Source organism: Hetaerina americana, unplaced genomic scaffold (genome assembly GCF_022747635.1).
Source record: "Hetaerina americana unplaced genomic scaffold, ioHetAmer1.1.p SCAF_1, whole genome shotgun sequence".
Lineage (NCBI taxonomy): Eukaryota > Metazoa > Arthropoda > Insecta > Odonata > Calopterygidae > Hetaerina > Hetaerina americana.
Genome location: NW_027286069.1, coordinates 13,544,069 through 13,777,336, shown reverse-complemented (window position 1 = coordinate 13,777,336; position 233,268 = coordinate 13,544,069). Strand labels below are relative to the sequence as shown.

Below are 233,268 nucleotides of genomic sequence, written 5' to 3'. Positions count from 1 at the left end.
AATAAAAATCAGTATAATTAACAAATATTTCATATTTCTTTATTAAACCTTTGCTCTAAGGTTCATGTTATATACACCAGGTATACCTCTGCAGTATATGATAATATATAGAAATAATATTTGGTTTTAGGAAAGAGAAATAAAATAAAGGATATGCTCATAAACATATAATGTTCGGAAAATGTGTTTACAATTGTGAAAATATAAACAACAAATTTCCTTGATTTTGGAATTACTGAAAACAATGCCCCTTGGAAATTTCACCATAGAATACTATGACAAGAAAAATGAAAAAGATTTAATTATTGGCAGTATATCATTTTTATCTGTATGTCAATGTTTTTTTATAATTGTGGAATCAATCTATGTTTTTGCCTTTGTTTTTGTAAAAGGGTTATTCCCTTCAATAAATGCATAAATAAATTTGTTTCACTTGAAAAGTGTCTGATAAATAATACTATGATCAACTGAGGGATTAAATTCACATTCTCTCATTTTTCCTGTATAGCTACAGGAATTAATACATATAAAAGTATGTTTAAGAGTCCATTATTTATTTGACTGCATTTTAATCTCTAAAAGAACTATATGATTATGTAATATCAATTTATAAAACAGAGTATTAACTGATATTTTTTTAAAACTATGTATAAGTCATATGCAAAACCCTTAGCGAAGGCAGTAATTTGGCATCTAATTGAAATCACCAGTTAATATGACAGATGTATATTAGGATGCATTTTGGAGAGTGATGGGAATGATGAATACTCATAGTAGGAGGGGAATGTGAGTGGCTGGAGTTGATTATTGTAGAAAGGATTATGGGAGAGAGAGGTCAGTAGAGGATAGGGCTGGATATGAAAACATGAGAACCTGGGGGCTGGGGATAAAATGTCATTGCATTGGTTTCCAATCATTTTGTGATAAAAAAAATAAAGGTGATGTGAAAAAAATTTTATTGCAAAAGGACAAAGTCCATGCATTAAATAGTACAAGGTCAGTTTTGTGATCTTGCTAGTGTCAGACCATCATGAGAAATCACAGGCAGCACAGAAAAAAGAACCCTAATTTAATGCCTGAATACAAAATGCAGGGCTTAGTACCAGGTCAGCTCAAACTCATCTTTCACACTGAACACTGTGTTTGGTTTGGAAATGTAACTTTGGATGCAAACGCGGTTTCACAATGGTGCCATTTGTGTGAATAAAAACTAATGGTAAAAACCATTTATATAAACACAATTGCAAAAAATGTTCAATTATATAAAAATAATTTATTAAATTATAATTATTAATTAATTGAAGAATTTTTATTTTGAATCTTTATCAGTTCTTTTTTTACTTCTTCCAGTTGGTGCTTCAAAAGATTGAGCTCTGCTTGGCAACTAAACTGATTTCCAATAGTGTTGTCCACATTATGAATGACAGTACGATCAGCACGTAAGGATATTGTTTGCCCATTAAATAATGGCAATATATACCCAGCACTTCTGAAAATAGCCTCCAGTCCAGCACTGTAATCCTGCATAGTAAAAAAGTAAGCAGAGTAAAACATGTAAGTATGTCTTTTAAAACCAAAAAGATATACTAACATTCAGAATCAGGTGAAAATGAGTTTTATTAAATTATCATTACAAGTTAGGAACTTTTTTAATACATTCCTTCTTTTGAGTAAATAACTAATCATAGAAGCAATGTCGGACAAAATAAGACTGTGGAAGGCTCAGGCTTGAATCTTAGAAGTGGCAGGATTTTTCAGTGATATCCCAATCCCTACTAGGGGAGCTGCGGGGCATTTCAAGTGGAGCACGCCATCGGTTAGATTTACCTTACACTGTAGACCGCTAAACACCTAATTTTTAGAGTATCTAATGCCATTGCTAGATTTCTCATCAGCTTCCCTCCAGTTCCTGAACATCCTACCCCTACCAAATCACTCATATCCATCGCTAATACCTGTAGTTGCATATCAATAGCTAATAGCCATATATATTACTAATTTTAGTAATGAAATAATTTCGGAGTGTAAAAATCATCCACACATCCCAGTCAAGGCGAATGATTTTTAAACTCTGAAATTATTGCATTGATATGCACATTAGCAGATGACTCTGTTAGTTACCTCTGCGGCATCTTCTGCAGTTTCTTTGTAATTTTAGTAAGTTCCAAATAGATTGCTTTATATATATTATAAATATGAATGAATTTCCATATAATTGAGATAAATCCATCTGTAGGCTGCCTTTATTTTTATGGATTATTGGGCATAAACACAGGATATTTTTCATCATTTAACAGCATTGTGAGTTTATTGTAAAATTGCTGATTAAATGTGATTTAAAAATCTTATCATGATGCATATGATTTTTAAAGTTTATTTAAAATTCTTTGGAGAAAAAGCAATGATGTGATGACTACATAAGCTTCTTATAAATGCATTATTATAACCGAAAAAGGACATTCAAACATTTTTCCTATTCCAAAAAGGAAATGAGCAGAAAAATGTGTCAACTTTTGAGCAATTAACCTTAGATTCATGCATTAGAATTTTTACATGAATACATATATAAAATCAGATGGCAAAACTATAGATTTATTTAATGACTATCAATTAAGCTTTAAAAGTGGCAGGGGAAAAGGGCTTATTGATCTCATATTTACTCTTAGAAATTTTGCAATGACTTCTCAAGATATTTACGGCTCAAAGATGCAACTCTAGAACAGCCAACTAAACGGTTTCCCAGTTAATTGGTGACCGCCCATGATATTAAAGGAATTCAACATTTTTAATTATAAGCGAATCATATATTGTCAACAATTACAACAGAATTTAAAACCAATTAGTAGTTTTTTATGAGAGGCGACCGACAGCTACGGTACTTTGCGCCATTAGGGATGGATGGGATAGGAAGGGTGAAGAGAAATCCGGCGTTGGCATTTGCCTACTCTTGTCGAAGTTACCCGACAAGGGGTCCACAGTTTAACGTCCTATTCGACGGAAGACGTACTCACTCAAAAGCTCTCCACAAAGCACCTCAAGTAGTGATCGGCATAGCGATGAAAAATATTTGTTGCATCCAGGATTTGAACCCTCTGGGTGGGAAGCCTGTATGTTAGCCACCGCACCATTCCCATCCCTATTTAATAAGATTCCAAAGAAATTTTCCATTTTCACAACTAAGAATATCGCATATGTAAGCTTACAGAATGAAACTGTGAACTTTCCTGATTCCCAGAATCTTTGCCAACATCCAGTAGTCAATTTTCTCTTCAATTATCTTTAGATTGCCCATGAGTGAATCAGGAGGAGATATCAGGGCGATTGAAATAGATGCCCTATGTATCTAAGTAATAATACAGAATTTTATTGTGTTCTACACATATCTACATATTCGTTCCATAATTACCAACCTTTTCAGATATATCTCCATGAAAGAGGCCCGTTTCAAGGATATCCCAGCGCAATCGAAGTTCTGGAGTTGGCAAACGTGGATATACCAACAGGGAATGTTCATGGCAAGCCAGTGGAGTGAAGAATATGCCCTCATACACACAATGAGCACCAGGTTCAACAACATCCCTCAATCCTTCTTCTTTCCCACACTCTATGTGTAGCTTCAAATAGTATAAACAGGAAATAAAAACGAACTTATTAGGCATTGATACATAAGTGAGACTAGGATTTTTAAAATGTATCCAACTTGTGGAATCATATCATCAAGTTTCTGAATAGGTACCCATTGAACCCTCAATTCAATCCCTTTCTTGGGATTAATTTGATGGAAAGAAGGCAGATTTTCAGATTTTAATATCGCCAATCATTTTAATAAAGAATATAAAATCGAAGGAGTGGAAAGAGATTTGGAGGGAGTGGAATAGAATCGAATCAATATACCACAGTTGATCGCTCTTTGTCTCCACATGTATCACCCTGTAACAATCGCATTGCAGCAAAGTGGTTTCCTTGTACGACCCACTCACCCCATATCCTGTGATAAAAAATTGGGGTATGATTCAAAATTCAAAGCTTTATACGTCAGAATTATTTAAAATTACCCATAGAGGCTAAACCCACCCTAAAGTGCCTTTATATGAGTTCCAAGATTCCAATAATTCAGACTGTGTGATGTTTTGAAATGGGCAGAAATTGTATTTATACCTATGAAAAATATAAAACAAATGTTCACGGCGTTATCAGACTTTCAGTGTTTAAATCTCAATTGACGTGTATCGTCCATCTTTGTCATACTCACTTTGTATCTACCCAAGAGAAGCATTTTCCAACGAGAGTTCGGAAGTGCTCTGGCCCTGAAAAGTTGGCCGGTTTGATGGAATTATGAACTTCTGGAATATTTCCATCTCCAAATTCCGAGTTTCCAGGACTTAGAAAGAAACGTAATAATAATCAATAAAGTTATACGGCTAATATCGCAAGGAAAGCTATCCTTCAAATCGGATTTAACATTTTGCCACTCACTCATAATTTATTGTTTCTTCTAGTACTTTAATAGGCAACATTCGCACAGAACCACCATCCTCGAACAACACCCCCGCAACTATACATATTAGTATGATTAAATCTAAAACTTGCGTCATCGTGACATGAAAATCCAAGTTTCTAGATTCAACGGCACTACGTTTCTAGAGGCAACGACCACTAAGATAATTCATGTTGGTTGAAAAATCAATAAGAGTACTGCCCAAATTCTTCACAGCTGCTTCTTCCTGGCAATAACAAATAACATTCGTATTGCGCCATGCATGGCCTGCATCCCCAGCGGATTCGTGTCGTCGGTATTACAAATCATCGAAATTGTTTTCATGTTTACCATCGCTGTCATAACCGCAAATAATTGATCAACGAGTTAAACCAATAGGCACATGTGCATGGGAATTAGTAAAAAAGGCGGCGTCATCATGAATGTCCTCGTACATTGTAACTACCACACAATGTTCGGAAAGTTCAAATGTTACGAAGTATTATTTTATAAATTCACCAAGCGCCATAAAATTTTGGGTTTCTTCCACTAGTCGAGTATTATCAGTTCGTACGTAGAAAAAATTGCTAGCATATGACGATGGAATGTGCAATTTTGATATATGCATTTAGTTTCAATATACTTAGTACTTATATTATTTCAACCTTAATTTAAACTTGTAGAGAAGTAAAATTTTATTATGCTTTGCTCAAGTTATAAAGAGCGACTTCTTTTGAATTTTAATTATATCCCATATATATTATGGACTGGACAATTAAGACATTGTTGAATTTTTGTAGCATGACGATTGTTCGGTAAATAAATATTTCTGAATCGAAAATTTCATAGTGAAAATTGTATAAATGTGCCGTCTATCATGTCGGAGGTAGGTTTGGTATCCTGCAATGTAGAAAGAGCATAAAAATGTTTACCCCACAGGATTTGCTGCTCGTCTCTGTTTTTTATTATTTGAACAAATGTGGAAATTATGATTAAAATAAGATTAATTTTCGTCTATTTTAAACGGATAATATATATTTTAAGTGTATTAATTATGTTATTGGCTGTACGTGTACTCTTTAAAATGTATTTTAATTTGTGCCAGTTTAAACCTCCCGCCAGTATCAACGTTTTTACGAGAACAGACGAAAGAGAAATCAGAGCATATGGCGCAATCATCTACGCATTGGTCATTCTGATCTCAGCTGCCTTCGTTGATAATTTGGGTAAAATTTTTGCACAGGTCAGCCATGCAGTTCCAGACGATTTTAAGGCAGTCTGTATTGAGAAATTTTGTAGTTCGCCATTCCAAATCCGTAAACAATCTCGCAGCGTCGGCAAGTGGTTATGGACAAAGGAATATAAGTACAAGTAAGGTGCAGTTTGAATCATTTAAAGTTCAAGACCCAAAGGATTTTGAGCGGAAGGTTATGGGCAGTGAAGTTCCGGTCATAGTTGATTTTTTCGCAACGTAAGTATGTTCAGGCGACACTAATAATACTTAATGTAGTGTAATTCTTCTAATTTTCAACTTCTGTAACTGGCCATTGCTCGTGCAGGTGGTGTAATCCTTGTAGAACTTTGGGCCCGCGTTTGGAATCTGTCATCGCGGAGAAGAAAGGAAAAGTGAAATTGGCCAAGGTCGACATTGATGAGAATACGGACTTGGCTTTGGAGTACGAGGTAAAGAATGACAGCAGTGTGTTTTTTTTACTATTCAAGCAGTCATATCAATCTAGCGTCCAATATCGTATAACTTAAACTAATTACTTAATAACGGTAGCTAAATTTTATGTTATTGTTAGCATGCTGTATAATTATTGCCTAAGTATGTTATCGTGGTAATTTTGTGAGGGAATCTGAAAAGGCGGTGCTTAAGATTCGTCAATCGTTCAGGATTGCTTCGACTATTAACTGAGAAATTCAATTATATTTAATGACTCAAAACTTCAGTGGTTCAAAAAAATAATATGTGATAATTCTGTTTTCTCTCTTCCAAATCCTCATACCCAGTGCACCTAGAAGCTTTTGAATTGGTGGTAAATGAAACGACTTTCGTTAAATATTAATGCCTGTGTATATAGCCTTGTGAGTGAATTTCGGGGATTTCACAACTTTTATTTATTAGAAATTATCAGTGTACTGGTCAGTATTAAATTTTGAAATAACAGTTTCTAATGTATATTCTTTCCTCTCATGTACATCAACGATAGAGCACTCACCACTTCGTATGATAATCCCTTAAATAACCAAGTCGCATCTCCCCTATGATATATTCTCAGAGATGGCCAAAATTAGGTCAAAATATAACAGCGGAGGGAAGGGAAAGAGGCGAAAGATCAACAACTTTTCTTCATTGATCATTTGTGTCTTAGTAGTTACTACAGTCTCATATACATACTTATGCACCATGGACATAGTAATGCATACCAAAGAATTATATATCAGTAATGAAGGGCGTGTAAATTTGGTGATAAATGGGTGTCTTTCACCTCAACGGCGTGGTACACAAGAAATATAGTATCTTACTAGTGAAAAATAGCATTTAAGTATAGGTGTGTATTAAGCCATCTTGGAACATATACTAAATAATCAAGACCTATACTAAGTCCTGAATAAATCTCAATATAATTAAACCACTTTCTTATTCTCTTGGTAATTTTATTATAAAAGTCGGGAGATGGTATAGTTTGGAGTTGGTATGGTATGTTACCTTTACATAGCACTCACATTTTAAAGAATTTTCAGTGGCCTCATCAACGTCCATTATTGCTAGTTTACAATAATGCTCGACAATAGGGCTAAGCATGTTTTCAGAAGCATTGTAAATATAGTCTATTTACAGTATCTGTACTGAAAGGAAAACAAACAAGGAAGTGCTAGGCATGGTGGGGGAGGAAGGAGGATTGTTGCATAAATGAATAAGAGTCAGGAAAGATAGATTCAGAGCATTTTAAATTGGCAATGGGATGTTGAAGACTGTGTTAGAGGGGAGAATCTGAGGCAAATGAGGAAGGGGTAAGAATAGGATAGGAGTGTTGCACGGAATAAAGGGAGGAAGTAAGTATTCTTATTGGAAGAGGGGTTTGTTGTAATGTTGGATGTCAGGTTATGTTTTGTGAGATTAGAGAAGGGAATTTCACTGTACCTTTTGTCAGCTTGTGTCCATCCGTAACCTACATTATCCAGTAGATGAGTGATAATGTTAATAGTATTTGCAAACCATGTTGGGTCAACTCATTTTGACAATTACTACCAAAACACAACAATAGAAACAATGGTCACAACATAGTTTCCACTTAAGCAGTCTTTGCAGTCCTGTCATTCTTTTGTCATCACAAATGCAGGTTAAGATTCATGCAAATTGCCTGAAATTATGAGTTATAAAACTCTCCTTACTGTGAGAATACATTGCAAGTATTCCCAGAAGCAAATTCACAATCCATTTTCAATTCTCCAATTTAATGGTTCCTCAATATAATTTCATGAACTGCCACCACTTTGGGGGTGAGATGGGTATATGAAGTGGAATCCAAGAGAGGGGAATATGCCGATGTTTCTTGGTTCCCATGATATTTGTTCTATGTATGTTTAAGTCGTGATAGCCCAGCAATCTGTGTCCTCTGCGAGCCTCCTTAGTGTTTCACTCTCTCAATTACCTTGATCTTTGGTGGGAATTTAGAAATATCACAAATAAAGTACTCATAGGAAATCCTTGTTGAACTTAAACCAGTTAATTATTCATCAGCCTTAATTCCAGCCAGCGGGTGGATTTATAAATAAACTGGAGTCACTACTTCTGTATTTGGATTATTATGCTCTCATTAGTAGCTTTTCTAGTAACTTGAATGATAGCATTGTAAATATTATAGTTAGTTCTTACGTATCAAAGTATAGTAATTACAGATCCGTTATTCCTGCACTATAATTAAAATCGCTTGGTAGAGTGGAAGAGTTTCCACTGATTTGTAACTCATTCATTGTAAGATTTTTTTAGGATAAATGGCCTGACTAGCTAATTGTCAATTGATCACTATTTGGTAATATCCGTTTCTATACTGGTAACAGTATAATATTACAGCATTGAAAATATATTGATACGTTTCATAACATTGATAAAATATAACAAATATGTAAACTACTCTTTTCCTCAATCTTATTTAAATGTCCAATAAATTAGTCATTTTCATCTGCTTATATTCTTGGTGTGGGTCGTGGTAGTCCAGAGGTAGATTGTTGGACTACTGACCGAAGGGCCTCTGTTCGATTCCCAGGCAAGCCTCTCTGGGCACCTGCAGCTCCACCCAAGCTAAATGATTTTTTGAGTACCAGATCTTCTTGGGAAAACATAACCAGCAAGGGGAAAGGAACTGGCCCCCCTACCCTGATGTGTGAGTTTCACACGCCATCAGACTTAGTACTGGTTGAACCCGATCATCACCTGCAAAACCGACTTTCAGGTTGATTTCTGTGTTCATGGTTGTTTATATATTCTTGGTGACACATTTTCTTCCTGTGAGGTTAGCTGTTTTCCATGGCAAACAAATCTCTAGACTTTATAAACTCAATCTTGCTGGGTACCATACCTAACACAGCACCAACCCATTGCAAATATGATTGAAAAAAAACAGCTGATGCTTTGTACACAGACCCTCAAATAAAGCCGCTTAAGATAGAAAGAGATTTCTGTCACCAGAGGCAAGAGCAAGACAGGAGGGGGAATATTTAACAGAAGTGGAATGAGACTTGGAGAAAAACTTTTACTCAAGCTGAAGACGTTTTCCCTTGCTGCAATTCTAATATTCACACTATGCCATAGTAAATATTTTCGCTCTAGACAGAAAGGACTGATCCAGAAGAGTTTTGCAGAACTTTGTAATTCACTTTCTACGCTACATAAAAAATTAAGTCTTGGCAAAGTTTATATATTTCCAATGTCACAGTAACTTAAATTTAACAAAAATGTTGTCATACTTGTCCAAAGAATTTCCCAAAGTGATTAGCTTAGTGCGTCATATGGGTCGCTGCAAATGTCTATGACAGTGTTTTAAACCCAGGTCTCAAGAAGCTTTAAGTGAATTTCTACCTGTTTCATGTAGAATTAAATCTGTTATTGCTAGGAATATATGTTTGCTAAACATTAGCAATTATTCATCTTCTAAAAATCCTTATAAAGTTATTGATTCTAAACAAAAATCATTTTAAAATGCTGTTCTAATGTTGCTCCATTATTATCACATCATTGATTAAATTTCAAAAGTCAAAATCACAAACATGAGGTCATTCAAATGTGTCTGAACAAATACAAGTACATGAGTGTGAATTAAGACAGGAAGAATGGAAGGCATAACCTTGGTTGAAAACAGCACATGTCAATGAAAATAAATGACAAGAGCTTTAAAAAAGGCCTCATTTGGATGTTTGTACTTTTGAAGACTGAGTGCATGTACAATAGTCATTTTTGAAGTATCAGTTGGTAAATGAATTCTATTTTCAGGACAGCTATAAGGTAAATTATCATGGAAATGTCCCAAAAAAAGGATTTTGGATTTATCATAATTTTAAGAAAGCATTCAATGGAGTAAACAGAGTAAAGAAGGTAATGAATATTTTACAGAGAATGGGAGTAGATTGGAGGGGCTGGTGTTTTAATCACAACCTTAACATGCCTCAGACTGCTCAAGGGGGTGTGATGAATGGAGAGTTCAGTGTTAGACAGAGCTGACACATGGAAGAAATGGTAAAAGAATCATGGGAAGAGCTAGGGATAAGAATGAATGAAGGTGGGAATTCATAAAATCTTAGATTTGCTGATGATCAAACTTCTGTTGCCCAATCAACCATACGTTTACAATCATTATTAAGCATATTAGATTATCATTGAAATAGGTATAGGATGAGAATCAGTGTAAACAGAACAAAGGTTATGCGGTTTTAAGAAAAAAGTTTAAGCTATGCTATAAAAGTTTAGAACGAAAAGTTTAGCAGTGGAACATGTTACATATATTGTAGCGTTTTGGACAAATTTGGTCAAAGTAGATGGGACATAAAAAGAAAAAAATACATTAGGCAAAGAAGCTTTGACCAGGTGGAAGTTAATAATAATAATACTTTATTCATTTTGAAATATGGTACAACCATATTAAATGTTGTAAATATAAATATTATTTAACATATAAACATAAGTTCTTAAATGTGATGAAGATTGCCACAAAAGAATTCATATAGGACAGAACCCTGGGTAGGAGAGGTTGAGGGAGAGAGAATATGAGGTCGTTAAATGGAATGAATAGAGACTATGAGTGCATACATGCAGTTGAAGAAGGGTATTGTAGCATAGTGTATCTGGTTGTCTTTTTAGACAAGGTTTAGAAATGTAGCTGTAGAATGTCCATCCAAAAGCCACCTGGAACTGTAGACTCATAAAAAATGTCATTATATTATGTATTAACTACTATATGGTAAAAGACTCTCCATTCTCGGGATGTCACCGCGTAGGTTGTTTTTCTGACAACAGTTTAGCCCGTGTTTCAACAAGCGTCTTCAGGTCGAAGTGATGATTTGACCTGAAGACGCTCGTTGAAACACGGGCGAAACTGTCAGAAAAACAACCTACGCGGTGACATCCTGAGAATGGAGAGTCTTTCATCTGAACGCCACGAAAATCTACGATCCCATGCTATATAGTATTTTATGAAAAATCTTTTGCACTTTTGGTATCCAATGCTGGGCAGAAAAAAAAATGAATTATGAAGTTCTCGGCATAGATGGCGGTAGGGAGAAATTCAAAGAAGGATTTTAATACAAGTTGGATAAGTGGATGCAGAAGATACTGAGGGGCAATGGGATGCTAGAGACAGTAATGAAGAGTAGAATGCTGGGATAGTAAAGAAGGAGGAAAAAAGATGGCATGTTGGGTGGAATTAAGGTTGGTAGAAAATATGCAGAGCTAAAAAGAACTATTTATTGCAATATGTAACATGGAGTTCAAGGATGTTTTTGTGCCATGCTAGTTAAGGCTAAGGAGCACAGTAGTGTATGGTGCCAAAGTCTATTGAGAACAAATCATAACCCATAGACTCCTATTAGAAGGAAAAATAGAGGGAAAAGTCCCAAAATTAAGGCCAAGGGATACATACATGGGACAAAGAAAAAAGAAAGTACATTGCAAAAAATACCAGGAACTAAGCCAATTAGCATTAGATAGGGTAGGATGGATGGATGCAGTTAACCAATCTTAGGATTGAACAACCAATGATAACACTACAGAAAATAATTACATCTGAATATGATAAGGGCCTAGAGTGACAGACAACGTTTGGGTGGGAGCAAATGGAGCAGACACACTAGGCTTAGAAAAAGGTTCAGTCTGTGTGCTAAGTTATTTTTAAAATTTTTTGCTACTCGTCTTTCATGATAAATCTGCCTCCTGATGGAATTGCTAATGTTTGGACATCTCTGTCAGTTGACCAAATTTAAAGTTGAGTTAAATTTTCATGTCTTTGTTCAGGTTTTAATTCTTCTTTTCAGAATTGTATATGAGCAAATGTGTGTCACAGGGTTTTAAGATTCACAGTAGTTAGTTCATGGATTAATCATTAGCATAGCATGTGTTATACATATAAGAATTTTCAAAATTGGATTCTTTGACTTATTTATTTGGCATTTGTCCTATCCATATCGGTGCCTATCCATTGATGATACCATTAAAAACAGTAAAATCTTAAAATTTCAGTAGTGTGATCACCGAAATAACTTATATGAGACAAGAAGTTAGAAACAATGACATCTCTCCCCCATCCTATTTAGCATATGCTAAGCAAATGTAAGTTCATATGAATTTTTCATTACTTTTTACCTGCCGGGTATTCATTTAAAATTGGAAATTGTAGTGATTTAGGTGCTGTGTAGTAAGGAAAGTGTTGAATTAAGACTCGAATTAAAAATAGGTACCGAAATATTTTATAATGGCAAAGATTAATGGAGATTAGATTTATCTAGTATTTTTAGTTAAATCATTAGGTGTTATTTGATTTTATGAAACTATTTTTACCACTGAATTTGATCTTTGATATTTAATATCAAAACCCCTCTGTGAAGTATTTTGTGGATAAATTATTTATTATCATTAGCTCCATTTGTCCACTTTTGCTTATATGTTATTCACATTTCAGGTAGCATCAGTTCCAGTTCTGCTAGCAATTAAAAATGGTAAAGTAGAGATGCGTCTGGTTGGCCTTCAAGATACAGATAAACTGGAAGCTTTTGTCAATCAAGTACTAAAAAAAGAGTAAAATTCTATTTTAGATTAATCGACATATGAGCTAATGACCATATCCAAAGATATGTTATTTTTGTGCGATTATAATTGAAAAAAATATGATTAATATTATTTAGAGAACTTTATGAAAGAATTTATTTATTTAAATGTGCTTATCGTTATTGTTGCATTGATTGATGATTGTCTCATTGGCATGAGATATGCTGGAGTTGTTACCGATTCTTGAGATACAAATGCATTCAGTGAAAGATTAGAAGTACTCAAAAAAATTAATTCATTTGAAAGTTCGGAGGTTTCAATGATCTGTTAAAAATCATGCTGTATCCTTGATGTAAATAGTTAAATAAAACTCCTTATGCCAAATATTGTAAATATGTACCTTCATTGACCACACTATTGTAATCAATTTAGGTGTATTGTTACTTTATTTCATCATTCAGTATGCAGTAAAGTAATGTTTATATAAAAAAATGACTGGAAGTATAATGTAATGGGTTGACTATCTTTATTTATTGTTTTGAGCTTCCGTGATAATTTTTGACTTCTGAATGCTGTCTGCTTGGCTATGCAGTCTGTGTGAGATTGGTTTTTTTTGCCACCATTAATCAAAATTCTTCCATGTGAGCAAGAAAGCATCTTCATTAAGAGTGAATGAATTGATTTAATTTGTCAAACATCCATTCTACAGCACTGACCGATTCATCTTTTTTCCAACATTTACCAGTGGTGATGCTAGAAAAAGAAACTTGAGAAGGATCTGGAGATATCAGAAATATCTTTTAATGATGGCACCACCCAAAAAATGATTAAATAGGATGGAACTATTTTTAATGCAAATATATTTACACAATCATCCCCCCTCCCCCAAACCACCACAAGTTCATGTGGTGAGTGGTGTTCAGGCACCAGTTGTAATGCTGAAAGGTGCATTTATGTATAATGGTGAAGATATATTGGGAAGCATAGATGACCTTTGCACCTGAACATTGAACCATTCACCGAAGTATGCTTTGAAACTGGCCATTGTATGATGGGCTGAGGATAAAAGGGTGTGGCTTCGTCCTATTAGTCTCAGGCCGATTCACTGGAAAAAATACTATTAAGTACATCTTCCCTCATAGGCAAAGAAGAAAGATGTCTTAATCAAAAATGTTTGATACTAATAGTGTTTTTAACCAGAAGTTTGTAATAGAGCTTTAATATTTCCTTGACAGTACTTCTCAATATTTCCAAAATCTTAAAAGTATTCCATGTAGTGAATTTAGTTTCATCTCACATTTGGTTCTGCTGTGAAACTTAAAGGCTTGAAATATTGTCACTTGAATGAGAAAGAAAAGTTATAGGTTTCCTCTAACAAGTCGTAATCTTGAGAAAAGGGATGTGTTTTGAGATAGCACAATAAGGATCAAGGATGAGGCACCCTTGATGTTCCATCAAATACAGTTGTAGAACAGTTGACATTAAAATTCCTAGGTGAGTCATGATAAAAATTGCTGGTAATGAGAAGACCGGCTGGACTGTTGTTCTTACATGTTACCCTGATGGTTCAAAACTCCCTCAATTGTTAATCTTTAATTGAAAAATGCAGCCTAAATAGAATTCTACATGGAACTTACATTCATGTTCACCCCAAAGGATGGATAGGTGGAGTGGGCTTGAAGCTATGGAAGTGTGGCACAGTTGTCATGATGGCCTTCTGAAGTAATCATCTTTGTTAGTGAGCAATCAGTCTACCATCCAGAAAATTGAGACTGCAAAATACCTTGCCACTGAAAGGAAGATGCATCTTGCTGTGATTCCTGGCGGATTAACTTCTTAATTGCATTCTCTGAATGATTCAGCCAATAAATTATTCAAGGGATCTATGAAAAAGTGGATAACATTAGTTGAGGCGCCAACTCATGATATCACACAGACAGGAAGAATTGAACAAACCATCGATTGTTTGGGCGACAAGTTGTGATAAGACTGATGTCTGTTGTGTTCGCATGGCAATGTTTTTATTGCTAAGAGGAGCCTAATGCCGATGCTTGGTTTTTGTTAACCCTTCCATAATCCCTGAATATCTTACAACCTACTGATTTATCCATCTGAACATGATAGCACAAATGGCCTTAGTCATTTCCATAACTACAAAAACAGAACCGGATTGGAAGTATCAGTTCCTGAACGCCACATGTGATGGAGTGGGCTTGTAAGATGGGCAAGGCGACAGTTGATATTGGTGTATGATTGATCGGTTGATCATTTTGTATGGTTGGGATGTCTCAGACAAAGACTACGAACCAAGGGAATAAACTTTTAATTGGCATAATTAAAGATTTAATCAAATTTTATTGGGCATATTCACTTCGTAGTTTACATAACCTATTGAAACCTGGGTTTCATTTAGATACAAAAAATTTTCAAGATATTAACAGTTTTAAACAACTTTGCTGCTTTCTTGGTAGGCTCAAACTTGAGTACTGTTCCAGTTTACGGTTCTACTGTTTTGGATTAACACAGTCTGTACACTCCTACATTTCATAACTTTGACCGAGGAGATAAAACCTGACTTCGCACACTAAATTACTTTTCTTCATTTCCATGTACATTCTCTGTATCTGCCTTCATTCTGTTCAGGGGCACATGGAGAAATTGTGATAGGCAAAGAAGCTTTCACTAGGAGAGAGTTGATGACAAGGACATGGAGTAAGAATCTTAAGAAAAGGCTTGCTAAAACTTAGATATGGAGCGTAGTTATGTACAGCGCAGAAATATGGTTATTAAAGCAGGATGATGGGTGTAGATTGGAGGCTTCAAAATGTGGGTGTGAATAAGGATGGAGAAGGTGAAGTGGACAGAAAGGAGAACGGATGAGGAGGTTGTAGGTATGGTGGGGGAGGAGAGAGGATTTTTGGGATAAATCATAAGGGGACTGAAAATGGATGCTAAGCATATTGATTGACAGTGGGACATTGAAGACTGTGTTATAGGGGAGAATGTTAGGCAAATGAGGAAGGGGTAAAAATGGAATAGGAATATTGGGTGGAATGAAGGGAGGAAGAAAGTATATGGAGATGAAGAGGGACTTGTTATAGAGAAGGATGATGTATTGTGTTTTGTTAGGAGATACTTATTTGGTAGTTGTGTCCATCAAAATCTACCTTAACTGGTAGATAACCTATAATAATAAACAATTTCTTAAACGGACTATTTTGCGCTCAAGTGAGGGCGCTCGACCACCTGCAGTGGTGAAACCAGTAAAACTCAGAAATTGAGTGTGATTGTAATTTACCACCTGATTTGTAATCACGGTGAAATTACAACCTTGTGATTCATTATCAGGGTTGGCGGGGTTACACAGTAGGCTGAAACAACTCTCCACACTTACAGACTCCGATCCGCAACCTGTAATAGCACCAATATAATTTGGTGATGGTACTATTAAACTTTTAGCTGTAACAAGTGATTGCTTTTCGGTGACCGGTGGAATTTTAATGTAATTATGGCTAAGCATCATCCTGACTTGATTTACTGTCGCAAACAGCCGGGAGTGGATATGTATTTTGAAAAAGGTTTTTGAGTCTGATAACACTTTGATCACTTCCTGCAAATATTTGTAAGTAAACATTTAAGTTGCGTCAGCTAGGGCACATATTCTTAACATTGTCATATTGAAATGAATTTTACTGAGCTGTATTCGTATTCACGTCCACATTATTTAATGGCTGAAGTTCACCCATTCGCTAATTTGGTATATAATTGCATTTAGCATTGGATAGTATTGCATAGATGGAATCAAGCAGGGAAATCGAGCCATTGTTTTCCATTTTACCTTTGTTAGAAACCATTGGGCGATCGTGTGAAAAATGTGTCTCTCATTCAGCCATGCATTCCAGTCAGAATTTGTGATAAATGCAACTATGGGTCCTATGAGGAACGTAGCATCACATGTGGAGGACCTGGTTAATCTGATGCGTACTATTGCAAGAAATGCTTTGTCCAGGAAAAAGACCTAAGATTATACTGCTGCGCTATTCGCTTCTAGGTTTGAGCGATTAGTAATACTTTTTTTAATTCAATGAAAAGATGTATTTAAAATACACCCCTTTTCATGCATATGCAAGGAATATTTAGTGACTTAAATTTTGTCAGTACTAGAGTTTCAATTTTCCTTGTTATCATTTGTGGGCAATTAACAGTGTAGTAATTGTGTAATTAAATTTTTTAAATCTTTGTTGATAGAAATTCCAAGTGATTTTCAATGCATTCTATGCAGCGTTGTTCATTTACCTCTGGTTTTTTTCTATTATTTACAGCATGATGGCTGTCCGAAAATTGTAAATCTAGGTAGTACAAAAACTGACTTGTTTTATTAACGAAAGAAAGATGGATTCAAGAGGAGATAATAATAAATACAACAGCACAGGTAGTTTTTCCGGCATGGAAGGTTGAATTACAAATGTATACGATATATTGTGATTAAATAACAATTGTGACATGGAAATTAAACATGCAGTGAGCAAACTTTATGCACTGTCACATCCCCATCTCATTAACCTACCAAGTCAATTGAATTGTTTCAGCCTAATCTCATTCATGTTTTTGTCCGTCAATTTTCCCATGACAAGAAATTCTAAAATTGTATCCTTATTCCAGTAGCCATAGGATATCATTGGAAAAAACTGGTCTCACCTTCATTTCGTTTTTTTTACAAATCTTTCATGACTGGTATTTGCTGTCATACGTGTTGTTATATATGATGGTGATCGTATAAGTTACATGTATGGTTATTTTATTTTAAATAGAGTTCACTTAATTGTGATCCTTAAGTCAGTGTACTCATTGGTGCCTCAAATGAAACATTCGCGCATTTCAACTCTTCAGTTGAATCTTGTACATGGCGTGTGCCAAAGCAATCACCACACCAGATCTTACTTCAATCACCACACATTGAAAAGCTGAAAACTTTGACATTTTGTCATACGCTGTCATTAATAGTAAGCAAGTCCTACAGCGGCAGTCATTTCCCCACTTAGCTTAAACTAGATGTACACCCCGTCCGCAATGAAGAACGTTTATCCATTTCCCAGAAATATTAACCTATACCAAGTTTAATGAAACTCTTGGAGACTATTTTTACATTATTGTTCAATTTCCAGAATATATATCACACCATAATATTCTTGATTCACAACATAGCTTCTGCAAACGAAATTCCGCAATAACTGCCAATCTCACTTACAGAAATTTGTTAAGTAATAAATTGTAAACATTTTGTGACTTCGGTATCCTTTGATACTATTAATGATACATTGCTCTTCTTCGTGGGGGAGAGGAAGGCGAGGTGGAGTAACTTGCCAGTAATAAATATTTGAGCTACACCGCAATGCTCTCATCTGGACATTTTAATACACGATCGGCACAAAAATGAAGACCTATGAACCATACCCTCGTATATTTTGCGCTGTGCCATAATAACCAAAGAAAAACCTAACGTCTAATCTAACAATTTTCATTCAAACTTACTTAAGGTAATCTTAACATACAAATAAAAAATTATCACCTCACTCTCACGATAAGGACCCAATCATACTAGAATTGTAATCTGGTGTAGCAATTTGATAACGAACTGAGGTTCGGTGTTTCCAGCCGCCCGACGGTAAACAATGGAAAAACAACACCTCCATTCCTACACGGCTGAATTAGAAAGGTTTCTATCAGCGTTGTTCGTCTCGCCATAGGCGTTGCGGTCATGTAATCTAATATGGCTGCCGTCATGGTTGGTTTTCAATCAAAATTGGTACCACGGTGTTTAATGTACATATGCATTTGTGCTCTCTTTCGTTTACCGCAGAAACATAGAATGAGTGAAACGCCGAAATTATTAACAAGTTGCAGGAACGATAGTATAATTTAATAAAACCAGTCATGCTGAGATGTTATAATTCATTAATGGAAAAAGTAATTTTCCAATCATTTGCCGATTCGATAAGTAAAATTTTAAAACGTATGTATATAATATGCACACACACATTAACAGTGTTACAGACAATTGGAAGAACGTGGGTGGAAAATATTAACACAATATTAATTTAGTGCGCGTACGGACTGGTCCGTGTGGAACAGATTCATGCATAGTTGTACAACAACATTAGGTTATATTTTGTGTAATGGTCCCGTAATGTAATAAGCGATTACTGCGATCGAAGATGATTAAAAGCCTTTATATGTGATAAAATGGCACATTAATGTACTTTTCAGAGATGAGTGAATACTAAATTTTCAATATATTCAATGAGCGCATAAAACGGCTTGCAATTATAACAGTAAAATGCTTGTATTTTTGAAACAACATGCTGGAAACTCGGATACAGTAAAAAACGTGTTGACACGACAGCGTTAACCTGCCTCGAAAGAGAGCGCATTGGAGATTCGCAATGATACAGTCACCTGTTTTCATACAAGGAGAGATATCTCCATACAAGCTGGCAACTCAGCGAGATAATCAGGTATGACGTCACACCTATCCGAAAGAAAACAGAGTATAAATATATCGAATGTGCGGGTACATCGATATTTTCAGCGATTTGGGCCGTGCAGATCGATTTGGGAACTTTCTCGTAATAATTTTGGAGAATGTGGAAATAACTCGTTACCCGTAGTATTTTAATCCATGGTAGAAAACGCAGATTGTTTTTAGGCACGATATTTTGCCGAGGTATTTGTCTATGACAACGCATGTATCACCGCTTAATAATTGTGTATGTTATGGCGTATTCTTGTATATGGCCTGTGACCCTGCTGTATTTATTGTAGACGTATAGTAATTCGGGTGAAAGTTATAATTTTTGGTGGTACAAGGGATCATTGATAATGTGAGTTATAATTATTTGGCGTAAAGTGGATTTTTCACGCGTATTATCTAAACAGCCGTTTTTCTGTTATTGGCGTATTGTAGTACCGCTAGTACATTTAAGGTTGACATTACTTTGTAAATAAAGTGCATCACACACTGTGATCTCTTGATAAGGTAATAGTTGAATAGTATTGTTAGTACGATTGGATGGTCCGTCATTGTAAGGTTGGGATGGATTACATTCTGAAAAATCTCTTTTGTCCTCTTTATCAGTTGTAGCATATGGGTAATGTATTTTAAATAAAACTGAAGAATGGACGAAGACTTAGGAAAGGACGGTGCCAATGGCAATGGAAGTGGGGATATATGCCGTGTTTGTCGGTGTGAAGGAACGAATGATAGACCTCTCTTTCATCCGTGCTTGTGTGCAGGAAGTATAAAATTCATTCACCAGGAGTGCCTTGTGCAATGGATGCGGTAAGTGACATTTTTAAATTGTTTGATATTTAAAGGAAGACGTTTTGATGATTTAATGTGACTGTATTTAGGGGCATTCCAATACAGGCAACGTGACGATGTTAATTATACCCATTCCACGTTATGAAACGTCTGTGTGGGTTATTCCTCTGAGATATTTCGCGAGTATAGGAAATCATCCACCGTAGCTCAACTTTGGCATAGATATCTCATAAATCCGCACAACCATGTAGTCAGAGCTCTTTAGACAAGACGATGCTCAGATTACAATATTGTTGTTAATCTTTCAAATTTACGCAACGTATCTTTTCAATGGCCACTTTGAATTATGATGATGATAGTGCTAGTGGAATATCATTATTCATGTCCTTGGTTGCATGAATAGTATAATAATATGGTTTGTAATTTTAATTTGCTTATGCGCTTGATATAAGTTTTTTGGTAAGTTTCCTTCAAATTCGCATTATACTTAGCATTCTGTAATTAAAATCGTAATGGATATATTGATTCATTTTCTCAAATATTGTTCTTGTTATTTTATTTTTCTTGAAGTTATTATAATCCTCAGTTCTGAAAAAAGTGGGGGTGTTGAGAACCCAGAATGTATTGGGGTTGCGTTATAGAATAAATGCATAATACATTTTTAGGGTTAGAAAAAAACAGATAAACATTGAAATTCCCAAGAGAAGGACGGCCCTTACATGTTAACTCAAAATTATGTCTTAGTCTAAAGAATTTGAAAATGCACTCTTTCAATGACATGCTCACCTGATTTTTATACTTCCTGTCTTTTACAGATACAGCCGTAAAGAATTTTGTGAGCTATGTGGCTACCTCTTTTCCTTCACTCCTATTTATGCTGCTGATATGCCTGGTCGACTTCCACTCAAGGATGTCATATCAGGACTTGCAGGCAGTGTTGCATGTGCAGCTAAGCATTGGTTGCATTACTCATTGGTGGCCCTAGCATGGCTAGGCTTTGTCCCTCTCACAGCTTATCGGGTTTATAGGTGTTTGTTTACTGGTTAGTAAAATTTCTTATCTTTCTTATAGATTTGAGAAAATAAAATGATATAAATGACAGTGAAGTCTACTCTTTTTATGTTGCCTGTTTCAGGGAATGGAATGTTGTTTCAGGATTTATGTGATTTGGGGTAACCTAAAACCCTAGGCCTTACATATTGGCAGTAAAAGTTTGTGATATATTCAAGCCATGTGTAGTTCGATTCCCCTAATTATTATTCCTAATTTGATATTTCTAAAAATGATATTTACTTGCAAGTAAGGGTGAGAGAAAAAATTACGCAGGTATCATTCTATTGCAGTATTTAACAAACATACCATTTTTTAACCATTTGAGACAGGAACTAGTATGAAAGAACATTTGCAAATAATAAAATAGTAACCATTGAAGGTTTCATGCAATATCTGGCCTGCTATATTAAGTATCTGCATTTCAACTGATAGTGTTGTTAAGATTTTCTAAGGGGAGAGGTGTTCTCAATTTCAATTCACCCTTGCTCTGTTTCCAATGATTGTTTTTTCCTTAAATATGTGTATATAGTATAGTTGGGAAGTGGGAGACCAGGGGTTGAGCATTAGACTACTGACCATTGGGCCTGGGTTCAATTCCGGGGCAAGGCTCTTTGAGCATGTTCAGCATCACCCGAGCTGTGTGATTTTTTGGTTACCATAGCCGGCAGAGGGAAAGGAACTGGGCCACCTACCCTGATGCGTGAATTTCACATGTTGTTGGGCTTAGTATTGGGTGAACTCTACCATTAACTACCGATCCAACCTTCAGGTTGATAACTGTGTTTATTAATTTTTTATGGTATATGCATGTAAAGTACATGTGAAATGCTACATATGCCTGGGTGAAGGATATATTATGCTGGATGTCAATGATACAGAAGATTTTCCAATTTTACTTTAAACAATTTTATCTCACAGTGAATTCTCAATAATAGCTCTCCACATTTAAACAACCTGCATACTGGACACCTACAATGTCCATATAATGAATATGAAATAGCTCTAGTCTATATTTTTGTTAGAAGTTGAGTGTGCATTGACGTTTACGAGATGAATCATTAGATTATTTATTTAAAGTTCTTATGGTACTAGCGTGATCACCCTGGAGTTTCCCTGGTGTAAATACAGACTGATCATAATTTAGTATGTAGTGTAGCATCCAATTCTAAAGATAAGGCACGGAAGGTGGTTTAGGAATGGAATATAGAAGCATTAACTGGATTGACAAGGAAGAATATCTTCAGGCTGTAAATAAAATCTTGAGTAATGGAAAGGAGCTAACTGCTATAGAGAAAAAATGGGGCTACATCAAAAAAGGAATATCGATAGCCACAGTAGAAACTGTAGGAACTGCTAATGGAAAAGGACAAGAAGACCATGGGTTATAGATGGAATGATTATAAAGGAAGATGATGGAAGAATGTAAACACAGAGTTTGGTAGAAGGAAGTATAAATAGTTAAATAATAAATTGAGATGGGTAACAAATAGAGGTAAAGAAGCATGGTGGAAAATGCAGTGTGGGGATAATACAAGTTTACAGAGAAACAGTTAATTTGCTGCAGGTGCTGTAAAAGGTTAAAACTCTTTCAGGAAATAAGAAGGGAAAATCTGTGTTTACAGTCAGAGATAAGCTGGGTAAATATTTGTTGAACCTGGAAATATCGAAGTTTGATGGGAAGAATGTGTAGAAGAAATGTGTGGTAAAGAACTCAGGACAGTTGGGTTAGATATGGGAAGAGAATATGGCATAGATGAAGATAACTTGGGCCCAGGATTACTGAATGGTGAGATAGGAAGGGCATTAAGGGAAATGAAGTCCAATAAGGCCATCGGGGTGAAAACATCCCGGCAGAATTGCTGAATGGTTTAGGAAAACGTGGACTGAAGAGTCTATATTTACAGATTCAGAAACTTTGAGGAAGGAATTTGGCTGGTAGACTTCGTGAGATCAGTGTTAGATCCTCGTCCAAAAAAGTAAAGGGTACATCATTTGAGGACTACAGAACAATAAGTTTGATTATGTTTCCACATGCAGCTAAACTGGTTCTGAGGATAGTCAACAAGAGGATGCAGAGGAGGGTAAATGATTACTTAGGGGATGATCAGTTTGAGTTCAGGATGGGCAGAGGCACATGTGATGCCATTGCATTGATGAGGGTCCTTATAGAGAGGAACATAGAATGCAATTAGGAGGTATTCGCCTGTTTCATAGATTTAGAAAAGGCTTTTGATGGAGTGAATTTGGGAAAACTAATGTGCATATTACATAAAATAGGAATAGATTGAAGAGATAGGAGACTGATTTGCAACCTGTACAAGGTCTGTCCAAAAAGTATCGCGAATTTTGAATTTCCACTGGTTACATGTATTTGATTTTTTTATGACGTTATGTATGGTAGTTATGTCTCTCCCTTATGCCAAAAAGTTCGGCCATTTTGAATGTTCCGTTAATTGTTGACAGCTATTTTGCTGGGATGTGTTTTGGCTTGTCTTTGATTTTTGCCTGTTCCAAAAAATGGATCTAAGAATCTATGTCAAATTTTGTGTAAAAAACAAAATTAAGTGCGCGCATGCATTCCGAATGTTGACTGTGGCATATGGAGAAGCGCCCTTGGACCTAAGCAATGGCTGATGCAAATGATGGTGGTGCAAAATGTTCTCAGAGGGCTGAGAAGATAGGAACCTCGCACAATAAGAATCATTTGTTCCGAAATCTTTCTCGAAAAGCAAAACACTCATTAAACGGAGGAATTTTTCCCATACAAATAAATTCAATAATGTGTTCCATGTCAAAAAATAAATAATATTCATGATTTATTCAAAGAAAATTGTGCAAAAATTGTTTAGGATCATGAATGATCTTCCACTTCTATTGTGTAGTGAACCAACTTCAAATTTGATTTGTGGATAAAAAATGGTCTTCAATAATTAGTTTGTTATCTATGACACAATCGTAATTCTTTTTTACTAGAAAGCTTTCTAGAGACATGTGTCTTTTGAATGCTTCAGAATTTTGTTCACAAGAAACTTAAAAAAAAGACCTATCTTGTCACAATCAAAAACAGTTATTGAGACCTTAGAATCTATAAGCTTGCAGTCACTGATGAAATTCTCGGCTACCTTTAATTTCGAGCTCACTCCTTCATCATTCCTCACAATGTTGTGAATGCCGGTTCTTCTTTTAAAATTTTCAGACCACTCATGGCTTCCCTTCAATACTAGTTTTTTGGCCATTGATGATCATGGCATTTTCTTTACAATAGCTGTGGAAATCACTCTAGTCTTCTCACAAATGATATTCTCGATAATAGTATTGCCTTGTAATTTCTTTTTGTTTATCCATTATGAGAAGCAACCTTTGAACATCATTGAGAACATGTAACTGTTGTGTTCTTTTCACTCCCTTTAAAGCATCTATCTCCTTAAACCTGTCCTTGTCCTTGAGAATGGTGCAAATCATTGATGTCGATCAATTTCATGTAACTGATTGATCAGCCAAACTCACACCTTGTTCTCACTCTTCATTGAATTAAGTTTTCATATCTACGATTATATTAATTATCTTATGACCGTTTTCTTCAGGCTTTTACTTCTGGGACTTTTTTTCAAGGGTTATCAAACCTTTCCCAAAAAAATCACAAATAATGTTTGAACACAAGTTTGGAAAAATGTGTGAACCCTGGTGACACCAAGATGCTAAGTGCTTAACAGAAACTGAAGCAGCAGGCACACAATAATTGTGGAAATCCCTCTCTCCTTGTCACTTGTTTTGGGGAAAGGTGCTTGCTATTAAAGTCATTTTTTGAAAAATAATTTTTCTCATCATGTGTATTACTCATTGTGTGAGATACTTTTTAAGTTTGACTCCACTGTACTTACTGCCTGATTTATCATATCTATTTTCTAGGGGTTATGTAACCAAGATTTTATATCAATCTATGTATACTTCAGTATGTCAATTATGTAGTGTTTCATTTGATAATTCAGTGAAATATCTGTTAAAGACTGTTTAGTGCTTATGTCAGGGCTGTTCTAAGTGCTATTTTGTGAGGTCACCAATTTGTTGCCAACAGTATTGGGTACATATTTCACCCAAACAAAATATATGAAAATAGTACATCTGTTGATGTAAGTGCTGTTCATGAAATAATGTATGCTTTATTTTGTGTCTTAAAAGTGATGTTGTTGTTAAATATTTTAGTTGCCTAAATATATTCATCTCTTTTAGGATCCGTCAGCTCCATACTGACCCTCCCACTGGATCTCTTGTCAATGGAAAATGTGGGATCTGATGTGCTGCATGGCTTTTTTGTTGTGAGTTGCACTCTTGTTGCTTTCATCGGACTGGTGTGGCTCAGAGAGCAAATCCTTCATGGTGGGGGACCTGATTGGATGGATGGTGGCGCAGTACCTGCAGCACCTCCAGATCCTGCTCCACCAGACCCTGCACAGGCACCTGCTGATCAAGGAGATGTTGGGAATCCATTGGAGGCAGAAATACCCCCAGAGGATGGAGGTACATAATTCTTATCTCTTGATGTGGATTCTGCCACTGTGTTGAAATTGTCTTAAGGCTAAAGTCATGCTGGTGTCGTCATATTTTGATGCTGCTCACAGTTTCTGTGACATGTTCACAAATGCTGAATTTCCATTTCCTGGATCTTTCTTATCTATCACTCTGGAAGTTCTTTTTTAGATTAATTGAGCCACCCTGATACCATAGACATGTTTTCTTACAAATCTAAATTCTTTGTCCAATGCAAAAGGGTACCATGCACATTTTTCATGTACATGCAATGTTTGAAAGAATATTAATTACAGGAAAAGGTTGTGATTTACAGAGGGATAAAATACTTACACACAATACACACAAATACTTTTGTGTCATGTTAGCTGAGTAACGTAATTTTAAGGGAAGACTGCTGCTAATAGTACTGTGAAGTAAAACCTTAATAAAGCCAATCACTTGGAACTAGATTAATCAATTTTATGTAAACGTTTATACTATCATAAAGTTTACCTTAATTTAAAAAAGGTGCCGTTTTCATGGACAAACTAAACTTTAGGCATTATAATATTGATATAAGATAGAAAACTTCTTTGTAAGACCCATCCTTTCTGCAGTTTCCTCTTGATGTATTCGTTTATTTGATTTTTTTCCATTCATTTCGAGTTTTCATTTTTATTAGACTTTTTGTCATGACCGATTGATGCAATTCTGACATCATTATACAAAGTTATGGTGCCATTCCGTAACTGTTGTATACATGAGTATTTGTGTGTTTGTGGTATGTTACAGAGAGTAATGTGTGTGCTAAAATCATGTGTAATATTTATTACAGAAAACAACAACAACCCTAATAATAATAACAACAACAACAATAATAATGTAAATAACAATCTTCCTGAGGAACTGGTGGAGGATGTTGTAGGCCGGGATGGTGAGGGTGCTGCACTTGCCCCGGCTGCAGATGAAGAGGTAGAAGTGGATGAGGGTGCGGGGGTGGTGGGTGAGGGAGGGGAGGTTGGCCGGGAGGGGGGCGTGGAAGGAGATGGATTGGGAGGGGGTGCAGGACAGGCAGCGGGTGAATGGAATCACTTGGAGTGGGAGAGGGCTGCCGAAGAGCTGACGTGGGAGAGACTCCTTGGCCTGGATGGCTCCCTCATGTTCCTTGAGCATGTGTTCTGGGTCGTCTCCCTGAACACACTCTTTGTCCTCGTGTTTGCATTTTGCCCCTACCATGTTGGCCATTTTGCTGTTGTTGCATTAAGGTAATTATAATTTATCAGTTACCATATCTCTCGTTTTAACTACGAGGGTGATCTGAAAAGTTCCCGGCATGATGAAAATGGCAATTTATGTTTTCATAAAAGTTTTACTTTCCAACATAATTGCCTTTAATGTTAATGCATTTAATCCAGTGGTGTTCCAATGTCATTCTCTCATCTCTATTGTGTTCTTCTGGAAGTGCTGCAAAGTATTTGTCTACAATCACAATCACTTCTTGATTGAACGGAAACCTTCGACCATCAAGGAAACTTTCGAGTTTTTGGGAGAACCGAAAGTCTAAGGGAGTCAAATTCGGGGAATATGGTGGATGTGCCAGCACTGCATAGTGCACATCCCTCAATTTTTCCATTGCCAAGACACTATTGTGGGCAGGTGCATCAGCCTGATGGAAAACAATTATTTTTCTCTGCAAGTTTGGTCTGCTTTCATGAATTTTTGCTTCCAGTTTAATGAGAAAGTTAGGATACTACTCTCAATTTATTATTTTGCCTTTTTTGAGATAGTCCACGAGCAGAATTCCTTTTGCATCCTAAAAAACTGATACCATGACCTTTTATGCCAATGGCACTTTACCTTCTTTACCTTCTTTGCAGCAGCAGAACTGGTCTCCAACCACTGCATGGTTTGTTGTTTTTATTCTGGCGTGTAACGGCAATACATGTTACATCCATTGTCACATACCAATGCAGAAAATCACTTGTGTTTTTTGTAAAGTCTGCCAAGTACAGTTTGGAAAGTATCATCCAAAAGTGTTTTTGATCCACTGTGAGCATCAGTGACACCCATCTTGCACAAACCTTTCTCATGTTCTATACCTTGTGTAAAATGTAACCAAAGAATTTTCTTGATATCCCTACAGTAGAAGCGATTTCATGCCATTTCATATGCTGGTCTTCCAAAGTCATATCATGTACTTTTTCCAGGATTTCCAGTGTGGTAGCACTTTTCGAACGTCCTTCACGTGGATCATCTTGAAGGCTTTCATAGCCGAATATAAACTCATTCACCCATTTCTTCATGGAGAAAATTGAACTAGTCTCCATACACATTTACTATCCAATCATGAAATTCGGATGGCATTAAACTTTCTTTTACAAAGAATTTCATCACTGCACAATACTTGATATTTTCCATTTCTACTCATGCTTAGCAAATAATTCAAAGGACTGCCTGCTACGTACAGCAGATGGAATAGCTGGCAACTTTATGATGACTTCTCATGATTAAGAGGGAAAAAAATCATGCAAATAGTAATGCCATCTATGGGCTAGGCCGAGAGCTTTTCAGACCACTTTTGTAGTTTCTTGGTTTGAGTAATATAACTCACTTCCTATGGAGCTCATTAAAAATGACCTTTCCGATATTCAATGAAATGTTAGCGTTCTATTAAGATACTGGTAGTAGTTTCATGTAGTCATAATTATAGACTAAGGCATAAGCGCAATAGAAACAAATTATCATGAAATCTAGGGAACCAACCCAAATGTTTCATGCAAGAAGAATTTCATGCTAACAATTTTCTGCGTACTTATTTTATTCACAATATAATTTCAAAGGTTGAAAAAGATTCTTATTACAATGTATTCAACGCAAATGTATTAAGGGGAAACTTCCATTCGAAATATCTGCTTCTCTATGCATAATGTATTTGTATGATTTTTTCCAACCAGAACACTGCTTAATTTTAAATGTGTCATTTCATGGGGGTAATTAAAAGAGGTAGGTTTTTTCAGCTTAAAAAATGTCTTTTGCTGAAAAGCCTTCTAACAATTTAGGTGAGGTAGAAGTTGTCTTTGCCGTGACCTCAAATCATGGGAAACATTCCCAGACTTGCCAGAATACTTTTTCATTCCCCACTTTGAACTGCTCCAGCTATCCTGGATATTACGTGTATTAAATTCTTTACTATAAAGCCTAAGTGTCAGCCTTTGCTTTTGTCACAGAACCAGACCAGAAATTGAGGTGCTCTGGTCTTGCACTAGGCCTTTTACACTGGTGTTTGATGTTCATGGATGTTCATATTGAGTACGGCTATTATCTTTTTTACTATTTTATAATTGTTTGCAAAGTAGAATTTGCTTTTCCAAAATCTTAGTAGTAACATCTAAGTGTAATATCACTTAGTGAAATTACATCTTCAGTATGCTGTTTATTAGCAATTATAGATGAACTGCTAATATTTTACTGATTAAAAATTCACAATTAAAGATAATCCCAAGAAAGTTGTTGTGAGAGGATTCTTTTAAAATCCACATCACTCCGAGTCAAATGAGTGTGCAGGATAGGAAAAGAACAGGAAAAAAATTTTTAAGAAAGTTCTTAAACTTGAGGGTCAGGTGAAGTCAGGGTAAAACAATCATCAAGGGAACTTTTAAGACTTGTCAGTCCTCCTCTTTACTGAAAGGGTGGAAGTTACTGAAATTTGTTTTTAGCGAATGAAAGTTATGTTGGCACCCCACCTCTTATAATAATTTGTTTTACTCCCTGCTTTGTGTACCCATTACTTGTGTTTGCATAGAGTATGATGGCACTGTACTGCCAGTGGTCCAATCTGTTGATAGGAGAGGGGTAAGGAGAAGTGAAATTGTGTGATTTGGTTTGTTAATGGAAAATCTCAATAGGGTTTACGGTTAAGGTTTGAGAGAAATTGCTCTTAAAACTAGTGGTTTGGGAAAACAAGCAAAAAATATTATTTCATGCTATTTGAAGAATTTTCTTAGGGAGCAAAAAAATATTTTTGTAATTACCATTGTTTCACGTTTACTATTACCATGATTTCCTGTAAAATGAATAAATACATGCTGAAAATTATCGGAGCCAAAATGAACTGTGCTTACATTTAGTGCTTGTTGATATATGCTGATCGGTTTTCATTGTGATTGGTTTCTGTTGCAGAGGACAAGTTTATTCATTTCATGACCATAGGGTGAGAATTTCCGTGAAGGAAATCAGTCCTTATAAAATAAGGGGGTCATGTCAACCTGTTAATTTTATTGCTCATTTTGTTCCTAAATAATATAATTTAAATTATTTTCCTCATGAATATATATGCATTAAAAATGTCACTTTTTGTTAGTGTTTCTGTGTTTTTCTTTGAATGGTAATTGGGGTACTATACAAAAATGAGTGTAACACTGTTATTTGAGGCTTTATCTATGATGAAAATGTGTCTAAATTCAGGGAAAAAATTGAAATTCATTATAAATATAATCTCCTAAGTTTTGAATAAGGCATTTTCACTAACCCTTGACTGTTTGTTGATAGTCTTACTGTAAATATATTAGCCTGATCTGGGTTTGGAATCATTATTTTCTAACTTTGTGTACAACATGTGTAATAATCAATCAATTTATTTTGGTTTTAGGGCTTCATCATTAGCCGCAGCATCACGTTTCGAGGGCCTGGTAACAACTTTAGTGGGTTATTGTGCCCTTGGCATAGCCTTAGCCCTTCTCCATGCTCTAGCATCAGCATTTAAACTAGCAAGAGCTCGGCATTTGCTTGCTCTGTGCTGTCTTGTAGTCAAGGTGGGGTTAATATAAAAATGTTATTGAATTGTGATCTCTGATCGGTTGAGCTTTTGGTGAGAAAAAATAATTGATTTCGAATCCATTCATAGGTATCCCTGTTATCTGTGGTAGAAATTGGAGTGTTACCACTGGCATGTGGATGGTGGCTGGATGTTTGTTCTTTAGCACTATTTGATGCTGCCCTAAGAGACAGAGAACTTGGATTTCGCCTTGCACCTGGAACTTCCCTATTTCTTCATTGGCTATTTGGAATGATGTAAGTGTTTAACACTGATCATTATATTATTTCAATTATGACCATCTGTAGAATATGTTGTAATTACAGAGAAATGGTGTACATAACCTTGTAAAACATTTTGATCATCAAGGAATCAAAATTGACTTTGGAAGATGTAAGGAACTGAATAAAGTTAAAAGTTAACCATTTTGCATTGCATGGCAAAACGGTCTTACGTAGTCATTCAACTAGTTATCTATTTAGGGGAACTCATCATATCCACTGTAACCAAGTGAAAAGTTGCTCTCTCCTATGTTTTGCGGGGTAACTCCCCAGGTTTTTGCATTAGCACCCCTCTTGCTCCTTATTTTTATCAATGACATCTTTCAGGAATAATATTCCTTTTTTCTGACGATACAAACTTTTTCTGTGTTATCATCAGCAAACATGTTAGACATAGATATATAATTATATACTACCATGTAACATGATCTGAAACTATTGGATGACTGAAAAATGAACTGTATTTGTTAAACTTAAGTATTAATTTTTTGATAAACCAGCTTACAAACTTAGTGCATTGAGTCCGTTTACACTTGAAGGCTCTGCCATCAGTGCATTTAATTGTGTTAAATACTTTGCCTTGTATGTTGATTCAACTTTATCCTGAGAAAACCATGTTTGTTACATTGAAAGTAACAATATGTCCACTTTTGCAGAATCAGCCTCAACTTGTTGTTTCAAGACAATAAGCCAAAAGTGTTTATTGTGCACTGATTAATGGCCACTTATGCGGGGTGATAAACATCTAGGTTTGGTTCAGAAAGGAATGCATTTAATGTATAAAGAGTAGAGAAAAGTGGAGTCCTCCAAATTCTGTTTAGTTCAGACTTCCTAGCACCTACTGTGAAAGTCCATCAGTTAGGTAATACCTAATTGTTAAAATCTATAGTTCAACTTTCTTCAATAATCCATATATTTTAATTGGAGCATAGCCTGTCTCACTCAGATACTGAACTTAATCTAAATTCTTATATGCTTGCCATGGCTCTAGAAATTCCAATGAAAAACATATCATCCGCCACCTTACTCTCTATGGCATTAATACATTGTGTATAATGCAATGTAAATATGATCTGCCTTATGACATGAAATGTATTTATTCTCTTATAATATTTTAAAATAAATGTAAGAATTATCTGTGGTATTTCCTTAAACTTTGTCCTAAATGATTATGTATTACTCCACTCGTAAATTATTTTATTTCTCAGTTATTCAGGCTCTGTTGCATAAACCAGCATATTTGTGTATATTTTCTCTTTGTTATAACTCTGAACAAACAGATTAGTTTACAGTTTATTTTATGACTTCGTTCATGTACAGTTGTAGTGCTCTCTTTTATCTTTAAATTTACACCTCACAGGTTGCTCTAGTTTACTGAGCCTATGTTTGATTGGTCTGAAAGGGTTTATTTATTAGTATTTAAAGTTTGGCTTCCTGCAGTTCCCTCATCACAGGTTGTCAATACAGGGATAGGCTTGTAGCAGCTCTCCAAACTATTCTCTCCCTTGCCAGTCTCTTCATTTCCTCATAGTTCCTCACCCCGAGATTTTTCATCACCTTCGTGTACTCCATCCTAGGCCTTCCTCAGTCATTCTTCCCCTTTTTGTTACATTCAATCATGATCTTTGGTAACATATTATGCCTCTAGTTATGCCCAATCACTGTCTCTCTTCTTCTTTGAAGTGTCCTTAATAGGCTTCTCTCTTCACCCCCTCTTTATAGTAAATCTTCATTTGCTTCGCTTGTTTATATATTTGTATAAATGTAGACTCCATATATTAGTTTTGATGAATTCTTTTTGTATGTCTATTCTAGTACTGTCAGCTATATGTAATTGCTTCTTCTGATAGAAAGGCTTCTTAGGGATAAATAAGCATCATATGGTCCATGTTGTCAAAGGATTTCTCCAGATAAAATAATCTCATGTTGGTTAATCTTTCTGTACCATGTTGTCTATGATTTGTCTGAGGGAAAGAAGAGCTTCCCTAGTCCACATATTTCTTCTAACTTTTAATTGGTCCTCACTCACTCACTTGAAAAAGATGGCACTGCACTTCTTCTCGCAGATTTTTCATCCAGTTTTCTTGGAACTTTTATTTTCCGTCCATGAGTTTTTCACTTTCTCTTCTGTTTGGTCCAGTATTTCATCGGTGGGCCTGCATTTTTCCTTCGAACTACTACTAAGTCCAGTTTTCGTTTCCTGCTATCTTTCTTCAGTTGATCCTGTGTTCATATTTTTCCATTCCCTTTTCCAATTTCTGCTGGCAATTCAACCATGACTCATTTTCCCTCAATGTCCTACTACCGTTTAGTCTTCATCCTCTTCTTCAGCTTTTTGAACTTCGGGTGGCACTACATTATGGTTGCAATTTCTTGTCTCTGACATACATTTATGGAATTTGCACAACATTTTGAAATGAAATAAGTAAATTTGCAATTGCACACACATTTTATTTAGAACTCGACCTTGGTTTTGACTCAAGACGTATCATCAGGTGGTTCTCACAGAAGAAAAATTTGTATGTATACCTTTCTAGTCGATTGGGTTGATGCGGAGGCTAGCATCCTGGCTTCCCACCCTGAGGACCCAGATTCATATCCTGGACGTAACAATCTTTCAGTGGAATCCCGACCGTTACTTGAGGTGCTTTGTGGAGAGCACTTTAAGTAATTGTGCCATCTGGCACAATCACTTAAAGTGCCATTGGTGCCTTTTGTTAAGAGTAGGCAAATGATGATGCTGAGTTTTTCTCCACCCTTCCTCTTTTTCTCCATCTTTCCTCCTTTCCAGTCCATCCCTATTGGCAAAAATGACCTTAGCTGTCAGTCTCCTTCCCTAACACTACTACTACCTTTTGAGAGGGGAAAGGGGGGGGATTGGTCAGAGAGGGAGGGTAATGGGTTAAAGAAATTAAATTGTAGATGGAAAGGAAAGGTAATTACAGCTCTTAGTGTCAAATGTTGGCTGTTGATGGGAATGAGTACCCCTGCTAATTGTCCATGACTGATTATTTATTGGCACACTTTCTTATTTCAAGGGTAATCTCTATATCTAGGTGTCGACCCACCATTGCAACTTAATGACGAACTTGATGCCAAAAGTATTCTTCCCTATGCAGTCCTGATTATTATACTTTATTATAGATATACAGTAGCATTTCCATCTGCCTCCTCTTCCATCCACTCCATTTCCATCCCACTTTCCTTGGCCTTGTTATTTACCCTGGGTCTTCCTAGTTGAAGCTTCTGTTTTTCCTTATATGGTTTATGTTCCTAATTAGTTCATTATTTTAAAGCACTAAATTTTCTTTTTGAAGATGTACCTTGTTACTTACTAGATTGTACTGTAAACATTTTATTATTACTAAAAAAATCGAAATAGAAACTTAATTTTTATTTGTAATTCCTAAGACTTCTCTATGTAGTCGCCGTCCAGAGTTATACATTTCTCCTAGTGTTTCTTGACTTTTCAATGGCCTTTAATTTAAAACTCAGTGGATTGCATCGAAAACCATTGTTCCACTTGTTGAAGGAAGTCATTTTTATTGTCAAATATTCAACCCCACAATGTTTTTTTTTGAGTTTTGGGCATGACAAGCCTCAAAGAAAAGTTATGGAGTTTTCTGATTGATTTGGGTTGGCTACTATGCACTGAGAAATTGGTGCTCAAGTCCCAAAGCCGAATTCCAAACATTAGGCTGAGGGCCACTAAATGACAGACAATGAGCAAGAATTTTATAGAATGGATTTAAAATTAAAATGCTGGATCATGTTTTTCTATCTCCTAGAAAGAGATGATGTAATGAAAAAAATAAACTGGTAACCAGAATATACACTTCTCTTGTCTGTATATTTATTACTTATGTATGTATGTCAAGGATAATATGAAACAACAATTCACCAATTCTCTAGTATATGGGCATAATACTCGACAGAGTGTTGATGTACATTAATTCGGTCTTCTGCTGTGTATAATAAGAGTCCCTTTCATGTGGCCATCAAAATTTTCAACTATAAAGTTGATTGTAAGCATGAAATTGCTCCTTCTAGGGGTTCGTTTTAGAAATATATCAAGCATTTTCTGCTAGATAAATGCTATTGAAGTGGGTAAGAGTTTCTGGAGTCTTTGGAACACTGAAACATCAGATTGTTTGTTCTTTGACATTTCCTCTTTTTACTTTTTGAAGAGCAGTAAATATTATTAATATTATTAACTCCAAAAATGGTTTCCATCTTCATCATGTCATGTATATAGTTTTAATAGTTACTCATTGATTTCTCTAATGAAATATGTATTTTTCATTTCTCCATATAGGTATGTATATTATTTTGCTTCATTTGTCCTCCTATTACGGGAAGTTCTCAGACCTGGGGTGCTGTGGTTTTTGAAAAACCTCAATGATCCAGATTTCAGCCCAATCCGTGAAATGATTCACTTGCCTCTGATTCGTCATGCACGCAGGTAATTGCATGATTTAGTTAACCTTAGTTTGGGTAGGTTGGAAATTTCATGTATTATGACAGCCTGCTTATAAGAAGGTGGTCTCAGTAGCAAAAAGAGGTGTATGTACTTGTTCATTATTTAATTTCATTAGTAATAGTTATCAAAGTAATTACAAAGCGTGGTTTAAAGTTTAAGGTCATTTATTATTATCAGTGAGTTAAAATATCTTCAGTCATTCCTACAAGTAATAATTAGGATTTAGGATATTCCATGCTTGTGAGTATAACTCTCAGAATTCATTAAAGAGGTCACATTGAAGAAAAACACTGAAATGCGATTTATTTAGGTGTTACGAAAATTCTGTCATAATTTTAATTAGTGAAGAGTCAGTTCTACTTTTTTTGTTCTGGTGCTGGCTTATTTCTTAGGTTGGGTCATCAGTTTCAGTTCTGATAGTTCCAGGGAGTGAATAGGTATTGTGCTATCAACAGCTACTATGGTAAACAAAACTTTATACATATGGTTTATGAGAAGTTTCATACTATAACCTACTTCAACGTACAAATCTGTGTATACTTTTTAAGTTTCTAGACAAAAAGGTGATTGTTCAAGATGATTAGATACACATTTACTGCATGTTAAAGTTTTCATATCTTTGTTTCTTTCATTAGATGACTAGATAACTATTAGTTTCCCACATTTTTATGGCACTAGTGTTATGCAGATATTAGTAAAATTTATAGATGAAAGGTGGTTTCAGATATTGTTAAAATACATTACAAACTGTTTTGAAATAAAATGTCCATTAAAAAACTTTTTGGGAGAGAAACCAATCATATCAGCTGTCTTGATTTTGATAAATTTAAATGAATAAGTTTCACAAATTTTGGATTCCATTGAAGGTCATGTTGTTTGAATTGAAAAATTCTGTTCATAAGTTTGGGAGTTAAAATTATACACATAAAAACCATCATCCATTTGAATATACCCAATAGTACCTATTTTAAAACATAGCATAGCCTAATGAAATTCAATGCTATAAAAACAATTGGAATCTGCAGTCATGAAATCATTAGTTTTTCTAAATTGGTAGTTGATTACTTAATTCCTTTCTCCGTATCCACTCAACATATACATATGAGGGTAAGGTGAAAACTTCTTCGCCTGACAATGAAAGACTGGGATTTTCAGTTTAAAAATTATTTTTTCTGCATAATTTTACTTGAGTTCAACACAATTGGTCCAGCGTTTCTCCAACATCAGAATTCCTTCCCGGAAGTGAAAGTTCTGTAAGGCTGTGAAAATATCCATCTATCCAGCTCAACATCTTTATTGGATGCTAAGTGCTTCCCAGAAACAAATTTCTTCAAGTTAGGGAACAGATGAAAGTTAGAGGGTGCTAAATCAGGAGAATAGGGAGGATAGTCAAGCAAATCGTACTCCAAATCCCATAGTTTTCCTATCGCCAACACACCTTTGATGAAAGATGATTTTTTTTCTTCTTCCTGTTTTCTATGCCTTTAGAAAGGTTTTTGACTCAGTTGATTATGTAGTATTATTAAGGAATCTTGAGAAAAATGGAATCTCTGGGATAGCCAAGCAATGATTAAAATCTTTTTCAACAGGAAGATCAGTTAAGTTGTACTCAGCTGAATCAAAATCATTCATAAACTCAAATCCTGTGATGATCATAAGAGATGTTCCCCAAGGATCTATACTGGGTCCCCTACTGTTACCTCCTGATAAAAATTGTGACCCTGGTTGACACTGCTACTGCTCTCTGTCTGTTATGCATTTATTCACAGAAGACTGAAATATGGCATTGCCATGTGGGGGCATTCATATCATTTCATGCACCCTTTAGACTACAAAAATGAGTAGTAAGAATCATAGGAAAAGTTTTATGGACAAGCAGTGGTAGGCCTTACTTTAAAAGGTTTGACATTTTAACTCTTCCGTGTTTGTATATGTTACATACTTTAATCTCTGTGCAGCAAAACAAAGCCATGTTCATTCTAAAACCAATGCTGATGTACATAGGTATAGTACAAGAGGTTGTAACGACTTTAGCATAACTGCCCACAACTCATCCATGTTTGCTAAGAACCCTGGATAATCTGGTGTGAAATTCTTGAAAACACTGCTGAGAAAATTAAGGGATTTAGATAATTTCTTGTTAATTAAGTCAAAACTATATCAATTTCCTATATGAATCCATGTCCCTTTCTCTTGGTAAATGATTTTATTCATAAATAACTCTTGTAAATACTCTTATTACTTCCCCGGACTCCTGCTTTGGGTTTTTACTCTGTACACTTAATTATTTTTTTATTTGAGATGTACGAGGTCTGTTCAAAAAGTATTGCAAAATTTGAAATTTTGCGGGCTACTTATATTTGATTTTCAATTTTTTTGGGCATTATGTTGGTACTTGTCTCTCACTTATGCCAAAAAATTCGGCCATTTTGAATGTTCAGTTAAATGTTGACAGCTGTTTTGCTTGGACGTGTTCTGGCTTTTCATCAATTTTGCCTGTTCCAAAAAATGGACCAAAGAATCTGGATCAAATTTTGTGTGAAAAACAAAATTAAGTGTGCGCATGCATTCCAAATGTTGACACTGGCATATGGAGAAGCTACCTTGGACTGAAGCAACGGCTATCGGTGATACAAAAGGTTCTCAGAGGGCCGAGAATATTTGAACGACAAAGAGCGTGTTGGCTGCCCGAGCACGTCAACAACACACGAAAACATTGATGAAGTGGAGAAAATAGTATTGGCCAATCATCGAATCACTGTTAGAGAAATTGCTGAGGAACTAAATGTATCAATTGGTTCGTGCCATTCGATTTTTAACAATGAAATGGGAATGAAATGCATACCATGAAATTCGTACCACAATTGCTCAATTTTGACGGAAAACAGCAACGCATTAACTTTGCTAATGAGGTGTTGGACTCTGTCAGCGATGACCCAAATTTGCTCCAGAGGGTCATACCTGGTGATGAATCGTGGGTTTATGGTTATGACGTGGAAACTAAAGCTCAATCATCCCAATGGAAGCTGCAGCACGAGCCAAGACTGAAAAAAGCGCGCCAAGTTTGGTCGAATGTAAAAGTTTTGCTTACAGTTTTCTTTGATTGCAGGAGCATGGTGCATGATGAGTTCTTGCCACAGGGTAGAACGGTAAATAAGTAGTATTACCTGCAAGTTATGCGCAATATACATGAAGCAATCCACTACAAACGCCCGTATTTATGGAAAACAAAAATTGACTTTTGCACCATGACAACACCTCTGCTCACGCATCGTTAGTGGTGCGCAAATTTTTGGCCAAAAACAACATACTGATGATGCTGCTGCCATCATATTCCTCAGATCTGGCCCCCAGTGACTTTTCCTTGTTCCTGAAACTGAAGAGCCCCATGAAAGACTATGCTACGCTATGATTGATGAGATAAAGACTGCATCGAAGGAGGAGAGCTGAACTAGATCATAAAAAATTATTTTTTGAAGTGTTTCAAGGATTGGAAAAAACGTTGGCATAAGTGTATAATATCTAATGGGGATTACTTTAAAGGGAACAAAATAGATATTCATGAATAAATAAGTATTTTTGAAAAAACGCAAAGTCCTGATACTTTTTGAAAAGACCTCGAATGCTGACTCTGTAATATCTACTCTCTGGGGTCTGCAAAGAATATGTGCTGACAATGTGATGTGTTCCATACTTGTTACCAATATGTCTTATAAGAACCAATAAACATTGTTATTATGTATATGTGTGTGCTACTAGTTCCTTATATATTTTAAAAAGTTTTTCAATTTTTTTTGGTTCGTACCATAATATTTTTTCTCTTTTCTTTATTATATTTGTGGTCGTTTGTCTCAAAATTTATAATGCCATTAGTTTTTGCAATAAACAAATATCGGAAAATATTGATCTAGATGGTTTTCCTAGTGCTCTACAGATCTTAATTTAATTTTTTATCATACAAAAATTGGTATCTTTAATTTATACACAAACTTCATTTTACGACCTAATTCAAACTAAAGGCCACCCTTTCGCCTGAATAAAAACCTCTATCTATCTATCTAAAACTATGTCATAATAAGCACATTATTTGTGGATTCAACAAAGATAAAACTCAATTCTCAGGTATAAATGTAATCTTGCATGGCATAAGTCCTCAAATGATTGATTTTTGTTTGCCTAAAGTATTTTTTGCTCTAAAACTGAGCTCTATATCATGATATTTCTTTAAAAAATATTTTTGGTGTTAGAATAACTTATTGTCATCATCTCTATAAAGATGTGTTAGAATAGTATATATATTGCACATGTATATGTGTATATATAGGTAAATTTGGGAGTGATTGACTGATTTTTTCAATTCTAGGCTTATTGCGTCAGCTGTGATTTTTGGTACAGTGGTCCTCCTGATGTTATGGCTCCCTGTCCAGCTTTTACGAACCTTGTTTCCTTCATTTCTCCCTTACACTGTATCCATCAGTGCGACTGATCATCCTGGATCACATCCAGGAAATGGAGAACTTTCCTTAGAACTTCTCCTTCTTCAGGTCAGCATTATAAAAGTTAGTTCTTTTGAAATTCCAAAATGCTTTGTTGGAAAAAAATTACACCACCCTGTGTAATTCACTGAATCTTTGTCTAAATCAGGTGGTTCTCCCAGCGATACTTGAACAGTCACATGCACGGGTCTGGTTAAAGAGCATAGTGAGAGCATGGTGCCTGGGTGCGTCTTGGCTATTAGGTCTTCACTCATACCTCCTGGGTGATCCAAAAGAAGGCCCAGAGGCAACTCCGGCAGCACCCCAACAAGAAGAAAGGCCGGAAGCAGGAAATGGAGACCAGGTCAATGAAGAAAGAAATGTTGGTGAGGAAGAAGTTGTTGCTAATGGAGTTGAAATTGAGGCTGGAGATGAACCAGTCATTCCACCCGCTCAACCACAACCATTTGGTCTAGGTCTTGGGGTTGCACACCAGGTGAGTGAAGGTTGCTTCATTTGGGTTATTAATTTTTCTTTTAAACTTTACAGCTTAGTGCAACAATTAACTGGTAATAAATCAATTCATATTTATAATGAATATACCTGTGACTTTCACATTCATTATTCAACTATCCTTCCCAAAAATAGTTCTGTTGAGTATTTTTAAACTTCCTACTCTGTCAAGTTACTTAAGTGCATCATAAAGCAAACACGTTTCTGCTCTCCATTTTTCACAAATTATTGCTTCAAAAGCTTGCTCATAAATCTACTTTTTTAAATCACTTGTATGTGTGTATGAAATAAAGCTGTGAGTAAGATTCTCACTCTTGAAGCCACATACATATTGAGTCTAATCTTTTAAAGGAGAAAAAACATGAAATGGTAATTTAAATAGGAAACTGTGAGAATGTTTTAAGGTAACTTATTTAAAACCCTTAAACAATGCACTTAATCCTTAATATTCTAACCCCTATCAATGCTCCCAATATTCTCATTTTGTATGAATGTTTGGATCTTAGGTTAGCCATATATGTTATATCAATATTTTTTCAAGGCATCAACTCAGGTTTCCATTACATTGTTATATCCACAGGCACTTCTGCAAAGGGAAGGACCACCAAATGTGGGGGTGCAAGTATATGTTCGTCCTGCCTTCTTTCCACTTCGCTTGGCAGCATTACTGTTGCTACTTTGTATTAGTCTGGTGTTTGCCAGTGTAGTTGCTCTTACTTTGCCTGTTTGGCTTGGACGTAAGGCTACAGCTCTGTGGCTTCTTCCTCCTGCCACTGCCACCACATTGCCCACCAATGCACCTGGAAAGGTATATTTTGCTTTAATAGTTTTTAATATGTATATGGGCCAAATTATTTTTTTGGGCTAAATGTTTGGAAGTTACAAATTTCTCTGATATAAGCTAACTTTTCTTTCTCCATCACTAAGTGTCTAGGTTAAATATGCATAAGTATATGATAACTAAGATTTTGAGTTTTTCACTGAGAAACTTTTGAGGCCAATGACTTTTGAAAATACTTGTCTATACCCTTTATTGATAGATTACATTGAAGAGTACATGACATTATGTACATCACTTTAGTTTTATCAGGGCTGGATCACACATTAGGCTGGTCCAATATTTAATTAAGTTTAAAAGGTTTAAGTCTCAACCCTGATTATGGTTCCTTTCAGGAAAAAAATAAATCGCCAGAAGATTCAAAGTAGAATAGAGCAACATTTTGAGGTCAGACATAACGGAAAACCTTTTCATTAACTGTAGACAAAAAGTCAACTGCTTAGCCAAATTTGTAAGTCTCTGAGCTTAAATGTCTCTCGGAAAAATAATCACAAGACTTCCTAGTTCAAGTTCTGTCAAAACTTTGCATAGACTATTGATCATGCTTCCAAGAAGACTAAAATAATGCAATATAATAGTTTAATTTGCCAGTACATATTAATTGATCTGTGATAAAAACCTCCCAAGCTACTTTCCATATGTTTAAGGTAACCATAGAAATTCAGATTGCCACAGGGTGCCTAGACCTGCCTTGATCAATATGATATCATGCATCTTGCTAATCATGTATTGTAAATTATTTTGAAGACTTGCCAGTTTAGCTGCAAAAGTGCGATACGCAACCTTCAAATATTGTTCAATTTTTTTCCTTTGATTCTGTTGATTGTTCCCTTAATTGAGCCATATTCAGGGTTGCCTCATGAATATATCAATTTTTGTGTTGGAGCAATGCAATATCACTTTGGCATAGGTTTAACCTGAATAGATTTCTAAAGAATGAGTACAGAAATGAACGAAGTTCGCATAATTAACTATTGGTGATGTTATTTATGATACTTACCATTGTATGTAAAGTCTAAATAATATATTTGCTGTATTTTTCAACAGTATTACTATGGATTGTACAATTTTTCTTAATTTTTTCAAGGTTCATGAACTCTACACTGCTGCTTGTGGCTTATATGTGTGCTGGGCTGTAGCTCGAGCAGGTGGTCTTCTAGCAGGACTGGCTCTGGCTCAGGGTCGTATAGCCATTTTGCCCAGGATACGTACCTGCCTTTTTATTGCAGCTCGTTCGGCAGTGGCTTGCATCTTGTTGCTAGGTACGAGTTAATTATAGTACAACTTGAAATCCTTGTAATTATTACATGGGCCATTCAATAAGTCCTTAAGAAAAAGTATAAAATCATTATCTTGGGTAATTTTTTTTTTTATTTTTCAGCATAAAATCTTTATAGATGGATACACTTTTCCTAGCATTTCTCCAACTTTTTAAGCTATTCATTCAGTACGGTTTCAGAAGGTCCTCAAAAATTGACCGCAAGATTGCGAATTTTTTGTTCAAAATTGAAATACTGTACTTGTGATATGCCTGTGGCCTCTACCATAACGTGAAATTTCATTTGTCAGTCAGTCAAAACCATATCGTGGATTTTGTCAATCATTTCAGGGGAATTCACTTCTACTGAACAATGTTCATCATTTGTGGGTATAGGGCCATGTTGAAATTCATTTACCTAATTGCAAACAGTCACAAACACGTGAGCAGATGTTTCATGCACTTCATCCAACTTAGCTTTGATTCTTTTTGGTTGTTAAACCTTTTAAATAGAATTATTTGATCGCTGTAGGAAACCTTTTTGTCATTTGTAAATTGTTTTTGTTCTAAAAGAGCAAAATGTTAATCAATTGACTATGAAAATGAAACTACGTGATGGATGTACCTGAAACTTTTAAAGCAGTCTAGTGAGAGATGATGCTTACTGAAAGCAAACCTTTTCCAATACAATGAGTCCCTTGGATTTTCTAAGGAATATTGAATGGCCCATATAATATTGTATTATCAGTACCATTCCTTTACTGTCTGGTATGGTATTGTCAGTCATTCATGGTTTCGTCTACACTGGAAAATATTCTTGTTATTGATAATTGGTCATGGAACACGGTTCATGTATTTATTTTCAATGATTAGAGGACGTAAGGTCTGTCCAGAAGAAATTAAGCAATGTAGCTGGCAAGCTGGAAATTTTGCTGTTACTTGAACTGCCCTGTTGAAATAAAATTGTGGCTGTTGTTCACTATGTTGTCAATGTGACAAGAAAGCACCAGCCTCTTAAATGTGAGGGTGATGTCGTTAGGGTTTATTTCGTCCAGGGTTTGTTTATTGGAAGGGCAAATTTTATTATGAGGTTGCTTCTCTTGATTATACAATTTTACTTGGGTGTGATGAAGCATTGAAGAAGAAAGGACGTAATGAGAACACAGGCTATTTGTGTAAAAAGAACTAGGGCATAAATTAAACATGTTCACATATCCCTGTTCATATCATGTTCACCCTTGTCCCTTAATATCCAGCAATATTTGTTGAACACCAAACTTTCCACATTTGGCCCCTGAAGATTTTCTCTTATTGCTACAGTGTAAGTCCATTTTTAATGCTCCCTGATTTCAGTTTAGAGAAGATAATAAGGTTAACAATCTTGCATAATGTATTCCAAGACCCAGGTCTTTAATAGAAAAACATTGGGAGTGATATATTAACTATAGGAGTACTTTGAATGAGACAAGGCTGATTTGTTTGTGAGTTAGTAATTACAAAAGTCCACTAACTCTTTGGACAAACTTTGTGATTGTGGCAACAGTAGAAAGATGAAAAATACTTACATGATATTATGAAAGTACTTATTGGAATGGAGTTATTGCTAAACATTTAACTCAACTAGTGCGGTGGTATCTCCATGCATAGTTACATTGATATCAAAATGTTAAAAAGACTTGACTGTTCTGATGACAATCTGACTAGTTATTTTTTTAATTTTCCTAGTTCTTGTTAAAATATTGAGCAGGTTAAAGGAAAATGTCGTTTCAAGTTTATCTCATGGTAAATAAGTAATCATAAAGATCATAGAATGTTCGATGTGACTGATGTAGTGAAGCCATTCCATAGAGGGAGAATAGTGTTTTTAGAAATCAACGGTTTAAAAATATCTACTTTAATAAGATTGCATTGTCAATTCAATGAATTATCATTATGTACTCATGAATCACTATGCATATGAAAAATGGCATGCATTTTATTTCTCCTCGTGTCGTGAAGCAAAGTATAGGTAATGTGATCATGAATAGAAAAATATTAACAAGCCTCATATCTCTTTCTAATTCAAATGTGATTTTAACTTGGCCAAAGAGCTGTCTTATCTGATGAGGTGGGCATTATTTGAGTGCTAATAACAAACAGATTTCCATAGATGAAGGATACCTGGGATTGAAACATATTGCACCCAACATCTGTGATTACTCTTTTACTTAAGTAAAATGCAGAGAGTTTAATTCTGACGGCAAATTAGTAATGAACTGAAAAAAATTTGTTCCGCACTGATGATGTCGTTTTGGCCAAACACTAGGGGCAGTCAAATGAAAACCGAACACCCACCATAACACAGTCTGCTAGAAGCTAGCTTTTTACTTTTCAATGCTGCCAGCACTGTGGTAGGAGAACTGCATAGTGACAACTTGATGCACAGACTGCTTGTTGTAGCAGGTGTTCGATTTCATTTGACTTCACCTCATAAGCCGCTCTGTGGACAAATTGTATGTGTACTATAAAAATCAGAAATTGTGGACTATCTGTTGTTTTTATGTGTGATACCCAAACTTGCTGCAGTGATCCCATCAGAGGCTTCTCTTTTCTAAACACAGCTCAAATCATGTGTTGCTGCTGTGTTGAATTTCCATGAACACACTGTTGTAGTTCATATAAAACTGTTTTCAGCTGTTTATTTTACATTTTTTTAAAGATCAATTTCAAATTGTCTTTGCAGGAGTTTTCCCACTTATGTTTGGACTATTGCTGGAAGTTGTTGTAGTCGTTCCACTAAGAGTGCCCCTGAACCAAACTCCACTGCTGTTTGTGTGGCAGGATTGGGCTCTGGGTGTCCTGTACACCAAAATTGCAGTGGCTCTGGTTATGATTCTCGGACCACCTGATTGGTGGCTTCGTAGAGCTCTTGAAAGAGCTTACAGGGATGGGATCCATGATCTCTCCTTGTCATTTATTGTGTTAGAACTAGCTGCTCCTTTACTGATGGCGTTAGGACTGGCTTTGGCTGTACCGTATGCAATTGCACATGGGTAAGTCTTGTGTCGACCAGGCATTTTGGGTGGAGGTATTAAAATTGTGTATTTGTAAAAAGATACTCTATTTTAGATTTAAATGATGAAATAAATCCCGTCACCATCATTTAAAAATCAGTTTTTGTTTCTGAGGTCTCCATTGACTTATCACTACTTCGTTTTTTTTTCATTAAATACTTGATTTTGTGTCTGTAACCTTTTTTTATTTTAAGGCATGTGGCTACAGGTAACTTGACTTATGCCCTCAAGGTCTTAAATCAAAAATGATGTCTATCAGTGTAATTTTTTGGCAGTATTTGTCTATTGACAGATGCTGCAATATGATAGCATACATTGGTGCAGTTGTTCATACTTGCAAATAAGGGCTTAAACATTTTCTTCTATAAATATTTCTATTTTATGATCTGAATGTTTTATTTTGTGTTCCTTTTCAAACAAAAGGCAAAATACAATGTACCAATCAAAACACATTGTGATACATGACTTTCTCTCATTGATGCAAAATATAAAGTACAGTAAACTATTGAGTATCCATATGTTTTGTGGGTTATCTGTGCTACTGTCTTCCCAGCACCTAATTCTAATAAAATTAAAATTCTAATTATAATTAAATGCTTTGAAACTTCAATATACTTTTTTTAAATATGATTGAAATATATGGGCTTTAATTTTAATGTCATAAAATCAAAAATTGTCAATGGTATTTTATGTTTCAATTTAAACATTTTTATACTATCCTATACTTTCCCAATATTATTTCCATCGCACATTCATTAGCCCTGAAAACTCCAAATTAAAAGCAAATACGACGTAGTTTTACTTTGTAATAAGTTAGTCATAAACAATGTATACTGTATTATTTTAATCAGTATCAAATGCCAATTTTGAATCCAAATTAGCAATCCTGATATTGTCTTTATTAGCGAGCTAATATTGTCTTTCACCAGGCATTTATATTTCCTGGATACATGATTGGTTTTGCTTTCTGAGGAAAATATGTTCTGCTATTCACTTTATGATAATTCTGTGTTCTTTTAATTCTATAATTCTACCCTTATTAAATGGCTGGACAATGAATTCCATTGTTAACCAACCCTTAGAATGAAAAAGAAGGGTTTATGTATAAATTTGTTTAAATCACAACCATATTTTCCACGTATTTTGATTATCCCTGTTTTTCAATTATCCATGCTACATTGTGCATCCATTAGCACGTATAATCTTGAGGTTACTGCATTTCAGCTAAATTTTGACTTCATGGTCACTTTGAGACAGCCATATTAGAATATTTATTTCCATATCACATTCATGTGGTTGCTATTCATTTCTGGTGGATTGAAGTTATGCATAGGCCATTGTTATTTATATATAGATTTATAAACTTGAGAAAATAAAATTTCTCCAAATGATAGCTACAAAATAATAAAGATATGTTATTTTACTCAAATAGGAGCTATGATACATTTATTGGATTGGAGATATAGGAAATGGGCTTTTTTTCAATTTGTCTACTGTGTAACAGGACAACAAATATGCTATTTGACTGTTATTTGAGAATTTTATTAAGATGAAAGTTTAAAAATGATTTGTGTCAATCAAGTGTTACCTGTTTATGATTGAATGTAGAATGTAAAGTTCCATGAACCTAATATGTATTTCTACAAACTCTTGCAGCAATGCAAACTAATTCATTGGAGGATGATATCAACTAAATAATTGACAAAGTAAATGGTTGTTTAGAAGTCTGAGCTAAAATAATAGAGCCATATAGATCATTAATTTATAATTACTGCTAGAGTCGACATAATTCTCATTGGCCAAATCTCTGCTAATAGATTTTCTATTGTAAAGAAGAGTATTGGATTGAAGATGAAATCAAAGCTTTAAATTTAAGATAGTTATTCAATTCCTGAAGTTTCGTCAATGGCTATTATTTCCCCATTATTCTAGGTACAAATATTGTTTTTCTGCAATTTTCATTGCATCCAGTTGTGCAGATTTTGATCTGCTATGATATCAATGTGAAAATTTAATTCAGTTTTAATGTGTGTAGTATAAATGAAAAAAATGCTTCTTATTCATACAATATCCCTTTTATGCAATTTTTTCATCAAGTTCCAAATTTTAACGGTCTTAAGTACAGTTAACTACATTTGTGATAGTCTAGTGGTAGAGCATTGGACTAATGGTAGGAGGGCCTTGGTTTGATTCTTGGGTACCCTCCACTTAACCCAAGGTGTATGATTCAGGTACCAGAACTCCCTGGGAATCCATAGGCGGCACAGGGATAGGATCTGCCCAACCCCCTTAACCTGATGTGTGAATTTCACATGCCGTTGGGCTTAGAATGGGGTAAACTTTACCCTCACCTGTCAAACTGACCTTGGGGTTGATAATTGTGTTTTATTTTTCCCACTATTATTTAGGCTATATTGAAAGTGACTAGATATATGATAGTTATGCTAATGTTTTATGGTACTAAATATTGCTGTTTTAATTCCAAAGAAACTGCGGGAGATGCCGCAAAATTTCAGAGTTTAGGAGGACGCCTCGATAGCTTAACTGGCTAAAGCACTCGACTGGGCATTGAGGGATCTGGGTTCGAATCCTGGTCAAGGCGAATGATTTTTACACACTGAAATTTTTGCATCAATTGCTGTTTTAGTTTTTAAAATAACTCCTCTGATTTCGATGATTGAGTTTATTAAATAGTATCCACTTCTTTCAATTTCCAGGTTAGCTCCATTGCTGGTGAGCTCCCTGTACAGACGCATTCTGATAGCTAGAAGCATATATCCTTCGTTGCTGCTGCTTGTTTGTGTCATAATCATAGTTACCTTCCAAGTGAAGCAGTTCCGACGTCTCTATGCTCATATTCGTGATGACAAGTATCTAGTGGGGAGGAGGCTCGTTAATTACAACCATCAACGAAGGAAGCCAAGTGCGAGTACATCTAGCGGAGCCACTGTGGTAGCGTCGCCAGCACAGTGAGCAATCAAGTACATTAAGTTGCAGTCGTCATTGAAGATGTTCTTTTAGGGAATTGGTGGATAAAACATGTTTTTCCATCATCTCCAACTAAGACTTGTATTATTTTCTCTGCCTGTGCAGCAGATTAAATATCAATGTATTGGTATGAAATCTCCAAAAATTTTTGTGATGCTACCTTTTAAGACATCTCCAGTTTCTGCCTCCCTACCCCTCCTTCCCCTACTTGTCCTGTTCTTGTATCAAGAATAAATTCAATGGATATGTTTGTGATTTGTGATCAAGGCGCCACATAATTGCTTCTCATTTTGACTTCAAGTCTGTGTGGCTCTTAGGCTGATGGCCTCATATCATACCTCATCCATAGTTGGGCAGGGTGAGTTAAGCTATGAGTCATTTCATCATGCTCTTTCTTATTCCCATCCAAAGCCTTGACCATTTTGATCTGTAAGAATGAATGTATGTGTGATTTGTGTATGGAGGTTTGCCTTGTCTCATTTCACTATCATTAAATATGTGGTTATAATGTGACTGGAACCCAGGATGTATTTAACAGTTGTGTGAAGTATGTGGTTTTATCTTATGAATGCGTCTCATTGAAAGTAACCTACCCTTTTCATTTTCTTCAACGAACAATTCTGTCAGAAGCTAAGTTACTTCGGAATGCTTTTGTTTTTCAATTACACATATGTTGAGTTTTGTTTTTCATCTAATTCTTATGTTGAAGTGCAGAATGTGGAAGGTCATTCTAAATTTAAGTCTTTCTGCTCATTTTTTCAATTCATGTAGGTACCATTTAGAATACTCACTTCAGAAATTGAGCTAATCAAATTATATGCGCTTTCAGCAAACCACTGAAGTCCATTCAGTATCATATTCATCTGTAATTTCTAGATTTGTTGTTTAGTGCTATTCCATTTGAGTGAAATATCTGTGGTTTTTATTTAGTAATTCTTGAGTCACCATTTTTATGTTTGTCTAATGTACATTTTTAAAAATGATATACAATATCAGGAATATTTTTTCCCAGCTTTAAAAAGTTAATTTGTCAGGGGCCACAAATTATAAAAATAAAAGTTAACTTAAATTCCCTCATTTTTGTGTTATATGTGCATTAAAACCTATTTGAGACACTTGGCTTCTTTGAAAGCTGTACAAAATAAAACCAGGATGAATTTTTCTGAAACACCATAACAGATCTCGTTTGTGGTGATCCTTATGAGGGGACATGAATGAGTACTTCGTATTAAGTGAGCTCTTTTCAACAAGGAATGACTGTACATTTTATATTCACATAATTTATTGTGCAAAAATTCCATTTTAGGTTATACTGTCAGCTTAATATGTAACGTACATGTGGTGCAAATTTAATTTTTTACTAGAATTTCACCCAAAGCAGTTATTGCTAGTTGAAACATGTTCAGTTTTTAGTTGCATTACGTTTAAATTTTGCTTAATCTTTAACTATCATCTGCAAGGCCATGCAATGCTGCATTAGGCTTCTGGAGAGATTGTTCTGCCCGTTACGTATAACAGATGGAAGTTGGTTCAAAAAGGGGTCACCATTAATTTTAAAAGAGTGTGGTCAAGCTCCAATGCAAGCTGCTCTTATAGGAGTAAATATTAGAACCACTGCTGCCATTACAAATATTTAAATTTTCATTGGATGTCACCCATGTGCAGACCATGGAAAAATTGCACTCAAGATGGGTTTGTGTGTTCCGGGAAACCCTGCACAATTCCACAATTTTTTTTTGAAAATCAGTTGTGTTCCTCATCTCCTTATATTCCAGATGTAACCCAATTTGAATGTTTCCAATTCCCCAATGTAAAGTAAGACCACCATGGAAAGTGTTTTTCATCATTATAAGCAGGCATATGTAAACGGGATGTTTCAATTTGCCATTGCTGCCGCTGGTGTGATACTAAAGTTATATTAATGAATCTTGCACCACATATACTCTACACATTAATCTAGCATAAAATTTTGAAAAATAATAATTTTTAGGGACACATTTATTGAGCAGCCCTCGTACATGTGTACCCTGTGAAGAAACCAAAATAATTGTACTTCTTAGCAATTTAGTGTGAACAAGCTTAACTTTTTAAATGAATCATGCATCAGGTTGCTGGTTTACAATGAACTCAATTGAAAATAAACAACATGGCTCTTCCACATGGAAATTCTTTTTTTTTACGTGGTAGGTTTTGTTATGGTATAGGTGTTACACAGTATATATATATCTCTGGACGGAGGGCTAAAAGTCTATGGTCTATGAAAGCCCCCTATTCCTACCTCAACCAATTCTTTCCTTCTTCACTCCGTCCAGAGATATATAAACTGTTTGACCTGGATTTTTACCTGACAATGTTATACCATAATGAAACCTAGGTCATAGATAAAAAATTTTCTTTGTGGAATAGCCAAGTTGTTTATTTTCAATTTCAATATGAAGATTTTCCACAAAATCATGCCAGAAACTGTAATATTGTAAACTCAATACAAAAATCAGTCACTCACCCCTGGTGCACATTTCGTGTCCTGAGGACCACAAAATGGCCATTATGCCACAGTAGCTTAGTTTACAGTAAGAAAAAGTGATACATATCACGAGCTTATGGAGGAAGAATTTTCTTTTTTTTTAGAATATCTGTTGTATGTACTTGGTCAAGAGAAGACAGTCCCTGTGTACCAAAGCATAGAAACCAAGATTCCCCAATGTCGCACTTCTCCTTCCTTTTTTTAAGTCTGGTATATTCTAATGCTTATGAATGTAATGTGCTTTTTTACGGTCCATAGCAATAATCAACCTAAAGATTGGTATTAAAGTTGTGAGTGTAGATTGCCTGGTGGTGTGTGAAAATCACTCATCAGGCTTGGATAGATTCCCCATGCACTCTCAATAGCTGGATGTTCTACCTTCTGGATTACCATGCCAGTTTTCTGAATGATTTCCCTATTTTTGCTTTGCTTCTGCTTGTCAAATGGTATTAGTAGATGGCATGGGCGTGTAACCACTGAAATTTCATATTGGGTCTTTCGTCTGCTCATCACTCTGAATTTGACTCTGTACTTATTTCTCCTATTGATTTTATCAAGCACTGGAATCAGCTCCTCTTATAATTGATCATTGTGCTTCCAACATATTTTCCTCTGCAGTTATTATTATGGTAGTCCATTGCTTGAAAATGTATGCCAGGTTCCCAATCATTTGAAAATTAATTGCAAATTCTAGAAGATATATATTTCAAAAGTTCTTCAAAATAAATTAAAAAGCGATGGTTCAAAGGCAGCATAGTCTCCTGCTCACAGGAATTTGTTGATCGTAATTCAACTGATTCAGTATAATTGACCTTTTAACCAGTTTGGTTTTCATACCTTGGGTAAATAACATATTTCCCCGGATAATCATTCCAAAAAATGTTGAGACTATAATCGCTGAATTTTTGTTCATTTATGAAGTCAAATTGATTTACCCTGGAAACACTTCTTGTCCACTGATTATTTGCTTTCTCCACTTGTAATGGAGGGAAAAATTAACAAAATTTGGTGTTTCCATTCCTTTTTATATTACCTGTAAAATCGCTATGCCCTATTCTGATGCAATGAGATATTGTTATGCAATAACAATTCTTAAGGTCATATTGTGTTAGTATGATCACTGAAGATTTTGTCCATACAATAAGCATCTCTCCCTTCCTGCTTCTTCTAAAACTTGGCACATTCAAGATTTTGAATAGAGTCATTTTGGTGTGGTAGCATTTCGCAGCATTGAAACTATGTTGCTTGTAAGATGATTCTCTTTTGGTATAATAATGGCTGTTTTAGTGTGGAGAATAGACATTTGATTTGTCTGTTACCCATACCATCTTCATCATTATCATAAATACTTTTTCCTCTATAAGTGCTGAGTTGTTATACAAGTGCTGATGTCATTAATTCAGAGACTTAGTTCCTCAATTCCTTCGAATGGGTAATCTATAACAACTTGAAATTTGTGGAGCTACAGAGATCACTAATGGCAAGTGTTTATGGCAAAATAACAAAATATTTTCTCGAGCCAGGATGTTTTAAACTCACCTGCTTTCAGCAATAGATGTATTCATCAGTAGCTATTTGGAATTCTTAGCGTGAAAATTGTTTACATCAGGTTAGCTGTACTGTCAGATCTACAGTCATTGCAGGGTGTCGATTTGCAACCAAGAGGGATTTAATCCTGTTGGTATGGCTCTATTCTTAAATTCTTCTTTTGGTTCATATTGATTTTCATGCATTCCTCATACTTATCAAATCTGTCATATTCTCTCATTACAAGCTCACGTTGAATTGATACTGATCTAAAATATGGCATTTTTCTTTGGATTAGCGACTCATTCTATGCTCAAAAACCAACAAATATGATTGCAGTATGACTAGATTTTTATTAATTTATCCCCAACTTGTGACTATTATTTCTCTTTAAATCCTTGCCTTCACATTACATATTAATGAAACCTCAAATTTAAGGGCCTCTGCTTTAAGTAACCCTTGAATTTATATAATTTATTTTACTATCTAAAGACTCCATATTATTTAACGCAATCAAAACTTCAAATTTATATCCCTGAAATCCAGAATGTACATATTATCTCACTGTCTCATGGAAATGGCAAGCAAATTTCAATTATATCATTTTATAGATTTATTCATGGCTCAGTTTTTGTTGATATTATTTAATAGGTTCATGAAATATAGTTTTAGCTATTAAGTGGATTATTGGTTAAAATTAATCAATTTTATAATGATCAAACTAGTTAATATGCTGCCACAGAAATCTGAACTGCATGAAATTTTATTTTACTTTTCCATTGGGCAAGTTATTTATAGATCACCTAAAATAACACCACAGCTGCATTAATACCTTGGTGACATTTTATTTCATTTAAATTATGCTCTATAAGGTTGAAGGAAAATGAACAATAATATTCAAGTAGAAGCTGGAAATTCTGCAAAATACTCAAATAACTCCATGGTGTACATATAGGATGCCTTCCTATATGAGAAGTCTTGCCTCACATGTTGTGCTGTTAGGGCTTTTTTTATTTGCTTTGATTACTCATAATCATGCGGTCAAATTTTTTGTTAAATGATTATAATCCTGTGATAAATTTCATTTATAAAACATGAAAATAAACCTTAAAAATAAATTTATCCCAAAGTCAATTTCATAGGTGCTTAGGCTTAATAATTTTTCATTGGTCCATTCAAACATAAGTTTTGAGGTTTAATTGTTGTCGCACACAAAAATTTGCTTTCAATTTCTTTACTCTGCCTTCCCCTCATTTGAAAACTTAGCCTTTCCATAATAACCATAAATATCAAATGGCTAGAAAATCTGCTTGAGAAGCCACGACAGTAACTTTTATTTCTGATTGACAGTCATTTGCTACATTGTTCAGTCATGGACATTACAATTCAACAATTTCAGATTCAAATCCTGTTCAATGCAAATAATTTTTACCCTCTGAAATTGTTGCATTGTAATGCACATTTAGTGAATGACACTATTACAAGTTACTATCACGGCATATTCCACAGTTTCTTGGAATTTGTCAAAGGTAAAACACCCCTAGCATTTAAAGTTGGCTTTAATCACGTTGACTGAGGCCCATCGCGCATGACTACAATTGCCTGTGAAATTGTATGTATAGTATTTTGTCACAACATATTGTTCCTTTAAAGCCCCACAATTTTGGAATGTAAGAGGATGCCTTAGTAGCTTCACTGGCCAAAGCACTCTGTCAGACTACGAGGGACCTGGGTTTGAATCCTGGTCAAGGCAAATGATTTTTACTTTCTGAAATTTTCGCATTGTAAATCTTCTCATATAAGATAGGAGTTTGTTAAAAATACATATTCCCAGTGGGTGTTTTACCTGAACATAGTCTCAGCTGGAATGAAGTGGTTTCCATGGCAGATAACCAGGAATGAAACTTGAGCTCTCTGGTCACTAGCTGAGTGCTCCATGCACTGAGTCACAGTACCTCATCGAATGGAGTGCTTGCTCTATTCATTGTCTATTCCGAGTTGTACAAAGACTCATATGGAAGAGTTCCATTGGGTCTCCAGCATTTCTTAGCTGCTGCCAATCTATTAGATAAGTACTAAATCTTATGACATAATTTCATGAGCTCTTAAAGCATTTTTCAAATGTATGCCCATGTGGCGAAATGGGCTGAATAATATATTAATAACAATTCTTTATTTCTCCAAAGACAATTATCCAAGAAATGTATTGTTTACGCACATCAGTATCGGTTATAAACTTCACTTAAAGAAAAATAAGTACAGGTGCATACGATAGGAATATTTTATAAAGAAAAATATCATTACTTGAGTCTGAGAATAGTTTAGGTAAGCATTATTATTATGAACTTAAAATCGAGGAATACATCATTTATAATCTCATCTAGTTACAGAATTTTACATTTTCGTGGTGGGTTATTGTTTCAGTTAAGACCAAAATATTCATGCAACTAATGCACAGTATATTTCCTGGTAATTTATGAAAGAATTGGGACTTGAGTTATGCATTCATATGCTGCCGTCAAGTTCTGTAATTCATTATGGTATTACGATTGTAAGAATGACTCGATAATCATTCAAATTATATTTTATTTTCAGGAAAAATGTATGCATCAGATGGAATGTGCAGCAGCTGTAAATTAATAAAGATGGGCTTTGAAGTATTTAATAGTAAGTGTTGTGATGATTCCCCAAGATTTCAACTGTGCCTATACAATGTGGGTTTAAAATTTTCAAAAGTAGTTTCAATAGGATATTTATACTTGTGCTGCCACTGCATGAGTAGGAACATGACGGGTTGCTAAAGACATTGATTTGAATTCCTCACAGAAGATACACGGGAAATGTACAGCATAGTTTCTTGGCTGTTACTCAACCCTGAAGTACTCCAACTGGAATTTTTTCCCGAGATTAAATCGGGATGTTGTATAAACAATATTCCAAACTAAACATCTGCAAATAGCCAAATTATTATTTTAAAAAATTGAAAAACACAAAATGATTGCACTTAGTGAGGAATCATCTGCCCGACTGCGCACCTATGCAATTTGGTAGGGAAGAACGAAGAATTTTAAAGTTCAAAAAGCCGCGTTACCCTTGATCCGTCATGAAAACTACGATGACCACTTTCCACAATTTTTAAAGGGATGACAACAAATGATTAATTTATATCGGCTGAAGTATGAATGGTTACTACGGAAGATACGTAAGTACATTTGATTTCTCGAATGAACGTGATCACCAATGTTTACAAGACGTTCTAAAACATATGTCCATGGAATCATCCCCGTCAACCCCGTAGTGTCCGCTGTGCCAGTTCTTGCCGAGGGCAAACGTAAAGTTATCGATGTGCATTTGTTGATTGAATCAATTTTGTCATCACAAGTTATTGAGGACGCCAATAGTAGTTTTCAAGCAGAAAAATGAGTTATTTTACATTCGGAGGAAGTGGAGGTGTTGTGCTAGTCATGTTTAATTCATAATACCAGTAAAAGTGTTTTAAGGGCATTACCGACGTGACATTTGTACAAGTGCGGCATCGTACGCCATCGTTTTTGTGGACTGTTGTGAACAGACGCTTGTGTACCAAGTGAATTTCAAGAAATCATCCTTGAGTTCCCTGAACTATATTTCGCGTGTGAAGAGCAGGCGGTTACATGGGGCGCTCAGATAGGAGGTAGTTATAAATATTTTGATGCTACCGAAAATATCATTTGGCTTGTGAAACTTTTGGTGTGTGGGCGTCCGGTTGTGTTTGTTGAACATTGTCTTGTACGAGGAAGAATTATGTATATGCCTTTTTTATGGTGTCTTGAAAGTATAATTTTAATGAGATCTGCACTCTTAGACTGCAGTGAACAGTAATAATTTAGGAAAATAAATCTTAGTAATTATTATTTGACAATTATGCTGAACAAATTGAACTCATGAGAGGTAATACTTAGGAAATTTCCCGCACATTATTAGTCTTTCGAATGGGATATTTTATAGACGAAAGGCCGGAACATAATTCTTAACGTTGCTATTTAAATATATTAATATTGCATCTACTGGCGAATCGTGGTGGGTCAGTCATGCAACATTTCCAACAGTTATTGTTGACAGAAAATATATTTTGGGTGTTTTTTTAGAAGCGTTGTGATAAAGATGAAAGATTTTAGAGGAAAGTAATTTTTACGTAATGCTTTCAGTTTGATTTCGTTCTATATTGCCACTCATTTTGAAATGGTGCCTACTCCTTATTATTCCTAATTTACGTTTGAATCAGGTGAAAAAATTTTAAATATGTCAGTTACAAAATGTCGAAGATTTTGGAAACGTTCTTATGCCCTCATTCACAGGGATATCAAATTATTAATAAAATATTACCAAACTTTATTTTCTCGTTCTCTTAAAACAGCCACGGCTTCGAATCCATAGTCAGTGATGAGTATTTGTTTCCTCGTCGAAAGTAATGCTGTATTATCGCTTCAACCATTGCATAGTTGAAACACTTAAAGATTAATGTACTGTTAACGATTAATTGTTATGATGAAACTATCATCGATTGCATTCCATACATATGGTTTAATTTTATTGCAAGAGTGTTCAAATATTATATTGCGGTTTATGTGTGCGTTGTAAATGAAATGAGAGCCTTACAGTTCGCGATGGTTGTGTATTGAATTATTAAGTACCTAATGTGCCAGTAGCAAATAGGTGCACATGCCTTTGGTTTCATTTGAAAAATAGATGTGTTCAATGTTTCGAGCTATTCCTATATATCAGTAGTATTGATATTTGATATTTAAGTACCCTGCAAGCCACCGATAGGGAATGTGGCAGGGGATGAATACACACCAGACTAATTTTCACCAAAATATGACCCTACCGCGGTCGGATAATGTTATTCTGATCGCTTATCTTTTGTGGAAAAAATGGCTGTTATATGCTCTCAAATTTTATGGCATGATCTCTCATACTGAAGTACGGTGGGTGTAATAATACATTTTCAACTTCACTGCCAAAGAGACATCCTTCCAATTTATGGGAGAGATTTAATCTGTAATTTAACCTTTTCCTCTCCTCATGAATGATTGCCATCCTAGCTCTTCTAATATTTTGGATACCCTACAATAAGTTTATCATTGTAACATTTTCCAAATCTAGCCTCTCCATGCTGCATCCAATTCAGCCATCAATCTAACTTTGTGAGGATCCCATATACTAAAAGCATATTCTAAATGAGGCCTAACCAGCAAAAGATAACATTTCTCATTGACCTTTTCATCACATTTACCCAGTACTCTTCTAATAAATAATATATTGCCAAAAAGGTTGTTTTCTGTACATGAATAAATAATAGAATTTATTTTAGAAGTTAGAATAAAGTGTTTTGTCAAATAAATCAATCTCCTAAGAATAAAAAAACCATAAACACAGTAATCAACCCTAACATCAGTTTGTTAGGTGATGGTAGAGTTCACCCAGTATGGTATGCCCAACGGCATGTGAAAGTCACACGTTAGGGCAGGGGGGGGGGGGCAGTTCCTTTCCCTGTGCCGCCCATTGTTTCCCATGAAGGTCGGGAACCCAAAAAATCACACAGCTTGGGTGGAGCTGAGGGTGCCCAGAGTGTCTGGAATCGAACCCATGCCCTTGGGTCAGTTGTCCAATGCTCTACCCCTTGACAACCTCAACCCCCTCCTTTGCATATATATTTTTGTTTTTATGTATTTTGTTTGCTATGGGAAAAATTAATGTTATTAGCATAGCAATCCATAGGAACATTAAATTTTAAAGAAAATGTATATGGTGTAATGTAATGTGTGTGACTAATCAAGGTAATATCGCAATCTGGCTTGCTTCCATGTTCTCTCTTGGAATGTGGGAGATGAACAAGTTGGAAGAGTGTGCCTTTTTGTATGAATCACTTTGCTTGGTGCAAATGCCTAAGAGTTAAGTATTTTACTTAACCTGGTTACTGCCAAGATGATATGAAGTGATATTAATTTCCCCTACGTTAAGAATTATTCAATTACAGCATGTTTTAACTTATTTATCCATTGTGCGTACTCTAATGAACTTTGCACCTTCAGAGGAATCTCAGTAGTTATGCTGTGCATTCATTGTTCACCTTCATCATCTTTTTCCCAATATGAACCCTACCCACTGTGAGTTTATCACAAATAATTTGAATTGAAAATTCGCTAATGGTGGTCATTGCATATATTAAGCGGGAAATAAGGCAGAGAAATGGGATAGAATTATCAGAATTTTGTAAATCTCTGGCCCGAACTCAATGAAAATGCAAGTGGGCAAATTATTGAGGATATCTAATTAGTGATAAGTTGATTTATTTTTGTGGTGTTATTTGTTACTTTTGATGAAGTCAAAGGAACTATACACTATGTTATGGTTTTGTTTGGAACTGAGATTCACTTAATTTTTCTCTATTACTTTCAGGGACCGAAGTAGAAGCAGAGACAGAAGTAGAGAAAGGGAACGGGATAGAGATCGAGACAGAAGCCGTGATCGTGATAAGGACAGAAGTCGTGATCGTGACAGGGACCGGAGCCGAGAGCGTGATAGAGATAGGAGTGTAGAAAGGACAAGGGACAGAGAACGGGAGAGGGAGAGAGACAGGGATAGGGATAGGGACAGAGGTAGAGATCGTGACAGAGACCGTGGAAGGGATAGAGATCGTAGTCGTGATAGGGATCGTTTTCGAGATGAACGTCGACCGTTTGGGGGTGGAGGTGGTGGTGGAGGTGGAGGCGGTTTTGGGGGAGGTGGAGGTGGCAGGAACAGCCTCAAAGGACGCCAACCTGGGGAGAGATTACGTAAACCTCACTGGGATCTTAGCCGCCTGCCAACATTCCGGAAAGAATTTTATGTACCTCATCCAGATGTTGCAAACAGGTAAGGAATGTCTTTGAAATGTTTAACCTTAGTGAGTAATCAGAATAAAGGTTAAATTTAGGATTCAAACATAACATCCTGAACCTTTGGGAAATAAAGTGAAATAATACTGAATTGGTATTATATTTTATTGATATTTTTGCTGCTCACATTATGGGACTTAATGATCTGCATTGTGCTATTTAAGTAATAACTTGATGTGCATCCATTTTCAATGATATTTGTTCAAAATCTAGTTCCATGTTTACTTTTTTTGCAACAAGCTAACAGCTCATCCATTTTAAATATTATAGTGAGCAAATTAAATAATGTACAGTTTATGTTTTGCATGCATGTCTAACAACAATTATAAAATATAGTATACTGATAACTTTTGTTGAGTTGATAGTCTCCTGGCGTTGATCTGAGTGCATCGCTCTTGAGTTCCCTAATGTAATTGGTTTACATTGCAATTTTATATTACTAATTGCTAGTGATAATTAAAATCATGAGTCCCATCTGTACAAAATTTGTATTAATATGCTCCTTGTATCAGTTATGCATTTGTGATCCTATCAGTTATAATTATGTATAATTCGAATGGTTTCAGGCATCACTTTGTGGAAGTGATTCATTTCAGAAAATAAATACTTGGTTATTCCACATATATTTTTTTTATTAAACACGACCCGGGTTTCGACTTACAAAGTCATCATCAGGTCACCTGAAGATGACTCTGTAAGTCGAAACCCGGGTCGTGTTTAATAAAAAAAAATATATGTGGAATAACCAAGTATTTATTTGCTGATATCTATAATTCCTTTGAAGCTATATCACTGGTGGATGCAATATGATAAAGTATCTATTATGGTAGCTCTCCTCACTTTTTTCTTTGCTTGTGTCTCTCCTGTCCTTGGACACACGGCAAATTTGGACCACTGTACATATTATATTAGCTCTTCTCTCAGTATTTCCACCCTTTATTGTTATGCAATGATGAAGTACCTCCTTGGCTTCAATCTGCTCCAAACTCTTCATGGTGTCCATTCCTGCCATGCTCTTTCTCCTTCCTAATTTTATTTGGATCTCCTATACCTTTACTTCTCATTTTTTTCACCCTAATTTATGTAAACTGGACTTCCATTTTTGATGTAGTGCTTTTATTTGTTATCCATTATTTTTTATTAATATAATTTGTTTTTCTTTATTATTTGTCTGATATAATTGCTGTGATGCTGTTTTTGGACTTAATATATGTTACTTGTTAATCCTAAAGATCAATTCTCAAGCTAATTGGCAATGTGTTCTCTTTCATTTTTAGAAATTGTATGGGCTTGGTATACTGCCAAATGGTAATGACTGCTGTTCATTTTATTATAGGCCTCAGCATGACGTAGAACAGTATCGAAGTTCTAAGGAAATAACCGTGAAAGGAAGAAGTGTGCCTAATCCAATTCGCTACTTTGATGAGGCTGGGTTTCCTGATTATGTACTTAAAGAAGTAAAGTAAGTGTGAAACTTCTGTTGACTCTAGTTTAATTAATACACATTTATGTGTGTATTATATAATATATGTGCTTTAATTGTATGGTTTATTAAGTAGTTTTATGATACCCTAATGCTCATATACATTCTACTCATGCCAAATGTGCATAATTACTTTTAATGGAGATTATAAATTTCAATTTGTGGTAAAAATTATCTAAAGAAGGTATTGATGTGTAAGACTTAAAATCAAGTAGTTTGGTCTTTGGTTAGCAAGGGTTCTAAGGTAGAAGAAAGGGCTCTGTTGTATTTGCAACTTATTTAATCCCTAATTCAATTTTTTCTATTCATATTAGAGCTAGAATTTTTCCAAAATAAAAATTTGGTCAATGATTGTGGCATTTATTCAGTGAAAACCTTAGCCGTTAATGAAAGAGATGTCATGTCTTCCATACTGCATTGCAGTGTGTGACTCAATATTCAGTTATTGGATGGAATGATTTGCAGTTGAAAAACATTGTTTTAATTTTTATATTTGGTGCCAGAAGTTTGCAAGGATGATTAAATAAAACAACATAAAAATGCTTGAGTGTGTTGGCAAGCATTAGAAAAGGCTTTGGAGTATTTGAAAAGAATCATCTGGTTAACAGCTATATTTCCTTTGATAGACAAAACTCTTATTAACATTGCTTTCATCTCCTTTTAATTGCTATTATAAAATCTTTCATGTAGACTTGGGTGATAAAATGGTATTTCCCTTTTTGGAGTGATAATACAAATAGACTAAGAATGGAAAGGCTAATACAAAGCTGAAATTTAGAAAAATCTATCTGGCATTTAAAAATTATAATTGACAGTTAGGAAGAAAACTGAAGTTTTCAGGGAAATGATTAATGGATTCAGAGGATTGGAAGACATTTGGTTGAAATGTTAGTATTTCAATGTGATCATTTGGGTAGATAATGTTAATCATCTGAGTCTTAGGGTCAAAGGAAAGAACATGAGGATGTTCCATACCTTATATTCCATAGAAGTTCAAATTCTCTCTGAGCACCGTTAGATAATAAAATGCATTTATAAATTAAATATATTTATTTATTCATCATGGATTGTGCTAACCCATTGGGTAGAGTGTATGATTAATGGCCAGAGGCCCTGGGTTAAACTTCTGGAGAAACTTCTGGTGTGAAGCTGAGACTCCCTTTCACAACTTCACCCAAACTATCATTTCGGGCACTGGATCTTCCTGGGAAACAATAGACAGATCAGGGAAAGGAACCACCCCCTCTTATCACACTGATTTGTTGATTTCACGCGCTCACACCTGGCTTGTTACTAGATGAGCTCTACTATCACCGATCAAGCTAACCTTCCGCTGGATAACTGTGGTGGTTATTGATTCTTCAGAAGAGATCAGTAAAAGCTAAATGCACTGCAATTATAGTGAAGGCGAGTTTAAGATGCTTTAGGTTTACTAATTCCTGAAATACACATACTAATCACATTTAATTGAACATTTCATGTTTTAAAAATTATGTTAGGTTCATGACAAGCCATATTAAAATTTTTATAGATAGAAAAATTCTCAATGATATTCAGTGGGAGCCTCTTTTACTTTACCCTTTCCCATTAGATTTTGGGAAAATGTATTGTAGCAATGATGGTTGAATGCCAAGCACAAAATGCTGATAAAATCATCAAGACTTTTGTGTTCGAAAGGGATTTTTTAAATAAATTTTTAGTACATGCAGAGAAACGAGGACAAAGAAAGAAAGTGTAATACTTTATGTATCTTGGTTTATTGGTTGTTTGGGTAACCCATCATAATAGCTCAATTATTTCGTGGTTAAATGACTGCCAGAAAATCATTCTGCATGGAAAAGTTTTCCCCCTTTATTTTCCTTGACAGGTGTTATAAATTATAGGTTCAAACCAAAGCCACTTTCTATGGATTTTCAATTTTTTTCCACAGTAATCCGATGAGCAATCAGAAAGGAAACTAAAAAAATTAAAGTTATTATCTCCAATGTTGGTGCTTAGAAACTTGTGCTAATGTGTTTGTGATTTGTAGTTGGATGCATATCTAAGTGCTTGTTTGTGTATATTTACAAAATGGCACACTCATACACATATGTTTGTGCACTAGAGTATTTTTTATGATTGTATTTATTTGTTTATACCATTATATTTTTAATCATGAGGATAATACTTTTGTTATCATTTAGATAAGCTGAAATGTATCCCTTTCTTTCTAAATAGGAAGCAAGGTTTTTCAGAACCCACTGCCATACAAGCACAAGGATGGCCTATTGCACTAAGTGGGAGAGACATGGTTGGAATTGCACAGACTGGATCTGGCAAAACCTTGGCTGTAAGTTTGACTTTTTATATGCCATAGCTATCATGGCTTGGCTAGGGAGTCCAATTTTTTGGTAGAGTTAGTGGCATAGTTTTTGTAAGACATTTATTATTTCTGTATTTACCAATTTAAATCCTTTGATTTTGAAATTATCCTTCGTTAAAAAATTGTGAACATAATTTATTAATGCCTTTTAAATAACTTTGGTAAAATGATCACAAAACCACTGAGAATAAGTAAGGTAAACCCTAATATAGGCGATGGTTAAGTTCTTTTAAGCTGTTTGTGATAATTTTATGCCGCTAGGGACAGTCAAATGAAAACCGAACACCCGCCATAACACACAGTCTGCTAAAAGCTAGAGGCTAGCTTTTTATGTATCGATACTGCCATCACTTTGGTAGGAGAATGGCATAGTGACAACTCAGAGGTGCATGCAGTTGTTGGGTCATGTCCTTGTTGATGCATGAACTGGTTGTTGTAGCGGGTATACGGTTTTCATTAGGCTGCACCACATACTGTGGTTGTATAAAACTTCTGACTTATTTATAATGTGGTTGATAACTCCTGTCATTTCCAGTACATCCTCCCAGCCATTGTGCACATCAACAATCAGTCCCGTTTGGTTAGAGGGGATGGTCCTGTTGCTCTTGTTCTGGCCCCAACTCGAGAGCTTGCCCAGCAGATTCAACAGGTGGCCAATGAATTCGGTCATTCTTCTCAAATTAGAAATACTTGTGTTTTTGGAGGAGCTCCTAAGGGAGGGCAGGTATGCAGCATTTTCCTTAATCTTTGTAGTTTTAGTTAGTGGAGGTGACTGATTGTAGAGGTCATTTGTGCCTCTGTATTTCTTTCAGTACATACCCCTATGAAAACATATCCCATTTTCATAGTGATATTTATTTACTATTACTATTTACAATTTTATGACTATTATTTATAGTCATCCCTCTGCTTTTATCATAATAATATCATTTTTTGAATTTACTGATACTTGAAAATGAATTCAATAAATCAAAACTTCAATTTCAGGCCAGGGATTTGGAGAGGGGTGTTGAAATAGTTATTGCTACCCCAGGACGCCTTATTGACTTCTTGGAAAGAAATACAACGAACCTCAAGAGGTGTACTTATTTGGTCTTGGACGAAGCAGATCGTATGCTGGATATGGGTTTTGAGCCTCAAATTAGAAAAATAATTGAACAAATTAGGGTATGTTCAGAGTTATATAGTCAAATGTTTAAAATTTTATTCTTTCATCTAAAGTGTATTATATTCATAAGATACAGAGGCAAGCAGACACGACTATTAAACAAACTGTTAAACTTAAAATATCATAAATGAAAAAGAAACACTTTGTTCCAATCCACCAATTTATAATAAATGAAAAAAGAAACACTTTGTTCCAATCCACCAATTTATTACAGGTACGACTAGTTTCGACGCTACGGCGTCATCCTCAGGTACCTGAGGATGACGCCGTAGCGTCGAAACTAGTCGTACCTGTAATAAATTGGTGGATTGGAACAAAGTGTTTCTTTTTTCATTTATTATAAATTGGTGGATTGGAACAAAGTGTTTCTTTTTCATTTATTAAAATGAACTTCCACAAAGTTGAGGCTGAAACTATTGAACTAATTAAAATATCATGTTTATTATGAGCTTTTGGCAGTTTAAAGAAATTATAACCGCTGAAGAATTACCACGCAACCTTTGATGGAAAAGATTTCACTTCTATGTTTCTCATAACATTGTCCTAAGGGATGAATATAAGAAGTGATTTAAAGGAAAAGCATGCAATTCCCATTCTCTGTCTAATATTCACTGACAGATCCCCCACAGCAAGAAACCAGGGATGAGTTGAAAGGAGAATATTCATTACAAGTACTCTGGAATACAAATGTGTTACCAAAGTAACAAAAGATATTTTCTCTATCTATTGACCCATATATTATGAGCTAATGCTTCCATTCATTCCAAGAGGAAACTAATATACAGCCAGCTGAAAATTTTGGGTATGCAAATTAAAGCCTTTGCTTTTATATTTTTCATCTTTTTTTGTGTATTTTTCATGGTTTTTTTAAGTTTTTGTGCAACATTGTATGTCTTTATGATACATTTATTTTTTAAGAATGAATTAGCTATCATGACGGAAATTGATCAATTGCTCTGGAAAACATAGCCAAGCCACTCCAGTGGCATACCATGAAAAAATATGACTATGAATATGAAATATGGTAATCAAAATTTTGTATCCACAAAACTGATGAAGGCCAATAATGGAATTTAATATTTCACGGAAATATCCACAGTCTCTTGATAGAATTTTTGATGAGTAAGGTGCCAAAACTAAATTTTATGTTAATAAGCTTGCCAATCATGGAATTTTTATAAAATTAAATATTTGGTGGAAGCTGGTCAAAGGGATGTTACATTTGTAAAACTGAATCGCTCACCATGGAAAAATCTAAATTTTTTTATGTATCAAGCTGCATTTATTCAAGCTCATTGGCAAAAATACATGTTAGCTTAGAAAAATTGGGGTAATTTTAAGATTCTGTTGGCGCCAGCATGAAAAGTTGGGAATTGTATGAAGTTATTTCAGATAATAATTTAGAATCCTACTTTCTTAATATTTTTGATTAAAGACAACTACTACTACTAGCAATAAGAAAGAGGACCTAAAACCATTCCATGTAACTTTTTGGTGTGCTGTCGCCAAATCTCCATCTTAAGCATCCCCATACTGGAGATAACCCTGGTATTGTTCATTAATCCCTCGGCAAAAGATATGTAGGAGTCATCTCGATGTAGATGATGACAAGCGAAATGGTTTTTAAAATGGCTGTAAGTGTAATAGACAGAATGGAGAATGTATTTTATCTTGTGTGTGGTTTCCCCCAGGGTTTTGAGTTACCCCAGGAATAAAATGCTGAGAATCCAAACATAGCCTCTAGGGATTCTCATAGGGGATATAGAATCTCAAATGGACAGAGACTCATGTAAACGATTCTTTTCCAGAAAGATGCCTGGTGGCTTAGTAAACATGATAAAGTTCTCCATTATAAAATATAATGCCTATTGTCATATAAAAACTTTATTTCATACAATTTCACCGTCTACGAAGAATGATATGTCGGTTAGAGTATTTGATGTTGTCTCTAGCTTTTTCAATTCAATTTTGTCTACTTTGGTATTGTATTTTATTTTACAGCCAGACCGTCAAACTTTAATGTGGTCAGCTACCTGGCCAAAAGAAGTGAGAAACTTAGCGGAGGAATTTTTGAAAGATTATATACAAATTAATGTTGGATCCTTGCAACTTTCTGCCAATCACAATATCCTCCAAATTATTGATGTATGTCAAGAGCATGAAAAGGAAAATAAGTAAGTATTTCAATCATTTATGAATCCAGAGTGTTTTGTTTCCATATTTTGTAGGAAAGCAATTAAGACTTCAAATATGTTGATGAATTTTATAAAACTTCTACTTAATCAAGTGCTATTATTGGAGATTCATGAAAGTGGTGCTGTTGACATTGATATCCTTTCTCAAAATGGTCAATCCATTGAGGATCAAGGAGAAATCACACAGTGTGATTCAGTTCGGTGGTAGTTCTTCAAATATTTGGAAAGTTTTGAGGCACAACGTTTGACTTCAGGTGTCTTAATGGGCAAAAAATTGTATTTATTATTTGAGGAGGCACTGAGATATTAAGGAAAATAAAGTAGCTGAAATATTGTGGCTAAGCTAAGGCTGTTGTAAATGCAGCACTCATTCTGTTTATTGGCTACCAAAGCTAGCTGGCAATGAGGTGACTGTAATATCATTAGTTATACAAACAAGTGGCTTCACAATTTTTTACAATACTGTAATTTATCTGGCTGGAATGTATCAGTAGGTGTAACAGAGTAATTAAAATAAATTGCAGATTGCCTAAAATTTTAACATTATTGCATTTTTGCTGTGAGAAGCATACATAGGAAAATTATACATATATAATTCATAGTGCCAAAAATAAAACTTGTCATTGTGCTATCAAATGAATGCTATTTTCCAAATGGGCTACTTCGGGCATAACATACTAAGTTTTTGCTGAAATCAAATGTTTTGGTCTAGTAAAATGTATAATAGTTAATGTAATTGTAAAATGTAGTACAATACAAAAAGTAAGTGGACACCTCCGCCTTTAAATAACAAGATATAATGACTTAGCTGGAACAGGGTGATATTCCACCTTAAAAACACTCAAACTGCAACCCCCCGCATTAATTGACATTTCTCTTCAATGATATATCTTTTTGATATGAGTTGAAAAAAGTACCATGGATGAAACATGTACAGATGAGTGCTGAATTTAATGTTAGATTTTATGATCTAGATTTTTTTAAATGTACTTATTGAAAAAGCATGATTTCTATTTAGGTTAATGAAACTTCTGGAAGAGATTGCAGCTGAAAAAGAAAATAAAACTATTATATTTGTTGAAACAAAAAGGAAAGTAGATGAAATCACAAGGACCATGCGACAGGATGGGTGAGTACCTTATTTTCTGAATAGATTTTTTGGATGAAGGACACATTTTTGGTGAATTTTAATGGTGGGCTTATGATATGTTTGAGAGAAAATCTCCTTTTTGGGGTTCTATTTGATAAATTGTTCCATTGAATGCTTCATCCCTCCTTACTCCTCATCCGAGACCAGATTCAGGATAGATATTTCCCTTTGGCCTTTAGATGTAATAATTTTTTATGTAATTTTCAGTGTCATGTCTCATTCTCATGCATTCCACATTATATATGCATATTTATTTGTGATAAGAGTTTGAAATTATGATGGTCTCCACTTTTACCTCTTCTGCATATGAATTGTGTGCGCATATGTAGGAGTTGACATCATGCATTAAGAGTGAAAAATTACATTTTTATGTTAACAATAAATGCACAAATTACCTCATTTTTAACTAGGTTAAATTTTATGAAGACTTTTTTAAGTATCGTATTTCCCAGAACACAAGACTCCCTTTTTTTACACCAAAATGTGCTCTTAAATCAGCCATATGGGCTGTGAGGGCATATGGGCATAACTTCAGCATATAAGCACAAGCTTAATTACACATTTTGATAATATCACTGTTTTTATTCAGTAGTAAGCAACATTGTTTTTATATTTCATTGAAAAAATTCCCAAATAAATCAAATTTATACGATGTAGCATATTTAGTTTCATCTCACAAATGGTGTGGCCATGAGCTTAATGCACACTGGGTTGGCTAATGGGAAAGTTGCCCCTCTGCTAATACATGCATGGCATCTCTCCTATCTTGGAGTATGTAGGCATTCTACCGTAAGTAGTATGACAGTGTCTTAGGGCATAGAAAATGGTTGCTTTAAATACAAAATTTCGATAATTTTAAAATAGTAACAGAAATTAAGCACTGCATAAACTGTTAACATGGTATTAACCTCAAAGACTCTTACAAGAGAAGATTGTCATACAGCATTGCATTTGTACTTTAATATATAAATTACACTTCAGAACACAAAAACAAGGCCTCTCAAAGTCGATTTGACCCTGTGTTGTCGAATTTCTGGGGTTCTAATTTTTTTTATAAATTGTAACCTGAATGATCAGGGTGCCTCTAATGGGTCAGGAAATATGGCAGCATAAATTCTACTCTTTCCATGTACATTTATACCTAAATGCCTATATCTTGTTTCACTTTTGCACAAATTGTAAGCACGCCTTTTTATAATTATGTTACCATTTCACTAACATCTTTAACCAGTACAAATAGGTTCCCTTACTCAAAAAAATAGTTCACTAATTAACTGCACTATCTATTAATCTCTTTTGCTCCAGTTATCAGCCCACGAAATCTCTAGTGCCTTCCAAATAGCATGATATCTCATGAAAGCTCCAGTGCATTTGGTTTGTAGTTTAGAATAATTTTGTTTGTCTGTCATTTAAGTGCATTTAAAAAATGTCAGTCCTTCAGAAATACCTTTGGCTGCCTCTCAAGTCACTCAAGTATAGGTATAGGTATGAAGACCTTATTGCCCTGCCAAAGTGAAAGTGTTTCCTCTCATTGAAACCACAATTAATCAGAGCATGTTAAAATTGGTTTTTGTTAGTATAAGTACATTTTACAAAATCTGATTTCATAGGTAACCTCTGCATTGCAAAATCCAGATATGCATAGTCTTTAATTACCTTCTTAACTATTACAATGAAATTTCATGTACCTATAAAACTTATAAAATCTGGCTATTGGGTTGTTTTCTCAAAGTTTGTTGGTGACATTTTACATTGCAGGTGGCCTGCCATGTGTATCCATGGAGACAAATCACAACCAGAAAGAGATTGGGTACTTACAGGTGAGTTAGAATGTAATGAATGTATCTTATTTTATTCATTATGTATGTTCTCTTTCTTAGGAGTTGAAGTGTTTTCCATTGATTCCCTTGGCTGTTGTCATTGATTAAATGTTTCTAAATTAAAGAAAAGGATTAATGCTAAGAAGTGAGAAAAGAAAAAAAAATGATAAGCACACAATTTCAGCACATTAGTTTACAATGACTTATTTTGTCACTTGGAGTTAAGTTTTCCTTTAACATTAACGTGTCAATTTTTTCTTTTCAAGTAATGCATCATATTATTTTCTCTTCCTTTCTTCTGAATAGGGTTTCATTTAGTATCCACCCTTTTATAATTGTTTGTAGCCAACTGATCAGTCCGTTGCCCATTCTTAGCACCCTTTCATAATTTGATATATCAATCCATATTCTAAATTACAAGCCCAATGCCCATTTAATGCTAATGGATTATGCTAATTACCAGGAATGCCTTCTCTCCTGGGGGTTAATTACTGATCACTGGCAATTTCTGTGTAGGCATATCATAAAACTTCTTATGTAGTGTTAATGGGATTGAAAAATCCTACAACATCAGAGATGGAAATGTACTGACAGAAGATAAATATACATAGGAAACAGTTGGAAGGAGTATGTCAAAGAATCATATTGTGGACTGATGAAACCACCAAAATGGTGTAATGAAATTGGGAGATGATGTGTTTGAAGATGTCCTAGGTCCATATAAACTCAGTAGTGAATTCGAACATAATCTCGATAAGTTAAAGAATACCCTAGGACTTACAGAAGAGTGTAATGACTGCAGTATATGTATCCATATGGTATCATTATGTAAAGAATCATTTAAAATAATTTAGCTGATGCTTCTGGATTTGCTAATAGTGACAAAGTGAGGAAATATCTTAATACCAGTCAGTTTATAAATAATTTGCAATGCTCCTTATTACTGTTCTGATTAACATTGTAGTAAGATTAACTGATAATATGAATCAATCATACATTTTAATACAAATTACTTGTAATTATTTTTATTGCTTTAATTATCTTAGAAACAGGATTTACTTAATATTTTAAATGCATTGATTGAATTTGTGGAATGAATGACAAAAATTCTTCAAAAAATCATCACCATTACCTTTAACTGTATAGTACCCATCTCATGCTTACCATGTAAATATAATAGCTGGGTGTATTTTTTCCTACAAATCATGTGATATGATAATAATAATAAATTGTATCAAATTTCTTAAATCTATTTAGATTCCTTTCAAGATACATTTTTGGAATCCTCTATTTATGAATTTTAGGTATCCCAAGGCACACTGCTGATGGTATTTTAATATTTTGTGTGTAGCTTGGAGCAGGGTAACAGTTAAACAGCACTGAAGGGTAGTAGCTCCTAAAAACCATGAGTTTTTGATTGTGATGTTTCCCCACCCATAAGATGCACATTTTATAATCCAGAATGTATTCTAAAATCAGCCTACAACTTATGTGCCAAGGGTATAACTTAGACAAATAAGATCTCAGTGGATTCGCTGACTGTCAATTAGGTATAGAAAATGTTTGCTTTTATTACAGAGTTTAGCCAGTAGTGAGTGATAGTTTTTTCTTTGACAGCACTTCCTAAAAAAATCCCAAATAAATTGTAAATGTATACAATTGTGTATTTAGTTATATCTCACATATGGTGCTGCTGCAAAACTTATTTGCATATTGCTAGCAAGGTTGTCACTCTTCTGCTAATATAGTTCAGTCTACAGGAACCCATTGTTAAGTAGTATTAGAGTGTTGTTAAGGCATAGAAAATGTTTGCCTTTGATACCAATTTTGGTAATAACAGGTTAATAACAGAAATTAAGTGTTGCTTTAAAAGTTCAAATTAGGATAACCTCATGGCACCTAAAGAGAGAATATTGCCGTATAGCATTGCTTTAAAACTTGAAATCATGAATTACCCTTCAGGGCACAGAAAAAGGCAACTGAAAGGCATTTTGATCCACCTCAGACTGGGTAGATGGTATGAGAAAAGAGGAAGCAGAAAATGATCCATATATGCAGATATGAATAAAAAACTTGATGTTCATGTGCCCCAATATGGCTTAAGTTATAGGAACATATTAAGAACTGGATAATAAATTACAGGTAGAACAGGATAACTGTTTCAACAAAAATGATTTTAATTGAAGGAAAAAAATGATGAGAATGAAATAAAAAGTGAAAGGGTTGTCTATTGCTGATTTTTTTTGGTGCAAGAGATTTTTGAAGGGAAATAGTCTATGCTTATATAGTAGAACTACGATAGCACAAATATTTACCACCCTAATTTAGAAGAAAAAACACCACCTCAGGTTGTTGCTGAAGTATGAGACAGCCATCAATATCTAGTGTTTGTCATTGGTTGAAAATGTCTCGCAGAAAGTTAGCCAAGAGACTATTATAATGTCTTTTTAAAAATATGGAATTAGCACTGCACTAGATGGAAGTGAAGATGCCATTCTGCATGAGGAAATTGACAACTCCAGTGAAAATAAAAGTCTGATTGCAAGGTCTGTTCAAAAAGTTCCCGGACATTTTTATTACAAAAATACTTAACAAATAATTGGTCAATGTTCCCTTCAAAGTAGTATCTTCCCCAACATATACACTAATCACAATGGTGTTTCCACTTAATGAAAAATTCCTGGAATGCTTCTTCCAGGATGCTCATGAGCTCCTCCATCTCTGGACTGGTGGCAAATCTCTTTCGTTTGAGCTTTTTAAGGTTTTTAGGGATAGGAAAAAGTCACATGGGGCCAGGTCTTGTGAGTAGGGTGGGTTGGGAAGCACAGCAGTCCTGTTTTTGCCTAAAAACTGATGAGCCCTGCGAGACAGATGACCCTGGCATGTTGCCATATTAAGAAAACCTCTTGCCATTTCTCCAAATGGCAAGAGGTTTCTCTGATCTGCTGTCATTGGGCAAGTGTGAATTTGCCTGTGACTCAGTGCATCCTCAATGTTTCACTCAGGATGCCGCACTCTTTAGTAAGTTTCCTGACAGTCAGAAATTGATTTGCTTAAATGAGATCTTTTGCTCTCTCAATGTGGTGGTCATCAGTCAACGTTGATGGTCTTCCACAATGCTCACCATCTTCCACTGATTCACCCCTTTTTCAACCAGGTATACCACTCATAACACTCAGTATGTTTCATAGCATCCTCACCATAAGCCTTGATAATCAACTCAAAAGTTTCTGTGAAGAATTTGTTGAGTTTCACTCAGAATTTCACAGAACTATGCTCTTCAAAGAATTCATTTCCACAGTTCCAGTTTATCACCACACTCCACCAACACCCCTTCACATTAATGGCCTTAACTAATCAAGAATACAAGATATCAACAAAGTGGTTGAAGAAGTTCCATGGACACAACGCCTCCAATGGGATTGAAAGATAACCAACTGGAGGCGCATTATTCAAAAAGTTAGGGAAGTTTTTGAACAGACCTTGGTATGTTAGGTGCAATGAGGAATTTCTGGGATTCTATGATGTATGAATGCTATTATAGCAGCTAATCTTTTAACATAAAACTTCAATTTTCCCTTATTAAGTGTGAACATTAAAATATTTTTGTTCTCTCCAGTCTTGTCCAAGAATTCTTTGTAAATTCTAACCCGGAAAATCACATTGCATCTTATGAGTTTGGAAATATAACTCAGCAATATTTTGTTGGGGCATACCAGACACCCCAAGAATATTTTTTGAGCATTTTTAATGGAAAACGATCTTGTATGGTTTATCTCCATCATTATCCAAGCTTGTCAAGTTTAAGCTTTGTTCTTCCTGAATATTTTAATATTTGGGCACTAGTCTGAGTTAGACCCAGTATTTCTAAAACTATGATGTTAGTTAGTGCTGTGCTACATTAGCTTTTTGATGTCGTGACTCAACATCAATGCAATGTCAACTACTTCAAATGTCATGTTGATGACTTCAGAGACCATGTTGATGTCATTGTTACAAATGTCGACATCAATATCCATATTGTAGAGACATCCAGTGTCACATCAACGTTTTGAATCAGTGTCTGTCAGCTTGTTTGTTAAGTCATCAAGCTCAACCCATCCCTGGAGAATTTAACTTCTAATAGTGTACCTGTTGGAACTCGTCCCAAAATGATTGCAACTAGGTAAAATCAGATGGGGAGGAATACTCTTTAATAATTATTACATACCGTATTTTTTTAAGATTTTCTTTGCCTTTACCATGATTGGCAAACTTAGGTGGCATTATTGGCACATGAAACCCTCAATCCTAAGGCATACATATCCAGCAAATGTATAGTATTTGTCTTAAAGGTAAGGGTTTGTTTGTTTTTCCATCCATGATATGTGTCATAACAGAAGATCTGCCAATGTACACATTGATGACCACACCAATAGCAACCTCAGTATCAATATCAGCATTGACATCATTATGCCTTCAACTTTAATGTTTACATTAATATCTCAATTTCACCTACAATGTGTCGACGATGCCTCAAGTCAGTGTTGACATGTCAATGTCTAAATTAAATGTAGCCTTCTACTCAATATATGGAAAGGTAGAACAAACCTAATGAGCGGTCACCATCACATTTCATGTGGGCTTTTTTGTGACAAAAAATCTTGGGTGTTCTTTTTTAATAAAAACATCAGTAATATGTGGATAAAGGGCTTCTTGAGTGACTGTAAAAATTTGCGAAAGTATTTCCTGATAACTATATTTTCCACTTATACTGTAAATTAGAAATACCAAATTTAATTGATTTTTACATATTAATGCTATGTGATGAGATTACTTTCATTCTTGATATACAGGACTTATATTTTATTTAAGCTGTTCTTAAAAACCATTGATTTACCTGATTTATTTATTAATGTATATATTTTCAAGTTATGAAAGAAATCAAAACAATAATACTAGTATAATTTTGGTTGAGTTCTATTCCAAAGAATATTTCATAAATGCTAATGTAATAAAAGACATTTTTTGTGTTGTCTCCCAATTATTATTCTAAGAATTTATTGAAATTTGTATAAATAGTATAATGCATGTTTCATAATATAAATTTATGTGTAATGTTTCCTGTGAAAATATCTAAGACCAGAGTAGCCTTCATAAGTTGAGATATTATGCTATTAGTGATGTTCCTGGATTCTAAATGGTGTCACCTTCATGGGTGTTATGGGCTCTAGATGTGGCTTTCAGCATACATTTCAAACATAGCATAACCCCTCTTGAGATTATATAATTTCACTCACTAAAGATACTATACAATTTTTTAGGTGTACTCCAAGGAAGTTAAACATTCTTACTGTTCATTTCCTTTGATATGTTGTCATAAATGAATGTTTTACCATTTGCTGTAGTTTTGAATTTCTGTGCCTGGAGATTTGAAAATGGGAAATGAAGGTCAGCTCTTTAGAAGTGTAACTGTTATTGGTCTCTTACTAATAAAACATATCTGTTTATTTTTTGTCCAGAATTTCGTTCCGGGAAGTCACCAATATTAGTTGCGACTGATGTTGCTGCCAGAGGCCTTGGTAAGTATTCATTTTATGTTTTTTAAATGCAAATGGATATCATAAGCAATATGGAAATCAATTATGGAATTATTTGTTATGGTTTAATTAATATTTTAAGATTATATAAGTTAAGTCTATTCAAGTGGTACATGAACTTGACTTTTTGAAAATTTTCTGTAGGTGTTGTATTGTAAGTTTTCATAGAATGTGGCTATTTCACAGGATTTTTTAAAAGAAGGTTATGATTTGTAATGGTTTGATTTTTTAAAAGAAGGTTATGATTTGTAATGGTTTCTTGTCTAGGTATTAATGTTAATATGTTTTACTCATTTGGATTATAATATTAATTTACTGACGGTAATATATTTTTCTTGTTTACAAGGCCAGCAGATTTATTTTTTCTATTTACTTAGAATTACTTGGACTTGTACATGGGAGCTATATTCCAAATATAATACATATAACCTTTTGCCAGTTCATACTTCGTGAATCTATTTTAATGCACTGCTTCTTGGGAAAGGTACCATAGCTAAATCTTGGCACAGCATAGTTCTATTATAACTTGTTTGTTTTACATTTAATAATGAAAGTACAGTACCCAGTTAAATCCCTCCATTATATAGTTGGGAAGAAAATAAAACCAATTTTTATTAACTGTAGTAAATTGGGGTTTGAGTCAGCAACCTATAATATAATACTCCTTCCAGCAATTCCCTGATGTTATTTCACGTATTTCTCATCTACTCCTCTTGACCGTGTCCATACCCTGGTAAGCGCTAATGTTAAATGCTAAAATCATGATCATTTATTGTCAGTATCTTTTTGAAGAGCCAGCAGCAACAATTAACGTAATGACCTAGTGGCTGTGTAATAATAGTTCAGTTAAGGAAGGGGCATTGTTTTATTTTTCCCTGTTGAATTTTAATTTGTCTCAAATTTTCAAGAAGCACTGTATCACTAATGAAATCTGAATGGAACTGACCACAAAATCTTTGACTGCTATCAGTCTTGAAATATGGGCTTGTAATGAAAATCAAAATAGCGCAGACATCCTTACACAGTACGGTGATGACCTTCTTACTTTTATATTGTCTTCCTAAATCTGTGATGGTTTTTGGAGTATTAGTTCAGTAAATCCTTTCTCCTGCAATAAATAGCATATGCAATAGGCCAGCAATATCTCACATAGTGATTGTTGTGTATTCCTGAACTCTTCTCACCTTCATCATACCTTTTTCTTTCTTCATTTGAAACTTCATGGTGAAAAAGGTTTTGAAAATAATACTGATAACTCTGTTGCTAAATACTTTGTTCTCATTAAGCAACTAGGCAGTTAAGTACTGCTAGTAGTTAGTACAGAAGATTAATCCAAAATTTCACCCACAATGCTGTAAATTTCCTGCAAAAGATAATTACTTCAATCCTGTGATATGCATGACCTGATTTCCCTGACAAAATGTGAAAATTAGTCCATATTTTGCTACAGGCTGACTCACTGTACAAGATGGAATCATGTGAAATTATCATTCTGGTGAAAATTATTGTAAAAGTTATCACTCTGGAAAATTGAGACTAGGTCAGTTCTGGATACATTTGGGGGGGACCATCATGTCAAATTTGGCTTAAGCAGTATCAATGGGTTATCCTATAGTATGGACTGTCATGTTAGGTCTATCTGTGCTGAGACCTCTTTATATCAACATTGTTGCTATCCTGGGGACATGCAATCAAATGAGATGTCTTGTCTGGTCCAATACTATCAAGATACATTAGTTCATCTTCGCTAAATTCTTTTCATTTTCATATTGTGGTATGAGAACGATGAATAACGGAATCAAATGAATTAATTCTATATTTTCCTAAATGATTGATTGTTTCAAATGCTTGAATTTTTCTTATTAATGATAAAATTAAACAGTCATGGCATTGACCATGATACTATGGTTAAAATACTGGTTATCATATATGGTTACTGTTTTGTTAAAATATGGTTAATCATGTATTTTTATGCTTGCCTGGACTCATGACATATGGCTGTAATTATTATGTTTTAATTGCATTATTTTTATATATTATTATAATTATAAGTATAGACTCTTTGTTTTAACGAAGTAGAATACTTTTGGTTAATTGATGACAAAACCACAGCATCATTCAAGTGTTTTATGGATTTTGTAAATGACCTTACTTTTTTTCTAAATAATCTCTTGTTGCTCATGGCAGTGGCCTTAAATTGAGGTTATCATCCTTTAATAAAGAATCACTAATGGTGGGATTTTATCATATTCATACTCGTATACCTTCTAATAATTTACAGTATTTTCATATGATCTTCTTAAATGGAATGCAGTAGTAATATCAAAGTTTGTTACTACTGCTTTTATTTCATTTGCTCGCCTTGAAGTTTCTCATTGCAAATATTTGGTTAGTGATGAGGATTCAGTTTAAGTTATTCTGATACCTCATTCATTTACCTATTGGTATTTGACTTCTGTGCAATTAGTATATATGATTCCCAAGATGGCTCTCTGCCATGAGTATTCATTGAAATAATTTATTGATGTACTTTCCAAGTGAAGATATGTAAAAAATTATCATTAAGACTGCTGCTAAACAAACATATTATTATTTCTAGATATTTTTTTTATAATTAATGGCTTTAATGCCTTTAAGTAGTACAGAAACAGGTAAGTGCTACAAAGTGAGCAAAAGAGTCATTACATGGAGTAATTCTTATGCCTATGAAAATATGCATTATATAGGAATTGTGCCTCCAATACGGTGTTGTATATTTATGTAAAATAATTACCTTAATGGTATGTTATAAACCCTGAAGTGAGTAGGACACTCATTGAAATCTTTGTGGTGAAATAGTTATTCTACACTATTATTTCCAAAGGATTTTTCCCTTGAAGAGAACAGGTAAGGATTAAAGGGTATTCCTAATGATCATTATTATGTTAAGTTAACTAGAATTGATCTATTCTTAAGTTTTAAAATTCTTCTTGGTAAAATTAAATATTTTAGAAAATTCATGATCTTCGTAAAAGTTGTTAATGGTTCATTTGAATAAATGAGCTCTCAAAAAGTATTGTTTGTACTTCACTGTATTGTTCAAAATATTTGTTTTCAAGACATTATTAAAAAGCAAGAAAGATAAATTCAAGCTTCAATTAATTAAAGATGGGCAGAAGTTATGTATTTCATTTAAATGTTATAAATCAATAAATAAATGTGTGAGACTTCAATGTCAGTGACCAAATGTAATTAAGCACTTTTGCTGTAATTGGATACCTGGGTCCCGTGCATGGTACAGAGAATGTTAATTGTGGTCTTGATAAGTCACTGTGTATTGCCCATCAGATGTTAAAACTGCTCTCAGTTGATGATGATATGTAGTAAAAGTTTGTGAGGGAACAGCAGTTCTCTTTCCCACAAGTCCTTATAGATGATGAATAGAGTGAGGGGATACCCGAGCTGAGCGTTGGCCTCGGGCGACAAGAGGTAATCTTCTCTACGAGCTCCCGAATTAATCCGCCTGGTTCTTTTTTCTCTCCTTTGCAGAGGCGCAAGGGAGATGCACACATTAATATGAGAGGGAAAAGGAAAGCAATAGCAAACAATGTGCATAGTTGCATCTCCTGGCCGTGCCTCTTGAGCCTTGCCCATTCGCAAGGCGGTGGGTCAGAGTCACCGGGCAGGTTGCTAAGGGGAGGCCTGGAAAGGGCACAGGCCACTTCCCCCCTCCCCTGCACCCGAGGAAAAAACCCTCACAAGCCCACAAGCCCTCGCCCGGCTCTCACCCGCCGCCCCGACTCGTCACGGCAACTGGGCGAGAACCGTGCGTCGGCTCGCTTGCCGCATGTCGGGATCGCATAATCCCCAACCCCTCCTGTGACCCCGCCACGGATGGGGAGATAACAACGTCCCCCCTTCGTCAACCGGCTGGGCAGCCATTGATGTAATGCTCTTCCGCTGGAGTCCCCCCCCCCCACTCTCCAAGTCCTCCCCAGGACCCCTGGTTCCATGAATGAATGATGGTGTCTTGCAGGAAAACCCTTCAGTCCACACCCTAGATATTGATAAGAATTATATTTTGATTCTTCAAGTATTTGGAAAGATGTATTTTCAATTAATGAATAATTTTTATCAAAAATATATAATACAGTTCATTTCATGGTGAAAAGAAATCAGAGCAAGAGAAAAAAGACTACCCATAGCATGGTACATTCTGGTGTTGAATATTAGATTTTGTTGCTTACCTTACTGATAATATCTTGCATTTGAATGTAACGGGACCCAATTTTTAAAATGTGGACTACCATAATTACACGAAGCATTCAGGATCTTATGTTAAATTTTAAATGATGTTGCTGTGAACAGCAAAGGTATTCTTAATTTATTCTGTAGTGTTCATGAATGGCATCAATCATAATAACGTCTTACCTTTTTTCTTTCAAAGTGTGTCAACATGAGTTTTTTTTTTGCATGTTGTTAACTGAGAAATTGCTGCATTGTCAATGCTGCTTGAATGTATTTTGCATCATGTTCTTGACTTTGTGAAGTAATTAATTTTTCCACTCAGTAGACAGTTTTCTATTCAGTATATACTTCCTAATATGGGTGAATATTAACTCTAATTTGAATTGGAGGAACGTCCATCTAGAGGCTTTACTTCATATGTGATTTTCTGTATGCTTAGAATCAGTCTTAAAGGCACAAATTCAAAAGAACACTCTGGTTTTATATTTCAATATGGTAATTTCACCTTACTTCTCTTGAGTGATGTTCAAGGTTTTTTCCTACTTCATTTATATTAATTGTCCCTCATGCACACTTAATTTCAAGGAATAGGCATTAAAAATGTGAAATTTAAGTATTTGTTCTTATTGAAACATTTTTTGAGTTAATAGAAACTATTAATAGAAATATAACTAATAACAACAACAACTATTAATAGAAATTTAACAGTCTGGTAAGGTTTTCATGATGGGGTGAAAGTCAAATTGGGGATAATTGTAAATTTTGTTCAATTGTGCTCCTAAAACTGTACAAAATTATCATTTTTTGTTTTAGTGCAGTTTCATTGATTTTTTATTATTCTGAGTAAATTCATTTACAGCAGTGTAGTTAAATTTGCATGGACGTATAAATAATGGCATATTTTTTTATCATAATAGAGTACAATTTTTTAAATTGGATTAAGTTGAAATTTTTTAAGTTATTTCAAATGAAATGAAAGTCTCCTTTTATATTAACAGTTAAGGGGTGCTAATTAGATTTTGATTTAAAGTAATCTTGAATTTTTGACTGTACTAAATTGTGAAATGTACATGGGTGATGGTGCACAAAATTATATCAGAGAACCACTTTATTCAGCTTTTAATTTGAATCACATTCACTGGGAAAGCATGGCTCATTTACTATGGTCTTAAGCTTGTGACTGTAGATTGGCTTGAAACTTTTGTGTAGTTCAGCATTTGAATCATGACTCATATTTTGAATATATATAAATACTGTTAACATATTATTATGTTCACCTATGCAAAATGTGGCCTAGGTTTTATTAGAGTTGGAGGAGACTGCTCTAAAGCGCTCATTATGAAACTTCTAGTATTGGATTAAGCCTTGAAAAAATGCTGAAATATAATTATTTAACGCTTTTCATTCATGTGGCAACGTATCTTTTGTTGTTTTAACTTACCAATTTAATTACTATCGCTAAATATCCTGAGTGCAAAGTGAAAAATTGATTTCATTTTATCACAGTGAAATGTAGAACCTTGTCTCACTAGTACTGCAATGTTTAAAAGAAGCTACTTACATGTAATCATTTTTCAATTTTGCATGCTCAACTATGTGTTATTAAAGTTAATAATTATAGACTTAACTACAAAAACAGAGTTACAGGGTGCAATTCCTAAGGTAAATACAGAACACGGTACATAAAATTTCTCATGGTGGTTTTGAATAACTTGCTGGTTTAGAATAAGTGAATATGGCAGTTACACAAGGATGTACCATGCTGTTGAAGTCAGGGAGAATGAGCTAAGGCTACACACCATCTACTTCCCCTTCCCTCCACTTACCCCTTGTGCCCCCTGCGTATGCTGTGAGGAAAATCCGTGCATAGCCGCCTCACAAGGAAAGGGACGGACTCCGCCGGGGGCTGGCATGCTCTTGCCTGCCGGGCGCCCCCTCCCTCGCAGTGGCGGTGGCGGGGCCCCATGTAATCCGCCTGAGGGGCCCGCCTGTGCCACAAAATAGGGTCGGGCCGTTAACGTCTGGCGGCATGTGGCCCTGGTGGTCGGTGGCTCCCGCCGCAGGTAATTGGACTGCGTGCCCTGGCGGATGTCCAGTTGAAGTTCTCTCCTTATTCTGAGGCCCTGGTGTTGCCCATGAATGGACATAGGTCGTGGATTACCCCTAAGAAGTCAATATGCAAATTTGTCTGTTGCATTGGGTGGGTCTTAAACATGTAATCAATTCAAGGGTGGCCTTTTTCATATATTATATATTTCTATATTTCAGTTCCCTATTTTGGAAATTTAAGTTTGTAACATAATGAGATATTCGTTTGATGCAGGGTACTAGGTAAAGTCCAAATGTGCCCTAAAATGCCTGTTAATCAAATTTTTCTTCTTAATAAATTTTGTTGGCTTAATGAGGACATATTTTTTTTAGCTTTGGATATTTTTGTTTTCCTTACCTTGTAAGTGAAAATGTTCGCCCTTAGATTTCAGTTCAGTATAATTTGCCAACTTATTTTTGAAATTATTTTACATTAAATAATTTGTCATAGGTTGCAACACTTATCCTTCTTGAGTTTTCTTTTGACAATCATTACTGTTATTTTGTTTGCCTGTATTTGATAAAGATTGCTTTGCTATGTTTTTGTTTTTTAAGTTCATTTAACGAATTTAGTTAGGTGGTTGGAAAAGATTGCTTGCAATGGTAGAATTTTACACAAAATGCAAACATTTTTATCATGGATACCAACAAGTTAATTGTTCTGCTGTAGATGTCATGTTGTATTATCGCTGGTGCTTTTAAATATCAAGCTTATAAAATAAAGTTCCCATCGGAGTGTAATTGAAGTGGCAATAGTTCATTTGATATATCAGGGACCTCATCTGTGATGTATAGTAAGCCAACTACCAATTATTCTTTTTTTTTCTCTTAACATTCCCAATATAGATGTGGAAGACGTTAAGTTTGTAATCAACTTTGACTACCCATCATGCTCAGAAGATTATGTTCATAGAATAGGAAGGACAGGAAGATCCCAAAGGACTGGAACAGCTTATACTTTCTTTACACCAAACAACATGAAACAGGCTGGTGACCTGGTGTCAGTGCTTCGAGAAGCAAATCAAGTTATCAACCCTAAGCTGCTTGAGATGTCTGATATGTCTCGATCATGTGGTGGCCGAGGTATTTATTTATAGTCTTAGATCATGTCTAAAGACCAAATAATAAGATGTTCTTGTTGTAGATAGATGGCAAATGAAAGATTAGATTGCATGAATTCAATATGCTTATTATGCTATCTTAATGGTTGTTTCCCAATAGAGAGAATAGTGTTGGGGTAGTGTTAATTATAGACATATTTTCTATTTTTGAGTCCAGCTTGTATACCATACCTTATATAATTGGTTTTTCTACTTATACCTTAATGTTTGCTTTCTAGATGTTAATAGCATGGGTAGTGGCATGTAGAGTTTTATGTGTTTTGTAGTTTTGTTTTCTCATTTCAATGTTAGGAATTACCCCTTTCAAAAAATAATCCTTTCGAATTTCTTTGAATTTCACAATTCTGGTATATATTTCATTATTGCACAAATGGTCCTCCAAAATTGTTGCTTATAATGGGATTATGAAAAATGAATTGGTGGTTATAATTTATTGAATAGAGACATGTTTTATGCAAATACATGGGTAAATATGGAAAGTGCACCAACCCATTTTATCCATTTAAACAGTTAATGATTATAAAATTACAGTAACATAATTTTCCTTTATATATATGAGAAGCAACCTCTTGGCATTTTTGAGAATATGTGCCCATTGCTTAGATAATCTTGTCACTCTTTGAAGCACCTATCTCTTTAATTTTGTTCTTGTTCTTGAAGAAAATGCAAATTGTTGATGTCAACCAATTGCTATTGGGCATACTAGATCTTCCATGCTCACACATTGTTCCGATTTTCAGTGACTTTACTTTTTATTTCTGATATTATTTTTATTTTTGTGTGGCTTTCTTCCTACAGATTTTTCTTCTTGGTCATTTAAAAAAAATGCAAAAAATATTAGTAAAGTTTGTGCTGAAGAATCACTAATAATAAGCTTGAACACAAGTTTAGAAAAATGTGTGATAACTAGAGACACTGAAGTAGTAGTAGTTTTAGGGTAGGCGACCGACAGCTAAGGTCATTTTGCGCCATTAGGGATGGACGAGAAAGGAAGGTTAGAGAGAGGTCCATCATGGGCATTAGCCTACTCATGTAAAAAGGCACCAGGGGGTCTGCAGTTTAACGCCCCATCCGACGGACATTGTTCTCACTCAAAGGGCTCTCCACAAAGTACCTCAAGTAGAGACCAGGATACTACTGAAAAAAATCTGCTGCCTTCAGGATTCAAACCAGGGCCCTCACAATGGGAAGCCTGTATGTTTGCCACCGCACCATCTCAATCCCCTAGAGACACTAAAGCTAGTGGAACCAATGCTAAACACAAACCGAAGTCATAGGCATGCAGTCATCCCGAAAATTCCCCCCTCTTTGTCACTTGTTAAGCGAGTCATTTCTGGGACCAACAATTTTGCTTATTATGCCAATTACATGCAATGTGAGGTGCTCGTTAAGCAAGGTTCCACTGCATCTCCTCAATATTTTCTTTGTTCATGAAGAAAATGCAAATCATTGATTTTGACTGATTGTATGCACATATCAACCATGCCACTCCTTTTCCCCATTTTTCAATAACTTTACTTTTCATTTAATTCATCAACTTCATTGAGATCTCCTTAGTTCTCTGTGAAATTTTTTCTGATTCATTTCAAAATACACAAACTGGTATGATTTTATTTACTAAATTGATGAGAATTAATGCTAGAACACACTGGATAAAAGAACAATGAAACTTAGTCAACATTTGCTATGAAATTTTGATCTGTAAAATATATAACTCATCAAGAATCACCACCTACATTTTTCATCTAATTCAAACTTGAGCAAAAAAAGATTCAATTGTTGAGGAGCATTTTGCAGTGTCTGAAGCTGGATGAGCATCATTCTCAAGGTGGTTTCCTCCACCAGTGACTCTAGAGCTGGGGATTACACCCCTTGGCTAGATTCCTGGCGGACATTCCACATCACTATCATTTTCACTGTCACCCATGTCTGAATCTCTATCTGTGCCAATGAAGCCACAGGAATGGAGTACCTTGATGGTAGTGGAGCTGTAATAGGTTTAGAGTTGTCCACTGACTCTTGACTTGATCTAACTTGCAGACAACTCATAAAGTGATTGTATTTTCTCCCATCCCTCAATGAAATGGTCAGCTTCTTCTATAGCCTCTGCATCACCAAAGTTATCCTCTTCATCAGTGATTAACTTTAATCCAGCATTTTGGGAGCAGTTTTGCCCGGTTTGCAGTGTTATTTGGTCTTATGCCTCCTATTGCAATGAAGGGAATGCAAGAGAGCTCTTTCTTTGCCTTCTGTTTTTTTCATGACACAGAATAATGACTGCATCAAACATTGTGATGCATTGAACTCAAATAGCCTCAGATATCGAGTTTTGTAATGTGTTCTTTCATTTCTTTTTTACATTTTGCACATAAAATACTGATCTGGTGTGGTACCTCACAATTTTTCACTTTTTGTCATATTTCCGCATATAAAATTTCATGAAACAAGGGGTACCTGTACAGCTCACATTTGTATTTCCAATATCATAGTCCACATGCATGAAATACTATATGATACTTCATGCAGCCCTGTAAATTTAAATATTGTTAATCTGTGGTCATTAGTCATTTTGTCTTTTATTCTCTCATGATTCTATCATACATTTCAACAGCATTAAAAATTAAGGAATTGTTCTGTGAAAAGTTTTAAGCACTTTTTAAGGACCCTCTGATTGGCAATTATTTTGCATTGAAGACTTGTATTAGTAGTAATTACCCTAGCCGTGAGAGTCCGTAAGGCATTCCCCATTTACAAAGTTACAGTGTTTTTAAATAGAGGTCGGTATCTAACATCCAGGGGTGACTAAGACTCATCTGTGTATTTCGCAACATAATCTTCAATAGTGCTAAGCACCTTTTGCTTCTACATGCAAGATTTTTTATAGCTTTATTGTATTTTTTAACCACCTGTTTTTTGTTTACTTGTTTTTACTGCCTCTTCACAATCAATATCACTTCATGCTTACTATCCAGAATTTATTCACCCCAAAGCAATGGAAATCCTTTTCAGCCAATTATGCTCATTATAGCATGCTTACCTCATTCCATCCAAACTTAATTGTAACTTATCTTGTTTTCTCTGTCATGGCTGCTAGAATTTTTTTTATTTTCACTTTCTTATCAGAGTTATAACTAATACTTTGTGTTCATACTTTCACAGGAAAGCCAACAGTATAATATGCTAAACAGGAGGAATTTCACTGAATTCCTTCAGCTTCAGAAAATATCTATCCTACCAACTAGAGTATGGAAATCTTAAATTTAAAAAATAATTTATTATCCGACTGTAGTCGTATAATTGCAAAGACCTTGGAAGTGAATTTTCTTCCATTTTTCCCCAAGGCTCTGCAAATATAATTATTTTTTAATGTGAACAAAATTAAATTATATTGATAAAGTAATGGAAGGGAGATACAAAAACATATTCTCACACTCTCTTCAAAGTATGGAATTGTTCTATCCCAATGCATTTTGTGCCGTTATAGATTCCATATAATCATGAGTAATTTTCAGTAGGTGAAAGGGTGATTTTCAGGAAACACATTTGTAACTCAAAGAAGCATTTTTGGCATCATATCAATGAGATTACTGTCCAACAGCATTTACACAATTGTTAGGGAGGCAGTTAGGTAGTTGGGAAGTCAAATGAAAGCCATTTGCACTAACCCTTTTTTTTGGCTCCACATCTTCTAGCATTCCTTCACTGTCCAGTGAAATGCAGGGTGTCTCTATTAATGGCATTAATCTCTATTGCTTAATTTAGATTCATAGTGGTTTTTTTCCTGCTTCAACCATTATTGGAGGGTTTGTTGTATAGTTAACATGGCTGAAAAAGGACCAATTGAAAATACTTTTTCGACAGGCCTAACCTTAATTAATTTCATGGACATTTTGGAAATACAATGCTTCTGGAGGAAGTTTTGAAGTATTTATTTACCCCCTGAATACCATGATGTGGTGTGATAACCCTTTTTGTGCTAATTAAAAATTATTTTATATGAATGCTTGTAAGAAATGTAATGCATTGATTTTATTATTGTTTATGTTTGTTGATATCATATGATATTTAAGGCCCAATAATGGCAAGTGACTGAGACTAAATAGTTCAGAACTGTGAGAGAGTAAATATTAAGCTTAAGAAATTTTTCTTGGTAATGGAATTTCCCTGAATAGAAGTAACAAAATTTCTGATACACTATTAGCCCTCTCTTTTCCATCCCAGGTTGATATGCATACCTCTAAATGATCATGTGTACACATCAATTGAAAGAAGAGAAAGTGTAGATTTTCTCACTTTGGTGCACATCAGCAGGTGACTCCACCTAACTGTCAGACCATTTCCCACGATTCTTTGAAAGTATAATTCAATAATAGCTTTCATTGCCTATATTCCATCCTCTCGTATGTATCGCATACTGTGCACTATTGAGTACTTCATCATTTTTACCTATCCAGCTACTATTTTTTCTGAGGATGCATACAAAATGTGTAAGTTCAAATAACATGTTATCGTTTTCTCTTTGTCAGAAAAACTATTCTTCCATAGTATTATTAGAATTATTCCATATTTGCTCATTATTTTGCACATCCTGATATACCTAGTCTTCAACCTCATCATAGAGGAAATTTTGAATGAGGAAAGAATATCTTAACTATTAAATTATTGTAACTGTTTGCTGGTTAGCTTCAAAGAAAACAAAATATTGTAGTAAATGACAGCATGTATCAAGGCTTAGGCAATTGGTCCCATCTAGCAAAATTGTGTCCATGCCTCAAAACAGGCTAATCACTAAGAAAGGAATAGAAAAGGCTGCAAAATTGTCGGTTATGTTAGTAATAAAAAGTGAAGATATTTTGAAATTGATAGTTTAAGGCTCTACTTTGTGAAAATTCATGTTTACTGAATAAATAAACTTCATATTTTTTCACACAAAAACTATATAATACTATCGGCTTTGACGCATAGGCCTATGTGTCGAAACCGGTAGGGTTATGAAGTTTTATGTGTGAAGAAATACCAATTTTATTTATTCAGTGATGAAGATAAATTCTCAAAGCATGGGATAAATGTATAATAAAATAACAGCAGAGACCCCATCTTCCAACTCGTCAATTACCTTCATGTTTTCCACAGTGTTAAAAGTTATGTTTTCTTTTACTACAACATATTTTGATGCCATGTTTATTTTACATTTTTACTGTCAGAAGAACTCAGAATAATTAGGTATTTGCTTTGTAAGTTGCGGAAGCACATGGAAAGAACTGGCCATCTATCATGAAAAATTGTGTTGCAACTATCCAGCGTGTGGCATTTTGATGAACCAGTGATTTATGACCTTTATTGTATGTTTCACTGATAATTTATAATTATAAATATTACTGGAGAAGTGAAGAATGGCTAAATTCATGTTCAGAGAAACTTGGCGAGCAAAACATGTTTTTGGCAAAGTATTCAGTACGGCTATCTTTTGACCCCAAAAGAAACCATGTCAACCACTTGGCTGGACACAATCAAGATTATTGGGCTCAGATTAGGATGGGCTTACTCTATGACTACTATGTGCTTATTCTGAAATACCAATGCAGTGAATGTTTTCTATCAATCACAGGCGCATTTTATGTAGTCATTAAATGTGTGATATTCTGAACTCAGCAAGAGGTATTAATAATCAATAATCTTTTTAGAAACTGTTATATTTCTGTGGTACACCTCCATGATTGAAATTTTTTGTAAGCACCAAAAAATTTGCTAATTTTTTCTGGTGTAGGAATTCGGCACTCAAGAAAGCTATCTTGTATACGACCAATTCTACAATTTTGGTTGATGAACCTTTTACAGCATAATTGAATTAGCTAGAATTTTCACCGATTCATCCTGAAATCAATAATAATCGATCTTTGCACAGCAATTTTATTTACTAAAACTATGTATGTAACCCATTTTCCATTTCATAATTGGGTAAAATATTTATTAGAAATTTATTAGGGCAACAAACATTGTTATTTGTAGGTTTAGTAAATTGGATGTCATTGTATTGCCCAAGACACTATTACTGCTGTAGTAGGGCAGTCAATGATCCCCTTGAGTTGGTTTTACTCTATTCAATGTATTCCAAATCGTTGAAAAGATACTGGAATTTGGAATTCAGATCATTTCTTATTCAATCACTTTTGAATATTTTAAGAATGTATTGCCTTTGTGTTCAATGGGAAGAATGTTGGAAATGCTTTGACCCATTTATACACACTAAGCCATGTGAAAACAATGATCTTTGAGTTGGTTCTTAGCTTATTGTCTTGAAAATGTTAAGATCTTAGGTCCTTCAAAGAGCCCAAAGACATTTTGCCTTTGATAAAAGACAGAGCCAGTGAAGTATAGTAGAAAATACAAAATAGCAAAGTAATAAAAATGTGTTTTCTGGAAGATAAAATGTTGAAAAGAAAAATTAGTATCATGAGTTAATTGTAATTTAATTTAAACATTTAAAAATCCTTATATCAAGACTTAAAATACAAAACTTCCTCCTCTGTGAACACATTACTTCCCTGCTCTCCAATCATAAATGAATCGATTCAAGTCAGCTGCCATGCATTCAAATCCTCAGATTGAAATCTTGCTTTATTTTTCATCTTGCAAGCTTGCTGCTTCATAGTGTTCTCCTTTTCTTGTTTCCCCATAGTTGAGTCCATGTCTCAATAAATAGTGAAATCATTAATTGTTACCAGATATTCCTAAGTTCTCCTTATGTTGCTGTCTTCTTTTTTTACTAAAAATTACCAATCTACTCGATTTAAATGTTATGCATGTTTGGACCATGATGCTTCGGTTTCAGTTGTCATGCTTTACCAATCAAAATATCAGGGATGTAATTTTTAAGGGAATGATAAATTTGTCTTATGGAATTTGAATAAGTGGTTACAGGATTGTTTTTTGTGGGGTCAGTTCATTTTTTTTGTAACCGTGCAATTCTCTGGTATCAGGTCGCAACCGTTGGAAGTCTTCGGGTGGTGGGGGTGGCCGGATGGGTGGTCGGATGGGCCGAAGCAGAAGCAGGAGTCGCAGCCGAGGACGCAGGGACCGAAGCCGAGGTGGAGGTCGAGAGAATGATCGATCAGGCAAGTCCACCTCCTCACCCCAGTCATCGACGCGGCGGCTGCTGCCCCTCGACCTCCATGGGTCGACCAGAGGGGGCGTGTCTTCTACTGCAAGCGGAGGAGGGGGGAGCCACCTAGGCTCCTCCTCCCATTCGTCAGCTGCGAGGATGATGGCGAACCATGCTTCTTCCCGGCCGCTTCCCTCCTTGGGGAGCGGTCCTGTGCCCCTGCTCTCGCTCAACATTGCCCCCCCGCCACAGGTCCAGGCAGCAGAATACATATCCAGTCATGGGTCCACTGTTAAACATTCTTCCCCACCCCGGTCTCACTCCTCATCCCACCACCAGAGCACCTTGGACCAACCCCCTCCGTCTCCCACCCCGAACAACAAACGGGAACACTCAAGTCACCATCACCACCACCACCATCACCATCACCATTCCTCCTCGTCCCACTCCTCTTCCTCGCACCCATCCTCATCCCACCAATCATCCTCCTCCCACCAATCATCTTCGTCACACCAGTCCTCTTCCCATCACTCCTTACCAAATGGGTCCAGTTATTACAACGCAGATGACAACCCTGGGAGTTACCAACCTTCGCAACCTGCCTCACAGCAGTACAGTCAACCACCTCCCCCATCTCACCACCAGCACCACAACACTCCATCCGAGTCTCACCAGCAGACTTCACTATCCCATAGCCACCACAGTGGACCATCTTACCACAATGGGCCGCCTGGGCCTGTAGGGGACGGGGGGAATCTGCCGCCTCAAGAGGCGGCGGGATCATATGGGCCGCCAAGGCAGCCCAGGGACGGATATGCCTATGTGGCGTGAGGTGCACGCGCCCACCCGCCCTAAACAGGTATAGCCCCCCCTTTTGCCAGTCAACCAACCAACCATGTTTTTCCATTTTTCCTTTGTGGGTTTTGCACCAGTTTGTTAGTTTCTGGGTCAAACTGAAGTCATTTCTTTTGCATTCCTCCATTTGATTTATGTTAGTTGTTGGTCAGTGATCGGTATCTTTTCCCACATATGCTTTCATTATTGCATCATCAGCACATTTACTGGTAAGCATTAAGCATTTTCCCTCTATATATTTATATATATGCATATAATGTAGAAGATTATATTGTGTTAGGGCATCATTAATCCATCTTTCTGTGTAGTTTTTAATGTTTTCTCCATCGTAACTGAATAAAGCAGTCATGTTGGTTTCATTGCAGTTTAACTTTTTTTACATTTAAGTTCTATTGAAGATATTAAGATGATCGGCATCATTTAAACATTTTTATTTATATAGCTGTTTCATTATTAATTGAAAATTGGCAACCTGATGTAAAGCACACATGTAAATGGGAAAAACATTCTACAATTCCCATCTCCCCAGAACTCAACATGCTCCATCACCCCTGGTTGGTTGCTCCCCTCCTGAATTCCAGTGGAAGGGAAACTCAAATTGTTTGTAAGTTGTGTTTTGGAATGTGAACAGTGCAGTCAACCTATTTGTTAAGAAAGCATTGTCCCTTGTTTGTAATATATCCTTTGTCTTGTGGATTACTTTTTCAGGTTCAGTGGGTGTCCATTGTTAAGGGGTGCTTTTATCTTGCTGCTTAAACTTCAATCTGTTTTTTCAGTTTTGCTTCCACATTTGTTTTATTCTGTAATTAATTTCAATATCTGTGAATTGACTTAAAACTATTTCCTGTTGTCTGTCCGGGAGTTCTTTTTATTTCTTTATGAGTAAATGCCGTTTTCATGATACCGAGATGATCATCCGTCTTGTTACTTCAACCTGAGTAAATCACTTAAGTTGTAGCAATAAGACTGTTATCACTTGTGTGTCATGATATTGTTTTGAAATGATTTAGCCACTTAGCAAGGGAAATTCAAATCTACTGTTTAGACGGAACACAACTCATACAAATATTACATACTTTTCGAAGTTGTAGGTCTTGGTTTTATGATGAATGAGTTGATAAACAGAAGAAATGGACATAATCTGTAGGTAAGAAAATGACTGGATTAGACCGATTTCCTGGCAAAGAAAAAGCTTCTATTGCTTTTATATTTTTAGCTTGAATGGAGCATGGAAATCACAAAATGAAAAGAAACATTAATAATTAAGAGTATTAATGATTAAAAATTAAGAGTAATAATTGGTGTATTCTAATGAGGAAAGATCGTAGAGCTGAAGATAGTCAGATGATGTAAATAACTGAACAAAGAATGAGACACCTGATAATATTCCAACATCACACAATGGAGCCAACTTCCCTAAAGCTGGTCACAACTGAAATAATATTCAAATTTCTACAAAACTTGTTTCCTTGTTGTTTTCATGATCATTGAAATTACAGCCAAAATTCGAAAAAATACTATGTGCAATGCAGATGACTTATTATTTAAAAACTAATTCATCTTGAAATTCTGTATGGACAGGGTTTTTAAGGGCACTGTTTACAAATCTGAAGCAGATTTCCATTCATTGACATGCAATTTCAAAACAGCTGACTAGCATCAACACAAATGTTGTTTGGAATCATAAATTATCAATTCAAAATAGCGTAAACAATAAGTAGGTGTGAACACAGAAGTACTATTTTCACGACTACCTTTAGGGCTTTATTTTTACAAGCTCATCTGTGTATTTGAAATGAAAATTGCTCCTAATCTGAACTTTTTATATTTTCTCAAAAATTCTAGTAAAAAGAAACAAATCACTACTGAGTATGAAAATGCAATTTGTAAAATGCATATTTTAAGCATACTGTACGTAGCGGAATGCCACGTATTGTGGAATTGTTTTGATATTTTATTCTACATTTTACAACTTATTTCTTGGATCTACAATTAAAGTGTTTCAATTGATTATTTTATTAAGAATGAACTACAAAGTTTTCAAAATATTTTCAAAGTTTACAAATGTTTATCACAAAAGCCTGTACAAAAATGAAATAGGCAGCTTATTTCGCCATTTTTATCACATTAAACAATAGGATAAATCAAATTTTCACTTACACTTAAATTTGTATTTATTACAATATTTGTAAAATGTTTATTTCCGATTTGTGTAGCATAGTTGATATTCAGTTTATCAATATTAGAATAGAATTTCACGAGAAGAGAGCATTTCACAGAATCAAAATTGATAATCTGTACAAATTTTGACATACTCAAGAATGATTGGTTGTTTTATTCCTCATTTGGGTGGGATGTTTACAAGACGATTATCACCTTAACAGTGAATTATTAATGAAGCTCAACCTCTTCTAGCAGTGTTACTTCATATTTCAACTGTCGATCTACACTCGAAACGCCATAAAACCACAAAATAGAAACCATTTGCTGATTTCTGGTCACTTTTTCAGGCATTGAACCCACTATACGTCATTGGAATTAAAGTGAACAGATGTGCAATTTGGATGAAGTAATTGGAAATAATCTTTATCTTGTCAATAATTTGTTTTAATGCTAAACAATGGTTGGTGTGGCACAACTAATGTGTGCATTCTCATTTTCCATCTGCTTGATTAATGGACCATGTAAATGGCCTGAAAAGTACAAATGTGCTGCACGGTAAAAATCATGATATAACTGAAGAAAAGTGATATAGTAATGGGTTCAATTTATTTCCACTTAGGTTCATCACTCAAAGTGGGCACAGTAATAAATGGGCATAAAGAGCCAACATCACCAATGCATGCACTAAGAACCTAACTCTGGTAGTTGATTGTGCAGGAAGTAGTAATAGTAGAAGAAAGTTAGAGCATGTCCCTCTGCACAAAACTTGCTCTGGTCCCTCATGCTCTAAATTGTGTGTAAATTTTGCAGTGAATAGTTAGGAATGAAGGGGGATGTTTACTTGAGGAAAATGACCGAAAATTCAGATAATATGATACTGATGTTCCGAGTTCAGTGTTACATTAATTAGAATGTATTGTGAATCCTTCTAGCCACTCAGTATATTAATGATAGTCACCTTCCTATAGGCCACATAACTGCTGTGTTAGCTTATTTTCTTTCTGATAGTAATGGCTAGATCTTATTTTAACACAATGTGTTCAACCACAAATTGCCACCTTTATTTACAGAAACACACGTACAGTATATTCAGTCCCATAACAGGTTCCGCAATTTCAGCATATTTATTGCAAAACAGCAAAATGACTTAGGCAATTTACATTCATCATTGATTGCAATGAAAAAGTTAAGAATAGAGTTTAAATATTTTAATCTTTTCAAATGGATATCTTCATATAAATAAAACACTTCTGATCGAAAAATGGAAGATTTTATGTCTATATACATGCATATAAATACATATAAATATTGAAATACATTTATTTATTTACACATGCATAAATATTTAATTTTTTTAATACTTCTTAAGAGTTACTTTTGCTTAATGGTAAAAATTCTTTTCAGAAAGTATTAGTCAAAAGTTGACTTACTCTATTATCGTTATGTAATACACTACAGAAATTAATCTTCAGCTTATTTTTGGACATTTAATCTTCATCATCTTTTGCCTCAGGAAGATGATTTTTTTTAGAGCACTTGCTGATACAGTATTTATTTGTCAGAAGATGTATTAACTTTTTGCAAAGCATTTATTGACACTTGACTTTTTATACTGAGGATTTCTTTCTCGCTAAAACATGTGAAGAAAACACGTTGCAAGTGTGATCGCTATGATTAAATCAGGATTAGTATATTGTAATGTATTTGGTTCCTTAAGTTTGGTAGAAACTGCCATAGTAGAAAATATGATGGTAGGCGTTCAATCATCAGATGTGGTCAAGTATTGTGATTTACATCACTATCAAAGGTTTTTAGATGTTTTTCTCTGATGCTCCTCTCAAGTTCTTTTCTGTTAATCTTTGCTGCTTGGGTTTTGGCTATTCACTTTACCACTAGGTACATACATAGTTTAGTTTTACAAGTCTTCATAATTAACCCATGTACTTTCAATTAAATTTCATCTCTCCAGTTTTATAAAATTATTTTTAAACATCTTGGTATCATTTTTCTATTGTTTTAGGAGATTATGTGATCGGAAATAGCTACTGGAGTGTGAAGACTTGAAGTGTGAATAAGAGGAGCAACCTTCAAGCAGGCTCAGAAGTTTTAATAGTGAAATTGCTAGTTTGTTTTTTATTGTGCAAACTTTAAAAAACAGTGAGAGAAAACATGACTGCGTCATGTTTATTATCACTCTTTGATGTTGCCAGCAGGAACTGACTAGTGCTTACTTTTTTGACATTGCGTGAAATTGCTCCCAGACTGACAGTGAAATTTGTACTCAGATGATTGATGAAATGTATATTGATTGTCACATTCAAAGTAATGAAGTCTGTACTTTTATTCATCTGTCATCTTAAACTGATATTGTCCAAATCATGGCGCTGAAAATAAATAATTCATGTGATTATTAGCTGCAGTACTTGCTCTGTGATGTTTTTAAAATTTTCATTTGTAGGACTATATCATTTTGGGTAGAAAGAAGGGTATAAAATATTTTTAACCTAGAGTATTTGGTTCCATTACAGCGTGATGGGTGAAATCTACCAAATGGAAAATATGGAACATGTTTATTCAGCTGAAGAGTGCTGTGAAGGATGAAACTGATTCACTGGCTAATTGTTTTCTACTAATACACAAAGCTCTGAGCTTCACGGAAATATTTCCTTGTGCGGAATATTGAATCATCATGATAAATAATAGTGGAACTGACTCCAAATTGTATTAGGTTGAGTGAACTTGTGAATGATTTAGTGCATTAAATTTTGATCTTCTATCGTGTCTTTACGTTCGGTTGTGTACAGATAAACAGTAAATGTAGCCGCATGTACAAATATTAGATATTATTAATCTGAAATATTTATGAAGACCACATTCAAGAACATTGATGAAATTTACTGTGAGTTTTTGACGAAAAGTGATTTTTATGTATCTATTGTTTTAATAAACATTTTTTATGGAAATTTTGTTGTATTATTAAGTCTAATGGTTAAGTTTCCTTACCCCCTACACCTTTACAGTAATTTAAACAAGTTCAAATTTGGCGGTGGGAAGTGGCAATATGATGATAAGCCAGATGTGGATATCAGAGACATCTGATGTCTGTAACTGCTAGTAGGTGGCTGGGCTCGACTGCTATTCGTCGAGATTCCAGCAATAGGATTCTCCCGTCAAAACTCAGGTGTTCTACATCGGGACTGTGAAGACTATGCGGTAGACAGATTGGTATTTATAATATTAATATTGCCGGTTAGTGGCTTTGTATTTCTTTCAAGAGGTTAAAATTATAGCCTAGGATTGAAAACTGTGGTTGGTTGAGAGTTTCAGTTGAAGTGAATGTTTGCTTTCTCGTAGGTCATTCTGCCGAAAGGTTAGCCAGCCCTAAGACAGAATTTCTGGCAATACTGCTACATTTGATAAAGATGTAAGTACCATGTAGTTGTATTTCATATATATTATGACGAATCTGAGTATTGATGAGAGTGGTTAGTGTAGGAGAAGTTACGGAAATGTCACTAGAAAGCGTTCCGCCATTTTGTTTGTACGTGAAATGAATTTTAGCCGATTAAATAATTCTTGGAAATATTATGTTTGGCGTTTCTTATGGAATATTCGCGAGTAAAACGAGCACAGCTTGTGGTGCCGTGGACGATATATTTTATTGTTTTTTTAACGGTTGGAGGATCGACGTAAATGGCCTTTGGACTGAAGTTTTTTTTGAGCTTGCAATTTTTGTTTGTTTACTGTAGGTTTCGGGAACAAGATCAAAGTTCTAATAGTAAAGCAAGGTACTGGGATGACAAAAGAGGGAATGGAGGAAGTAACAATTTCGTTAACGGAGGCGTAAGTTATGTCAACGGAGGAAGTGACATTGGGGCGAATAAGTCTACCCTTAAAGGAAAACAGCCGGGAGAGCGATTGAGGAAGCCGCAGTGGGATCTAGCAGCATTGCAACCATTCCTCAAAGATTTTTATATACCTCATTCCAATGTCGCCAACAGGTAAATATTGTCATTTAATTTTTGGATAAAAATCACTTTCGTTAGTTCAGACCTTTAAGTAGTTTCTATCTGCACCCTGAAATGACATATGCATACATTTTGACAAACTTGAGTTAGATTATTAATGGTAGTGTATCCCGGGATAAAATATTAAAACGAAGTAAATTTTAATCCACTGTAATTAGCAGGGTTCATTGTAATTCTGGAATCAGTGACGGAAACACCTGACATACGGAATAGCTAAAATGTCGTGAAATCAATAGTAAATGTCTTGTTATATTTTTTTTCTATTTTCATTGCTTTTATAATTGTGAAAACGTAAGAATCTTGGTATATAGTCGTGTTAGAATCGGGTCGCAATGAGCGTATATATGTTTCAAAGCGAAGAATGTATTTTAAATTTTGTCAACGACCTAGGCGCATTTTAAATGATGTAATGCGATGCAAGATCGGGTTTAAGCGACTGTTTTTGTTACGTTTTATATCCAAGAAGGTTATTGTAGAGGAAAATTCTCCGTGCCCAATTTACTTTGGTAGAAGTTTATTCATCATGTGTTAAATCGAAGCGAGGGATAACATCTGGGAACCTTTCTACGACAAAAATTAATCAATAATAATTCTTTTGTTTTGGATCACTCTTTATTGCATGGCTTGTATAGCGTAATGCGTGTATGCCAACATTCGTTGTAATTGCCTTGAAAGGTGAAAGGTTTAACTCCTTTTTCTCATACCTGGCATTAAAATAGATGGTGAACATGCTGTTTAAATTGCTTTTTGGCATACCGTGCGTTTACAATATTATGCAAAAGTGCTTAATATGACCCTTTTCCAGAATATTCCAATGCAATCAACCAGTATTTTTGTCGTGACTTTAGTTTGTCTCATTCAAATAGTATTTTTATTAGTTTCACTGGCCATTTCACATATGAAGCTGTGCATTCATTAATATCTTTATACTGGTAACTTTATTTACGATGTCAACATTAAACCACTATGTAATACATTCTAATATAAATGTCATTAGGAGCATTGCAGGCGTTTTCAACATGTTTCTGTCTTAAAAAATCATATTTGATAATTTACTTGATACTTAAGTCCCTCTTCCTTAATGCAACAAAATGTGCTAATCATGATGGTTGATTGGGTATCAAATTTGCTTTGTGTTTTATTGAGTCGGTTAATAAAAAATCAACTGCTTTAAATGGTAATTATCTACTTGGAAGGAAACTCATATTTAAACATTTCTTTATGATCCATAAAAGTTGCAAATTTGTCAGTTATGAACCTCATTAAAACTTGATACTGTAGTTTTTTGTTAATCTTCTGTTCCTGAATACCCACCACTGTACACTACATTTTACAATAATCAGCAAAATGAATAATGTTCTTTGTTCATCAACATAGAAAGAGTGGCTGGGGACACAATTGTCTAAAACTGTTGAACTGTAAGATTAGCTAAAGAATAATACATTTTGTATGAAGCAGTAGAAGCAACTGATTTTCATAATAATTCACTATTGATTTTCTATGTCTACCCATCCCTCTAAAATTATTTACTCTTTTCCCATTTCTACTTGGTGGTTTGACCCAAAGATTCTCCCAACATTCCTCCCCCACCTTTTTTATTTTATTTTTACCCCAAATACAATTCATATACCCAATATCCCCTGCATTTTGCCAACATCAATGCTAATTGTGGCACGCCCAAGATTCACTGCCTTACTGCCTTGCCTCCACTCTTACTGGATAATCAGTCATGTTTTGGTATAAATAATACTCAACCTACAATTTTTGTGGTGCCATTATCAATTCTACATTGCTCATCTACATTACCATCTCTCACAACAATTATGCTGTGATAAACTCCAATTATTAGCTACAATATATATCTATACTTATATTGAAAGAACTGTGCAGGAATAAGAATGAATATCAATCACTCTTTAAGAGATATGGCAGGAAAATTATTAATCAAAACTGGAGGGATCAGGTAAGATGAAAATAAGTGTAGACAAGTCTATATTCCATGACGGTAGCTAAATGATTAAGATTTTTGCCAAGAGTTTAGATACAGTAATAAATCATGGAGGTGATGTGGTTAGCTTTGGCCCATACTTACATAATGGTGAGATAGATAAAGGATTAAGGAAGATGAAAAGGAGAAAGTAATCAGGGATAGATGACTAGCATGCATGTTTGATTGCTTAAGAATTTAGGAAAATATAAGGAAGAAGATAAAGCAGTGGGTGAATTATTACTTCAGAGATGATCAGTTTTGTTTTAGAAAATGGATGTATATGTATGATGCTATAACAGTAATGAGTTTGCTAGTAAAAATGAGCCTATAGTGTAACTAGACATAGAGTATGTATTGGCATGGTTTGTAGATTTTGAGAAGGTATTTGGCAGAATGAGAGTGGCAAATTTAATACACATTTTACTGTAGACAGGAAGGCACTGGAGAGATTTATCCAAAACTTGGACGTACCTAATATTTTACGGGCATGTGTAGCAAATGGAAGGTCAGGATTGACAGTATTGTGCAGGAGGGTAACAAAGGACTGTCCTTTGTCTCATGTGCTTATCAGCATATACACCGAGGAAAAGTAAGACTCATGGGAATGAAAGGAAGCTGAAGGAAGGAATGAAAGTCTGTAATCAGCTATGTTAATAATGCTGGCCAGTCAGCCCATGAATTTCAGTTATTGTTTGACCCTATCAGTGTGATAGGTTTGGCGCAAGGATCAATGAGAAAAAAGCAGGTAATGTGGTCCTCGCAAATTAATAGATATGATAAGAAGCATTAAAGTTGGAGGGCATAACTAAGAACTGGTAGGACAGTACTACTCAGTCCAATAAATACGTTAACTGAGGTCATAAAAATTTATTTTGCAAAATTTAGTCTACATCAATTTTGTCCCCTTCAAAGTACTCTTCATTCATTGCTATAGACTTTTCCACCTTTTTTCCCACTGTTTAAAGCACCCTTGGAAGTTCTCGGCGGTTAGGCTTTTTAGTTGTCTTCTCGTTTCATGCTTTATTGTGTCCACATCTTGCAATTGATATCCCCTCATCACATTTTTGCATTGTGGTAATAGGAAAAAGTCGCAGGGGGCGAGATCTGGCAAACAAGGAGGATGATCAAGGATGGTGATTAAATTTTTTACCAGAAACCGATGAACAATTAATGCAGCTTAGGCCATATTTTTGCACGCATTTTTTTAACCCAAATGTTCGGTTAAAATAGTGTGCGCTGTTGATTTTCCTAATTTCAGTTTATCAGCTATCATTCAGACAGTTTTTTAATGATTGGTAAGGACGGGGGACCGCATACGATCAATGTTGTCTTCAGAGAAGGTGGTTGAAGGTCGTCTGGGCCTGGCATCATCCATGGCGTCTTGTCAGCCATCTTTAAAATTCTTAATCCACTTGAAAACGGATGTTTTCTTCAGACCATTGTCACCGTAAACAGCTGTCAACATTTCAGTATTTTCTTGAAAACTCTTACCGCACTTCACCAAAAAACTTGATGTTGATTCGTTACTCCATGATTTCATCAATTTCCATTCCACAGTAAAATCAAGGGCAACAGAAACTAGCCTAACTGACACCATAGGCACAGCTCGATGATCCGCCAAGCACCGATGGCTCATTGGGTCTCAGGCTACCAGTGCCGCAAGTGGGCGGGGCTATAGTCCATGTCATGGCTGCCAGATTTCACCAGTTGGTGCATTTATTATACAGACCTCATACACTTCTTTAAGATGTGTTGTAGAAGCAAGGGGGAAAAGTAAGATGGACATTAAAATAAGGATTGCATTAACCGTCTAAAAGAGACCTCGTAAATAAGATTGGTGAAAAATTTTATGTGGAACATTATAATGTACTTCTTGGATACTTGGTTGTTGAGGCAAGATAATAAATATCGATTTGGTGCTTTTGAGACAAGAATGTAGATTAAAAAAGTAAAATGAACAGAACAAAAAAATGAACTTCTAGGTTATGGTTGGTAGGAGAGAATTTGTTGGGCAAAATTTATGTGTGGAAAAATTGATGGAGTGTCAATGTGTATGTGAGGACAAGTGTACATAAAAGACTTAAGCAGGCGTAATACTGGGTCAGCAGCTTCATAGGCAGCAAAAGAATGTGTTCAAAGCAGGAGACTTTGTTTTGGTTTGTATTGAAGTTTATCATGATTCCATCAAAATCCTAGCATGGTGGATAGACCCATAATAATAAAAGTAATGGGTCATAAATATGCTGGGATTGCAAGAAATCTTTTTAAAGGTTTTTTCAGAAGTTAGTGAGAACTGTAACTTCAATGTCCATTATTATTGACTCGTATTGTTAGCCATTGCTGGAATACTTCTCTATTTTGTGCCCTGAATGATAGATTTTAATAGTGAGGGTATAGATAAAACAGCTTATTCTTTGCAATTCACACTGAGCAGTAGATAGAGAGTTATGCATTATGTTATGCTGAAAAATTCCAGCAGCTATATTACATGCCCAGGTATGCCTTTAAATGTTATGAGTTTAAATTTACATTTATTTCATTACTGCATAATCATTTCATTTTCTTCGGTTCAGTTTAACTGTCATAGGGCCAAGAAGCAGGCCAATACAGGCCAAGAAACACTTTTTTTGGTAAATCAAGGTATTATACAGCGTGCGGCAACACGTCTATAAAGACTGTGTATATAAATGCAGGAGGCTTTCAATCCAAACGTCTGCTGACAAAATTGAGTTAAAATACATCACTTTCACATCATTTTTTTGAATTCAGGGTTTCATTATTGCCATAATGATATATTTTATACCAAACTTCCTAGTTAATATTCAGCAAGTTTTGCCCTTCTATCATTAGTATCCAAACATTCACAGTCAAGTATTCAATTTCTGATTGGATATGGTATTGTTCTGCTTTTATGTCACCTATGGGATTTTTAATAAAATAGTTTTTCTCTAGTGAATATTTTAGTTATGCACGTATTTTTAGTGGCTTAACCCATCGTGATCTCTTTAAATGCTTTGCTCTGCACTTAAACCGTTGCAAGATTGAACTTGCTGAAGTCTGTTTCTGTTTTAATGCCATAATTGAACCTTTATTTTTAACGAGGCTTCATTTTTGCAGTATATTTATACATATCAAATCCATTTATCTTCACATGTCATGTTATTTGCATGGCTATTGACATAGACTCCATCAAACAAGTAACATTTCAAAAACTTGACTAACTTCAATGAGAAGTCACTGAATTGAAGTCATAGATGTTTTCTAATAGTTAATCTTATTTGCAAGTGATTGAATATAAAAAGTGAACAATGAAAAACATCTTCCAGCAAAATTCAAGATGATGAAAGTGTTAATTTCAATAATTCATTTATTTATCCGGAGATTTGTTGCATATTCATACATACAAAAATATAGAACATGTCAGATATAAATCTCACTATATACACATATATATACATACACACACAGACATAGATGTGTGTGTACACTACACACACTACCCAGGATATGTGATTTTTGGGTACCAGTTCTTCTGGGGAAACCATAACCGGCACAGGGAAAGGAACTGGCCCCCCTGCTCTGATGTGTGAATGAGTACTGGGTGAACTACCGTCACCTACCGAACCGACCTCTGGATTGATTACAATTTATATTCAAATATATATAGGTTTTCCTGTATGAATTTTTACCTGGCCATTGCATCTCTTTCCTTCTTCTGGCTATGCATACCTTTAAGCATACTGTAAATGCTCTTTTTGACATTTTCTGAATGTACTGCCATACATAGATGAGAGTTAGTTACTTCTCTTTTCTACTTACCCTTACTTTATACTACCTAATGTAAAAAAAATTATAAAATGTATAAATAATTGAAAACACCTTCCTATAGTTATATAATAATACACTGTAAATGACATCCTCATATTAATATATATGTACATGAAAATTGGGTAGGGACAGTATCATTAAATTCCTGCTCATTTGATTCATTTATGCGTTATCCTAGGTTTTGTTTTATCCTATAAATCAAATTAATTTCACTTTTACGACTTTATTTAATTCAGGCATCATTAATGAAAGGAAGCATTCATTTTATAAAAGCTTAAAAGAGTAGAGAATCTATTGAGCATGACTGGAGAAATTTTACTGCAATTTGAGTATATTTGCAATATAGAAGCAGACTGAAACAATTACTTTTTATGTAAATTAAATAGGTTTTTTGCCTTAAGAAGATAAATGATTTTTGCCTTAAGAAGAATTATGCACACCACGAACTTTGATGTCAAAATGAAAAACCAGTAAGGTGTCTCAGCTCTGTTCTGAGCATTATGAAACTTTTCTATCTCAGCAATGAGTTCCATTTTCATTTATTGCAGCAATTAACCATCAAAATTCCATTTCATTCTTTGTTTGCTTTGTTAAGGAAAATATACTTATAAATATATAAATGCAAACACTGAGTTTATGAAATGTTTGTGGATTCTTCAATGACTAACAAATATTTTACCATGCCTTTCCTGAATTGATTTCTTAATCAGCTTATTAAAGAACCACATTTCACTACATACCTTATCAGGCATGTGCACTTTAATGAAGTTAAAATCACCCCAGGTACTACCCTTTTTATGCCTGTAACATCATCATGTAGTGTATCAAATGAACATACTGGAATGGCATGCGATGGAAAAACTGCATTTTGCCTTCTTGTATAAGTCTTGATCCGCTTTGTCTTATGAGTAAATATTCTCTTTCAACTGAGAGATTGTTGTAAACCAATGTTAGTGAAGTTATGAATCATATTTTAACGCCAACCACTTTTGCTTAGCGTCATGGGTTTAATGTTAATTACTGCATTTATTTTTAGCTCCTTAAAATTTGGTTTGTGCATTATGTTGGATATGCACTAATATCTAATGGTATAAATATTGATTTAACTTGTGGAATTCACTAGAGATACCTTAAAGGAGTCAGTCATAGCATTAGTGGAAACTAGTAAGGAAATTTTGGCAGGTATCTGTACAAGAATACCATATCAAGTGTGGTGTCAGGAAAGTATAGCTAAATGATGATATTATGTTCTTGAATTCCTCAGAGTGTTAGTAGAAACGTGCAGAATTATTAATTGTCAAACATTTTATGTAGTCATCAACAACTTTGTTAGAAGCTGGTTTGGATTCTTTTGGTGCCAGTTTCTATGTTTTTCTTATCATTTATTTTTTGTCATTGCAATTTGAAGGGAATGGACAAATGTTTGCAATGATAATTCTTGCATAAGGCTTAGTAGCCATACATGTATGCTTAGAAGAAGTTGAGATGGAGGGAAATTATGGGTACCTAAAGAATTCTCAGTGCACAAAACATAAGTACATACACATTTATTTAAAGCTTTGGAAGAAATGATAAAGAGGTCAGATTGAGTATATTCATCTTTTTGAGGAAATCATGCCTAAACTTACCACAAAGAAAGACTTGGATATCTGTTGCCAAAGCAAAAATATAAAATGTGGGTTGAATGATGGGAAAAGTGTAGCCATGATTTTAAAATAACTTTGTTAAGCAGTTGGCACTGAAATGATACACTCCTGTGGCTTCTAAATTGGCCATATTCTATAAAATGAATATTTGTGAAATATATTACCATTCTTTTAACCTTGGAGAATGTCACAATCCATCCGGTGGTATTTATCATTATGAATAGAACAAGACCTCAGCTTTGGTGTTATTATAACCATGTTTTAACTATAGTTTAAATGATATTTGGGTAAGTGCTGTATGGTTAGGACCATAGGGAAAGTTTTTTATTACAACTTTACTGGAATATTGGTTGTACCAGATACCATTAGATATACAGGTATATCGGTACAAACTATTAGTATCAGTGGAATGAAATTGAATTTACTAAATTTTTATTTTTATCTGTAATTTATAGGTCCATCGAAGAGGTTAATCATTACAGGTCAATGAAGGAGATTACTGTCAAAGGGAATAACATACCACATCCCAATCAGCATTTTGAGGAAGGAAATTTTCCCGATTATGTGATGAATGAAATACGGTAAGCATCACCTAAGCTCCTTATTGTACTGTCTGATAATGGCTAAGGTGAAATGTTTGCCAAAATGCACATATAACATGAAGAAAATATCAAACTTTTGTATTGGACAGTCGTGCACAATGTGCTAAAAATATGCATTTCGTTAAGTAAAGGTAGAAGGTGTTATGGTGAGATTGAGATGATATTAATATGTGTTTAGAAAATAGATTACCATTTACATCAAATTGCATACATAGTCATGTAGATGAGATTAAAAGAGGTTGTCAAAAATAATGTATTTCATAACCCTGTAATAATATGAATTATCCATGATGCATCCATTTGATGGCATCCACTGGTATAAATATATTGATAATAGCAGATGCAGTAAATACGCTTTAATCTAGACTCAAGAAAGTACTTATTAATCCAGAACTTTGATAAATTAAACCCCATAGGGTATTTTTCACCATGATTTTTGATTGCTGACAACTTTGATGACTGTGATACTTAATTCATCAAGCCCATTGAGGAGGATAATGAATAAATTGTCTGTACAGTAAAAGAATTTGGCAAGTGCATGTTATACTGGAGTTATGACTCTATATAGAGTTATGACAAGGAACCAAAAAAACCAAATTGATATTAAGACTTCTTAAGGAAGATATAAAAAAAACCGGTTGATTTTGGACAGTTCACTGTCCTATTTTGACGTAGAAAATTTGTGCAGTATATTGGAATTAAATGAAGGAAACAAAATGTTTCATTTTGCCACTAAATGATACAAATGTTATTTTAGCTAATGGATCATTTAGGAGTCATTATTTATGCAAACCGATTCTTTAGGTAAAAGTTGTATAGCAGGTACTAAAGACAAATGAAAATCCCAATAATTCATTTCCAATGAAATAATCTGTTATGAAAAATGCAAACCAATGCTGTCAGGCCACTATTATTTCAACAGCTTGGTAATTCTGTCTACTGCATCATGTGCTGACGTTGAAAAAGCTTTGATGATCTTAAATGATTTAGCAATGTCGAACAATGGTACTGGTTATTATATTTTAACTGAGGATATTAAAATTTTGAGTATGCTGGAGAAAAGTAACCACCATATTGTGTCATTACTAATGAAAATTATGATAGATTGCTAGAAAGGATCATGATGGTTTTACTATGTTCAGGCTTTGTATCCTGGAGGTATCAGGATTTTTCAGTGGTATCCTGATACATATTAGAGGTATTTTGTTTAGAGAACTTTTATGCCACCTGACAGAATAAAGTTAAACTGCTGACTGCTTGGTGCCTATCGTTAATGGTAGGCCAATGCTGATGGTGGGTTTCTCTCCACCATTTCTCCATTCCCTGGACAATCTAACGGTACCAAATTACCCAATCATCCCTATAGGCACATATTACTCTAACTGTTAGTCACCTCCACTTACAGAAAACAGATAGCTGGCACATTTTTTCTGAAGTTTAAGGTCTAATTTATTAAAATAAAAGCTTCAGTCACCCAATTCTTTATCTTAATTCATGGGAATAGATTAATCAGTAGATGCCATTTTTATAATAGCCAAGTGTGTATAAATATTTGTTTTAAATGTTACCTGCTTTATTTATGCCAAAATTTGTAATATATTTTATTTGAATAGAATTAATAGGAACATATTTAATTGGGATCTTTTCACATATTGAGGCAATAATGGTATAGAGCCCCTAAAATTTTTGGCCAACAAGGGTACACAAGAATAGGAGTGTATCATATGGTGTAATGTTCGTCGAATCCAGGATAGTCCAAATAGACAATATATTCTACACTGCCTCAGGCCCCATATAGTCTAGATTAGTGAAGGTCTTAAAAGAATTAATCTAATCAGACCTGGATTTTCAAAGAAAAAAATGTGCAGTGTCTAGGAAAAGGTTTCGGGAATGACTGTAGTGTTTCAAATAATAAGGAAAGGATTTGAAAAATTTTCTCTTTGAAATAGTACATCAGAAGTTTATTATCAAGCAAAGGGATTTTTCTAGAACTTCATAATATCTGCAATGAAAGGATATCTAAATAACTGTAGCTGTCCATTGCTAATATCCAGCATGTTTCTTGGTGTCACGCCAAAACATCTGTATTTGTTTTTGAAGATACCCAATTTTAGGTTGTAGTTTTGAGCTCCAAAACAATATTTTTGCGAGTAAATGTCAGTGATCCTTGTGTACAAGATAATGATTTATTACATTTCGCTAAATTCATCAATTGGGTGACAGTTACTTCTTGCTAAATCGGTACATTTTAATTGTGATGCAAATTTGGTAAATGGACTCAATAAAGTGAACCTATATTTTCATCTAATGAGTTGTTTCACTCTTAAGTCTTTTGAGTCTTGATTTCCATTTGTTGCATTTGTTACTTGTGATCTTCCTTAGTGCATTTTTATTTTATAATGAGGGTTTTAGTGGTAATTTTAATTATTATTATCAGCATATGGCTTTGACATCCCCATTGTGGTGTTATGGCCATTAACTGTTGTAAGAGTGTGGAGATTTTAAATTATTCTGCAAGATGTGCTAAAGGATATGGGTATGTGTTATTATCTATGATTGGCTTACACTCAAAATACCCACTTTTTAAACATTGTTGTATTGAAAATATAGGAGATTTTACTTCAGCAGTCGATATCTTGTATTTTTGGTAGGGAAAGTTCTTCCAAGTCCTGTGTATACAAAACTTCAAAAATGTGAATCGTGTGACTCTTCTCCTGGTCTGCAAAATGTTGGATTAGAATGATTATACGACCTGTGGGTGTTTAAAATGTTGTAATTTTTCATTTTTCAGGAGACAAGGTTTCCTTGAGCCAACTGCAATCCAAGCCCAGGGGTGGCCCATTGCTTTAAGTGGAAGAGATATGGTTGGAATTGCTCAAACTGGGTCAGGGAAAACATTAGCCGTGAGTACTACTCAGGAATGTTCTGTAATGTTTTCATGTTTGTGATGTAATTCAGTATGTTCATAATCAATTACTTATTTCATAATTGTATTAAGCATAAGAGCTTTCAAAAAATGTTTGCCCTGCCAGTCAATTGATCATGAGTTCTGTTATTAATGCTCTTGATATTTTAGTTGGTTGAAGCATTTAAAGCAAATGACACATTGGTACTCATTATTTTTTGTTGAAATTAATTTCATTTACATCTTGGTCAAGAACCCACAAAACTGTTATTTTATATGCATACTGTGGGAAGTAACAGCTCAATTTGGAAGAAACTAAGCACAATCTCCAAGGTATCATTTGTACAAAATTCTTATTAATTGGTACTCTTTTTTACATATTTTTTAGGGTCTATGGAAAAAGGCCATATGCAATTGTAGTGCTGTACGAGTGCCCTTTTATAACTTTTGAAACCATGTGCTGATTTCAACCAAATTTGGTGAAAAGGGGGTTTGAGGTGATTTGAATGCTGGAAAACCATAGGCAATAATCTCCTCGAAACCACCAATGGAGTTTTTATGTAGTTATGAGTGCATATGAAAAATAACATGTGTATAAATTTATATATGTATAATAGTGATCCAAATTCAAACTCCTACTCTGCCAATGATGTAACATTGCATGAAATTATGTAGCATAAATTGGTTATATTTAGGTATGTAATCAGATATTATAAGGGTAATCCATTACTGGTGAACCTGAACTTTAGAGCGTTATCCCACTCTAAATTTGAGGATACTTGATTCATTGATGTTAGTCCCTAGCATAGCAGATTATGCCTTTTTTCTCTCTGCTTGCAGAAGGAACTCAATATGTCCAAGTTGCTGATGTCCTTCTTATTCACGCGGCTGTTAGTTCTAGGGAAACAATTAAAATTGACCAGTGAGAAACCATTTATGTTTTTAAGAATCTTGATAACATAAAAGTATTACGTTAATTCAATATAAACTACAGTAATGTAGGTACTTGGAGGCTAGTGTGATTTCCTTGGCGAGTTTAGAGTTCTTCTTGTATTAAGTTAAGCCTGTGTATTTCATATTCTAGGCTGGAAGGTCAGTTGATTTCTGTTCTATTTGTGGTTTCCCAGATAAGTCTGTTACCAAAGTAATCATAGTTTGGATAAAGTTGGGGATGTCCAGAAGTGTCTTTGGATTCTGAATCCTTGAAACTAGCCATAGCTAAGTGCTCTATCCTCTTCAAGTGATCATGTTACCAGCATTGGAGATGAATCCACGAAATAATATCTATACCAACTCCCGACCAAACCCAAGTTCCCAAACCAACATAGAAAACAAAAATTTCGGAAAAAAAGTCTTCATTTTTCAGCATAATCTCCTATAAGCTCTAACTATGAGTAAAGTATTCTTCAAAAATGAGATTTTTGAAATTACTGCTAGTTGATAGACTTCATTTCACATGCTTTTATGTTATGAAGAAACATCAACTTAGGGTTTGTATGCACATAATATTTTTGAAAAGTTCATGCCAATCACATTTCCCTATTCTTTAATATACACCAAGCAGTATATTTTTAGCTTATTCATTGTAAATTATTGCATTCAGTGCCATACATTTTTAGATTTATCGTTCAGAAAAAAGTCCCAATGGTTTGCACCTACATCTCACACTTAGGTAGGTGCAGGATAATCTTCTGATGCTATGTGCCAGTACCTGCTACTGCCCTTCCAAAGTAAGTTGCTAGTCAGCAGAGAACATTACACCTTAATATAGGCTGAGGTCATTTAAGCTAAAATTATTGATGTTAAGTTGAAGATAAAACTGAATCATTACAGCTAGAAAGTCATAAATATTTTAAAAAATACTTTGTCTGCACTGTGGAAAAGTTGGTGATTTTATTCTTATTATCACTGTTAGGTTAGGCTATGGGGTTGTTTTACAATCAGTCATGTATGTTAGTTATTTACTGGTATATTACTTCAAAGATGATGAGGCAAAATTTTCAGTTATAGCCCTAAAACTCAAAACAATAAAGTCTTTTTCTGGAATTCATGAAGAAATTTCTTTATTTTGGATAAAGACAAAGAAAGACAATTAGTGCAATTGTTGGTATTTCATGTATAGTATTCCTTATTTTGATTAACATTATTCCCTTTGCGCTTATTTATGATGCAACACTCTTAATTTAGCTATTCATTGAAGCCAGAATTTTGAAAATCACTTTGCTTAAACATTGTCTCAGCAGCAGTAAATGAGGTTCCACTCATTTTGTTAGGCAGTTTCAATATGACATTCATGAGTTATTTCTAAGAATTTGCCTTGTAGAATTGATATTGCCAAATTTTGTGGCAGTAGTAATGTATGTCGTGTAGTAAGTAAATACCTATAATCATGAGCATTATTTTTCATGAATAATAATTCTGACAGAACAATGTAATGGAAATTTTTCTTTGTATATTCATATTATTCTTTGTGTATCTATATTGTAAAATTATGAAAGTGCAATAGTTAATATAAATTTTAAATTTTCAGTATATACTTCCTGCAACGGTCCATATTAATCATCAAAAGCAGTTAAGCAGAGGAGAAGGTCCAATAGTTCTCATTTTAGCTCCAACTAGGGAATTAGCACAGCAGATTCAGCAGGTGGCTAGAGACTTTGGTGCTTCCTCTTATATAAGGAACACCTGTGTTTTTGGAGGAGCACCCAAAGGACCCCAGGTAATACTCTGAACATCTCAGTTTTTTGTATGGATATTTTTACTATATAGGCGTCCAACTAATAGGTCAATATCCTGAGTTGTACGTGTTCCTTATGCTCCTCCCTCTACCTTGATTTCCTTTTGCTAGTCTTCAGCACCCTAATGCAATGCAGTATCTGCCACATCCACTTCTTTCTCCTTCAAATTTCTCTCTATAACCTTTTCACTTCCACTACCTTGCATTTAACTTAATCACTTATTTTACTTTCTGTCCTTATTCTCAACACCTACATCTCAAATGCTGATTTATGTTATTCTCATTGGTTTACTTGTAGGCCAGAGACTTGGAACGGGGAGTGGAAATTGTAATTGCAACCCCTGGGCGCCTTATTGATTTCCTGGAAAGAGGAACCACCAATCTTCGGCGTTGTACTTACCTTGTGTTAGATGAGGCTGACCGCATGCTGGACATGGGTTTTGAACCTCAGATACGGAAAATTGTAGAGCAAATTAGGGTAAGACAGCTTTTCTATTCTTGTCTGGTAGATTATATGGCAAATCATTGAATAAAGCATTCTATTTTGAATATTAGACTTAGAATATTATTATTGTTGTAGCTTTGAGATAAGCATTTTTAATTTAAAACATTTTATAAGTACAATTCATTTAGGTTGCTTTTAAAGGATTTCCTTCTGGGTTAATAAAAATGTGGTGATTTTTGATGAATGTTATTAAAGTCCTATATTCAAAGTGCAAATCCTAGTCCTATGTATTAAATTATTAATTTCAAATGCCCATTTATATTTTATCATGTGATTTTGATTTGCATCAAAACCTAGTTTAAAAAAGTGTGAAAAATTTAGGTTAGTATATAAAAGTATATTTTGATGTGTTCACAATTAAATATCTCTCATGGTTTTATTTAATTTAAGAGTGTAAACACCAATTTATGTGAATTTGTGCAATGAATGTAAATATACTTGATGTGAGAAGTACTTAACATCCCAATTCAACATAACTGCTCATAATTTTTAACTTTGAAGGCCAAAAGGAATGAATATTTGTTTTTTTTTCTTTGTCCATTTTAATGTTTTATCTCAAAATTTATGGTATAGTTAATGTTTATTTATCATTATTTATGACTACTCACTAGATTTGAGAAAAACGGACTGCAATGTAAAAGTAGTTGTTCCTTGTAATAAGTAGCATGTGATCTTGTCTCATGTCCTCAAATTTAAAACTGCTATGATAATTTTTAAACTTTGAGCTCTGCATTCACCTATAAAATTAACCTTGGGCCGGTACCCTTAAATGCTTTATTAATATCCAGTTAATGACTTCTGTTACCTGTGATAGGATTCTTCCCTGTCAGAAATGCATGAGGAATAATAATAAATCATGATTAAATTTAATGTGTGAATGCTCTGTAACAACTGCTAGTTATATAGATATTCACATCCATCCTTAATGATGTTACATTATTTTTGTGAGCACTATTTGGAACTCCCTTGGAAGAGCCTGCCATGTCAGATCCTTAATGTGAATTAATTGTCACCTAAAAGTGAATGTCTCTTGAATTATATTTCGATCTGCAGCCAGATCGGCAGACATTGATGTGGTCAGCAACTTGGCCCAAAGAGGTGCAGGCACTAGCTGAAGATTTTCTTAAAGACTACATCCAAATCAACATTGGGTCATTGCAACTTGCAGCCAATCATAATATCTTGCAAATTGTTGATGTTTGCCAGGAACATGAAAAGCAAACCAAGTAAGTAGTTATTAATAGTCCTACTTAGACTAGTAATCAGTTCTTCATCATATTAGTGGCATGAGGGGCATATAATGGATGATTGCCTCTCTTTACAGCCTTATATTGTGTACCAGCAAGTCTTCTTATAAAAATCACTATAGCATTTTACAAAAGTCTGTGTTGGAGAGTAAATGGAAACCTAGACATTGGATCGTGAATATTAATGCTCATTAATAATGATAACATGTCTTTCTTTTGTTCTTTGTTGTACTGGTAACATGAAAGGCACACAAAGGATGACTACCTCTCATAATGGATGATCTTGTTCTGGTTGCCCACTGAACCCTAAAGCATAAAAAAAACCTTAATCTATGTTTATTAGTGTAGTTAATGTATATCTTTCAAGGAACCAAGAATGCAAATTCTTTTGACAGTTGACTTGAGAAAAATTCAATGCATTTTATATATGTGATACTTATTTTTACATTTTTTTTTATCATAAAGGCTTTCAAAACTTCTGAGAGAAATTAGCACTGAAAGAGTTTGGAAGACTATAATATTTGTGGAAACTAAGAAGAAGGTGGATGACATCACCAAGTCCATTAGACGTGAAGGGTAAGGCTGAATTATAAAATCATTCATTATAGCTATTGCTCAGGATTTTAATGGTATACATAATACTGAGTATTTCAGGAATACTAAATATCAGGAACCTTAAATGGTGACTCCTCATGACTTTCTCAATACATGATGTAGGAAAGGTATTCTTGTCATGCAAGTATTAGATGTTTAGATCTTAATGAAAATGCATTTTTTGAGGTCCTCTGAACACACAGTGGCATCTGTCTGTGAGTGATTTTGTTGGTAAAATGTGTAACATTGAGGGGACAGTAGCTCATTAGCTTTTCACATAGGCTCCAAAAAATTTTGTATTTAACATTATTGATGTGTGTACCTGTATTGATTATATTTTGACCATTTTGTGTAGACCTGACTGTGGAAATTTACTTATTTTTGCTGATCACCAAACCAGTTTGGTATTGGTAGACTGCTATAATATCTTACATTATTATCAAATTTACATTATTGTTTAAATATCTGTTATCGTTTGTTGATCCTTTCACTTTATCAAGGGTTTAATGATGGAGGATAGTTCTTCTAGAAAGTATAATCATTAATTTTGGAATATCCATGTTGCACTTACAAAACTGCAACTGCAAGTAAAGAGCTGAAAAAAAAGTTTTTTCAGTTCTTTTGTTTCCTCAATGCATTTTGATCTCCGTATTGCTTTTCATTCTTCAATGTTTAATTATATTTTCAAGCTGCTGTCATAATTTACTACTGGTAGCATGTTTTGTCCATAATCTTTCTCTGTAATTGAAGATAATTAAGTAATTTATTTCTCATAATTCTTTGTAAAATCCACTAAATCCCACCTATGAAGATAAAATCCTTATGCCATTGACGTAGCATATATATCCAAATCAAAGTTTATTAGGTATATACTATTAAGAAATATTTGAAATTTAAAAATAATTCACAACTTATCATGTTAATAGGGTTAAAGGTTACAAACATTCAAGCTTGTACTTTCATTATTTGTGCTAAATGAATTCAATTAGTATTGGTAATATGATATGAATTTTTGCTTTAATACATGCATTTATTATGCCATTTGGATGACTATAGCTATTTGGAATCTTGTATTGATATCACACTCATTTTCAGTTGGCCTGCTATGAGCATTCATGGAGACAAGTCTCAGCCAGAAAGGGATCATGTTCTTTCTGGTGAGGGAAATTTTACTAAATATTATTTTTTCCTCTTAATTATACATGATTATCATGTAAGAAGTTATTAACTGTAGTTTTTGATAAAATTAATTTCTTTACCAACCTTTTCTGTTTTTAAGGTCACCTCCATAAAAATAAGTGAATTACAAGGTCTGTCCCAAAAGTAGTAGAACTCGGTCTATTAAAAATATTTATTGCCAGGATTGATACATTCACTCAAAATTCTTCAAAGTAGCACCCTTATGCATCCACATGCTGCTCCGTCGTCACGGCCTGTTTTAACACTTCCACATAGCCATGGTGACATCCTTTCAGCACAGATTTGAGGCGGGGGAGGAAGAAGAAGTCTATTGGGGCGTTGTCTAAAAAATTTGGGTCGTCACTCGCATGGTCGACAAGCACTTGCGGATCCATGTGCAAGTTTCCTTTGGTTCATCCAAGAGTACTCGCGGCACCAACTTTGCGCACGCCTTTCTCTTTCCTATGAAACAATTTGTGCCACTCCTAAACAACTAGTCTACCCATGGGGTCATCTCCTTAAGTTGCCTTGAGCATGTCATGAGTTTCTTTCCCTGTTTTGCCCAGTTTCACGCAAAATATGATGACGAGGGCTTTTCCAATAACTGGTTCATGACAGAGCGTAACGAGGTCATGTTATAGAGGCTATACAAATGAATGATCAGCAAAGGCAGGGAGCCAACTGCCACTGGCCTCCAGCCTTTCCTGAGACTCCCCTCCCTCGAACCCAGCCAGAGAAACCATCACCCATGGGAAAAAATTAGTCCTACTCCAATTAGGAAAGATCTTGTATTTTATGACACAGTGGAATCCTTATGTAATGAGAACCTAAAAATTTGGTATGTTATTGGCAGAGTTACATAAACCCCTGTAGGGAAATAGTCCATGGTTAATTTGTCCAATATTCAAAACATTCTTTACATATAAGCGGGAACCATGATAAACAAAGCTTGGTGGATAAGGGAAACCTCTTTGTCAAGTCATGTTTTTTGCTATTCATTCCTGCTGACTGTTTTTAAAATTATTTCATGATTGGTATGATGGCGTGCTATCATGTTTCGATCACTCAAATGTTTTATTAAATCAATTTCAACTTAAGATCTTCATTTAAAAACTGTTTCTTTACATCTATCATTTCTTAGCTGTAATATACAAGTAATATTTCCATTTCTTGTTAGTAAACATAAATGGTTATAGTTCTAGAAAGTGGTTATAAAAAATCACGAAACACAAAAAGGTAAGGTCACTCAAAAGATTTTTGCAGTTGGAACAAACATACATGTGGTGTCATTAAAGTGTCCTATGATCTCACAAGTATTATATTCATGTTTGGAAGTACCAACACGAGGAATTTCTTCTTTCAGTAATGGGCAGAATATACTTGATTACTAGATTTGTGATATTTTGGACCATATGGATATCTTGGGTCAATATTCTCTAATATTTTTGGAAACATAGTTATGAGTTTTTGTTCTTGTCATGTTAACAGTTAGCAAGTGCATTTTAATGACAAAAATAATTTATAGTCTGGAAATGTATGAAAATTTGTTCATTTCAAACTTTCATAGGAATAAGATGAGGGTATGTCAAACGAATTCCTTCCTTAAAAAATCTTGCCTACCAGGCAAACCCAAAGAGGCTTTCAATATATCCCACTTGTATTTTAATAATCCCTATGTAATTTCAACGTCACTGCTACATGTTTAAGTATATGAAAATGCTAATTTCTCCCAGCATATCTTGAAATAGTGAACTATGAAGGGTGTTGTTGGCTGGGTTGGGTAGCTTTGACACTTGCCAAAAGAATCCTGGTCCTAAAGACCTATTATATTCGGGAAAATGCTGTGGCACTTTATTCATAAATAATACACTACATCTACATCTACTTAATACCCCGCAAGCCGCCGCAAGGGCGTGTGGCGGGGGGTGTTAGGTCACCAACCGTAAAAAGGAAAAATACCACATGCCAAAAAAACAACACTAAAGAGTGAATTATTCTTGGTGCATAGTAATAGTCTGTTATTTCAAACATGATCAGATCTTGTTATTAGGAATTTATCAAGACTTAATGTGTGTGCAGGGGTTAATAAACACTGCGAAAGGATTCAAAAACCTTCAAAAAATGTGACAATCATATGAAAAAATAATTGTTTTTTGAGTAGAAATTTCAACTTTCAATTAAACAGAGTAAAGTTCAAAGTAATTTTCATTATCCCCCAGCATCATTTATTTTGTGATTCTAAATTTATTTCAAATACTCTTAAAATAAATATCTAACTAAATAAATTAGCTTAGTGTGCAAATCATTCTTTAAAAGCAAGAAGCAGAAATTAAAAATGGCACAGAATTGCTTGAACAGTGAATTGGCTCAATATGTATTTTGCTTCTTTTATATTTTTTTAAATGCAATCTTTCATTTTTTTCTTTTTACTGGTTTGTCACAAGTTTTTCCTCCAGATTGTTTGATCCCTCTCCCTGCATAGTATTTGTGTCAGATTTACATGTTAGATGTTGGTAAGTTATGTATTTGTTTGTATTGTCAGTAAGCAAATGCATTTTGAAATTTAATTTTTTTCAGAGTTCCGCACTGGGAAATCTCCAATACTTGTAGCTACAGACGTTGCTGCTCGAGGCCTTGGTGAGTAGATGAGAGACCAAAATTCTATGTCAACTTAAAGCAAAATGTCATTACTGACTCGGTTTCATAGATTGGATTCAATTGAATGCATTTCTTCATCAATAATTAATAAAATGTTAAGATATCAACAGAATTTTATTTTTTTAATGAAAAACAACCATTTTGTAATGGAAATGCCTACTAACTACATAAATTTTGTACTTTGGAAGTACAAAAAAAGGTAGATTTTGTAAAGTTATGCTACTATTGTCGTACTAAGAAAATAGTTTTCATGGCATTGATATTTTTATTTTGCCATTCCACCTTAGAGTTTTTGTTTCTGGAGATAGAAGGTTGTTGTTCTCGACTTCATTTTAGCTTTAGGTTCAGGAATGTTTCAGTACCCATAAAATTTGCCTAAATTCTCAATAGTGATAGAGTTTGACGCTGATATCATGTATTTGCTTGCCTTTAAAGGAGATCTTGGAATACTAAGGGGTAATAATGTAAGTGAAACAATAATGGGAAAGTATTTATTGTACAAAAATTTTTAATTTGAAACATTAAATACTGTTGACAATTCTTTATTTTCTAAAATTAATAACTTTTAAGAAAGCCAAAGATTTAGAACTTTTATTTTTTTTAAATTTGTTGAAGTTTAAAGAATTAAATTATGCTAATGATTGTTATTTTACTAAAATTTTGAGGTGATAGAAAGAGCAGCCACAATATACTCGCAGATAATCCAGAATTTACTGTATTTAAATTCTAGTTTGTACATTTCTGTTACTAAATGGAATCTTTTTTAACAGTGTTTGTGAGAGAGACATATGCACCATGAGAAACATCAGTAACAACGTTCACACTTTGTATTCATTTTCCAAGTAATTTTTCTGTTTTACCAAGATTTTTTAACCAAATTTACCATTAATTTTGCTACTTCAAGAAGTGTCATTGAAAAATTAAAGCTAGTTAATTGATTTATTGCATGAAAAAATGTCATCTAAGAATGAAAACATTGGTCTTTTCTCAGACAAGTTCCTTTGGTGCGCAGACAATTGATGAATGAGGAATGTTGGCTTTCAGGATGACTTCCTCTCAAGAAAAGGATATTTTAAGGGCTTTGAATTTGGTTTTTGTTATGTATTTACGATTGTTGAGTTTGATGTAGGTTTCTCATTAGATGTTGCATTCACTTATAGATGTTGAGGATGTGAAGTTTGTTATCAACTTTGACTATCCCTCCTCATCAGAAGACTATATCCATAGAATTGGTCGCACCGGGAGATGTCAGCAGTCTGGAACTGCATATGCTTTCTTCACTACAAACAATGCAAAACAAGCGCGTGAATTGGTTGCAGTACTTGAAGAGGCCAAACAAGATATCAATCCAAAGCTAAGTGAGATGGCAGCAGCAATGTCCATTCACACGCGCAATGGCTTTGGAGGGCCGAGGAATGGTAGGGTTCCCTGTTTTGATATATTTTGTTTATTATTATTTCAATAATATTTTCAATAATCTTTTCAATGATTATTTCACTCATTCCCAATAAAAGTAATTGATGTACTCATGGTATTACTGCTTCCACATAATGAAGGAAAATTAAAATGATTACATTTTTTCCCTTGTAAAAATTAATAGAAATGAGTCAAAATTTCACCATTCAATGCTTTAACACACTCATATACTCATACATATTCAAATACCTGCCCAAGTGTGAAACATATTGATCGGGATATAAATATAGGGAAAAGGGATGTTAGCAAACCAGGATGAACACAAGTATAGTTGGGGAAAGCGGAAGGGTATGGATTCCAAGCCGAAAAAAAAGTTTTCTTGAACTATGAACTTTCAACTTGCCGAACTGATGCATTTAGCTATCTCGGAAACATAATTTCCACTGAAATCCTCAGGATTTTATGCAATCAAGTGCCCCAATTGTTTGGCCAAGATATAGCACTCGGGAGCTGTTTCATCCACTTTTAGAGGAATGGATATGCACTCAAATGGGAAGGAAGGATAAGAGGGAATGAAGTTCTTACAAACTGGTCCACCACATTTCACATGAATTGACATGTGTAAAATCAATACTTGACTGAATGTTGACTGCAAGTTCTATTGATAAGAACAATTTTATGACAAAAATTTTGAAAAATGTAGCAATAGCAGTCACACATTTGAATAAATATACTTCATGTAAAACATGGAATGCAACGTATGTAGTGAAAGCAATTCAGGAGAATTTTACTGTTGAAGTTATTATATTAAGTTTTATTTGAGAAAACATAAGTTTAGCTGGGGAGAACATTTCTGAGTTCCATAAATATAGTTTGTATAAGATCAGATATCATAGTTATTGGTTATTATTGATGAGCATATTGAGATATTTATGACCCCAAGTTAACCTGAATATCAAATAAAAATTAAGTTATTTTCCTTTTTTTCTACAATTTTGTTAGAGCCCTTTTCACTACCAAATCATAACGATTAGCACCTATAACAGATGGCTTTGCCACAGTGCTGACTTGTTTGTTATCTGGGAACCATATCCATCATCACTGCTTGCATTGAGCTCTCAATAAGTGACTTCTGATGGTGGGTTCTCGGCAAGACCTTTCAGCAAAGCATGTGGCGTTATATATGTAAGTTATTAAGGTTTTATACTAAGCACCTATGCTTATCTGGTGGATATCATGTGACACAGTCAAATTTTTGACTGCTTTTGAAAGCTTGGCAGAGATGTGGTTAACTATTGCATGTGGTGACCTGTTTTTTTACCTACATTTCTGCTTGGATTCCTTATTTTGTCGCACCTCTGAAAATTCCGAGGAGGGCTCCCAATATTAGTTTTCACTGCATATGTTAAGGTCATCTGTTTCCATGTTTGTACATGAAGAAACATCAAAAGGATACTGTAGTATCCATAAATTCAGTTGATGTAGTCATTTAAAGCCATCATGCTAGCTTCGGTTTGTGGGTGACACATTTATTTGCTTACACAGAAGTAATCCTCTTGAAGAATTTCACAAACACCTTAACAAGCTGACAAAGTAATCCTAGAAAATGTTTCATTGCTTCTCCTTTATATGTTGGTTCTGTTATACAGGTAGGTATTAGATAATGAGAACATTAAAAATGAAATTTAGCATTCCACTAATAATATATAAAATCAGATTGTGTGGGTTGGTATTTCATTCATGAGAAATAGTTTTTAATGAATGTAACTGAAGGCAATAACTTGAAATCCAAGATTAAACGTATTGTCTTCACAGATATACCTTCACAGATATGTATATTTCAGGAACAACTGCCTTCCTATTTCTTAGCTCATGAAAAGTGATTGGGACCAAATTTGATGCAGTAAGAATATTAGAGGTCCACTGTCATATTTGAAGGATGGTATTTGACCTTTCTAAAAGGGAAGGGGTGAATGCTATTCAGTGTGCCTGTAACTCAAGCTATGTAGAAAAACAAACGACCAATTAGGTTGAGGGAACATGAAGAGTCATTTGAGGCAGTGAATGACTCAGCATCTGAGAGCATTTCATTTTAGAACAACGACTAAAGAAACTCCTTGCTGAGGCTAGAATATCGTCAAAGTTATTTCCCATCTAATCCAAGATGAATATAAGGTTGACAGAAGCCCATCTAATTTTAATCAGGAACGTAGCAGTTATTTATCATCAGTTGGTGAAAAATATGCGTAATCACCAACAAAATGTAATAGTCTGCTCATAATTATGAATTTATTGAATATTGTCAACAATAGTCAGATATTATTGCAAGAAATTAAAAAAACTCAGTCAGTTACTGATCAAGTTGTCAGTTAGTAGAATAAATGTAGAGTTTAGCGAGTATGCTCAAAACTCAGGTGGAAAACTCAAAAACGCTACATATTTGGTTTTTATAATGGTGTGATTATTCTTTGCATTATTATCAAGAGGCAACTGTTGAACAACACGAGTGTTAATTAAGGGAAATCCCCTTGAGGTTATCGCTCTATTTTATACAAGATGGAGGCAGCTTCTCTCAGGGTTTAAGATAACTGGTAATGTCATTCCAACTTAAATTATTTTCTGGTTGTACACTAAGATGTCAGTGAAAATGCTGTGAAGACTTCCAGGGGCACATTATGGTAGTTGAAATCATGTGATTGGAAATCAATAATTTCTGGTTTCATTGAATTTCAAATATTGAATGAAAACAGTCACGAGTTCTTCCCAGATTCAACTAAAGAATGGAGGGAATAGCCAGCGATATCTTGCTCCAGGCCATCATCTCTATAATGACACTCGAATGTTAAGGATTGTGATATAGTGTTTTAAGTACATTAGCCATAATTTTCCACCTATGGTATACATTTGAGCGGAATGTTATTATTTGTGCCTAGGTGAGGTGGAATTGTGCCTAATTCTCGTAGCAACTAGGCAGAAGTTAAACAATATTCTGTTCTCTGTGTACATTTGAATTATTATTATAACGGAAGCGGTCTTTTGTGGCAGAAGGAAGCATGCATCATGAGTAAAGGTGTGCCAAACATATACATGTAAATGTGAGAAGGTCCATTGTATGGCAATATGATTCATAATTCATATAATGTTGCTCCAGAATTTAATAAGTTGCGACATTTTTCAGGCTTGAGTGCCTTAAAATTATATCTAATGGCATCAAATTTTAACTTAGTGATAAGTAGTTGAGGCCATGCATGACAGCGTACACAATCTATTTCTATTGCTTGAATTATGTTTTTGAAGAATGGAAGTTTATTGGTGTATTTAACTCTATTTTGTCTTGCAAATGTGTATTATATTTAATGGGTTTTGATTACCCATCAGAATTTAATGTTTATGTTATATGTCTATTTCTTAATTTGTTTTTCTTTTCTTTTTCTTTAATTGGTACATATGTCTCTAAAGTATCCTCTAGAGCAAATGCTTTTATGGAGTTAATCCATATTTAGGCTGGAGATATCCTTAATTTGTTTTCTGTTATTTCTATAATTCCATTATTAGGGTGTCCAGATTTTTGAAAACTGTGAAATGGCATGTCTTTTTTCTCTTTTGAAAATGGGAAATTCAAAAGGGGTCTGAAAAATTTCTTATTCATGTTTGTACACTAAGTGTATTTTTCCTCTTCAAATTGAATATATCTTGTAAATAATCTGAACCGGCCCAAAAATGCAGTGATGAGCCCCTTCATGTTTGATTGAAACTCCTATTTGAGCAAACCAACAAAACCTTATCAAGAATAACATTGCAGTAAAATCTTGGTATTATGATTCCTCTCTATTCAAAATATTGCACAATTCAAAGCCAAGGGCAATGCCCAATCAGAATCACAAGACTTAACCTCCTGTTTAGAATAAGTAAATTGAAATGCATATCTGGTTCCATGAGCTACAAGCATATTGTTTATTTCAAAATTTTCCCCTAGCACTCTTAAGCAATGACATGCTGTATATGCACTCTCTAATAAGGCATCCCGTTTCTGATATTATCTCACAATAATGAGGTGCAGGCCACCAGTACAAGTAACTTCTTTTTTCTAGTTCAATAGTCTACATGAACTAATAATGACTTTATTACAGTTGGATACAGACAGCCTCTTTTAACCATGTCAAATTCAAACAACTGTAGATGCAGGAGCTGTTACCTTAATGGAGTCTTATTATAATTTCCAGTAAAATGCAAGAATTTCACAGTTTAGAAGTTATTCACCTAGACTGGGTTCCGGTCAAGGCAAATGATCTGTTCAATCACTGCATTTTAATCTTAACCTTAAATTGTGGGAACCATTGTGATTTTTTTCATTCTGTATTTGTGAAATGCCACTGGCCGACTAACTTAATGCAGGGCTAATCTTTCAAGGTGACAATAGCTATCCAGTGACCAGTCACCCCAATTGCCAATGCCACAAAAAGGTGTCTGCTTTGTTTGGTACACTGTCGAGGAAGAAGGGTTTTTGACTTTTGATCTTTTTTCTGATTGGATTTCAAATGAAAGTGAGAAATAAGGTTTTTATGGTCAACTTATGGTGCAATAGTTGTCATGAAAGAATTTTTCATTCACTGTGACCATTCTGAGGGAACATCTCAGATTTTACAAATTAACCTTCCTCAGTTTGCCAACTTATGATATACGATGCTGTTTGTTTCTCATGCATCAGTGTTTTTGCAATAATCAGATTTCTCCTGAAAACAGCCAATGACCCTTCGGGTGAAGGAAGTATCAGGTGCAAAGTAGAGTTAGGACAGAGTAATATTTTTCTGGAATGTTTTAAAGTTGCATCTTTTTAAGCGAGAAGACGGTAGCTCAGAAAGAGAAGGCATAAAAAATCACAGAACATAGACAGAGTTGTAAACAGCCATTAATAGTGCTTGACTTCCACTGCATTGTTAGTATTTCAGCTGTAAGTGGACCAACATGTGATAATTGGGTTTAATGATCAATATAAAAACAATTAATGAGAAAGAATGCTCTAGAGGACCTAATAGACTAGCATCAGTGAGCCAGCCAATAAGATAGTCTTTTAATAAAGAAGATGTGAATCTGAGAGATTCCTATAGATATACAGTTGAGCCTGGCTTAACAAGCTCCTCGCACTGCAAGTAATTCGCATAACAAGCAAAAATATTGGTCCCAAACATGGCTCACTTAAAGAGTGACTTTTCGCATAACATGTGACTGGGAGAGGGTTATTCCTGGATTCATTCTGCGCCTGCTACTGCAGTTTGTCTACAGCACTCATTCCACTAAAATCTTTTCATCAGTTGTGATCACACATTTTTCCAAACTTGTGTTCAAATATATTATTAGTGAATTTTTTGTGCACAGTTCAAGAAAAATATTGTTCATAGTTTTAAAATTGACCTCAAAGAAAAATTTGTAAGAAGAAAGCCATAGGAGAATAAAAATGAAAAAACAGTAGGAATGAGAAGTAAAATCTTTGAAAATCAGGAAAGGTGTGAGCATGCATGGTCTAGTATGCAAATCAACAATCTTTCGACGTCAACAATTGACCTTTTCTTCAAGAACATGGACAAGACGGAAGATAGAGGTTTCAAATAGAGAGACGAGTATCTATGCAATGGTTACTTATTATCAATGATGTTGAAATGGTGCTTCTCGTATGCATTAACGAAAAGCAATTGCAATGTGATACCATTAACGAGAATATAATTTGTGAAAAGAGGAAAGTGATTTTTGCTGACATCATTAATGTGGTGTCAGGATCATCAACAGCTGGACATATTTTAGGGGAGCTATGAGTAGTTCGTGGAATTAACAACAAAAACTCTCATCCACATCTTTGCGAGGCATGGTGAAGCACCAAGTTCTGAGTCAAAGGCAGCAGAGAAGTTAATCGATTGCTACTAAAGGTTATACATTCGGGGGGTTCCTGCTGCAATATGTTTTTGATTGTGAAAAGACTTTTCTCTTGAGGAAGATGCCGAAGTAACCCTAAATTTGTGCACATAACAGAAGAAGAGAATGCATTGCTCGTCCTCAAGGCAGTGAAAGGTCGTCTCATGCTGCTATTTTGCACAAATGCAAGTGGTAATTTTTAAATCAAACCTTTGCCTTTATACCATTCAGAAACTCCACGAGCCTTCAAGAACTGTTAAGTCCAAAACAGCAGGCTAAATGAGATGTGGAGGTCATGAAAAACTTATGCATCGTACCATGTGTATGAGACATCACCCTAATAAGGTAGTGTCGACCTATGCCATAAATATATTTAACGATGATTCTTAGTCGCATTTCTACCAAATTTTGAAGTAATGGTGAAAATAAATTTCTCAAGAAGACTTTCCCATAAAAAGGAATCATGTACATGTTGTAGATAAGAAACAATTTATTTCGATTATTTTTGCTTTTACAAATCAAGTTTGCATTCCTGGTTGCTTCATCCTGTTTTGGAAAAAAAGGAGAATGTGATCCACAATCCTAAACATTATGCGCATAATTTTCTTTGAATAACCCTTATATATAATTATTTTTTTTCCGCATGGAATGCATTATCGTATTTTACATCAATTTATACGGAAAATGTTTCACTGGACAAGGATTTCACTTTACAAGAAAGATTGCGGAATGGATTACGCTCTTATAATGAGGTTCCACTGTACTAGACTATGTTAATTGTGGTCTTGATTACCCTATTAAACTCTCAATTGGTTGAATATTACAAAATGCGAGGTTTTTTTAGGCGGTCATGGAACCTCTAATGTTGGATATTGGACTCTGAAAGTTTTGTGTATGACTTAAATAAACCACAATTTTCAACCTGAAGGTTGGTTTGATAAGTAAATGTAAAATTCACTCATCAGGGGCCAATTCCTTTCCCTTTGCCACATATGGTTTTTCAGGAAGACCAGGTACCAGTAAAATCACATGCCTCAGGTAATGGTGAGGGTACCAAAAGGTGTTCCTGTACCTTCCAGTCAGTAGTCCAATGCTTAACCCACTGGACCACCATGTCCCAATATGAAATACAGGGACTTGTAAATGTATGGCACAAATTTCTTACGATAAATTTTACTTTAAATGGCTTTAAACAAAAGATAAATGTGCAGAGTGCCAAAACAATAAAATGAAATGTGTGTTTGGTAAACTTTCCCTGGCCATACCTGTAAATCTTTGCAGAACCTGATAAATTTTTCACTATAAACTAAAGGAAGTGATAAATATACTGCCAGTGCTTGAATACATATTGATTCCTTCAAGAGATACAGATGTGTGCTCAATAAACAGCCTTCGTTATTAATTTTATCTTAAAACTTCATAAACTCAATAAAGATCTTTTTCGAAGAATTGGACCAAAAATTGCGTAAAAGTGTTCTGACTACTTCAATTTAGAATTGTTTTGAATCTTCTGCATCATGCCCAAATTAGTACTCAGTGAGATTAGGGGTATAGGAGTATTGTGGCTGACAGAATACTGATTCAGATTCATACAGCAGCTCTCAAACATTTTATAAACATTAGTTTTAATCATGGTCGTCTTAATAGAGTACCATTAAAAGGGAGGAAGAACTTCACTAAAATTGGGAATACACATTTATTTTTTAAAAACTCTTAAATCCAGCCTGATTTCTTTTTCCATATTTATATGGAAATGAAGTAATTGCGCCTGATTTTTATCAGCATTTTTAATGTTCTGTGTATGTGGCATTGGTGTATGAAATAAAAATAGCTTATCGTACAATAGACATTATACATTGAAATTTGCTTGCAATTCACTCATTCTGCTAAACCAGCATTGATATTATTCAAACTTAAATAAATTACTTAATGATTAATCCAATATTATAAAATTAATTAAAAATAGCATACAATGAAAAAGTTCCACAAAGACTTTATTCCGAGATTATGGCTAATGCAAACTTAGATTTATGCATTTGTTTTGAACTGTTTTCATATATCCTTTAATTTTGAGTGAAAATTAGAAGTAAAATCCTTAATTATATTTCAATGTTGCATAAAAGTTAAATTCAATTTATTAGTGATAGTAATGTATTTCATTTATCCAAATTATTTGCAAAATGGGGCTGGAGAATATTTCATATTCAACAAAAAATGGATATTAAAAGGCACACAAATACATTAATGGATAGCAGGTGGGGCTAAAAGAAATGATCGTTTGTAATTAATCTGAGAATCATAACAACACATTAAAAAAAAAAAAGTTTGATGAAAGCTATATATGTACTATATCATCATTCTCTCAATATAAATCATGAAAGGATATTGTATAATTGTGTATTTTAATGGAGGTAATTACTTCTTTTAGTGTCATCTGAGTCATAAATGTGGCACTTGTAATGTACTTAATTTTCTTAATAGTGGCTTACAGTGAGCTCTATTCCAGCATTAAACATAGGTCTAATAATATTTTTTTCCACTTTAAAATATCATGCACTTTTGGAGATGAGCCTTATCGTTCAATATAATGTTTGTTTATTATTATTTTCTGTTGGTCAGGCATATGCTATCAACATAGTCCTAAAGATATTGATTCAAATTTAGCATAGCATATCATTAATTTAACTTTAATATTAAAAGTGTGCCTAAGTATTGAAATTGGGTCAACTAAAGCAGTGGACCTCATGGACCACTAAACCCCAATATTGAATTTTCCAAGCCTCTTAAAATGGATTTTTTACTATCTATGTGGGCATCTCATTCATGAAATGTTGTCAGTGGTCTTATGTCAGTTTCATGAAGGCAGATCATAATGTAATTCTACAGTTGAATAAATATTAAAAGCATTAATGACTACAGTCTCTGTGGATTGCAAAATGTTCTTGTGGAGCATTGGTTGACAACCTCTGCACTGATGTTTTTCTTCTAAAAATGTTTGTGTGATCCCAATTGAGCTGAGAGTCAACAATTACTCCCATGAATGTTGATTTGTTTGTAAATTCAAAGTTAATAATTATGAATTTCAAACATGTGAAACTTAGATATTATGCTTGGGCACATTAATAATTCCTTAAACATAATTATTTTTTAATTCAGAACTTACCGACTGAAGAAAAAAATTCATTGAGGCTAAAATCTTGGTGCATATCCTCAACAATTGCATTGTTATCATCACAAATAATCGGCAATGTACAGCCCTTCTGTTACATTTAAGACTTAATTAACAATTTCTCATGCAACTGTAGGCTAATTTAGTGCCTTATAAAGCCTCCCATTGTTATCGGATTTCCTTATTGCTCTGATCATCTTCCTAAATAGTTACCGTATTTTTTTCAGAGTGGGTGTCTTGTCAAAATATTTATTTATACTCACAAAGTATTTGTGTGTTATAAATGATATGTCTTTGCATGATAATTCATCCATGCATTATTTGAGAAAAACTAAGAAATACAGTGTTTTGCAAATGGTAACCCTGGACACCCTGATGTTGGTATTTTAATCCTGCTTGCTGCTTCAATAGCTGTTGTCACTGATTGTTAGTTGTGTTTATGGTTTCTTCAATGCTTTTAGTGTGTATTCAATGATAAAGAAATTTTTATTTTGCCTTTACCTCCACCATGGAATTATTAAGTCACCCTTTTCAGTTTGTTGGGTTTTTTTCTGTTTGGATGTAGTTGAGCCCTGCATTTTTAACACCCTCGTGCTCCATAGGACCTGCTTCTCTGCACCGCTGCACCACTCTCTTCTCTGAAATGGCGATTGCCCCACCAACAGGACGAGGACGCTGGAACAATAACACCAATGGCCATAATGGAATAATCACCAATGGACATGTTGGGGGTGGTAGCAATATAATTCCATGTGGTTTTGCCAATGGCATCCGAGGAGGCTCAGCACCAAGCAATGGAAACCGTGGTGGAAGGAATACCAATTTGGGCAGTAATCGATGGGATTCTGGACCACAGGGCCCCACACAGCAGCAACAGCAGCAACCCAAGCGAACGGTGCCATGGGTTTCAACTCCACAAGGCCGAGGAGGTAACCAACGAAATGGAGGTCCACCAAGGCCTATACCAAATGGAAATTTGGGAAATGGGTATGTATTGGATATTACTTTAATCATTGTGATACATTTTGAAGTAGACTGCTTAGGGTTGATTGTTAATTAGTTGAGACCTGTGAGACAATGTCTTGTGGAAATAGTGATTCATTATTGATTTCAAAATGATAATCCAATATTTTTCAATATTCTTTCTGTTTTTCAAATTCATGGTAATGTTGATAGGTCTTAGAGCAGGTTGGTTTTCTTATTTTGTTTCCATTTATTTGGTCAATCGCTAAAAATTCCTGATTAATGGATTAGTTTGTGCTTTTTAAATTTTTATTTTTATTGCTGCAGTAATCTGTTGAAAAAAGTAATTTATTTTTCAAAAGGATACTTGTTTTCCAGCCCTTTTTGTTTGGAAGAAGGCTAAGTGTTTTTAAGATCACTCTACTGTGGAGATTATACTGCATTGCACTTTTGCATGACTTGCTGTGATTTTGTAAGGTATTAACAAAGCAGGATAGGTTTGACTTCTTGGTAAACTTTTTGTCTATCACTCCAATGAAAGGTCTATTTTTTATTTTTTACATGTTAGTGCTTGTTTACATGGTTAAATTTTGAAGTCCAAGTATAAACAGGTGGATGATTTTTAGGTGGTAGTTCTTGTTTATGTAATTAAATTTTGAAGTCCTCAAGTATAAAGCAGGTGTTTAAAAATGCTTTTTTTTCCTAAGTAAAACTAATTGCTTTATATTTATGTACAAATCAATGATTTAGGTTTCATCCTTTTGTCTTATACTGTTGTTGTGGAGTATGCCATCTATTAATGCGTTCATATTAAATTTTTGTATGCCCTAAAGTGGCTTTTTGAAATTCCAAAATATATATGTGTGTTAGTTTATCTTATCTTTTAAATGGCAAAAACATTTTCTCTGATGGAGCAAACTTTCTAAACCTAGTTTGTTTCTCTGTTATTACTGCTTCCATTAATAGTCAAATTTTGTTGTTGTTAGTTGCAGCTTAAATTTTGAATGCAGCATTGATTGTACTTGTGCCTCTATAGTTCTCATTCTTTGCTTGAACCCCCTTCTTAAAAAGGAATTTAACTTTTGTGTTTAGCCATTTGTCAGAAATAGCATTATTTTTCCCGTTATATTGATAAAATACTTCTAACCTACCGATCCCTCTACTGTCACATGGTCAGGTCTCTGACAGTTAGCAACAGCCCATTTTTTACCTAAATTCCTCTGACAGCTGGTAATATGTTCTTGAAAATGTTCTTTTCATTGCCTTTTTGTCTTATGAATCTTGGCTGTTTCCATCTTCTAAGTGAAGAGTGTGAATTTTAAAGGATTCTGCTAACAATGCAGTTGTTTGGTCAATGTTAAGGTGTGAACTGAAATGCAAGTAAAACATTATTACCTTTTTTGAAAATGGCTGCTCATTTGCGAAATATGAATTCATTTCCACTAAATGAAAACATTCAGCTCCATAAGTTGCAGTTAACTTTGGTGATAGTTGCAGAATTGTACATTTGCACCTAGTTTGAAGAAAAATATCAATTTTGTCAACACTTATGAAAAATAATCAAAAATAAACTTTAATGATCGTTGTGCGAGAAAAGCAATTTCCACCAGTTTGGCATTGCCTACAGGCACCATGATTTGGGCACAGAGCTAATGGCTTAGTTTTAACTGACGATAGCCCATAATGAGCTATTGTCTAATTTTCTGGTCCAGTGTCAGTGGATGGCACTTTTTAGTGAGGGTTTTGAATTGATTTTAAGTCTGATTCTGGATGGTTGGAGTGGATTACGGTGAGAAATAGAATAGCATTTGCAATTCTGGGAATCACAGAAAGTTATCCATGGCTTGAGAAAAACTTTCAATTTGCCCTGTGTACTTGCAGGATTTTCCACCAACAGCATTATTTAGGCTAACCAAATTGGCATTTTTTGCATAGCCGCAATGAAAATACCTTAGCATTTATAAATTGCAGTTTTCTGGTAGGCAAAGTTTAAAGGGCACTTTATAAAGTAAGAATTTCAAATTTATAGTATCCATTAGATGAATTAAGAAATATTTATAATTTTTTTAAATTGTTGAAATCACCTGTTGAATAATTAGGTGAGTTAATAAATTATTTTAATAAAAAAATAATTAATTAAATAAAGTGTTGAACATCACAGGTATATATTTGTCAAGGTACTAGAATATGTGCATTCTTTCCTTAGTCTCAAATTGGCATTTTGGCATGAATTCATTTTGCACAAAATTTGGCTAACAAGAAATATTTGGATTGGTCCCAAATATTTTGCATTAAACTCTTTCAACTCTATGTAGAAATTAATCCAATCTCCCTATCTTTATTCTTTTATAGTTCCTGTCCTCCGTCAGTTTTTTAAAAGCTGATTAACAACTTTTTGCTCTGTGCCTTAATGCACAGTTAGTAGTAGATATCCATATTTCTGGGAAGTTTATTCACCTTTGTATTCTATTCATCGCAATTTAAAATGTTGTTTATTTTTATTTCAATATTGTTTTGGTTGTAGGACAACATTCAACAGCAACTTTGGAAATGGCTTTCCAAATGGCTATGGTGGTTTTGGTAATAATGGCTACCCAAATCCAGGATTTGCAAACAGTTATCACAATGCTTTTGGAGGGTTCCCGCAGCAGCAACAAGCTCCACCAATTCCAAGAACGTTGCAGCAGGCTCTCAAATATGCACCTAGAGAGCAAGTCCAGCAGCCAAGAGAGCCACAGTCACAGCCTCCAAGGGGAAATGAGTTCATTGCAAATAACCGACCTCCTCCGACGGCAGGGTCTACTATTCCTCCTCCACAAAGACAGGGTCAACACATTCGTCAACCCGGACGTCCTACCAATGGTCACTCCACCAATGGGCATCCATCTAATGGCCACCCTACCAGTGGTCATCCCACCAATGGCCACCCACACCACATCCCACCCCCGCAAATGAGGCAGCCTCCACCTGCCCCATGTGCTTACCAAAATGTTGTGGCATATGGGCAATATCATCCAGCCCATCACCATCCACAAATGGGCTATGGCTACACAGCATATGGCCATGCTGCAGCTGTACAGCAGTAAACTCTCTTTGAGTAGCTGGGGCACTTTTTTTAATTGTTTTGTCTCCTGCTTGTGAGTAATTAGAAATTGCTAGTACTGAGCTCAAGACCTGTGAAAATTTAGTAAGTTGATTGCTCTGTTTATCATGCATGGCATATAAATTATTAGTTTTGAATCTTGAAAGCATTTAATATTTATGTAATAATATTTAAAAATTGGAAGCTTCATGTGTGGATTTTTGCCCCAGCTATAAAAAATATTACTGCTAATGGTCTTCTGCTCTGTACCTGTATGTTTTCCAAATATGTAAACCCTTGATTATACCAAACCCCCTAGGTGTTGGTGGGGTAGACTTTAACCCCATATATGTTCTGAGGCAAGCATACTAGGAATCCCTTTGTCTCTTGTGACGGACCAAAATTTACAACTTTCAAAAACTGGTTAGTGTGGGCTTTCCTTAAACAATTCTTTCCTGGGTGGATTTACAGCAGCTTTGATTCAGTGCTGGCCATTTTGGAAGGAAATGCTCAAAGGGTTTCGTAGGTATTAAAATGTTTAGCCTCAATATAAACTCGAAAAACTTCCCTCTGTTTCCGTGTAATTTAGCGTATGTATTATTTTTCCATTTAAATGCATTTGAGGGTTTTTTTGTTATTTTTGCCTCCAAAGTCAATGTAATATTTTTCAGGAGTTACTCTTATGCTTATCAATCATAAGACTGCATTATATGAATTAATGAAAATTTTCTTGTTCCTTTCTATTATGTGATATTGTAGAGCACCAAATGTCATGGTGCTACTAAGTAGTAGTACCCAAGGTACATACATCGTGATTGTACCTGGATGTCTCTATGTAGAGCTGATGCATGGTATAATTAATTTGAGGGCCAATTCTTAGTGGCTTTGGATTGAATTTTGCACTTTGCCTCTCACGGTTGATGGAATATCGGCACTGATCCACAAAGACTTACTTAGGCCATGTACGTCTGAACTTAAAAGATCTGTTAAATATATTTTGTGGCACTTGGGCTAGCCTGAGTGCCTGTTATGTGCTCTCATACTAGGGTTTCTCCTCCAGAATGAATTAGAGATTCTTAAACCTGAAAGAGTTTCAATGTACAAAAAATACTGTATGTCAGGTCATGAAATAGTTTTATTCGGTCTCCCTTTGAAAAAGAGGCAAGACTGTTCTAGAGTGCTTGAAGCTTTATTTTTTGTATTTAAAATCCTTTGGATGAGTGTGTGTATGTGTGTATGAATGGGCGTTATATGCATAACTGCTTGGGTTTTACCTCAGACAAAGATGATTCTTTATTCGATTATATATATTTCAGTACATGTTTAAAAAGGATACCCAAGCGAAAAGTGGCCTCTGTTAGTGCCGAATTTCACCTACCACTGCCACTGGGAAAAGTACACGTCCTTATGGTTTGCTCTTTATATGCCTATCTGGCCCTCATTGTCTTATGCAGATCGCAAAGCCATTAATTTAATTCCCATGCACTTTTGTCATTATTTTACTTTTGAAGAGATGTATTCCCTAATGCTCACCGATTTCTATATAACAATTTTTCTGATAAATAGAGTATAATGCCTTTAATGGCACAGTTCATAAATGTGTAGCCAATATGCTATTACAAATATTCCCTCCATCCCAGACTTCATATTTCATCTGATTAGAGGAAAATTGTTTTAATGATTATCATTCCTGTCTTTCCCCTTGAACCACTTTTATATTTAAATACCTGTTTAAGAATTAGTTATTCTTATGTCATACGATAAATATTGTTCTCATGGAATGTTTGCTATTAGAGATTTTTAAGTGCTGTCATTGTGTTTTTTTGGGTATAATTAGATTTATCAAAGCCTAAGAAGTTCAGTCTAAGCCTCTGATTGGTCGGCATTCAAATTTAGGGGAAGAAGTTTTTGTCCAGGAATGCTGTGATGATTGCACATTAAAAGAATCAAATTTCAAGTGGTTCCTTTTGACCATCTTTCTTGTCCTGAAATTGGGTAGGAAAGTAAAGTGTTTGTAATATCTTGCCTTTCTCTTGAAAGTGTGTGTGATCTTAAAAGCGTTGGGCTAAGTGTGAGTGAATGCCGTGAGTAATGAGTGGTTTCAAAAAGTGGTTCACATTTGGGTCATTGATCATCCCAAGGGAATTTTGGGGAATGGAGGGTCGCGTCACTCTCTCTTTGGCTTTGGTTTGGGGAAGATCCCTTTCTCATACCTTTTTCTTGCTATTTTTAACTTTCCCTCGTATTATCAACTTTTCATGTGGTGGGTAGTTATTAAAGGAAATCGCGGGCGATTTTAACCCTTTGGTAAGCCGCGATACTTGTAGCTAGTGGTTGAGATTTAATGTTTATGGTGTATAATCTTTCTAAACTGGTTGTAATGTACCAATAATTTTGTCCTAAATATTGAGATTTGTTATAATTTTGTTACATTTTCATTGTCATTTAAAATAAGTTGTATCCATAATCTATATCTCCACCCTCATGGTAGTTCCCTAAAACGTTTCTCTAAATCTATTGTAATTTGTTTTTCCTCATTGCCTCAAGATGTTGACTCATTGTAGTGATTTTGCTGTTTCCATGTTTTATGATGTGAAAAGTGGTTTACATGCCACATATCCCTTCCCCCATTTTATCTCCCCTCCCCCACTTAAGCTCTATACAGCTTATCCAGCTCCCCATTTCCCACTTTTCCCTGTCACAAAACACACAACAATGAAGATCTGTCCACCCATTTTTTGCGGGTCGTGTAAATAGTAGTGAGTAATATTAATGTATGTGTGTGATAACGAAAGAGAGAGAGAGTATTCAAAAATGTCCACGGCCCACAGAGTAATGTGGTGGCTCCTTATTCACTTCTATGCTGTGATAATGTGACGAAGTAGAGTTTGTTTTCTTCTTTTTCAATTTGTGAATCCGAGGAGAAAGGTCGGCGCGAACTGCCGTGAATGTTTAAAAAAAAGAGCACAGTATTTTTCACAATGTAGGGAAGTAAAAATGCGATTGTGCATAAGTATAATGTCAATTGTGTTTTTTAAAATTTTTTTGTTGAATACTGTAGACAAGTATATGTTTTTTATCTTCCAACACAGTATTGTTATATTTTTTCATCAAAATTGAAAGGTCTTAATTTAAGTAAGTAAGAGATGCGTGTTTCAATGCACTGTGTAGGTTCATTTGTCATTATTTTATTGTGCAATGAATATTTGTGTGTGCAGTTCCTGGAGATCAGAGAACTAAAAAATAACAGTGAGAATTTTGATTTCTCATTGCTTCACAAGCTTTTGAACTCTTGTCTGTGATAATCATACAAGTCCAAGTAAGTTCATTTGTTTTTAATACATCTACTATAATATCAGAAAAAGGGAGTGCAGCTTTAATATTAATAGATTAGGCAGGAAAGAGAAACATTGCCTTACTAATATGTATATTTTCCTCTCAATTATGCCTGTGTTCCACCAACCTTTCTCATTGGAAGTGGTTGTGTTCACATCATTCATATTAGGATGTTAAAAATTACTTTTATCATACCTTGCAATCTCATATGATTTTTTTAAGAAAATGCAGTGTGGGAAAGAGGTCCCTAGCCTGAATCTCATGCTCTATGGGGGAGCAACATTTTGTAATCCATGTAATTTTTGTTACACTATGAGTCAGGGCACCATAGCTCAACATATCTGATTGGCAATATCTGAAATGTTTTTGTTCCATTAAATAAATTAATGCCATCTGGTTTATCCAACCATGACATAATTATAATGTAACTGTTCTTCATTAAAATGGCCTTGTATTGGAAATCATGAAAGTAGCCCACACTGCTATTGGTTTCCACTCAGAAGGCATTTTTCCTAATGTAACACAGTATTATGGTAATAAATCTTATGAAAATGCTGTTCATCACAGTGGTGATTTTGGAATTTCATTTTAATTCTATACCACTCTACCATTTTTGTTTATTTTTTTTGGTACTTCAGAAATGTCAATTCACAATGCTGGAGAAAATCAAGGATTTTTGGAATTTGTTCCTGGAAGAAATGTCCAGAGGAGTTGCTTGCAGGTGCTAGTAGTAACAAAACTTATTTTTCAGGAGAATGTTATACAGTGACATCCCAGAAATATTCAATGTGTCCAATTAGAATGACAGAATGATCAATCAAAAAGTTTATAATGTTCTGTTAAAAATGCCTTTGGTGTTATGCTCAAAGATGTTAAATAGCCTCCAGAAACCTTTTTATTACTTTCATTTCAGAGTTTATTTTGTAATACAGTGACAAAACTTGTCAGAGCAGCTTACACTTTCCCAGGGAAACATTTTTACTTGGAATACACCTCTGCAGATTCACCCCTGCCTTATCTTTGTTAACCCAAGTACAATTAAGTTACTTTAAAAAAAATGTTACTCTAGCCTCTCTTGAGAGCAGAGGCTGTATTTTATGATAATTCCCCTAGTAAAGGAATTCTGCACCTCTTTGGTGTGCCATGGTGGGGGCTTGGAATGCTCGAGTCCATAATTTTCCCCCTGTACAGAGAACCTGCTTGCATTTTAAGAGGTAACCATTGTTTGCTGCTTGTTCCTCTATGGCGAAGTTCTCTTCGTTTTTAGATCCCTGATCTCAGGATAACCCAGAGTCTTGTGGTCCATTGAGTGGAAGGTTATTGATTTCTGAACGTGGTGATGATGACTTGACACCTTCCTTAATATCGCAGTGACGCACATCTGAATAAGGAGTTAAACCTCTAGGTATAAGAAATACAATGTCTCTTCGTTCTCCACTTCCATTGCAATTTGGATGTGTTTGTTAGGGAATAGTCCTGTTAAAAGTTGTTGCATGAAGCAAAGTTTCGGATCATGCACAAATGACTTGTCGTTACTAAGTAATAAATCGAGTAATTTTCTAAAGGGGAGGTGTTTTTAAGAGAATTTTTTTCACTCTTGCTATTCTTCTACATAATACCCTGCAAGGGCGGGGGGTGTTAGCTCACCAACCGTAAAAAGGAACAATACCACTTGCAAAACAACAACATGGAAAATTGGAACCATCAGCAGTGCGCACACATGAAAAAAATCTCTTCAACTCTCATGCAAACACAAATACTGCAAAACAACAAAAAACTGCACCCCAGGATGCAGCATGAAAGCCATCCTACAACATGCAAGAATGTGAAACACCAATACCACATGAACATGCACCACAAAACATTCTACCCTCCTGGAGGAGGACTGTAAATCTAGATCTTGAGGAGACTAAAAAGCAGGGAATGCGACGCAACGTTTCTGGTAGCAGGAATTTCCCCCCACAGAGAGGGACAAGGGTTTGAAAGGGAGACTTAAAAACAGATAAACAGAACACGAATGAGGTCATTCGGAAAGAATGGGTTATTATAAAGAAACACAAGGTTATTGGAAGAGCATGTATTTAAGTAGAACTAATTATTTTTTAGACGCTGAGGGTGGCAAGTGGAATTTTTGCTATCTTTAACCCTGCAGTTGGTATCCCGTATTGTCCGTGGGAAGAAGGGAGTCCTTGAGGCAGCTAGTTCTTGCATCTATTTCCTGAATTTTATATGCATGATCCAAGCGACCAATGTATGAATAATTTGCGAGACCTCTGTGCTGAAACATGCTGATCTGAATTTATTTAATAATTTCAATCTTGCATTGAATCGTCTCTCTTTTAATGATATAAGTTTCGACTTGTCTCACTGACATCTGAATGGAGTGGCACAATCGAAATATAGACGCATTACCCACCTCCTCCCTCGTCAAAATTCATTACAACAAGAAAGGATACGTGTATAGTTAAACCACTTGGTGATTGGTGGCCACGAGGATAATAAAAATAGGCCAGTAGGGCTTGATGAGGGGCAGCGCACCCATTATGCATTGAATTCCAAACATCCACAAGGCCAATGAGAAACTTTGTCCATTTCTTTGTTTGTTCTTCGGGGACCGTGAACTGTCATGACCACCACTCAGAAGTAGTGGTTCAACAGGAATAAATGTATCGACTGGAAAATGTATGCTTTAAAAAATTTATTGTTGAAGAACTCCTTTACATTATTTTTTATTTTAAAATCAAGCGGTTTTGTTTAATAATTGAATGGAAAGGTGCACACCATCTCTCCCTTAATTGACTGACCAATCAAGGCAGGGCACCATTTAGTATTTTGGCCAATTGACAATCCAGTTGATATTTTGTAATTAAGAGTAGACTGCCCGATCTTATGCTTGATTATTAAGTTTAATAAATCTATTATCGAATAAAGATAATAATAATAAGTTTATTTGTCCAGAGACTGCATCATACAAAAATTGTACACATAGTATAGGACACGTCAAGGCTTTAAATATGACTAGGCACGTCAAGACACGTTAAGGCATTAAAATGACATATTATATTAAATATAACAAGACACATCAAGGCATTAGATATCACATATGATAATTAGATATAATTATAGGTAATTCACGTACTTTATTTGACATACAATTTATGCTTACATTGTGATACATATTGTATTAATACAATAATACACAATGTAATACATATACCTATTCTAAGTTTCATGTTCCATGAAATTCCTAATAGAATAGAACAAATTCCTTTGAAGAAAAGCTCTCAATTCCTTTTAAATAGACAAATGTTTGTGCTGGATTTCAGGTCCTCATTTAACTTATTAAACATAAGGAGACCCATAGATTTAGGGCCTAGTGCGGTGGTTCTAGTTCTTACGCAAGTTCGGTGCAGATCATTTTTAGACCTGGTCCCATAGTGGTGAATACCACAATTTGTGTCATACATTGAGAGGTTTACAAAAAGGTACACTAGTAATACATAAATATAAATACATGGCAAAGGTAAAATGTTTAATTTATGGAATAATGGACGACAAGGAGCATTATGCTCTGCTTTGCCAATTAGGCATACGGCTTGCTTTTGAATTTTAAATATTGTGTCTGCAAGCGGAGAAGAACCCCAGAAAAGGATACTATACAGGAGTAGATATTTGCATAATATATTGACATAAGGACATCCATTGTTACGGTAAACCTGATGCTTCTAATAAGGAAGCAAATGGTATTCAGTTTTTTGCCCAGGTGACATATATGCTCCCACCAGGACAACCGCCCGTCTAGAACTATTCCTAGGAATTTTGCATGGGGCGCTTGGGGAATTAGTTTTCCACTTGATTCAATTGCAAAAGTGGCCATGTTTTTGTTTTTATTTTGCAAAGTAAAGTAGTTGGGACTTTTCCACATTTAAATTCAGCTGTATTGTATAAAAAGATATATTGAGAATGCTTTCCTTTAGCATAGATAATACTTGTAATAGTTTATTTAATATACTTACAATTCTGAACACACAATGGTACTCAAATTGTAAATGTTTTAAGTAAATCGAAAGGAACTGATATTATTCAGTGTTCTGTTAGTATTTCAAGAGGTAATATACGCTTGAAATTTTAGCATATACATTATGTTTGAAATCTCGGGTTTCTTATTGGTTGAGTTTTACATTTCATATTATTGATACTGGTGATGCATGAGAAGAAATAAGGAATAATGGATAGAAATCTTCCGCTTTTGCAGGAAAGATTTGCCTCTGGCTTATGCCATCCTATAACAAGATAAGATTTTGGCCCTACATCCTTTTTTTAATACTAGTATAATCAAGGTTAATAGTTTCAGGCATAACTTGTGGAATCGGTCCATGATGAATAATGTCTAAATGCTTAATAACAAAAAAATCACTTTTTGAATCCCCAAAAAAATAAAAAATACGACCCAGGTTTCACTGTGGTGCAGCATCATCAGGCAAATAACATATCCACCGAGGTGTGTATACATGAATTAGCTGAGGAGATGGGTTAGCAATTGGGATAGGGATGGATTGGTGTAAATGGAGCAGTAAAAAAAAGCATCCTTGACCATCGATTGGGTAGTTAGGGACAAAATAAGGGGGATGTCAGATTGGAGTCTGAACTGAGATCTATGTATGCGTTTTGCCAATCCTAGGAGAGTGTGAGAAAAACATTATATCATTCCCTAATGGGTTGTTTCCACCACAGTTAAAATATTGATCTTAAAAGATTCTTCCACCATCAAATAACGTCTAGCCTGGCCCCTTTTCTTTCAAAATGAAGAATTTAAGGGGTGGAATCACTGATGTGTTGGTTTTTTGGTAGATGTTTCACAAACAGAGTAATTAAATCAGAGAATACATATAAATACATGCGAATGACTTGGAAGAAGTGACTACCTAGTCGAAATCTGGTCCCTAATAAAAATGTTTATTATTATTCATTTTTGACATTATTAAAGAATTTCAAGGCTCTAACTATTTGCTAATTTCACTAACCTTACATCCTGGTGGGATCCCAAAAATTCAGCGGATAATGATAATCAGAGGTCATGGTGATCAAAGGAGGTCAGCTGCCTCTCAAGATGGAGGACTAGCGTGTAAGCCAGAGCATGGCCTGCAGTGAATTAACTTCAGAAATTAGGCCTTACACATTTACCTGGGCACAACGACAAGCTCAATAAATATTTCTCTTCTTCCTCCTGTAAACTGGTTTGGAGGCCCACTTCAGAGGTACATTTTAAAACACTTTTACAGATCAATGATTGCTTGTAATGATAACTTAATCTCACATGGTACAAAGTTCTCTGGTGCACAGTGTTGTTGACATTGGCTCAAAAGTGTTTATTGATATCTGATTGGCAAACATGTTATACATTCCTAAGAATTGATCATACATATATATTCTTGGGAGTGTGTTCCCATAAAGAAGCTTATCCACTGATGCTGTTGGAATCATATTCCATTTTTGGAACCATAATGTTTTCCTCAGTGTCCCACTAAAATTAATATTTGTATTTGGTTTTTTATCCATGGTATGCTAAACATTTGTTAACATTTTATAATTTCAACATTAAACTTGCGAATAAAATTGTAGGTGCTTGCAACGTGGTTGATAATTTGCAGTCATTCTTGTAAAAGGCTTCCGTGGCCATTTTACTTTAGCTTTTGTGATCCTCCCATAAAACTAAAAGAAGTATTTCTAAACAGTAGGATCTTTAACCTGAATATTATTTAGTCTTTCGAGGAGAGAGTCTAGGTTTATTCTACTTTGTTTAGCATGTATTTCTAAACACACAATTATGTTGGTAAATACAAACGATGATGAATATTGTTGGAATAAAAAAACCAGGAAAATTGGTGCAGTTCCACTTATTTAGATCAGTGGTCACTGTAAAGTTACATTCCAGATTTGTGTCGATTTTACAATATTTTCTATCTTAACATCATGCCTGTGATTATAGTGGTATTCACTTATACGCTCAATTCAATGCTTGTGTCTGTCGTATATATTCCACCCACTGGCCTCACTCATTGATGTGGGTAGACATCACAGAAATTTCCTTTGAAAAGCGCACATACATTGCAGGTGTGTTTTGGGTCAACCATCTTCGGATTTAATACTTTACAATAACAATGCAGGTACACTCAAGTCATATGTATTATGACTTTAGTAATTATGATATTGATTGGAAAAGTTATCCTATTTCGCTGATAATGACTTTTCACCTATTAAAAAGTATTTATATTGATATCCATTCAAATTATTTTGCATGTAGTTTAATTATTACTTTAATATGTGATAGCATTATGCAATGTTTGTACAATTTTGTTTTTTTATTACATTTTATATTTTAAAATGTGTTTAGACTTGTTTTTATTAATTATGCAATATTTTTTAATTGGTATTACTTCCATTTTTTATGCGGTAGTTTTTACATCTGAAATATTTTGGGTACAGTATTTTAATTAAAATAATTATCATATCCTTCCAACTATGCAACACGTGTTTCAACAGGAGTTAGTGGGAAGAGGTTTGCTGCTTTAACCTTAGTTATATTCACTACCGTGACGAGCGCTGACGTCACGCTCCTTTGTTAGTCGTCTACAGGCGACGTGGAAAATCTCGTAAATTCCGTGATGTTCGAGAAACCACGAGAACCGGAGGCATGAAACTTTCCTTTCGCCATCTTGTGAACTACATGTAGGTGATGTGTATTTGACGTTGTTGTACATATCTTTATTATTTACATCATAGTTATTCTGATCCACCAGTATATATTTAAAAGTTTCCATGTAATTATTTTCGAATCAGGAACATGTATTTTAACCCTCATATTATTTGTGGATGACGTAATTTGTAATTTTTATTTCAGCTCACCTCGCCTACCAAGCCCTAACACTTGGCTTTTGTCTCGCCAAGTACATTCGGGCCGTGAACGAGTCTCTGAGATTTTAAAACCAACCATCAACAAAATGTTAGTTTGTAAATCGCCTAGTATATACGGTTCGATAAATATATTTGCAAAGCCTTTCCTTGTTCTCAATGCGGCTAAAATGACCACGAGTTGTCCTTGTAGGTTTCGTGAGCGCGATCAAAACCGTGGAACTGCTGGAAGAAATCGTTTCGGCGATGACAGGCGAAGTGGAGGGTTTGGAGGTACAGGCGACTTTGGCGGAAGGAACAACTTGAAAGGGAAGCAGCCAGGAGAACGGCTGCGAAAGCCACATTGGGACTTAAAAACTCTTCAGCCTTTCACTAAGGATTTCTATGTTCCTCATCCTAATATAATGAGAAGGTAATTTTTGCTTTGACTTGGTACTGGTTTAATTTGATTTTAAAAATTACTAATTGGCATAAATTATTAGGAATATTCGTGAGGTGGAGCAGTACCGGTCTTCCAAAGAAATAACCGTGAAAGGAAATAATGTGCCCTTTCCTAATCAACACTTTGAAGAAGGAAACTTTCCAGACTACGTCATGAGGGAAATAAGGTATATATAGAGATTTTAATATCATATTGATCGTAGCTTATGCTTGCGGTGTGAATAGAGCCTAAATTGACATTTTTTCCAAATTCCATCTTTAGGAAACAGGGTTTTGCAGAACCTACAGCCATTCAAGCGCAAGGCTGGCCAATTGCTTTAAATGGCCGTGACATGGTCGGAATTGCCCAAACAGGATCTGGAAAGACTCTTGCCGTAAGTGTGAAATAATTGTGGACTATGCAAATTCCTTTTATCTGCCCGGCCCAGAAATTCATGCTGACGCCATTTTTTAATGACGCATTAACTATCGACATCTCTACTCTAGTTGCACAATGAGCGCGACGGTATTTTACCGTGGGTGGAAGTGACGTTGCCATTGCAGTGGCATTTTTTACCTTGATTTTTGCCACGCATTCGGTAAATATTTATTCGTAAGCTTCCAGTTGCATTTAAATCCCTGTTTTCGAATACCCACTCAAGTATTGGACGGTGGAACAATTTGAGTTATATCTCCCTGGAAGAAATAAATGTGGTGCTGATGCCCTTATGATGTATTACATTGCCCAATGACACGATCGGCATTATCTTTTTTTATTAAACGATTAGCTAATGACAAGTGAAGTCAATGGACCAAAATTTTGGCCATTCTAGAGTATTTCATTGGAACTGGAGAGGATTTCATTGTATTTTCATTTTAATTTTGTCATTTTTGCGGAAGTTTCGGAAGGTGCTGCGAGAAAAGAGTAATCCACGTCAGCCCCATTTTGTAAAGTTGAAATTGGCAATCTCCGGGTATGACGGTTAAAATACCAATTACATGTAGATTATGTCCGTCGCAGTGTAGAACCGAATGACGGATGTAACGCTGAATATTAAGTTGCTGCATTTTAAGGCGTGGTATTACTGTGAGGGTAAGTCGTTTCCGTGACCAAGATGACTCCGGTCTGCGCATGACGTCACGTGAATTACTGCGTATTTGGGAGCCGCAGATGATCGGGAGTTGAATATGGGTGCACGGGCGTAGTTTTTTGGAATTTATCACATTGAGGTGTGAATCATGTATTTCATCGTTTATATGCTTACCCAGAAAAAATGTTGATGCTATTGAAAGTATGAAATTCGTTTGGAAGAGTAAATTTCTGGTTCATGTAGATGATTTCAGGAGGAGGCCCATTGAGAATGATACAAGATGTAAATTACATGCACAAACCTCAATCGCATTAATTATAGTGTGACCGGGATGTACTTGTGGTGAACATTCGTTTCTTTGTTCCTAATGATTTAGCTTTTAAACTCAATGGCAAAAGTAGTGAAGTTGCCGAGCAAATTGTTTTCGCAAGTTATAATAGTAGATGTAATAGAAACTGAAGGCATGCATTGTAGAAATCGTGGAATTGGCCTTCAAAAGTTAAGCTGTACTATTATGGTGTACAAATGTTAATGAAATGTTCGTTTAGATTCAAACTTCTCCAGAGAAATGACATCCAGAATTGCACCCACACTATTTTACAACCCTCTTTCAATGAAAAGTTTGGCATTTGCGATGAAGAGAATTACTTCTTTCATAAATTTCGGAAATGATGCAAAACCATTAAATATCATTTCTATTTTATGGAATTTAGAATGAGACATTTTTATGTTTCATTAGTTTGTTAACTTCGGATATGCATGCATGGTCATAAAAACCATTAACACTGTAATCAACCTGAAGGTCGGTTTAGTAGGTGATGGTAGAGATCACCCAGTACTAAGCCAGCGTGTGAAAATTCACACATCAGGGTAGGGGGGCCAGTTCCTTTCCCTGTGCCGGTTATGGTTTCCCAGGAAGACCTGGTAACCAAAAAATAACTTAAGCTTGGGTGGAGCTGCAGGTGCCCAGATTGCCTTACCCAGGACCCTCCAGTCAGCAGTCCCACTCTCTACCCACTGGAATACTGCAACCCACATGCATGGTCATAATCTGACTAAATTCATTATGCATTCCATTATTGTTAAAGTAACACTAATTAGCCGCTAAGTAGTCATATTTGTATGGCCACATGAAGTCAACCTTACCTTAAAAAAATTGCATTGAGTTTTCAATTCTTTCCTTAAATTCTCAGATCTTTTAATTACGTCATATTCCAGTAAACTGACTGCTATATTTGTAAGGAGATTGATTGGGGTTTCAAATTTTTTAATTAAATGGATGGGACAATGTTAGAATAAGAACATAATTAAGAAAGAATTGGAGAAGGATAGTGTGCCAGATAAAATGATCCCTATATCTCAAGGAGAAATAATCTTAATGAATTCTCACAAGGCACAAGTGCAAATAAACATATCTAGTGGAAGCTTAAAAAAAAACTCGAATGATCTTCTTCCCGGCCTCGAATAAAGCTTACATGGCTCCTCAGGTTGTGAAAAACTGGTTAAGTTAATATTAGAAAGCCCTTATTCCGTTATTAGATTAGAGTTTTCCAGGACACTGATCACTGGTGTCATAAGTGAAATACCCAGCAATTTTCTGGACATTGCAATTGATACTTCATATGCTTAGACATTGTTACATTCATTATCAGTGTAGTTCTATGAAGCTTGCCATAATAGGAGGAAACTGCCAATCAATGATTTTCACTGAAGTTAACTAGCAAGTAATTCTTTAATCAAGGCTATTTGGCTTTGTTTGTTCATACATTTAATCAATTCAAAATTATAATTGAGGTTTCTGGTTCTCGAAAGGTTCAAATACAAAAATCTCTCATTTGCTTTGTGGTCGAATGGAATGCACGGATAATTGAGAGTTAAACTGTATTTGGAAAATGTAATATGTACATTAGTCTGCACTCAACTACAATTAGTGCCAGAAAATGGGAAAGATTTGTTAAGAAAGGATGGTGTAATCATTATCCTTCATGTTGATTTTCAGGAATTTAGTTTTTGGCGTAATGGAAAATAACATTGTAAATTAATTAGTTTTAAGTTTTCTTATAGTTATTTCCATAACATTTACACGTGTGAGATGTCTTTTCTCACCCTCTCAATCTTGGCATGCATCCACCTCTTATTTGGGTGGAGTGTGAGTGCTTGTGGGAGGGAAATTATCATGGGGACTAATGCCTTCGGTGCCCACGCTTCACTCTGCCTGGGTTCCATCCTCAAAGTCCCCGACATTTGATTTATTACTTAGTAGTCAGACAGAATATATATATATGGTATTTTTTGCTTTATACCTTATTTGTGTAATAATTTATGCTTTATTTATGGGAGCTGGCAATGAATTAAGCTTTTTTAATCAGTTTTAAATTTGACTACAGAAACTAGTAGATTGGTAGTTGAAATATTTTTTAAATTTGAATTTTCAGTACATACTCCCTGCCACTGTCCACATCAATCATCAGCCAAGTTTGTCACGTGGTGATGGACCCATTGCTCTCGTGCTGGCTCCAACAAGGGAACTGGCCCAGCAAATTCAGCAGGTGGCAAGGGATTTTGGATCCTCCACTTATGTCCGCAATACTTGTATTTTTGGTGGAGCACCAAAGGGTCCACAGGTTTGTTTTCTTCACATTTCATTTATTACTTAAGATTGATCTGTTATCCTTATTTTTTTGTTTCTGCCTCTTGGCTATCTGACAGCAGACTACATACATCAAAATATCCTGGGATGTTTTTGTTTTCCTCTGGTATACATAATGCAGTGGCAAAAACTTGGCTGTGGTTAATTGTCCTTTTTGGAATGTAAAGTCATTATTTTTTAATTCAGTGATACTCCAGGGATCCTGGGGGAATAGCTTGAAAATGATACAGGATCACTGGAAAAGGATTCTGGTGGTGATTTCCTGTGGAAATGTTAAGTATTTGACTCCTTCATGCTTAACAAATGGATTTCCACTAAGTTTCCACCTTGGCTATCTCTCAAATCCACCAAGAAGAGTACTTCTGTGTACCTTGAAAACCAATTTCAGGAATAGGATGGCAATATGCTTTAGTTCCAATTTGCAGTCAACTCTTTCTCTATTCTAATGGATGTAGCATGAGTAATATAAAAATATGGATAACCCAAATATGTAGAAAAAATGGCAGTGATATGAACTTACATGAATGGAGACAGATTTTCGTTTCTTGTGATTGATTCTTGTTTTTCAACAATGGAACATTTTTCAGCCATTGTGTGATTGTAGAATTACAGTTTTATAGGAATGCAGGAATATCATCTAGTGAATAACTTTAGCATATTTATCTCGGAAAACAATTGTGTTGCTATGCAATAAACAAATAACCCTTGAAGGATAAATATTGACTAAGTGCCACTGATTAATGGATTCGTGTTGGACATATGGTATTTATTCAAATAATGCAGTGTAGGTAGTCACTGACTTATTTTACTAATGTTGTTGTATGTATTTGCTCACCTTAAAAGAAAAGATGGACTTTTCAGGGCTAATTAATGCAAGGGAAAAAATAATGGGAAATTATGGATAATGAAAAATGGTTAAATAAAAACACTTATTGACTTTTGTGAAATAAAAAATTTTTGAGATAGCCAAATTATTTCATACTTATAATTGTGTAAATAGTGCATCAAAGACAAGCCAGTATCCTTGTGATTCGAAATTTTTTAAACCTATTGAGTTTTGAAATGGAAATAGTATGGATAATCCTAGGATGGATAATTTAGAGTTAGCTCTATTTGGAAGTCGCAGTATGTACACACGTCTACCCTGAACTACAATTAGTGTCAGAGAATGGGAAACATTTGTTAAGAAAGGATGGTGTAACTATTAACCTTGATGTTTTTCAGGACTTCAGTTATTGAAATAATAGAAAATAACCTTAAAGCTAAGTTTGAGTATGATACATAATTTAGTTCTTATTGCTGTGTGTAGTTTTAAGTTCTCTTTTTGTCCTTTCCCTAAGATTCACACGTGAGATATCTTTTCTCACCCTCTCAATCTTGGCATGCATCCACCTCTATTTGGGTGGAGTGTGAGTGCTTGTGGGAGGGAAATTATCATGGGGACTAATGCCTTCGGTGCCCACGCTTTACTCTGCCTGGGTTCCATCCTCAAAGTCCTCTACATTTAATTTTATGTTAAAAATGTTGTCATGTTATGCCTCTTCTGGCAACAGATTTAATATTTTGTTCTCATCGTGGAATTAATAAATTTGTTCAAGGTTAAGAATCGAACATACTTAAAAATATTTGAACATTTTTCGAAGTCCATGTGTAAATTTAGACAAGGCTCTAGTCCTTCAGTAATTTTCTATTGATCTAAGGGATTTGGTAGTTAAAAAATATCCTTAATTATGCAAATGGAATTCTTTCTTAGTACACTGAAAAGTTATTATTGTCATTTTCATGACTTAATTTATTGGCTTTGGTGTTTTTTTGGCTCTGGGCCTGATTTTACTGTACTCACATTACACACACCTTTACTCCTGAGTCACAATTAACATTTAGCAAAATATCCTTAAACCCCATATTAAGAAATACACTTAGCTCTGCATAGCTCCATTTACTTTTATTTAAATCAATTCTATTATTATAGTAGTCTTTCTGGTTCATGTAAATTATTGGCAGGAATTAAATTAGGCAATTTGTAAAAGTATCTAAATAGTAAATGTATGCAATTAGACATACCACCAAATGGACTACACTCATGATAACATAGCTAGGCTCGCCAAACTGTTTTTGTTGTTTCAAAAATTAAGTTATGGATTCAGGATTAGGCCTTTGTTATAAGCTTCACTTGTAAAATTTTTCATTAGTAATTAGAACAGTTAAAATACAACGTAATATAGTAATAATATAGTATAGTAATGAAGGACTATTATATTATTTACTTCATAATGAATCACATTTACCATAAATCAAGTGTTCTTATGGGTTATTTCATGCAGGTGTTTCAATAAGACCTTGAAAAAGCCACAGATTTTCTCTCTAAGTAGGGTTCCATCAATCTCTTGTTATCTGCTCAAGTGGTAAACTTTCAGTTCAGTTTGAAATGCCTTTTTTGTGGTAGAAACTGCTTAAAATCGCTTACTTTTGTCAATGGATAGTTTAATAATAATTAGTGGACATGTCTTCATGTTTGAGGAGCCATATTTCATAAGTTTCTCTATTGAGCTTTATTTTAGTCTAATTCTTTGAGATATTTAAACAGCATTAAAATTAACTAAAACAATATTTTGTGCCTTACCTTAAGTATACCTCTGTTTTGTGAACTTTTTCTCTGGTCCTTTCAAATATGTAACTTTGAGGTTTCACAATGCATTATTTAGTTCCTATTTTGTGAGTAAAGGGTCATATTGTCCTTAATAAAGATTTGGACTGGGATGGTGTGTGATACTTTGTGTGGAGTGAAGAAGTGTCAAATCTTGGGAGACACATGTATTGGTGCTGATGAAGTACTGTGTATATTCAGAAGCACAAATGATTACTTTTGTTGTTTATGCTTTGATGAATTGGAATGGTGTGAATTGTCAATCAATGGAAGTTCTTACACAAATACGAGGTTTGTGCAAAAGTATGGTGACTTCTCCAATTTGCAAGCAGCATACATTCTCTTTTAGAATTTTTTATTTTGTTGCATTGGTACACATGTCCCAAACATTCATTTACAGTTACTATAAAATAGTATATTTAGTTTGTAATTGATGGATACAAATATTAGACATGTTTTGGTGTGCTCATTGATTATCTGCAATTAAAAAAATGGATCAAAGCATTTGCATCAAATTGCGTGTAAAAAATGAAATCAAGTGCTCCAAAACATTTAAAATATTGACAGTCGTATACAGTGAGTCAGCTCTTAAGTAAAAAGATGTTTATGAGTGGTACAACCTCTTCCAAGATGGCTGAGAAGATGCCCATGAGGAACCTTTCCTTGGACACCCCAGCACGTCAACAACAGATGAAAATGTTCAAGCAGTGAAAAAAATTGTCTTGAAAAATAATCAAATCACTATCAGAGAAGTTGCTGAGGATGTTGGCATATCGGTTGGCTTATGCCGTGCAAATTTTTGGCATGTTTTGGGGATGAGAGGTGTCGTTGAGTTTGTTCGGAAACCTATTAATTTTGACTAGAAGAACCATCACATGAGGATCGCCCAGGAGCAGTTGAAATACGAGGGTCATCCGGAAAGTAGTACCCGTTCGTGAAATAAAGACACAAAAGTAAATATTAACAAACATAAAAAATTTTATTTGGAAGAGGATACTTTAAACTACTTCTCAACATAATCTCCAAGCAAATTAAGCTCAACATAATCTCCAAGCAAATTAAGGCATTTGTCATAACGTGTGACAAGTTTCTGTATTCCTGCTGCATAGTCCTTCGCCGCCAGCTCATTGAGATACAGGGTCACTCCTTCTTTAAGTTCTTCATCGCTGTCAAATCTTTTTCCTGCCAAAAAGTCTTTAAGCTTTGTAAAGAGATGAAAATCTGAAGGGGCCAAGTCCGGGCTATACGGTGGATGGCCGATCGTTCCTCACGAATTCGTCAACTGAGCTCACCAGTTGGTCTGTAATGACAGAAGGTCTCCCCGAACGCTCATCGTCGTGTGTGTTCCCCCTCCCCATGTTGAAGTTGCGACACCACCGCCGAACAGACGACTCGTCCATTACATTGTCTCCATACACCTCCTTTAATTGGCGATGAATATCGCATTGAGGAATTTAATCACTGCCCTCACTTCACAACTGGCGGCGTTCTCAATTTTTTTAAACATTGTAAACAATCACAGAAACAACACAGGCAATGCTAGCGTCACGCAACTTGGCTCAGAGAAGGCAGACAAGCCACTGAAGCTATCTGACCTCGTCCAGCGGCTACTCGCGTCGTCAGCACTTGCGCACGGCACGAACGGGTACTACTTTCCGGATGACCCTCGTACTTCCAGGATTGTGGAAAAACAATTCGTGGCTTTTGCATCACGATAATGCACCTGATCATTTATCATTGCTCGCGAGAGATTATTTGGCCAAAAACAACATTACAATCATGCCTCGGACACCATATTCACCAGATTTAGTCCCTGCGACTTTTTGTGTTCTGAAAACTGAATACCTATGAAAGGATAGAGATTTGCAACGATTAAAAATATAAAGCCACCATTGCTGGAAGAGCTCTTGGCCATACCAAAAAGTGCTTATCAGAATTGCTTCGAGGATTGGAAAAAGTGTTGGAACCCGGTTATTATATCTGGGGGGGGGGGGATTAAGTTGAAAGGGGATGACTAAAATATTGAAGAACAAACAAAAATTCTTTCATAAAAATGTAGTCGCCTTACTTGTTGAACACACCTCGTAGATCAGTGAATAATAAATATTAATAAGTTAAGCAAATATCACTATTGTCTTGAAGGGCCTTATGCATTAAACTGTGTATTAGGAGAAAAATCATTTGTTCTGAATTAATTTTTTTAAGTTGTAGCTGGCACTGTAGAATTCTGAATCCTGTGCATCAGGGAAATTCTGCAACCTCCTTTGAAATTTGTTACATTTTGTTGCAGGCAAGAGACTTAGAACGTGGTGTTGAAATTGTGATTGCAACTCCTGGCCGGCTGATCGATTTTCTAGAAAGGGGAACGACCAATCTTCGCCGTTGTACTTACCTAGTGTTAGATGAGGCAGACCGCATGCTGGATATGGGCTTCGAGCCACAGATAAGGAAGATTGTTGAGCAAATAAGGGTGAGCACGGCTTGTATTCTTTCTTGGTCGTTGTTTGAAATTTTTTTTAATATTCATTATAAAAATTAGTTTTTTTCTCTGTGTTTCGTTTTGTACATCTGTATCAAAATTTTGGCCCACCCTGGAAGTGTGAATTGTCCATTATTTATTAACTGGGCTTTTTAATGTACTTGTAACATTATTTTTGCTTTTATATGTATGATTACTGTGTTATATGATGGAAACTCATTTTTAATTTTTACAGCCTGATAGGCAAACTTTGATGTGGTCAGCAACTTGGCCGAAGGAAGTCCGAAACTTGGCAGAAGAGTTCTTAACAGATTACATCCAAGTCAACATTGGCTCTCTTCAGTTGTCTGCAAATCACAACATTCTTCAAATTGTTGATGTCTGCCAGGAATATGAAAAGCAAAACAAGTTAGTCCTATAATCCTTCTATTTCTGGATAAAACCTCCTAATCCATGCACACATGGTGCACTTACCATGTGTGAGTGTAACAGGAGGCACATTAAATGTGTAAGGGAAATCTGAGTCCCACACTTATTGGGATTTCACAAGTGAATCCTTAATACAGATCATAAAATTTTATTTTTTGAATTGAGATTTAAAGGAAGTATTTTTTATGTATAGTGCTGTTTTCTCATTTTTAGGTTGAGCAAGCTGCTTTCTGAAATAGGAGCTGAAAGAGACTCTAAAACTATTATCTTTGTTGAGACAAAACGCAAGGTGGAAGATATTACTCGCAATATCAAGAGAGAAGGGTGAGTGACATTTCATCTTGGATTGCAAGATTGCATTAGTTGACTGAATAGGGAGAGAACCCTGTAGAACTGATTCAAAATTTATGTTTTTAGGTGGCCTGCTGTTTGCATCCATGGTGACAAATCCCAGCCTGAACGTGATTATGTATTACGAGGTATGTACTTCCATATGTATAATTTTATCATCAATTTCTCTAGAAGTCAGTAGTTCATAAGTCATTGTTCCATTCTTATATTTTTGTTCTTTTCTTCCAGAGTTCCGGAATGGGAGAGCTCCCATTTTGGTTGCCACTGATGTGGCAGCACGAGGATTAGGTTAGTTGGCTTGTCCACCCTCTGATCCCCCCCTCCCCTGTATCAGCATTGTTGGCGATATTTATCCAGTGGCAGACTTCACTGGGAGTATCCATGCTGATTGGAGTACATAAAGAGAAGTGGTGTTGTACAAACAGCATACTCTTTCTGCAGAGTTACAATATCACTTCATCCATTAAAATGAGTATTAGGCACAGCAAGATCTGTGTGGTATATATGTAGATAAATATATGTTATATATTTATTGACGTATATACATGACTTTTGTGGTTTTGTTAATGTATATGATGCTTAAAGTATGCCTTAGTTTTGGGAGCATAATTATTGCATCATGTCGCAAATTTTCAATTCTCACAAATAGCCAGACATTAATAGCTTTATTACTAGAGTTTACTAGTAGCTCTGAAATGGATGATCAGATCATTTGACTGATATCCCTGTAGATATAAGTAGTTTTCACATCAAACAGCTGAGTTAAAATCTGGAAGTATTGCTTCTCAAAAGGACAATGTAATATGGGCTCAAAGTATGCTTTCTCTCTCCTACTAATACTATTTGTTCTTTGATGACAAGCTGTCTAGGTTGATTATTAAGGCAAAATTTGGATGTTGCTCCTTGAAATTGGCTGATGTGTACCCCAGGGTGTTTTATGGGAGGATACTCGACAAGGTGCCTGGACTCGGATTTTAGCATCCAGACCATAACTCCTTTGTAATCCCTTCCCTAAGAGGGATAGATAAATATCAAACTGGATAGTTCACCCAGCCACTCTGGCAATTGACCTGTATTCTGCTTAGTTTCCTTTTATTACGGTGATTGGGAATTCATTTTGTGAAGTACATTTTAGGGGGTTACTCTAAATTGGTTACATAGTCCATAATGTCTCGTGGCTGTTTAGACAAATATTTCCGAGTCATTTAAACATTATTTAGTTTAAATTTATTCTCCATTAATGCATGGCTGCTTCATGTATTATACACTTTGGGAACTTGGCAGAAATGTTTGGCATATAGTGGCCTTTACCTAGTTTAGAACTGTAACTATTTAAAGGTCACAAGTCAGGTTACATTGTAATCATAGTTCCCACATAGTCTTATTTGTGTGCCTTGTTTTTACAAGGAATGCCCTTCACATTCAAGCATTCATTATCCAAGCATCTGGTGTTTAATTTCTTTCAAAAAAGAAAATTAAGTGGGGCTATATAAGATTGCTCTTTCAGTGGGTTGTTTTTGCTTAATGTATGCAATTTGTGGCTTTAGGTTGTGCGTTCACAGTTTCGGGATATTTGTTTTTGATTATAATGAAAACTTTTAGGGCTGGCCTGATAAATTTTAATGTTGATACTGCCAATAACACTTAGTTAGCAGATCTGACAGTTAAGTTTAATCGACACTCGATAAATTTCAGCTATTAAGCCAGACGACAGGGCCGCTAGTTATATTGCCCCATGTATCCATCATTTGAGTTACTTGTGGGATTACTGCGGGTCATTAGTAAGACAGTTTTCATCCATACTAGGGCATTGGAGAGTGTTAAAAGAGATATATATATATTTGTATATTGATTTGTACAAATGGTTGTAATGATGTGATCAGCTGCATAATTACTGTTGACTAGAGAACCAACCAGACCCCTAGGCTTTAAATCCTTCAATGTCATTTCTTTCTAAGCCTCTATCATCATTTCCTTTTTACGGCCTAACTTGGAAAGTGTCCACTCTCCACCATCTGCCTTGGAAGACTACTGATAATTCACAACACATGGTCCCTTCAATATTGAAAAATAATAAGTAAATTTGATTAATTTTACTAGTGCTAAAGGTGTAACCTATTGCTAAGGAAGCAGGGTTGGATATTGAAATAATAGCATAAAATTTCACAGTATTCAAACATAATACCGATTCGTGGGCATAGCTGCCTCGCAGTCAATAGCTAAACATTGGAAAAGATTTAGTGATTTGTACACCAATTAGCTTTATTTCTTCAAAATATCAAATATTCATCTTGACCATCCTGTGGTGGCTGATTGATTATATAGTAAAACCCCTTGCAGTTACTTCAAAAAAGTTAGCGCGTAAAATCTCACTTAAGTAGGGGGAAAATTATAGATGGGACTAAATAAAGGTGTATAATTCATTATCATGATTTTCAATAGACAATTCTTTTTTTTCTATTGCAATGTGGGCATATGGAGGAAAAGCTTAAAAAGTACCATTTTCGGTTACCTTGAGTTAGATGTTAATTCTTCCTTAGATTTTGGATAGGACACGAGCTGACCTTTAATGAGCCAATTTCACATAGTGTTTCTGTTGTGAATTATGCACCAATGAATGGATTGTAGTTCAATATTCACTGGTCAAAATTAGTCTTAAACATAGCACTGTACCAAATGATGATGTTACAACATTCATACCATGAATATATAATTTAAGGATTTGTCTTACGGGAAGTCTTAGTTAAAGCTTAACCCATCGACATGAATATCAAAATATTGTTAAATATTCACGAAGAAACAAGTTTATACTTTCAGTTGGTAAGTAATTTAAAATATTAAATTGATTTTAAAGAAGTAGGTAAAAGTATAAATGTTCAGGTCGATTGAATTATTAAATTGATTTTGCTTGAAATGAAAACATTAAATGGAGAAATAGGAATCCAGGTAAAAATACTGAAAAAATTAAGATCCATGGTTTTATATTTGTAAGTTGCAAATATGTGCAATTTTTAGTAAAGGAGCAGTCGCACCTGCCTCTACGAAAGTGATTCAATTTTGCCAAATGAAGTTTTAAGGTTTCATTTCAGTGTGTATAAAGGAAATTACTTTATTGTCGCTATGCTATCTGAAGATGTTAATCATTATATAAAAACAGTATCTACTTATCGTTTATATAAACTCAACTGACTGAATGGTCTTAGAATTTCAGCCAGTGAAAAAGTTATATCTGATAGGAAACTAGCATTGGGCCAGCTCTAAAATCTGATAACTTATTATTAAGGTTACATTTTTTCTTATTTGCTTTGGAATTAGGTGGTCTGTGTTAATGGATTATGACTTCCTTACCTAAGTTTAGTTCTTTACTGTCAAATTCCACCAATTTGTTGTACAGATATCACTAATGTAATTTTTCATACATTGTATTCACATAACTTTGGCTTACCTCTTTCATAATGGCGACCCTGTTATTCCTTTAGTGATGCTTGGGGTTTTATATGAATCAAATGTTTTTCTGTGGTGGAGGTTGCATTCCATGTAAGAGGGTCATAATTTAGATGCCTAAATGAGTCCTTACCAGGGCAATAGTGGATTGCGTGTTATTCTTTTCAAAGTTCTACTTGGGACCATGCATAATCCCAGCATGTCTCCCCTCTTAATTTTTCCAGTATTTTATCAGCGGGGTTATCCCGTTGCCCTCTGCCTTTCCTTAACCTTCCTACCTCATCCTCTCCCCATCTCTCTTCTTTCAGAGGCACATATTGGACACACTGTGCCTCCCCTTGAAGTCACTTGAGCTGGAGCCGGGCCAGCCCGAGAGGAGAGAGTGGGGTCTGTCATAACTTTTGTCGAGGCACCTCCCGTTATGCTCTTTAGCTCATCCACTTTGGGGACTGCCTTTTGGCACTTCATAACGTCATTCCTGTGCATATATTTCCCATGGTTGTAGTAGTAATTCCTGATGATGCATTGTCATAGTTATTCAACATGACTTGACACACTTTCCACATGTCAAATCTCAAGTTTCATATTGATTCCTACTATAATCAGCTGGTGGTCAGAGTTCGGTTGAAAAATGAGGACTACTTATTTTTTCAGGATAATCTGTTTTTATTTTTCTGCATAGTGTCCTTCTGGGCTTGTGCATTTTTGTAATTATGTTCAAGTTTGTTTATTCCTCTTAAATAATATAATTGTTGCAAGTATGAGGTAGGTATTACTTGTCTTGACCACCAATTCATTTTAAACCTCTGTCAGAAATTTACTCATATTTGAAAATGGTTGCTAGTCCATGGAAACGAGATCTGGAAAATAGGGGAGGAATGGTGAATGATAGAATTGGACGTCCCTTAATTTTGTGACCACAATTGCAGAGTGAGCTGGTGCATTTTTCAGATGCAAAAGACCATTTTTGTGGGAAAAGCATGGTCATTTTTTGTGTGGGTTGATTTTTAACTTAAAAAGCTATGCATTACCTTTTCCTTTCTCAGTAGTCAGAAAAGATTTGTTTTTTTAGTACCGAAAATGTTGCCTTTAGATTCCCAACAGAAGGAATGGCTTATGCCATAAGTGCCAACTCTCAGCTGGCAGCCAATTACTGAGACTGTTCCTTGGGTTCAGGCATCTAGTGGTGTATTCATTGGTCATTTTACACTATTTTTAATTTGGTCAATTGTGGCATTCATCTTGTGGATACCTTTCTCAAGGATATCTGTGCTAAAAATGCTTTTGAATGTGACAGACTCAAGTATTCCTCCTCATCCAGGGTGATATTTAACATTTTCTGAAGGTATTTTGCCTTTATAATTAGTGAATGGCACAGTCAAGTGGGTCATTAATTTGTAGAAGTTTTGTCTGAAGACTATTCCCTATAAATAAAATTTTCAATTTCAATAATTTTGGAAGATAGTTGCAATAAAATTAGCTGAAAATACTTTTTTATGGCTGTGGAAAGTGGGTTTAATGCTGTTTTCTATGCAGTTGCAATTGCTGCTATGGGTAAATTCATGCACATGGCTGTGTTCACTTGGTCAGCTGCCTCTTGGCAAAATTTTAGAGAGAGAAGAATAATGATGGGTTCAGTCATTCTAATCAAACAGCTGTAGTGGGGTTGGGGAAGATTTGGAATTTGAGAACTATTAGGGCCCACAGTGTTGGGCACAAGGCGGGCAGTTCAACGTACGAGGGGCATCCCGGCCGGCAAACCATGGTCTAATCCGTGGTTTCGGAATAGATTGCCAATCCGGTGGTCCGCTCGGGAATGCTTATGTGCTGTTAGCTTGGCACTCCCTCAAGGTTTGTATAGTAGTATTTCAGTTATCAGGATATGCTCAGGTGAAATGGCATGGTGGGGTGATCCAAGTAATTTTTTGTTGTTTGGGGTAATATTTTATTAATTAATCAGATTACATAGAAAATAGAGGCTCACTTTTTCTCCTACCAAATATTATTAAGACCAATTGTCCAATCATGCATTTGACACAGTAATTTTTTTAAATGATAGGTTAATGGTCAGTGTGTTTTTATGCACATGTAACGTTTCACATACGTAAGGGAAGCTACCCTGACTTTTTAAAGTTGTTCCTTAAAGTTTAACTATCTCATTGCTCATGCATTGTAAGAATTGAAGTCAATTGGAACCCAGTTTTGCTACTTAGGCTTTTAGAAATTAAATTACCAATTTATACATTTTTGCTAACACTTTGTTTTCTCTTTCTTCGATGCATAGATGTGGAGGATGTTAAGTTCGTGATAAACTTTGATTATCCAAATTCTTCTGAGGATTACATTCATCGTATTGGACGTACTGGTCGTTGTGAACAAACTGGGACATCCTATGCTTTCTTTACACCAAGTAATAGCAGACAGGCTCGTGATTTAGTATCAGTTTTAAGAGAGGCTAATCAAAAAGTCAACCCAAAGCTGGATGAAATGGCTTCTATGAGATTTGGCGGTGGAGGCGGCGGTCGTTTTGGAAATGGTTAGTTGAATTTATAGTTATTCATTTATGTTTGAGTGAAATTAGTCTTGTTGGAATTGATGATGGAAATCTTAAATTACAGTCCGCAATCGTTGGGGAGGTGGAGGTACTGGCTATGGGAACAGCAATGGTTACCGCGGTGCTGGAAACAGGAACCAAGGAAATCGCTGGAATGACAGTAACAACGTAAATGGAATTTCAGGTAACTTAATGGAGATTCTATGGCATACACTGAGATTTTCAAATGTTGGGTACTAGAGTATTGAGGCTTACTGTATATTACCTTTTTTCGTGTGACGTTTAAGTTATGCTGTTTTTCATATAAAATTTAAAGTCTATTGTGTAAGGTAAACAAATGTTATAACAAAACCAACTTGCTGAATTTAGTTTATATACTGACCTATGATTTGTCATTCTTTTTCTTGCAGCATACAAGAGTTGACTGCAATGAGTTCATAGTGAGAATGTCAGCAGAAACGCAGATGGTAAAGTGGGCGCTCTCAGAGGCTGAAGATAGAGAAAGATGATCTTGATTTTTGGATCTTTTTGTACTGATGTCATATATACTGAATCAAAAATTGGCTTGGTACATTTGAATTAGTGCCACACTAATTTTGGATTCCATCTATTGATGGTCTTTTCATGGAATACCAGTTCCATAACTCACCTTCATTTCTCCACTAATTATGAAGATTTGATGTTTTCCAGTTATTTATGAATGGAAATTAATTTTATTTGTATTTCATTACAGGGATAGCCCCGTATGCATTTGTACACATCATGCCCTTCATATTCCCTATTCTGACATTCCTAACTTTTGTCATTCAAGTGTGAAGGGATTTCTTTCAGATAGTTCCTGTTTCTTTCATGTCATAATATTTGATGGATAGCTTAATAGCAATGTTTGCCACTTAATTGAGCAGCATCATGACCTTATTACTATGATTTTCATCGTTTCATTTGTAATGTTAGATTTAGCATTCCAATATTATCTCCAAAGCTAAAATTGAATAATTCCAATATTTAATTTATCAGTTGGTATAGAAATTTGACTTTTCTACAAAGATAAGATTTTTGTTAAGTTGTCTGACAACTGAAGTTCTATAATCACATAAGTTTTGCATCCAAGACTTAGTTTAGCTGGTCTAGTCAGTTGTTCACTCCTCCCAGAAATGTGTGCAGTGGCATTTTTGGTACAAAATGGCCTGGAAGCTGGTTCTTCCTTAGTTGGCTTTACTGCACAATCGTGGATCACTGCACTTATTCATCGATTTAATGTCAACTCCAATTGACGTTTCCTTGGCAGTATTAAATGTGCAAGATGCACATCATAAAAAGGAGTGAGATTTCTATTTCTCACCACAGATTTCGGCATTTCTTTTGTTGTTATTTTCCTTTGAACTTGTGAACCCTTCTAAACTATATGAACTTTGTATCTGTTGTGAAACTCAATAAAAGGCTAAAACATGCAATTGTTCCAGTTTTCTGATGTACCTCGTTTCTCAAGTTAGGATTAAGTTCAAATTTCAATTAAACTGGCGTGGAACACATTTGAGGTGAGTCTTTAAAGAAAATTATGCATGGTCAACTGTTAAGGTCAGACTTCTTTTCTTCGACTACAATTACTGGAACCTTTACTATATTACATAGTAATTTCCCTTCTTTGCCAAGGGTTTCAGAAAGTGTTAAGATTGAGAAAATATTCCCATGTATAAATACTTGGGGTAAAAATGGTATTTTTCACCATATAATGTTTTGCAACATTTTTACAATTTCATCTCATTGTTTTGTGGAAACAGTTTCTAGAAATTAACTAATGAAGGAAAATATGACTTCATTTTTGTCCTATGTGCCCAAGATCTTAAACTTATCTTCAAGTTTAGCATGTGTTAGTTCTAAAAATTATTTTCATGCATTACATGTCATTTTTTATGAATTACTGGATTGTGGAGGGTGACAATGGACAGTTTCCTTCATTTTTTATGCTAAATTTTACTTAACTGAAATTTCATTTAAAAGGAAACTTGCCCTTCTACTATTATGATACATATGGCCGAAAGATTAAGTTAACCATATTTAGTCCACTGGGAATATAGTTTGGTAATGATGTGGTCTTAAATTGGTAACATTTCATTTAAAGTGAAATAGGAAGACTATCTTAGTGTATGGTCATTTAGGTAATATTTGGTTTAGAATCTTTCTCTTCCCTGATTTATCTAGTACTTCTTGAAAATATTTGAATTTTGAAGTATCTGTACTGTTCTCAATATTTTTTGCAAGTGCTGGATAGGGGAAATTTATTATTCATTGTTTTAAAAGTGCAAAACCCTATATTGGAATAGGGCAATTTGGATTTTACCATTAACCAATTTGGATTAACTGATATGTCGAGGTCTCGACTTTCATACTTTAAATTTTGTTTGCATGAATCTTAATCTGTTTAGATTCCACAATGTATCTTTAAGGTTGCAAATATTGTTTCTATTTTGAAAGTAGGAATGACATTTGTTTGAATCAAGTGCACTTCCACAGACTTCCATTTTATTAAAACTATTCTTTTAAACATTTTTGAAATAATGAATTGATCTATAGTTGAACCCACCACAAAAACCGTAGACACAACCAGAAGGTTGGTTTGGTAGGTAGAGTTCACCCAACACTAAGCCCAAGAGCGTGTGAAATTCATACATGGTAGGAGGCTAATGCATCCCTCTGATGCTGCTTATGGTTTCCCAGGAATATCTGGTGTGGAGCTAAGGGCGCCCAGAGAGGCTAGCCTGGGAATTGAACCTGGGCCCTCTGATCAGTAGTCTAATGCACTACTACTACCCAGTTGACAACAGTACTCAATTAGTGCACGTAAGGTCTTTCACATCTCTCCTCGAATAATTAAATTAAACTACTTGACAAAACACATTGTGTGAACAGCTTTTATTGGTAAACGCAGTCTCTATTGAGAGATATTGTGCTACTTCTTTTCTGCCATGTTCTCTTTACAATTGCGAAGCATTAATTTGGTCGGCATTTTCAATAGGAATAAAGCAGGGTGAAAAACCAAAATGCATCCTGTATGCTTTTCACCTCTTTTCAGAATGGTGCCAGGAAATGCTAACATTAATTCAGGCTTATGATAATGTGGGTGTCTTTTGCACCTCAATAGTGGTAAGAACAGTTCTGGAAGAAAGGCAGATTGCAGAAATCCTAGCTAGCTGGTCAAATATCATGTAATATGGTAGTTTTGTAAATATATTTCTTGTCCAAAGCCTAATGGCTTTCATCTTTTTCACCTTAGCCACTGCTTGTGAGTACTAATGATCTTGTAAAGTAATTTTTCACATCAAAGGCCTAATTCACGGACTTGAAGTGTTTCGTGGTGACTAATTCTCATAATGGTTAAAATTTTCCAATTTTCTTAATATGGTTTTGTAACCTATGAATGATGGTCACCCGGCAAAGATCTATGAGAATTTAGCTATGCTACTTACTCATTTTTCTCCAGTAAGTTACGAACAAAAAATTGAATAGGTAGAGTCATGCAATTATGATGTCCTTATTTCTAAAATATTAAAAGTAGCGTACCAGTAAGACACTGTCAGTTTTTAATTATTTAACGAAAATCTTTTTAAAATCTCGGCAGACACATGAAAAAGTTAGGGTCCTTATAGATGCTTCTATCCTTAAAATAAACATTCGTATCTGTAAAAGAAAGGGACTTGGTTTTACGAAAGCATTTTGTGCAATAAACTAATAATCAATGATTTCCCAGCCAACTTCAATCCAACTTCCAATATTTTTTTTCCAAGAATTAACAACTTTAGAGACGTGTATATACTTGCGTAATAATGCTTGCCAAAGGCCCGCGGATAAGAAACATAAGAGTTGCGTTTTACTATGTCGACATCTTCAGGCCAATTTCTGCAAAATGGAATTCGTGGCAGCCATAGGAAGTTGAAATATCCCATAGTCCCCTGCGAACTCTCTTCCGGCCGTAGCAATGGTAAGAACATGTGGAGCGTGTATTTAAAATTAAATCTCGATTCATCTATGTTATATGGCAGTTAAAAGTGTGAGATTGTTATATAGAATTTTAATGACTGTATTCTCTTCTCGCAGGGTATCGATATTAATCATAAATGGGACCGCAAGGTTGTAAGGCGAGAGCCGAAATCGCAGGATGTGTACCTTAGGCTCCTCGTCAAGGTATATAATGTAACATTTGACCAGTGTTATATAATTTCGAATGTGTAAGCTTTTTACAGTCCTAATAATAATGTTTTTAGCTCTACAGATTTCTTGCTCGCCGAACGGAGTCGAAATTCAACAAAATAATACTGAAGAGGTTGTTTATGTCTAGAATAAATAGGCCACCTATATCACTCGCTCGTGTGGTTAGATTTATGAAGAAACCTGGACGTGACGGGAAGCTTGCTGTTGTTGTCGGTACCATCACTGACGATAAAAGAATATGGGAGATCCCAAAGCTCACAGTAAGTTTGCCATGAAGTACTTGCTCCTTTGGTGAAAGGCACCAGGTATATATGTATCAGGCTAAGTTGTAGAAATGAAAATACCCTGGTACGGTAAATGGAGTTGAAATAATTTTTCATGTTCTTTCGGAGGTTTCTGCGGCGTGGATTAGATGAGCTCTGAATACTTGCCGCATGCAGAGCTGAGAGATAATTTTTAAGGTTAGGAAATGATAGTTCTCCGAATACATACCTTTTTTACAATTTATTATACCATCGGTTTCCACGTACATGCGACATCATCGTAATGATAGTTGTTGCCCGTTGGCGTTTCGTTAGGCCTTATGAAGTTTTGTTTATTTTGTAATCTTGGTTAAGAGATGGTGGTTTTCGGTGTGTCTGGCAATTTAACTATCGTATTAACACCATGCAGAGTTTTGGTTACACCGAGTGACCAAAGTCTTGCTGCGCTCAATATACCAAGGCGTACGCAATGTGGTAAATCCCTAGTTCTAAGAGATCTGTTGTTTCAACTGCCACTGTCAAATAGAGGAGCATTTTCGTGTTACTTCTTGTCTGAATGAACCCTCGTTATAATTTGTTTGCCTGTGCCGTTGGAGTGTATGCAATTGTTTTAAACTACGACTATAGGTGTCTCACAAAAAGTGGCCCACCTTGAGGGATTTATTTTTGTTAGTGTATTATATTGCATCAAATGTATGTCATCGTTCTGTTCAAATTTGGCAGTAACTGTCATGCTTCACAAAAAGCTGCACAATGTCTTGCACCCAAATTGCTGACAACGGTTGTCACGTACCGGGTTTTCCCACATCTATTTTATAAAGGAAATTGCCCGTTGTAATTATCGGTTGAGTAAAACAATCGTTTGCATATTATGTGTTTCATATTTATATATCATTAAACTCTAGAAAACCTAATTGGTTAAGGACCTTTGGTGCATTCCGATGCAGTTCATGATGAAAACACAACTGGCTGCGACGATGATCATAGGGGAAACCTGTGGTGTTAATGTCCCGTGACTTCTTGAATAAATTATTGCCGTAAAACCTCTTATACGCGGGTTTTCTTTGCGTCTTGGGGACATGACTGGGAATGTCTCGTATGTTGGGCTATTTGAATTCTTATTTGTAATATGAAAAAATGTAAACTTCATTAGATTTTTAATTAATTCATGTGACTATGGCTGAATATACAGATTTCAATATCATCAAAGTGACTTTCATGGCAGAGCACATTGCTTAATATTTTGTGAATGCAGTAACTAAGCTGAGAGATGCCAACTTTCTTGAAGTAAATTTTTTAATTAATTTTATATAAGTCAAGAAATGTTTAAGATATATATAAGCTTTCAATTAAGAAATCGCCGCTGACCTTGTGTGGTCTACAAAGTTAAACAGTATTGTTCTTATTTTCATTGAACTGTTCCAGTTTATACTATTTGATAGTGATATTTTTCCACCCAACCAAACACTCCATACATAGTGATATTTATGCATTAAAGAATTACTGTGTTTACATTAAGCATTGACTGGAATAAATGCTACCTGCTTATAGAAAGGTAACAATATATGGACATTTGTTTAGGTGATCGAATGTCCTTATGATGCTCCACACCTTTACTATGCAAACATTCCATATTCACTCTAGTTGTAACTTGTAAAAAAAATTCTTTGGGGAATAAGATAATCTTTACTTGTAGATTGTAATTCTGTTCTGATCTGTTAACCATAGTTTCTTATTCTATAAATGAATTTATCTTCAGGTCTGTGCCCTTATAGTGACTGAAAAGGCTAGAGGAAGAATCCTTGGTGCTGGCGGTGAAATTATTACCTTCGATCAGCTGGCTCTACGTGCACCAACAGGAAAGAACACAGTTCTTATGCAAGGTACTGTTTTATGATGGAGTTAGACATTTATAAAGATTTTGCTCATTGAAAATTATATTAAAATTGTCTTGAATGCTAAAGTAGATCAGTCAGTGTAGGAAGTGCTCTGGCAGAACTCGAGAAAAATGCTCGTTTTTCATTTCCTGACTCTATTTTGCTCTTATAACCTTAGCCCTTACATTAAGGTAGTGTCACTGAGGTGTAGCAGGATTTAAGGATGCATGTCAACATATTATCCCTATTCAATCATAGTTGTGATCTCCGTCAATTGGAATGTCCTTATTGGACAAAAGAACAAAAGTTTTTCAGAGCCCCAATACAGGAATAGGTTCTTTCAAAGCTAATTTGTAATTCGGTATTTTGGGATAATCTGAGTCTGGTATTTTAAGAAATTGAGCATAAGTGAATACATAAACCATTAAAGAAGAAGCTGGTGTGAAGGTAATTCAGAAGCTGTGACATTCAATCTGCAAGGAATAAGCAAATGCTATAAATGTAGATTTATTAAGTAATAAATCAACAATATGTAGTGGTTAAATTTCTGTGACAATGTTGCATGTATTCTTTTAAATATGCAAATCTGCTCAATGATGGGGTTTAGAGTTTGTATTCAGTGGGATGAATAGGCTTCTCTTCATAGTTCAGGTCTTTCAAATGAAAAGTTCATCTTTACATGAACTGCAGATGGAGTTGTTGGTTTGTTTCCAAAGGAACAAACATATTTGCAGTGCAAACCCACTACAAATGATGGCATCATTATCCAAGTTCCTGATTTAGATTCTTTACATTGACTATAGTGTCATTTACATGAGAGAAAGGTGGTCTCCAAGGCACTGAAATTAACTGGTCATGTGATTGAGATACAGATAGTTAAATGTTTTGATAAATTGGTTTCACTCGTGTTTTCTTTTAAATTTTCACAATTAATTAGGTTATTACTTAATAATGTTGGTGAAATGAGACATCATGCATGCATTTTAATTGGCATTAGCTGATAAATGTCGTCGGTCCTTATTTTAAATAACAGTAATGAACAAGAATGTTTTACTAGGAAGCCAAAGCATGACATAGTTTTATATAAGTACTACATGCATTGCAATCAAATATTCTTTTGAAAGGGAATGTTGTTATTGTCATTTTATGACAATTGATAATTACCAATTCTTAAGGGATATGGTGAATCTTAAGATTCCAGTTAATTTACAAATGATGCAATGCTTCTTTCATTTCTATACCCACTTAAAATGCCTCCTCAGTGTTTTGACCATCAGATCTCATTGTCAGTCGGAGGAGGATGTTTAAGACCTCTGAAGGTGATGACGTGTGTACTTAAAAATAGGAATTTTATGGGAAAATATTTAAATTGGAGAAATGGCACAGGTAAATCCAAAGGCATTTACAAAGAAATTGGAAGCCATGATCTGATCCCATGGCTTATGTAAAAATAATTTATTTCTGAATCTTTCCCCATCACAATGCAGGTGATTTAACATTTGCACGTATAAAGTTTCTTGAATGCATAATGACATCAGAATTCAGTTTATCATGACCTAATTCATTCATTTATGACCTAATCTTGTAATTTATATTACCAAGACACCGCTCCATTGGGATTTCTGGGGAATTTTATTTCTACCTAATGGAAATGTCATTTCCTTTTTAAAATTCCCTCTGCAATTTCTAAGGCAATTCAATGCTCGCTGATAACGACATCTTAGGGTAACCTTCAGCACACAGTTATGTTCTGCTGATTTAAATATTTTATGCACAAATATGGTGTTGTTAATTCTTGTGCACAAGTTTCTAATGCACCAGTTTCCTTTCCGAAGTTGTGTGATCGCATTATTTTTTTTGACCTCGATGGTTGGTTCCCCTCTCAATCTTGGCATGCATCCACCTCTATTTGGGTGGAGTGTGAGTGCTTGTGAGAGGGATATTAATTGTGGACTAATGCCTTCGGTGCCCACGCTTTACTCTGCCTGGGTTCCATCCTCAGAGTCCTCTACATTTATTGTTGTATTAAAACTACAATGTCATAATATGCCTATACCTACAACATATAGTGATATTTTGATGTATCATTGGAATTTGCTAATTTATGTCAGATTGCGAGTCCTCTATAAGTATTATATGTTAATAGTTATAAAGTATACATAATATTGTTGTATGCCTGTATGCTGAAAATATCCTTCATTTAGGAACATTCGGAAACAGTTTTCTAAGATTCAAGGGATTGATGACTATTTCCCATGGTAGCCATTACTTATTATATAGGTAATTTACATCATTATGTACTACATGCACTTTCATCCACTGTGTCTCTCTTACTCTTTCACTCCCACACACAAATGACAAATTGCATCCTTATGTGGAGGTATTAAAAACAAAAAAGGTTGAAATGTTGAAGAAAATGTGATCACTTCCATTACAAAATCACTGTTGTTTTTGACTAAAAATACCTTAATGTAGTTTGTGGTAATGACCTTAACTTGGTGAAATTCAATATTCAAAGTAATTCATCATGAAAGGTAAGCATACTTAGTTTTTCCTCTAATTTTTATTTTAACCCAGGTTTTGTCGTTGCAATGTTATCTTCTGGTGAACTGCCAGTACTGTAATATTATATATTATTTTATTCATCCAAAAGACTGTAAGACATGTCAATTGCAACGTTTAAAAAATGAAAATGTTATAAATTTGGCCTCGTAATATTTGACACTATTAAAAAACTTGTCAATGAATGGTTGAGTTTCAGGCATAACATGATGGAAGAAGACACATTGCTTTTCCATGTATAATTTTTTTATGACAACCTAGGTTTCGTTGCAGCACAACTTTTTTAGGTACGAAGGTAACCTGAAGATATGTTATGCTACAACGAAACCTAGGTCGTAATAAAGAAAAAATACTATGTGGGAAAGCGAAATGTCTTCTTTCATCACTTACCAATAAGGTTTTCTCTGACCTTTTCCTTAAAGTATGGCATATGCTCTTCGCTTTGGAACATTTGAAGCAAATGATAAATTGGTCAACTTAACTTGAAAGTTGTTGCTTTGTCTGGTATTATACAAGTGGGCGCTGTTATTCATTTTAAAACAGCACTTTGCTGTTCCACAAGGAATGCAGTTTGATAAATATATACACCAGGTGTGGATAACAAATTTAATCTTAAAAAGAGTTTGACCATGGGCATAATAATTTTGGTTACATATCACACTTGCCATCTTTTTCTCTATCTTCAATACACTGAATAGGTGAAAGGACAGACCTCACAATACTATGCCATTTGAAATTCTTGAATAATATAATCCATAATACAATGTCATCAATACATTATGGCTTACTTGAAGGCATTATGATAGAGAGAAGAGCGCAGTAGAAAGTAGAGCGAACTATTAAGCTTTTTAATTAGGTGCACAACATGGAAATTCCATTTCAGGATACTATCAACATGAAGTCCTAGTAACCTAAAATGATGAACTGAATTGAAGTGACTACCATTTATTCGAAAAAATTTAATTTCAATTATGCTCTCTGAAGTAAAGAAAACAATTTCTTGTGTTTTTTCAATGTGTAGAACCAAATTTTTGCCTTTGAACCATGCAGTCAAACATTTCAGCAACAATTGCCAGCCACAGCTAGCTCACGTAAATATTTACTGGATGTCATTACACTCATGTCATGAGCATACATAACACATTTTTTAGCAAAGTTAATCTGCAGCTGCCCAGGAAGATAATTAATGAAAAGAAAAAAACAATGCAGGCCTAGGCACTGACTCCTGAGGTACTCTGTTTACCTCCTGAGAGGTGGAGATCTAAATATTTCCATCACTTTGGTAGGCCACCCTTTGTTACTGATTAACAAGATAAGACTTCTGCCAGCTAAATGCCATACCATGGGTGTCCAATAGCTCACATTTTGTGATCAATGGCAACGAATGCTTTGCTCGTATCAAAGAAAATGCCCAAAACGTTACACTTGGAATGAATATCTTGAATTATATAATTTACACCTTCTAAAAGATTTGTTGACTTCCTCAAACTGGTGAACAGATAGAACATTTTGACTTTCAAGATCTCTTACAGAAAAAAGTACTCCAGAATTTTGCCTGATTAAGAAATAATATGGATCTGTAATAAGTTATATATAATTTTGGACACTTAAGTAGTCTGGAATAACCTTTGCCCGTTTAAGGGCATCCAGATAAATGCCCTTCGCTAAGGATTGGTTCACCAGCATTAGCCTTGGGGCTAGAATAGGGTCTCCACATTCTTTTAATATTTGCCTGAATTTATCAATGTCAGCTGAATTTTTTTTCCCAATCTTATTAAGATATTAGAATAATTCTCTAATTACAGGGTTTTTTGATTATTTATTTTATGCTTGGTATTGTATACATGTGTGTTGATCTTATGCTTAAAATATTAAGAATTCAATTGTTCCCGGCTCAACTTTGTGGAAGTTCATTTTCATTAAATGAAGAACACAATGTATCTTTCCACTGTTCTTTATTTACGTCATCATCAGGTACAAATTAATCAAAGAGTCCATTTGTATACCATTCATGAGCGAGAGGAGGGGCGGGAGAGGAAGGAAGAGGGGAAAAAGAAGGGTTGCGATCGTCGTCGATGGGAAGGGGGAGAGGGGTGTTGAGCATCAGGAAAGGTGATTGTTGGGTTCACAGTGGGGGGGGGGGTTGTTGGGTCTTTCTATGAAGGAAAGGGGTACTTCCAGGATTGGGGATAGGTATTCAAACAATAAATCGTTAAATGAATGACCCATTTTTAAATTCTTCCTGATTTCCAGCTATTCCCACTTGTCCACCCTCATTCCTTTTTCCATCTGGTGTTAGAGTTCCGGGGTTGAAATCACTCCCATGATTTTCTTCCCATAGATGCTTGGCGAAGTGAGATTGCTTGAGGTCACAGTTCCTGAAACAGCATTTGTGTTCCTCCACCCGTGTTTATAATTATCTCCCATTTTGGCCAAAATATATAGCTTTGCTGTCCTTACAAGTTAACTTATAAATGCCACTCTTATTTAGTGTACCTATTTTGTCTTTTGTAGTATTCAAGAATGATTTTAAGCTGTTCGAAATTTTTCCCTAGGAAAGATGTTGGCTATCTTTTGTGAAATCAATCCATAATGAGGGAGTTTGCACCATTTGTAACCTATTTCCTCCACAGTAATTGGTTTGAACAAAAGAAGCTTTGAAGGAAACTTTTTCGTTGTAGTATTTTTTCAATTAAATTTTTTTTGTAGCCATTTTTCTTTGCTAAATCTTAAATCGTTTTGAGTTCTTAAACAAAATTACTTTTGGAAAGAGGAATGGCCAACAGTCTGTTCAGTAGGAAATGAAAAGTGGAAAGCTTGTGCAATATGTGATATGGCGGTAGTTGAAGGGGATGATGCGGTCTGTGGTGGTACTTAACTGGAAAATTGCAAATTCAAAGTCCCGTCCCTTTCTCATCACTGTGATATCTAGAAAATTTAGTGGATTATTTTGTTCTCTACGAATGAAACTGATACTTTTTTTTCCTCTATTCCAACTTGTTTTTTTATTTATTTTTCTGTTTTCTTCAATTAGAACTATGTGACTGTATTGCTAACTTTTCCTTTAATTTCAGGTCGCCGTAATGCCCGTGAAGCAGTGAAACACTTTGGGCTTGCTCCTGGTGTACCTCACAGCCATACTAAGCCATATGTGCGCTCCAAGGGACGAAAGTTTGAAAGGGCCCGTGGACGAAGGCGCAGCATAGGTTACAAGAAGTAATCTGGGGTTGTGTTGCGGCTAGATTTTGCTCTTATATCCATGTAATTCTTTTTTGAGCAAAATCCATTGTAAGTTGTGGGCGTCAATAAAACTTGAATTAAACTTGGAATTTTATTCAAACTCTCTTTTAAATCCAAATCACTATATTCTGTACTGAATTCAATGCTTGATTATTGGGTTGCAACTTAGTACCTCATGCTGTGGAAATAATCATATCTTCAATCCGCCTTATTACCATGCCTAATTACTATATCTTCTGAACTCTTAACAGATTTGTATTCGTTTTATCTTTGGTATAGTCAATAGGGAATTTTTCCTGTTCTTCATATCTCCAGTGGATTTGTTCATTTTGGAATTTTCACAAATTTATGGTTTTTAACTGGTTAAATTCACATTGGGGTGAGATTTTAAAAAATTCTCTCTTTTAACTTGTTTGCCTATAAAATGAATGTATAAATGTACATTTAGTGGAACCTCACACGACAAGCATTACTTTTCCTGGAATCTTGAATGTGAAACGATGCACTCTTTAAGCAAAACTATTTCCCCATGTAAATTAATGTAAAATACGATAATGCATTTTGTGACAAAAAATAAACTTAATTGTAATGTTTATTCAAAGAAAACAGCATAAACATATCGTTCAGAATAATCCTCATATTTTCTTCTGGGAATTAAACAACCTGAAATGCAATTTGTAGAAAGCAAAAAAAAATCAAAATAATTAGTGTATTAAACAAGATACATTCCTTCTTTTTTATTAGAAATCTGTCTAAGAGCATTGTTTTTACCAATGCCAGTGCTGCAACATTTTGTGAAAATGCGACTTCATTATCATTAAATAAATTTCTAGCTGACATAGCCACTGCCCTAGCACTAGAGAGATGCTTCATTTGCATGGAAAGGTGCAACAGTTTCCCATGACTTCCATGTCATTTAGTCTGCTCTTCTAAACAAAAATCTCTTGACATCTCTGAATGGTAAGTGCAGGGGTTCAAATTTCTAATTGCTGCTTGTGTTGGCTCAAAATAAGAGCTTGAAATTCTTTCATTGGCTTGTGGCTGGGCAATGCATTCTACTCTGCTGTGAGTTAGGTTTGATTAGCCATTTTTTCCAGAGACCTGTCTCATCTTAAATAAAAACCAGTTGTAACCCTTTGAATCTACGAACTTTGTGAAGTCACTGAGGAAGTTCTCTGCTGCCTTTGATTAGAGCTCATTGTTTTACCATGCCTCACATTGCTGTGAGTTGTTTTTTCTCTGTAAGATTCTTGAGCCTCCCACATGTTCCCATAAATGATTCTTTAAAGGTCATTGATGATCTAAGTGTCTTCTTAATGTGGTCTGCAAATATCATGTTCGCCTTCTCACTAAAGATGTCCTTGTTAATATCGTTGCCTTAGTGTTGCTTGTAGTTTATTCATATGAAAAGCAGTCTTTCAAAATCTTTTTGAATACTTAACTGTTGCATAGGCAATCTTTGTCACTCATCCCTGTAAAGCATCTAATCTTGTCAATTTTGTTCTTGGGGATAGTGCGAATCATTGATGTTGACTGATTGTGTTCGATTACAGATCGGCTACTCTCATTTCATTTTCTATTTTCAATGATTTTACTTTTCATTTTTGTGGTTATATTTACTCTTTAATTGTTGTCTTTTTGCATCATTTTGTGGGGGACATTTTTAAAACTATGCCCAACTTATATAATATATTAAAAGAATTAAAACAGAAAAATTACATTTGTCTAAACACAAGTTGGGAAAAATGTGAAAGGTGATGCTAAACAAACTGAAGCTGTAGGAATTCCTCAATTCTAGGAACACTGTCACTTGTTAAGTCATTTTGGAAAAGATATTTTGCATGCCATGTGAGATCCTCACTTTGCAAGGTGATTTTAAGCGAGGATTGGCTGTCTACCTTTTAAGCTGCTGATTTTAGAATGACCACGATGCAATCAGAGAAAATTTTAGCTACCGGATTCATAGCAAGTTTTTCATCGCATGGAATGTTATCAGGAGTTAATGGGCTTGATAAAATTATTTTTATTGAAAGGCATCTTCTGAGTGCTGATGCATTATTTTAATGATGATATTGCTTTGATTGCAAAGCAAACAAGCATTTCCAATTTGGTATAAAATGGCAGATTTTCCATTTAAATGCAATTAACTTCTTTAATGTACAAATTGGGTAGTACATATGTACAAAAGGATAAAAATTGTGGGTATCTAAATAGCCATGATTCCATGGTCATTTATGATCATGATGTTTAGTTTAAAATACGAGACAATTCAAGTGTTAATATATCACATTTTTACATTCATAGTAAAACTAAGATATGATGTAAAGTAATAAGAACATATACATGGGCATCTTTTCAATGAAATATATGAAATACATTTAATTGAAGTGAAATGTCATTTTAGTTCCCCAAATTTATATTTTATTTTCTGACTTCGCATCACTTTAATGTTACCTTTTCTTGTTAATTTAGTTTGGAATTGTCATGTATCTTATGATTGATTAAAAGGAAAATGGTGGCTGGTTTGCTATCTACATGGCAAGTGATTAAAGAACTTATTCTATGGATCATGCTAAAATACAGACTGGCATTAGGAGAAATGATATTTCATTTATTAATTGTGTACTCCATCTAGTATTGCTTAAAAATATAGTAAAACCCCTTATTTGCACTTCTTTAGAAAATTTGTAAAATGTAAATTTTACATTTATTGTAATAGTTAAATTAACTCGCGGAGAACTTTCAATTTGACATGCATAATTACTGAAGGCATTGTCTATAATATCATAATCATGCATGATGTCAACTGGAATTTCTTCATCATAAAATCCTACCTTTCTAAAGCAGTTACAAATTGTAGACTCCTTACCTTGCTTCGTAGCCCATGGCATGTTGTGTAAGGCATCCAGTACATTCAATTTGATTGCCTTACTGTTCATACCGCAATCATACTGAGATATGAATTTCTGTACACTTAAGAGAATTATACCTGAATCCTGTGGTTAGAGCTCACTAATTCAAGTGATAGGAATAAATGGTACCATACATTCGATTGGTGGGTTGTGGTAGTCCAGAGGTAGAGCATTAGAGAACTGATCGGAGGGCCCGGGTAAGCCCCTCTGGTCACCTAGACCTCCAACCGAACTAAGTGATTTTTTAGGTACCTGATCTTCCTGGGAAACCATAACTGACACGGAAGGAAACTGGCCCCCCTACCCTGATGTGTGAATTTCACATGCCATCAGGCTTGGTACTCTGTGAACTCTACCATTACCTACCAAACTGGCCTTTGGTTTGATTACTGTATTTATTGTTAAAATTCGTTGGATGGGCTGGACACTGATCGATCAACTGGAATATATACCTATTTTGAGACCCTAGTGTAGTATCCAAGGCATGATGCTTATCTTTTAGTATTATTGAGGTCATTGTGTCCTAAATCTAATACAAGTAGGTGTCTAAATTTGCACCCTCTTGATGTTTAATGAGTTTGGACACCCTTCAAGATGGAGCCCACCCTAAATTGAACAATTTAGGCACCTAAATGACAATTCTCGATGCAGCTCAGTACAGAGTCCATCATCAGACTCAACTGGTTCCAAGAATTTTTATTTTGCCCTTAAATGAAAGTGTTCTGTTGTCACCTTGTCTTTCCATTGTCAAGCAGGACAAAATTACATTCCTAGGTAATTGAAAAACGTTTAAAACATGAGATTCAGAGCTACCTTGCTGTTCAAAGGGTGCAAAGTTGTCCAACTTAAAAATTGTTTGAATAAAATAAAATTAGGCATTTTTGATTGTGTAGTTTTGATACCATTAAGCAAGTTCCAGTGCTTTTTAATATTCATGAGCCCATCACTGTTATATCTGTAGTATCTAGGCAGTATAAATGATCCCAAATGTCAGTCATCAGTTTATCGCACTTCTTTATGTTTGAGTCTACACTTTCATTCCTCATATTTTTAACTAGTATTCAATATGAATATTCTCTTTCAGGTGTTATTGTAATACATACATTATGTAAATAACTCTCAAGTTGGACAAGATACCAGTATTCATTTGATAGCATGAATATTTTCCTGACAGACTGAGATTAAGAGTTCTAGCGGTTCAACTTTCCATCACTAGTGGCACTCTGTACTGTTCCACCGTATTCAATTTCTTCCCTAAAACCATTCACATTACTGCTCCCTCATTTTTTTAAGTGTGTCTGTATGATACAAAATCTAAAAAGTTGTTTTAATAAAGGTTGATGTTCATTAATGCAAAGAGTGGAAAAACAGAAAATGAAATCGTGTAAATATGGGGTTCCAGTTATGTTGGGCAAATAGGAAATTGTATGGAATATGATAAAATGTTGTAAATTGTGTTAAGACAAATTTCCATGATATAGTAATGAGGTATCACTGTATGAATAGTAAACACAGTAATGATTATGATTCTATTTTCCATTAGAACGCTTGCGTGGATTGGAATGTGGCCTAAAATTTAGTGGATGTATAAATAATATGAAATGAATGTCATTTTGCCATGAATTGTCATTACTTTCTTGTTTTAAGGGCAAAAAGTTACGTTGTTGTTTAATTTGTACTCATAATTAGTGATATTTTTTTCTTTTGCTCCATGGAATTTTGCTGCCAAATGTTTTTAGGAAATTTACTTTGTTTTCCTTAGCTTGAAATTATGGCAATAGTGAGTAAACTTAGTTTTAAAAGGGCAAACAACCTTAATGAGAAAATTTAGTTATCAGAAGATAGAATTAAACATCTGCAACCTGTACTGCACTGGTGTGGGTAGCGACTGGTGAGTCGGCATGAGTAATGTCAGGAGGAGTTAGGACAAATTGTTCATTGTCATATTTTGTGGGGGGTTGGTAAAACAGGCATGGGAGGAACTGGAGGAAGAAATGAAAATTGATGGGGAACTGAACTGATGAGTTGTTTAAGATTTGCGGTAGCCAAGCCCAGACCAAATTATTATTATAGGAAATAGCCAGTCTGCCAATGACATGCAGTTATTGCTGAGCACATAACAGAATTGATGCGATATGTATGAGATGAGCTTCAATGAGAAGCAATGATAAGGAGGATCTCTAGGAATTGGAAGGCTAAGATAAACAATTAAGTCGGGGGACATCAACTAAAGCAGTTCAACTATAGGAGAAGTGTTTTAGAAGGTCTTTAAAGTAGGGAGGACAATAAGAGGAGAGTTACATTGGTTAAAGAGGCTTTTTCAAGAAGAACTGAGCTAACCCCATACACCATAGGTAAATGTATAGAAGACAAGTGACAACTTGAGCGTGGAGGAGGATGAAAAGAGTGAATTGTACAGAATGGAAAAATTCTGAGGAAATACCAGGCATGGTGTTGGTGGTGGTAATTGGGAGAAATTAAAAAGAGTCCATCTTTTTGCTGATGATGCGGTGATTTATGGGGACATTCGAAGTCGCGATGACAGAGTCACGTTAGCTAATGACCTAAATGCAATCCAGACTTGGTGCGATACATGGCAATTGGAATTAAATTTGAAAAAATGCATAGTAATAAATTTTTGGGAAAAGAGTAACACCCCCCCTTTAGTTACAAAGTGAAGCAAACAGAAATTGCAAGGGTAGATTCCTTTAAATACTTGGGTGTAACAATTACTCACGATCTGTCCTGGGGAAAGCACATACGGGAAATATGCGGTCGTGCTAATAAAAAATTGGGATTTGTAAAAAGAGTGCTGGGTAAATGTGACGAAAAAGTGAAGGAACGATGTTTTCTTGCCCTAGTCAGGCCCCACCTAGAGTATGCTGCCAGTATATGGGATCCTCAAGAGATAAATTTAACTTCGGAATTGGAACGAGTTCAGCGGAGGGGGGCTAGATTTGTCAAAAATTGCTATGACCAACGCAGTAGCATAACTACTTTGCTAGAGAATTTAGGCTGGGATTCCCTTACACAGCGGCGTTTACAATATAGATTGAACTTATTAAAAACATTTAAAGATGGGTCCTTTTCCGAAGACATCAAGAACATAATACGAACCCAAACGTATTACGGGCGGAGGGATCACGAATATAAGATTAGAGAGATTGACTGCAAGACAGACAGATTTAAATGGTCATTTTTTCCAAGAACAATAAGAGACCAGAATTCTTGTATTCGAAATCCCCCAGGAGCCGGCTCGACATAATAAGTATTCACCTACAAGGTAGTGACTGCGCAGGGTTTTACGATTATATTTATATATTTTTTTTGCAGGTTCCCCTTACCTTTCCCCATCCATTTGAAAAACCCTAACCCCCTCATCCCTTACCCTTTCCTCCTGGTGCTGCCCCCCCTGCCACACACCTTTTTGGTGCCTTGCAGGGTATTGATGTAGATGTAGAGAAGTGGATGCATGGAATATTGAATAGCAAAGAAATGTTAAAACCTATGATGAAGGGGAGAATGTTTGATAAGCAAGGTAGAGTGGGAAAAGAATTGTTGAACAGAGTGAAGAGAGGCAGGAAGTAAATGAAGTAGAATGGTTTAGAGGATATAAAAAGTTTTTATTTCAGGTCATGTTACAAGTCAGTGGTTAGTCAATGGATCAATCAAAATCCTACCTTGACCAATAGACTACTGGTTATTTAGGCATATCATGCATGTAAAGGATGGTTAGCAAGTTACATGGTATGTAAAATCAAAATTTTATTTTAACATCAAAAAGGACTTAGCTAGTGCACTTTTTTAAATATTACAATGCCTTATTGATACAAGATGAGTATGTGATGATTTTTTTAAAACATGAAAAAGAATTTATTGTTGGATTATTTTGAAAGTGCATAGTTCTTTTTCTTTGTTTTGTTAAAGCCCCATCCAATACATTTGACCCTGGGATTTTACTTTACATAGCCTGTAGACTTATTTTTCTTGAATTTTCAAATAATTCATTCTTAAAAAGTTGAACTTAATGGTTAAATTTTAAATTATTAAGTAAGGTAAAGTTATTGGAGAGAGATGATAATTGACAATTTTGATTCCCACTATACTATTTGTATTCAATTGATTATTATTTTATATCCGCTACACAATTTTTATACAATTGTTAATTATCATTTCTCTCGAGTAAGGAAAGTTTCCATTATATTGTTCCTTAGGTAAATTTAGTCAATCTACTGATCTAGTCATTAAATGTAAGTTTTCATAATTTATAATGAAGTTTTTAAATGCACATGATGAAAATTTTACATTATCAGTTTTATTATTTTAAATAAAAGCTTATTTTTTATGTTTTACGTCAAAAAACTCTTTCACACTTTACAAGGTATTACGGGAAAGATGCATAGCAGTGAATGAATGTGGGACGATTCTAGGTGACAGTTTTGCCTAACTTGATGCACAATAAACTCGGACCATTTTTAAATGGTAGCGTACTGGGAGGTGCAATTTGATTCCCTGAGGCCTACACTTTGAACTTTGCTTGAATATTTTTAATCAGTAAAAAGTAGTGTAAATTCACTGGAACATTTATTCAAAGTCATACTGCATATTTCTGGTGATATGTTTGATCTAATTTTAGCTTTGATCAAAATATTACAACATTTAAGTGTCAAGTCAAGTCATTGTCAAGAGAAACATTTTTTCCAGGTTTAGTATTATCATAATCACTCATAATTCCCCAATTAGAGTTCTGAAAATGCTTGGTATTAATAAATGCCGAGTTATTTTATACCTTGCATATATTCCTATGATGAAAATAGGAAAAAACATTCCTCTCTGCAAGAAAACAAGTATTCCCTTTTGGACGCTACTTAGAATGGTCTTATGCAAGAAATATCTTGCACCTGTTTATTGTTAGCATAACTTTGGAAATACATGCAATGTATCAAGATAATTTAGACAAGAAGGCCTATGAAAAAGTTAAAAATATGGCAGCGGAAGAGAGGAAGTTGTTTGGGTAAATCCAAATGAGGCAGAAAAAGTGGTTGGAGGAAATGTAGAGAGTCAGCGGAATGTTAAAAGCCATAATGGAAGGGAGAAGATTAAGTATGTGGGGAGGAGGAAGGGAGAGAATAAGCTTTTTGGATGGTATGAGGTCAGATAAGAACTGAAGAAGGAAATAGTGGGAGACACAAGAGGAAGGCCACATAAAATGTGATTTGTAATTATGGAACATCCATAGCCTAATTTAATAGGCAGCTTTACAATGATGATATCAATGTAGAATTAAATATATCTAGAAACTGAAATGGATATACACTGATGTATAATTATTTTCAATGTCTCCATTTTAAAGAAATGGATATAATTTGGGAAACTATGGACTTACAATGTTTTCTAGGGAATATTAGTTTTTCTCTTGCAAAATTCTCTGTTCCTTTTCCATTTTGCCTTTGTTATTAGCTTCCTTTTTGTTATCTTTGCTGACCCCTATCTGAATTTCACTTCATCCAAGTGGATGTTCAGGCAATGCCTTTGAAATGATGCCAAGTCTGTTTCAAGATATCTTAACATTTGTTTTTCACAGATAATGAGATCATTACTAAAATTTTATGTCACTGTCAATGGCACCTAGATCAACAAATAATAGAGATAAGTACCATCTCAAGGATTGTAATTGGTGTTTCCTAGGTAAGCTACCCCTGACATCACCTGTTAAAAGAATGTTTGAGGATTGTCAGTTTTGCTTTGTCCACTCTGCACATTTTCCCTTTGCACCAACCGTTCCGTAAGAAAATTGGGTGTTTCATATCACCCGTGATCACAGAATATTGTTTTTAATAAAAAAATAAATCATATCCACAACTCCTTTGGTGGCTTGTGCTTAGTGTGTAGATTATAGAATTCAAGTGTCCTGTTCACATCACAATAGCCAAGGGGCTTTGAGTTCCACTTGACTCAATTCGTCAGTCCAGACTAAGCTTTCTGAAGGAGCCGTCAACTCCAAAAGCAGAACACTGATCATTTTCACCCAATGAGAGACTCCATGACAGGCCTCTTTTCCACTTAGTCAGTGTCTCTTCAGTGACCCTCTGATTTCTTTCCTCTTCCAACAGCCACTCGCGAGTCATCTCCACTTCAGAGCATCTTTTTCCTAATTAAGGAGAAATTCTTGGATTATATAGGGTATCAAGGAGTTTTACCTGAATTAGTATAGAAATCGATACCAATTGGAAACGGGCCCACTAAACCAAGGAATAATTGGATTCAGATTATTGCACCAATTTTGGTTAGAAATATCTAGTATTACTCCTAAGCATTAGTCTCTTTAATTCGTCACACCCGAAGGGAGGGAGGTGAAATGCAGCGTCTAGCGGAAAGCACAAATTCGACAGGGTAAATGGGGAAATAACTACCAATAAAAGTATCAAATTTTCTATCTTAACCATCGGTACTATTATTAATATATCGATATCACATTTTTATAAAATACAAGGTGTATTTAATTTCGGTGAAAAATTTCGGTGAGACTTAACTCAGGCTGCCACGAGTAAAGTAAAATAGAGTACACCAGCTTACCAGCCTTTGCACCCGAGGGAAAAGTACATAATTTCAGAAAATAGTCAAGTGTGTGAATTAGGGTATGGTTGCACTCCAGTCATTCAAGGCAGTCTATTAGCCTCCCCGGCATTTAGGCAACCGATGTTGCCGACAGTATCTAAGTATAGGAAACCATTAAGTTCAAAGAAATTGTTCAACATATGTCATGCCAAAATTTGGCGCTAGGGGTTATTTTAAGATACATTCCTTATCTAGAATTTTTTAATCAATTTATGCGATGTTTTTTCAACTGCTGTCTACAATGCATGCACACAGTTGGAGGCGCACAGTTGATTGAAATCGAAAATAGCTGACCAAGACTTCAATTTTTATTCATTCGTAATTTGAAACCTCTCATATTCGTTCTTACATAATTGGTGCTTGTTGTACTTCATACCTTTCACGATAATTATTTCACCTTAAAAATATGAAGAGTCACAAAAATAAAAAAAAATACCGCCTTCAATAGTCTTTGAAAATGTTCAAAGTCAAGCTGATTGCTGTGCCTGAAAGATGATGAAATTTGTAAAATGAAATATGATTAATTTTATTATGTAATTTATCGTAGAATGAACGCGAAGTTTCAAATTCCGAACTCAAAAAATATACTTTAAATGGGAATCTGCTTACTAATCGGAAACGGCAGGCTCAAATTCCAATTCGGGGGGGTTTTTATCCGTTTTTGTGATTGTTATTTGTGCTTAGGTGAAAAATATAATTAGTTAATTGACTTTGCCGTGCCTGACATATTGATTAAATTAATAAATCATTACTTACTATGCATAGTCTCCAGAGGTTCTTCTTCTCCGCCGTATTCTTTGGGAAATATTTCTTTTGGGATGTGTTCGAATAAGGTGTCAATATTACTCATAGAATGTATGTGAAGCTGAAAGAAATACAGAAATTGACATATTTAATGGTATTTATCGACATAGAACGAACTTGATAACCTAAAATACCACAACACGTGGTTAATGTTATTCTAAAATTTTACTTCGTCGAAACTAAATTGTTTGTGTGTGGTGCTTGAAAATTTACAGCAATATTTCACAAAAAAATAAGCACTATGTATTTTTCAAAATTTCATTCTGCATCGCGCATTTTGAATCATTTATATTTCCTTGTATACTTGCAGAATTTTTATATGCAATTTAATTTTGACCAATGATGAATGACACAGTTTTAAATGTTTTAGTTAACTCAATTCATAAGCTGGAGGTTACATTAAAGTTTTAGATATCCCCCTTTGGTAAGATTCTTTCCTATTTCCAGTGAAGGGGTCACTTCACTTCAAATGTTGGAGCCACCTCTCCAATCTGAAAATCTCCTCTCCAATACGCTCTTCTGGTGACTTCACCCGTTTATAATTTGGTGTTGGTGATTGCCACCGAATCTATATCCACCCTTATTGCCCTGCACAAAATAATTGCCAACGAAAGGACTCCATTTAGATTTAATTCGCGACAAAGGAACAGGCAATGTAATGTTATATTTTTTTACATCAAACGAAAATGACCTGGAGTACACTTTTCCTGTTTGAACAAATAAACAAAATTGCATCGATGAATGGTTCCGGCATATTCGCAAAACAACATTGATTTCATTGAATAAATAAACTTGTCATTTTTTCACACAAGAAAACTTATAATAATACCGGTTTCGACAATTGGGCGACATCGTCGGGTCTATTGTGCATTCCAGTTCCAGCCATTAACCCTCCATCTTTGGATTTCTATTTCTCCGGCTAATCGATTTGAAGTTTGTGAAATCAGCGACCAAGTCAAGTATATACGTAAAGGTGAAAGACAAAATGTCGTATTGATGTTGCTTGGCAACTGAGCGTAACAAAGAAAAATATTACTCCAACTCAAAACTTAAGATGACCGCAAGAATTCAAGCACATCATTTGTTTAATAATTTTTGAGATGAGATATTTTTGATATTTTTCTGACCATCACTTGCAGGCATCTTGAGAAATTGCCTCCAATTATTTATTTGTGCATTTCACAATAATTAGATAACAATTAGCTGGAGACTACCATATTTATTTCTTACCTTATCCATTCTCCTAACAAGGGGCCTAAGAAAGGCCACCAGTCGATCGACGACGGAAGAGGAGCTGAGCAGATGAACCTCTCGGATTTTCACGTATAAACCCTCCTGAACATACAAGAAAAATGTATTAAAATAATATATTTACCACTTACTTAAAATATGTACAAAAATTCTTTTATTAGGTGACATAAGTTCCACGTAACGACTCATAAATGTTCGGTTGGTGACGGAGTGAATTGAAATTACCAAAAAGTTAATATTTAAGCTTACTGCTTCATGATTATTGTCAATGCACCGAGTTATATGGATAGATCCGCATGATGTGGTTGAATATGATTTTATATTGATGTAACTAGCAGAAATGTGGCAATATTACTCACCGTCAAAAAATCCAAAATTTCAGTTGTTTCCAGTGTGCGGTTATAGGGTGAGAACAGATGAGAATTTTTTTACTTATCTCACAAAAATGATTTTTTTCTGTTTTTTGTTAGTTTATCAGTTTCATATGTACTCAAGGCACAAGTTTTAAATATTTCTAAGAAGTAGGCTCATGACTAAAGTGGTAATTTATTCACATTTGTATAACTTTTCTATAGTCAACGTTTAGGTAGTCTGAACCATCCTCGAGCTTAGATAATATGATTTAACCGATCACTTTCCACTTATGAAAACGAGTTAATTGATAAATCCTCTTAGGCTTAGCGGTTTTTTTGGCACAGAATCGTCGAAGATATTTATCAAAAGGATTTTAATATTTTCGTGTGCATAATAAGTTGGAATCTTATAAATCGTTAATTCCAGTTTTTTTAGGGGATGTTGAGGTATTTTGAAGAAGTTTAATCCATATTTGTAATTTTATGTTTGCAACTTTAAGAGTTATTTTGTGATGATAATTCCAATAATTGTCTATAGTTGTTGTATTTATATAGTATCTTATACTAATCAATGCGTCTTAACAATTTACAAGACGTTTGATGAAGATGGAGAATACGTCATTTACCATAGGCTAATGACAATTTAATGATTATTAGTCCTGCGAATAGAAAAAATAACTAATAATTATGGAGGTATTATCGATGTATTCAGTCTTGGCAGTTGAAGCAAAGTGTAGTCAGTGAGCGTCATGCAATACGCTTGCGAGAAATAAGCGCCCGGTAAGGATCCAGGAGCCACGGTGGACATCTTTAATTAGGGAGATTAATACTATAACTACCCTCAGAATACATTAAGAAATGGGCACAGAGACCTTTTTATATTGTTACTTACGTGGATGTACGCGAAAGTCTTGCTGACCAGGGAAAAGGGCATCCTGGCGAGGAAAGCTAATGAAAATCCAGTGAGGTCGAACACGTAGATTAATCCAGTTGACGGTTGTTTAGCTGTGGGGAATATAATTTGTAATTAAAATCTCTATGCATTCACGTAGGAAAATCTATGGATAACATTATTTAATTTATTTCGTCAATTATTTCATTGAATAAAGCAGGTTACTTCTAAAGTCCATGACAACTATTTTTTTCGGGCGAACAAATTTCTTCTTCCCAGAAATGTCAAAATATAGCTTGAAAAGGGAATTACAATGCAACAATTTCAGAGTGTAAAAAGGATTCTCCTTGGCTGAGGCGAATGATTTTTGCCCTCTGAAATTGTTGCAACATAATGCATGTTAGCGGATGACTCTGTCAAAAGTTACTGCTGCGGCATCTCCCGCAGTTCCTTGAAATTTGAAAAGGGAATGTTCTCTTCTGATTAGCTTAATTGAACTAAGGTAAACGCGCCGCGGAGTAGGTGTAAGGGGTAAGAAAAGACACATTTCGGAATTATCGTTGCGGGATTGCCACAAAAAAGTTATGCAGTTATCATGTTTCATCAACGAACTCTAAATAAACAACCAGAACAGAATATGTCCTCGTTCATGAGTACATTTTTAAACGTACTGAAAAGAAAGCGTTCGCCCGATTGATTTGCTGCCATGCCTTTTGAAATGAGTGTCGTAATAATAATATTTGGCAGTAAAGAATTATTTTTTACATTAGCGTTACGGAGAATGTTGTTTACTTCCATTTTTAGTTTCATCGAACCATAGAGAAATGGTCAGTGGTGAAACATTTAATATGGTGACATTTGACTCCCAGCGTTTACGGAGTGTAGATCGTTCGTTTGCGAAACCTCTATAACGTGACCACGTTACGCTTCGTCTTGAACCGGTTATTGGAACAGCAATACGGCATCAATTTTTTCTTGAAACTGAGTAAAACCGGGAAAGCGACTCATGACATGCTCAAGGCAGCTTGTGGTGATAACGCTATGGGTAGATTGGACATTTTTGAGCGGCGCAAGTTGTTTCGGGAGGGTAGGTAATATGCTGAAGACGCCGAATATTCAGGACGCCCTTCGATCTCAAAAAGTAGTAAAAATCTTGCTAGAGTGAAAGTTTTGTTGGACAGGGATTGACGATTAAATGTTCACATGATTTCTGGTGAACATGGCATCCCTAACAGTGATGTACATCGACTCGTGACCGAAAACATGGGTATGAAAAAATTGTGTGTGAAGTTGGTGCCGCGAGTGTTCTCGGATGAACAAAAGGAAACTTGCACGCGGATCTGCCAACAGCTTGTGGACCATGTGAGTGAGGATCCAAATTTTTTAGACAATGCCCCACCAGACTTCTTCCTCTTCCCCCACCTCAATGCTGAAAGAACGTCACCACGGCTCGGCGGAAGTGTTACAACAGGGCGTGACTAGGATGCTTATCAGCATTCCGGGCACTGCCTTCCAAAAGGTGTACGAGGAATTGAAAACCCTCTGGCAGCGGTGAGTGGACGCACAAGGGTGCTACTTCGAAGAATTTTGAGAGAATGTATGAAGTTGTTGATCTAATCGGCCTTAAATTCATCTTTCATGGTTAAATTCACTTCATCCTTTTCATACTCCACCGTCACCTTTCTTGACACAGACATGTCACTTCACAACAACAAATTCACTACCTCAGTACATATCAAACCCACTTACCATCAGCAATACCTACGCTATACCCAGCTGTCACCGTACTCACGCCGAACGCTCGATTCCAAATTCTCTCTCTATCCGCGGACACCGGATATTCAATACCATAGCCTCCCTCAGCAAAGACCTTCGAAATATACACAATGCACTTCACAAATGCGGTTACCCAGAAAAGATTCTACAAAATAAAATCCGCCGCTCCATCCGACCTCACACACCACAGAAAAACAACCCCATATCTGAAGCAGGACTCAACCTTTGCACCACCTCTTTCCCAGGAATCCACAGACTGAAAACCTTTCTTAAAGAACTTTTCCCTATATTAAACGATAATGACGCTACCTTATCTTTACTGCCCCAATGACCCTCTCTCGCTTACAGACGACCCGCCAAGCACAGAAACATTCTAAGATCCATCAACCCTTTGGCGCCACTCACCCCCCCCCCCCCCCGACAAATGTCCTCATCTTTTCCCTACTTGCGACCGCTCCTGATGTAAAACATGTCTACTTATCAGATCTGCTCCCTCTCCCCGCATCCCCTCATTGCGCCCTCACATCGTTCCAATGCTGATGGCCTCACGAAAAACATTTATATCTTTTGTCATGCAAACAATTCTCTTGATTTTTCCGAGGCGAATGTATTACCCCCTTATCCATTCGAATGAACAAGCACCGCTGCTCCTGTATTTCTGCCTCACTCTTTTCTCTTCCTATCCCTTCCCTCGCACACTTAATTTTACGAATTCCTTGCCCACTTTCACTCCTACCTCCAGTTCTTCCCATGCCTCTCTAATCATTTCCTCTGCATACAGGTTGAACAGCAACGGTGACAATGGGCAACCCTGCCTTACACCTCTTCCTAACACTGCCCATCCGGACTCCCCGTTCCCCACCCGCACCTGAGCAGTCTGAGACATGTACAGGTTGTGGATTAGCCTCCTTTCCCTCCAATCTATTCCTATTTTCTGCAATATTAGTTTTTCCCAATTCACTCTATCAAACGCTTTTTCAAAATCTACGAAACAGGCGAATACCTCCTGGTTGTGTTCTATATTCCTCTCGATTAATAATCTCATTACTGCAATGGCATCACGCGTACCTCTCCCCTTCCTAAAACCAAACTGATCATCCCCTAAGTAATCATTTGCCCTACTCTCTATCCTTTTGTTTATGATCCTGAGAACAACTTTAGCTGCGTGGGATATCAAACGTGTATATATAATATACGGTCCCTGGTATAGCAGGAATCTTTGCAAACCCTGAATGAGTGAGTATGTGTGATTCACAAAGGTCTAATACACCCGAGTGATTGAGTGATTGCGTGTTTGAGTACGGCCTTTCTGTTTCGTTTGATATTTCTGTGTGATTCACGGGTCCCTGGCATATGAGGAATCCTTGCAAACCCGGAACGAGTGAGCACTTGTGAATCGCAAATGTCCCTGATTTCGAACACACTCGAGTGATTGAGTGAATGAATGAAAGCGTGCGCACATCCTTTTGATAATTTTGTATTCATCTGTGCGATTGACGGGTCTCTGGCATACGAGGAATCCTTATAAACCCTGAACGGGTTAGTGAGTAAGATTCACAAAGGTCTAACACACCTGAGTGATTGCGAACGTGAACTTGGGCCTTTTCTTTTTAATTTTAATTGTTTTTATTCCAGTGTGAGCACAACGAGTCCCTGGCATATCCTTGCAAACCCTGAGTGTGTGTGTGAATGAGATTCACGAGAGTGACTGTTATTCCTTAACACGCCCTAGTGACCGAGTAAGTTTATTTTATTTTTTATTAATTTTGCCTTTTTTTATGTGATTGGGGTACACGTGGGTCACTGTTTCCCAAACACACCCTGGTGACCTAGTAAGTGCTCCCTATCTTTCCCCTTTCTTGTAACTTTGTTTTACCTCCTCCCTTTACAAACATAGTTCAAATCAAGGTTACGGTCTGGGCTATTTCATTTTTATTACATATGTGAGTGTCCTTTCTTTGTGTTTCTATGTTTTAAAATCGAAATTAGGGCATATATATATATATATATATAACTACTTCCTGGTCCTCATCAAGGAGAGTAGCCATTATAGGGCTTATCTGAAAGTACTGCCAGTTATCAGTTATATTTCATTTGAACGCACGAGATATTACTGGATGGATGGATGGATTCATGGATGGACCTCATGAATTAATGGCTATAAATATGTATTTTTGTTCGAGCATATAGGAAATATTGCGACTCTTTTAATTATTTTGTATTACATTTTTTCACCTTTAAAGCGGCGAGATATGTGATTACAACGGTTCCCGTGTAGAATCAAGAAGAAAGGTCACAATTTTCTAATAGTTTCATGAATGAATTCTGGTTGCATCTGATTGTTACAATGTGATCAACTATATTGAGGGTGCAATGACACGTGAACATCCGCTGAAGTATGTTATACCTCCATGCGCTTGCAAACTTTTCACATTTTAAAGATCTTGGAATCATTCACCCATTTATTATTTGCGTGTGCTGAACCCACCTCTCGCAAGAAGGCGGGTCAACTCCCGTTCCACTAATTGCGCAGGTGTGGTCAGCGGAATAACCACAAAGGCAGTTCCATTCGTCAGGTTCTACCAATTCGGACGTATCCTGGAACATCGTGACGTCCATGAAGATGAATGCTCACCGTAAAGCAATATGCATCTTGAGACCAAGTTCAAGCGATTGTCTAATCTTGCGGATAAAAAAATAATGAATAGGTGAAAGCCGCCATGGTACGTCAGGGAGAAGTGTGGAATAAATAAATATCCGAAGAAGAATAGAACTCCCATTGTCTTTCGCGTGGGCACTCGTTACCGGGTGATCTGTCTCTTGTGACCCCCTCCCCTCCACTCCACTCCAACTAGGCACTATACAGGAAGGACGGATTTTTAATCCCCCCTCCTTCCCGTCTGTTAGCTCTTCCGAGTCGCTAGACACGTGACTGCGTGGGAGGAATGTGCGATGAGGGACGCCGTCCGTCATTGGCGTGCTAGAGGAACGAAGGGGGCGGGGAGAGCGCCTTTGCAGCGCGGATACGTATTTCCTCCTCCCCACCATTACCGCGCTTCCTGGTCAACTCATCCATGTCCATGTGCGACGCCCGGAGTATCCCCTGCAGCGAAAAGTTGGACGAGTCATGATCCCTGAGGCGATACACGTACACCGTGTCTCCCTGCGGCGTCGTTCGCGGGAGTGGCGCCCACACCCTGAAACAAGAGAAACGAACGATTGTAAGGATTGAAATGGAGCGTGTTTGGAACATTTCTGTTCCATGAACATGTTCCATTGATCGTGGATTTTGAGGATATACACGTTCATAGACAAACCAAAAGTGTTACTTCGGATTAAATAGTCCTTCGGAGATCAATTCAATTATTATTTGCCAAATCAATGGCGTAGTGATTCAGTGGGCAGAGCGCTTGGACAGTAATTGTTTTTAGGGGAGACTACCGACAGATAAGGTCATTTGCGCCATTAGAGATGGATGGGGAAGGAGGAAGGGTGGAGAGAAACCCGGCGTCGGCATTACTCTTAACGAAAGGCGTCAAGGGGTCCGCAGTTTAACGTCCCATCCGACGGACGGCGCTTTCAAAGTGCTCTTCACAAAGCACCTCAAATGGGGATCGGGATACCACTGGAAAATATATGTTGTCTTCAGGATTTGGACCCGGGCCCTCTCGGTGGGAAGCCTATACATCAGCCACCGCACCATCTCGATCCTCAGAGCAGTGGGCTTACTGACCGGAGGACCCGGATTGGATTTCGGGTGATGCTTCTGGGCACCCTCAATTTCCCCAGAAATTGTGTCATTTTTTGAGTTCCAAATATTCCTTGGAAACCAAAGGCGCCACAGGGAAAGGAAATGCGCTCCCTCCCTTCACTGTTACATTAAATTCACAAGCCGTTGGACTGAGATGAGATCTATCCTAACCGAGCAAGCCTTCGAATTCAATTTCAAAAATTATTTGTATGCTCACAGACCAGCAATTTTACATACATATATATTTCATACATTTATAATTATGCACCTATGGCTGGTAAGTGGAGTTAAACCCTATTTTAGGCGTACGATCAAGACAAGGCATCTAACTTCGGAATGGTGGCTGTTGTTTGTTTATGTGCCAAACAGTATTTGGTATGGTAGCTTGTATGATTTAGTTTGTTAAGTTTCCGATGAACTTCATATTACACGCATGTGGGATGTGATTAGTAATTTATGATATCTAAGTTGCACTTTTAATATCAAATTACTTCTTTCGGAATCGAAATATTCTTTCAACTCTATAAAACCCTGCTTATTGATATTATTGAGAGACTAAAATGAGACATATTTCCATTAATCATACCAAATTTAGTTTTTTATGGATGGACATGTATATAATAGCAATATGTATGATGAAATTCAGCATTACTCAATAATAAAGTCATTACTATTTATTTTCGGTGTGATTTGTGTGCAAATTTACGGCAATGAACGAGATGCTTTGAAATCCAGTATCTCCTTCCATGAGTAAAGTTTTAAGTCCATCGACTCAACATAAACGTCATACTATCTATGTACGTTTGTTACTATTCAAATTAATTTTCCTACGTAGCAACATTTTTTAATATTTATGTTGTTTTGGCTTTTTCAATTTTTTATTCCCTTAAATCGGGATGAAAATGAAAACGTATCTTTTGTAAAACTAATCGTACATTCTGTAAAAATATATCATAATTAAAAGAAGAATTTCGATCGAAAGGGCCGCGGTTCTTAGGCGAATGCAATGGTGTACGTTACGTGCGATAACGCGGAGTCATGAAAAAATATGCTGAAAGCAACAGCAGGTAAGCATGCAGAAAAATGCAGACCTATGAGTAAATTCTTAGTATCTGAGCGTTGGAAAATTGCTAGAACCAATCGAAGCTAGTATGTATAATTGGTATAACTAGCTGTATGCAATTCAACAATACTAATATAACCCTTCACGCCGTCCCCTTTCTGGGTTGGCTCAATGAAAAACAGCCTAATTTTAGGTAATAGTATGGGTTATATATTTTTGCTATAGTGACTCGTTTTAAACTTTAGTCCATGTTACCCTATGCTTGCATACTTCATTCGCCTTTCGCTCTCATATGGAGCATCTGGATCCTGCACTTTCTTTTGTCCCTGAGACTCTTCATGTTAAATCATTCCTCTTGACAGCCTCTTCGACGGCATTCACTCATGACTTAATCGGTCTACCACTTCCTTTCAACCCGTTAGCTACCTCAACTTCTCTCGTGCCTAAATCTGTTCGGTGGTTAGGCGCTCATCCTTTTTATGATATGGCAAAACCAGATAAGTGGGCTAATTTCATAGTCATCCTTTATTGAAGGCTCTAATCCCCATTCTTTCGTGGCCAACCCATTCCTCACCGTACATGAACACTGTCTGTCTTTTGATGTGCAAATATTATTCAGTGAACGCCACATGTTATCTTCGGTCGTCAGAGGCTCTTCTTCTATGAGCGCTTATAAGCAAAGAATAATTATGCCAATTAACCAACATTCTAGTCTTTACAGTACCTACTCGTGCCACGTTCAGCACTCCGTGCTGACTTTCATGGTTCTTTTCCAATTACAGTTGTCCCAAACATACCGTTAGAAAAACCAAAACTTAGTAATACCCTTTCTCTATGGCAGGATAGCTGAAATGACTCCCTCAAATTAACGCGTTCCACAACTGCGGTCTCACTTTACGCTTTAAGTTTTCAAGAACACTCAAATATATATCGTGATATTGATTTTTGTCCTGAGTACGTGATGCCACCTGACACTGTCTATCAGCACATGTGGATTTTATCAATAATAATTATCCTTTAGAGTCAACTCTCCGAGGACCATCACCTCACGTGGTCACCGGGTTGTTATTTTTAACCTATGCATTCATACACCGCATTGGCACTAAATGCGAGGAGCACATTGGCAATTGGAATCAAAATTTATTACACATTATCACACTCATTGAAAACAAATGATAAATTATATAGTTTCAAATTGAAACCCAAGAACCTCCTTCTAATGAAGTGCTATTGTTCATGGAATGACTTTTTGAATGACAGAGAGTTGTAGTGCATTAGATTTCTGTTGATATTTAAATGTATATTTTATTTTTTAAGCAGGTTCATAGCGTTAAAATGTACCCGTATATTGTACTTTTCTTTGTGGTTGGCGACTCCTATACTTACATGATATGTATGGTCAGTGAACAATAAGAAAGCTATTGTTCCGTGTCGCACTCGACGGCCATTTTGACGAACCAGAATTGCTATGCAAGGAAAATAGGGTTGAAAATCGGGATACTGTGGGCAAGAAAACTCGTCAAACGTGTAAACAACATGTACGCCGACTGCCGCTCGAACGTGATTGTTGCTCACATTGAGCAACATTGATTGTTCCATTGACGAATAGCACCTCAATGGCGATTTTTTTCCAAATAATTGTGTGTTGAAATTTCTGGATGAAATTGAATTATCGATCCTCATTTTTCTTTTATCGTATTGTGAAGACCTGCGACGTTTATCGTCTTGTTGAGGGCGTCACAACTTTATGACTGCCTTCAGGCGCACGCACGTCGCAATGACGAATGCATTTCCGCAGTAAAAAAACCGGCCCCTGGCCTTGGTGTGGGTGGCTGGAATTTCTTTCTTCCACATCGTCCGACGATTCGTTAGTATTTATAATGTAACCTAGCTGTGCAGTGCGGCGAAAAGTAATAGGCAGGAGAGAAATGATGGCCTTGATCTTCATTTCTATGTTCGGAAATGATACCCGCCATCTATCGTCTCGATGTGTACCCACTATGTGCCGACAAGGGAAATAATGTATCACGAAAAAAAACTTGATATCTCACATTTCCTGGTTGACCCGAGAGCAGAAGGTAGTCTTTATTACTGGAATGATTGAAGGAGGACAGCCGAATTTAATCGATAATATTACTTAGTACGTTCAAAAAATTACTGCCAGTGTATGTATGTTAGAAATGACGTTGCTTATTTCTGACGATTTTTGTGCTTAACATTCGATTTCTTGCGCGTAACAAAAGTAAAATCCTGACGTCCGATATTGAATTGAAAAATTTTTTATACGGACGTTCCGTCCGTATTCAATTTTTTAATATTTTGACATGTTGGGGCATTGGTAGCTGATTCTTTCCGATTTCCTGTGGAAGTGCGTGTCCGAACCAGATGGTCATTGGTAGTGGTCATTCAGTTCCCTAGAGAAAATCCAGGTATCTTGAAGGTGCGTCTTTTTTAGCGGCATAAAAGCTGATAGGCGAGTGCCTGGGGATTTAACCTAAATCGTTATGATCGATGATGATTCTCATTCATTCACTTGGTGTGGACCCGCCTTTAAGAATTCGTCATTTTTAAGCCTCTTATAACCTTGCCAGAATCTTATTTCTGAAACTGGCTTCTTTAGATACACAGCCAAAACTTCTTCAATCCATCACAATACACATCCTTGGTTACTTGTACACCTTGTCACTCGCACGTAATCATTCCATTGTCACTGAAAAGTCGATTCCTTGGCATCCACATCAAAGCCTAGATCTAGATCTCCTTATATAATTTCATATCGCACATCAGATATGCTTCTCGACTTCGATCACGCTTTCAATTTCTGTCATTAGATTATTTATTTATTTATTACCTATTTACGTATTTTCGTGGTCCGTTGTCTCATTAAGGGTAGTTATGCTCTCTAGTACACGAGAAAGGGCATTAAGCTACTGAAGCATTTTCAAGCAGGTGACATCTACGGCTGGGTGCTGGATAGAATCGGTTGTAATGGATTTTAACTGAACAGAACCTGGAATTTTTTCCGCTTATCATCAATCAAACCCGTCATTCAACTATTTTCACTAGAATGAGAAGCTAAAATTCCCTAACTCAGAGCGCCCTCGTGCCATCAACGATACCGTGCCAAGATTTGAGTTTTTTTGGAAAAGTCGTATGACCTTATCAAGTCGTAAACACACCTGCGATGTTTGACATTTTTAGCGACTTTGGGTATCTTAATCGTTTTTAAGCATTAGTAAGCATAAATAGATAATGAAGGAACTGGTAAAGGAAAGTGAGTTACTGACTGATTTTATGAGGTGCGTTATCTCCCTTTCCTTATCGATGCATTTGACATATTTACAGCTACTTAGGTTGGGCGTTCCTTCGTTAGCGATGAAATCGGATAAATGATTCGTCGAAATATTGATTGTATCAGTTTCCATGGATTAGTCATTATTTCCCATCCTTTGGGCTAATTTCTGATTATCCTATTGTGTCTTCCGAAATAAGATTTTCAGAAAAACTTTAAAATTTTCAAATGGCCTATATAGAGTCGGATGGAAAACGATCCTAATCATCCGATTGGATTTTCTTCTCAGATGAACTCGAACATATTTTTATCAGTCCTTTTCCGTGAAAGAAAGTTTCCAAAATATCAGGCGTATAATATGCCTGAGATTCGCTCGCTGACCTATGTCTCAATTGGAAAATTCAGAACCTACGTTTAACAGAGCATCGTGTGGGTGACCTATCGTCCTTGTATAGAGATATATGCTGATCCTTACCAGCAGAGATAAATTACATATCTGGTTTCCTCCACGCATTATTTAAAGACTAAATGAACTTGAAATTTAGAAGAAATAAATCCATCCAGGGTACCTTCATCAATGGAAGTGTTAGATTTACACATTTCAATATTTTCATGCTTTTAATAAAGGGAAAAAATACTACCCACATTGTCTTGTATGCAGTTTGTACTTCTGGTAACATTGGATCCCTTCTGGAGAATATTTCCGTGATGGCCGTCCTAAGGCAAAAGAGGGCTTCCAGGCGAGATTTGGCTCTTTCGACACTCCCGCTGCAACGAACCATCATTTGCCGCAGGAGAGCACCATCTGAAATTGGGATATGTATGAAATTAAATGGGAATGTTTTACTCAATGGAAACTCGGAAGAAAAAAACGACTAATTCCCAGAAATTTTAAAGTTAATTTTGGCATGAAGTATAATTGTTATACCCTCCTTTAATTTTTCGCGATCAAACCATGTGCCATTGCAAATTAACCATTGTTGGGAATAACTAACTATTATGACGTGCACTTCATTGTTTGAATACCGCCTACCTGTACACCCGATCTCGTATTCACCGGGAGAAACTGCTGACATTTTTGGTATAATCGAATAAAAGTCTTAGGTTGGAGACGGACGATGAGTTAAGAGGACCCTTATGGATTCTTACAGGTGAGAGATGAGAATTAGAGAGTTATGCTAAATAATTTTTTATTAAAGATGTTCTTATGGTGTGATATATATGTAAGAGTATGACAGGAATTTTCACAACGTAGAACTGGAGATTAGTTGTAAATAGAGAAGGATGTTGATTTTTGCATTGATTATTGTATATTGTTTGATGAAAGGGTCGGGAAGTGAATAAGAAATGTCGGTAAATATGATTTTTCATTCTTTGGCTTTGATATTTTAAGTCTATCATGAAGGAATATATTGTTTTCTTGCATTTAGTGCAGCAGCAGAATTAGTACGTGGTTAAGGTAAAATACAGGAATCAGACGTACCAACTTCTGTGGGCAGGTGAGACTGTCGTTGAAGCCATTCCCGCAGCATAATCTCGCCCTCCTCCATGTCGTTTTTCGAATCGCCGTTGGCGGTAGGGTTCCCCTTGCAGTGCATTCCTATTTAGAGGAAAGAAAGAAACACATGCTAGTTATAAGATCCCAAATATAAGATTTTCTCAAAAGGATATTTTTAAAATTATGATTCCTTTCTTCTTCATGAATTGCGGTGGGATGTGGCTATCACGCACCCTCTATTAAGCATATTATATATATATATATATATATATATATATATATATATGTACATATAGATATATAATTAATATATATATATTTTATATATATATAATTAATATATATATATTATATATACATACATATATATATATATATATATATATATATATATATATATATATATATATATATATATATATATATAAGCCATAAACACAGTAATCAACCCGAAGGTCGGTTTGGTAGGTGATGATTGAGCTCACCCAGTACTAAACCCGACGGCATGTGAAATTCACACATCAGGGTAGGGGGGCCAGTTCCTTTCCCTGTGCCGGTTATGATTTCCCAACAAGATATGGTACCCGAAAAATCACATAGCTTGATATGTATATATATACACACACATATATTTATATACATATATATATATATATATATATATAGAAATATATATATATATATATTTATATATATACATATAATGGTGGGATCAATTTGTCATTGCCAAGGGAACACTCAAAGGAGGGTAAGTAATTAATCCTGCTCCCACTCCTAGAAGTTCTCCCCCGTCATTACCTGTCTTCAAGAGTTGCAACTGTGTACCAGATTTGTTCTAATGAATTCGTGGTTACCTCTCCCGAGTGTTCGCTTTCTCTCTTGCTCTTACACAATGGAACAGCCGTCAGTAATTGCACCAGCGAAGTATTACTTCGAGGCTTTTCAGTAAAAATACACTAATTACAGTTCCAAGTGGTTCACGGCTACATTTATCGCATTAAAGTGTGAAAATGCTTCACACTTGAATGTACTGAGGAAATTTACGCTCTATGAATAAGCGCAATGTCAGACCTTAGCCTGAAAAAAACGTCAATGGGAGTGATCCACGTATACAAGCAATTTCTTAACTAATTGCGAACCTTAGGCTTATAGCGATTTTTATCACGGGTGCGTCGTGGTCCAAAGAGGCTTGCATATTTGTGTGCTTGATGTGCCTGAAAATAATTACTGAATTTGTACAACTTCCGTGGGTCGCGTTAGTCCAGGGATAGAGAGCATTGGACGACTGATCGGAGGGACCGGGTTCGATTCCTGGGTGAGGGAATTCTCTCGGCACCTGCAGCTCCACCCAAGTTATGTAATTTTTCGCGTACCAGATCTCCTTGGGCATCCATAACCGGCACAGGGAAAGGAACTGGCTTACCCTGATGTGTGAATTTCACACGCCTCCGGGATTAGTACTGGGTGAACTCTACCATCACCTACCAAACCGACCTTCGTGTTGATTACTGTGTTTATGGTAAGTACGACTTCCAGTCATAAATTACTCTTCATCCACTTTTCCTAACGTTTTTCAAAATCTGCCGACAGTCCCCTTCTCCTCCCTCACCATGCTTTCCATCAATTCATTCAATAAATATCTTTTTCTCGGCTGCTTTCCTTTCTGTCCATTTCACCTGTTTCATCCTTCTCCACACCAAAATTTCAAAAGCCTTCAATTTACGCTCGTCACCTTTCTTCAACTATCATGTTTCAGCTCCACCCACGCCGTATTTCAAAGATTTAATGAGTCTGACGTCAATGTTCTTCTTCCTATGAAAGCTTCTTTACTCAACGCAATTCTTTTTGTTTTATTCTCTCTACATTTCAATGCAACAGTTTCAGAGTGTAAAAATCATTCGCCTTGACTGGGATTCGAACCCAGATACCTCAATATCCGGTCGAGTGCTTTAGCCACTTAAGCTACCGAGGCGTCCTCTTAAACTCTGAAATTTTGGGGCTTTTAAAGGAACAAGATGTTGTGACGAAATACCGTACATACAATGTCACAGGCATTCGTATTCGTGCGCAAGGCGCCACAGTCCACGAGGTTAAAGCCAACTTTAAACACTTATGGTTTTAAAAAAGAAACTTCATAACTCTTGTGTTGTTTACGTTGATTGTTGTGTTGATTACGTTTATGTAGATGATTCTCATTCCATATTTATCTTACTGACTTTCTAATTCAGCAATGCTTGAAACCCATTGGCTGACTGGCTAGCTATAGCTTGATCGTCAACAAGTCCAGCATATTTTATGAATTCTCTACTGACTTTCATTTCGGTTTCCAGTTCTTCCCCTGCCTCTTTTATCATTTCCTCCACGTACGTGTATATGGTCAAATACGTGGTTTATAATGGACACCCCTGTATTATCCCTCTTCCTAACACTGCACATCCTGACACTCCATTCGTCACTCGTACCTGAGCGGTCGGAGTAACGTACAGGTCGCAGATTAGTCGAAAATCCCTCCGATATACTTCTATTTTCCGCGATACATTCATTATTTCTACCCAATTCACACTGCCGAAAACATTCTCAAAGTCTAAGAAACAAGCAAGTATCTGCTGATTTTATTCTACAAGGTTACTCTCCATTATTGACCTCATTACTGCGATGAAACCACGCGGTACCTCTCCCCTTCCTGAACCCAAACAGATCATCACCTTAGAAATTATTTACCCTGCTCTCGATCCTCTTGTTGATGATCCCGAGAACAACTTTAGCTGTGTGCGAAATCAAACTTATTGTTCTGTATTCCTCACATGATGTAGCTTTGCCTTTTTTGGAATAGGGACTACCAATGATGTGAAGAACTCTTCCGGCCAAATTCCACTCTCATAAATGCTACGAATTGGTCTATTAAGACTCTTCTTCCCACCTTTGAATAGAAATGATACTTAGACGATTAGCATTAATGCCGACTTGATGCTATGTGGATATAGAGTACTTGAGCAGCGTTTGTGATGAAAATATGATGGATAGGGCGTCATGAATGAGAGGTTCATGGAAGAATGTGGATTGGGTACTCCGGTAATAGACGATTATGTGCATGCCGACAGAATGAATGAGAGTCGTTCCACCAAACAGATGTATTAATGAAGAGTGAACGGTTTAAGGGGGGCAGGTTTAAAGCGAGAAAGTCATGGGTGTGGGCGGTCGAAAAGACTCACAAGGCGAGGATTATTAAAAAAATCTCTCAGGAACAGGAGAACATCTATGAAGCAGTATACGAATGACTAACAGGTGCGAAAGAAATAGGCAAAGGTGCAAATCAATGTGGAAAAAATTAGTTGACGGGATTAATACAAAACCCACGTATGGGCAATGACTCAGAAGGCATATTATATATATATATATATATATATATATATATATATATATATATATATACACACACATATACACACACATGTATACACACACACATATACATACATACATATATATGTGTATATATATATATATATATATATATATATATATATATATATATATATATATATATATATATATATATATATATAGCTTGCTCTTTTAGTGCTATAAACCTTCAGTGCGAGTAAGATGTCAGGTAAAACTTCATATCATACTTTTTTATTACTTGGCCTGTCTACATTGAAAGGGAGCAGCGTTAAGGGCATTGAACGCATTTGAGCGACTGATAACCAGACTTTAAAAAGGGCTTTTCGAAGAAATTTTATTAGCTCATTTCCATGAAAATAATGAGAATATGTACGACGAATTAAATATATTTGCATTAGTTTGTACTCGAGCGTACTAGTTATTCGGAGCAAGGTTAAAAAAAAATTATTCCCTGTCATATGTAAGATGGGATCACTTATGAGAACACTCGATGAAAAATGACGACGTTAAATTGAAAAAAAGAAGCGAACGTCCTTCGCGAGTCGCGGCAATGGAACTATGCTTCACGTCATAAAACTCACCTTTAATCCTGTTCTACGGCAATATTGAAAGGGGCGAATCAAGGAAAACTCCTTTTCTCGCATTGAATCGATCAAGTACTTACGAAACGTTTTTAATTCATCTGCATTTTTTTGATTGGGCAACTTTCGCATAACCAATCATGACACTGGATCCCAATGACGAATGGAACGACCTTTTCACCTGACGAATGAAGAGTGTACTCATTCTAAAATAATATTTACCATCGCTAACGGTTCCAAAAAGCACATATTTCGCTACTCTCCTTTATTTATTGGAAATGGACGGTCATGTATGGCATGAGGGCTAGAGCGCTTGGGAATCCTAAATAAGTTTGATTTGAGAACGAGTAGAAACGACGATGGAGAAGTCCAGTGTTGACATTGAATACACGAAAGAAGCGCAAACTATGGATCCATAGCGAAACGTGGAGCTCACAGTTGCACGTCCCATCTAACCTATCCTGTCCTGCGTTTGAAGTTCTCTTCAAGTACGGATCGGATCACCAAAGTCGGGTATGCATAGGCTTCCGGGCCCTCGTCTTTGAAAACTGTAATTTAAAATAATATGGACTGCAGCCATATTTGCGAGAACATTCTGCAAAAAATCGTCATTCCTTTGTTTCACCGCCCATAATCCCATGAAACACTTAAATGCTAAATGCGGTCCTGCTGGGAGTGTAACTTAATATGATGTGATTTACTATTATTGGGAGGATAAATAATGATAAAAGCAGAGGGACGTGTACTATGTCGAATAAGGAAAATGTGAGAGAGGGGATCAAGAAGGCAGCTTAAGATATACTATGGAATAGAGATTATTGCTAATATTAAGATTGAGAATTGATGACAAAGAATATGTTTCAAGAAATATTGGAAAAAAATATTGTATGAACCTCTCGCGGTAATTTGATATTTCACTTAAATATTAAAAGCATTACTTTTCACATCATTTATGCCAAACAGAGTTTCTAACAGTTAATTTTCTGGGGTTGGTATGTACATATTAGATAGAATTATAGTGGTGAGTCGTGAATGCATCCTGGTTCCTTGGGATGGGAAAGTTACATTAAAATGGTGGATATAATAAAACTATCAGGTGCGCGTGAACTCATTCGTAAAATTAGTAACAAATTGCAGAAAACAATGGGGGCCTGTCATTCGTTTACTTTTTATAGGTATTTTTGTCATCTCCCTCCATCTCAAAAACTCATATATTTTAAAATGGAATTCCAAATGTCCAGTTCAGCCTAGAACTCTATCATAAAGGTATATTTTCATCAAAAAGCTAATTTTTCCACGGATTCTAGTTTAAACCCAACAGCCCAGTATTTAATTTTTTTAGTTTTCTTGGAATCCCAGTAATTTCCATGCGAGCTTCCTCGAATGACTCGCTAACTTTTTCCATCCACAAACCATACTGCAATTATGCTTTGAGTTATTATTGATTCATAGCTATTTTTATCAAATAAAAAAACTATAAGACTCGACATTCTAGTGTAAATTTCGAGCTAATGTGATAATACTAATATTCCTTTTTGTTCTAATGTACCCCCTCGACTTGCGTCACAATTTTGATCAACTTCCCCATTCTCCTACTATTTGGACCATCGGCACAATCTTCATGACATTGATACCTTTCAAATGATGTGTCAATCACCAAACATTCTACGCATGTAAGTCACCATGCCTTCTTTGTTATCTAGTTTTCCTATAATTCCGTTCGTGAAATTATTGGTACAAAACGGGATATATTTCCTCACAGGATATGAGATCTTTCACATAGGGAGAATATATGAGAAAACTTCATTAAAATACTCTCACCTTTCGATATACAGGACGAGGTACAGCTTCCAGTATGTTCAGTATTAGTAGTCACGTATCCCCGCTGAGGACGGAAGGGTTCTCGGTGCAGGAAAGCACTGAAGCCCGGCTACTTCCTCCTCTACTTATAGCTTGCCTTCTTCCGACCTCATCCCCAGTCCAAAGAGCCCAGACTCCATCCTTTCACTTTTCCGCGGAAGGGGAATCAAGGACTCGCGAGTTGTTGAGGCTTGCGCTTTTGTTTCGGTACACTTTCATGAACAAGCCACTGGTGCTGGAAAGATGTATATAGATATATATATATATATATACTTATATATATATATTATATATACAATGTATTTATATATATAGTGGATCGCGGTAGTCCAGTGGGTAGAGCGTTGGACTGCTGTTGGAGGGTCCCGGGTTCGATTCCCGGGCAAGGCACTCTGGGCACCTGCAGCTCCACCCAAGCTAAAGTGATTTTTCGGGTACCAGGTCTTCCTGGGAAACCATAACCGGCACAGGGAAAGGAACTGGGCCCCCTACCCTGATGTGTGAATGTTCACACGCCGTATAGGGCTTTGTACTGGGTGATCTCTACCATCACCTACTAAACCGACCTTCGAGTTGATTACTGTGTTTATGGTTTATATATATACTTATATATATATATATATAATATTATATATATATTATATATATATAATATTATATATTATATATATATATATAATATTATATATATATTATATATATATAATATTATATATATATTATATATATATAATATTATATATATATTATATATATATATATATAAGAATATTAACCAAAACACAAATAACTCACTTCAATATTACGGTGGTCGCAGCCACCTTCATCAGGGTACGAAGAGTCACTGGTGGCTGGAACTCCCGAAATATTGAAGAGATTTATTTTTGCTTGTCTTTTTATTTTTTGACTGCAATTAAATGCGTGAAAAAGGTAAAAATTCGACCCAAAAGGAGGGAAACCAGGGGTTGAAATAGTTATGCTAAATCAGATTTCCTTCCCTGATTTGAATTTTAATATGCCTTATGCCTATCTTATGATCACGGGAAATTGCTTACGTTACGTACGAAAGATTATTTATTTTAACCTTGCCTATTATTTGTATAGTAGCTAAATTTTTTCTTCCGAAGCGATCTCATGCTAAAGTTTTGTTACTGTTGTTTTGTTTTATTCGCATATTTATTATGTAAAAACTCAAATTTGTATTGTATCCTTAGCAAATTTCCAATGCATATGTAGTATAAGTTTCGTTGATTTAGCTCCAGTAATACGTAGACGAAAATCTTTGCAATTTGAAAATTGACGTCTCTTTACGGCAATGATGGAGGTAATACAAGTATTACATTTGTAATTACACTTGTATCGCATTTTATTAAATGCTTGATAAAGGAATGATACTGATAATGAATAAATGGAATATCAATATGGTCGGTTGGGTTTGGATAAACTCTTAAACGCATCTAAAGGCGTTTTAATATGACCGGAATGAAATTATCTTACGATTTTTACACTTTTATTATATGTTCTGAAATTTATATTATATCATCAAGGTCAATGTGTAGTCGCATTATTTTTTTCCATAATTTTGCCCTTTTCATACAAAATATTATAAATTTTTTAACACATATTTTGGTACCCAAGCTAACCATGCTAAATAATTTGTCTGTTAAAAATGTCGCTGATGATGTTTTAGAATACCATCCCATGATAAAGGAATTAACAAAGGGGTGAAGATAGAGCTCATCAAGGAGTAAGCAAGGAGGTGTGCGCCGGCCCGATGTTATTCCAAGAGAGCGATTCCAAGTCGCCCCTGCGCCCTCCCTCCTCCACCCCTCAATTCAGAGGAGCAAGGTGTGGGGTGGGAATGTTGGCTTCCCCCACCCTCTGTGTGCCACCATTCGGTTTCCCACTAAGTTCCATCTCTTGGTAATTCGGGTCCCTTAGAGTTAATATTGCATCGGTCGGATTTGAACCCAAACCATTGGGACGGTAGCAGAATGCCCCTACCACCACTTGGCTACGGCAACCCCGTTTTAGAGAGCGCATTATTTTAACTTCTGAAAATTTGCTCAAAAGAGAAAGGGGATATTTAAATTTCATTGTAGCCCTCAGAATTTGAAGGAAGAGAATTGGAGAAATTGGGAAAACGCATAAACTGCATGATTTACAAAATACAAGGTTTGTATTAAGGGTAAGTAAAACAAAATTTTCCTGAAGTGACTGTATGTCACAGCGCGTAGGGTTGGTATTGGGGGTCTGACCTTCAACATGCGCCAAGCACCAATCGCCTGCGAGGCTAGCTCGTGTTTTTATTCGACCCCTGTCGAGTGACTCAGTGCAAGCGCTAAATGCAGCGAACGAATGGATAGCGGCACGCCATCAAATTCTGTTTTGGACTGGGAAAATCGGGTGCAAAGACGTTGGGCATGATTCAACAGGTGTTTTAGGATGAAAAAATGACAAAAACTGCAGTTTTTAAGTGGCACAAGATCTTCAAAGATGACCGAGAGAGTGTGGAGGAGAGCTGGACGGCCGTCGACGTCGAGAACCGACAACGGGCAAAGTGTGGAAGAAGTGCTGAATTCAGATGGTCGGTTAAGTGTGGGCATGATCGCAGATCGCATTGGCATTGGTAATATGACAGTACAAACAAATCACTAAAAATTTGGCGATGCAAAAGGTCTGCGCTAAACTCGTCCCGCAGGTCTTGACGGACGACCAAAAGCAGAGTCGAGTGTCTGCTTACGAAGACCTTCCGCTACGCGTTAAAGAAGGCCCTAACTTTTTGGACAACGTAATCACGGCAGCAGCAGACTATTTTCTATTCCCAAAAGTGACATCCTTCCTCAAAGGACACCACCATGGGATCCTTAGGGCCACCAAAGAATAATTCCTAAATTCACTCTCGGTCCATGAAATTTTCCTTCGCAAAAAGCATCAGCATTGTCATTTAGATGACCGTGATCATGATGAGTTTAAGAGTTTCCACTCGGGACGGCATTCGGCTACTGACCTGAGAGTTAAGGGTTCAAATCTTGAGTGATGCCTGAAAAAAACTTTCTAATATTTGTGCCGGGAAATTTTCTGGTTTTTAGAGCTCCATGAGAAACCGAGAATGATACAGGAAAGGGAATTGGTTCAACTTGAAAAAGAATGAAATTCAACTCCCTAGTCGGAGATGCTCTTTTAAAGCTTTATTGAAATTGCGTTGTGGAGAGAACTTTGTGGTTATAAAACGAGGTTAATGGCGCAATTCTTATCACAAAACTGTTTTACCAATAACTTGGTGACATTTGTATTTTAATTCTTCCCGTAGCACTTTAGTACTTGCATAGGTTCCCTGATTCTTGGCGATCGAAATTTCTTCTCGTCGAATCTTCATCTCTTTTGTCGAACAGTCTTTATCTCACAACAAGCCACTCCAACGATCATTTTGATCCATGCCAACGATTTGGCAGCTATGATGATTTGGAGCTTGCAGGAAAAGTTTGAAGTGAATCTTGGTCTAAGCACTGATCCGACCTTACAAGGCATTGAGTCGTACTGGCGATAGGCGTCAGGATGGTGGGGGATGTCCTGTATCTTATTTTTATTATTTTATTATTTACACAATTACGTTGCAATTAGGCAAATTTCCTGGTGGCAACGGTCAGGTTAGGTCAAAGATAACTACTAACAACGAAAATTACATACGAACACATAAAACAGATAAGAGACCAAATATTTTTACATAATGACACTTCCACATCACATACAAAATGCCGTCCACATCACATACAAACAATATTTTCATGACTACAATGAAGTTTATTACCCAGTGGCTGCTTTACATTTCAACTTAAAACTTCTAAAATTGGATGGAAAGGGCTCAAACAAACCTCCAGGCAGCTGGTTCCAATCATTTATGGTTCTATTTAAAAAAGAGCATTTTTTCTTATTTGTTTTTTGAGTTCTTATTTTTATTTTGAGGCTATGGTCGTTTTTTCCCTTAAAGTTAGGCTTTTCTATCCCTTTCCATAAATCTTCCCACGCTTCGTCCTTTTTAACAATTCTATACATCGCGCCTAACCTACTCCTTTTTCTTCTATTTTTCAAACTCTCCCATTTCAGTATATCTAACATTTCTGTGACACTATCTGTTCTTTTATACCTTCCGAGTACATATCTTGCTACCTTTCTTTGAACTTTTTCTGTCTTTTTAATATGCCCCACCTCATATGGATCCCATACTATGGAGGAGTATTCTAGGATAGGGATAACCAGTGCCTTATATGCTTTTTCTTTTGTGGCTACGCTACTTCCTTTTAAATTTCTCATCACCCAATGCAATACTTTAAATGCCTTCCGTGTCAAATGATCTACTTGGACTCCCCACCCAAGATCCCTAGTTAAATAAATGCCTAAATATTTGCATTGACTAGTACATGGGATTCTTTCTCCAAAGAGGGTGTAAATTTCCTTTTCTGCATTCTTTTTATTTGAAAATTTTATATGCTTACTTTTACTTATATTAATGCCCATATTATTATTTGTAACCCAGTCACCAAGGCGATCGATGTCATTTTGTAATATTACGTGGTCATTTACATGCTCTATCCGTCTGTATATAATGCAGTCATCAGCAAAGAGTCTTATTTGGGAATGTAAATTGTTTGGTAGATCGTTTACGTAAATTAGGAAGAGTAATGGCCCTAAAACACTGCCTTGTGGAACCTATTGGAACCTGTGGAACTTATTGTCTGGTCCAAAGGACAGCGCACTTTATTCCAATGACACTTTTACTTTCGACCCTCAGATAGGGTTCGGGGTGCCGCTGATAGGTCTTGGCACTCGATGGAGTGGATTGTGACACCTCGGAATCGAAAGTCAATACGCGGTCTCAATTCTCTCTTTTTTGTAACTGGAGTGCGCTCCGTTTTTCATTTCCGTTAAAGGTTTAACTGATCACTCTTCTCAAATTACACCACCATTGAAAATATTTATCTGCCCTTAATTATCGACGATGGAGAGGTCAGGTATCACGCACATTCGCAGTCGTAGATGAGTTGAATTACCACACGGGGGCGATCCACTATCACAGTGCTTCCCAACGCGGACGCCTTTTTCCCAAGCATCCGTTGTACATGCATAAGGAATTTAACTATTTTAAAATACGAACTCAAATTCGAACGCAAAATTCTTTCATGAGATCAGCCACAAGGATATCTGATCGAGCATTAGAAGTAAGTTACAAAGTCGCAATATTAACAGCTAAAGCCAAAAAATCTCACACAATTGCCGGATCACTCATTTTACCAGCTCGTGTAGATAATGTCAGACCTATTCTTGAAATCAATGCAGTAAAAGAAATTAAATAAGTACCACTCGAAACGGAAAGAAGATCGATCCGGGAAAATTTGTAAGCGTAAGAAATTTTCCCTACAGATTCTGAATCAACGGATGCTAGCAACTGCCGTCAGATAATCGTACTTGCTCGAAGTCCTGATGAGAAAGGTTTGCAAGAGAATTATTTGTTATTTAAATAACCTCAAGAAATAAACAGCTGGGGAGAAAATATGTAAAGTGATCAATTAATACCCTAATACCAACTAAATTTCACAGAATAATTGCGTAAGTATATGTACGTACCGATGGCGCGGTTGCAATGACAGATTAGATCATAGGTTTGGCGTCCGAAGTTCCGCCTGAATTCTCTTATGTTCAAATAATACACCGCTATATTCATGAGAATCTTTCTTCTTCGACAATTTGTTTACAGTATAGGGTGTGTGGCAGGGGATGATTACACACCAGGTAAATGGATTTAAGAGTAATGCTCAACAAGCTTCAGCTAAATACTTTGGAAGAAATTTACTGGTCGCAAAATATGACCTACTAAGCTGATGGAATATCGAACACCTAAATTAACCTAATCGAAAAATACAACAACAGCATGAGGATGTATAAACTACTAACTTGCACAGACTTTAAAGGATTCAAAAACGAAATTCAATCTTGGAATGGTTTGGTGAAAAATTGGTTCCATTGAAATGCTAAGTCGGTGTTGAAGAAACCCTAAAAAAATAAATACTTTGCCTTTTAGATACTCACCTATGCATGCTTAAAGTTAGGCTCCATCACTACTTTGGGTTGAAGGAGGTAAAGAAATTCGACGGGGTTCTAAATCAATTTGTACATTTATAATATCACATGGAATTCGATTTAGATGTGAGGGTCATGAAAGAATCTGGATTGGATGCTGCGATAATAGACAAGTATGAAAGGGATGTGATGGACTGATGTGCTCATGTCGAGAGAATGGATGAGAATTGATTCATCAAACATATTCAAGAAGAATAAATTGTTCAAGGGGGAGGGGTGCACCGAGAAAGCTATGGGTGAATGCGTTCGAGGAAACTCAAGGAAAATACTCACTTAGGTCTCAGGGAGAGCAAGTATGAAACTATATGAATATTTGAAAGGCAACTGAAGTATGCAAAAAAGGCCATTTTGGAAGGACATTGAAATGATTGTTCCTGAAATAAACCAAAATCAGCCCTTAGAATTTTCCCTTCTCTGAAAGGGAACTGCGTGAAGAATGTGTCCTTTATATTTGATTCATTTGAAGAAATCCTGGGTTACAGCCTTATTGTGCCCGTGGGGGCTAGTTTGATGGACAGGAAGAATATTAAGCAGGAAGGTGGTGACATGCTGTTGTTCTAGCCACTGTCACCCTCGTGGGGAAAGACATCACACAACTCGTGTGACCGCCAAATCAACGTGAGGGCACTGTGAATGAATGCTGAAGACTATTTCGCTGGTTTCCGCTTTTCTTAGCTGTGATTGCAAATTATCTGGGAGGGAACGACTATTTACATATCTTGTTCCGTTGTATATTTCCTTTATTTTATCTGGTTGGTCGAACATACCGAATTATCGTTGAGGTTTTATATCTCTCTTTTCGATGATAGAAATAAACTTGAGTCTCCCGCAGGTACAAGTACGTATTCAATTGATCTGGTTTGCTCTCTTTACTACTGGAGGAGTATTTATTCTAATTTATCTAGTAACATCTAGGTAATCTCTTTCTCCTTTTCACAGCTTATCACAGGACTATTACGAAACCTTTGACGAGGTTTACCTTCAGCCCTCAATTTTTCCGGGCACGCTCTCATTTTACGAGTAAAAATAACACTTCGCGAGCGATTTTGAAAATACATGTGACTGTCCATAAGATGTCAGTTTGAAGTAAATATTGATACATATTTTTATAAATAATATAATTTCCAAAATGGTGAGAATAGTCCTCGAAGTAAAATCAGTGATAAAGACACGTAGAATGTCTATGCTGGGTTATTCTTTTCCTGAAATCAGTTTTTATATTATTACGTAGAGTGATTTTTTCCAATATTATTTTATGATTATATTTTATTAGTAAGTTGGACCTAAAACTAGCAAATAATCGTTTGGTTCGTTTTGGTGCCCTTTATACACTTGGATTGTCGGGCCTCATATCCTCCTCTAAGTATCCTCATTTCTGCAGGTCGAAGTATAGTAGGCTTACCTTTGATCCATACGCGATCCCTAAATAAACACCTCCTCCAATAAATCCCACAAATATGAAGTACCGCGGAGCAACTTATGAGTAATAACCTCTGTTTTAATTTTTGCCCACAACCAACGTTCGACTCACATCTCATTCCTAAAACAACACCTTCTCTGAAGTGTCCTAGGAACTTACTGCATGTTAAAAATGTGAAATATACTGCCACCCTTACTTTCTCCCGTCCCAACCCGTTTGATAGAGACAAGTTTCTTTCCGGCGGCATCACATACGCCTATACATAAATGCCTTGAATCTGGTCTAATTAGAATACGTCCTTAAACGCTAGGGAGAATTTTTATTACCCGTTCTGGTACCCACTTGCACGAACAATTAGTTGGCGTCCTTCGAAACTGATAGAACCACCGACGAGATACATCTGGAGAGGCAAGCTGAACCGCGCGTCAGCAGAAGCTAGTCCAGCCGGGATAACACGGGCGCCGACTTGTCCTGTTCTGATGGCGAGGGGGATGGGTGTGGTGAAGAGAGAATTAATAAGTATTGTGAACTTCCCAACTGCCCCAATCGTACGCATTCTCTCGTGCAGTGGAGTGGAGGGGGGGGGGAAGCGGTCGTCCTCAGATTCTCGAATGCAACTTCCCTCCCCCCATCCACACACGCACGCGAGGTGCCTCTCTCACCGCTCTCCTACCATGCACTAGGCAATCACCACTGCCCACATACTGGTCTGACGGGTTACGCGCCCGGTGCCCACATCTCCCGCAGACACACGATGAATTGACGGCCAATTGATCATTAATCCAGGGCTACCACCACGAAACCGATCGAGTGAGCGAATGGAAAAAAAACAACCGTTCGTTCTTCTTCATCATCCTTCGCGCACACCTTTGCTGCGCGTGTTTTGCATCCCGTTCGCCGTCACGATGGCTGCTAACTAACACTATCCGGACTGAGCCTTAACCCTGCCCAAAGGTTATTTACCTCGCCGCGAAAGGAGTGAAGGGGAAGCCGCGGGATACGGAACGCAATTGGGAGGCCTACCTGCCTGGCTGACGCATGGGCGACGATGTTCGCATTGACTCGTGACGTACTGCTGACGTCATGACCGTCATTTATCGGCTCCCGAGCGCATAGGGTACTGGGGACCAACATGTAAACCATATGTATTGCTTTCCTAACATGACATCAGTAGTAATATTGAAAATGATCAAATCTACGCTAAAAACACCACATTGCATAATAGGTTTTCTATTACGGTTTCAATTGGACCTGAGGGCAGCACACCACACTGATGACCCAAAGTCCGCAGCTTCGAGTCTTACCACGGGGTTTGTGTTAACTCCGATTCATGGACCCCCTCAGAGGCTGGATGATAAGAGACGTTTATGTCGCATCTATGAGTTAAATTGTCAAATTTGACTGAGTAACACTCACTAAATTTATGTAATGGTAATTTAATAAAATTATAATGGAAAATACAACATAAAAATTTATTATTCCGTATGTATCCCATATTGTTTCCTCTTTTATTTGTCTTGTTTTTAATTGAAGCATAATAGGACCTAAAATTAAACAAATGCCTTATTTCATTTCCAATTTTTAAGCGAACAATTCGTAATTAAACGCTTTAAAAAATATTTTATCAGGAAAACCGTATTCCATATCTACCGTTGCTAAAGTTTATTCGTATGAATGTGACAAGTGTGCGTACCAACAATCTGCGTACTTTCTGCCTTCTTTAAATTCATCCAGAATTCCTACTCTTTTTCCCCCCACGGCCTTGCTTTTCAAGCATTCCCACATCTATCACCATCTTCAGCATTCCATTGCCTCTCAGTACCTCCTGCATACGCTTATTCTACCTACCTTCTTTGAATTTCTCCAAACTGCCATGCCTAGCCCATCTTCGTTGGTTTTACTTTCCTTCCATTTTATTTTCTCTATTATTCTCCACACTCGCTGCTCAAAAGGCCTCTAATCTACGCTTATCCTCCTGCCTCGGCGACCACGTTTCTGAACCATTCAACACAAGAAATCCATATCAAAGTTTTCGATCTTCGTATAATTTGTCGTGAACATTAAAAAATCCTACCGTTGCAACCACTGAGTAAATTTATAAAGTATCTCAAGCGAAATGGCACGGCTACGAAAGAATTTTTCGCATGTGAAAAAATTAGTCCAAGTTATTTAGTTATTTTGTCCTTTTCCCTCCACCTACTACCAAAAAATGATTTTCGGGGTGTTTAATATATTCATCGTCGTGGTATGTTAATACACTGCACATAACCTTTATGGGCTGCACACAGTTCCATTCCGGCCGTCAAGTTAGTCCATTAAGATGGTATAATCAGAATAAAAAAAGCGTACAAAAACCGATTGGTAAGGTGTCGATGCCATTATCAATGATTACTTAACGTCACAATATTACTGCAAACCCTGGAGTCCTTGCACGTACTAAATTTTATGTAACCAGATTAAATCCTCGCCTACCAAATGATTCACTTGGACGAATAAACTACGAATCGAAAGGGTAAAGGTTTCTTTATGTAGCTTTTAATGGGTGATTCACTATCACAGAGCCATTTGCTGGCAATGTGCGACGGAATGAGAGTCAGTGCAATGATATTCATGACTTTAACTATGAATTGATGAACGTAAAAAGCTAATTCTGCAAAATGACTTAATACTGTTATTGAGATCCTCATCCCACACACTAACTTTAAAATCGATTTTTTGTGACAAAGGAAATAACGGAGGCCGCAGAGTTTTTCAGATGCCGTCATGACGTATGATTCTGTGTTTTGTCTTTAACTGAAATATGCTCCATTATTTTTTCGTTGGAAAACTCATTATATTTTAGATAATACGTCGTATTTGATAAATATATTGGAGGTAACTGTGATAGTTAAAGTCGAAACCGCCCGACATAAGAGCGAGAAGAGGCTATTAGTTCAGGAAAGGGTACTTTGGAAAAGTATACCCAAATTAATTAAATCTCAGTGTTAATCAATGGAACAAATGAACAAAATAAACGGTAAAAATACAATTAAAGGATCTAGCCCGTTACGGAAATTTAATACAAGTGACGAGCTAAATTTAGGCTTATTTGTTCGGGCACCGAAAACATGAAATCAATGCACAAAATATTTACCGTGTACCCTATAAATATTTACCGTGTACCCTATAATAATATTTACCCTATACACACGACCACGTCATTCACACTTCGTCGCGGCATCACTTTTCCCAAAAAAAACTGGCCTCTCCTCAAGAGATGTATGGATAAAGTGGCTCCGCACAACCACATGTAAATAATATGTATTGGTGCCTAATGATTCAGAAAACCTTCATGCTTGATGTTGCATGCCTAATGTGTAATCACCCGCCGCCACACACCAGAGCGGTGGCGTTCAGGGTACCATGCATATAAATAAATTTAGTGTCTTCATGAGTAGCAACATTTATGACGGTGTACTTACTTTTAGTAGTAAGGTGGATGTTCAAACAATACATTTTAATTCCGGGAATACCGGCGAAGGTTCTTAATACGATTTAGATCATTAGCTTTCTTTTAAAAGTAGAAGAAAACTATTTACACATAAATATTGTAACTAACAATTAAGATATATTAATGTTTGTGGGTGCATGTCTGGTGTTGAATCACCCCCAGCTACACACTCTAGCGGTGACTTGCAGGATACCATGTTGAAAAAGAACGCATCCCCTCTAGTACTGACTTCCCATAATAAAAAAACTACGAGTGGGACTTACAGGGTACCTGTATGTACTCGTACAAGACCATCCTCGATGACTATGAAGTTACTTGTTGCGGTATTTACGAATTGGAATTCTTTCAATACATTAAAATGTATTAATGTCATACCGATCTAAATTTTAAAATGTCTACATATATATCTACCTATCTGCATAGTAACTGCAAGCCACCCCTAGAGTGTGTTGCAGGGGGGTATAGCACACCAGGCATTCAAAGCAAAAAAATAAGTTTTTCTTATTTTTTAGCGGTATATATTTGTAAAATAATTCAAATAATGTAGACCATGAAGACTTAAGGCACTTGAACTACGCTATCCAAATAAGATAGGAGGACACTTCTCTGAGTATACGAGAGCTGTTAGTAACAAGGACATGGACTGAGGCTAAATGGGATAATGGCAATGCCTAAATATTAGGTCTGAAGAACACTTCTTCCCTTTGACTACACAACAAATCCCATTTTATCGCATATTCAATTGGCGATAGACACCGGAGTGTTTCCCTACCAACCCTATCCACGTGGAACGCAAGACCTCTAAGATGGGCGCCTCGAAGGAACTGGAAATCCACCCACCCCAAAAAGACACTCTTAACCTAGCAAAAGAAAATCTCTTTTCCCCCTCCTAGGTGTGCCACAGCGCTTCAACCAACCGTTTTTCAACCTTTTTATAATTGTGGCACCTCCGATCTGAGAAATTTTCTTACTTCATTGCTATTTTATTCAAAGTTGTTTCAAAGGATTAAAAATATTTATTAAATCCGCCAACCACAGTAATCAGTCCGAAGGTTGATAATTTGTAAGATATAGGCATTTTTATTTTAAATTATATGATTTCATCAACGCGATTATATAAGGTATTAAATATCTTTGTTCTATATGTCGCGCTATTACACTTTTCGGACTTTTAATAACACACGTAAGAAGAGTAATGACGCTACTCAACGAGCTGTATGAGTGTATCGCGCCATCCCTGAGATATCATGACCGGTTTTGCACTACTGATCTCAAAAGACAACCAGCGACCAGCTTGCAGCCACCATCGTCGTCTTCTCATTCCCTGAGAATCTGTTGCTCCTTTTATGGGCAAAAGCAGTCCTCTAATGGTTTTTCATGATTCTCTTTGGGTTTCCTGAGTTGTGTTTCCTTCCCTTGCAAAGTGGTCTTCAGAAAACTAGTCTGAGATCGTGTTCAATGAGCTTTTTTCGCCATTGAATGTAGCTCGCCCACTCAATCATTCTACGACTTGTCTTTTCTAACTCTTCATGAAACGATACATCTCGAAAGACAAACCAATCAGACTAATTTAAAATGGATACCGTTTTTCTTCCATATTTTTGACAAACTCATTTACGCATCGTCAAATGCTTTGCGCCGAATTATTTACGTATTAAAATATGGAAAATCATATATCCGTGAATCATAATATATATAGTGGTCACCAGAAGTAAAATGAAACATATACTTCTGCGTCACTTTCCTCTCCCGGCCTCGTTTGTGCCCACGGCGCTCGGGTCGGATGTTGATCTTGATCTATTGTTGCGACCTTGTAACAACTTGTTGCGGGTAAGCATTCGAAGGCTGCATGGCGTGTACCACGGAAGTGAAACTTTCTTCACAGCACATTGACTTTGAGGAAAACTTATGTTACAACCTCATTCCCCTGGGATGGAATCGTCCCGAAAGACTATTAAGGTTTCAAAGTGATGATTCGTTAATGCCTGACATCATCCTTCAAAATATGGCTCGTCTGCACCAAATATGAACTTCACCGTGACTTCAGAGATTAACGGCGCTGGTAGCGATGGTTATTCACCACAGGTGTAAAATATTAATACCAATTAATTGGAAAGTAAAACGGTAAAAAATGTCCCAGCATTGCGAGGTAGTTGTGGTCCGGCTATTTATCCTGGGGTGCTAATCATGGTGACAATGACAAGGCAATCAAATGGTGAAAGTACGGTTTTAGAATGCTTTAGAGATATAGGGCACTAAGATTGCACTGCAAACTCAATTATTCACGCCATTTACAAAAGATTGTACACCGCGTTCTATTTAACGATACTTGATTTCATTACCGGTTTTTTAAATTCTATAATCACTTATTACATAATTAAAGAAGTGGTAAAATAAGGACGCCGGCAATCTCTCATGTAAAAAAAGAGAAAGTAAGCTCTTAATTAAGGCCCAGCGCTCAAATATTGACTGCAAAATACAAGCGATCAGAAAAAAACTATTCTTCATAGAATACTGGCAAGTGGTTGAAAGATTGTTATTCACCCACTAGAATGCCGCGGTTAAAAAATCTAAAACCGAAGGCCTTTTGAGACCTTTGGAATGTTACTGTGCTTACTATCTCATCGCATGCATCATAACATCCAAAAGTCTGCAGACAGTCACCTGTGCGTCGAGAATTGGGGAAATCGTTCATTATATTTTTATTTGTTATTTTAGTACGCTGCAAACCACCCCTGGGGTGTGTGGCAGGGGGTGAATACACTTCACACTAATTTTGACCCGAATATGACCCTTCCGCGGTCGGAAAATGTTATTTTGATCCCTTATCGTTCGTGGAAAAAATGATAATTTAAATATTTCTGTTCTACACTTAATCTCTCTAATGTTATTGACATGATCTCTCCTACCGTAGTACGATGGGGGTAATCATCGTCCCTTACTAATTTACGTAGGTCGTCCACGAAGTCAGTATACTGCCTTACTAGCCACAAATTATTTGTTTTAAAGTCTTGGTTGAAGGAAGAAGACTAAACAAAATGTTAGGAAGAAGAAAAATACGGGAATGAGAGAGACAGTAAGAGAGGGAAGAAGAAAGCGGTAGGATAGAGAGAGAGAGAGAGAAAATGAGAATAAATCGATAGGGACCTGCTGAAGAAACATGACTTTGATAAAACAGGGATTCGATACTTTGTATTTCAATTTCCAATGAATATTTTATCATTTAAAAGTTTGAAAAGCTTTGATTCTTAAATTTTGTAGTACTAATATTTTTTCATATTATAATTAAAATACTTCCATTGAAGTGTACATTGCAGTGTTTAGTCCACATTTGTTGCTTAAAAGTAAACGTTTTCAGGGAGAGAGTTAGTGGTATTTCTGTATAATGGTAAAAGAAGTTGAATCTTGCGAAATTTCAGGACAAATTCATTTCTTCACCAGGACCGGTTTCGTTCCTCACGGCAGCTCCAAGTACAATTCACAAACTACATATAATTTGGTCGTCCTCGAGACACGTATGCATAGATGTCCGTTAGGCGAAGGGTAATGGTGGGTAGGGGGGGAAGGATCGATTGGTGTCAGTGATGGGCTTGTTGGGAGGCGTTTGTTGTCGAAGGACAGCGGAGGGGGAACGAGATGGATGTGCGGCGGCGGCGTGGCGGAAGTGCTCAGGGTTTATTAGAGCTCTAATTGTTTATGCTTTCCTCAAGTACTTCATGTTCATCGGCGAGTTCTTTGACCAACGGCGAGACCTGGCTATCGAGTCACCTTGGTCCCCGCTGTCAGCAGACAGTTTTTTTATAATATTATATTTTTATTACAAATGCTATTATTTGCCTTTATGTGAAGTGACTTTATTTCGTAAATTACATGTTGATTAATATTCAAACAAACATTTCAAATACCAAAGTTTTTGCGTCATATCATAAAATGTATTTTAAAATATAGGGTAGGAATGAGTAAACAGGGAACAATGAAAGGACAAAATACATCTTTGCTGTGGACATTTTAATTAGCTTTGAAATTAGTAACATATTTTTGTATTAAAAAATTCTCACTGTTTGGAAAGCACTCAAGTAAGCTCTGCAATCAGACTCTTCCAATCTCCGATCGTTTTATTGAGGTTTGACATTTTTTTAAACATTAGACCTTTGTGACCGGTATGTGCTGATGGCCATTCCTCTCCATGACATTTGGTTTCACCACGGCTCCTTTAGTTCTCTTCATGGTTTTTTACACCGCTTTAGAACGTAGAACATTCCACAGAACCAGCATCTTATTCTCCTAGTTTCTAAAATAATAGATCGAAAAGTCGGTCATCATCCCCTCTATCATCCCCTAAAAATCTACGGTAATCATCCCCTCATCAGCAATATTTTCACTGATTCACTTTAGTTTGTCAGTCAGTCAAGGAGCTGCAAACTCTGCTCTGTGCACTGAAAGGTCATTGCAATTGGCATGGAAAGAGAATATGAGTAAATAAAACAATAGTAACGCGGTTTTCAAGAAAGAGAAAAGCTAAGTAGTTTATCATTAAAATAGGAATTCATAAATTAGAGCTGGTGGAACAGTGTACTTTTCTCTGAAGTGTTTTGGACCAGGGTGGTCAAAGTAGTTGGCACATAATAAGAAGAATTTCGTTAGTCAAAGAAGCTTTCACAAGGAGGAGGGAATCAATGGCAGGGATGTTTAGCAAGGATGCTAAGAAAATACTATTCAAAACCCTGTTACGGAACGTGATTTTGTACGGCGCGGAAAAATGGCATTTGAAGCATGATCATAAACGTAGATTGGATGCTTTGGAAATGTGGGTGTGAAGTACAAAGAAGGTGAAGTGAACAGAGAAGAAAACAAACGTGTTTAATTTGGATGTAATTGACTTTTCCTTGCAAAAATGTGATGCTATTGTTATATTGATTAGTGTTGCATGAAGAAAGAAAGGGGGAAAAGAGAAATAAAACTATTTGGGTATACGGTGATGTAGAAAGTCATTCATATTTTATTAAGTTAATGCGTAGGCAACGTATCTCATAAACCACTTTCTTAATTCTCCCATTGTGTGGGAGGAATTTAATACTCAGTCCCTAAATATTCATTTATGCATCACTTGCAGTGTAGAAACTATTCCATAGATTATTTCAAAGAAGGAGAATAAGTCACGAAGTGGTCTTTCGAATAGGTTCATTTTTCTTTTATCAAGATTTATTCAAGGTACCAACGATAGGCAAAGAGTATCACTGTACCAAGTATAAGCAAAATGAATCTCCTAAAATCAAATTTATTTCTCCACGCATATTAACTTTAGTGCGTTAGTATCAATAGAGGTCTAATTTCATTTCATATTGCCATAATTGTACCCTTTTATAGCTTCGAGTAAATATTACGGGATTATCAAAAGAATATGGAATCCACAGGCAGTCCCATATACATTCAATGTCAATTATATCTCATTCAATTGGAACGAGTTGTTTAACTCGTCAACAATTCATTTAAATTCTTCCCTTAGCGGAAGTGATTTATTGATGTACGGGACTGCGATAATGGTAGGTTATTGGCATAGAATTCGCAAAAAAATTATCTCGATCACTTTGCTCCAATTTTGAAGCAGCATCAACTACGTCACCTGAGTGAAGAAAAAAATTTCGTAACGACCTTACGTTTTCATGTTTTTTACCGAGTAATTTAAATGCTGGAAATCACTGAGTCCTTTATGCCAATATTTTTTATTAAGAGGAGTCGCCATATTAGACGATTGTCCAAAACGTAATTCACTTGATAAATTAATTTTTCCAAATGCGTAATGGTCCGGGTGTACCTTGTTTTCCAAATTTAGGTTTCCTTAGTATCTTTATGATCTTGCTTATCATAATATTCATTTAATTTCCATCAATGCCTATGAACACTAACAGCGTCCTTAGTAAATACAGAGTGCGTTCCAAATGTAATGCATTTTAATTTCCCGCGCCGCTCTTATTGGGTGGAGTGGGATCAAACAACTTGGAGTAGGTGAGGGGGACGCTAAGCTTTGTTGCTAAACCGGTCTCAGTGCTCTCCAAGCTGTGGAAGTGGCAGGACGTCAGTTATTGTAAACCTCTGCGCGCCGACTGTGCCACAAAAAAAATGGACTCGACGATCGAGAAACGTTTAAGTTTTGTGCCTTACCGAAACAATCTCTTAAGGAGACTAAAAACATGATTCGCTAAGCTTACGGGGACTCTGTTCTACTCACAAGTTTCGAAGTGGTTAAATGCCTTTAAGGAGGTCCGGGAAGAGGTTCACGACGAACAACGCTCCGGGCGGTCGTCAACCAGTCAAATCGACAACACTGTGGCTCGTGTTCGACCATTCTTGGACTCTGACCGTCGATTGAGTATCAAGATGGTTGCCAATGAACTGAACTTGTCGTCTACTGTTGTGTTCCGCATTGTTACTGAAGATTTAGCGATGAGGAAAGTGTGCGCCAAGCTCGTACCCAAGGTGTTGTCGGACGACCACAAGACCAACTCAGCGGAAATTTCAAGTGAACTTTTGCAACGTATTGAAAATGAACCTGATTATTTGGACAACGTCATCACTGGTGATGAAACTAAGGTTTTTCAATTCGACCCAGAAACAAAACGCCAGAGCTCTGAGTGGCACATCGACTAGTCCCCCAAACCCAAAAATGCAAGAATGAGCAAATGAGAAGTGAAAACAATACTCACTGTTTTTTTTATACAGTAAAGGAGTTGTCCATAAGGAGTTTGTTCCTCAAGGACTGGCAGTTAACGCTGCCTACTACGTGTATGTGCTGCAAAGACTCCGAAAAAGATCAGGACGAGGAAAGACATCTCCGCTACCGGGCTGCTCCATCACGACAACGCGCCTTGCCACCACGCGCTACGATTCCGCGAGTTACTGGCCAAACACCAGGTGCCAACGCTGCCTCATCCCCCCTATAGTCCTGACGTCGTCCCACCAGATTTATTTTCGTTCTCTCGGATTAAGGTAGCCCTGAAAGGAACCCATTTTTCGTCCATAGAAGAGAACCAATCAGCCGTGACGAAGACCTTGCGAGAAGTCTTACAGGGTTCGTCCGGAAAATAAGTGTACTGACTCCTGGGCTGGGCGCGCCGCTCCAGGCGCGCCCAGCACCGCTATGACGGGCTGCGATTGGAGGGGGGTATGTTGGCAAGCGACGCTGAAAAAGGCAGTCGGCTCTGAGCTGTGGTGTAGTGAGGGGCTCTGTTAACGCGAACCTCCACGCTCGACCCACGTCACGGAACGCGATGCCGAAGTTTTTGGAGCAGCGTTATTCCATCAAATTTGCGGTAAAGCTTGGGAAATCGTTTACCGAAACTGTCGGTATGATTAACCAGGCTTACGGGGAGTCAGCCATGTCCAGAAACATGATCTTTCGGTGGCACAAGATGTTCGTGGAGGGCAGAGAAGAGGTCGACGACGAGTCTTCGAGAGGTTCCCGATGATGCCTTCGCGGGAGCGTTCCAGGAATGGGAACGCCGCTGGAACAAGTGTATCGACTCACAAGGGTCCTATTTTGAGGAATATTAGCTTAAAATATGTAAAAGTGTAATAAATTTTTTTTCCTGAGCTCAGTACACTTATTCTCCGGACGAACCCTGTATAAGACGCCTTCCAGGGCGCGTACCGGCCATGGCAGAGTCGCCGGAAAAAATATGTAAAGGCCCAAGGACAGTACTTTGAAGAATGTCTGTGCAAATCTGTTCAATTAATTACTTATTATATATATATATAAATATAATAATTTCATTAGTTTTGGAACCTACCCTGTATATTATTACTACTAGAGTGATCAACCCATCATTGATATGTGAGCGCAGAGTTAGCACGGAATGAAAAATTTTCGGCTTGTGAGGTTCAAATATTTAGAATGGTAGGGAGAGGCCTTTTGCCGTTCCACTCTGTATCCCTACGCAGTTTAACAGACTAGAAAATCTCACTAATTAGATCAAGGGTGTTGTTTTCCGGAGTCATACCGTAGGATTTGAAACTTGGACCCTTCGATCAGCAGTCAAAATCTCTAGCTCCTGGGCATTCACTTTGCCAAAAGCGATATTATCAATCTTTGGAAATAGTTGGATTAAGTTTGCTACATGATATAATTTTAATTTTTTTTATAAATTGCCGTCATAACATATTCCCGATGCCGAAAGCTTCTTTAAGTTTGTATTGTTCAGGCTTTAGCAGATAATTCAGGGAGGTATCTGAGGACATAAATTTAGCGGCTCGAAGATGATGACACGGCCGATTTTCCCGTCAATCATCGCTCCATTATCGCCCCAAAGATTCTATCGTGACTAAGCCCACATCCGCCGATCACTATTTAACGACTCAAGCAGCTAATCCTTAATCCATTATTTGGTCAGAGAAAAAACTAAGATCATGTCGGGTTACCGCGGCAACATCGTATGGATAGGCAGCCTGCTGGCTCTGACCTTGTTTTTCGAGGATGTCGCATCTCGCTCAATACCCTGGAACGACAAGGGAGTGTTTTTTCACGATTTTGAAGACGGCGAATTTTCCCCGCTAATACCGGAGGAGTATCCAGGGTCCGTAACCTGGAGCATCATGACGTACGATGACCTGGACGTGGAGTTTGGGGGTCAGGCGCCGAGGCCCATCAATGGAGGAGGGAAGAATTTCGTTCAGTTGGATCTAAGTCGTGGGGTAAGCGGCTGTCCTCTCCATCACAATTTTTAAAATTGTATAAGATCACCAATGAGTCACAAGCGCAGGTGAACGTATTCCTATAGCATAATGTTTCCCTTGAGCCCCCCTTTCAATAACACACATCGTATGTGTTTCTATTGAGTCTTTCTGACAGAATGCTAGAGCGATTATCTTCTAATGCTTACAGGGAACACGGTGTCTAATATAGCCGGTCCTGAAGCTCTAAGGCTACTAAGCACGCTCAACTTTGTGCGCGGCCAAATAGTCCTAAATGTTTTCATAACTGAAATTTTTTTTCGATAAATTTAAAAACCTGATTGTTAATGGAGTGATCTCAATCACTTAAATACACGTAACATTGTGGTCTAATGATTTTAGGAAGACACTTAGTTATACTACAAGAAAGCAATATAGGAGGTGTGATAAAAAATAAATGGAAATTATTTAATTTCGCTATCTGTTTTCTTTCGATTGAGTTCGTCTTTTTTCTTCGTACCGCTATGCTTTTTTGTCAATGAAGACCAAATTTTGTAATATAGAGCTTTAGCGCAGCTTTCTTTACTGCTCCTCTACAACATACCTTTTGTGAGGTAAAATGCACAATTTTTCTGCATGATAACCTTCTAAAAACATGTGCAAATAATTTTGCAGAAATATAGTACTCGATGGATGCGAATCGGATCAAAGGATGTCCCCGACCGAGTAGAAAGTATTTATTTTCGCTCTTAAATCTTTTCTTGATATTTTTGCGCGTAAATATTAATTTGCGATATGTATTCATGTATAATGGGAGAGATTTCCACCTCTTAAGGAAAAATGCGGAAAGACAAAAGTGTGTGCATTCAAACTTCAACATCATTATTATTTAACTGTGTGAAATGGACAATGTCATTGAAAGGAAATTCGCTGGGTGTCAAAACGCATCATCACCTGCATGCACGACCGATAAAGAGAGGCAGCCACGCGACTGCGTCGTAAACGCGACTGGCGTCATACGGGAAAATAATAAACTCTGTGAATATAAAGATACAACTGACGTAGGATATACGTGGATTCGACCTTATGAAAAGACTTCTTATTTTGCAAAGGCACTTAAGTGAAAGAGCATTGGTTTATTTTTCTCTTGGCAATTGCATGTAGTGGGTCGCGGTAATCTAGAGGTACTCGTGGAGCGTTGGACTACCGACCGGAGTAAGCTCCACCCAAGCTGTGTGATTTTTCGGGTACCAGATCTTCGTGGGAAACCATAACTGGCAAAAGGATAGGCATTAGCCCACCTATCCTGATGTGTGAATTTCACACGCCGTCGCCCACTAAACCGACCTTCGGGTTGATTACTGTGTTTATGGTTTTTTTACTTGAATTAATTTTTGTGACTTTTATGCAAAATAGAAAACTATTTCAACTAATAACTAACTCTTAGGAAAAATGCATACTTTTCCCCGTGCAATCTATTAAAAAAAACGAGACAAAATAGAAACAAATGAACTCATCCTTAGCTCCATGCCTGAAAAACATTTCATTTACCTTTATCTATGTTTAGTTTCCTGGTCACAAGAGAAATGAATGACCTATGACATTAATAACGCGGCAAACTCCACCAGTTTTTTAGACATTTTCTCGAACCCTGAAACATTTATCATAAGCATTTAAAATATGATGAGTACGATAGATAATGGAATTTTCCACATTCCTTCTGTGATTTTCGAAGTTATTCTTGGAGCCTGGAAAGAGCCACCAAAACAGGATAATCAAACCGAAGGCCCATTTTGATTGTCTATGATAGTGCTGTACCTGAACTAATGATCCCTATGGAGTGTGAAATCCATACAAATAGGGTTGGTGGTGTTGTAGCTCTTTTCTCGTACGCCGCATGCGACGTCACAGGATGCTGGAGGCCTTGGTATGTTGGAGGTCTGTCCTGTGCGTGGTTATAATTTATTTTTTCATTCCTTTTTCGTATAAAAAATAACTATTTTATCGAGTGCAATTGGCACATGTTTTGAACTAAGTCTTCCGCTAGCTTTTATGTAAGTTTGCAGGTTATTTGAGGTTTTTTAGAGAATATTTTTTTCCCTTTTCCCCTCCTCTCCCTTATTTTCCCTCATCCCTTACCGATCCCACCCTGGTACTTGCACCTGTTGCCACAAACCTTTTTGGTTAATTGTGGGGTATTTATGTAGATGTAGATCTGGTACCCGGAAAATCACACAGCCTGGGTGTAGTTGAGATGTGTCCATTGTCACCAGGGATCGAGCCCATTCTAGCAGTGGGGCTCCACTTGGCCTTCGACCTTGAACCTCACCGGAAGAAAAGCCTGGAAACATCGCGAGGTGATGAAGTGGCCCGGTGGGGCTGATTATAACTCTGGGTAAGAGAGAAGAAAAAGAACACCCTCCGAAACGACGACTGGGGAATATAACGCTCGACTAGTCACTTGTATTTGAAGAATAAGCAGCTTCTTCGAAGTTCAAGCCCATTCCTTTGTGTCACTCCAGCCATCGCTCCATACATTGATGACTCTGACTTATTCGAAGGCCGGTGATAGTTGTTCGCTTGTGCGATTGGCAGGAATCTTCCTGCCAATGCCCTAACGCTTTACCGCCTTGACTATGTATCAGGAGGAAAAAATTGCTGATTAGCCTATACTCAAAATCTTTGAGCTAGGAAACCAAATTCTGATATGAACAGTGAGAGTAAATATTGGGGAGAAATTTATTTTTAATCGATGGTGCGCCACAGAATTTTTCATTTATCTTCATACTGCTAATTATACAATATATGGTGCCGTCTGAATAGAAAATGATTGTAATAATAGATACTAAAGACTTTATTTGCCTTTCATTACCTTCTTTATGTGTTCTAAACATTTCATATTCCAAATAAATAGAATAACCATGTCCGTTGAACGATGGCATTCCTTCCGAATTGTTTATAAGTTTTGGATACTATTTTATCAAATCCACCCAGTCTGAGGAAGTTCCATGTGCGGTTTGGGCTTGAAATATCTGCTATAAATACCTCTTTAACTTTTTGGCTACTCGAAAACGACCGATTGAACCATGGATAATTGTGGCGCATTTTTTAAAATACCGATTGAACGAATCATTGTGGCACATTTATTTTTTTGACAATTGTACCTGAGCATAAAATAAATGGAATTCCGAGGATTTAGATTATTTTGCGTTGAAAAATTGAATTGATATTTATTTCTGCTGCAATCGGCTTCTATATCTGGGAATTTCTACATTTAATCTCACATCGATTTTTACCAAAAGCATTATTTGCGAGGGTCAAAGACATGACGTGATATCCGCCCGTCCCTACTCTGGTTCAACTTACGTACATCTAATAAGCAGCTCCAGGGGTGGTAGATGAGATCAAACGTTTGCAATTTTCTAGATTCCAAGTTCAAGAAGTTCTCTCGGGTTTCCCACCGGGTCAGGTTGCAGTACACCGACGTTTCGAAGGCTGACTCTGCCATCGTCTTCAATGGATGTCCGGCACTTGCACAAAGACACATTGAAGACTTGTCTTCACCCTGAAGACGATGGCAGAGTCAGCCTTCGAAACGTCGGTGTACTGCAACCTGACCCGGTGGGAAACCCGAGAGAACTTCTTGAATACCATACGCCGGGAAAACCTGAGATCCTTCAGATTCCAAGTTACTTGTTTGAAAGGTCTTAGTTGACGGAGTTTATTCCAAGCCAATGCTAGTCGTTTAACTTTACGGATGTCAATGTGTCTTTGTGCAAGTGCAAGACATCCATTGAAGTAAAAAAACTTCCTTAATTTTCCCTTAAGAGCCATAAGAAGATGCTTCCATTTCCATAAGAACCCTTAAGAAGATGCTTTTCCATTAATTTGGTCAAAATTACTTAGGTTTTTACTTTAATATTTTCTGCGTAGTGTAAATTAATTTCGCGTGGGTAGTTTAAGCGATAATAATTCATTAAAACTACTGAATGAGAAGCCATAGAAAGTGATGCCCCCTCGTTTGTCATCATTTGCTGTTACATGACATTTCTTTGGATCTTCATTTTCTCCCTTTTGATTTATAGAATAATTTAATTCCTTTTCAGGTATCAAGTGGTTCACATTTCAAAACTCCTTGGCTGGATGCAAAGAACGGAGCCAATGTATCCTTCGATTACTACATACGCTCGGCACTCCCAAGAGCCAGCGGCATCCAAGTCTACTTCCTAGAAGAAGGGGGTGGTTATCAGAAGTCCATCCTATCACTCTACGAAGCCAGCAATGAATTTATGACTGCTTCTGCTTTGATTCCTGCCGACGCATCGAGTCCTTTACAGGTACATACGTGGGCATTTAATTCCTTAATTCCTTAATTACCAGCCTGTGGACGTGAAGTTATTCTAGGAGAATCTGAAGGCAATTCATTGCCTTGAACTCAAGAGTTTAAGAGTATTTCACAACAAAACTGAGACGCCCGCGGACCCTAAGTTAGACACCAATGAGTTCTTCTTTAATTTATGGGACAATAATTTAAAAAAGCGCTAACAGAGTAAATCTTGAGTGATTCTATCATAATTTACTTATCTTAAAATTGTTTTGAAGGAATATATTCTGAATAAATATTGGGAGAGACTACGTCTTTTATTTTGCATGCTTGGTGTGTAATCAATCACTGCCAGACTCTCTCGGTGCCTTACAGGGTACCATGTACGAGAATAGAAATAGAAAAACTAGAATACAAATGTTTTCTCGATCTCATCAGTTCTGTTCACACTACTGCAGAGTAGGTATTATTCTTGAATCTAGAGGTTTTAATGTATGAGTGATGTGTTTCCAACACGGTGAAGCTGGAAAAAAGCGAAGCCGATTCTTATTCCCGTCCCGTTGCGACCAAATATATTCCACGGTTTCCCACGCCACTTAAAGTTCCTTGAGACTACAAATGAATGTTAATTTCATAATCATATATTTGTATACTTTTGATTATTGTTTAATTGGCATTACTTTACATTTGCTATGGATAAAAACAATTACTTTTACTATTAATAACTAGGAACGATATCGTGTAACAAAACTAAAATTATTCTTAAATATTTTTACTGCCAGCTTACGTATGGTGGGTACAAAACCATGTATTGTAAACGCTTCACATTATACACTCCAATTCCTGGGTTCAACTGATACCAAAGTCAAAGTAGCAAGATATGAGTAAGTAACAGAACCTGACAAAACAGAGAACAATCCCCTTTGTGTGCATTCAATGGTGCCGGCCATAGTTTCCAGGTCGTTATCGAACTGGCTTGATCACCAAAAGTAACGAGCTCGAATATTGCTTAGGGCATGAGGGGAAATCTTGTTGTAAGATAATTAATTGAATTAGGATGATGCAATATAAGCTCAGTGGTTACATCACCTAAAAACGAGATCAAATTTGTGCCCACTGATTGGAAGGAAAGGACTCATTTTATTCCTTCAGCTGTATAAGATGGCTGCACCACCGAAAATTTTAAATCATGTAAGAGTTTCTTTTCTTATGTGTTCTGTGTTTGCTATTTCTCACATATGTGCCAGCAAACGTGTGTGCGTGAAAGTATCGATCAAATCCAACCATCCACTGCAGCGAGTAATGTGCGAAGAGAAATGTGTGAATCGAGGGGATTAGAATTAAACAAAACTCCAAATATAAGAGAGAAGCGAGAGATGCGTAGAGCGAAGCGAGCGAGAAACTTATTTCTAGCATATGGCTGAGCTAATTCTCTCGTTCACGTTTATCCAGAGACATAATCACTGATAGTTATTTTCTAATTAAGAAGGTATTGGTTGAATAGTTCCCGATTGAAAATTAGATGCAGAAGAATTAGCCTCTTAGTGCATGCCTCAAACATAGATAAAATGTTTCTTCTGGGCCAATTGTTTCACGCAACGAGGTGACTTTCATTCTTATGTCATCCTTAATTAAGTTTTAGTTCCGCATACAGCAGATTCGTTTTTACGAAGAACAGTCTGTATGTGCCATCGAGTTTCTGGATTAGGCGGTGGAATTTTCCATATTCCCGCTTACAATATATGTAAATGTTCATCCAGAATCACCGGAATTTTTCTCTTTTGTCGCTGACTAAAGAAAAACTAATTTTTTCTCTTCATTTCCTCCTTAATCAACCATGACTTAATATGATACATTGCACTTTTAAGTTTTTATAAATATCTTTGTAACTACAAATATAACCACAAGACCTCTGCTCTTATTGCCTATTCCCGTGGAATAAAAACTTCCTAGCTAATTGAGAAACTCGCTATAATGGATGGACGGACGGATGCATCTTATCCGCCTCGTTAAGATCTTCCTCACTGAGGTGGGTGGCCCCAAAATACGGATTAAAAAATCTTGACCATGTTATATAATCCATTTTATTTACCTACTCGATTTTTTAAAAATTCATTATCTATCACTTTTAATTCGTAATTATGAACCCTAATTAGACTTGTTTGCTACATTTTCAAAATGTCCCATTAATGACCATAGCTCTATATTGTGTAGAGCACACATATCAATAATATTAATGAAAATGTAATCTCTATTAAATGACTTCCGGTAAACAAATTACCTTGCACCGAGCTGCACTATAATTAATTTTGTAATATAGGTTATTAATAGAATACAAATTGTAATTTCCCCTACAACCCTGTGTAATATATCCCCTATATTTACAGATCTGGTTTTACGGAAACGGAAATGCTGGAAAAGGAAGAGATATCGTTGCCATTGACAACGTGCGCATCGATCTCAAGGACGAGGCAACCACCACTCAAACAACGACCCAAGATAACTCGGGCACCAGTACCCGCGGTACGAGTGAATCAAGCACTCATATCAGAGAAGAGTCTACTGTTACAACGACAGATGCAGACGCAACGGCAAAAGCTTCACAGGGAGATTATACATCACATTTGAGTACTGGTCCCTCGGAGACAACCTCTGTGTCAACTACAGACACAACACCAACTGTAAGAACAGAATTACCTTCTGAAACCAACGATGATCAAACGCAAACAGCAGAAACTACTGAAGCAGGTTTTACAAAAACAACCGAACATATAGAAACAACAAATACGCCAATGCACACCGACAGCACTCCAGCCGAGTCCCCTTCAGAAACTACCGCCGATGATTCGGGAATGACCACCGAAGATGGCCTCGTCACAGGTACTGAGGAATCGAAGACTTCGGAAAGCGCAAACTCCGGCACTCCGATTCAGATGTCGACAACAGACGAGACTGTCACGGTCACGGAAAAAGAGGACAGTACCGTCTCGGACGAAACTCCCACGACACCTAAAGAGGCTACTTCGTCAACGGAACTCAGCTCGGCTTCAGACAGCGTGACTCAGCCCGATGGACCTACAGCTACGGAGCAGAGATCAACGTCAGAAACTGACATTCAAACCGTCAGCACTCCATCCGAGGAACCTTCAGAAACTACCGCCGATGATTCGGGAGTGACCACCGAAGACGGCCTCGTCACAGGTACTGAGGAATCGAAGACTTCGGAAAGCGCAAACACCGGAACCTCGATTCAGATGTCGACTACAGACGAGACTGTAACGGTCACGGAGAAAGAGGACAGTACCGTCTCGGACGAAACTCCCACGACACCTAAAGGGGCTACTTCGTCAACGGAACTCAGCTCGGCTTCAGACAGCGTGACTCAGTCCGATGGACCTACAGCTACGGAGCAGAGATCAACGTCAGAAACTGAAATTCAGACCGTCAGCACACCAGCCGAGGAACCTTCAGAAACTACCGCCGATGATTCGGGAGTGACCACCGAAGATGGCCTCGTCACAGGTACTGAGGAATCGAAGACTTCGGAAAGCGCAAACACCGGCACCCCGATTCAGATGTCGACTACAGACGAGACTGTAACGGTCACGGAGAAAGAGGACAGTACCGTCTCGGACGAAACTCCCACGACACCTAAAGGGGCTACTTCGTCAACGGAACTCAGCTCGGCTTCAGACAGCGTGACTCAGTCCGATGGACCTACAGCTACGGAGCAGAGATCAACGTCAGAAACTGAAATTCAGACCGTCAGCACACCAGCCGAGGAACCTTCAGAAACTACCGCCGATGATTCGGGAGTGACCACCGAAGATGGCCTCGTCACAGGTACTGAGGAATCGAAGACTTCGGAAAGCGCAAACACCGGCACCCCGATTCAGATGTCGACTACAGACGAGACTGTAACGGTCACGGAGAAAGAGGACAGTACCGTCTCGGACGAAACTCCCACGACACCTAAAGGGGCTACTTCGTCAACGGAACTCAGCTCGGCTTCAGACAGCGTGACTCAGTCCGATGGACCTACAGCTACGGAGCAGAGATCAACGTCAGAAACTGAAATTCAGACCGTCAGCACACCAGCCGAGGAACCTTCAGAAACTACCGCCGATGATTCGGGAGTGACCACCGAAGATGGCCTCGTCACAGGTACTGAGGAATCGAAGACTTCGGAAAGCGCAAACTCCGGCACTCCGATTCAGATGTCGACAACAGACGAGACTGTCACGGTCACGGAGAAAGAGGACAGTACCGTCTCGGACGAAACTCCCACGACACCTAAAGAGGCTACATCGTCAACGGAACTCAGCTCGGCTTCAGACAGCGTGACTCAGTCCGATGGACCTACAGCTACGGAGCAGAGATCAACGTCAAAAACTGAAATTCAAACCGTCAGCACTCCATCCGAGGAACCTTCAGAAACTACCGCCGATGATTCGGGAGTGACCACCGAAGACGGCCTCGTCACAGGTACTGAGGAATCGAAGACTTCGGAAAGCGCAAACACCGGAACCTCGATTCAGATGTCGACTACAGACGAGACTGTAACGGTCACGGAGAAAGAGGACAGTACCGTCTCGGACGAAACTCCCACGACACCTAAAGGGGCTACTTCGTCAACGGAACTCAGCTCGGCTTCAGACAGCGTGACTCAGTCCGATGGACCTACAGCTACGGAGCAGAGATCAACGTCAGAAACTGAAATTCAGACCGTCAGCACACCAGCCGAGGAACCTTCAGAAACTACCGCCGATGATTCGGGAATGACCACCGAAGACGGCCTCGTCACAGGTACTGAGGAATCGAAGACTTCGGAAAGCGCAAACTCCGGCACTCCGATTCAGATGTCGACAACAGACGAGACTGTCACGGTCACGGAGAAAGGGGACAGTACCGTCTCGGACGAAACTCCCACGACACCTAAAGGGGCTACTTCGTCAACGGAACTCAGCTCGGCTTCAGACAGCGTGACTCAGTCCGATGTGCCAACGGCTACGGAGCAAAGATCAACGTCAGAAACTGACAATCATACAGTCACCGGAACTGAGGAAGCAAAGACGTCTGACCAAGTTACCACGGAACAATGCATAGGTAGTTCGTCTAGTCCACCCATAATTGGCAACATTCAAGTTAGTTTGTATACAATGGTGCGTATGACACATCCAAACGGAGAAGAGGAGGTCGTAGTGTTCATTAATGAAAATAGGAACGATGCCCTACCAGTAAACCATGACATATCCCAACAACTGATAGAAATTCTCGACAGTGCTCAGAAGAAATCTTGACTTTGTTTTTCATGTCAAATTGACCTTGTAAATGAACATAAATAGATGATTATATCTAAAGAAGTCATAAAGTCGTAGAAAATCCTAAATATGTGTTTTTTGTATTTTGTGTCAAAAATAATATTTATTCTTCAATTTCTTGTGCTTCCATTTATGTGTGCGAAATTGTTTTTGTCACTGGATATCATAATTTCTGAATATCCATTACTTATACAAATTCAATCATTTTCTGTACAGTTGAATGCACTGTAAATGAATTAAATTACTATAAAATATATTTTTTATGTTGATTCAAAGGATGTACAAGAAGTGACTTTTGTGTTCTGCAATTGTACTTAATAATGAAAACACGAGCTTTCAGAGGAGTTTTAATTACAATATGCTATTAAATTCCACAGTAAAGTTGAACAGAGCCATGTGAACAAATATTCCTCTGGTCACGTTATAATGCTCCATGTTATATGTTCAATATATTACCTATATCGACCCTCGTAGACCTGAGTTCATAACTTGGAAGTTTACCTGGCCCTAACGGGAAGATAAATGGGAACAAGATTTGAATGGCATCCAAAATATGGTGAAGTCTTCCCGGGATTTCCACCAGGTTGGGCCCGGATTACTGCCGACGTTTCAACGGACGAGTTGTCTGTTGCGTCATTTTGTTGGTCATGATACCACATCTGCATTAGCTCATTGGCTAGTTTTTGACAAGCCGCAAATTCCAGACTAAAGTGTCGCACTATCAAACACGTTTTTATCTCGCTTAGGGAAAATGTTGAATCCGCTCTCTTGAATTGGAAATGCGGAACTTGTATTGACTAATTTCATAATATTTTGGACTTGATCGAACCAGGTCTCTGCAATGTTTTGACCACGACTGGCCCCGAACTCAGAGCTGGACCAGTGGTATAATTTTCTTTTTTATAAAGGTGGAATATTTTACACTTGTCTTAAGACAAACGCATGTCACCTTAAAAGTTTATCTCACCTTTAAATTGCAACTTTTTAGTGTAAATAAAATAATGAATAATTCTTGTTTTGTTATTTCATATCAGACTGTTTTTCTGACTACAAGCAATAATGACATAAAATGTTTAAAATAGAATGTAAGAAGCTTGCGACTTGTGGCAATGAGCATAATTAATCCACACTTGCTACCATGAAAAGGTTTGGAACCAATATCGACCAATGCTATTAGTCGAAAACAAGTTTTTTTATCAGCCTTCCATCAACATGTGAACTCATGCATAAATATTAACTTCTCTCTTTTCGCACTATTCAGTTCTTCCTTAAATGACATCAGTCATAACGATACTGTTTGCCGATGCTGATGCCTGGCAATTCAGCGGAATGACTACCGATGACATTTTTAGATGTCTGCAAGGTTGCCATCGGGTGACTTAAGTTTAATGGAATATCCCCTAGAAAGATTTAAAAAATGGAATTTAATTTTCATTAGAATTCGGTGATTAAGCAGGTGTGACTCGAGCGGTCTTTTTGCGTTGTGAATAATTCGGTGCTTGAATTATTCCCTGTCCTTCATAGCTTAGTTTATGTTGAAATAAAAGAAATTGAATTATAAAAATTAGGGCAAAACTACAGGGTTAACGACAACCGATTTCGAAAATATTTTGCATGGATGGCGTTGACATCAACAGCAACTCTTGGCCCAGGGTAAATCCGCTTCGGAAAAATCAGCAGGAACTAAAACAGATAGGATACTCTAACATCAGATTTCCTCATGGTCAAGTTGGCCATTCAGCCAAGGGATTCCAATCATTGCTGAGTACCATACAGAACCAATGTGATAGGTATGACATGAGAATCAATGAGTAAAACAAACGTAATAAAGTTCTCGAGAAAGAGGAAGACCAATGTAAACATTGAAGTGGAAGGACATGTACTAGAGCAGTTCAATTATCTAGGATGTGTTTTGGACGAAGATGATCTAAGCAGTGGTATACGCGTAGGAATTGTGTTAGGTAAAGGAGCCACAAAGAGCAGGGAGACCTTGAGTAATATTTTAAAGAAAGGATTAATGAAAACTTTGATATAGAGCATAGTTTTTTGCGGGATGAAAACCTAGTCGTTAATGCAAGAGAATAAGCATTCATATATATTAGAGGCTTTTTAGGTGAGGGTGTGACGAAGAATGAGAAATGAAATAGGTGGAAAGGAAAAAAAAGAAAAGAGAGAGGGCTATTAGAAGAAGTTCCAAGGAAGCACATAAAGTGGATGTAGGGCGATTAGAGTGGCGATGGAATGCAGTAGACCGATAGTTGGGAAAATGTTGAGTTAGGTTGAGGTGTAAGAAGAAAACGATTACGAATGTTGGACTTAATCCAGGTAAAAATTGCATAATAAAGATTGGATGCATAAAATGTGCGTTATAATAAAATAATTTGTGTTTTACATAATATTATGGCCTTTATTCTCATGTTCGCATCGAATCTGGACCGGTGTTAATATTTTTACTGCTAAACTATTTCCTATATTTTTATTATAATCTAGTATATCGATGGTTGGTTATAATTTGGCGTTGAGAAACAGGTAACAGAACTGGCAGATGATAGTGATTGATAGAAGTAACAAATGGTTGCGCGCGTAGAATGTATTGTAATAATGGCGAAATTGGAGGAGGATATGGTAGAAAAGGGTCAAATAACTGAATAATAACGGGAAGAAAGTGGGAATAAATATCAGTGAAGAAGAGGCAGGAGAGATAGCATTTATTAATTGTAAACAAAGAATCAATAAAAGTAGGAGAGATGAACATCAGAACAGTGAGCTGATTACCCGAGAGAGCAGAACGTACCTGGGTTCATTATTCCAGGGAAGTTCAGTTCACTTCATTGTGAAGAGAATGCTATCAAAGATGATATCAATTAGCGCATCATGTCTGTGTTCCGATGCTACCGCAGCCTAAGTAATATATTAATCTCCAGATACCGCTATTGGAACTGAAAGGAAGGCATAAAATTCCATACTTTGTACCATTGTGCTGTAAGCATCAGAAACATGTAGTATGACCAAAATGGAGGGAAAATGTAGATTTTCGGACGAAAAATTATGAGGCAGACATGAGACTTATCATTCCGAATTTTTCATGAATAACAAAAAGACGAGATTGAGAGGCCTACGGGAAATGGGCCTAAATTAGAACTGGAGTGACGTATCAATGGAAGCTAGAAAATGGAAGCAGCTAGTTAGGTCGACCTGTTATCTACAGTGCCTGTGATCGTCGGTATTTCAGTTCTTTGATTTGAGTTTTGGTTTCAATGTGGCACGAATAAGAAATTTTTTTAGGTAATGAAGCTATAAGATGGAAACAATAGTAACATGAAATATTCTGAAGTTTCTAACTTGGAGCCTCATAAGATAAACCATTTGATCTATATTTTCCCTTAACGCCTTCTACTAGTTCACCGTCGTGATTCGATATAAATGATAGAATCAAATAAAAACTGTAATTTCGGAGTTGACTCAACCATTACTTTTGAGTGGTGACAACCAGCGAAATAATAAGGCATTTAGAAAAAATTACCATGTAATGCAAAATCATAATGTAAATCATCATGTAATGCAAATTCATTTCGGCTTAAGAAATCAGCTTATATCTAATTATAAAGGTTCTAAACTCATATCAAAACATATCACACACAATGAATACGCGTGATAATACGATACGATAAGAGGAACGACACATAATTATTTTTCATTTGTTTCCATGGGAACATCAGCAAACCATTAATTACTAAAGCTTTATTGATTATTTAGGAAAATACCATCGCTGGACTCTACAGTCATATATTATTCGCAACTTTTCATCGGTAAGTTCATTCATAAATTATTAAAATAGAAAAGCTCACTCACTTTTACCAGAGCGCTCCACTTTTTAAAACTTTATCGGTGTAATGATGAATTATGTTAATACTCAATCACTGAATATTCTTTCGTATGCCTAATTTAAAGTACCTCTTGTTTTCTATCTAATATATCGAATGTGACCCCTCTTTTATGATCAATTGATTCAGAGCTACATAAACGGAAAATATTCAAATGAGTTTTGCGTTAATATCCAGATTATCATTTCAGCTAATTTTCCATAATTTCTTGAAATGTACCTAAATACGTGTATAAGTAACCGATTTACGTTTTCGCGGTTTTTTTTCCGAGATGAGTCTTTAAATCGTTTGTGCTAATCTTCTTCGAACGTTTTAAAGGAAAGTCTGCCTCCAAGAAAATTAAAAAAACTTTAACGCACTCAAAAATTAATTATATTCCAAATGGATACTGATCCAAATACATGAAACTTTACTTTTCCTGTAGCCGAAATCATGGACTAAAAAA

The 233,268-nt window shown here is 36.0% G+C and overlaps 9 protein-coding genes, 3 non-coding genes and 1 pseudogene across 25 annotated transcripts; 11 read left to right on the top strand and 2 right to left on the bottom strand.

Moving 5' to 3' along the window:
* Nucleotides 1-939: 939 nt before the first annotated feature.
* On the bottom strand, nucleotides 940-4,747 carry LOC139688562 (N-acetylglucosamine-1-phosphotransferase subunit gamma-like). Its single transcript, XM_071586117.1, has 6 exons — nucleotides 4,477-4,747; nucleotides 4,253-4,381; nucleotides 4,075-4,158; nucleotides 3,895-3,988; nucleotides 3,411-3,614; nucleotides 940-1,521 (listed from the first exon to the last, which is right to left on the bottom strand). The coding sequence occupies exons 1-6, from the start codon at nucleotides 4,593-4,595 to the stop codon at nucleotides 1,291-1,293; spliced, it is 861 nt and encodes a 286-aa protein (XP_071442218.1). The 5' UTR covers nucleotides 4,596-4,747; the 3' UTR covers nucleotides 940-1,290.
* An 894-nt stretch (nucleotides 4,748-5,641) lies between these two features.
* LOC139688570 (thioredoxin, mitochondrial-like) lies at nucleotides 5,642-13,130 on the top strand. Its single transcript, XM_071586125.1, has 3 exons — nucleotides 5,642-5,948; nucleotides 6,037-6,160; nucleotides 12,652-13,130. The coding sequence occupies exons 1-3, from the start codon at nucleotides 5,728-5,730 to the stop codon at nucleotides 12,769-12,771; spliced, it is 465 nt and encodes a 154-aa protein (XP_071442226.1). The 5' UTR covers nucleotides 5,642-5,727; the 3' UTR covers nucleotides 12,772-13,130.
* A 3,115-nt stretch (nucleotides 13,131-16,245) lies between these two features.
* On the top strand, nucleotides 16,246-17,149 carry LOC139700131 (PHD finger-like domain-containing protein 5A; annotated as a pseudogene).
* A 2,180-nt stretch (nucleotides 17,150-19,329) lies between these two features.
* On the top strand, nucleotides 19,330-49,396 carry LOC139688542 (E3 ubiquitin-protein ligase MARCHF6). 4 transcript variants are annotated; one of them, XM_071586098.1, is made up of 14 exons: nucleotides 19,330-19,461; nucleotides 19,873-20,076; nucleotides 20,874-21,100; nucleotides 25,342-25,629; nucleotides 26,456-26,885; nucleotides 30,269-30,431; nucleotides 30,524-30,690; nucleotides 35,030-35,176; nucleotides 39,558-39,753; nucleotides 39,839-40,165; nucleotides 40,763-40,990; nucleotides 42,108-42,282; nucleotides 45,001-45,310; nucleotides 48,049-49,396. In XM_071586098.1, exons 2-14 carry the CDS (start codon nucleotides 19,913-19,915, stop codon nucleotides 48,302-48,304), a joined length of 3,078 nt encoding a protein of 1,025 aa, XP_071442199.1. In that variant the 5' UTR covers nucleotides 19,330-19,461; nucleotides 19,873-19,912; the 3' UTR covers nucleotides 48,305-49,396. The 4 variants fall into 4 exon arrangements, with proteins under 4 accessions (XP_071442199.1, XP_071442190.1, XP_071442207.1 ...); XM_071586089.1 differs by having other exon boundaries at nucleotides 19,330-19,618; XM_071586106.1 differs by having other exon boundaries at nucleotides 19,330-19,773; nucleotides 39,558-39,738.
* A 6,342-nt stretch (nucleotides 49,397-55,738) lies between these two features.
* LOC139688451 (uncharacterized) lies at nucleotides 55,739-95,508 on the top strand. Of its 5 annotated transcripts, none has more exons than XM_071586025.1 (13): nucleotides 55,739-56,043; nucleotides 58,812-59,267; nucleotides 60,627-60,752; nucleotides 62,991-63,102; nucleotides 63,671-63,859; nucleotides 64,123-64,302; nucleotides 66,305-66,477; nucleotides 67,517-67,627; nucleotides 69,407-69,468; nucleotides 74,970-75,029; nucleotides 82,209-82,445; nucleotides 89,464-89,598; nucleotides 95,132-95,508. In XM_071586025.1, exons 1-13 carry the CDS (start codon nucleotides 56,024-56,026, stop codon nucleotides 95,134-95,136), a joined length of 1,866 nt encoding a protein of 621 aa, XP_071442126.1. In that variant the 5' UTR covers nucleotides 55,739-56,023; the 3' UTR covers nucleotides 95,137-95,508. The 5 variants fall into 5 exon arrangements, with proteins under 5 accessions (XP_071442126.1, XP_071442125.1, XP_071442124.1 ...); XM_071586024.1 differs by having other exon boundaries at nucleotides 94,624-95,508; XM_071586023.1 differs by having other exon boundaries at nucleotides 89,464-90,444.
* Nucleotides 95,509-95,746: 238 nt separating this feature from the next.
* Nucleotides 95,747-134,961, top strand: LOC139688508 (uncharacterized). Of its 6 annotated transcripts, none has more exons than XM_071586039.1 (14): nucleotides 95,747-95,852; nucleotides 95,958-96,027; nucleotides 96,353-96,604; nucleotides 104,551-104,676; nucleotides 107,489-107,600; nucleotides 110,133-110,321; nucleotides 110,638-110,817; nucleotides 111,898-112,070; nucleotides 112,557-112,667; nucleotides 113,781-113,842; nucleotides 116,442-116,501; nucleotides 117,683-117,940; nucleotides 127,680-128,001; nucleotides 130,502-134,961. In XM_071586039.1, coding segments are annotated over exons 2-14 (2,409 nt in total). In that variant the 5' UTR covers nucleotides 95,747-95,852; nucleotides 95,958-96,025; the 3' UTR covers nucleotides 131,064-134,961. The 6 variants fall into 6 exon arrangements, with proteins under 6 accessions (XP_071442140.1, XP_071442128.1, XP_071442150.1 ...); XM_071586027.1 differs by having other exon boundaries at nucleotides 127,617-128,001; XM_071586029.1 differs by having other exon boundaries at nucleotides 95,764-95,828; nucleotides 127,617-128,001.
* A 6,065-nt stretch (nucleotides 134,962-141,026) lies between these two features.
* Nucleotides 141,027-158,826, top strand: LOC139688434 (probable ATP-dependent RNA helicase DDX17). 2 transcript variants are annotated; one of them, XM_071586012.1, is made up of 14 exons: nucleotides 141,027-141,124; nucleotides 141,297-141,398; nucleotides 141,501-141,719; nucleotides 141,790-141,915; nucleotides 142,011-142,122; nucleotides 145,254-145,442; nucleotides 150,406-150,585; nucleotides 150,830-151,002; nucleotides 151,237-151,347; nucleotides 151,441-151,502; nucleotides 151,603-151,662; nucleotides 157,103-157,354; nucleotides 157,437-157,556; nucleotides 157,783-158,826. In XM_071586012.1, exons 1-14 carry the CDS (start codon nucleotides 141,090-141,092, stop codon nucleotides 157,794-157,796), a joined length of 1,755 nt encoding a protein of 584 aa, XP_071442113.1. In that variant the 5' UTR covers nucleotides 141,027-141,089; the 3' UTR covers nucleotides 157,797-158,826. The 2 variants fall into 2 exon arrangements, with proteins under 2 accessions (XP_071442113.1, XP_071442122.1); XM_071586021.1 differs by lacking the exon at nucleotides 141,027-141,124 and adding an exon at nucleotides 141,203-141,216.
* LOC139697615 (small nucleolar RNA SNORA57) lies at nucleotides 144,925-145,064 on the top strand. Its single transcript, XR_011702801.1, has one exon. It is a non-coding gene; the product is annotated as a small nucleolar RNA SNORA57 (small nucleolar RNA).
* Nucleotides 146,836-146,974, top strand: LOC139697623 (small nucleolar RNA SNORA57). The gene has a single exon (XR_011702802.1). It is a non-coding gene; the product is annotated as a small nucleolar RNA SNORA57 (small nucleolar RNA).
* A 2,451-nt stretch (nucleotides 158,827-161,277) lies between the features above and the next one.
* Nucleotides 161,278-169,605, top strand: RpL18 (ribosomal protein L18). The gene is made up of 5 exons (XM_071585999.1): nucleotides 161,278-161,351; nucleotides 161,468-161,554; nucleotides 161,635-161,841; nucleotides 163,604-163,727; nucleotides 169,358-169,605. Exons 1-5 carry the CDS (start codon nucleotides 161,349-161,351, stop codon nucleotides 169,501-169,503), a joined length of 567 nt encoding a protein of 188 aa, XP_071442100.1. The 5' UTR covers nucleotides 161,278-161,348; the 3' UTR covers nucleotides 169,504-169,605.
* LOC139697608 (small nucleolar RNA SNORA57) lies at nucleotides 165,600-165,737 on the top strand. The gene has a single exon (XR_011702799.1). It is a non-coding gene; the product is annotated as a small nucleolar RNA SNORA57 (small nucleolar RNA).
* Nucleotides 169,606-176,057: 6,452 nt separating the features above from the next.
* Nucleotides 176,058-199,620, bottom strand: LOC139700121 (alpha-tocopherol transfer protein-like). The gene is made up of 8 exons (XM_071598653.1): nucleotides 199,541-199,620; nucleotides 193,719-193,835; nucleotides 192,881-193,040; nucleotides 187,181-187,326; nucleotides 182,354-182,466; nucleotides 181,088-181,192; nucleotides 179,810-179,918; nucleotides 176,058-178,586 (listed from the first exon to the last, which is right to left on the bottom strand). The coding sequence occupies exons 2-8, from the start codon at nucleotides 193,831-193,833 to the stop codon at nucleotides 178,399-178,401; spliced, it is 936 nt and encodes a 311-aa protein (XP_071454754.1). The 5' UTR covers nucleotides 193,834-193,835; nucleotides 199,541-199,620; the 3' UTR covers nucleotides 176,058-178,398.
* A 19,596-nt stretch (nucleotides 199,621-219,216) lies between these two features.
* On the top strand, nucleotides 219,217-228,918 carry LOC139696721 (mucin-22-like). Its single transcript, XM_071595562.1, has 3 exons — nucleotides 219,217-219,315; nucleotides 223,401-223,631; nucleotides 226,006-228,918. The coding sequence occupies exons 1-3, from the start codon at nucleotides 219,217-219,219 to the stop codon at nucleotides 228,916-228,918; spliced, it is 3,243 nt and encodes a 1,080-aa protein (XP_071451663.1).
* The last annotated feature ends 4,350 nt before the right edge of the window (nucleotides 228,919-233,268 follow it).

Bases quoted from the DNA above. Each gene is read 5' to 3' on its own strand.
- LOC139688562 (XM_071586117.1), bottom strand. From the start codon at position 4,595: ATGACGCAAGTTTTAGATTTAATCATACTAATATGTATAGTTGCGGGG. The intron at 4,382-4,476 runs GTGAGTGGCAAA...TTTCTTTCTAAG, and splicing joins GAAGAAACAATAAATTATGA to TCCTGGAAACTCGGAATTTG. The intron at 1,522-3,410 runs GTTGGTAATTAT...TTTACTATGCAG, and splicing joins ATGGAGATATATCTGAAAAG to GATTACAGTGCTGGACTGGA.
- LOC139688570 (XM_071586125.1), top strand. From the start codon at position 5,728: ATGCAGTTCCAGACGATTTTAAGGCAGTCTGTATTGAGAAATTTTGTA. The intron at 5,949-6,036 runs GTAAGTATGTTC...TTGCTCGTGCAG, and splicing joins ATAGTTGATTTTTTCGCAAC to GTGGTGTAATCCTTGTAGAA. The intron at 6,161-12,651 runs GTAAAGAATGAC...TTCACATTTCAG, and splicing joins ACTTGGCTTTGGAGTACGAG to GTAGCATCAGTTCCAGTTCT.
- LOC139688542 (XM_071586098.1), top strand. From the start codon at position 19,913: ATGGACGAAGACTTAGGAAAGGACGGTGCCAATGGCAATGGAAGTGGG. The intron at 35,177-39,557 runs GTAATTGCATGA...TTTCAATTCTAG, and splicing joins CTGATTCGTCATGCACGCAG to GCTTATTGCGTCAGCTGTGA. The intron at 40,991-42,107 runs GTATATTTTGCT...AATTTTTTCAAG, and splicing joins CCACCAATGCACCTGGAAAG to GTTCATGAACTCTACACTGC.
- LOC139688451 (XM_071586023.1), top strand. From the start codon at position 56,024: ATGGGGCGCTCAGATAGGAG. The intron at 69,469-74,969 runs GTGAGTTAGAAT...TTTTTTGTCCAG, and splicing joins AAGAGATTGGGTACTTACAG to AATTTCGTTCCGGGAAGTCA. The intron at 82,446-89,463 runs GTATTTATTTAT...CTCTGGTATCAG, and splicing joins TCGATCATGTGGTGGCCGAG to GTCGCAACCGTTGGAAGTCT.
- LOC139688508 (XM_071586027.1), top strand. The intron at 107,601-110,132 runs GTGAGTACTACT...TTAAATTTTCAG, and splicing joins GGTCAGGGAAAACATTAGCC to TATATACTTCCTGCAACGGT. The intron at 113,843-116,441 runs GTGAGGGAAATT...AATTTTTTTCAG, and splicing joins AAGGGATCATGTTCTTTCTG to AGTTCCGCACTGGGAAATCT.
- LOC139688434 (XM_071586012.1), top strand. From the start codon at position 141,090: ATGAAACTTTCCTTTCGCCATCTTGTGAACTACAT. The intron at 141,125-141,296 runs GTAGGTGATGTG...TTTTTATTTCAG, and splicing joins CGCCATCTTGTGAACTACAT to CTCACCTCGCCTACCAAGCC. The intron at 141,399-141,500 runs GTTAGTTTGTAA...TTGTCCTTGTAG, and splicing joins AAACCAACCATCAACAAAAT to GTTTCGTGAGCGCGATCAAA.
- RpL18 (XM_071585999.1), top strand. The intron at 161,555-161,634 runs GTATATAATGTA...TAATGTTTTTAG, and splicing joins ACCTTAGGCTCCTCGTCAAG to CTCTACAGATTTCTTGCTCG. The intron at 163,728-169,357 runs GTACTGTTTTAT...CTTTAATTTCAG, and splicing joins GAACACAGTTCTTATGCAAG to GTCGCCGTAATGCCCGTGAA.
- LOC139700121 (XM_071598653.1), bottom strand. From the start codon at position 193,833: ATGCACTGCAAGGGGAACCCTACCGCCAACGGCGATTCGAAAAACGAC. The intron at 179,919-181,087 runs GTAAGAAATAAA...TATTTCTTTCAG, and splicing joins TTGTTAGGAGAATGGATAAG to CTTCACATACATTCTATGAG. The intron at 178,587-179,809 runs GTAAGTAATGAT...CTCCTTAATTAG, and splicing joins ACCTCTGGAGACTATGCATA to GAAAAAGATGCTCTGAAGTG.
- LOC139696721 (XM_071595562.1), top strand. From the start codon at position 219,217: ATGACGTACGATGACCTGGACGTGGAGTTTGGGGGTCAGGCGCCGAGG. The intron at 219,316-223,400 runs GTAAGCGGCTGT...ATTCCTTTTCAG, and splicing joins AGTTGGATCTAAGTCGTGGG to GTATCAAGTGGTTCACATTT. The intron at 223,632-226,005 runs GTACATACGTGG...CTATATTTACAG, and splicing joins ACGCATCGAGTCCTTTACAG to ATCTGGTTTTACGGAAACGG.